General features: G+C 39.2%; 5 protein-coding genes and 1 pseudogene across 32 annotated transcripts; 4 read left to right on the top strand and 2 right to left on the bottom strand.

Annotated features, from left to right (window-relative positions):
- Window positions 1–22,322: 22,322 nt before the first annotated feature.
- PRDM13 (PR/SET domain 13) lies at window positions 22,323–31,163 on the bottom strand. Its single transcript, XM_024249131.2, has 4 exons — window positions 30,818–31,163; window positions 29,106–29,237; window positions 28,672–28,792; window positions 22,323–24,912 (listed from the first exon to the last, which is right to left on the bottom strand). The coding sequence occupies exons 1-4, from the start codon at window positions 30,959–30,961 to the stop codon at window positions 23,186–23,188; spliced, it is 2,124 nt and encodes a 707-aa protein (XP_024104899.2). The 5' UTR covers window positions 30,962–31,163; the 3' UTR covers window positions 22,323–23,185.
- Window positions 31,164–60,861: 29,698 nt separating this feature from the next.
- Window positions 60,862–106,478, bottom strand: LOC100462217 (small ribosomal subunit protein uS3-like; annotated as a pseudogene).
- CCNC (cyclin C) lies at window positions 68,906–95,596 on the top strand. 2 transcript variants are annotated; one of them, XM_009242105.3, is made up of 12 exons: window positions 68,906–69,496; window positions 75,058–75,164; window positions 76,316–76,400; window positions 76,564–76,633; window positions 79,491–79,542; window positions 86,098–86,153; window positions 86,971–87,006; window positions 87,690–87,781; window positions 88,424–88,491; window positions 91,506–91,585; window positions 92,762–92,880; window positions 93,710–95,596. In XM_009242105.3, exons 1-12 carry the CDS (start codon window positions 69,465–69,467, stop codon window positions 93,759–93,761), a joined length of 849 nt encoding a protein of 282 aa, XP_009240380.1. In that variant the 5' UTR covers window positions 68,906–69,464; the 3' UTR covers window positions 93,762–95,596. The 2 variants fall into 2 exon arrangements, with proteins under 2 accessions (XP_009240380.1, NP_001244144.1); NM_001257215.1 differs by having other exon boundaries at window positions 69,333–69,496; window positions 94,365–95,455.
- Window positions 106,479–121,927: 15,449 nt separating the features above from the next.
- USP45 (ubiquitin specific peptidase 45) lies at window positions 121,928–205,472 on the top strand. 16 transcript variants are annotated; one of them, XM_063724636.1, is made up of 18 exons: window positions 121,928–121,946; window positions 127,966–128,084; window positions 129,424–129,596; window positions 130,675–130,778; window positions 134,365–134,465; window positions 149,450–149,589; window positions 149,974–150,069; window positions 155,045–155,175; window positions 161,680–161,767; window positions 169,321–169,402; window positions 171,195–171,286; window positions 172,823–172,879; window positions 173,208–173,351; window positions 191,442–192,111; window positions 194,254–194,351; window positions 198,070–198,156; window positions 200,528–200,681; window positions 202,081–205,472. In XM_063724636.1, exons 2-18 carry the CDS (start codon window positions 127,985–127,987, stop codon window positions 202,209–202,211), a joined length of 2,448 nt encoding a protein of 815 aa, XP_063580706.1. In that variant the 5' UTR covers window positions 121,928–121,946; window positions 127,966–127,984; the 3' UTR covers window positions 202,212–205,472.
- Window positions 205,473–215,024: 9,552 nt separating this feature from the next.
- PNISR (PNN interacting serine and arginine rich protein) lies at window positions 215,025–241,704 on the top strand. Of its 12 annotated transcripts, XM_063724681.1 has the most exons (14): window positions 215,070–215,154; window positions 221,173–221,388; window positions 223,888–223,967; window positions 225,619–225,737; window positions 227,558–227,746; window positions 229,323–229,546; window positions 230,947–231,118; window positions 232,014–232,204; window positions 234,147–234,284; window positions 235,644–235,743; window positions 236,463–236,516; window positions 237,638–237,808; window positions 238,718–239,804; window positions 240,037–240,386. In XM_063724681.1, exons 4-14 carry the CDS (start codon window positions 225,650–225,652, stop codon window positions 240,065–240,067), a joined length of 2,445 nt encoding a protein of 814 aa, XP_063580751.1. In that variant the 5' UTR covers window positions 215,070–215,154; window positions 221,173–221,388; window positions 223,888–223,967; window positions 225,619–225,649; the 3' UTR covers window positions 240,068–240,386.
- A 4,148-nt stretch (window positions 241,705–245,852) lies between these two features.
- Window positions 245,853–270,132, top strand: COQ3 (coenzyme Q3, methyltransferase). The gene is made up of 7 exons (XM_002817179.5): window positions 245,853–245,992; window positions 256,236–256,362; window positions 259,705–259,857; window positions 262,169–262,268; window positions 263,451–263,693; window positions 268,022–268,181; window positions 269,778–270,132. The coding sequence occupies exons 1-7, from the start codon at window positions 245,887–245,889 to the stop codon at window positions 269,996–269,998; spliced, it is 1,110 nt and encodes a 369-aa protein (XP_002817225.3). The 5' UTR covers window positions 245,853–245,886; the 3' UTR covers window positions 269,999–270,132.
- Window positions 270,133–288,358: the final 18,226 nt, after the last annotated feature.

Raw genomic sequence — 288,358 nt, 5'->3', positions numbered from 1 at the left:
GCCTCAGGACATGGTGCCCTGTGTCCGAGATGCTTCAGCTCCAGCCATGGCTAAAAGGGGCCAATGTACAGCTTGGCCCAATGCTTTGGAGGATACAAACCATAAGTCTTGGCAGCTTACATGTGGTATTGGCCCTGCAGATGCACAGAAGTCAAGAATTGAGGTTTTTTAATCTCAGCCTAGATTTCAGACAATGTATGGAAGTGCCTGGATGTCTAGGCAAAAGTTTGCTGCAGGGGTGTGGCCCTCATGGAGAACCTCTACTATGGCAGTGTGGAAGGGAAATGTGGAGTTGGAGCCCCCCCACAGAGAGTCACCACTAGGGCACTGCCTAGTGGAGCTGTGAGAAAAGGGCCACCATCCTCCACCATCTTCCAGACCCCAGAATGGTAGATCTACTGCTTGCACCATCCACCTGGAAAAGCCACAGACACTCAACACTAGCCCATGAAAACAGCCAGGAGCAGGGCTGTACCCTGAAAAGCCACAGGGGTGGAGCTGCCCAAGGCTGTGGGAGCCCAACTCTTGCATCCTGTATGTGAGACATCTTGACAAAGGAGATCATTTTGGAGCTTTAAGATTTGACTGCCCCATGGTGGCACATGCCCGTAATCCCAGCTACTTGGGAGGCTGAGGCAGAAGAATCGCTTGAACCTGGGAGGTGGAGGTTGCAGTGAGTCGAGATCATGCCATTGCACTCCAGCCTGGGCAACAAGAGCAAAACTCCATCTCAAAAAAAAGAAAAAAAAGAAAAAAAGATTTGACTGCCCCGTTGGACTTTGGACTTGCATGTGGCCTGTAGCCCCTTCATTTTGGCCAATTTCTCCCATTTGGAAGGGGTGTATTTACCCAATGCCTGTACCCCCATTGTATCCAAGAAGTAGCTAACTTGCTTTTGATTTTACAGGCTCATAAGTGAAAGAAACTTGCCTTGTCTCAGATGAGACTTTGGGCCATGGACTTTTGAGTTAATGCTGATGAATTAAGACTTTGGAGGAAGGCATGATTGGTTTTGAAATGTGAGGACATGAGATTCGGGAGGGGCTGGGGTGGAATGATATGGTGCAGCTGTGTCCCCACCCAAATCTCACCTTGAATTGTAATAATCCCCACATGTCAAGGGCAGGGCAAGATGGAGATAATCGAATCATGGGGGTGGTTTCCCCCACCCCATACTGTTCTCACAGTAATGAATAAGTCTCATGAGATCTGATGGTTTTATAAATGGGAGTTCCCCTGCACAAGCTCTCTCATGCCTGCTGCCATGTAAGATGTGCCTTTGCTTCTCTTTTGCCTTCTGCCATAATTGTGAGGCCTCTCCAGCCATGGGAAACTGTGAGTCCATAAAACCTCTTTCTTTTATAAATTACCCAGTCTGGGGTCTCTATTAGCAGTGTGAAAACAGACTAATACATCCTAATAACATCCTTTATAGTTGGAATTGGGGGATTTTTTTATAGTTTTTTGTTTGTTTCCAATTCTGGATCCAATCAAGGATCACATATTAGATTTAATTGTTTTCTCCTTAATGTCCTTTAATCTAAAACTATTTTTCAGCTTTTTGGTCCTTTGGTAACATTAACATTTGGGAAGAATCTAGGCAAATTGTTTTTAAAGAATGCCCTTCAGTTTGAATTAGCCTGTTGCTTATGATTAGATTCAGGTTAAATATTTTTGACCAGAGTGCTCCATGGTTGCTGATGGGTCCTTACAAGTGCATCACATCAGGGAACACAACTCAGTTTGTCCCATTACTGGTAATGTTAAGTTAGATATGTTGGCTATGTTGTCTCTAATACACTGGAGAGGTACCTTAATTAGTACTCTGCAGTATGAAACTAGGATTTTAATCCTACCAAGTGGTTACAAACAATTTTAACCCAAAGTTTTCTAATTTTATGCAGAATTGTAGAGCTCTTATTACAGTCCTGATGCAGTTCTCTCTGGCAGTCCATCCTCCCCACATATTGCTCTGACCTCTCCCTGCAGTGCTCCCCCAACACCCCACCTCTCTTTCATGGCTCAGTCTTCTGCTATGCTCCTACAGCTTACCTCTTTTATTCTTCCATTTGCGTCTACATTCTTTCATCAACAAGTTTCTCTATACTCTAAATCTTCAACACAGTGTTCCCTGAACTTATAGAATTAACTGAAACCTAGACTTCCCACCCTACTAGGACCCAGCACCCTGGGGGCCCTTCCTATTGAAGAATGATCCCTTTCCTCTACCAAGGAATCTAGGAACAACATTATCCTACACCCCTCTGCATCAAAGCAACTCCACTTGGAACAAGTCTTTGAAAAGCATGCCATGCCTCTGTACCACCCTCTAAATCTTCTCATGATTGTCATCTACCAGCCTCCAAATCTTGCCTCTCACGATCTTGGCACTTGTTTACTTTCTTCCCTCTATGTTGGCTTCTTCCATTATTCTTTGGGACTTCAATCTCCATTTAAAAAATAAAAACAACTTTTTTCTACAATACCACATGTTCTTAACATTTTAAACCCTGAAGATTTTACCTCTGCTCCATTTCAGCAATCCATATCCATGATCACAGCTTGGACCTTATTAATACCCAGAAAAGTTTCACATCTGAAATCTCAAACTCCCATGTCTTAGTCCCTCGCATCTTTCAAGCTTCTTCCCACCTTACTGTAAATGCAATCTTTAAATGCGTCATGACTTTCAGCACCAGAACTCTTTCTTCTTCTCTACTACTTTGGTAAACTCTTTTCCTGTGCAACTGCGAAGTTGTCAACTCCTCAACTCCCTTTGCAAACTGAACTGCAGAATAATCCATTCACCTACATTCTTTTAATTCTGAACTGTTGCTGAGCCCTTCAGGAAAAAATCACAAGTCACACAGAGCTCCTGTTTGCCCATTTCCCCAGCTGCTCATCCCCAAGGCTTTTTCATCTTAGTAACACCACCACCAGCCACCCAGTTTGCAAGCCTAAAATCTAGAAATCAACACTGATTCATCTCTTTCCTTCTCCTTCTACATGAAATCCATCTACAAGTGCTTAAGGCTCTGTCTCCAAAACATACACCAGTATCCAACCACTGGTTACAACCTCTACTGCAACCATCATCTTTCCCTTCAAATACTGCAGCCTTTCTGATTCTACTCTTGCTTCATTCCACAACACTTTCTCCACCCAGCAGCCAACGTGATCTTCTTAAAACACCACCACCCTCCTTTAAGCCTTCTAATGGCTTCTCACCACCCTCAAAACAAAAATCATTATTCTTGCCTTGACTTATAGAGCGAGCCCTAACTTTCCTCACCTCTGCTTACCTCAGGTGCCTCAGCCCATCCTACTTTTCTCCTCATCACACTAGCCATTCTCTCTTAGGAGCACCAGACTCATTGCTGCCATAAGCATTGCTGCCATAAGCATTGCTGCATTAGCTTTGCCCTTTGCCACAGAGAACCTCCCCTTGATATCTAATGTCTGGCTCCTCTGGTCAATCAGACTTCATGTTAAGTGTCACATCCTCAGAAAGGCCCCACCTACCATCTGATTCATAGAAGTTCCCCAGTCCCTCCTGTCACATCGCTTAATTTTACCTGCATAACACTTAGTTGAAGTATTTTGCTTATATACGTATTTGTTCCTGTTTGTCTTCTGCCACTAGAATGTAAGCTCCAGGAGGGAAGGGACTTTGTTCACCTCTGCAACCACTAACACCTAAAATGGTACCTGGCACAAAGCAGACACTCAAAATTGTTGGTTGAATAAATACAATGCAGATTGGAAACAAATATAAATTTATAGCTAATTGTTCTCATCAGTAAAATTGGGAGTAATAGTATCACCTAACTCACAGGATTAATAATGAGGATCAAAATAGTTAATAATGTACAAAGGGCATAGAACAGTATCTAGCACATCAATTGCCATTATTCTTATTTGTTACAGAAATAACAAAACAAAAAGGTCACCATCCACTAGAAAAAAACTTTGTGAGAACAACCACATACTGATTCATTAATTTCACTTAACAGATACATATTAATTACTTACTATATTCCTATTGCTATAAGTGGCACTGTAGATATTAAAAACAATACATAGTTTCAGTCCTAGAAGACTTTCACATTTCAGTAAAGATGACAGTTTCATAAATGAATATTTAAGATGTGGTATAAATACTATAATATACTTATGTAGAAAATACACTGGGAATAATTACTACTGCAGGGAAAATCCAGGAAGACTTCACCAAAAATGACATTTGAGCTAGACCTTTCTTTCACACTGAGAAAATAAAAAAATTCTAAGCAGAGGTAACAGCATGGGAAATAACAGTCCATGCCTCCCTCCTGCTGCATCCTCATCAGCCCCCCTCATCTTCCCACCTATAAACCCAATCCTGCCCCCGCTCCAGGGTGACTCTGTGATATCATGACATATCCTAAGGTCACAACAGACCAAGTAGAGCTAAGATTCTCTTTCTGGGTCACCTATTCATTTCACACTGAATCAGGTAGGCATGCTCCCAAGCACTGTCTGCACAAGCATGCTGAATTTCTGGGATTCATCCGTCTTGCCATCTCACACAGAGAACAAATAAAAGCCTCTCTCATCTTACTCTGATAATAAATCAGCATCATCAAATTGAAAACTGGTTATTCACTTTTTCTTTTGCACTCCCATTGAACTTTGTATTTCTAAAATCCTTGTTTACCTGCCTGGGTCTTCTCACAAACTGTACTCCTTAACAGCCTCTCCAATAGCCTTTCTGACTCCACTCTTGTCTCACTCCACAATACCTTCTCCGCCCAGTAGCCGAAGTGATCTCTTGACCATCCATGTCTTTGTAGCTCTAATAACTGCACAGTACCTGGCATTAACTTGATAAATAAAAATAACCTGCAAATGAATAAATAAGACTTTATAATTTGTAATGATTTTTATAAGTAATTCTTATATACATCTGCAAAGATATTATAGTCTATTATCTATATATCAACATTATTTCATGTGAAATATTTTAAAATATTAGAATTTAATAAAGATGCTGTAATATATGATTTGAACATACTAAATACAAAAATAAAATGTTAGCTAATCTAACTATAGAGCTACATTTTATTTTTTTCCTTCTTTTATTTGACTTTTTTTTTTTGAGACAGGGTCTCACTCTGTAGCCCAGACTGGAGTGTATAACAAATTTATGAAAAGAGAAAAAAGGAAAATTTTTTTTAGTTAAGAGGAAAAGTATTATTCTATTTATTATTTCTCTTGCAATGTATAGACAGCAGACATACAACCACCTGATCCCATCACTAAATAGGAAAAGAAAGCTCTGGGTTTTTGGGTTGTTTTTTTTTTTCTGTCTTCAATTTTCTGCCTTGTTTTCAAAGGATATTTCATAAAGGAGGAAATAACCAATGAAGCCAAAGTTAATGGGGAAAGAAACATACATGTCTATATATTATATGTTATTATCTACCAATGGATGAGTTGCAGGTAATTAGAAATTGTTGGCTTAAAGTGATCACGTTTTTTTATCAAGAGCCACTTCTCCCTGTATTGGCGGATTTCCACTGGTTTGCCTGAATTCTGTTTGCTTGCATTGGGTCTGACAGGCGAAGAACATGGCCAGCTGGTTTCCAATGCAATACGCTTCCTGGTCTGAGGAAGGCCTGTGAGACATGTCATAAAACAGCTGCCTCTATCTCCCCAACCAGCCAGAAAAAAAGCTGAGCAGAACAAAACCTTGAATAAAAAACCTCGACTTTTCATGCAAGGACAAAAGGCGGTTATTAAGCATACCAGGAAGTTTCTTTTATACCTGGTAATTACATATAAATTGGGGACATATAATAAGAAAAAAATCATTTCCCTCTTCATTTACTTAAAAATGTGATTTCTGCAGTCATTATATAATTACTGGTATTTTTCAGTAATGTTATTAGGAATAAATGGACTACTGTTTCTGAAATTGTCATAAAGATAAAAATACTGAAACTTCCTTATTAGAACTGGTTGTTGAGTAGGTGAAAAGAGAAAATGGTTTATTTCTGTTAAACAGCAAACTGAACTTTCTTCTTTGTCAAAAGGGATCAATCTGTCATCTTTTGCCTTTAAAAAGTGATTCCTCCTATTTCTCTCATACTCATAAGCCCTCCATCTTGCTTAAATTCCTCCTTTGAACATTTTGTTCATTACGACTGCTGATCTCTAATGAAAACTCCACTAGGACTTAGAGTATAGTACTGTTTTGTGCTCCCCAACCAACACAGTAGTAAAGAAAAAATTAGGAAACTGATTCCTGTTTTTCCTATCTGTGCTACTTTGAGAGCTTAAGTAGGAGTCCTCAATGAAAGTATTAAGGAGGTAATTTGTTTTCCCACATCTTTTAATATTTTCTTTCTCTGCTTTCTACCCACTCAACAGTCCTCATTCTTGGAAATCACTACATAAAAACCTGAACCAAGCCCCAAGTATGCACATTACCTGTATCAATTGCAACCCTCTTCCCTCATTCAAGCTAATACACCCATGTTCCATTCTCAGCTACACATTTCAGTTATGTGTTCCAGACCTTACCATGTGGAGTGAACTGGTAGTAATCAGCTAACAATCACATTTTTTAAATTGCTTTTAATGTGTTCATTAATGTGCTGGTCTTTGCTCCTCCCATCCCTTCTTCCAGATAACATCATACCTTCACCTGGTTACAATTCACAAGTCAGCTGAAGGCCCTAAAGGGAGAATACCAGTACTGGGGTGTCAAACACCATTGCTGGAGAAGAGGAAAACATTTTTATAGACCAACCTTTCAGCTTTTCTCAAATCATATTACACAGATGTCAAAACTATGCCAAGGCATAAATCTGACACTGTCTAAATTGTCATTACCTCAAAAGTTTACAGCTGAAGAAGGGAAAATTACAGAAGCCAGCTTCCAACTATGCCAAGGCATAAATCTGACACTGTCTAAATTGTCATTACCTCAAAAGTTTACAGCTGAAGAAGGGAAAATTACAGAAGCCAGCTTCCAACTGTGCCAACAACTTAACCATGGCCCATTTCTAGGGGAAGTGTGAGTGAACTGGGTAATGCAACTAGCCACAGAGGCCTGAGGTTTAAAAGATGACACAAAGAAATAACAAATGCAGAGAAATATTAGAATTCGAAAACCACTATTTAGCACCACTAATGAAAGAATGGATCTAAGCAAGTTTCATCAATGGCTGCCAAAACCATTAGTTGAAACAATGATGATTACACCTGAATCCAACATCAATCTTAATCATCTCTAAAAGTGGAGCATACACACATTACATGCCTCCCAAAGTGATACTATATAAAGTATGCAGCACCACCTATGAAGTATTCTTGTCCCTCCAAAAAAAAAGGAAACTAAATCTTAATCTAATCAATCATCTAGTTGTAACCACCAGTTTACAGAAAATATGAGGGGTAGAGGAATATGATAAACAATGTGCAGAGGCAGATTCAGATTATGGAAATTCTAAAGGACAAATGACCTGGTTTCTTCAACAAATAAAAGAGAGGTGGAAGGAGGACAGCCATTATAAATGTAAAAAAAAACTTTAGAAACATGAATCAGTGCAAACGAGTGTCCCTCATTCAGACTGAAATTCAAACAAATTTGACTATAAAAGACATTTTTTAGATAACTTGAGAAATTTCAACATGGACTAGGTATTAGATGATATCAGGGAATAACTGTCAATTTTTTGTCAGGTGTAATCTATTAACAGGTGAAATGATACAATTCTAGAAATTTATACTTAAGCAAAAGTAAATGAAACAAGACTGGTAAAACATTGGGAGGCTCATCTTGCCATTTTTTCTGCTTTTGTGAGTTTTGGAAAACTTTCATATTAAAATATTTTTAGGTTAGCTTTTGTTTTGCTTTGGTTTTGCTTGTTTGTTTTTACAACACAGACTTGATAACTTTATTAGTCACATCCTGCACTGAAGATTCTTTTTAAAGTCTGATTTAATACAGAAGATCCAACTAATCAAAAGAAGAGACAGTTCTTTGTATAAACCATAAAGAAGGTAAATCGGCAAAAAAAAAAAAAAAAAAAAAAGCCAGGTGTTTAGGAGCACCAAGCAGAGTAGGGAGGGTTGTGTGAAATCTTGGGGCCTTCCACAACTGACTTGACAAAGACAACGTTCCAAAGTTACTCAGCCCAAGCACAGACCTGCTGACTGGTTTCTCACTCCTCACTGCCAGCTGGCTCCAAGGGTCTCAGCCTGTGCCCCCAGCTCCCAGGAGCAGAGGGCAGAAGAAAAGAAGCAGCTCTACTTGCAGATGGAACTGACCATCTCGGAGTCAGCTGTCCTCCTCCTCTTAGAGTTCCATGCTGAGAGGCCCAGAGGGCAGATGGCTGACCACTCCCAAGCCACCAGCCTGGGGACACTCACCACCATGGCACCGGGGGCTGGGAGCCAGTCAGCAGTACTCTACCCAGCAGTAAACAATCCCACTGGACAAGGCAGATTTATCAAATCATTCCATTTTTGGAAAGAAAATGTAAATTAGACAAATTTGATTGTGGCCTGAGTACTAGATCATATTAAAAACTATTCATTTTGTTTGCTGTGAAATTATAGTGCTATGGTCATGGAAGAAAATGTCCTTGAGGCACACTATACTATTGAAGGGTAATATATCATGATGACTAAGATGTACTTGAAAATACTTCAGCAAAGAAAAATAGAAAAATGTTAATAATTACTAAATACAGGTGACAAAACTAGACTTACTAAAGTAAAAACAAAAAGAGCAATGTAGTGCGCATGAGAATATGCATAGTCTAGCACACAACTACTTTCGTGTTTTGCATGTTATTTTCCAGTCTTAATCTATACAAATACATATGCTTAAGTAACTAGAAACATAATAGACAATCATTTTGGTCAGTTGTTCTCATTTAATATTTTCAATTTTCCGCCGTTTTGTCTTAATAATTATTTTTAACAATACTTTATAATGTGCCATAATATTGATACTCCCTAAAGAACATTACTTTAATTTTGAATACTTGAGTTGCTCCCCTGCTTTTTTGCTGTATGATTTAATGTTGCAGAGAAAAACCTTGTATATGTAGCTTTATGCTTGTGTTAAATTGTTTCACTAAAATAAATCCTCAGAACTATAAGAATGGAGCATAAAAATGTACATATTTATAGTTATATAATATAATTTTATTACATATTATAGTTATATAATAAAAGTATATAAATATATAATAAACTATAGAATACAATAAAAATGTACAAATATACAATCCATAATAAAAACATAAATATGTACATATTTGTGTTCCATTCTTATAGTTCTGAGGATTTATTTTAGTGAAACAATTTAACAAAAGCATAAAACTATATTCACACTGTTTTTCTCTGCAGCATTAAGTCATACCACAAAAAAATGGAGGAAGCAACTCAAGTATTCAAAATTAAGGTAGTGTGTTTTAGAGAGTATCAATATGGCACATTATAAAGTATTGTTAAAAATAACTTGTAGACAAAACAATGGAAAACTGAAAATATTAAATAAGAACAGCTGACTGAAAATGATTGTCTATTATGATTGCAGTTAAGAATACGTATTTGTATAGATTAAGACTGGAAAATAATATGCAAAAATGAAAGTAGTTGTACTAGACTATGCATATTCTCATGCACACTACATTGCTCTTTTTGTTTTTACTTTAGTAAGTCTAGTTTTGTCACCTGTGTTCAGTAATTATTAATTTTTTTGCTTTTTTTATTATTATACTTTAAGTTCTGAGATACATGTGCAGAACATGCAGGTTTGTTACATAGGTATACACGTGCCATGGTGGTTTGCTGCACCCATCAACCTGTCATCTACATTAGGTATTTCTCCTAATGCTATCCCTCCCCTAGCCGCCCCCCACCGACAGGCCCCAGCGTGTAATGTTCCCCTCCTTGTGTCCATGTGTTCTCATTGTTTAACTCCCACTTAGGAGTGAGAATATGCATTGTTTGGTTTTCTGTTCCTGTGTTAGTTTGCTGAGAATTATGGTTTCCAGCTTCATCCATGTCCCTGCAAAGGGCATGAACTCATCCTTTTTATGGCTGCATAGTATTCCATGGTGTCTATGTGCCACATTTTCTTTATCCAGTCTATCACTGAAGGGGATTTGGGTTGGTTTCAAATCTTTGCTATTGTGAACAGTGCTGCAATAAACATACGTGTGCATGTGTCTTTATAGTAGAATGATTTATAATCTTTTGGGTATATACCCAGTAATGGGATTGCTGGGTCAAATGGTATTTCTGGTTCTAGATCCTTGAGGAATCGCCACACTGTCTTCCACAATGGTTGAACTAATTTAGACTCCCACCAACAGTGTAAAAACATTCCTATTTCTCCACATCCTCTTCAGCATCTGTTGTTTCCTGACTTTTTAATGATTGCCATTCTACCTGGCATGAGATGGTATGTCATTGTGGTTTTGATTTGCACTTCTCTAATAATCAGTGACGATGAGCTTTTTTTCATATGTTTGTTAACCACATAAATGTCTTTTTTTGAGAAGTGTCTGTTCATATCCTTTGCCCAATTTTTGATGGGGTTGTTTCTTTTTTTTCTTGTAAATTTGTTTAAGTTCCTTGTAGATTCTGGATATTAGCCCTTTGTCAGATGGATAGCTTGAAAAAATTTTCTCCCATTCTGTAGGTTACCTGTTCACTCTGATGATAGTTTCTTTTGCTGTGCAGCTCTTTAGTTTAATTACATCCTATTTGTCAATTTTGGCTTTTCTTGCCATTGCTTTTTGTGTTTTAGTCATGAAGTCTCTGCCCATGCCTATGTCCCAAATGGTATTGCCTAGGTTTTCTTCTAGGGTTTTTATGGTTTTAGGTCTTATGTTTAAGTCTTTAATCCATTTTTAATTAATTTTTGTATAAGGTGTAAGGAAGGGATCCAGTTTCAGCCATTTATTAAATAGGAAATCCTTTCTCCATCGCTTTTTTTTGTCAGGTTTGTCAAAGATCAAATGGTTGTAGATGTGTGGCATTATTTCTGAGGGCTTTGTTCTGTTCCATTGGTCTATATATCTGTTTTGGTACCAGTACCATGTTGTTTTGGTTACTGTAGCCTTGTAGTATAGTTTGAAGTCAGGTAGCATGATGCCTCCAGCTTTGTTCTTTTTGCTTAGGATTGTCTTGGCTAAAAGGACTCTTTTTTGGTTCAATATGAAATTTAGAGTAGTTTTTTTCTAATTCTCTGCAGACAGTCAATGATAGCTTGATGGGGATAGCATTGAATCTATAAATTACTTTGGGCAGTATGGCCGTTTTCACGATATTGATTGTTCCTATCCATGAGCATGGAATGATCTTCCATTTGTTTGTGTCCTCTCTTATTTCCTTGAACAGTGTTTTTTCTTTGCTGAAATATTTTAAAGTACATCTTAGTCATTATGATATACTATCCTTTAATAGGGTAGTGTGCCTCAAGGACATTTTCTTCCATAAGCATAGTACTATAATTTCACAGCAAACAAAAAACATATGTATATATATGTCCCTGGCAAAACTTTTTACGTTGCTGGACAAATGGTTTTGATGACATCAGCAAAATGTGCTTGTATCAGTTTCAGACCATTACTAGCATTTTCTTAAATTTTTATCAAATTTTCATATATAAGGATGTTTACATCTTTGTTTACTGGCAACTTGGTTAATTTTTTTTAAGCTTATTTAGGATTTTTTTTTTTTTTTGGAGAGGTAGTCTTGCTCTGTTACCCAGGCTGGAATGCAATGGTGTGATCTCGGCTCACTGCAACTTCTGCCTCCAGGTTCAAGCGATTCTCCTGCCTCAGCCTCCTAGGTAGCTGGGACTACAGACACAAGCCACCATACCTGGCTAATTTTTGTATTTTTAGTAGAGACAGGGTTTTACCATGTTGGTCAGGCTGGTCTTGAACTCCTGACCTCAAGTGATCCACCGGCTTCGGCCTCCCAAAGTACTAGGATTACAGGCATGAGCCACCGCACCCAGCCTCAGGATTTTTTTTTTCAAACAAAATCACAGGAAGTACTTGACAATGATATTTGAACATGAAACCTAGCTAGCTGACCTTAGAGAGCCAGAATTTGAAAGTATAATTAAAATGGTTAATTCTTATCATTTGTTATTTATCTATTGGAATCATGACGCTTTCTCATAAATTTTAATGAACTATTTACATATTGCTATTATCTTCTATTCTTGACAAAGCTATTATTTTTCTTAGGCTGTGTTATCATTATTTCAGTTCAGTTTTGTTTTGTTTGTATGGAGAGATAATATAAGCTTTTGTTGTCTATACATTCCAATATATTGGTCTTTTAATTTCTTAAGGTTTTATTTCCCAACAAAACCAAACACTTCTAAGATCATCTTGACCTACAGTGCATTTGCCAGTAGTGATCAACACAGTGCAACACTACTGAGAACATTATAACTGTCTTATCATTAATATGCTAGACCCCTTACTCTTTCTCACATTCCTCCACACAGTGACAAAATCCCATCAACGTTACCTCCTAAATATTTAACTCTATCCTCTCCTCTCCATCTCTATTACCACTATCCCTCATCATCTGTCACCTGAAATGCTGAATGTAACTGCCTTCTAACTAGTCTTCCTGTCTCCAAAATAGTCCTCTTGCAATGCAAAACTGCCACTAGTGCCAGCTTAAACCTTCCAGAGTCCCTCCCTTTATGTCCCCTCAACCCCTTGCACACTCCCCCACAACTCTCCAGTCTCTCAATAACAATTGGCCAACATGCTTTTAATGTTTACCTGAGTTAAGCACTTTGCAAACATTACTTCAATTACCCCTTATAAGAATGTTTTAAATACAATGCCATTGTTGTTCCCATTTTACAGATGAGTAAACTGAAGCATATAGAGGTTAAGTAGTTTCACCAAGTTCTCACAGGTAGAAAGATGCAGAGACAGGATGCAAACTCAGCTCTACTTAACTCCAAAGCCCACATACTGTCTTAACCACTGCATCACACTTCCTCACAGGTGGATCTTCATCTCTCAGCAATACTGCCTGTTAGCCATTCTGCCCCGTAACAACACTGTAATGCCTGAAATTCCTCATGTACATTCGTGCTGCTTCCCCACTCACTATGCTCATGCTATTCTGTCTCTTGGAAATGTCCTTCCTTCTCCTTTTAACCATGACCTAGATGACTCTTACCCATCTTGTTTAAGACTCAGCTCAGGTGTTGCATCCTCCAGGAAGGCTTTTCCTATATAACTCCTTCCCTGCCCTCACCCTTCTCTCTCTAAGGAGGTACCCTTCCTCTGTGTTCATCTCCATCACTATACCCACCACATTGTGTTATCAATTTCTGTTCTTATGTTTGCCTTCTCCACTAGACCATGAGCAGCTTGAGACAATCTTTCTGTTTCCTTTTGTTTTGTTTTTTGTTTTGTTTTTAGACAAGGTCTCACTCTGCCACCCAGGCTAGAGTGCGACCTCCGCCTCCTGGGCTGAAGCAATCCTCCCACCTCAGCCTGCTGTGTAGCTGGCACCACAGGCACACACAACCATGCCCGACTAACTTTTTCTATTTTTGATAAAGATGGGGTCTTGCCATTTTGCCCAGGCTGGTCTCACACTCCTGAGCTCAATGGATCAGCCCATCTTGGCCTTCCAAAGTGCTGGGATTACAGATGTGAGCCACTGCACCTGGCCTGAGACCATCTTAATCATCCATATGTCCTCAGCCAGTGCTGTGCCTGGCATGTAGTGGGCTCTCAGTGCTTCATCAATGTTCAGAATAAGAAATAAAGGTGTTTAATCAACTAATTCTCAAATATTTGTTGACTATCTACTATGTCTAATGTATGTATTAAAGTTTTGGGCCGGGACAGTCAGGGAAGGCTATAGAGAAAAGAGAAGATTTTAAATGGGGTCGAAAGATGTACAAGGCTCAGAAAGCAAAGCCACGTATCAATAATCTAAATCTAATGTTTGAGCAAATGCTTAGGCTGGGGACCATGGTTAGCTATAAATGGCAAAGCTGAGAAGTTGATCATCTTCCTCTTGCTCTTGAATTCTATCAGATCAGCTGTTTCCTTATCCAAGAGCAAAGTGTCAGATTCAAGTTGTGTTCCAAGGCATTTAACCTTTCAATGATGAGCATCTCACCTTAACTCTAAGATCGTCTCCTAGGACAGAAAATTGTGGAAATGCTTCTAAATAAATTAAAAACCTAGAGACTGTTAGATCATGAGATACATTAATAATAATGAAATGTCAGAAACATGTGCAGCTACATGTAATGAATTCAACAACTGTCCGAAGGTCATAGAGATCTTCCTGCAAAATACATGTCATTCTGTTTACATCAAACACAGAAAACTCATTTACAAGTGAATGTCATTTTCATCTTTTTTCCATGGCCAAGTACATCTCATCTGCATTTGTTTGTTTCCCTACTGGAGTGCCTGTCACTATTCTACAGCTGGTGTGGGTTGTGCTCAGTACCTGCTACTTACCATAGGCTCAGGCTCTAGTCATCCAGTTACAAGTCTGAATCATAATCCCAAAGATGGTTTTACATAAGGTATTTTTAAATAATATGCATCATTGGGAAATCAAAATTTGGTGATAGTGTTCACAGGAAAAAACTAAAAGTTCAAATGCATGTGCATGCAAACATACGCTTTTCCCATGTGAGCCCAACATTAGGATTTCTATATTGCTAGGCCTGGAGAGGTACAGTTCTATAGCTAAGGCCTCCCAAGGATCCTTTGCCAAATTCCCAAGAGAACAAAAGAATGGGGTAGAGGCCCCATTGTTGTCTCCCTATGTACAGAGTATGACCAAGAGCTAAAGGTAACTCTGAGTTTTCCAACTATGGAGAGAAGGACCAGTTGAACAGTCAGCCAATCATCCCTCTCCCAGAGGCTGGTCTGATTCTGACACTGTCCTGGCCAGCTCAGTGTCCTCAATAGCTCTTTCCTCACTGTAATCAAAGCAGTAACACCTTCTGAAACACACCTGCACCCCACCTACAAAATCACTCAACACAAGTTATTCATTGAAGTGTCTTTAAGGTAATAAAAGATTGAAAACAACCCAAAGGTCATCAACAGGAGAATTGGTTAAATCTGTCTTTCTACATCTACACAATAGAGTACTATGTAGCAATAAAAGAACAAAAAAGTGAGGAGGCTCTCTTTGAATTATCATGGAAAATTTCTCCACAGTATATTAATTTGAATAGAAAGCAGGATACAGAAGAGTGAATATTAAATATTTAAGACAGGGAAGAAAATAAAAATACATTCATTCTTGGATATTTGTATTTACAAAAAGAAAACTAGATGTATACAAGAAACTGAAGTAAGTGATTACAAGTATAGATCGAGATTTTTAGGGTTTGAAATTCATAGAATTTGTGGGATCTACTTTAAGAAATAAAACACAGAATTAGGTACTGGTCTGTATTTGTCCATTTTCATGCTGCTGATACCTGAGACTGGGAAGAAAAAGAGGTTTAATTGGACTTACAGTTCCACATGGCTGAGGAAGCCTCAGAATCATGGTGAGAGGCAAAAGGCACTTCTTACATGGCAGCAGCAAGAGAAAAAATGAAGAAGCAAAAGCGGAAACCCCTGATAAACCATCAGCTCTCTTGAAACTTATTCAGTATCATGAGAATAGCATGGGAAAGACCGGCCCCCATGATTCAATTACCTCCCCCTGGGTCCCTCCCACAACACTTGGGAATTCTGGGAGACACAATTCAAGTTGAGATTTGGCTGGAACACAGCCAGACCATATCAAGGTCTTATATAAGGATTTCATGCCAGTGAGCTTCGTGGTACCTCTACCCGTGGTGATTACCTATGAGCTGACAGAAGGGCACAGAAATGAGATTGGATTAAGACTCCTAGATAGATACCTATTTAGACAGTTTTGATCTTTGAAAATGTGAGTATATTTCTTATTTAGAATGCAAAACCAAACTTTTTTTTTTTCTTTGGTAGATACAGGAGTCTCATTATGTTGCCAAGGTTGGTCTTGAACTCCTGGCCTCAAAGTGATCTTTCTACCTCGGCCTCCCAAAGTGCTGGAATTATGGGCATGAAGCACCTCACCTGAGCATCTCAATCATCTTATTTAAGTTTGGCTCCATTCTGCAACCTTGTGTCTACAGGGATTCTCCCTCAGCCTGACTTTTTCCTGATGACAATGTGCCTAGCATTCTGTTTTGAGTTTGCCCTTGTATTTCCCTCTTTCTGATCACCCTCAGCTCTGTCATCAATAGAGCAGCTTCAGACCACCCCAGCCCCACCTCTGCCCCCTGCCTGGCCCAGATTTCCAGGAATATAGCCTGCTACATGTGAAAAGAATTTGAAAGTTGAATAAACCACACCACAAATGATCTCCAATACCATGGGATGCTAGGAAACTGGGAACTTTTTTAGGTACCGAGTTGGGAATTCAGTGATTCTCTGGCTGTGCACCATAGTCCTGAAATTCTCAACAGAATCAAACTATTACACCTTCCTTCCTAGGGTCCTCAGGATCACAGGTGGGCCATTTTAAATCTATCCTTATACACATCTTGTTTAATAAAACCAAGTAAGCCTAGACTAGACAGGACACAGCCTTGCAGGGATTTACCAGAATTCAAATGTCTTCAAATACATAACAAGCCAAAGACGGTCTCTAACTTAACTCTGGTTCCAGCTAAAAAGCCTGGGGACCCACTTATCTTTCAGTTCACCTCATCATCACCCTGTAAAACATTCACTGGATCTTGTTACAAAGGATTCAGATCGAATTTCTGGAAACCTCTTTGATCAGGTGACACTGTTTTAAAGAGGTCATATGGCAGGGTGTGGCAGCATGTGCTTGTAATCTCAGCTACTCAGAAGGCTGAGGCCAGAGGATGGCTCAAGCCCAGGAGTTCCATACCAGCCTAGGCAACATATTGAGAACCCATCTCAAAAACAAACAACAAAAACAACAAAGCCCTAAATAAATAAATAAATGAATAGAACAAGAGGGCATACATTAATAGTATGTTGAGAATAAGGCTGTGTAGTGAAGTCAGTAGGCTTAGGAATGAATCTTAGGAATACTTCTAGCTTGGTATTGAAACAAGCCCCATTTCACTTATCTATAAAATAGATTGTTATAAAGGTTAAATGAGATAATAAATATTTAATTAAATGAGTGCTGTCAAGGAAACCTTGAGGCAAAGCTATTTTTTTTTCCACTTTATGAGAATATTGGCCCATATAAATATGATGAAGTCTCAAACTACTAATTCAATACAATAATACACAAATTGATTTAGAAACCACTGTAGGGCATAGTATATATACAAACACCTATAGATGGCAATGCCAGTACCCTGAGATCACATTTCAGCATGTTAGCTTTAAATAATTCCGAAAGCCTATCCCATAAACCCTCTGATGTATTTTCTTTTCTCTACATCCTCTTGGTTGCTAAGGCATTTCTTTCTCTTGCTTTCTGAAAAATCACAAATAAGCTTATAAAATGCGACATCCTACATTGACTTGTTTCTCATTGGATTGACTTTTAGCATACCTGAAAGCATTTTGTTGCTCACAGATGTGTGCTGCTACAGTCCAATGCCCTCAAGAGAGCTTGAATCTGACCTGGTCACGTCTCCATTTCCCTTAAGGTGACAATTCAGGAATCAACTGCTCAGTGTCAAGTATAGAATCTTATCTCTCTGCCTTTTTTTCCCAGGGATTTAAACAAGATTAAAAACAATCTTTGACCTTTGCTATGTTATGTAAAGCCATCTGCTATTGCATCTATCTCCACTATATCTCCTCTCACATAAGACATTTCCACCTAAGGCTTTCTACTCAAATCACTAGATTTAAGTGTCTCCCACTCAAATACAACTTGCCATGAAAGTCATTCTCTACTTAAAGTAACTTCCAGGAAAACTGCTGCACTACCAGCATTAAGAATAGAAAATTTGTATTTGCAGCCATTTCCTGCAATATCAAATTATGCAAAAGTATATATGGACAGAAAAAAAGTAGAGAACGCTCATGATGTTTGGATATTTATTTCATTTTTAATAGTTTCCTCACTCTACTTGAAAACATTTCTCTTAATCTGTTTAACTGAAATTACCAAAAAATCTATGACTTTTATATTCTTTAATGAACTCATGATTTCGTCTTTATTGGCCATTTACATGAAACTTTAAACTTTAAATAATTAAAATGTACTTGAAATAAAGCTAGTGTCTTCAGAGGGGTTACATGCATACGTGTAGTCCACCCACTTTCGGTCCCTTTTTGAAGGACTCTTGGAGGGTTTGCAAGCTAAAGGCATTAACAAGTTGTCTGTGGTACAAGGGCTTAATTTGAATTAAACTACAGTCGCATATGACAGAAGCCCTCCTTTCATCTTTTGTAGGGAGGTCGCCGAGCCCCGGGCGAACGCCACGCTCCTTCTGGAACTAAACACGTTGGCCCAGGCGTCTATTGAGTCCTCCTCTTCACAACTCACACCTGGGTGGCCAAGGGTCACGATTGACCTCGCGACGGCGCCGGCGCCTCTGCCCTCTTCCCGTTGGGAAGGCGGCAGATGGCGAGAGCGCACCGCGCGGGTGCCGCAGCTCCCCTCCACAGCGGCGTCGGGCGGTTTCCACAAGGAACAGTTAGGCCTGAAACTCTACCGTCCTCCTGCCGGCATCGCGGGTCTTCCCGGGTCCTCCTCTCCGGCAGGACTCCTGGACTGTCCACCTAAACGCGGCGACACTCCCGCACCTCTGCCCCAACCAGACCCCAGAAACCCCTGTTCCCAGGCAGCGCGAGGCTGTGAGCCCAGGCAGCGCGAGGCTGTGAGCCCAGGCAGCGCGAGGCTGTGAGCCCAGGCAGCGCGAGGCTGTGAGCCCAGGCAGCGCGAGGCTGTGAGCCCAGGCAGCGCGAGGCTGTGAGCCCAGGCAGCGCGAGGCTGTGAGCCCACGGAGCGCCGCGCCACAGGATGCTGCTCGCACTCTCACCTCTGGCCTCCGCCTGGCCACCGCCGCACTAGCCCAAGCGGCCGGGGTTCTTTAGCCGCGGCCAGCTCGCCACCAATAGCAACCCTGGCTCCAAGGAATGCACCAATGGGAGCGCTCGGAGTAACGAGGCTCAACCAGTCACCGCCCTCTCGGCCCTGGAACCCCACCAGCAGTGTCATCACTACTCCTGTAACTCCGCCAAACGGTAGTTCTAGCCACTCCCGTCCTTCCCTCAGAGTCTAGACATTAAATATACTTTTCCCTGAGTAGAGTCCTGCGGAATTGCAGCTTATGTTCGGCTCAGGAAGACATGCACGCGCGCTCACCTCCGCTGCGTTCTTCTGCTTAAGCTCATCCCTCGATGCCCAGCCAAGCTTTTCAAAAATTAGTGAAAACAAACGAGAATTATTTTTACCACGCAATTGACCTCTATGAACTGTTTGAACCGTTGTCTGGCCTCTATGAACTATTCGAACCTTTGTCTCAGCTTAAAATGGAAAGATGGCCTGAGAAGGAAGAGGTCTGAAGAAGTCTCTCCTTAGCAAAAGCATGGAAAGCCTTTATTTACTGAAGCTGATGCGAGTTGGGGGCTAGAAGTGAACCAAGAGGAGAGTGTTCTGCAAAAAGATGCTAGTGTTATACAAGGCTGTCAACCCTTATCTCCTTAGGTTGATATCTTCGAAATGAAAACACAAAGAGTTGCTAGAATTTAGGGTTTTTTTGAAATATATATATCGTTTGATGGCTCACTATGCGTCAGGTGTGATCTAAGCTGCTGGCCTGCGTTAACTCATTTGATGTTCACAACTATCCTATTGCTTATTTCGCCCTATTTTTACAAGTGAGGAAATTGAGGCAGTAGAGAAACTGGCCCAAGATGCAAAGCTACTAAGTCACAGAGGCAGGACTAGAACCCAGGTCTGTCTGAGGTATTTAGGTTAACAAAACAGTTTAATGCCCAAACTAACTAGGTTCAAGCAATCTAGAGTCTTTCACTTCTAAAGAAAATGAATACGCCTCCTATCTTTAAAAAAAAAATTTGGTACAAAATATTCAGTTAGAATCCCAGAAACTTCCAGTGGCGTTAGCATAACCCTCAAAGTTAGTTGTGGTCACCAAGATAAGAAGAGTTGAATGGTGGGTGGCAGGAAGAAGAGAGAAGGGGATAGGAAACAGAAAGAAATAATCTGAGAAACACTAATTCAACTGAGGCACTTAAACAATGTTATTGTTCCTGATTGTATATCACTGATATGACTTTGTCATTAAAATGAATAATGGCATTATGTATGATAGTATGCACATACATGAACAAATATATGGGTTATCTGAGGCAACCTATGGAGAATTACTCATGACTTTTGATTAAGAGACACTTTGTTCAATTTTTTTGTATTGGAATCTATTTTAACAACGTCTAGAAGATATCAATTCACAAAGGGGAAACAGAATATTGGGTCCTTTGTTTTATTAAATTCTAAATGTACATCCTTTAACCAAACTAATTTTAGATTTATTTTTTGAGATGGGGTCTCACTATGTTGCCCAGGCTGGAGTGCAGTAGTTATTCACAGGCATGATCATAGCACACCGCAGCCTTGAATTCCTGGGCTTAAGCTAGCCTTCTGCCTCAGCCTCCTGAGTTGCTGAAACTACAGACATGAGCCACTGCCACCGGCTTATTTTTAATTTATTTTTATGAGCTATTTTCAGAAGTTACAGGAGTTGGTACTGAGCCAGAAAACGGGAGAAGGGAGCAATACTGTTATAGCTGATAAAATGTTTCCCATGTTTCCAATCTGGGCAGTCTTTGTCACTTTCCTTAAGAACTCATATGCTCTGATTTCAGAAAAGCTTTTCCAATATTCTTCTATAGTGGACGATTTGGTTTGAAGCAATAATTGCTTCAAAGGGGCAGGACCACAATACTAAGCAGGCAGCAAGAAGCTCTGGGCTCTTGGAGCCGATTTAGCAGGCAGATGCTTGAATTCACTTCTAGTTCTGTGTGACGAACTGTGAACCTAGTGGGGCAAGCTGATGGTCCTCCTCCATGGAAAGGAAAGAGCTGCAAGAAGCATAAGAACCTGGCATAGTATAGGTCCTCAATCAATGGTAGTATATTTGTCACCATATTTACATGTTGATACTTTTTCTCTCTCTCTCTCTCTGTGTGTTAGCTTTCTTTTACAAAGCGAAACATTTTCTGGTCAGCTGACACTAAAAACCTATAATTCCTAGCATACATTTTCTCATAGAAGAAATCTTGCAGATCACCACCAATAGAAATCACATGCCCTCACCTATCCATGCCCCCCTGCTGTGATGTGCCAGAAAATGTTCCACCAGCCACCAGGTAACTAAAGCAGTGTTGCCAACAGGAAGACAAGGTGAAGACCTGCAAATCATTCAGGATTCAGAAAATAAAGGGCATTTTTAACTGAGTTAAATTATCAGAGTCACATCCAGACCCTTGGGTGACTGGCCAGAATCTTCAAACTGATCTCTGAAAAGTGCTGCAGACATGGGCCCTTCGGATACCTGCCCTTAGCTAAGGGGTTGACTGATCCTGCACTTTCTACAGTGAAATCCTCCCCAGAGTGTATATGGGGAGGAAGATGGGTGCTTTCCAATTTTAGTCAACAAAATTATATTATTTATCATATCTGCCCATTAGCTAGCATTTTTTTAAAACCAGTAACTATAGTCATTGCTTCTAATTTTGCTGTTCTAATTATGGGCATCCCAGTGACCTTAAAGAGTATGCTTTCTTCTCTGTAAGATAGGACCAATACTGACAGCAGAAGATCATTGGAAGAAATACATGGGAAAAAGAAACTTATGAGTAAAGCAAATAGATCAGCACTTCCAACAAAACAGACCCTCCTTTAGTATTTGTTGAATTAATAATAAAATATATGAATCATAAAAGACACTAAGTAAGTTTTCCTTTTTTGCTTCCCAAGGAAAGTTCTGTCAAAATGGAACACAACAAGAAATAGTGATTCTACAGTTCCATACTTTTTTTTTTGACAATATGTGGGGTTTTTCTTCTTGAAGGTCATGAACTTCTTTCAGTAACCATGAAAGCATTTAGCATAATTAACAATGGTTTTAGAAAACAATTGTTTTGCCTGATGTTTGGGAGCCTGTGAAATGCACATATTGAAAATGGTATATTTCCCTGTTATAATACAACATTGCTTAACATTATTTTATGAATAGTCAAAGTATTCAAGTCTCCAATGATTTATTTTATTATGCAGTCTCCTCGCAAACTGTTTTCAAATTAAACTACTTCTTTAAAATATCTGCTGAAATCACTAAGTGAACAAACTCTCATTTGTATCTTTATTTTTCTTAAAGATTGCACAATCTGGAACCAAAACCAAAATACTATATCCACTGTACAGCAGTCATTATAAAACAACACACGCCACATTTGTATTCTACCAAATAGAATATTTTCTTTAAAATTATACATTGTGTGCTCTTAGATTCATGCTTTAGATATTTTACATTTATCATTATTCTTTCATAAATAATTGCAACTTGACCAATTTGTACACCTGCTACCACTATATATTCAATGGGGCAAGGCGTAGTCTTTGACATGAGAACAGATAAAATGGAAACAAATATATGGACGTCACATCTACCCAATTGTGACTAGTGTTTTGCCTATGCAATGAAATGCTAATGTAAAATACACACACAAAACGTCGTTTCAAAAGGCACAATTTCCTCCACAGAAAAGTACAACTTAAAAATACGTGGCAGTTAAAATCTGCGCCCTCGAAGGCGCTGTGACGTTCGCACTGATGTGATTCTGAACACCAAGAGCAGACCGCCTGGGCGGTTCAGGGTGAGCTCATCCAAGAAGTCCAGAGGCCCGGGGTGCGGAGGTACTGGTCGCCCTCGAACTGTCCAGGTGGCCAGATTTACGCCACCTCTGAACTGTTGCTCTGAGTTTCAGCACCAGATGTGGGACCTCTCACTGTTTCATATCTGGCGCCCTCTCAAAAACAAAAACGGTTTTGTCCACTGGGTCCCTCTTCCCACCACCAGGAGTTCCTCTTCTGAGAGAATAAACCCTCGACTCCTCTCTGTCCTCACCCCGCCCCTTCCCGGGAAGACTCGTTACAAGTCGCGCTCCCCGCCTCCCCCAACCTCGGGGTCGCTCTGGTCGTCTGTGAAGCAGACGTCCACGTCACTGTCGTCGCTCTTGGGATCCCCAGGCTCCGGGGGATAGCCGGGCTCGGCACCCGGGCCGTCGCCCGCTTTGGCGAGCAGACTCTGGCCAGGGTGGCGGGACTTGACATGTCGCTCCAGGTCCCGGCGGCGCACAAGTACCTTGCCGCAGAACTCGCAGCGGTAGGGCGTGTTGCCCTCGGCGTGCAGCCGGATGTGCTTGTTGAGATTGCTGGGGTCGCCGAAGGGCCGCAGACAGACTTTGCACTTGAGTGGCTTGTAGCCCGTGTGCGTGCGCATGTGGATCTTGAGCCCATACTTGCGCGAGTACAGCTTGCCGCAGTAGAGGCACAGGTGGCCGGTCTTGGGCTTACCTGCGCCGCTGCCTCCGCTGCCGCCGCCCCCGGTGCCTCCCGCCGCCGCGACGGCCGGTGGCAACGTCCCCGAGTCCAGGCGTCCGCGACCCTTCCCGGCAGCCATCTCGGATAGCTGCTGATTGTGCATGGCGATCTCTCGGTCGATGCTGGCCAGCGAGCCCAGCTCGGCGGGGCTTAGGGCGGCCGCTGCGGGCCTGCTGAAGTAGGAGATGGACTCCGGATACTTCAGCAGCCCGCCGAAGTGCAATTTGAGCGGGTAATAAGCGGTGGTGGCCGGTGAGCCGTAGAACAGCTCCCCGTTGTAGACTGTAAAGGCCGGCATGACGGCGGGCAGGTGGCTGCACTCACCACCCGGATAGGCTTTGAGACCGCCAGTGTCGAGGGGCGGCAGCGCGCAGCGCTCGAGGGGCAGCCCGGGCGCAGGGGGCAGCTGCGCATAACGCGCTCCTGGCAGCGCGGCGGCTGCGGGCGGGGCGCGCTCCACGTGCTTGAAGGCTGACGCCTCTTCCGGGGGGACGGAGAGCAGAGGGAAGCCGCGCAGGGCCCCAGAGCAGGGCAGGCCAGGCGGCGGCGGCGGCGGCGGGTCCCCCGCGAGCAGGCACTTGGGATGATGGTGGTGGTGCGCATGGTGGTGATGGTGGTGACCCGCGCCGCCCGCCGCCGAGTTCTCCCCGCTCCCGGGGCGCCCGCACGCCCGGCCCCCGCCCAGCAGCCTGCCCAAAGCGAGGCCGGCCCCTTGCTTGTTGCTGCTCTCTTCCCGGTAGGGGTCGCCGTGAGCGGCCGCCGCCGCCCTCTCTAGGCCGGCGGGCTTGAAAGCTGAGCGCACGCCGGGGTAGAAAGCCAGGCTGCCGACCCCCGCCGAGGAGCCGCCCACGATGCCGAGGAAGTGCCCTTGTCCTCGGGCGGCTCCGCTCATGTCCAGGGCACGGTCCAGCTGCTCCTTGCCCTTTTTGGGCTGCCCCCACTTGCCTGGGGTCGGCGAGGTGGCCGAGGGCGCGGAAGAGGCCTCGCGCTTGATGCCCTCCCGCGCACCGCAGGCCTGAACTGGTGGCGGGCCCTGGGGGTGGGGTCGCAAAGTTCCTGCCTGGGAAGGCGCGGTGAAATCGGGCGCCGGGGGTTTTGGGGAGAGACCGAGGCCATCAGCCGCTGGGACGGCGCCTTGGCGAGCCGCGTGTTCGTGGTGCAGGAAGGCGCCGCCTCCACCGCCGCTGAACACGCAGTGGAAACGCAGGTGTGCCTTAAGGCTGTTGGGGTATCTAAACGTCCTCCAGCAGTACCAGCAGATGTAGCGCTCCTCCCCTGGGCAAGAAAGAATGGAAAAGCGACCCGGTGAGAGGCGAACAAGCGAGACAGAAAGAAAGCGCCAGTGCACCCAAGGCAAAGCCCAAGTTTCGACTAGCGGTATGGGGAGAGGGTGAAATATAAGTTCGGTAGCCCTACTGTATCAAGGACCTCGAAAAGCCCCAAATGGCCAATCCTTATCAGTGTCTCCATCCTCTGGGACTACTCAGAGGCCAAAAAAGGTGACGGGGCCTTTCCAACGAAGACTTCCTCCAGGCCATCCGAGCAAAATCTTCGTTGGAAGGGCAGCACTCAGGCAGGCTGGCCGTGTAAGAGCAAAGAGCAGCTGTTGCTTTAAATCAAGTGTTGAGGCTGTGCAGTGCCTGGGCCCATCTGTTGGCGTTTGCAGAATAGGTGGCGTATGTCAAGGAGTTTGGATAAACTGAACAAAGACCAATCTAATGGTCGTGAGCGCCTCATTACCAGGCGAGACAATATCCTGTATGTATAGGCCATATGTAATCATTCCTTTTCATAGGACAATGTCTTTTGTGTCCCCTACCCACCCATTCCACCCCCTTCCAGCCTTAAACACTTTGCCTGAGGTTTTCCTGGAGCGTGACCAAATGAAGGACCACATAGGGACTATGATTTGCCATTCTTCAAAATTATTTGTATTTTTATTTCCTCTTTAACCCCATTTAATTTGCTGGGAGAAAAGAAAAAATTCTTATGCCCTGATACTCTAAAAAGGGTGATGATAATCTAAGAAGGATGATGTTGCTTTGTCTTGTCTTGTCTGCCACTTGGTAATTAATTAACTCCTAGATAGCTGCACAAATCCAAGCTTAGTAAAGTCTTTGGAGAAAATATATTAGTTTTTTATTATATGAATATATATAAATGATATAGATCGATAAATAAATATAGATACTCAGCTTTTAATAAGTGCAGAATTCTCTACCAGGCACCATATACGTGTTTGGTGTCAAATCTTTTTTTGTGTTTAGTATTATTAGCATTAGTTTTTTCGTTTTGCCCGAGTTTGTGAACACAATCAAGAGACACATATATGAGACATTCTGATCACATACTAGAAGTTAATTTCCACTTTAAAAGGTCATATTACTGCTGTAGAGAGAAATGATCTTGCAGTTGGGTTTCTTTTAAAATGTGGTTGATTGATAATACTGAAGGAAAAGATGGCTGTGAGAAAGAAGTTAGTTGAACCACAAGGAAATATCCAAAATATACATCAGTCTCATAAAATTTAACAGGAAAGTTAAATTCTCCCTCTGCATATACAAGCAGCTCAAACTTCTGAAATATTACTACAGAAATAACAATAGGGAAGAATTCCAGATCTTTTTCCCTTTATGTATATTAACTTCTGGGCTTGCATAACACAAGTAGCTCCCACCCCCTACCCTGTAAGACCTGTGAAAACTCAAGTGATAAGCACTGCATTCCAACTGAGTCGAAGGAGAGCAGAAAGAAAAATGGGGAGAGGAGTATTTGCCGATGACACCCTATCCTAATTGTTTATAGAAGTCTTAGATAAAACCATTTCAATGTTCTGTTACCTTGTACTGAACATTCATGTAAAATGAACCTTGAAAAAAAGAGAGAATAGACCTCCTGGGTTCTCTTGGTGGGTGTGTTGTCTTAAATAACCTTCCTTCTAACTTCAGAGCCTTTCTCTCGCTCATCACCCGTTTTGAAAGAGGGAGTTTTCAGAGTCTGCCGCAGAATGACTCAGCTCAATGCAAAGCCACATAAGCTTTTTTCTTAAAATGAAGGGGCAGTATTTTCCTCCATCTTACTATGAAATTGAAACCCACTGAAATTAGCTAGTATTAGGAGAATAGCAGCTATCCCCATTTATTTCTTCCTTTTTCCAAGCTTTAAGCAGCGTACGTTTAATGTATACTTTTTTTCAGTTATCCTAACCAACTGACATGTTCTCCAGACTCTGAGATCCAAATCATGCCAAGAGTATCAAACACATTTAACAAGTGACTGCCTCCTCTTCATGTAACTCTAAGGTGGTCAAGAGTTCAAACTTCTCCAAGCTGGGGAAGTCAGGGTTCAAAATCACCCATGCCTTCTCACCTCCAGAAAAAAAAAAAATGATGTTTATTTTGACATCTGTTACCATATGATGTTTATAAGCTCAATTGGCTGAAAGGAAAACACAAGGACCGCTATTCCAGTTGCTTTTGTACTATTTGGGACTACCTAAGAAAGGGTGTTCTCTGTAGAAACGGCTGGCTACTAAAGGTTAGTGGCCCGCCAAATTCTATAGTGGCAGATTTGAGAGTTCTCCACTATGTGGCTTTTATTATACTTCTGTTTTTACTGGAAGAAGTTGACAAGAGAATGTAATATAATGTGATGCAAGGAACAAACTATCTTAGGATAATTTGAATACTATACATACAAAATAAACAGAATTAACTTACAGAGGACGATGATACTTTAAAGTAAAGTGACTCATTGTTTTGAATAAACTTCATTCTGTGTTATTCATGAAGTGTTTCCTAATTCACATACTTGTATTAATTTCTCTAAACCTATTTCTAAAGGGATGAGATTGAGCAGGCAATTCAGGAAGACAGCATGTTAGAATATTTCACAGCATTCATTATTTTGATGTCAAATAATAAATGTGTCTTTAGGAGAAATTACAGACAATTGTCAAGGAAAAAAAGCCATGGAAGCTTTGTGTGTGAAAAGGAAGTCTCCAAGACCTCAACTATTCTAGCACTTCCTAAACTTCTTTCCACAGGAAGTGTTCTTCAGTGTTCAAGGGTAGGTTTAAAAATGTTTTTCTGTTTAGTTACTGCACCTTAATTTGCATAAATCCGCTCTTGGCTTTGAAGGGATCAAATAAATCTGAGAAGAAACTGGGATACATCCCAGATTCAATTTAAGTAGGCAAGGGGAAATGAATAAATGCCACTTAAATGGAAGGGTCTCAGTACCTGCCAACTGACCAGCTGTTAAGTACCGTAATACTTCTAAAATGCTGTAGAAATGCACTGCTCTCCTGGAAAGCCAGTGGAGAAGAAATGTCCATGGACTTTGTAAAAGCATTCCAGGTTTGAGTTATACTCTGTGGAACTCATGATGTAATTACTGTAACAACAACTTAAGGCTCCTTTTTTATTTTTTATTTATTTATGTATTTATTTATTTTGAGACAGGCTCTCACTTGTCACCCAGGCTGGCATGCAGTGGTAACATTACGGCTCACTGGAGCCTTGACCTCCTGGGCTCAAGTGATCCTCTTGCCTCAGCATCCTGAGTAGCTAAGACTACAGGCATGTACCACCACACCTGGCTAATTATATTTTTGTTGTAGAGACAGAGGTCTCACTATGTTGCCCAGGCTGGTCTTGAACTCCTAGCCTCAAGTGATCCTCCTACCTCGGCCTCCCAAAGTGCTGGGATTACAGGTGTGAGCTACCGCGCCTAATTTTTTTTTGTTTTAATTGAGCAGATAATGGTTTCTTTGAATATGCAACAGAAAAAGGATGGCCCCTTTAAGTTCATAGAGCCTACTTTTTCCCCTGCCATTGTGAGCCAGATTACTACTATCACTGTTATCGTTTATGGTTGATTTTAAGGAGGTAGTGGCGACCTCTCTCCTCTTTGCCTTGAAATACAGGGAATGTGAATTCCATTTTACATAGGTTGAGCTATGTCTAGGGACTCGCTTCAAGACAGGAGGAGGAGGGCTGGACTCTTGCCCATCCACGCTTTTGGAGTGGGTACCTTTCTCGTCGTGAGTCGGAGTCGCCGTGGTGGGGATGTCGAACCACTGAGCTAAGGAGTTAGAATACCACACTGTCAGCTCCTCCCCTGGCTGGACGTCTCGCAATGCTCTGTAGAAGATCTGGGTCGCAAGGAATAGAACAGTTCAATGTCATTTCCTGGGTAATCAGTCAAAAAGCAACTGAGAAGAAAGGTTCAAATCCCGATTCTGATGCTGTGTGACCCTGGAGAAGCTACTGGAGCTCTCTGAACTTCACTTCCCTCATCCTTCAAACGGAAAAACAATAGTAGCTACCTTAAAGGGTTGTCGAGACATTTAAATGAGACGTCTAGCTAAAGCACTTTGCTCTTAATATTTTTGGCCACCGCAGGGACGGTTAGGTAGACTGAATTGGCGGTGGGGAGTGGGGGGTGTGGAGAGAAGCCCGCAGTACCTGTCCTCCGGGTAAGTCTGCAATAGCTTCCAGAGTCTGTTCCTGGGAGTTTCTGGCTGCCCGGATTAACCCTATCCACTCCAGAGGGGAGCCCCCCGACTCGTCCACCAGCTCCCCTCTCACCATGCGCACCTGCAACACAAGCAGTGGTCGTTCTCCCCCGCACCTTGGCCAGGCCCACAACCCAGACAGAAAGTTTATCCTCCACCCCCACCCAACACAGGAAAGTGGTTGTTTTTGGTTTGGCCAGACCACTATGGGCTACTGGGAGGAGGAGAATTCCTTAGGACCTTGCTTGGGGGAGGGAGAAAGAGGAAAGTCTACCTAATGCTAACAGTACTCCCACTTCCCTGCGCCCCACCTTGGCAACACGGAGAGGGGGGAGGGGTGTTGAGAGCATCCTCCCTGAGTGCTTAGGCACATCTTGTACCAAGTTGTCCCCCACACCCTACCCCAGCTCTCCCATTTGCAGTTCTGAGAGCAGCCCTAACACCACGGTAGAGACATTTCTAGATCAGTCCCAGGGCCCAGAGCGTCCCCCCGACAAACAAACAAACAAACAAACAAATTATCTCATGCCTCCTGTATTCTGTGTGCATCGCACCTAGGTGCCTGTGAGCCCTGCAGCTAAAGTCTCGGAACAAAGCCCGAGCGGGGAAAAGCTTGCCCGCAGCTGGCAGGCCATTTAAAAGCAATTAAAATGCGTTTAAAGAGGAATGCGCGGTGGGCACCAAACCCTGCTTTAGACTGTAGTGGGGGGGCGTGATTGCAGGAGGAGCGAGGTGCAAGTCCCGCTGGCTGGACACCGGAGCTTTTTACTAGAAAGCTCCAAGCAAGGCAAGCTAAAGCCAAGGAAGCCAAAGTCCTTCCTTCTACCCCAGACTTCTGCCTTTATTTCCCTGTCGCTGTTTGCCGACCTTTGGCTCCTGGGACGCCCCCAAAGCGGGCGAGTGCTTTAAGTCTCTCTGGTCAGGGGTTGCGACGGTGTGTGGAGTGTGGGAGTCAAAGCTAGCGGTTTGGCCCTGGCGCCTCCCGGTTGGGACTCTGGACTCTCAGAGCCGCGCTGCAGGCGCTCTCACCCTGAGCCCCGCGCGGATGGGCGCCCCTCGCCCTTGGAGCCCGCGTCAGAGCCAGTACCTTGCTCATCCTCTGTCCATATGCCGCAAACCCACAAGCCGACATCGGCAAGGGGAAAAAAAAAAATATCTGAGGAGGTTCTAGGAACTGAGAGCCTCCCAAAGATTTTTTTTTTCGGGAAAAAAATTATTTTAAGGCGAAATTAGGCCTCAAATTAACATATTGAAGGGCAGAAGGGAAGAAAGGGTCTCGATGCCCTGAGCCCCCAGAAAGAGGGTGCTTTTGCAGAGAGATCTGCGGACAGCGTGCGAGGGTGGGCTTCTGGCTTCTGACTGAGGAGACCCGAGAGCGCAGGGGAAAACACAAGCTGCGAATGGTCCCGGCACCTACAGCTCTCAGTGCACCCCACTCAGGGCTGTCGCCTCTCGGCCACATCCTCTCCTCTCAGCCCGACCCCGTCCAGCTCTCACAGTTAAAGAGGCTACTTGCTCAGAATAATAGGAGTCCCCTTCCACCCGGCAGAATTAGCAGGTAACGACCAATCACTCCCTTCCTCCACTTTCTCTCGTACCCCTTTCCCGGGTCAGGGCACTGAGAGGCGAACGGCAGTGGGCAGAGGTCTGAATGGTCAATACCTTTTTCTTAGGCCCGGGCTCCCTGCGGTCTGACAGGTACTTGCCCAGCTTGAAGGTACCAGGCACCGGTCCGAGGCGCAAGCCGGCCGGGATGCAGCAGTCGGCACTCACGCTGGTGGCTGGAGCTCTGGCGGCTCCGTGCATTGTTGCCGCCGCCGCCAGGCAGGCGCTCGGGTGCTCCAGGTCCTTGGAAGGGCGCGAGTGACAGAGCTGGAGCTGCGCGCTCGCCAGGGAGCCGCGCCCCGACGTGCGTCCTCCACCCGCGGAGTGACGCGGGCGAGCATGCACTGCGCCTTTTCAATCGGGGCGGGAGGCTTTTGGCACCGCTAGCGCAAGGGCGCGGAGTTTGGTGAGAGAGTTGCGCTGCGAAGCAGCTGCAGAGTCCCACCCGAGAGGGTCACATGGAGTGGTTCCCTTAGCCCCCCTGCATAATCGAGGCCTCTGAATGGCTAGCACACAATGGTCCAGGCGACCTTCCCATTCCTAAAAATCCAATTTGTCAAGGGCGAAGAAAAGGCACTGGTGAATCAAAGGTCCGGCGGGACCATTAATCCTCAGCATGGGGTATTGTCCTCCAGACAGTTACGATATTTTAAGTGACAAATCCACTGTATAATTTCTCCATAAATTTTACTTCCTTTTATTGTTTCCCGACAAACCAGTTTTGGGAAATAAGTGACTACTTTAAGTCTACTTGGCTGATTCCTTTGAGCCGTGGTCTACTTCAAAGATTTTTAATTCTCTCCCCTTGGCTTTATTGTAAAGGAGATTAAACAAAGAGATGGAGACTGTTTGGAGGACTTGTTAACTTCTATTGATTTCTGGCGTGTGCCATACAGAAATTAGGCAGGTACTTGATGGGAAAACACCAGAAAATACCTACACTTTTTAAATAACAACCATATTACCATTTCAGGGGATTGGGTTCAGGCCAGTCGTCTATTTAGAACCGCTTTAATGCTCACTTCTGTCCCATTTCGTCCCAAAATATGATGAAGCCTCCAGACCAAGTTGAGAAGGCGAGATCAACTGTTCATCACTTTTCTCGGGCACACCCCGGGGCTGCACTTTCTCTGGAGAATGGGAAACAGCCCCAGAACGAACAGTTTCGAATGGGGATCCTGCGCCCCGGTCCACAGCCCGGTCTTGTTGAAGAACAAGAAGTTCTACCAGTGGGTTATTGATCACGTCCCCTGGAAGAGGTCCTTGGACTAACTCCCCTAAAACCAACAACCTGGACTTTTCTATTAAAAAAAAAAAAAAGAATAAACAAAAACGAAAATCACCGCAATCTGTTAAAGGTTGTAGAGAAGAGGGGCGAGGTGGGCGTTTGGGACAACTATTTCTTACGCCTACTTTGTGAACTAACAAGACGTTGTACTTCGGAGTTATACCGGAGAGCTCCCCGTTTTCTTTTAGGGAAGCCTCCAATTGGCGTGAGGACATTTATTTTCATAAATAGTAGCCGAGTAATCAAGTTCATCAGATATTTGTGATTTCTGCCGGCACCTGCCGCGTGCTGCTAGTTCTGGGCACAGCTCCCCAAATCCTATGCAGCCAGCACCCGAGCCCGATGCAGTTCTTCCAAGAGAGGCCTGAGTGGTGGTGTATTTTCAAGCCTAGCGCCAGAGGCCCAACCACTGCACAAAAGGGCGGAGCGCCCTCAGCAGCGCCCACGCTAGCTTCTCCTCTAGGCTTTGTCGGCTGAAGGTGCTGGAGTGATTGTGGTTAGCAAGGGTGGCAGGACGCAAGGTGGCGACACCTGCAACTCAGCAGTTTATCTGAGGAGGGTCTTCGAAGAAGCTCCGTGTGGTGCCCCTCACTTGAAACCTATGTTCACCACACTGGGCAGGTCCAGGACACTCAGGATCATTCACCCTGTGCTCTCCCACTCAAGACTCGGGGAACCTTTAGTGGATTGCTTCGGAGGCTCAGCCTCCTAGTCTGTAAAGTGGGAATGATGGATACAAACAGACCCTTTGCTTCCTCTCCACGGTTCACTTAGGTTTGTAACAACAATCTGTAGAATGCGTGCATTCTGGAAGCTCCAAAACTGGTTGTTTGCCTAATGGGAAAATCCAGGCCAGGCCAAAGGTTTCAAGTCTAAGCATCTCAAGTCAGACCGTGAGAGGACACACGGAAGGCTGGCCTCGGGCCAACTCCAGGGCCTGTGTATACAGGGCTGCCCAGGCAGAGAAGAGCCGCTTGAAAGGTCTGGAGGGCCACACACTGTGGCCTCTGGGACCGTGCAGCCACACTATGCCCAGGTCACTTTCTGAGGGAGCTGCCACTGATTTTTCCTCGGAAGCCTCCAATTGCGCCTCTGAGGGCTGCCCTCAACGGAGAAGAGGGAGCTTTTGATCCAGCGGCCCATGAATGGCAAAAGCCGGGGGGTGGGGAGGAGGAGAGGAAGCCGCTCCGAAGAGTCAGGGCAATAAATTTAAGCCATGAACATGTCCCTCTAACCTCTGGCCTGGCGACTCTGGGATGACACCCAGTTTAAATCACCAGCACTGCAAGCGGGAAGGGGCGAGCGCTGGGCCTGGGTTCGGGGCGCCTCCCCGGCCCTCCTTAATGAGTGAAAAAGCGTGAACGACACGCGAACAATTTTATCAATAGGACCATGTAAAGGCCGACTGTGAGGAAAGTTATTTATTAATATAGCCAATTGTGGCTGGTTCCCAGCCCCTCGAGAAGAAAGAGACTGCGCCAGAGGCATTCACACCAGCTCGCCGAGTTTTATTCTGTCCTGTGGCTCAGAGTTGAAGTTCCCCAAGTGAAATAAATTGTCCACAAAGGAGAAAAGGAACACATTTTCTTTTATTTTTCCTCCCCTAAAAAGCAAGGGTGAAACCAATCTAATGTGCCCAGTGGAGCAAGATGGGCCGTGAAAGGCTGGGTGTTAAAAGTAAAAGCGGGCTGTGCAGCAAATGGGATGGAAAATTAAATGAAATTAAATAGCTTGAACGGCCGTATTGTCTCTTATTAAAAAGACACATTAATTACATGGTCTCAGCCTTATTCAAAGACAATGTTGAGACTCAATCAAAACATTCCACTCGGCTTTTTTTTTTTTTTTTTTTTTTTTTATCGACTTGAAATGGGCGTCCAGAGGCCCCGTTAAAGCGAAATCTCTCCTACACCGAGGTGCGGGGAAAGGTGGTTTAGGGGCGGTCCTGCTCCCTGCCCACAGTGGAACCGTTCCGGCAAGGCTCCCGCTCCGGTAACAGGTTGCCCTAACGAGGCTGGAATGCTCACCAGCAGCCGCCGGCCCTCCGAGGGGCAGGCTGCAGAGAGCTAAGTCCCACCCGCGCGCAGCTTTCGAACCCGGCAGCGTTCGGGGGCGGCCCCGCCTGGCACATAGTCGCGAGTGAGCGAAGAGCTGGGAATGCGGCCGGCGCCGAGCACGTGTGACCTGACTCGGCTCCGCCTAGAGGAAAGGAGCCCCTTAAGATTTTGAAGCTGAGATGAGCGGCTTCTTTCAGACCACACTTCTCCGGGGCTGCTCCTCACCGTCGCTCAAAGGCCTTGAGTTTCGGGTCCCCACGGGGACCAAGGGAGTTGTCCCGGGGGTTGAGGGGGCGGGCTCAGCCTTGGAGACCCTGGTGCTGGTGACTCACCAAACACCCCTCCCTCCTAGGTCAGCGCGGAATCCCGAAACTGGGGCCGGAGGAGTCCTGAACCCGGGGATGCAGAGAGCCGCGCGGGGTCAGAGACTGGAGGCGAAGGAGGTTAGGGAAAGCAGAGAGAGGCCTGCAAGCCCCGCTTTCAGTAGCCGAATTTTGGCCTGAGGTGGCCTGGGCTGCAACCCCCGAGGGTGTCCGCGCGGGACCGGCGGGCGGGTCAGCTCGGACCAGCTGCGCGGCCCCCGAGGCGCGGGTGGGACATTAAGGCCGGATCTGAATAGGGCGGCGGCGATGGGCTCTGGGAACGCCACCAGATGACACGCCGGCGATGAGGCCATTTTCCCCTTAATTGCATGGCCGGTGGATGCGCGGCGGCCGGGAGGCTCCAAAGTGGCAGCCAGGACACAGTCCGGACGCCGCTGGTGGGTTTTGTGGTGCCTTTTTTGTTGTTTTTTAAGTCCTCCATTGGAAACGGCTCAATAAAAGTATTCAGAATCCCTCTCAAGTTGCCTTTTAACCGGAGTTCTCCAACTTATTTCTTGGTTCTTTCGGTTGACATGGTGCAAAGAAAAGTCAGCGAGCGTGTTGCTGAATTGCAATGTCTCGGGGCACCTCCACATTCAGCGCTTCTCTGCCGGCCGCTGCCGAATGAGCCCGCACTCAATTCGATTTTCCTTGCTGTTGGGCACATTTAGGAGCGCCTCTATTTGTGAAGTTCATTTCTAGGCAAATGTATTCAAGAGCTGATGGGAATGAATAGGACCGTGTGTCAGCCGCCCCTAATTGGGATTAAAGCACTTAGGAGCATATGCAGAGAGTGACAGAAATTCTCAGGTTGCATTGTGTTCAAACTTCCACCCGCTCGGACACTCCTCCTCCAGGGGAGATTTATAAAGATTGCACGGAGAAACTGAGGAAAGAAAAGCGAAACGGGAAACAACCGGGCTAATGGCTCACGATGGAGCTGCGGTTCCGCAAGTGGTGGTGACAGCTTCTGAGAAAAGATGCTGGGGAATAATTGAACGCGGGCGGGGGAACAGGTCTGAACTCTTTAATCAGAAAGGCGGAGAGTTAAAAGGCGAAATAAAGATGTTCTTGAGATTCCCAGAGGGTATTTCCCTCTTTTCTTCTTCTTCTTTTTTTTTTTTTTTTTCTTTTCCTTGAAGAGCCTGGATACATTTCTTTTTATCTGTACCCTCCCACACCCACACTAAATAACATATCCTCTCTTGGAGCAATAATAAGAACAATTTGGTACTCGAATTAGAGAGGGGAAAAGTCACAAAAGAAACAAAAATATCTTTTTTGTGTGTGTATGTTGAAGACTTCACACCCAAATAAATCAATGAAAGTATTTTCTGACCTATGAATGTGTGTGTAAAGTATACACATGCTATGTTAAACACAATCATAATATGTATTTATATAATTAAGACTGGGTGTAGATATATAGTGTGGTAAATCTCCACCTAGAACTGGCTGCTGGGTTTCTGAGCTGAAGTGACAAAGCTTCCCCCAACCGCCTGCTCTGTCACCCAAGCTGGAGGTCAGTGGAGTAATCATGGCTCACTGGAGCCTCCATCATGGTTCACTGCAGCCTCTACCACCTGGGCTGAAGTGATCCTCCCATCTCAGCCTCCAGAGTAGCTGAGGCTACAGGTGTTAGCCACCACACTTGGCTATTTTTTAATTATTGTTTATTTTTTGGAGATTCCATCCAGGCTGGTATCGAACTTCTGGGGTCAAGTCAGCTTTCCAAAGTGCTGGGATTACAGGCATGAACCATGGTGCCCAGCCCACAAGGCCTTTTAAAACCTAAAAATCAACATGGAACTGAGGCTAGGACAGTTGTCTAAGCAGAGAGAAGTGACAGCCTCTTTTAGCCCTTGAGGAGCAGAGAAGCCAGAAAGGACAGATGAACACTGAACAAAAGAAAGAGGGGGAAAGCAGATACTTCTGAAATTATCTTGATTTTCTTTTCTGTTTCTTTCTTTTTTTTTTTAATTCATCTGCAAACATTGGTTCCCAGGAAAAGTGAGAGACTCTGGTTGTCTGAGCTCAGGATAGGAGAGAGACTTCTCACTATATTCCTTTTGGTATCATTTTGGATTTGGTACCATAAGAATATATTTCCAATTAAAAGTTATTCTTGCTGGATGTGGTGGCTCTCACCTATAATCCCAACATTTTAGGAGGCTGAGGCTGGAGGATTGCTTGAGAGTTTGAGACCAGCCTGGGTAACATAATGAGACCCTGTGTCTACAAAAATATTTAATAATAAGTTATTCTTGATATTACATTTTTTAAATCTGTATGAGGGCAAGGGAAAAAGAGGGAAGAAATAAAAGGATGGTAACATGGAAATATGAAGAAGAGATGACAACCAGCAATTTTTATAATAAATTCCTATTCAAAATTAGGCTCCCAAACTCACTCTAGAAACACCTGCTAACCACAGGCTTAGCCATGGTGGGAAGCTGTGTTCTTCAACTACAAAGGAGATTCTGGATAAAGGAGATGACCATGTGACAGAGTGACAATCTCCCCCCACCCCACAACCACGTCAAGCCATGAGTGGAATATTTTCTTTCTCCTTCAATTCCTAACATCTTCTTTCTCCCCCAGGCTAGCCCACCTCATAAAGAAAGAACATGTGAATCAGTGTTCAGGAGGCACAGGATTTTCCTTTAACCACAAATCTAGTTTTAAACTTTTTGGAAAGTAATGCATTATCAGAGGAAACTAGCCTGGCAGATACCTTGGTAGCCCCTGGGAGAACCTGTGAGCAGTTGAAGTTGATCCAGTGGTCACCATGATAGCAAAAGAAACAAAACAATACAAATTTCCTGCTTATGTCACAACTAAGAGCCAAATTTAGGTTCATAACCAGCATCTTTGAATAGCAATTAGAAAGTTCACTAGTAGGATCAGTGTGTTCTTCTACTGTCACCAATAATTATGTGTCTGATGCAATGCTATCACTCATGTTATCCACACTCATGTTATTTATATGCATGAGCAAGTGATGATACATTTCAATTTTCTGAAAGTATAGTTGAATTTTATATATCCTTCATTTTACGGTAGGATAAACATTCAAATAACCTTTCCAACACATAAATAATCACAATCTAAAATTTTGGTAAGGTTACACAAGGTACATTTTATGTACATACACACAAAGATATTTTTAAAATAGTTTTATTGAGATTCACAAGCCATAAAATTCACCCATTTAAAGTGTACAATTTTTTTAGTGTATTCACAGTTCACAGGGATGTGCAACGATTACCACAAGCTAATTTTGGAACATTTTCATCTCCCTCACTCAAAGAAACTCGTACCCAGTAGCTACCACTCCCCATTCATCCCCAGCCTCTCCAGTTCTAGGCAACCACCAGTGTTTTTCAGTCTCTAAAGATTTACTTACTCTGGACATTTTATCTAAATGGAATCATACAACATGTGGTCGTGATTTTTTACTTAGCATGTTTTCAGGGTTCATCCTGGTATCAGAGTTCATTCCTTTTTGTGGATAAATAATATTCCATTGTAGAGATATATCAAATTTTATTTTTCCATTCATTAGTTAATAGGCCTTTGCTATTATGAGTAATGCTGTTTTGAACATTGGTATACATGTTTGTGTGTGTGTGTGTGTGTCTGTGTGTGTGTGTGTATATATATACACACACATATATATGTTTTTGTTTTATTTTATTTTATTTTTTTGAGACAGAGTCTTGCTCTGTTGCTCAGGCTGGAGTGCAATGGCACGATCTCAGCTCACTGCAACCTCTACCTCCTGGGCTCAAGAGATTCTCCTGCCTCAGCCTCCCAAGTACCTGGGATTACAGGTGTGCATCGCCATGCCCAATTAATTTTTGTATTTTCAATAAAGACACGGTTTCACCATGTTGGCCAGGCTGGTCTCGAACTCCTGATCTCATGTGATCCAACCACCTCGGCCTCCCAAAGTGCTAGGATTACAGACGTGAGCCACTGCACCCAGCTGTTTTTATTTCTTTTGGATATATACCTAGGAGTAGAATTGCTTGGCCATATAATAACTATGTTTAATTTTGGGGGGATTGTCAAACTGTCTCCCAAAGCAGCTACACCATTCTACATTCCCACCAGGAGTGTATAAGGGCTTCAGCTTCTCCACATCCTTGCCAACACTTATTATCTGTCTTTTTAATTATAGCCATCCTAGTAGGGATGAAGTGGTGTCTCACTGTAGTTTTGATTTGCATTTCCCTAATGGCTAAATGAATAATGCTCAGACATACTTTCACGTGCTTTTTGCCATTCATATATCCTTTTTAGGGAAATGTCTATCTAGGTCCTTTGCCCATGTTTCAATTTGGTTGTCTTTTAATTATTGAGCACACACATTTTTTATAACTTTTTAAATGCCCAACACATAACAGGCTATTAGGTTGAATGATCATAACAACACTATGAGGTAGAATTTGTTATCTATCTTTTACCAATGAGAAAATTTCAAAGAGCTTAAGAAGCTTATTGGGGTCACACAGTAAACAATGGAGACAGAATTTCTCTCACATCATTCTGGGCTTAAAGTCCAGGCCATTTACACTTGACCTCACTGCATTAAGGGGCTTAATTGATGTCACATATCTGTTCTTCTCTATGCAAATGATTAAGTTACCACGGGACAACCTAGTAGTTGAGAGAGTGGGCTCCGCAGAGTGCCTAGATTCAAATCCTTCTTCTGACACTTAGACACGTGAACTTGAGCAAGGGTAACCTTTCTATTCTCCAGTTTCCTTATCTGTAAAATATGAGTAATAAAAAGACCTACTTCACAAGTACTCAGCAGAGCACTCAAGACATAGGATATACTTAGAAATGTTACTTATTAATATTCTTACAATGATACTATGCTCACCATTTACTGAGCACTATGATAACGTATTTGTACTGTTAGGCTAGGGATTGTATACGATAAATTAAATGGAGCAGGATTTCTGGCACCAGAGGCTACTTGGGCAGTCACATAAGATACAGTCATGCATAGCTCAGGGCAACAAATAATTGATGAAGGGAAGCCTCTCTTTATAGATGTATTCTATCTCATAAATGAATAAAGAGTTTGAGAATTCAAGCATTATTGTTTTGGAACCCTTAGTGAAATAATGAATCCAGGCAATGATCATCAGTGATGGCTAGCAGCACAAAAAGCAAGACAACTACATATTATGTGCCTCTGAATGGAAGTAGGCAACACCGCCTGTGAAATAATCTGGCCAAAACAAGCAAGCAAGCAAATAAACAAAATCAAACCTGAATCTGATTGTTCTCATAATAGAAAATAGAGAGGACAGATGAACATGATAAACAAATCGGTGGGACCCAATCAGCAAAACCAAAACAAAACAAAAACAGACTGTGGGACCCTTACTGGACAAATCATTTTTATTTTTAACAAATAAGTTGCAAGGTGAAAGGGAGGGGGAGGGGGAACCAATACATTTAAAGAGATTTAGAGTGTGATGGTTTAAAAATATGTCCACAGATTCTTTAACAATTCACACCTCAAAAAGCAGAACCTTGAGTGTGGGCAAAATTTAATCACCTGCTTGTAACAAGCAGAATATGGCAGAGGTGACGGTGTGTGATTTTTGAGACTAGGTCATTGCACATTCCTCCTTGATATCTCTACAACACTGACTAGATATTTAATGATATTAGGAATTAATGTTAATTTTAAATGAAATAATTTTAGTATGGTTATGTTTTTTTTAATCCTTATTTTTCAGATACATGCTGAAATATTCACAGAAGAAATATGATGTCTGGGATTTGCTTTACGTAATTCTAAGGTGAGAGGGCAATGAGTAGAGGTATAGGCCAGGATTTTTATAGATCAGGATTTTTCGACCTAAGCACTAATGACATTTTGGACTTTGTTGTACGGGCTGTCCTGTCATTGTATAATATTCAGCAGCATCCTTGCCTCTACCCACTAGATGCCAGTAATATCCCTCCCCCATTGTGGTGCCAGACATTGACAAATGTCCCTGACAGAGAAAATCACCCTCTGTTGAGAACCAGTGGGTATAGATGAAACAAAATTGGCCATAAGTTGATAATTATCCAATTTGAGTGAGTGATGAGTACATGGGCATTCATTACAATATTCTGTCTATTTTTGTATGTGTTGGAACTTTTCAAAATAAAATGTTATTCAAAAATAAGATTTTTTTTAAAAGTCCAGTAGGGGAGAAGAGATGCGAGACAGTCAGTGGGTATGTGTACATGCTCTCAAATCTGAGAGGGAAAAAAAAGCAAAAACAGGTTCTTTGCTTCTGTGATCTTTTAAGAAGCTAATACCAGCTATGGGCTAGAGAGAATGTGCTAAGTTGCAGGGTGTACAATCTAAATAGCTGCCTGGAATCTTCAAAGCTACAGTGGTACCTTGCTAGACCTAAGAAATCCACAGGCTTCTCAATGAAAAAAAAAGTACTTCTGTGGCATTGAATAAAACTCTTTCTACTATTCTCAGTTGGGATAGGAACCACCAAATGTGGTCTGAACTTAAGTCAATTATAATGGCCTGAATTCATTTTATTTGTACAAATACCTTCCTTGTTAAAAAAAAAAAAAATCGGCGAAGTTATTCCACATTCATCCTTGACCTTTAAGCCTCAAAGTCATGTTTGGAAGATAGCATGGAGGAGAAGAGTCTTCAGTATTATCCCTCAGTTTGAGGATACTGTGCTCCTAACAATATCCTAAGACATGTCTGGATCAGTGAGGGTTCTAAGGTAATGTGGAACTGTGTCCTCCCAAAATTAACATGTTGAAGTCCTACCCACCAGTACCTCACTCAGAATGTGACCTTATTTGGAGATAGGGTCTTAACAAGATAACCAAATTAAAATGAATTTATTAGGTTGACTCCTAATCTAATATAACTGGTGTCCTCATAAGAAGAGGCATTTGGACTCAGACATGCATGTAGGGAGAATGTCATGTGAACATGAAGACAGCCACCTATAAGCAAAGAGAGAGGCTTGGAATAGATCCTTCCTTAACAGCCCTCAGAAGAAATCAATCTTATCAAAACCTTGATTTTGAACTTCTGGCCTCCAGAACTGTCAGACAATAAATTTTTGTTATTTAAGCCACCCTGTTTTGTGGTCCTTTGTTAAGGCAACTCTAGCAAACTGATACAAGTACAAACACCAAAAACTCTCTGTGAAGGGTTGAAGCAGAAAGGGATAAGAGGTGGTTCTTATGTAAATGTAAGAAATACTGGCTTCAAGGTTACTTCCCCAAGAAAACCAAATTAAACCATAATATGGCTCGACTGGAGACAACACAGCCAAGGCACAGGACACAGACCTGACAAATTGCACCGCTGTCTCTGAGAATGGTTCTCTGCCCCTACTGCCTTAAGAAGTTTGATACTCTGCTGCTGACCTCACAAAAAGGGATTCCACACAGGTGTTTCCTTTTCACATTACTTATTTCCAAATCAAAGTCTTGGGTGGTAGTTTCTGTCTTAGAACCTCAGCCATATTGCTATGTCCTATATGCAATAAGAAAGCTGAGAAAATAAGCATCTGATTTATAAATAGGGAAAGGATGGAGCCATAAGGTAGGATATTCCCAGTCATAGTTGAAAGGTCTTCATAAGCATGATACAATTTCACTACACTGCCTTAATCGCTGTAACAAAGTCTTCTATTACCTTCCCAAGTATTCATTTTTTCCATCTTCTAATAGAATCGTGATTGTATTATATTACTGCTAGTTGCATTGCTGTCTGGAACAAAGACTATGTGTCCCAGCCTCTTTGTGGCTATGTAAGTCCTGGTCAATACGATGTAAAAAGAAGTGTCTTTTAAGACTAAGGAGACAACTCAGCCCCCTTTTGACTTTCCTCATGCTTGAAATGCAGACATGATGGCTGGGGCTAGAGAAGCCATCTTGGTCCATGATATAATCCTGTGTATAGAAGACATGTACTGAGGATGGCCAAACAGAAAGATAGAAGGAAGCAGGATCCCAGATGACTTAATGGAACAACCACACCAACCCTGGATTACCTATGGCTGGACTTCTTTTAGGTGAAAATAAACTCTGGTGTCTAAACCACTACTTGGCAGGGGGAGGGAGAAAGTTCTTTTACTCAAGGCTGATAGCAATCCCGAAGTGGCACTACTAACATATGGAAGATGTCAGTTTGTTTCCTTTTGGGCTTTGGCTTTGTGTGTGTTACCAATGAATTAACTTTTTAGATTTCCTTGTAATTTTTATTCATTTTTATATTTGAGAGGCTTATATACAAATATACCTTTTAAAATGAGATACTATTGATTTTATTTTACCAAAAATATTTGGAGAATAAAAACAAACGTTTAAGTCATTAACATAGGAACCACTCTTCTGAAAATTGCTACTTAATGTTTAAAAATAAAGACATCCTTTGAATCCAGGACATCATTGCTGTGCATTTATGAATTTGTAGTCTGTCTTGATTCATTTTGTGTTGCTATAACAGAATACCACAGACTGAGTAATTTGCAAAGAAAATAAATTTATTTCTTACAGTTCTGGAGGCTGGAAAGTCCAAGAGCACAGCACTGGCATCTGGCAAGGGCCTTCTAGTTGTTAAGAATGTGGAAGGACAATGGCCTGGCACGGTGGCTCATGCCTGTAATCCCAGCAATTTGAGAGGCCAAGGTGGGCGGATCACCTGAGGTCAGCAGTTTGAGACGAGCCTGACCAACGTGGAGAAACCCCGTCTCTACTAAAAATAAAAAAAAAGTTAGCCAGGCATGGTGGCACGTGCCTGTAATCCCAGCTACTCAGGAGGCTGAGGTGGGAGAATTGCTTGAACCTGGGAGGTGGAGGTTGCGGTGAGCCAAGATCATGCCATTGCACCCCAGCCTGGGCAACAAGAGCAAAACTGTCAAAAAAAAAAAAGAAGGTGGAAGGACAAGAAAGTGCTCTCGAGAGAGCAAGAGAGACAGAGGGGGCAGAACTCACTTTTACAACAAGCCCTTTCCCCCAGTAACTAAGCCACTCTCAGGATAATGATAACAACGTTAGTCCATGTATGAGAGCAGAGCCCTTGTGACTTAATCACCTCTTATTAGGCCCCTTCTCCCGGAACCATTGTATTGAGGATTAACTTTCCAACCCATGAGCTTTGGGGAACACAATCAAACCAATAGCGTGGTCTGTGGTCTAAATTCCGGATATTGTCAACCCCAACATTTAATTATATTTTAGTAGATGTTTAACGAAGGATATTAAACTAGCATCTATCTTCTTCATACAGCATCTGTCTTCTTCAAAATTGATCAATTTATTCATTCCTAATCTTAAACCAGCTGTGTGATATATTTTAGGCTTCTAAGGGAAAAGTAACAAATGCAAAAATATTTCAAGGAGAAGTAGGTTCACATCACTGAACATGAAAGAGATACCCATACATGCTCCCAAGGTCAAACCAAAGGCTATCATTATATGGTTCTTAATTTTATCACTGATGGTGATGCAGAGGACTTAAAAAAATTTAAGCTGCTTTATCTTGAGTCATGTGAGGGTTGAGATGATTTGATAGAAAGAAATAATAAGAAAGAATTCAGTAGAGAGAAATAGATGATAAAGGGTTGGGAGAAAAAAAGTAAAAGAAAAGAGGAAGTGAGAAGCTATTAGAAATAAGTTTCTATACTTGAGCAACAGATAAAAATGGAATGATTTGCTGATTAGTATAACTGAAAATATGGGGAGGGGTGGATTCTGCAGGACAGCATCTGGATTAAATACTTTATAAGAAAAAATATAATTCAGCAAAAGTCTTTATCTTCTGTGATAACATGACAGACATTTCAGTGCCTACTTGCCTCAGAAAGAGGAGCTTGACACAGAGTAGCAATCAGAAGCTACTTACTCTTTCATCATTAGACCAGAAAGGAAAGGACATGTTTTTTAGAATATGTTGCTGAGTAATTAATGAACTTGACAAGTTGAAGGCAATTTTCCTGTTCTTGTTTTAACAACAACTTAACTTTGTTTTTTATAACCCAATGATGCTGGATAAAATAAAACCAATTGACAGAGAAGTCAGGACAAGACTTGGTTGTTTCTGAATATGAAAAATGTCTAGAAAGATGCTTCATCTTTATCCTTTACCTTATTCTGTTGCCCTCATAGCATACATGAATTCAGTTTTTAATTACTTACTTTTAATTTTTAAAATATATAACAAATCATGCATAGCAAAAGTTTTATTCTGTAGAATTGATACTCTCATTCTCTGATTTTTACATTTCACTCAGTCACAGCTTAGAGAAGTTGTGTAATATTGCCAAAAAGAATGGCTCTTTTGATTTCCACATAATTTTTCCAGTGATTGTTTTTTCTCACTTCAGGGGTTAATTTCATAATCATCCACAGTGAATTGAACCTCCTGGTATTCATGCTCTTGTATAATCTCCTTTCATAATGATCTTAGGCTTTGCCATATGAGTTGCTCTGGTCAATGGGACATCAGTAAATGTGACGCAAGCAGAAGTTTCAGTACTTGCACATTTGTGTCATCCCCTTTTAATATGCTATTGATTGCCATATGAAGAAGCCTGATCTAGTCTTCTTAAAAGACCACATGGAGCAAGAGGTCCAGCCCTCAGCTCTCCACCAAATGAGTATAGCCACTTAGTGATCCTAGGTGAGACTAGAGAAAGATCCATCCAGGTAAGCCCAACCCAAATTGCAGAATGGTGAAAAAATAAAATGTTGTTTTATGTCACTAAGTTTTAATGACCAATTAGTTATTCAATGACAGATAATAGATAGCTATACCTCCTCTTAATGAATATAATTAAATACAACAGAGATAAATGTAGGGGGGACTGCCTTGATTCAAATGATCAGTGGTCTAGAAATGTGAGAAGGTAAACTATTTAGACAAGAGATAGCCAACAAACTGGGGATGGAGACTGATCACAGGTGTGGAAGATATTAAGATATCAACCCAAAAACCATCATCCCCATATGTTTTTTGTTAGCAGAACCCTGAGTTTGTGTAAAAGTGGTCAAGTGCTTCAGGGAATGCAAAGTCCCTCCAGACTCCAAGAGGTGAGTCTTGGTTAACTTAAGTCAGTCATGGTAGTTCATTTACCCTCATTTTTGACTGGTTTAGGAACAGGCATGTGAAACAATTCTCGCAAAAACAAAACAAAACAAAACAAAACAAAACAAAAAAAAACACGTGAGAGCAAATATTTTGGAAGTACATGGGAACCGTTTTCATTCATCTTAAAAGGGGTGTCTAAAAGAAAACAGTCTCCATTATTTCTGTCTTTGCATGTTTTGTGAGAATGAGATTCTTAGAAAAGCAGCAATCAATTGTGAGGAAACAAACCTGAGGACAGAAACCAACATCCACATCAAAGAATAAAGAAATGTTAGGTGTTTATTTGAATAATTAGGCAATAGTTTCTGTAACCTAAATGTGAGATGTAGGTATTTTGCTTTGCTTCTTTCTCTTGCACATTGGGAATTGAAATGAGAGGGTGTTTTGACTAATTTTTCTAACTAATGTTTTGCCTCCTATGCTTGCAATTATTTTACCTTTCAGTATTGTTTGGTCTTTTAAAAACTGGTTAGAAACTTGTAAGAACATTACAACTCTATCTCCTTTTCCGAAAATAAATGTGAACAATAGATTCTACATTCTTGATACAAGAAATGTTACAGTGAACGCTGGAATCTCAAAAAGACTTCTCTCTCTGGAGCAATGCAGTTAGATTTTCCAGTGATTAAATGGGTCATCGCCGATAAGAAGTTATGGCTCAGGGCATAAGATTGTACTTCATTCCATCAAAGTGATGCTCAAGTTCAGAAAGCCGCACAGAAAGCACCCTTAGACAAACACGGACGTGAGAAAGGAATAAACTTGTGAGGCTCTATCAGTTTCCCCATTTGGTTCTTCAGCCCCCTTGCGGAACTGTCTGACCTCGGGCATCTGCGGAAACGCAGACGCTGAGGAAGCACGGACGTAGGAGCGCTTGGGATCTCTGTGGGCCCAGCCCAGGCCAGTAATCTGCAGCCAGTGACTGACCTCCCAATCCCTAGTCTGGGGACGGGGCTAGGGCGGCGCCACGCTGCTTTCCCGGGAGCCAGAAGACTCTGCTGGACCACCGAGCTCAAGTGCAGAAAAGCTTGAGGCCCGGCCTCTGCCCCTGTGACAGGCGTCCAGGGAAAGAAGAGAGCCCTGGCTTCCTCAGGGGTAGGGGGATGGGGATGGTAAGGACGCCGCGCCGGGGTCCCTCTTCTGTTGGGGGTGGACGTGCCAGCAGGTCAGGCTGTTTTCCTGCGAGGACGGAAAGGGAAGGCTCGCTCCTGTCTCCTCAATCCCAGGGCCCCGCGGAGCCCCCATTCCGCGCTGGAACTTCGCCTCTTCTCTGCAGTGTCTCTCCTCACGTCTCAGGCCGAGCTTATGCCTTCTTAGAGATCTGCTTCTGTCGCTATGGCCCTTTCAAATCCTAGAAAGCAGCCTGAGGAGAGAGAAGCGCGCGCTGAAGTGCGAGTGGCCACGCGCCTCCCGGCGGGCGCCAGCAGCTGCCTCAGGACAGCCGGCAGAGCTAGGCGGCTTCATCTGCGGGCACCCCGCCCCCGCCAGGCACCACCGCCCCGCGCTCGCGCCCTGCACCCTACCTGGTGCCTCCGATCCGCCTCACACCCCTCGGGGAGCGCCGCTAACTTGCCGGAGGCAATGCGCAGTGAGCCGGCCTTAAGGTTCCGAAGCTCGCACAGTGGGAGAAAGGCGAGGAGGGGAAGGAAGGCAGATGCCCGCTGTGACTGTACCAAGCTGGTATTGGACTCTGTAGGCAAGAAGCCTTTTAAAATAATTTCATTAAATGCTTTTTTACTGATGATAATGACATCAATAATAATAAAAGAGATCCTGGCGCTCACATTCTTCTGTAAGAGTTTGGTAGCAGATCTCTTGCTGTGACCATCATTCATGCTTTCCGTGAACACGCAATGAGCACTTACTGTGCGGCGGCCCTGCTCGTGCTTGACTAGGATCATCCTAGCCCCTCCCAGGCCTCTCAAATATAAACTTCCCCCGTGTTTTCAGGAGCACTGCGAGGTAACTTACGTAGTTTTCAAAAGGTCTGGAGAGCCTGGTGACCATGACAAAGAAAGGCACAGTCATACATAGGAAAAGGATGTCTAATTTACTTGCATTGTTCCAGGCTCCATGCCAGAGTCAGGCCTACGTTTTGATCCTCTGGAGAAAATGCACCAAAGTCGATGGTTTGAGGGACGTCAGTCACTGCCTTGTGGAAGACTAGGAAGACTGAAAAGATTATTTTTCTCATGCTTAACTGTTTACCTTTTTTTTTTTTTTTTTTAAGACAGGATCTCCCTGTGTTGCCCAGGCGGGACTCAAACTCCTTGGCTCAAGCGATCCTCCTGCCTCAGCCTCCCAACAGCTGCGAGTGCCATCCTGCCCTATTACTTTTGTTTAAAAAGGTTTGAATATGTAAAATCAGTTCCATTTAGTCAAAGAGTTACAATTATAGCTCAACTAAACTTGCAGTCAATGTAAGTATTCATACCCTAAGAAAAAGCACCACAAAACGATGACTGTGATTGTAAACGGTTGATTGGTTTCCTGTATCCATAGTGGACAATACTATGAAGCACAGACAGGAAAACATGTTTATTAAGAAGGTTTTTTTTCCTTCCAGGAAATTCTGTAGGTGAAAATGTTGAAATTGTCAGTTGAAATATCTGGTGAAGTCTAACATTACCATTAAATAAAACGCAAGTGACAGGAGAGTACTGATGTATATTCCTCTTGGGAGATTAACTCTTTCTCTGCTAGTCCCCCCCTCACACCCCCACCCCTGAATTTGCCCACAGCCATGGCAGGGCCGTCCGTATTTCGGGATGCCAGGCAGACGTAATTCGGCTTCGGAGCGCCTTGCTTAAGCAAAAGGGTGTGTGTACGTTCCCCGGGGGTCCGAGGACGGGCAGGCTGGCAAAGGCTGGCCCTGGACACCGCTGGGAGAGGACACCCCCGGGCTGGCTGCTGTTGCTGCTGGGGCTACTCCTCCCCGTCCCGGACCTCCTCCAGCTTCGCCGCCGCAGCCGCGCTTCCTCCTCTGGGGCTCTCGCAGCTGCTTAGGTTTAAGATACAGGAGGAATTTCAAGCTTTTTCTGATCCCATCCCACCCGCCCCCACACTCCGTGAGACTGGCCTCTGGGCACCACGGGCTCTTCTGTCTCCATCCAGCTCAAATCGAAGCTTGGAGAGAAGCCCCACAGCTGCGGTTCGACCCTGCCCCGGCCGACCGAGATGAAAGCAGCTTGCGGAGGCTCCTCCGGCACCCTGCGCGGGCACGCGAGGGAAGAAGCCCCGCGCAGAGCAGCGCAACCTCGGCTTTTGAAGCTGCCCTCTATGCACTTCCTCCGGCTTCCAACCGGAATCTACGCCCCATCCGCAGAGCGGGCTGGGTGAGGTTGTGCGGCAGCAGCAACCCCGAGGGAAAGAATTTTGCTTCTTTTTGAGGCCCTGCTGCATTTCTGGTTCCCAGCCTGGAGCAGGGGGCGCCTCGCTCCCCGGAGTCCCACAGGCCTGGGCCGCAGCTGGGCCGACGCAGTCGACAGGTGTGTGAGGCCGAACCCCGGAGCACCGGGAGGCGGCTGGGAGCCAGGGCAGAACGCCCGGGGCGCATCCTCAGGGAGGAATCATCTGGCGTTCAAGCCACTCTCGGGTCTTTTGCTGGATCTGCAGATCGGCTTACGCAGCAGGAGCCCAAGGAGCAGAACCTGGGCGCGCCAGACTTTGCGGTCGCGTACGCCACCCAGCGCCCGCCTTGCGCTGGTCTCAGCCGGCGTTCCCTCTATTAGGCAGATCGCTTAGCGCTTGGGTCGGTTTTAGTTCTCCAGTGTCTCTCTCCAAAGGAAGCTCAGTGTAGTCGTTACCTCTCTACTCTCAGCTCCTAGAGCGATACCGGGCACACAGCAGCGCACAGTAAAGTATTGGTTCTCTCATTTAACATGTGTCTGTTGAGCGCTCACTATGTCCTAAACACCGCAGGGCCTCTGGCCTCAGGAAGCTTAATTTCCAGTAGTTTGGATGAATGGGAAAACAATAAGGTATTGTTCTTGCGTTGCTATGAAGAAATACCTGAGGCCAGGTAATTTATAAAGGAAAGAGGTATAGTTGACCCACGGTTCTTCAGTCTTTACAGGAAGCATGGTGCTGGCATCTGCTCAGCTTCTAGGGAGGCCTCAGGAATCTTACAATCATGGTGGAAGGTGAAGGGGGAGCAGGCACGTCACATGGAGAGAGCAAAGGCAAGGGAAAGAAAGAGGGAGAGAGAATCGAAGATGTGATTGAAGGGATCTTCCACAGTGATCAGCTCTGTGTCCTGTGGACAAATTAACCTGCTTTCTATGGAATTTATTTTCTCTTTACCTAGGTAGGAAGATTTAGGTATAAATGTAACCTGCAATTCCAGTCTTTTGGAAGAGGACTTAAAGAGGACAAAGACTTAATAAGTGAGAGGAAAAAAAAGTGAGAGGGGAAAAAAAGAATAAAGTGAAAGGGGCACCCAAACCGTCCAACGATTAAAAACAAGCCCATAGCCAAGCACGGTAGCATGCACCTGTAATTCCACCTACGGGGGAGGATAGTTTGAATCCAGGAGTTTGAGGCCAGCCTGGGCAACATAGTAAAATCCCCATCTCAAAAAAGATGCTGGGGCTAACAACATGTCTCATTTTCCCTTTTCACAAAGAAGCATCATGAGTTTAAATCATATGAACTTTTCTCTGTTTTTAATTTAGTTCAAGGACTGCCAATCAAAGGGACTAGAATCATAAAACAGGTACGTCCTGACAACCTCACCCTGAAGTGGGAATAACACTACCCCAATACTTCTAGCTTTCTCTTAAGCCACTTTAGCTTCTGGCTTTGAAAAAGACCTGTGAGGCCTGAGGTAAGAGAAAAAGGACAAAGTGTTTCTTCCTATGTTCTTTGAACAGAATGCCCCTGAGAGTCTAACCTCTGGGAGGCACACTTTTCTCACTTCAGCTCCTGAAAATGACTTTGTAAAGGAAACTGATTAGTTTGGGTGGAGGGGTGATGGAGTCAGAAGAAAAAGTCAGGAAAATGAGTTCAGGGAAGTAAGACCAAATGAAAGATTCCTAAGTTATTAGCCAGACTTTTACTGGGATGTGGAATTAGGTTTACAGTCTGTGATTAAGAGGTTGAGCTGTTTTTTTCAGAAGTGTGGTACCCTGTCTAGTGGGCCTCTTTGAACTTAGATTTTGGGTCTGTAAAGCTTTTCATTTGTTTTTTTTTTTTTTAATCACATTTTCTGAAGAATTCCATACATAGTCCCAATATTAGGAAGTAGGCCTAGCAGTTATTATTATTCTAATTTTTTTAATGAGCCTCAGATAAGTTACTTATCCAAAGCCACATGGTTGATGAATAGAGGAGCCCTTGTTAGCATCTGGGTCTGATACTCAGCTCAGCATTCTGCCCACCATTCTGCAACAGGAAAAAAATTTTAAAACTTCACCAATAAATATCTATTGAGGACCTATTAGTAGCTCAGCACAGTAGGAAGGCCTGTGGAAGTGTGCTATTTGCTGGTCCTTAATATGTTCAACGTTGACACATACCTGCTTTGTTCCTTCTTGGCACTATCAGTATAATATAGAAGTCATACACACTCTAGGCACACAGTCTGGAATTACTTCCTGGCTGCAGCATTCTACAGCCACACTTCATTTTATTGTGTTTCACAGATATTGTGCTGTTTACAATAGAAAGTGTGTGGCAACTCTGCATTGAGTACATCTATTGGTGCCATTTATCTGTTATGGTGATCTGCGATCAGTAATCTGTGGTGTTATTGTTGTAATTGTTTTGGGGTTCCATGAACCATATTTATATAAGTCAGCAAACATAATTGATAAATGTGTGTGTTCTGACTGCTCTACCAATTGGCAGTCCCCATCACTTCCCCTCTCCTCGGGCCTCCCTATTCCCTGAGACACAACAGTGTTGAAATTAGGTCAGCTACACCCTACAATGGCCTCTAAGTGTAGGGTGAAAAGTGAAAGTGTTCAAGTGAAAAGAAAAGTTGCAAGTCTCTCACTTTATATGAAAAGCTAGAAATGGTAAGCTTAGTGAGGAAGGCATGTGGAAAGACAAGACAGGTACAAAGCTTGGCCTCCTACACCAAACCATTAGCCAAGTTGTGAATGCAAAGGAAAAGTTCTTGAGGAAAACTAAAAGTGTTGTTCCTGTGACCATACAAATGATAGGAAAGCAGAACAGCCTTATTACTGATGCAGAGAAAGTTTGAGTGGTCTGAATAGAAAATCATACTAACCGCAATATTCCCTTAAACCAAAGCTTATTCCAGAGCAAAGCGCTAACTCTCTTTAATTCTGTGAAGGGTGAGAGAGGTTAGGAAGCTGCAGAAGAAAAGTTTGAAGCTAGTAGAGGTTGGCTTATGAGATTTAAGGAAAGATGTGGTCTCCAAAACATAAAAGTGCAATGTGAAGCAGCAAGTGCTGATGCAGAAGCTGCAGCAAGCTATCCAGAAGATCTGGCTAAGATTGCTTATGAAGGTAGCTATACTTAACAATAGATTTTCTATGTAGGTGAAACAGCCTTCTATTGGAAGAAGATGCCATCTAGGACGTTAATAGCTAGAGAGAAATCAATGCCTGGCTTCAAACTTTAAAGGAAAATCTTCTGGAAAGGATTCATCATTTGTCATAAGTATTAAGAACATTTGTGGGCTGGGTATGGTAGCTCACACCTGTAATCCCAGCACTTTGGGAGGCCAAGGTGGATGGATTGCTTGAGCACAGAATTTCGAGACCAGCCTGGGCAAAATGGTGAAATCCCATCTCTACAAAAAATACAAAAATTAGCTGGTGATGGTGGCATGCACCTGTAGTTCCAGCTACTCAGAGGCTGAGGTGGGAGGATCATTTGAGCCCAGGAGGTGGAGGTTGCAGTGAGCTGGGATTGTGCCACTGCACTCTAGCCTGAGCAATAGAGCAAGGCTCTGTCTCAAAAAAAAAAAAAAGTTAAAGTGTTAAAAAAAATTTGTAACTCATGGGAAGAGGCTAAAATATCAACATGTTATTCATAGGAGTTTGGAAAAAGTTGATTCCAACCATCATATATCACTTTGAGGGGTTCAATACTTCAGTAGAGGAAGCAAGTGCAGGTGTGGTGGAACTAGCAAGAGAACTAGAAGTACAGCTTTAAAATGTGACTGAATTGCTGCAACTCATGATGAGACTTGAACAGATAAGGCGGTACCTCTTATAAATGCTCAAAGAAAGTGGTTTCTTGAGATGGAATCTATTCCTGGTAAAGATGCTGTGAACATTGTTTAAATGACAACAAAGGAATTACAATACTACATAAACTTAGTTGAAAAAGTATTGGCAAGGCCTGAGAGGGCTGACTCCAATTTTGAAAGCAGTTCTACTGTGAGTAAAATGCTGTCAAACAGCGTAGCATGCTACAGAAAAATGTTTTGTGAAAGAAAGAGTCCACTGATGCAGCAAGCTTCATGGTTGTCTCTTTCTTTCTTTCTTTTCTTCTTTCTTTCTTTCTTCCTTTCTTTCTTTCAGAGAGAGATTTTAACACACCTCTCATAGTAACTGATAGAAAAAAGCCGACAAAAAGATCAGTAAGAATATAAAATATTTAACCACATAATTAACAAACTCGCTGTACCCACAAATGTATAATAATAAACACACACCTTTCAAATCAGAACACTTCAGTAAGTTTACCATGAATAAAGCAAATCATAAGTTGTCTTAGTTTTTAAAAATTACTGCAGCCACTCCAACCTTCAGCAACCACTACCCTGATCAGTCAGCAGCCATTAACATCGAGGCAAGACTCTCCACCAGCAAAAAGATTATGACCCACTGAAGGCTCAGGTGATCATTAGAATTTTTACCAGTAAGGTGTTTTTTGGCCGGGCATGGTGACTTACACCTGTAAGCCCAGCACTTTGGGAGGCGAAGGTGAGCGGATCACCTGAGGTCTAGAGTTCAAGACCAGACTGGCCAACATGGTGAAATCGCATTTCTACTAAAAATACAAAAATTAGCTGGTTGTGGTGACACACATCTGTAATCCTAGCTACTTGGGAGGCTGAAGCATGAGAATTGCTTGAACCTGGGAAATGGAGGTTGTAGTGAACTGAGATCATGCCACTGCATTCCAGCCTGGGTGATAGAGTGAGACTCTCTCTCAAAAATGAAGTTTTTGTTTGTTTGTTTGTTTTGTTTTTGTTTTTGGGGGTTTTTTGTTTGTTTGTTTGTTTTGAGACAGAGTCTCGCTCTGTTGCCAGGCTGGAGTGCAGTGGCGCAATCTTGGCTCACTGCAACCTCCGCCTCCCGAGTTCAAGCGATTCTCTTGCCTCAGCCTCCCAAGTAGCTGGGACTACAGGCGCCTGCCACCATGCCCAGCTAATTTTTGTATTTTTAGTAGAGATGGGGTTTCACCATGTTGGCCAGGATGGTCTCCATCTCTTGACCTCGTGATCTGCCTGCCTCAGACTCCCAAAGTGCTGGGATTACAGGCGTGAGCCACCACGCCAGGCCAAAAGTATTTTTTGTTTAAGGTACATACATTGTTTTTTAGACATAATGCTATTCATACTTAATAGACTACAATATACTGTAAGCATAACTTTTATGTGCATTGAGAAACCAAAACAAAATGTGTGGTTTGCTTTATTGCAATATTTGCTTTATTGTGGTGATGTGGGAATGAACCCACAATGTCTCCAAAGTGTACTCATGCCTATGTGGACTTGGGCATGTTATTTAACCTCTCTCAGCCTAAGTTTTCTCATCCATAAAAAGAGCATCATGATAATACCTCCTTAATAGGCTTGTTAATAGGACCAAATAAAATGTGTGCATGTAACTGTTATTAACTATGGTAACATTTCAGGTAGCTGAGTTAGATGTTTACTGCTGAGTTAGATTTTTACATAGGTAGATCAAGAATTTATTACCCGGGAGCTGAATAAGGATTTTTGTTTTTAATAATGTGCATTAAAAGACTAGTGAGATTAAATGTGTTTCTACTGGCTTTACAATTTGTGAGTAAAGGTAGCATTACATAAAATAAAATCCTAGATAAAAAGTGGTATCACTAGCTTACCAAACGCAAGTATTGTTTTTATCATAACTTGACTAAATCATGGCTTTCACATTAAGGAAAACTTTTAAATTAGCACATCCAAGGCCCTGGCCATAGGAGCCTGATCTTCTTGCCTCCAGTATTGTCACTAATTGTCTCTTCTTAAAGAAATAGTTCATGTAAGACCATTTAAACTTTTAAACTTATGCTCAATATGCCTTGATTTCCCCCTCCTATCACATTTGAAAAAGGGAGAAAAAAAAACAAGATATAACAGCTTTTTCTCCATTTTTATCTATTCCCATTTACCCACCATTTTAATAATTCACATAAAAATTATTTTCCAATTTCAATTGCGATTTTTTTTTTTTTTGAGACGGAGTCTCGCTCTGTTGCCAGGCTGGAGTGCAGTGGCGCGACCTTGGCTGACTACAACCTCCATCTCCCGGGTTCAAGCAATTCTCCTGCCTCAGTCTCCCGAGTAGCTGGGACTACAGGCACCTGCCACCATGCCTGGCTAATTTTTTGTATTTTTTTTAGTAGAGACAGGGTTTCACCGTGTTAGCCAGGATGGTCTCGATCTCCTGACCTCGTGATCCGCCCATCTCGGCCTCTCAAAGTGCTAGGATTATAGGCGTGAGCCACCACGCCCGGCCCAAAAATGTTTCTAAGTTGCAATTTTTTTTGTTTGTTTGTTTTTCTGAGACAGGGTCTCCCTCTGTCACCCAGGCTGAAGTGCAGTGGTGCAATCATAGCTCATTGCAACGTCAAACTCCTGGACTCAAGGCACCCTCCTGCCTCAGACCTGAGTAGCTAAGACTAGAGGTGTGTGCCACTGAGCCTGGCTAATTTATTTTTATTTTTATTTTATTTTATGTATTCATTCATTCATTCATTTAAGACAGGGTGTCTCTCTCTCTATTGCCCAGGCTGGAGTGCAATGGCGCAATCTTGGCTCACTACAACCTCTGCCTTCAGGGTTCAAGCTATTCTCCCACCTCTGCCTCCCCAGTAACTGGGACTGGCACACACCTCCACACCTGGCTAATTTTTGTTAGTTTTGGTAGAGATGGGGTTTCACCATGTTGCCAAGCCTTAATTTTTTTCTAGAGATGCGGTCTTGCTATGTTGCCCAGGCTAGTCTTGAACGGCTAGGCTCAAGCGATTCTCCTTCCTTGACCTCTCAAAGTGTTGGGATTACAGGCATGAGCCACTGCATCCAGTCTAAATTGCAAATTTAAAGAGATTATGTCATTTTCTCCTTTTCAGCACTTTAAATGTCTTTGAAGATCAGTGCTTCTTGGTTAGTACAAAGAACAAATGTATATTTTAAAATTTTTAATAAAAAACTAAACATCTGGCCAGGCACGGTGGCTCACACCTGCAATCCCAGCACTTTAGAACCTTGAGGCGGGCGGATCACCTGAGGTCAGGAGTTCAAGACCAGCCTGACCAACATGGAGAAACCCTGTCTCTACTAAAAATACAAAATTAGCCAGGCGTGGTGGCACATGCCTATAATCCCAGCTACTTGGGAATTGAGGCAGGAGAATCGTTTGAACCGGGGAGGCAGAGGTTGCGGTGAGCCCAGATCACGCCATTGCACTCTAGACTGGGCAATAAGAGCGAAACTCCATCTCAAAAATAATAATAATAATAATAATAATAATAATAATAAACTGAACATCTTTGAACAGAAAAGTTTGGGAGCTGTTTCTTCAAAGAATATATAAAAACTGTAACAATGTTCCCTGATTTCAAGTCACTTTCAGATAAGTTTTGTTCTAAATCCTGATAAGTGGAACAAATAAAATAAGCATAGCCTACTGTGACAGAAGTGTTCAGCTGAGCGTCTGTCTTGACAACACTGAAAGTTATTTTGGTGACTTCTCAAAGCAAGTGGGATTTCAGTTAGAATTTCTATCAGATGGACCGTTTTTCCCCTCCCCGGGACACCCTGTGCTTGTAGTCCCACAAAATTTGTTGTACTCCTTCTTCTTTTTCTATGTCAATTAGAATGCCAACATAGTTTTTAAACAATAAAGAGATTTATTTTCACCTAAAAAAAGTCTGGCAGGACAGTGACCATGGAAGTTGGAATCCACTAAGGAGTGTGTAACAACTCACCTGCCAAATCAACTAAAAAAAAAAAAATCCAGATATAGGCACTTGAGAGGTTGTTTAATTCAATGGTTCCTCAACATTGTCACCATGAACTAATTTTTTTCATGCCCTTTGGTTCTGTCATCCTCAGCCTTGTCTTCACAGTCGTAGCACATCTGCCACACAACAGTGATCACATACAGCAGTTTCTCAATTTTGGAAGTTGGTATTTGGGGCTGAATCATTCATTGTTATGGGAGGCTGTCCTGTGCATTGTGGAATGTTTAGCAGCATCCCTGTTTTCTACCCAGTAGATGCGCATAGCACTCTCCCCACAGTTACAACAAGCAAAAGTGTCTTCACTCTTCAGTCATTGCCAAAAGTCCCTTGGGGAGTGGGGGCAAAATCATCCCCAGAACTGCTCACTATAGATACAACAGTCAGTAGCAGAAAACAGATTGATTTTTTTTTTCCTCCAAATGCTTTAGTTTAAGACCTCGCTCAGAAGTTCTCAGCAGACTTCCCCTCCATGGCATTGGCTAGAATTGTCACTTGCTCATGCCTAAACCAACCACATACAAGGTAAATGGGAATCAATGCAGCCCTCAGACTCAGGTAAGTGAAATGCTGTACCAACCCGCACCTCAGCATCTTTGGAGTATATATAAACACACATACACACACACACACACACACAAAAATATATATATATATACACACACACACACATACACACAGACACACATATATATACATATATACACACATATATACATACACACACATATTATATATATAAAATTTTTTTTTGAGACAGAGTCTCACTCTGTCACCCAGGCTGGAGTACAGTGGCATGATCCCAGTTCACTGCAATCTCTGCCTCCTAGGTTCAAGCGATTCTAGTGCCTCAGCCTCCCAAAGTAGCTGGGATTACGGGCGCATGCCACCGCACCTACCTAATTTTGTATTTTTAGTGGAGAGTATTTTTAGTATTTTTAGTTTCACCATGTTGGCCAGGCTGGTCTCAAACTCCTGACCTCAAGTGATCTCCCCACCTCAGCCTCCCGAAGTGCTGAGATTACAGGCATGAGCCACCGCACCTGGCCTGGAGTATATTTTTAAAGTAAACTTTGTATTAGGCCATTCTTGTGTTGACATAAAGAAATACCTGAGACTGAGCAATTTATTTTAAAAAATGGGTTTAACTGGCTCACAGTTCCACAGGCTGTACAAAACAGGCATCTCTTGGCTTCTGGGGAGGCTTCAGGGAGATTTTACTCATGGCAGAAGGTGGAGCAGAAGCTTGCACATCACACAGCAGGAACAGGAGCAAGAGGTGGAGGCTGGAGGGCCACACTTTACAGCAAGCAGATCTCATCAGAACTCATTCACTATCATGAGGACAGCACCAAGCCAAGAGGGATCCTCCCCCTGACCCAAACACCTCCCACCGGGCCCCACCTCCAACAATGAAGATTAGATTTCAACATGAGATTTGGGCAGGGACAAATATCCAAACTATATCAAACCTTTTATTTTGGAATAATTTAACTTAAATTTACAGAAAAGTTATAAAGATAGCACAGAGAGTGCCTATATGTCTCTTACCCAGTTTCCCCTAATATTAACATCTTAACTATGGCACATTTGTTAAAATTGAGAGACTGTTATTGCTTCATGACTATTAATCAATTTTCACAGTTTATTCAAACTTCACCAATTTTTCCTACTATGTCTTTTTTCTGTTCCAGGATCCCACGCGGGATACCACATTACATTTAGCCATTAAGTCTCCTTATTCCCCTCTGGTCTCTGACAGTTTCTCAGTCTTTCTTTGTTTATGATGACCTGGATATTTTTGAATAGTGCTGGTCAGATGTTTTGTATAATGTCCCTAAATTTGGGTTCGTCTGATGATGTTTTTTTTTCTCATGACTAGTTATAGGGTTACAGACTTTTAAGAGGAAGACCACAGAGGTAAAGGTAGAGTTCTCTCCTTATCACATCATGTCAGGAATACATACTACCAACATGACTTATCACTGTTGATGTTAACCTTGATCGCTTTGTTCAGGTAGTGTGTGCCAGGTGTCTCTGCTGTAAAGTTACTATTTTTTCACTTTACATAATCTATTCTTTGGAAGCAAGACACTAAATTCAGCCCATACTCAAGGGGTGAAGCTTTAAGTTCCATCCCTGGAGGGGAAACTGTCTACATGTATTATTTGGAATTCTTTAGTAAGGAAGATTTATCTTTTACCCATTTATTTATTTACTTAATCATATACTTACATATGTATGTCAGCATAGATCCAGGTATATTTATTTTATTATTTGGGTTAAAATACTATACTGTTTGGTTGTTACGGATGGTTAATTTTAGGAGTCAACTTGATTAGGCTAAGTATGCCCAGGTAACTGGTAGAACATTATTGCTAGGTGTGGCTATGAAGTTTTTTCTCCTGGAAGAGAAAAAGGACATAGTAGGAAGAGATTTGAATCAGTTGACTGAGTAAAGAAGATAGCCCTCACCAATGTGGTGGGCATCATCCAAACTGTTGCATGATTAAACAGAACAAAAAGACAGAGGAAGGGTCAATTCACTCTCTCTTCTGGAGTCTGGACATCCATCTTATCTTCTGCCCTTGGACATCAGTGCTCCTGGTTGTTAAGCCCTCAGGCTTGGACTGGAACTACACCACTGGCTTTTCTGGATCTCCAGCTTGAAGATGGTAGGTTGTGGGATTTCTCAGCTTCTATAATCAAGTATGCCAATTATATATATAATCTCCTATTGGTTCTGCTTCTCTGGAGAACCCTGACTAATATAGTTGTTGCTCATTATCATGTGGTTGTTCCCATTATCATTTCAATGTCTTGATATATATTCTTCCACTTATTTCTTCTTGCTTAGATGTAAATAAGTACACAGGCATATAAATATGTTTGTATGTGTATTTATTCTATAGAAGAAATTTGGTCTGGAAGTCAAGTCTGAAAAGGATGATTGTTTTAGAAGCAGCCTCAAGTAAGTCTAAAGCACAGTCAAGATTAAGGACCACCAACCATCCTAAGCCAATTATGGTTGTTCTCATCAGGGCTGTCCCTAGTTGTGGGGGGCCCTAGACACTTTTTTTGTTGTTGTTGTTGTGAAACCTCTATCTATATAAACAAAGGAAATAAGGAGAGAATGAAGTAGAATGGAATTGAAGCTGAAAGTTCATGATAAAGAGAAAAACTAAGAGCATACAAACTAAAGTTACAATGCAGAGACTATGAAGCAGACAGAAAACACACAGAATGGAGAAATATTATAGGCCAGTTGGAACAGGAAAACAAGAAACACACAAAAAGAAGTATGTCTCAATTCCAGACAGTTTTCTAGTTACAATTCTAGCGCCAATCCACGTTTCTTTTTTTAATGAACTGTAAATTTATGGAAGTAACTTTGCAACCAAAAAAGTTCAATTATAGTATGTAGATGTGAAAAACAATGAATAAAAACAAGGAAGAGAATTGGCCAATGCTGCAGGGATAAATAACATAATGAAAGAAGTTAGGGGAGTATTCAGTTTATAGCCAGAAAGGGAGATCCATTCTGAGCTTTAGTTTGAAAAGTACATCAAAATCAATCATTTCAGAAGACCACTAGACAGATAGACTTCCCCAGAGTTTGCAGATCTGGTCTTTATTTTTGCAGACTCAGAAACACGAGCTGCCAGATTACTAAATCTAGTCTATCTCTTGGGTGTAAATACATTGATCAAGCTCATAGAAACTCATACATTAAAAACCCAACCAGGCGCAGTGGCTCACACCTGTAAATCCCAACACTTTTGGAGGCTGAGGCAGGAGGATCACTTGAACCCAGGAGTTTGAGACCAGCCTGGGCAACATAGTGAGACCCCATCTGTAAAAAAAAAAAAAAAAAAAAAAAAAAAAAAACCTGCAAAAAACCTAATATATAATCTGTCATGGGATTAGAGTTTAAAAAAAAAAAGAAAAAACAATACAAATTAATTGATTTATAAATATAGTTGCCAATTGACTGAATACTTTTTTTACTGCCCATAGCATTATATTTCCATAGGCAAATTAATGTGGGAAACAAAATTATTATTGAAAGACTGCTTCATAAGTACAAAATTAGATCAATAGAAGTTGGTTGAAGTTAGTGCTATCAAGTTATAACAATCTGATGCATCCACTTGTATCCTAAGAACATACTTGCTGAAGAGCCTAGATACTTAAGTCTGTGGGCCAGAGCTGACTAACAATCTGAAGACACTGTAGCAGTCAAAATAATAGTCTCCAAAGATGTCCTCATCTGAATCCCCAGAACCTGTGAATATGCTATGTTACATGGCAAGAAGGAATTAAGGTTGCAGATGGAATTTAGGTTGCTAGTGAGCTGAATTTAAAATAAGAAAATTATCCTAGATTATCCAGGTAGGCCCAGGGTAGTAATCACGAGGGTACTTTAAATGTGGAAGAAGGAGGTACAATTTAGAGTGACACAATATGAGAAAGACTCAACTGGCCATGGCTGGTTTTGAAGATGAAGGGGGCCATGAGCCAAGAAATGTGGGAACCTCTAGAAGCTGGAAAATGCAAGAATACAGATTATCCTCTAGATTGTTTAGAGAGGAATACAGCCCTGCTGACACCTTAATTTTAGCATAGTGAGAGGCATCTACGACTTTAGGACTTTTTTCTTTGTACAAGATTTTATTAAAGTTCTTTACAGAACAACATCCAGACTCCAGACACAGCTGCTACGGAGACCCTGTTATGCTGTGGGGACTGGCTGGGACATGGCAGGTGGCTCTGGCTTCCTACCCTTCTGTTCTGAGATGGGAATGGTGGAGAGTATCTCATCTTTGGGTTCCATGAACCCAAAGATGGGTCCCCTGCCCTTGGTCGGGCAGGGGCTTCCTAGGGCTAATCTTACCAGCTGGTTCCCAGGGAAGCATGATCTTCACCTTGATGCCCAACACACCCTGTTGGAGCAGCACATGGTGCACAGCGGTGTCAACATAGTATTAACAGGGTCCCAGCTGTGGATCATCAGGCCATCCTCAAACTTCATGGATTTAGCTCTCTGTCCTCAGAGTTTCCTGGACACAATGACCTTGAAGCCTTTGGCCCCATGCTCCATGATGAACCGCAGCACACCATAGCAGGACTTCTGCACAGCAAGCCCTCCTAGGGATTTGTAACACAGAGACTCTGCCTGGACAATGGCACATATCTCTTGTAGACACCTTTTCAGCATAAAGCTCTACTTTACCCTCTGAAAAGCCAAACCTCTTCTAAACTACAGCAGTCAATTCCCAAATATGCCAGCCCTTCTCACCAAGAACATTCTGTGTTCTGGTGGCTAAGGTAAAGATTTCTGTCCTAGTTGGTGTAACTCAGACCTCAACTCCAGAGTAGCTATCTTCAGCCAGCTCCTGAATGAGAACTTCATTCAGTTCAGCTTTGAAGATACCATCAATGACAAACTTCCTCTTCTTGGAAAACTGCACCACCATCTTGCTGTGGCACACCAGTGAAAGGAAAGGATGACATTTGGGACTTCTGACCTCCAGAACTGTAAAATAAGGTAATTTGTTATAGCAACAATGGGAAATGAACACAGACACCCTGCCAAAATTTGATCTTTCTGACCTCTATTTATGGATTCCATAAATTTTCCTTTCACCATCTTTTAAAGCAAACTAATATAATAACTTGGTGTAAACTTTTAGTTACATCACAATCCAGACAGGCTTCTCCAGCTGGATCACCTTAATTGGTGTTCCAATTATTTGGACACTTTTTATTCTGGCAAATCTTGTATGCGGGCCATTTCTTGATCCTGGGAATCTCCAGACAATAGGATTGAAGAGATCTGGCTCTAAGATTTCTTATTGTTACATTTTGTTCTCTCAAAGGCCATTCTAGACTAACCAAAACTGAAAGGTGAATTCTGGAATCCCTCCAAATGTCTGGGGACACCAAATCTAGGAGAGTACAGGGCAGGACAAATATCTAATGGCATGAGTAAGCTGGCATATTGTAACCGAACACAGAGATTATTGTTCCCTGAAGAATACAACTGCATTACAGTGTCAAAGGCTTGTCTTAAAAGACAGAGCATGTTCCTCCTTGTATCAAGCTAGATACAAAGAGATCTTCCTCATCTCTGAAAACAAAGTTCTTTATAGTCCATGTTATAGAGTCCAGATTTGTTCTAAATTTTAAAAAAGCTAAAAGTTATTGAGCTTTTACTATGTATCAGGCACTATTCTAATTTCATTTAAGTTCATTTAAACTTCACCACAACCCTATGACTTACCAATAATTATCCCTGTTTTACAGATGAAGAAACTGAGGCTCAGAGTGACTAAGTAGTTTGACCAGGGTTAGACAACTGGTAAGTGGCAGAGCTATTATTTGAACCTCATCAGTCTAGAGACTGAGTTCTTAACTAATACATTTTATACTACAGTTTGAATATGTCCCTCAAAGTTTACATGTTGAAAACTTGATCCCCAATGTCATGATGTTGAGAGGTGGAGCCCAATGAGAAGTGATTAGGCTATGAGGCCTCTGCCCTCATGAATGGATTAATGCTGTTATCCTGGGAATGGGTTCCTTATAAAAACGATGAGTTTGGCCTCGTCTTGCTCTCTCTCTCTCTCTTTCTCTCTCTCTCTCACCTTCTCTTTGTCCTTCTGCCATGGGATGATGTAGCAAGAAGGCCCTCACCAGATGCCAGCCCCTCAATCTTGGACTTCCCAGCCTCAAGAACCCATGAGCTAATAAATTTCTGTTCACTATGTGAAAGTTATCAAGATCAAAATGGAGTCACTTGGGTTAAAAAATAAAAATAAAAAATAGAGCCTCAAAGGGCCATGAAGGAATGGTTCTCACAAATAAATGCCTGGTAACAAAAACTATCACAAAAGATGCTGCAAAAACCGTAACATTGCACAAACACCACAGCAACCTTGCACACAAAACAGTATTTCTGTGAGGATATCTGCCTAGCAACTGCCTATCTAACCTTGGACTCGTATCACCTTTGTAATTGATCCTTGTAGCTATGGCTAAATTATCTCAAAACAATTATGTAATCCTTTTAATTTTTTCTTTAAAAACCTTTGTGTTCCTTCACCTCCCTAAATACCCATGTAGTTTACTAAGGGTGCACATGCTGCTATTGCAATGCCCTATTCCTGAATAAAGATCATTTTCTTTTAGAGAGCCTCTCTCTGTTATCTTGGTCGACAATTATAAATTACCCAGTCTGTGCTATTCTCTTATAGCACAAAACAAAGACACTTTTCCATAATTTAGAAGTGTATTCATCTTCAACAAATACAGGTATACCAGAACGAAAATAAAGGGAAGTACAGGGGATGACTACATAAAGAAGAGGATGTTTTTCACAATAAGGACTATTAATAACAAAGCAAAGTAATTATGATAATAATTTAATTAAAAATGAGAGGATTATCTCCAGTAATTGTGTTTGAGAAGAAAAACTTGTACTACAAACTTGGAATAATGTGCTTATAGCAGTTTAGTCATAGTAGTTCTGTTGAAGCTGTCTAGTTGGATAAAAAAGTTATTGCACTGTGAATCAGAAGAATCGGATTCCAGGTATTCTTGCCGCTATTTAACTAAGTGAGCTTGATAAAGCCACTAACCTTCTAGCTCCTAGTTTACCAGAAATAGTATTCATGCTGCTGGAGAAAGCACTGTAAGAAGAAAAAGGATAAATGCTTTCTTGTCACAGGAGATTGAACAATAGCATCAAGAATTTATTAACATTTTAAAATACTAAAAGAGTATAATTGGATTGTTTTTAACACAAAGGATAAATGCTTGAGATGATGGATACCCATTTACCCTGATGTGATTATTACTCATTGCATGCCTGTATCAAAATAGCTCATGTACCCCCATAAATATACACACCTACTATGTATCCACAAAAATGAAAAATAAAAATTTTTTTAAAAAGAATTTATTGAACACATCCCATTTGAAAAGCACAAGGTAAGTTGAAAATTGGAAGGGACAACATTAATTTATTTCATCAAGTTTAAATTAGTGGGTAGTGAGGCCTGAAAAACAATACTCCTAAAATTATAAAGAAAAGTTTAAAAAATCATCAGTGAAAAAAGGCAAATCTACTAGATAGCTCATGATCCTTTTGCATCCAGGTAAGCTGGGATATCTATGCATTTTAACAGCTTTTGTAAATTTCTCTATTCCACTAGAGATATTCTTAAATGAAGTTAGCTTTTGGTTCAAGTCAATTTAGTTCAACCTACATTTATAGAATGCCCTCAAAAGCAATTTACTCTGAAACTAAGGAAGCCTAAGCTCCAGGCCTGTCACTTGCACAGCCCCCATGAGCACTGGGAGCTGCTGGGCATTTGGTGGAAGCAGAAACCAGGTCACAAACAGGAAGAGGTTCTATGTAGCACTTATGGTAAATTGCCTAAAAGAGTTCACGGAAGGAAAGGACCTGAATTTCCACAGCTCTAGTAAATTGTTGTGGCTCTTTTTGCATTCTAAATGTAGTACTCACTTTTCAACATAATTTTGTATCCGTAATGTTATATCAAAGCACATCCCCCAAATTCTATAAGAGATTTATACAAAGATGAAGGATTTCACTGTTTTGTAGGAAGAAGAGTGCAGAATTAGGTATAAAACAAAATTGCAGGGCACGGTGGCTCACGCCTATAATCCCAGCACTTTGGGAGGCTGAGGTGGGTGGATTATCTGAGGTCAGGAGTTTGAGACCAGCCTGACCAACATGGTGAAACCCCATCTCTACTAAAAATACAAAAAAAAAAAAAAAAAAATTAGCTGGGCATGGTGGCAGGCACCTGTAATCCCAGCTACTTGGGAGGCTAAGGCAGGAGAATCGCCTGAAGCCATTGCACTCCAACCTGGGTGACAGAGCAAGCCTCTGCCTCAAAAAAAAAAAAAAAAAAAGCTAGTCCAGTAATAGCAACAAAGTGTAATAGGATCGCTTAGAATAAAACATTAGTAATACTAATTCGTTGCAGTATCCTTATCTTCTGGATGATGCCAGGCTCACAAAAACAAACAAACAAAACAAACCCTGAGAGAGTTGAAGAAATCCTGAATCTGTGAAATAGCCCATGGCCTGGAGTTTCTTAAGGTAGTGCCTTTTAAATATAAATATAAAGATAAATATATATATATATTTTTTTTTTTTTTTGAGATGGAGTCTCACTCTGTCGCCCAGGCTGGAGTGCAGTGGCTCGATCTCAGCTCACTACAAGCTCCGCCTCCTGGGTTCATGCCATTCTCCTGCCTCAGCCTCCCGAGTAGCTGGGACTACAGGCACTCGCCACCACGCCCGACTAATTTTTTGTATTTTCAGTGGAGACGGGGTTTCACCGTGTTAGCCAGGATGGTCTCGAGCTCTTGACCCCGTGATCCGCCCGCCTCAGCCTCCCAAAGTGCTGGGATTACAGGCCTGAGCCACCGCGCCCTGCCAATATTTTCTATTGTGATCTGTAGTGTAACAGACAGTAGTGTTCATCAAGTATACTACACACTCCTTTACATTTCTCAGCTTTCTATTTTTCTTTTTTTTTTTGAGACAGAGTCTCACTCCGACACCCAGGCTGGAGTGCAGTGGTGCGATCTTGGCTCACTGCAACCTCTGCCTCCCAGGTTCAAGCGATTCCCCTGCCTCAGCCTCCCAAGTAGCTAGGATTACAAGCATGCGCCACCACGCCCGGCTAATTTTTGTATTTTAGTGGAGACGGGGTTTCACCATGCTGGCCTTGATGGTCTGATCTCCTGACCTCGTGATCCGCCTGTCTCGGCCTCCCAAAGTGCTGGGAGTACAGGCGTGAGCCACCGTGCCTGGCCTCAGCTTTCTTCACAGTTAAAAATTGGAGGCATGTGTCTATTCTGGTCAATGGCCCATGAGAGAAAGTGATTAGGTTGTTTCTGTTTCAAGGCTCTTAACCCTGGGTAAGAGCTAGTATGAGTCCTCTGTGCTCTCTCTAGAAAGATTTTAAACCTAGAAGTAAAGACCATCAAGATGGAGTAATTGAAGGATATATAAATATTACATTCTTGAAGATCTGGAAGACAACCACCAAGGAGAGCAAGCCGACTTTATGGGACTTTATGGGAGTGACGTATGACATGTAAAATACTTTGATGTTAAGCTATGCTGATTAGGGGTGGGGGTGGGGAGGTGTTACCACAATTTCACCTAGTGTAGCTTATCCAGACTAATTCATTCTTTTTTCTTTTTTCTTTTTCGATTTGGAGTCTCACTCTGTTGTCCAGGCTGGAGTGCAGTGGCACAATCTCTGCCCACCGCAACCTCTGCCTCCTGGGTTCAAGCAATTCTTGTGCCGCAGCCTCCCAAGTAGCTGGGATTACGGGTGCACACCACCACACCCAGCTAATTTTTGTATTTTTAGTAGAGACAGGGTTTCACCATGTTGGCTAGGCTGGTCTCGAACTCCTGACCTCAAGTGATCTGCCCATTTTGGCATCCCAAAGTGCTGGGATTACAGGCGTGAGCCACCACACCTGACACAGACTAATTCTCACATACAAATAAATGCATTTCACATCTTGACTGTGTGTGTATATGTGTGTTTGTGTATGTATATACACACACATACATAACTGAACCAAATTTAAATATAATATCCTTGCTATTTCTGATTTACCTAGTATTTTCTGTTCTATTTAAGAAAATGATTATACTTAATTTTACCACACCCTAATTGGTCTCCACCCACAATGTGAAAAATACTGTCTTAAGTTGCCTCAGATGCTGACTGTCTATAAACAAGTTTCTGGCGTGTCCAATTATTTAGAAAAATAATTATAAGTTTTACAATAAATGCATTGCTACAATGAAAATGAAATGGAAAATACAAAATATTTCATCTTGTAAAATTAAATTATGGCTTTTCTTGCAGTGTTTCTATTTGGTGCATACATGTACATACATGTGCATACATATATGCATGAATGTTTTTAGATGTTCTGCAAAACTGTTGGTTCCGCTGCTCTGTAAGTTTGCACTTTATCACTCCAAAAGAACTCCATTAAGATCGCGGCCGAGATCTCGCCACTGCACTCCAGCCTGGGCGACAGAGCGAGACTCCGTCTCAAAAAAAGATCACGGCCGGGCGCGGTTGCTCACGCCTGTAATCCCAGCACTTTGGGAGGCCGAGATGAGCGGATCACGAGGTCAGGAGATCGAGACCGTCCTGGCCAACATGGTGAAACCCCGTCTCTACTAAAAATACAAAAATTAGCTGGGCGTGGTGGTGTTAGCCTGTAGTCCCGGCTTCTTGGGAGGCTGAGGCAGGAGAATCGCTTGAACCTGAGAGGCAGAGGTTGCAATGAGCCTAGATAGCGCCACTGCACTCCAGCCTGGGCGACAGAGCAAGACTCCGTCTCAAAAAAAAAAAAAAAAAAAAAATCGCCTGATCCAGGCCGGGCCTGGTAGCCCACGCCTGTTAATCCCAGCATTTTGGGAGGCTGAGGCTGATGGATCACCTGAGGTTAGGAGTTCCAGACCAGCCTGGCAAAATCCCCTCTCTACTAAAAATACAAAGATTAGACGGACGTGGTGGCACGCGCCTGTAATCCCTGTAATCCCAGCTACCTGGGAGGCTGAGGCAGCAGAATCACCTGAACTCGAAAGGCAGAGGTTGCTGTGAGCCGAGATTGTGCCACTGCATTCCATCCTGGGTGACAGATCCAGACACTGTCTCAAAAGTAAAAAACAGGCCGGGTGCGGTGGCTCACGCCTGTAATCCCAGCACTTTGGGAGGTTGAGAAGGGCGGATCACGAGGTCAGGAGTTTGAGACTATCCTGGCCAACATGGTGAAACCCTATCTCTACTAAAAATACAAAAATTAGCTGGGCGTGGTGGTGCGCGCCTGCAGTCCCAGCTACTCGGGAGGTTGAGGCAGGAGAATCGCTTGAACTCCTGGAGGCGGAGCTTGCAGTGAGCCGGGATCGTGCCACACTGCACTCCAGCCTGGAGACAGAGCAAGACTCCGTCTCAAAATAAATAAATAAATAAATAAATAAATAAAGTAAAAAAAAAAGAACACTTTATCCCTGAGAACAAAGTCATCTTCATTTATTTCTCTTTCCAATCACAGGAAAAATAAGTCACAAAATCTTTTACTTTATTACAATGCCATTGTTCTGTTTTTGAAGTCCTGGAAGAGGTAATAACAGAACCCCGTATCTGAGCCACTTCGCCTAGGTTAGACCCACTCAGCAACTCCCGTGCTGAGGACTTGAGACCGAGCGGCGTGGGCCCCCGGCCAGAATTGGCGAGACGCTCTCGCGAGAGCCTTCCAACCGCCGCGAGCTCTCGTGAGCACTAGTTCTCTTCTATCTCAGCACCTCCAAGGGTCAACACCTCCCCGCCAGCTCCCTCCGCTACCGCGGGCCGGAACTTTTGTCGATAGGAACGGGTTTGCACAGTTGAGTGTTGTCGGCCGGCGTGAAGGAGACTAGGGGGCCATCCTCTTCCTTTCGCCGTCGCCGCCGCGGAGCGGAGTCGAGCCGAGCTGATTTGATCGAGGAGCGCGGTTACCGGACGGGCTGGGTCTATGGTCGCTCCGCGGGCCGCTCCGCCGGCTGGTGCTTTTTTATCAGGGCAAGCTGTGTTCCATGGCAGGGAACTTTTGGCAGAGCTCCCACTAGTAAGCGATCTTCCGTCTTCTCACCTGGGGCCGGTTTTTGGGGGGGCTGTGAGGACGGGGCCTGTGACTCCCCTGGGCCTAGATCCCGGCTCAGTTCCGAGTGCCGGGGTCCTCACGGGAGACCGCAGCGGCCAAAATCAAGATGCGCTTTTCTGAGGCGACTCCCCTTCCCGCCCCCAGCCCCAGTTTCGGGGAGGGAAGGATCTGTGAGGGGGAGGGGTGGGAGAGAGTTTAGTCTCCCGGGAAGGAACGTTTCGGAGTTTAATTTCGGATTCTTGGTTTAGCTAGGCCGCGGGGGGTCGGATAGAGTGGGCACAGGTACGGGAAGTGTGACTCAGCTCAAGACTATGAGGCTACCTGTTCAGGACAGTTGTGGCGTGCTTTTGCCTGGGGATTCTTCGGGTGATCGGCGTCGTGGTCTTTTGTCATTCACTGTATATCTTGAGTGGATTTAATATTATGAGGGGAGGAGAGAGTCTGGCTTGTTTCTGCCTACTAACCGCTTTTTGCCCGTACTTTATGTCTAGATGGAGTTTTATATTGATAAGGTTAGGGCAGGTGCCCTCTAAATTTATCCATTTCATTAGCCTGTGCTTTATATTTTGTTTTAAAGGCCTATTTTTCCAGTGACTTTGTTTACCTATTTCTTTAACCTTTTTCATGAATAAGTTCTTGTTTCTGTCAGTGACCATGTGAGAGCTAGAATAATATTAAAAACATTTATCCCTAAATACATTTGTTTAAGCAGGCAGGAAGGTGCGTTATGGGGTTAATTGAACATTGAGTAGGCTTTCCACTGTATAGTTGAAAGATGAACAGAATTTGGCAAAGAAGGTATCTTAGTATAATTTTTTATGCTAAGAAAGCATTAGTAAGTAATTTAAATTTCGATTCTGTGAATAGGATCTGTTCCTGATGTTCATTTTTTAGCCCTTTGCAAGGAGAAAAAAAGAAACAATGAACTCGGTAACCTATTTAAGGAAAAGCAGGTTTTCCTCTTGCTATAAAGTGATTCTGTGGAGATGACATGTTAAAGAAGCTTTACCACTGATCATATATGTGTGTGTATATATATGTGTGTGTATATATATATAGAGATATGTGTATATATGTTGCATTGTTTTCACACACTGAAATATTGCTTGGGCAAAATTAAAGTATCGAAAGTCTAGGTATTGGAGTTAGAGCTCCTGAAAAAAAAGTTTAGGTAGTGGAGAAGAGATATTCTGATAAACTTTGAAAGAAGCTGAGAGAATTGACAAGTAGCTGTTGATTTTTCAGTTTTTCAACTTAAAAAAAAAAAGATCCTGCCTTATTTTCAATAGTGTTCTCATTATGCTTTCATTTATTCATAGCATTCTAAAAATATTTTTTCACTTTTCAAATATAAAATTATTATAAAGTTAAGTGTACTTCTTTGAAACTATTCTTTTCTCCCAATTCAAATAGTCCTAAAAGAAGGGACCACTTTGCCTTGCTCAAATCCCTTGAGCAGTCATGGAGTTTCTCATCTGGAAAAGGTAACGAGTGTGGAAGACAAGACAATTCTGGAAAAGCAAACGAAAAGATTAGGAAAGGCCATTGTCTTAGGTGAATTTGGTGAAAGAGGGCAATTGATATTAAATATGCTATATTTCACGCTTCTAAGATGCACGTTTTCACACTAACATCTTTGAAATCAGCATGGCAGTTTCTTTCATAGCATATGAAATAATGATGAATCCTAGATGTAATCTTAAATTTGATGAAATGCAGTATTTATAAATTTTCTTAGTTTATCCTCCATACAAAGTTCTGTGAGGAAAACTCATAAAATGTTTGTGAAATTTATCTTTTTAAAAACATAAAATGACTCTGTGGGGATGAAATTAATTAGCAAACCACAGTATAGTTGAGGTAGAACAAAACACAGCCTGTGACCAAAATGAACTAGAAGAGCACTAAGTATTTGCTGGTTAATTGAATGCATTAATGAACAAGTAACAAAAATAAAAACTACAAAACTTAACTGTGGATACTTTATTGTGTGAAAAAGGAAACTGAAAATACAGTTACTTACTATCTAGAAAATAACATCATAATAGTACCATATATGGAATGTAACCAAAGCTTGAATGTATTAGAAAATCAATATCCTGAATAATTGAGAGATAATAGAAATATTCTATTTAATAATATTAAGAAGGAAACATGAAATAACCCTAAAGAAACAGAAAGAAGGACTTAAAATAGATAACAATGATGCTAATATATTAAAAGGAAAAAAATTATAAAAGCTCATTCTTAGAGTAAACAAAAACAGTAGACCAAACTACTGCTAGTTAAGTCAGGGGAAAAAGGAATGATACAAAAATACAAAATTAGGAATGAGAAAAGTAAACCCAGGGGTACTTTTGGGTTATCTCCAGGGTTTTAAATTTGAAAGCCAAAGCAAGTTAAGAGTATTACCCAAGAGCTATGCGTTATTTCATGGGTAAATACTTTCCATCTTTCAAGAGAATCTCCTTTTGAAATTGTTCCATTTCATACAGAAAGAAGAAAAGCTTTCTAATTCTCTTTATGAAGCCATGATAACACAGAAAAATCTAGCAAAGGGAACACTAAAAACAGTCTTACTTTTGAATATTGGTGCAAACATTGTAAATGAATTATTACCAAATGCAGTCTAACATTACATTGAAAGTATAAAACGTGACATTGGATTTTATTACAGAAATATAGTCAGTATTAAGAAATCTATTAAGCAGTAAAGGTATTAAAAAACTAATACAATTCAACATTTATCCTTGACTAAAGCTCTTACTAAAACAGAAATAGGATGCTTCCTTAACATGAAAAACATAAAGCATCAGCAGTGGTGAAACACTGAGATAATTAGGGTGCCTATTTAAGATTTTACCAATATGCTAGTCAATACAATTGATACAAAGGAGATATAGAAAGAATGACAAAACAGTGACAAAATTATCAATACGTGGAAATAAAATTAATGAGAAAACTCAGTTAATTGAGAAGTTATTAGAAATAATAAAGGTTTAGGAAGGTGACCAGTTATAAAATGCAAAAATAAAAGCTTCTTAAAAATGGATAGGGAAGCATAATTTACATTAGCAACAGAAAATATACAAAGGGAAAAATATAAAGAAATATACAGAACCTGTAGGAAGAAAACTTTAAAAGTCCATAGTGGCACATACAGATTTTAATAAAGTTTGAATTCTCGGTAAGATGTCATTTCTCCCTATATTGATCTTTAAATGTAATGTAATCACAAAATTTGAATGGATATTCTTTTTTAGGACTCGACATAATGCTTCTAAAGTTTGGGTCTTAGAATAATAATTGTGATAGAATAGTCAGAAATTTGCAGAAGAATAGAAGGGAGTATTTTTCATATCACCTATTAATTACTTAATTTTCTGTGTTTTAAAGTAGCACAGCATATGAAGAAGAAAAAAACAGGAGATTATAAAGAAGATCCAAGTATAATGATAGAATTATAAATCAGGAAATGCCTTAGCGAATTTGGATAAGCATTTGACAAAATATTTAGCTGGATCCCTACTTTATACTCCGTACCAAAATAAATTCCAGATGGATCATAAATTGAAGGAAAAAAGCTCTTAAGGGTATTAGAAAATATGGGTGAATTGTTTTTTATCGTTTTGAATCAGGAAAGGCCTTGCTATGCCTGACAAACGTGAAAGTAAAAGGTAGATTTAAGTAAGTGATTCTGATTTCTGTATTACAAATAATTAAATACTGAGAGATATTTAAACTTGGGAGAAATTTTGCACTTATTTGACAAACAAATGATTTATTATTTATACTGTACAAATTTTAGATCAGAAGAATCTCTTAATCATTAAAAAAATCGGTAATCCCATTAGAAAAATGGTCATATTAGAATTAACATTGTACAAAAAAACTGTATTTGACCAATAAAGACATGGAAAGATGTTTAACCTCAAAAGTAAACTACAGGGAAAAGAAACAGTGACATACTACTTTGTCTTTAAGTTACAAAGTATTTAAAAGTGGCAGTAACCCATAGGATTTTTTTTTTTTTTTTTTTTTTTTTTTTTGGACAGAGTCTCACTCAGTACGCCAGGCTGGAGTGCAGTGGTATGATCTCAACTCACTGCAACTTCCACCTCCCGGGTTCAAGCAATTCTCCTGTCTCCACCTCCCAAGTAGCTGGGACTACAGGCGCATGCCATCACGTCCAGCTAATTTTTGTAATTTTAGTAGAGACGGAGTTTCACCATATTGGTCAGGCTGGTCTCAAACTCCTGACCTCAGGTGATCCGCCCACCTCGGCCTCCCAGAGTGCTGGAATTACAGGCATGAGCCACCGCGCCCGGCCAGGATTAAATATTATAAGATTCACTCATGAACTGTTAATACAAATGGAAATTGGTATAATGTTTTTGGAGGGTAAACTCACAATGTGTATCAATAAGTTACCAGCAACACTGACCCATTAATTCTAATTCTGGGAAGTTATTTCAAATATATTATTAATCAAATATATAAGGAGAATTACAAAGATATTCATTAAGAAGAATATCATTCAGGAAGATAGTAGCAAGAGAGTATTTTTTTATACCAGCTATTAATTACTTAATTTTCTGTGTTCTAAAATAGCACAGCATATGAACAAGAAAAAAGTAGGAAATTATAAAGAAGATCCAAGTATAATGATAGAATTATAAGTCAGGAAATACCTCCATGCATTTGGATAAGCATTTGACAAAATTTTAGCTGGATCCCTACTTTGTACCAAAATAAATTCCAGATGGATCATAAATTGAAGGAAAAAAGCCCTTAAGGGTATCAGAAAATATGGGTGAAAAATGATGACCTATATTTCCATCAGTAGCGATTGGCTAAATAATGATCCATCCATAAAGCTGTATAAAAGAATGCTGAATAACAAGTTCATTGACATAAGACTTCAAATGCATATTGAATGACAAACACAGGTTCAAGATAGTTTTTTCTTTGAGTCATGTCAATTTCATATCTGGTTAAAAATAGCACACTTGACTAGGCAAGAGGAGGAGGCTATCAGTGTAACACATTCTGAGGCAGTTTTTAATATAATTAGATTTGTGAAGTAAGGAAATTAAATGCTGCAGTTACCCATGAACAACTGGAAAACTATATACTTCCTCAAATCTAAGCCACCATCAATTGGTGCCAAATAATTCCACCATTATCTTATATCACTAAGAAAGAATAAACATGCTGCCAATTAAAACATGAAGGCAGCACAGATTGTAAGACATATCTTGATATCAGAGCCAGAATCGATGAAATACAAGCTAGTAACAGACTAAGGAGGAAGAAGGAAAAGATTAGAGCAGAATTTTTTTCAGGACATTTTACATTTATTAGTGAGATAATTCTTATTAGTCACATTTCAAGAAATGTGAGAAATAATTGTCTTTAAGGTTGCTTTTTGCACTTTGTACTTCTCAGAATATGAACAATGTGTTCAATCTTAGAGTGTTGCCTCTGACTTTGCTTGTTGATTTTCTGTAACATGTCTTTTCTAGTTTGCAATGGATTTTGGATAAACAAGATCTGTTGAAGGAGCGCCAAAAGGATTTAAAGTTTCTCTCAGAGGAAGAATATTGGAAGTTACAAATATTTTTTACAAATGGTAAACTTTTTAAAAAATTGGTTCAAATTGTATAGTTGGTTACCTCTAAATAAAAATGTTTTTGTGTGGTAATTTGTGAACTGTTATAGTGCATACCTAACATTTTTATTTATACAGGTATTCTTTTTACAACTTATTCATTTATCGTTCTTTTTAGTGATCCAAATAAAGTTTTTTTGTGTGAATTTTACATATCACCAGCACTCAAGACAATTTGAAAGTGTTACCTAATCTCCCTAAGACTTTATAATAATTATTAGACCCAGTTCAAGGTTGGCTAAAGCAAAGTACTTTGAGGACAAATCATTCTTTGGATTGACATCCTATAGTGGTCATTTCTCTTAGAACTTTGCTTTGAAGGGAAGAAGATGTAGGGATAGATCTTTACTCTGACATGTAGTAGGTTTGTCACATAATTTTTTTAACTTTCAGTTCACTATTTTGTAAACTTACCTCTTTTTTTTGAGGATTCATTATGGATTTTTATTTATTTATTTTGGTGAGCTGTATAAAGCTAAGTGTGGTGGCTCACACCTGTAATCTTAGCACTTTGGGAGGCAGAGGTGGGCAGATCACTTGAGGCCAGGAGTTTGAGACAAGCCTGGCCAGCATGGTGAAATTCCCTCTACTAAAAATACAAAAATTAGCTGGGCGTGGTGAGGCACAAGAATCACCTGAACCTGGGAGGTAGAGATTGCAGTGAGCCAAGATCGTGCTACTGCATTCCAGCCTGGGCGACAGAATGAGACTCTGTCTCAAAACAACAAAAAGTGGTAGTATTAACAAGTTTCATAGGTGTCTAATATTTTCTTTTTATATTTATTATAAAGATAATATGAAAAGCATTAAAAATATTTAGAAGATAGAGGGGAAATACTTATTCAACTTCCTTAATGGATGAATAATTTTTTGCTGTGGGGCAATTTCTGTTTTGTTGTTGTTTTATTGTTGTTTATGCATACCTATATATTTCTTAACACATTTGCAAATCCTAGTATTAGACCACTGTGACTCACATAGAGCATGTGTAGGTTTTTTCCTTTGTTAAAAATGAACATAATTATGATTTAACCACATGGAAGTTACTGTTTAATGTTAATATTATAATGATACCAGAAGATACATTTAAAATGTCATTATTTACCTTTTAGTTATCCAAGCATTAGGTGAACATCTTAAATTAAGACAACAAGTTATTGCCACTGCTACGGTATATTTCAAGAGATTCTATGCCAGGTAGGATTATTTTTATTTATTTTATTTATTTGAACTCTTGTCTAATGTTGATGAACCTTAGCACAGTGTAAATGAATCATGTGTCTACCATAGAGTTATCTTGATTTTTTCCCAGTGTGTTTTCTATATGAATGATATTTAACTTTGTTTTATCATATTTTAGGTATTCTCTGAAAAGTATAGATCCTGTATTAATGGCTCCTACATGTGTGTTTTTGGCATCCAAAGTAGAGGTATAGAACAATTTTCTGTTCTTCATCAAAGCGTAGTCAATGTATGTTGGTTAATCTGCCCCAGTTTTCACATGGCCTATGTAAAATTAATAAATGGTAATTTATGCAAAATACTAAAATTGTACAAAATCAAAGAAATATATACATATCCTTATATATTCACTTAACAGACACATACAGCACTTACTGTGTACCAACTGACTTAATCTTTGTAACAAACTGGAATACATAGTAGTAGTATTCCCATTTTATAAATGAGGAAACTGAGACAGAGATGAAGAACTTGCTTAAGATTATATAGCTAGTAAGTGTCAGAGCCCGTGTTTGAACCATGGAAGTCTCATTACCAGTCCTGTGTTCTTAACTACTTTCCTCTGCTGCCTTTGAGACATCTATTGTTTGGCACTGAGTAGTATTCAGTAAGTACCACAGCTTGCCTACCATAACCTGAGAATGTCCCTTATCCTTCTCACCCATATGCTTATCTTCTCCTGTCTTCCCTCCCATCATCCTGATGATTGGCTGCCTACCAAGCCAGAAGGAAGGCAAGGATTAGGGGAAGCTATAGCTATATAGAGTCTAACAAGTAAAAGTTGAGGTTGTGAGCGTAGAGAAATTAGGTAAGGGAGAGAAGATAGATAGGAACTTGCAGCAGAGACTGAATATCTGTTCAGTTGTTTTACCTTTGTAGTATTTTTGAAAGAGCTCAGCTAAAGTCCAGAAAATAATAGCAGATATTGGCTGTTTTTCATAAATAATTAATGTAGTCTTTGGTGGTGTGAAATCTTTGCATTATGTTTCTATTTTTGGATAATGTCTTAGAGTTGTATTCTTGAATATTGAATGTGATTTTTACCTAGTAAGTTTACATTCCTTTTGGCACCCACTTTGATTTAGTTTTGTTTTAGTCATGATTTAAGATTATCCATGACATCTTTCCCAACTATTACCTAAATAATGACAATTGACTCTGTTAGAAATAATATTAAGAAAGCTTTCTAGAAGTTTATGTTTTCTAATTGTGGGTGGTAGTTTAAGAAGGCAGAATCAGCTTTGTTTTTGTTAAGTTCTTTAATGGAAAAGTAAGTGTTTATTAAAGGTCCTTATTATGGATGAGTTTTCTAATTCTAATAATTCTATGTAATATTTGATTTTATTTAAATATTACCATGTAATAATTTAATTTTAAGTCTCTTAAGCACACGCAGTATGGAGGACCAAGACAAAAAATCTTTACAAACATTTAATCTTGTAGATTAATTTGAGGATTTTAATCTATCTATCTTGTTAAATATTGTTATTTGATTTACTGAGTAGAACTCTGTGATGTGATTTACTGAATGAAAGTTTTCCCTTTTGAGTTTTGGATGAAGAATTATTCCTAGACTGGGTGTAGTGGCTCACACCTGTAATTCCAGCACTTTGGGAGGCCGAGGCGGGTGGATCACCTGAGGTCAGGAGTTTGAGACTAGCCTAACCAACATGGCAAAACCCCGTCTCTACTAAAAATACAAAAATTAGCCGGATGTAGTGGCAGATGCCTGTTATCCTAGCTATTAGGGAGGCTGAAGCATGAGAATCGCTTGAACCCATGAGGTGGAGGCTGCAGTGAGCCAAGACTATGCCGCTGTACTCCAGCCTGGGTGACAGAGCAAGATTCCATCTCAAAAAAAAAAAAAAGAATTATTCCTGAGAAAGAGAATGTAGTCTTTCAGATTTGGTTGTAGCATTATTATTTTTTTTTATCTCTGTGACCAAATCTTTCTGTATTTTCTCTGGTTTTATGGAAATTGTATGGAAATCTCATTTAAGAACATGTCTCAGGCTTTTACTTTTTCTTTTCCATCATTATAGTTGGAGGTTTAAATGTAAAACAAATATATTAGTACACATACATTTCCCCTACACAGGATAAGGATGTAGGCTGAAGGTATTTAAATAGATTTTTAGTTTAGCTCCTTTTGTTGGATAAGAAACCAACTCTTGATTTTTTTATTTTAAAATGAAGTGAAGGCTTTAGAAATCTTATGAGACAATAAATGAAACAGTATATATAAGGTGGATCATAACAAATTTTAGTATTTTCACAATGGTGGTTGTTCAGTTGAAAGAGGAAATGGGAACTGACTTTGGAAGTCTTACATAATTCCTATCTCCCTGTTCTAAAAAGGATAGTAACTGTTTATATGGTTTTTTTTGTTTGTTTGTTTGTTTGTTTTTAGTTCTTTTGGTGATTAAGGTTTATCTTATTCACAGATTCGACTGTTTTATCAAAATGGCATGAAGTATCTGTTAGTACAGGTTGAATTGAATAGGAAACATACTTAATATTCTTGCAATTAAGTATAGAATGTAAACAATCTTCTTGGAAACTAATTTAAATGCAAAAACTGACACTGTAACCTTAAGGCTTGGTTTCTAATTTGTTACTTTTTATTGTTATTAAATTATAATATTATTTTAAAATGTGTCTTAAGTTGTAGCAATTTGGGGGAAAGGTAATACAGGCAGAATATCCCTAATCTGAAAATCCTAAATGCTCCAAAATTTGAAACTTTTTGAGGGCCGACATGACATTCAAAGGAATGCTCATTGGAACATTTTGCATTTCAGATTTTTAGATTAGGGATGCTCAACCAGTGTAATGCAAAATATTCCTAAATCAGAAAAATCTCTGATCCTAAGGATGTCAGATAAGGGGTAATCAACCTGTACATTTAGGGGTTTAAGTACTTCACGCCTCAAGTAGTTAGAAGGTGAACAGATTGTAAATGGGAGCAAGGAAATTCTGTTTTGAATAGAGTTCAGATACCCTTAGATTCATTGGGTTAACATGTACCTGCTTTTCTTTCTTTAGGAATTTGGAGTAGTTTCAAATACAAGATTGATTGCTGCTGCTACTTCTGTATGTAAGTGCAAAAAGTATATCTGCTTTAAGGATGTAATTCTAAAGAAAGCTTCAGAGTACATTTTTTTTTTTTTAGTTTATGAGACATATGAGAGATTGGTTGGCTTTATTAAATTTCCTGAGGATACCTTTATGTCTAATGTATTTGGCAAAAAATCAAGCTAAAAAAGGTTTTTTTAAAAAGATATAAAGATACTACTTTTAATGTTAAAATGGATAGTAATTATCAATCCAAAAACATCAACTCAGTAGCTTTTAATCTTGTAAGAGTAAAGAAAAAATTCTGTTTCCGAATTTTATTGTATTTTATTGTTTTCTAATGACTATTATGTCATTCTTATGGGTAGATATTAATATCTATGTGCAAACCTGTTCCTGTGTTGTTGGGTTGTTATGAGGACCAAATGAGTTAATATAAACTTTTAGAACAGTGCCTTGCTTAGTATGTTACTTTGCTGAGGCTGCCATAACAAAATGCCACAGAATGGGTGGCTTAAACAACAGAAGCATATTTTCTCACAGTTTTAGAGCATGGAAATCCAAGATCAAGGTGTCTGGCTGTTCTTACATGGACCTTTCTCTGAGCACACACACTCCTGGTTTGCCATCTTCATGTGAGGACAATAGTCTTACAGAATTAGGCCCCAATCTTATGTAATTTAATTTTTTTTTTTTTTTTTTGAGACAGAGTCTTGCTCTGTCGCCCAGGCTGGAGTGCTCATTTCAACTTCTGCCTCCTGGGTTCAAGTGATTCTCCTACCTCAGCCTCCTGAGTACCTGGGACTACAGGCATGTGCCACCATGCCCAGCTCATTTTTGTATTTTTTAGTAGAGACGGGGTTTCACCATGTTGGCCAGACTAGTCTCGAACTCCTGATCTCCTGATCCACTAGCCTCGGCCTCCCAAAGTGCTGGGATTACAGGTGTGAGCTACCACGTCCGGCCTGTCCTCATTTAATCTTATCCCTTTAAAGGCCCTCTCTCCAAATACAGTCACATTCTGAGGTACTAGGAGTTAGGGCTTCAACATACGAATTTTGGAGGGGGACATATATTGGTCCACAATACTCAATAAACTTTAGGGGCTATCATCATCATCATCATCTTCAATAACAACATCATTATCACTGGAAAACACTGTACCAATGCAGTGGCATTGGTACCAAGATAAAATACAAGGAATTTAAGGACAAAAAAAGAAGACAGACACATAAAAATATTAATACAGAAGGAAATAAATAGTATAAGAGAGTTACAGAGAATGCTGTGAATGTTTTGGGTGGGAAAAGATTGTTTCATGAATCCAGAAAGGATTAAGTAGAATTTGGTGAAGGAAGTTGAACTGGGGAAATGCAATAGATAGACAGTCTAAGAACACTGAATAGTTTAGTCAAATAGGGAAAGCTCATGAGTTAGATTAACTGAATGGTGAGTAAGGAAATAGTGGGGAAAAATCCTTACCTAATATCAGCTAATAGAGGGCCTTCGATGCCAAATGAAGGAATCTGCACTTTGTTCTATTGACAGTAATGAAAGTTAGTTAGTTATTTGAGACGGAGTCTCGCTCAGCCACCCAGGCTGGAGTGCAGTGGCACGATCTTGGCTCACTGCAACCTCTGCCTCCCAGGTTCAAGCGATTCTCCTGCCTCATTCTCCCTAGTAGCTGGGATTACAGGTGTGTGCCACCATGCCGGGCTAATTTTTGTATTTTTAGTAGAGATGGGGTTTCAACATTTTGGCCAGGCTGGTTTTAAACTCCTCACTTCAGGCCTCCCAAAGTGCTGAGATTACAGGTGTGAGCCACTGCGCCTGGCCAGTTTTATTTATTTTTACACATGAGGGTAATGCCAGCATTGTGCATTAGGAAGGTAAATCTGACCCACCTCAGCCTCCCAAAGTGCTGAGATTACAGGCGTGAGCCACTGTGCCTGGCCAGTTTTATTTATTTTTACACATGAGGGTAATGCTAGCATTGTGCATTAGGAAGGTAAATCTGACAGAATTTTGTAAGATGAATTGGAGGAGCGGGCAGGTAGAATTAGACAAATTTTGAAGTTATTTACATCCCACAACACGGATGAACCTTGAGGACATTATGGTAAGTGAAATAAGCCAGTAACAAAGACAAATATTGTGTGATTACACTTACATGGAATACTTGGTCAAATTAATAAAGATAGAAAGTAGAATGGTAGGGCTGGAGGAAGGGTGGTATAGGGAGTGATTAATGGATACAGAGTTTCAGTTTTGCAAAAATTTTGTATATCTTAACACAATTTAAAAACAAAAACCTTCTGAAATACAGTAAAACCGCAAACTCTATTGAGTGCTGTCACTTACCACAGGATGCTGTGAGAAATAAAACCTAACAAGTTTAAAGTGGAAAAAATAATTTTTAAGTTGCTGAAGTCATCCCAGTGAACACTAATGAAGGCTTAAACTAACGTTGGCAGCCAGCAAGAAGAACAAACGAGTCAGATTTGAGCGATAGAGTCAGCAGTTCTTGTAAAAAGAAGGGATTTAAGAAGAGTCAGAAATGTGTTTTGAGGTTTTTTTGCCTGGGGGTTGGGGAGTTGAAGCTGGTACTGAAAAAGAGAGTAAGTGAGTTCTGAAAAGAATTAAATTTAATCTTTGACATTCTAAGTATAAATATGTTAGTAGAACATCCTCTTAAAAATGTGAGGCCAGCAGTAGAAATTTGGAATTTGATAACATTTAAGAGTTGCACAGGGCAGGCATGGTGGTTCCTGCTTATAATCCGAACACTTTGGGAGGCTAGAGCAGGAGGATTGCTTTAGAACAGGAGTTCAAGACCAGCCTGGACAACATAGCAAGATTCCAGCTCTGCAAAAAATTAAAGAAAAACTAACTGGGCATGGTGGCACACACCTGTAGTCCTAGCTACTCACCTGTAGTCCTAGCTACTCAACTAGGCTGAAGTGGGAGGGTTGCCGGAGCCCAGGAGTTCAGGGTTGCAGTAAGCTGTGATTATGCCACTGCACTCCAGCCTGGGCAATGGAGTAAGACTGTCTCTAAAAATAAAAAAAAAGAGTTGCACAATGTCTTTATGCTGCATAGAAAAAGACGTGAACCAAAGAAAAAAACAGATCTTTGAGAGAGAACATAGTGTCATTAACAATGTGGGGGTGGAGGTAGAAGCCAGATTGAAAGGAATTAAGAAGCAAGTAGGTGCTGAGAAAGGAATAGTCTAACTATATTAAAAATATATGAAACAACTTCAGTGAAGGGAATTGGGGGAAAGGTGTTGAAATAAGTAGCTTTGGAAATGATTAGAGTGTAAGAGTAAAGGCAAAAGGAACTATACATAAACACTGTACTCTAGTTGATAACGTTATTACCCATGGGTGTACAAGTTAACAATTCTGATAATGCTATACATGTATATGGGAATTAAACAATTACGTAAATCAATAGCAAATGTTTGAGAGCTGGGTTTCTCGTTGTTGGAGTGGGAATTTACAGATAAGCAAAGGACTGGAAACAGCATGAACTCATGTACCTTAATACAATATAGATGGTTACATATAGAAATATTTATAGATATGTGTATATACATGGGTTAGTGTGTGTATTTCTTGGCTTTCTCAGCTGAAAGAGTCTATAAGCAATGACATCCCAGTAGCAATGAGCTCACCTAGTACCCATTCTCCAATAAAAGGTATCAGGGCTCCTTGGAGAAATGGCTGATTCTAGGACTGGGGCAAGAAATACACAAGATGGACCTGGACCATCTCATAATGCCAGTAATAAAGAAGTATTCAAAACAAACAAGAAAAACAAAAACCTACATTGATGAGGATATGTCAAAAGGATATAGGAGCCAACTAAGAGAGCTCCCACTGACCAAAGCTGAAAGAATTTGAGCATCAAAATTTTAAAAATAGCATTGGATAATAACTCAAAGTATAAACTAAATATCCATGAGTCCATACGGATATAAATAAATGAGGGAGAAGAGACATGTCTTCCATGCTGAAGAATTCCAAATAATATATGTAACTATTCTGCCCTCAAGTAGAGGGAGCATAACTCCCCACTCCTAAGGTGCTGGCTATACATGTTAACTTCCTGTTAGTGTGTACATATGGAAAGGGAGGAAGAAAGTAACTTTACAGTGGGGAAACCTGAGAAATACTGCCTTAGCCAGGCGATCAAGGTCAGTAGCAACAGTGATAAATCACATTAATATCATGTATCATTGATGTGATATGATGAAGATGGTACTTTATCTCGGTGGTCTTCCTGTCAAAAACCCATTTTCTCTAGTCTAATGAGAAAAACATCAGACAACTTCCAGTAGAGGGGCATTTGACAAAATACTTGACTGGTACTCCTAAAAACTGGCAAAGTCATCAAAAACAAGGAAAGGCTAGAACACTGTCACAGCCAAACAGTCTAAGGAAACATGACAAATTAATGTGGTATCCTAGATAAGACCCTAGGATAGAAAAAGGACATTGGTACAAACTAAGGAGATCTGAAAAAAGTACAGAGTTTAGTTAATAACAACATTTCAATATTGGGTCAGTAATTGTAACAAATGCTCCATACTAATGTAAGATGTTAATAGTAGGAGAAGCTGGGTGAAGGCATGTCTTAGTCCACTTGGGCTAATATAAGAAAGTACCATAGACTGGGTGGCTTTCACAACAGACATTTATTTCTCACAGTTCTGGAGGCTGGGAAGTCAATTACGGTGGGTATAAAAGAACTGTGCATGATCTCAGTGTTTGAGTCTACAAAAATAAAAGGCAGAGGAATATAATTAGGTAGTTTGTTTTGCTTTTTTCAAGGGAAATTTGAGCATATTAGTATGTGATGGAAGATTTACTGAAGGAGGAAAGGTTAAAGATGAAAAAATAGTAGGAGTTATCAATTGAATAGATGATAACAAGTGTATAAGTGGTAAGACAAACAATAGAGAGGAGGGATGTATTTTTCTCCAAGTTGGAAGAAAAGGATTAAAAGATAGAAAAAAATGCAGAGCAGTTTTAGCGTGGAGTAACAGACATGTGACAGTATCAGGTAAATATATTCTCAATAGAGGTGTTAGGTGTCAAGGTCCAGGGGATGGGGATGTAGATTTGTTTTATATACAGAGATAATTTTACTTTGTTGATTGTCTACCATTATATAAGAACCTGTTGTGCTGGTATACTTTACATCACAAGGATTTGTAAAACTCAGAAACCTTAATAGGTACGTCTTAAATTTAAATAAAGGAGAGAAGAAAGGAAAGATTATAAATTTCCTAATGTCAAGTTTAAATTGTTCTAGGTTTCCAATCCTGGCAGATATTACACATCTAAATTAGCTGTAGGGCACTTAATTTGCAAAACAAATCTTTTTGAAAATATAGTGCATAGAAGAAATGGAATTTCTTTCTTTTTTTTTTTTGAGATGGAGTCTCACTGTCACCCAGGCTGGAGTGCAGTGGTGTGTTCTCAGCTCACTGCACCCTCTGCCTCCCGGGTTCAAGGGATTCTCCTGCCTTGGCCTCCCGAGTAGCCGGGACTACAGGTGCATGCCACTACACTTGGCTAATTTTTGTATTTTTAGTAGAGATGGGGTTTCACCATGTTGTCCAGGAGGTCTCGAACTCCTGAACTCAGGTGATCCGCCCACCTTGGCCTCCCAAAGTGCTGGGATTACAGGCATGAGCCACTGTGCCTGGCCAGAAATGGAATTTCTTTTAATTTCAGTGAGATCACTTGGGCTTTGTACAAATGGAAGCTGACACCAAACATTTTTTAGGACCTGTCAGTAGTTACTTGGTTGAATTAAATGTGTCAAAATGGCTTGAATACAGTTTCTCAAATAGTACTTATATGTATATGCTCACACCATTTTAAGGAGATGGGGGATTGATGGTTAACATTGTTTTTTCATTTGTACTTTATTTAGTGACTAACCAATAAAGTAATAGATAATAGAGTACTAACTTTATGTGTTACTACTACTACTTTATGAGTAACTCTATAGACCTTTGCACATGTATTAATGCTTTTATTAAAATATATATTTTGATAAATACCTGGTCATTGTAAAAAGTTTAGAAAGTGCAGATTAGTAAAAAGTTCTTAAATCTCACAAATAACTATTGTTGACATTTTTTTGGTGTACTATCCCCCCAATATTTTATATGTATATTTTTTACCAATCGTATATATTGTAAACACATATATAACCCCTGTGTTCCTTCTAAGCTCAGTCACTGGAAAACCATTCCGTAGCTAAAAAGATTTTAGAAATGATAAAAGCCAGTGATTTTTTTTTTTCCTGATCTTTTTCTTTTTTAAACATCAGAACCCTTTCTTAAGGTAGTGAATATAAAATTGAAGCTGTGTAGAGTGTCCTGCCACCCAGTCTTTCCCCTTCCCTGAAAATAAATAAAATCTGGGTCCCTAAGTATTGCCAAGAATTCCTACTGAAAATAATTTTGCTCTACCCTCTAATATTCTGCTCTGTTAAAGGAATTTTGAGTTAATTTATTTCCGATTTTCTCAGTTTAAATTTTTTTTTTTATTTTCTGCAGTAAAAACTAGATTTTCATATGCCTTTCCAAAGGAATTTCCTTATAGGATGAATCATGTAAGTATATGGTATAAAATGGAACACTTATCAAAGCTATATATAAACTAGCTCTATTTTATATTAGACTAAATTTAATAGTTTCCTAGAAATGGCAGTTTCAAATATTACATAAATACAGACATTATTCTAAATTAAAGCTAAATAGCTTTTACCATTTAAAAAAAAATACTTCATAGTAGTGATTATCAACCCTGGCTGCTCATTAAATCACCTTGGGAACTTGTAAGTAATACTGATGTTGGGTCCTTTCCAGAACAACAAAATCAGAATTTTCAGGCTTGGGGCTCCCAACATTGGTACTGTGTAAAAGCTCCCAGGTGATAATATTATTCAGCTGGGATTAAAAGCTAATGGAACAATATGAAATATAAGGTGAATTTCTATTGACATTTTAATAGGTATGTCCTTTTTCCACCTTGCAAGGGATTTGTTTATTCTCTTTAAGTTACATTTTTTTAATTAAGTAGAAATAATTGTATTTTTGCATTTGCTGAGTAGAAAGTATACTGGAAAATCTGATGGTTTTACATGATATTTTAAATAAAAGTGAGTAATAAGAATGATTGTGAGAAGCTGGCTTTTCCTTACAAGGATTAAAATCCTTATAATCATAATTGCATTTCTAATATAATAGTAATTTTTTATTGCAGATATTTATTTTAATATAAACTATGTTTATTGTCTGGATTTTTAAAACTTTTTAGTAAAAATTTTTGATAAATTACTATAATGTCTGTAATTTATGTTAGATTAAGTGGACTTATCTAATTTGGTTTTATATTGACATTTCATTGATAATCTTTGTTTTAAACAGATATTAGAATGTGAATTCTATCTTTTAGAACTAATGGTAAGTAAATCTTCTGTGATTAATAGATTAAAACATTTTTAAATTAAATGAAGTTGGAAATTATTTAAAGAAATGATTTTAGAGAGGTACATTTTAAAACCATCCACCTGATATGTGATGGTGAAATCATGGTAGCCTATTTATATTAGCATCTAGAGTCTCTCTGAAGCCTGTAAAATAATTTGTATATCCTACTTAGGATGGGAAAATTTTTCTGTTCTATAGTAAGTAACTATAATGAAAGGATTACAAACAGACAAGTCAGGACATTAAACCACCGTAAATTATGTGCACAATTTGTGTGTGTGTGCAGTGTTATTTAAAGATAGATTATGTCTTTGGCAGAATTCTGCTCCTCCAGTTGGGAATTATGAATTTATAGGCTAATAAGAGGTTTCAGTGTGTTGCAGATGTGACACTTTGAGTCTCTAAGGGAATGAATGGATGCTGACTGACTGCCAACCGATTTATCAAGGTATATTCCAGAGAGAGCACTGCCTTCACTATTATAGTAGAGTTTAGGGCTGTCACACTGCTAGCTTAAGAGAATAAAAGGGAAGCAAGCATGAGTTAGTGAAATTCACTTTGAAATACACAATTACAAATCAGTTGGGTAATGATAACATTTTTGTGTTGTAATAAATCTGTTTTTTATACATACACATTTTTTAAACTGTTTCTAGGATTGTTGCTTGATAGTGTATCATCCTTATAGACCTTTGCTCCAGTATGTGCAGGACATGGGCCAAGAAGACATGTTGCTTCCCCTTGCATGGTAATTAGAACAGAAGTTATTAATAGTGTAACATGTTATTAGATAGGAAGGTTGACAATTAAATATGAAGTTCAGTATTTTTAAAGTCATTAAACTATTGCCCCAAGATATTTTATGTTGAGCAAAATACCACTTGTTGAATTTTAATAACTATAGTGGTATAAATGCCAAAATGAAAATCCTAAATTATTATCTGTTCCATAAATATACCTATTAAAATTTAATTTTATACAAAACACAGACTGGTAACATAAAAATTAAGACTAAAGTTATCTTTAAAGTAATCAGAATACTTTTTGGTAGTATGCAACATAGATATAAATTTACTGTCTAATTTCTGGTTTTTTAATTTGATTTTTCTGATTTTTAAAAAATTAGAAAAATGTGTTTATAATTTGTTACGAGATTTTGAAATTTAAAATATATTTAGCTGTAATTTTATTCATTGATATGTGCTTATTTGTTGTCACATTCATGTATCCATCCTTTTGCCTTGATGTTTTCACTTTTATAGCTGTGCTTCAGTAGTATAAAAGGAAATAAATGTGTGCAAAGATGGGAAATCTGGCCCTCTCTGGAGGAAATGTACAATCAGATGAGGTAGTTCTGCTTTCAGTAATAATATGATTTACATTTCTACAGGAGGATAGTGAATGATACCTACAGAACGGATCTTTGCCTACTGTATCCTCCTTTCATGATAGCTTTAGGTATGTAAGCATGGTGTGCCTTTATGAGTTAAATTGTTATAAACTTATTTAGGTCATCCTAAACTAAATTTCACCCTATTGTACTTTATGTTTTTATGTTCCATGAAGTAATAGACTAATCCTTGCATGTGAGCTTTCAATAATATGAACTGCAACTGTCACAAATCAGGATTATTATTCCCCCACCCCCTTTTTTTGGTAAGTTTTTTTTTTTTTTAAACCATTCAAAATAGTTTTAATCAGTGTCTGAATAGAACATATTTGTTTGTTTAGAGGGAAAAGTTCAGAATTAAGCCAGCTAATATTAGTTGTAGCATGTAAAATAATTGGGGCTTTCATATCTTGAGCCCAAACAAATACTCAGAGGTTGAGTAAAGGAGCATCTGTGGTCCATAATGCTTGGCTGGAGGAAGATGTTAAGTACATTCATTCTACTGTCTGTGGAAAGCAGTGCTGTAATGGGTGGAGTCAGATAGTCCTAGGCTTAAACTTTACTTCCTTTACAATTGTGGGAAAATTATCTGACCTTTCCGTGTTTGTTTCCTTAATTGTAAAATGGAGAGAACACTAATAATTCCACTGAGCCGTTTGAAGAATTAAATGAGATAGATTGTAGAGCACCAAATAATGCCTGTTATATATTGGGCACTTGTTAATTTTTGTTCCTTTTCCTTCTATTGATTTTTTTTTTTTTTTTTTTTTGAGATGGAGTCTCACTCTGTCTCCCAGGCTGGAGTGCAGTGGTGTGATCTCGGCTCACTGCAACCTCTGCCTCCTGGGTTCAAGCGATTCTCCTGCCTACAGGAGGATTATAGGTGTCCACCACCATACCTGGCTAACTTTTGTATTTTTAGTAGAGGCGGGGTTTCGTCATGTTGGCCAGGCTGGTCTTGAACTCCTGACCTCAGGTGATCCACCCTCCTTGGCCTCTCAAAGCGCTGGGATTACAGGCGTGAGCCACTGCGCCCAGCCCCTTCTATTGATTTTTATAACTCCATCCTCTTGATTTTCCCCTCTTATTTTCCATTGGTTTGTCTTTGTTCAGTTGTTCAATTATTCCTTAAATGTTGATGTTTCTTGGCCTTCTTACATCAGGGCTGACAAATAGTTATACTTACACTTCTGTATTACTGGCAGTTCCCTGAAAGGACTGGATTTGAAAGGATTTTGAAGTGGTGTCCTACCCAGTGGGTAGGAATACTGGGATCTGCATAGGTAGGAAGGAAGGGATAACAGAACATGTGTCACATCTTTGCCATCCCTGCTGTCTTCTTCTTGGGTACTTTCACTTGAGATTCATGGCTTCTACTATCACTTACGTGCTGAAACATTTAAATTTCTTTATTTAGCCAAGATCTTGCCACTTGACAGTTCTTTATATCCATCTTCCTTTTACATAGCTCCACTTGGCATCCCACTAGCACCTCAGACTCATGATAAGGATTGAGCTCATCACTTTGCCCCAAAATATGTTCCTCCTTTTAATGTCTTTGCCAGTTTGGTGAATAGCACTAGTTGTATACCTTAGTTGGAAACCCAGCAGTTAGGCCCTTTCATCTCCCTCAATACCCACATGTAGTTGTTTACCAGTACATTTTGTGCCTTCCTCTTGATTGTTCCTTCTGTAATCTCATAGTCATCTTCTCATTTCTATCCATGTTACCACAGCAGTCTCCTAACTGGCTTATTAGCCTCCAGCACTCCCATCCTCAGAGAGCCTATCTATCCTCCAAACTGTTGAGCTAGGCTAGTGGTTTCACCTGGGGATAATTTTGCCCCAAGGGGACATTTGGCAATGTTTGGTTTTAGTTGTCATAACTAGGGTAGGGTGCTACTATAGCATCTAGTGGGTAGAAGCCAGGGATGCTGCCAAGCATCTTGTAGTATTCACGACAGTGTCAAAGAATTGTTCAACCTAAGATGTCAGTAGTGCCAAGATTGAGAAACCCGGAGCTAGCCGAATTCGTCTCCCAATTGATATACATACTATTCTCTTCTCCCACTCATTTTTTTTTAAGACTTACCACCTCTTCAGTGACCCTCCCCCACCCTTTCAGCATCACCTCAGTCTGGGTTTAGGATGCTTCCTCAACCTTCAGTGTACTCTGTGCATGTCCATGTTAATAGTATTGTCCACTGTATTTTAATTTCCTGTTTTTATCATTTCAGTCCTTTGGTTTTTTAACCCCTTCTTGACCTAAGCCCTACTCATAGCTTTGCTTGACTTAGGGCAACCAGTGTGTCAGTTCACATTTGAATTGCTATTTGCCTAGAATGTCATCCTTAGCAAAGACATGGATAACCAGACCACGGAGTATAACTTAAGCTGGGGTGGGTTCAGGGTATCCAGGCTGCTCAGTAGAAATTGTTTTAAGCAAAATTATGATGTAGATTCTTCTCTTTTGTTAGTTTATATTGTATATAACATATATAACTAATATTGTATACAGTATATTACATTTATTTTCTAACCTTTATTTGATTACAACACTGAATTCTGTAAGGATGTGCCCAGCTTTCACGTAACTTGATCATGTGCTAATAATGAAAAGGAAGAAAAAAGGCCAGGCAACACTGCTTTTAACTGAAATGTGGAAACATAGTCAACATTGTTAAAACCTAGTGTATTAATTGACATTTTTGTTTGTTTTGTTTTGTCACACTGACTTCTGGGTGCAGTTTAACTGCTACTTTGTACACTACTCAGGGATAACTTCCCTTTTCTGCTCTCCTCATTGGATGTTTTTCCTCTTTAATGTGCCTGACTCTCAAGGCAACTGCACCATGACTAGCACGCAGTGAGGACCAGATGTCAAGAACTTGATGTAATTTAGTAATTTTTTCTGTCTCGGATTACATTGATGAGATGGTCAGTGGTAACTCTCATATGTAGCTGTTTAATTTTTTTTAAAGAGTGTTGGAAAATACACAGGAAATAGTGAAAAATCTTTGTTAGATCACATATTCTGTGTTGGCAGTTAAACATGGACAGTTGTCTCTCATTTTCATTTCAGCTTGCCTACATGTAGCCTGTGTTGTACAGCAGAAAGATGCCAGGCAATGGTTTGCTGAGCTTTCTGTGGATATGGAAAAGGTATTCCCTTAGTTGTATGTAAACTTGAATGTTTAAAAATTAATGTCATATTTACTTATCATGAGCCTAAAATCTTGTGATGTCCACCAGGCTAACAAGATTATTGGTTACAAAATATTAAGAAACATGGGCTGGGCGTGGTGGCTTGTGCCTGTAATCCCAGCACTTTGGGAGGCCTAGGTGGGCGGATCACCTGAGGTCAGGAGTTCAAGACCAGCCTGACCAATATGGTGAAACCCCGTCTCTACTGAAAATACAAAAATTAACCGGGTGTGGTGGCATGCACCTGTACTCCCAGCTACTCGGGAGGCTGAGACAGAATTGCTTGAACCTGGGAGGCAGAGGTTGCAGTGAGCCAAGATCGTGCCACTGCACGTGAGCCTGGGCAACAGAGCGAGACTCCGTCTAAAAAAAAAAAAAAGTTTGGTAGGAAGAGTTAATGCTGATTATTTAAGTTATGTATCTCTTTTCAGTTTAGGATTAAACAGAATGGTATAATCCTAAATTTTGGTTTAATTAGTTGCAAAGTAGCCTCTAATTCCCAGGATTATTTTAAAAGCTCCCTGGTAACCACTGAATACTACTGTGAACTTCTGTAACATAGCCTATCTCCTGGCAGAATAGCTTTTGCTGTGTTTCTAGCTTTTCTGCTCAAGTGTTAATGCATTAAAATTAATCCTAAGGTTAGGTTCTACTCAGGTGGGAAAAAAATAGCTAATTTGGAAACTAGTTGTTTCAAATTTGTAGCTGCCAGTTTTTGAGCACCTTAATGTATGTGTAGTTAACAGAGAATCAAAACATCTTTTGTGCACTACCCCCGATTAAGTTGTTTAAAATAATTTATACTAGAGGAGTGTGCTCTATAGTGGTATATTCCCTCATGATTAGAACCTTTATTCTTAGTATGTTTCAGTTTAAAAGATATCATCAGATGGAAGGAAATCAACTGCAGAGATAGATAAGAATGGACAATGCACACATGCCGAAAAATGAGAGGCTAGAAGGAAAATCCTAAACAGCACTGTGGTGAAAAATACTGCTTTCAAATTTATCAGGATTTAAGGACAGAGACTATTTACTGTTTTCTGAGGGTTGTGTAGTAAGTGATGTATGCTCTTTATATAAGAAATGTTGCTTGTTTTTGCCACTGAGAACTTTTCAAATATTTTCTTCTAGATTTTGGAAATAATCAGGGTTATTTTAAAACTATATGAGCAGTGGAAGAATTTCGATGAGAGAAAAGAGATGGCAACCATTCTTAGTAAGATGCCAAAACCAAAACCACCTCCAAACAGGTACTTTGTAGACTTTAATTATTGATGTCATTTAATTATATATCATACTTACCATATTTTTCTTAGATTATGTTTTGTAGTTTTTAAAACATTTCTTCCAAAACTTCATGATCCATGTTAATTTTATTTTTTAAATTTGTGATTTGATTGAGAATGTCTCATTTAAAAAAATCACTAATCTGATTAGTAACTTTTCCTAATGCAGTGGAGGTATATTACAGGTATCTCTCAACATATGGTCACATACCATAAATTTAAAGCTGACAGAATTAGGCAAGTTCATCTGAAATTCAGGGCAGAATTCAGAACTATAGTAGTTTCATGTCAGTTTGATTCTGTGCCATCATTTTTTTTTTTTTCACTGCTGGCTATTGTCCTGTTTTATAAATTTCAGTAGCAATTTTCAAAAATTTCAATGAATGATCTGATATTGTAAAGATAAAGAATTCTGGTTTTTAAGTGACCCTAAGATCCACAGCACATAAGAATATATTTTTGCTAAAAATGAATCACCTGTGCTAAGAGGGTTTTTTTGTTGTTATTGGGGTGTGTGTGTGTGTTTTAAGTAAGATCTGTTCATTTAGTTCAGTGGTTCTCAGCCCTCACTGTGTATCAGTTCATTTGGGGCAGGGAGAAAAAGTCAGAAGGGAAATAAAGAAATGCCATCCATCTTAATTGTTTCTTTAGAAAAATAATTGTTATATAACAAGATAGATTTATGGATTGCTTCTGATAAGTTAATGTTACAATTTGGAAAAGTTAATACTTTATTCAAGGAGCTGTTTAAGGCAGTCATTCAAACAGCTACCTTTGGATGCATTTTTTGCAGAAATTCCCTGAGTGATTCTCCACTAGTGGCAGGGCCTGAAGCTGCAAGATGATGGTGGACAAGATAAGGCAATAATCCTATTGCCAAAGTTACTGGTATTTTCAGTTTTAGTTATTTTTAAGTATTCAGCATTTTTAAGTATTCAGCATTTTCCAGGAAATTACCATATTTCTTGCTGACTTATAAAGGTTTGCTTTATTTATATATGATTTTATTATGCCTTTGGACAACAGTTTTGGTTTTTTTTTTTTTTGAAGAACACTTCTTGTTTTTCATAAATAGTAGGAATAGGATTTTATATGTAAGATTTAATTTTATAGGAAATTTGTTTAGAAGAAGCTGTAATCTCTATGTTGAGTGATACCTGTAATAACAATGAAATCCCATGCCCTAATTTAAAGTTTTTGAGTATATATGGACACTAACTTCCAGAATGCTTGTTATATGTGAGGGCACAAAGTTATATAAGAATAAAAACATAAAACCAAATGTTAGTCTTCTGGATTTTAATTTTTCATGTGTCTTATAATAAGGAATGTCTTTGTTTTGTATAGTTGTGCCACAGAATAATGAATTTAAAAGTCAGTAGGCTTATCAGGGTGTAAAAATGGATCTTTTAATTGGTATAAAATCTCTTTCTTCCCCATCTGAACAGTGAAGGAGAGCAGGGTCCAAATGGAAGTCAGAACTCTAGCTACAGCCAATCTTAAAACATTCCGAAGAATTCCATAGTGGACCACTTGGAAATAAACCATTGGACAGATTTCAGTAATGTCTTCAGTGGAACACAAATGAAAATGAATAGCTTGTTTCTGTCAAGCATATTGGAAAGTGATTTTATTTTTGCAAAATAAGTTTTTCTTTATCTAATATGATTCTAGTACATAATTGATTAAAATCTCTTGATTATAAATGTTTGGAAAGGTTCTAAGGGGACCTACAGACAGACATACATAGACATTTCAAAATTAATAGCTTTTGATTAGTATAATATTTCTTAATTTGGATAATAGAAATTGTAGCTTTTTATTAAGCCAGGAAACATGAAGCATAATTTGTTTAAAATTCTCTTTGGTCATTGAGGGACCAAAAAAGGACGTAAAATTTACAGTCAATCTATGAGGGTTTTTTTCCCTCCATAAGTTTAACTTTAAAACTGTATTTAAGGAATCAAATCTTACAAAATCCTGGAAGATTTTGGTAATGATGTTGATAATTTCAGGGAAATTAATCAAGTACCTATATTGATTTAAAAGTGTATTTTATTCAATAGTTTGAGGATCTTGCCATGGAAGATACTAGCCCAGCCTAGCAGAAAAGTGCAATATGTATAGCATACTTTGACATTTTAAACATGATAGTCCATAACCATTTTGAAATGCTGGGCAAACTACATGAAGTTATTTATAATTAATTCACAGCTAATCAGGCATTTTGAAAGCTTAATTGGATTCAAAAACCATAATGTTGGAATTTGGTAAAATTTTAATGTTGATTTTTACTGTGAAAAGTTTTTTATAAGATATACGTGCCCTAGTTTAATGTTGTGTCTTGGTGTGGATTTACAGATTTACTACAGGTATTCTGAACCAAGAACACAATCAGGTTTCAGGCCAGTTTGATACTGGCTGTCCTTAATTCTAATATGAGAGTAGGACATCATACTAAATGTTATGTCAGTGGGACTGTACTGTCTGTGGAACTTAGCAAATTAATCATTTTCTTCAGACTTGAAGGAGAGTGATAAATAAAATTTGGAGTCATAGGATATTGATGCACAATTTAAGGATTAAACATTTTTAATCAATTGTGGATGATGGCTTATTAAATTAAATGTTGACTTCCTAGTCTAAAACTGCAAGAATAAAAGTAACTTCTCCAGCTGTATCGACTAGTGTCTTGAATTTATCTTTTTGAATTTGCCTGATGTTGTTTTTTGAGAATTCTTCTTCATTTAGTTAAGTATTAAAGCCTTTTATAGGTTGTCAAGGGGGTAATTTCAAATCATTATAAACAGATTTTAAATAGAAAATTTATTTCTGATGGAGGGTATCAGTTGAGCTGGAAAGGGAGACTATGTGTAAAGTCAGACTGATGACATATATAGGTTTCCCAGGCTTAATAAGAAAAAAGCTCTCCTCAGGTCTGAAGGAATTAATGTTGGGCTTAGGTAAGACCTATAGTCTTTAAGTGTTTATTTTTAAAATTAATACCATGCCTCATAGTTCTGTTTTCAGTCTCTTATTGTGGAAGATTTAAAACAACATATACAGGAGTAAAGTAAGGAACCTCCATGTATCTATCATCTAGCTTCAGTAGTTATCAATTTATGGCCAATTTCATTTCATCTAAACTCCCACCTACTTTCTATAAGTTGCCATCCCCCATCTTATTTTGAAGCAAATCCTAGATATCATATAATTTTATCCATAAATATTTCAGCATATATTCCTAAGAAATAATAGCTCTTTAAAAAAACTAAAAGTATTATTGTGCCTCAAAAAGAATTAGTAAAAATAATATCAGATTTTCAGTTATTTCACAAGTATAAAAATTGTTAGAGTTCTAGTCAGGATCTAAATAAGGATCACACATTACAATTTATTGACAAATCTTTTGTCTTTTTATTATTTTATTTGTATTATTTTTTTTTAGATGGAGTCTTACTCTGTCGCCCAGGCAGGAGTGCAGTGGTGCAATCCTGCTCACTGCAACCTCTGCCTCCTGGGTTCAAGTGATTCTCCTGCCTCAGCCTCCAGAGTAGCTGTGTCTACGGGCGCATGCCACCACACCTGGCTAATTTTTTGTATTTTTATTAGAGACAGGGCTTTGCCATGTTAGCCAGGCTGGTCAGGAACTCCTGACCTAAGTGATCTGTCCACTTCAGCCTCCCAAAGCGCTGAGATTACGGACGTGCGCCACTGCACCCGGCCATGTCTTTTTAAATTCATGAATTCCTTCTCAGTCACATTTTTAAAATTCCTGTTTTTGGTTTGCTTGTCTACTAAGAGTCTCTCACCATCTGGATTTTGCTGATTGCATCCTTGACATGCCATTTAATATGTTATTTTCTCCTCTATATTTTCTATAAATTGGTAATTGAATCTACAGGCTTGATCAGATTCAGCCTTGCTTGTTTGCTTGCTTTCTTTTTTTCTGTCTTTTTTTTTTTTTAGTAGACCACTGTACAAATAAAGTAGTGTGTTTAATCAGGAGACATAAAGTGGCTGGGTTTCTCTATGATTTAATAGCAGCCATTGATGATATGTATTGTTTTTAAAAATCAAATATTACCATAGTTGTCCAGTATGATAGCTACTAGCCACATGTGGTTACTGAACACTTAAAACGTGACTAGTGTGAATTGAGATGTACTGTAAATGTAAAAATATATGTTGGGTTTCAAATAGTACAAAACAAAAGAATATAAAATCTCTAATTTGTTTATAATGATTACATATTTTAAATATTTTGGATACATAGGATTAAATAAAACATTGAAATTAATTTCACTTTCTTTTTAAATTTTTTAAGTGTAAGATTTAAAATCATGTAATGGTTTGCATTAAAATTACATTGGGCCAGGTGCAGTGGCTCACGCCTGCAATCCCAGCACTTTGGGAGGCCGAGGCGGGTGGATCACCTGAGGTCAGGAGTTCGAGATCAGCCTGGCCAACATGGTGAACCCCCGTCTCTACTAAAAAATAAAAAAAATTAGCCAGGCTTGGTGGCCGGTGCCTGTAATCCCAGCTACTCAGGAGGCTGAGGCAGGAGAATTGCTTGAACCTGGGAGGCAGAGGCTGTGGTGAGCTGAGATCATGCCACTGCACTCTAGCCTGGGCAGCCTGGATAACAGAATGAGACTCTGTCTCAAAAAAAAAAAAAAAAATTCTATTGGACAGTGTTGCTGTAAGACATTATAGAGAAAATGTTAGACCCGTGTCCCATTCTCCCTACCTCTCATTCCCATTCTCCAGAGGCAGCCACTTTCAACTTTTAGTCACTTCTCTGCTGTTTACTTCCACATTTCCAAGTGACAAGGTTTTAATTATAACATTTATTTGAACACTTATTAAAAATGTGCCAATTATGTTCTAAGCTGTCTGCATTTATGAAGTAAATTCTTAGAACAATCATTTTAAAGATGATGAAACTTTGGAGCAGAAATATTAAGTAATTTACCCAGTCACAGATTAAGTAAGTGACAGAGCTTGGATTAGATTCTAATTCTTACTATCTGGGCATTTGATCAGACGTGGTGGCTCACGCCTATAATCCCAGCACTTTGAGAGGCTGATGCAAGAGGATTGAGGCCAGGCATTCGAGACCAGCCTGGGCAACAAAGCCAGACTCTGTATCTGTTTATTAAACAATAAATAAAGCATTTTTTAAAACCTGGGCATCTAATCTCCAAATATATTACCATATTACCTCCTCTGCTTACACTCCCCTCATTTCTTCTTTTATTTTATTTTTTTTAATTATAAATATTATCTAACTCCCTGCTATGGAAGATGAAGATTTTGCTTTTCATTCTTCTCCCCCTATTCTCCTTCCCCAACCTGATCTTACACTGGGACTTCTACTCCCATCATTACTTAATTGTATAATTTTTGTTAAATTCATATCGAATATATAAATGTACATAGATAATATTGTCTTCTATAGCATACCATGATTACATTTTCTTTCTTTTATAATATTTTTGTATTTCTGGAAGTAGTAATTGTCTTGGTTGTAATTTGTTCAACTTCATTTGTATCTTCTATTAATTGATCATCAGAATCGTTTGTCATTTTTTATTTTCCAAATCACAGGGAGACTTCTTGGAGTTCTACAGCCTTCAGTCAGGACTGACTACTGTCCAAGTAACACAGTTGTCATAATAGAATTGATCATACTGGGACTTTCCCTTTGTTTGTTCTTGCATTTAAGAGATATGGGGAATCCAAGTCTTTTTCTTTCACCATAGATAAGGTCTTCCTCTCTCACCCAGGTTGTAGTGCAGTGGCACGATCACAGCTCACTGTAACCTTGAACTCCTGAGTTCAAGCAATCCTCCACTTCAGTGTCCTGAATAGCTAGGACTATGGGTGCACAGCTAAGTTTTAAATTTTTTGTGGAAATAGGGAGGGGCCTCACTGTGTTTTCCAGGCTGGTCTCAAACTCCTGGCCTCAAGTGATCCTCTTACCTGACCTCCCAAAGCCCTGGGATTACAGGCATGAGCCACTGCACTTAGCTGGTAATCCAAGTCTTTTAAGTAGTACCTTGTTCTGGAGAGTGCAATGGCTTCTCAAAATTCTAAGGATATTAACTTAGGTTTTTTTGGTTGTTTTAAAATTTTCTTTGTTCCCTGCATTAACACTACAGGTTGAGCATCCATAATCTGAAAATCTGAAATCCAAAATGCTCCAAAATCCAAAACTTGAGTGCCAACATGATGCCACAAGTAGAAAATTCCCTATCTGATTTTATGAGATGGGTCAAAACTTTGTTTCATGCACACAATTATTTCAAAATACTGTATAAAATTAACTCCAGGCTATTTGTATTAAGTGTACATGAAATATAAATGAATTTTGTTTAGACTTGGGTGCCATCCCCAAGCTATCTCATTATATATAGGCAGATATTCAAAATTTGAGACACTTTCTGGTTCCAGCTGTTTCAGATAAGGGCTATTAAACCTGTATTTCCTTTAAGTTCCTTTTTGCTGTTTGGTTTGGTCATAGTCTTTCAAGTTAGAAGCTTGGCGGTAATTGTTTCGGGATCCTTCATATTTGAGAGACACAGAGAAAGCTAACTGGAACATCTCTGTGTACATGGGTAGGACTTTTCAGTGGTGAGCTTCATTATAGGTAAGGGAACAGCAAAACATTTTCCTTAGCCTCACACCCCCAGCATTATTTTTTAAAGGTTTTTCTTCAGGATGGGTCAATTTTTCTGGAGAGAAATCTATCTCAGGTATAGTAGGAGCTGAGCTGTCAGTTCTCAGAGACGAAATAAGGCAAAAAGCTAGCTCATTGTTCAGTATGCAGAGTTTCACTTTATCTCCTTGTTTTCAGTAAGGAGTCCACTGCCATTTCGGCCCCCAGATGTTTAGGAGTTTTCACCTGCCGTCTTTACCCATTAATGTTAAATTAATGCAAACAGTAACACAAAATATCAGCTGCCTACAAACAGGTATCATATTGTACATATTCACACAGTAAGAATAGCAGCAAAGTATTAAATATTTGACATGTTATCTGATTTAATCTTCAAAACTTTACTGTGAAGTAGGAACTATTATTTATCCTTATTTGGATTCACTTCAACCACATTCTGCCATTATAATACCTTATTGGCCGGGCGCGATGGCTAATGCCTATAATCCCAGCACTTTGGGAGGCCGAGGCGGGCGGATTGCCTGAGCTCACGAGTTCGAGAACAGCCTGGGCAACACGGTGAAACCCTATCTCTACTAAAATACAAAAAATTAGCCAGGTGTGGCCAGGCGCGGTGGCTCACATCTGTAATCCCAGCACTTTGGGAGGCCGAGGTGGGCGGGTCACCTGAGGTCGGGAGTTCGAGACCAGCCTGGCCAACATGGAGAAACCCCGTCTCTACTAAAAATACAAAATTAGCCAGGCATGGTGGCAGGTGCCTGTAATCCCAGCTACTCGGGAGGCTGAGTCAGGAGAACTGCTTGAACCCGGGAGGTGGAGGTTGTGGTGAGCTGAGATCGCGCCATTGTACTCCAGCCTGGGCAATAAGAATGAAAATTTGCCTAAAAAAAAAAAAAAAAAAATTAACCAGGTGTGGCAGTGTGCGCCTGTATTCCTAGCTACTTGGGAGGCTGAGGCAGGAGAACTGCTTGAACCCGGGAGGCGGAGGTTGCAGTGAGCTGAGATGGACCCACTGCATTCCAGCCTGGGCAACAGAGCGAGACTGTCTCAAAAAAAAAAATAATAATACCTTATTAAAATTTCTCTCTTTTTTTCTTCTTATCCTTTGCTCCTGGAGAAACTTGTAGCATTAAAAAGTGGTAGTGATAAAATTATATTTTTCCATTAATAAATTGCTATTTTGGGGGGCACTGAAAAATATTTTTTACTGGATGGTAGGATAAGCATTCAATTTTTTGTGTCTAATCATACAAAATTTCTCATAGATTAGCTGCTGATCCTACCTCTGTCCAGTAGTTCTATGGCATACACATTCTAGATAGCAAAAGGGCACATTATCTCAGAATCCAAGAAACCCCACTGAGATCATAAGCACGGAAGAAAGATGATGTGAATGAAAGAAACTAAATTAATACTTTGATTAATTTAGAACTCTGAGGCTATCCACTGTTGCCAGTTTTTTCAGGACATCTTTCTCCTATTCCATTACGAAAGAGATGTAGAGTACATATAGCATTTAAAAATGTAATCTGGCTTTTCTCATACATATCTGAAACTTTTGATCTACCCTTGTGTTATCAAAGTAAAAGTGATATTCTCCCATTATTGAAATAAACAGACATTTATTAAGTGATGTATTAAATCATATGCTGTCTATTCACATTTTGAGGTCTCTGATACTACAGACCTTAATAATGGTTTTACTCATAAGAGTTTTGTTGGCATAAGGCCAGGTGCTGTGGCTCATGCCTGTAGTCCCCACACTTTGGGAGGCCAAGGCAGGGTGATTGCTTGAACCCAGGAGTTTGAGACCAGCCTGGAAAACATGGTGAAACCCCACTTCTACAAAAAATAGAAAAATTAGCTGGCTGTGGTGGTATGTGCCTGTTGTCCTAGCTACTCAGGACACTGAGGCAGGAGAATCACGTGAGCTGCCCAGGAAGTCAAGCTGCAGTGAGCTGTGATCATGCCACTGCACTCCAGCCAGGAGACAGAGTGAGACCTTGTCTAAAAAAAAAAAAAAAATTGTTGTATAAGTCAGTGCAGTTTAAAAAGTATAATTTGCCCAGAGGCAGAGGTTGCAGTGAGCGGAGATCGCACCACTGCACTCCACCCTGGGAGAAAGAGCGAGACGTTGTCTCAAAAAAAAAAAAGAAAAAAAAAAAAAAGCCTGGGTGTGGTGGCTCACGCCTGTGATCCCAGCACTTTGGGAGGCTGAGGTGGGCAGATCACAAGGTCAGGAGATCGTGACCATCCTGGCTAATATGGTAAAACCCCGTCTCTACTAAAAATACAAAAAAAATTATCCAGGCATGGTGGCGGGTGCCTGTAATCCCAGCTACTGGGGAGGCTGAGGCAGGAGAATGGCGTGAACCCGGGAGGTGGAGCTTGCAGTGAGCCAAGATCGTGCCACTGCACTCCAGCCTGGGCAGCAGAGCGAGACTCCGTCTCAAAAAAAAAAAAAAAAAACCCATATATATATACACACACATATATATACACACATATATATACACACATAAAATTTGTTAAATCTTTGTATCAGAATGACAACTAAAATTGTCTAAGTTTGATCTAATATAAAAGATACATTATTCTAATTTATTAACCTTTTGTTTATTTGGGTAAATAGAATACATTATCAAGTTTTTTTCTTAAAAAAAAAAAAAAAAAGGGTACCAGGAATCCAAAAGTACATAGTCTTGTTCAAGTGTAGCCTAGTGGGGACAACAGTTCCTGTCCCATGCATACAAAAGGTAAAAATAAGTGCTTATCCACCAAACATATTAAATAAAATTGTCAACAATACTGTTAAAGCCTATTGTGTTCCTCTCCCTTCCCCTATTGGAAACCATTCAGAAGTAGATATTTTTATAATTTATTTATACTTACACTATATATGTCCATATGCCTAAATAATAATATAATATTTTGTATGTTTAAAAACTATACTGGCCAGGCATGGTGTCTCATGCCTGTAATTCCAGTGCTTTGGGAGGCAGAAGCAGTAGGATCAGTTGAGGCTAGGAGTTCGAGACTAACCTGGGCAACATAGCGAGACCCTGTCTCTATAGAAAGTGAAAAAACTATCCAGGTGTGGTGGTGCGTGCCTGTAGTCCCAGCTATTCTGGAGGCTGAGGTGGGAGGACTGCTTCAGCCCAGGAGGTATAGGTTGCAATGAGCTGTGATCTTGCCACTGCATTTCAGCCTGGGTAACAGTGAAAAAGCTTGTCTTAAAAAAAAAAAAAAAAAAAAAAAAACTATACAGTATGTTTCTGTAATTTGCTTTTTTCCCTCAATATTGTAAGAGTCATCCATGTTAATACAGGTACCTCTGATTTTTCCATTTTCACTAATCCTGTCATCAGGTGTGTCTAATTGGCCATTAAACCTATCTACCTTCTATTGGGTGTTTAATTTCAATTACTGTAATTTTGTTATCTAAGTTACTGAATATATTAATCACAGTTATTTTAAAGTCTGTGTCTGAAAACTCCAATCTGTAGATCTTCTTTGGATCCGTTTCTCTTGTCTTGTTTTTCCATTATTTCTCAATCATAAGGTCCTATTGACTGCTGTGCCTAGTAATTTTTGATAGAATACCTGAAATTGTATGTGAAAATTTTAAGGTAAAATTGTATGTGAAAAATTGTAAGGAAAATTTGTGGCTCTAGCTCAGGGATCTACAAATTATGCCCCATGGACCAAATCTGACCTGCTACCTGTTTTTGCCTGGCTTTAAGAATGTTTGCTATATGTTTAAATGATAGAAAAATAATCAAATGAAGAATAATATTTGGCAACACATGAAACAAAATTCAAACCTAAGTGGCCATAAGTAGAGTTACTGGAATACTCTCATTATGTATTGTCTGTGGCTGCTTTTGTGCTGCAACAGCAGAGTTGAGCAGTTGCAACAGAAACCTAATTGGCCACAAGACTAAAAGATTGATTATTGCCAGCCTCTGCTCTAGCTAGATAATGGTATCTTTCTCCAGAGAGGATTTACTTCTGGTAGGCCCTTAAGATATTAGGAAGATCACCTTAATTCATTCAAGGATTTAGTTGATTCAAAGCTTGTTTTGAGTCCTTTGGGGGTTGTGAATTTCTGGTTCACCTCTACTTCTAGGGCATAGCCTTTTCAGGATTCCGACTAAAAGCCTGATGTATTTACCCAGAATCCTATTCCTTGATGGGCCCAGTACTTCAATGCTGGTTCATTGTCTACAACTTTCCTTCTCCCTGAGATTATGGCTCTTATATATGTGTGTGTGTGTGTGTATATATATATATATATATCTTGACCTCAGTCAAGATACAGAACATTTCCATCACCCTAGAAAGTTCTCTCCTTGCCTTTATATATATATATATATATATATATATATATATGCACACACACACATATATGTATATATACAAACATATATATGTATATATACAAACGTGTATATATATACAAACATATATATGTATATATATACACACACATACACACTGACAGAAATATATATATTTCTGACATTGTCCTTATAGTTACTGCAAGAATGACTGCATGAGTGAGTCTAAAAATACATGGGTCTAAAGAGGCACAGACAAGAGAAAACAGGTTTATTTTGCCACCAGTGCATTAGCACACTAATAAGTGTAAGACTTAACATTCCAAACGAATATACCCATGCTAGTGGGAGTCATTTACATTTAGGCATTTCTGTTTTCATTATTTTTAAACTGAGGTATAATCACTTACCAAAAATACATTTAAGTGTTCAATGTGTTTTGACAAAGGTATACACCTAAGTACCAATACCTCAGTCAAGATACAGAACATTTCCATCACCCTAGAAAGTTCTCTCCTTGCCTTTTTTGTTTGTTTTTTTGTTTTTTAATTTTGTTGTTGTTGTTCTGAGACAGGGTCTCACTCTGTCACCCAGGCTGGAGTGCAGTGGTGTGATCTTCCAGCGTTTAAGTGATCCTCCTGCTTTAGGTGGCAAGTGGCTGGGACCACAGGCACGTGCCACCATGCCTGGCTAATTTTTTGTATTTTTTTGTAGAGACTGGGTTTCACCATGTTGCCCGGGTTGGTGTTGAACTCCTGCGCTCAAGCGATCTGCCTGCCTACGCATCCCAAAGTTCTGGGATTACAGGCCTGAGCCACCCTCCTTGCCTTTTCCAGTTAATCTTCTTCCCTCTAGAACAGCAACCACTGTTCTGATTATCCCCATACTAATCATAATTTTTATTTTATTTATTTATTTTGTGTGTGCGTGTGTGAGACACAGTCTCACGCTGTCACCAGGCTGGAGTGCAGTGATGCAATCTTGGCTCACTGCAACCTCCGCCTCCTGGATTCAAGTGATTCTCCTGCTTCAGCCTCCTGAGTAGCTGGGACTACAGACGCCCGCCACCACACCTGGCTGATTTTTTATATTTTAGTAGAGACGGGGGGGTGGTTTCACCATGTTGGCCAGGATGGTCTTGATCTCCTGACCTCATGATCCACCCTCCTCGGCCTCCCAAAGTGCTGGGATTATAGGCATGAGCCACCACAACCGGCCCAATTTTAATTTTTTAAATTGCAAATTTCATCACTACCATGCTGGTCATAACACTGCTGTAAATCTTTAGAAGCTATTAACGTATTTTCATTGTTCAAATTCCACCTACTTCTCTGGATCCCAGATTAATTGATTTTTTTTTTAAGGCCACATCTGCGTGTTAATCTGCAGGTCTAGTTCATAGCCCCTTTGATGAATAGAAGGTATACTAACACAAATGTCATACATGAATAGGTAATATAAGTAACCTGGTCTTTTAGAATACTATTGAATGATACTAAGCTACTTAAAATTAATTCATAGAATCCCGACCTTTATATTTCCATGGCAAGTAACATGCATTATCTCAGGGGAGAGTGCCATTTTCAATTTACAGATGAGAAAATGATTCAACAACTAATTGACTTATACAAAAATGCCCTTACCATAACCAGTGATGCCAGGACTAGATTTTTATTATTTTGCTCATTCCACTATCCTAGGCTGCATGTACACAAGGAAAGAGCCAACTTGTATTCCAGAAATTCAATTTCCTTGTTTCTTTTCTGAAAATTCACAGGTTACCCATTCTTTCCATCCTCTGGCATAGTGTTGAGCACTGAAAACATATATCAAATAGTGCTATAAACATTTTTTTTTTGAGACAGAGTCTCGCTCTGTTGCCAGGTTGGAGTGCAGTGGTGCAATCTCGGCTCACTGCAACCTCTGCCTCCCAGGTTCAAGCGATTCTCCTGCCTCAGCCTTCCAAGTAGCTGGGACTACAGGAGTGCACCACCACGCCCAGCTAATTTTTGTATTTTTAGTAGTGACAGGGTTTCCCCATGTTGGCCAGGATGGTCTTGATCTCCTGACCTCGTGATCCACCTGCCTCGGCCTCCCAAAGTGCTGGGATTACAGGTGTGAGCCACCACGCCTGGCCGCTATAAACATTTTCTGTATTTTATAACAGAAGATTGACAGAAATTTAGAGATAAATAATTAAATGGCTATTCACCATACAATTTAGACTCTACAACTATGTAGAAGATTGTGTTGCTTTTGAGTAAGATGAAAAGAGGCTCTTAGTTTTGCTATCTGCCTTTACTGACAGTAATTACAAGAAATTCTTAAATAGACATATAAAAATGTAATATATATGAAACATTGGATTATACATTTATCAATCCATTTTTTCATTCATCTACACACCTGTGAAAGCCCAGAGATATTGCTGTGTCCAGGGCCTTCTTGCTTCTCACTCCGGCTAAATAAGAAAACACTAGCTGTCAGATTTGGATGGTTTTACTTCATTGTACTTCTCTTTGAAGTCTCTTGGGTTCATCTGTAGAGCTTCACCTACTTCATCCACTGAAAGAAAATGTTAAGAATTTCAATTAGATTTTAGATATAGTAAATTATTTATATGTTTTTTAATAAATTAAGACACATGTCACTTACATGGTACATTGATAGACCCAGGGATTTTTCGATACTCCAGAATTTCCCATATCTCTCTAACATCAATTAACATAATATTTTTAGAGTTCAGCAGGTTTTTAATTTCCTTATAAGTGACATCTTTAGAAATAGCAGTATAAAAATCGTGGCAGTTTCCCTTTATTGACGTCAAACCCGGCAAAAATAAACAATTTAGGCAACTTCAAAGTGGTATCACTATTAATAGCTGGAAAGACTAGATTAAAAGAATTTCCCCCTGGTTCCAGTCAGTTAACTATAGTTAATTTTTGCTTTAATAAACTATGTATTCTAGGTATGTATTTTGCACAGTGACATAATAAATATATATTTGGTCTCTGCTCCTGGTTCCTGATACAAGAGCTCCTAAAACCCTTATAATTTCCTGAGCAATGGGGGTGGGGGGTGGTGCTAGGAGCATCTTTTGTTTTAATGAATTTCATTTTTTACTCCACTTACTGACACAGAGCTCCCAAATCCCTTGGAATTTCCTGGGTGATAGATTCTTTTGTTCTAATTAAGTGACTCTTGGTGGGTTCATGGATAGCTTCAGGATGGGGGCTGGTCACCAGAAAGACCCAACTATGATTAGAAGCTTGGAACTCAGCCCCATTCTCATCCTCCAGGAGGTAAGAGCAGCTGGAGACTCAGTTAATAACTGATGACTACATGATGAAGTTTCCATATATATCTCTAATGGGGTTCAGAGAGCTTCTGGTTGGTGAACACATTCAAGTGCTGGGAGGATAACACACCCCAACTCCATAGGGACAGAAGCTCCTGTGCATGGGACCCTTCTAGACTTCCCACTAGGTACCTATTCATCTGGCTGTTTATCTGTATTTTTTATTATATTCTTTCAAATAAATCAATAAATTTGTTTCTCTGACTTCTTTGAGCAGTTCTAGCAAAGTAACAAACCCAAGGAAGGGGTCAAGAGAACCCCCAATTTACAGCTAGTTGGTCAGAAGAGTAGGAGGCCTGGACTTGTGACTGGCATCTGAGGTAGGGGCAGTCTTGTGGGACTGAACCCTTAGCTTGTGGGGTCTGTGCTAACTCTGAGTAGTTAGTTCAAAATAAAATTTTAGAACATCAGTTAGTGTCCACAGAGAATTGGAGAATTACTTGGTTTTGGAAAACCCACACATCTCCCACACATCTCATGTCAAAAGTGTTGTGAGAGTACAGAAAAGAATTTTTCAGCCAGGCATGGTGGCTTATGCCTGTAATCCCAGCACTTTGGGAAGCCGAGGTAGGAGGATCTCTTCAGCCCGGGAGGTGGGGTTGCAGTGAACCAAGATCACGTCACTGCACTCCAGCCTGGAGGACAGTGAGAACCTGTCTCAAAAAAAAAAAAAAGGCCAGGTGTGGTGGCTCACGCCTGTAATCCCAGCATTTTGGGAGGCCGAGGCGGGTGGATTGCCTGAGGTCAGGAGTTCAAGGCCAGCCTGACCAATGTGGTGAAACCCCGTCTCCACTAAAAATACAAAAATTAGGCGTGGTGGCAGGTGCCTGTAATCCCAGCTACTCCGGAGGCTGAGGCAGGAGAATTGCTTGAACCTGGGAGGCAGAGGTTGCAGTGAGCCGAGATCGTGCCATTGCACTCCAGCCTGGCAACAGAACAAAACTCTGCCTCAAAAAAAGAGAAAGGAGTTTTTCCATGTATGCATGTATCCTGACACTGAGCATCAGGATGCAGCCTGTGCTGCCCTGAATGTTTGATATGGGCCTTGTGTCAGTTCCATATTTTACTCTTTCCAAGCCCCTTAATTGGTGGGAGCTTGTACATACATTCAGCATCTGGTAAGTGAATTATGGAAATAATTTGTAAATCTTAATCCAAGTTACAATATTAAGAAAATTTTAATTTCATTTCCCCTTGCAAGCAAAGATATTAAGCCATAGATTAGATGTGAGGACCTTACATTTTATACTACACTTGTAAGTACTTAATGGCACTGTTTCTTTTTTTTTTTTGAGACGGAGTCTGGCTCTGTCACCAGGCTGGAGGGCACTGGTGCAATCTCGGCTCACTGCAACCTCCGCCTCTTGGGTTCAAGCAATTCTCCTGCCTCAGCCTCCTGAGTAGCTGGGACTACAGGTGCATGCCACCATGCCCAGCTAATTTTTGTATTTTTAGTAGAGACAGGGTTTCACCACGTTGGTCAGGATGGTCTCGATCTCTTGACCTCGTGATCTGCCTGCCTTAGCCTCCCAAAGTGCTGGGATTACAGGTGTGAGCCACTGCGCCCAGCCTGACACTGTTTCTATCTCTTAAATACAGTCGCCTTTTGGTATCTGAAGGGGATTGGTTCCAGTACTCCCTTGGATACCAAAGTCTGTGGATGCTCAAGTCCCTTATATAAAATGGCATAGCATTTGCATATAACTTATGCACATCTCCTGTGTACTTTAAATCATCTCGTTTACTTATAATCCTTAGTACAATGTAAATGCTATGTAAGTAGTTGTTATACTGTATTTTTGGGTTTTTGTTGTTGCTGTTGTATTGTTATTTTGAGTTTTTCCTGAATATTTTCTCTCTAGTTGACTTTAATCCTCTGGAGTTGAACCTGCAGATACAGAGTGCCAACATATTGTTACATAATATGGTATTGTAATATAATATTGTAACATAATATAACAATTGTAACATAATATGGTATTGGAACCCATAAAATAAAATAAATCCATGGGTCCATACTGGTATAAGGATATAATTGAATAAATAAATGGGGAGAAGGGATTATCTTCCTTACATGGGAACTTCCAACTAATAAATATAGAAGGAATGATGGGAACAGAAAACCATTAGGCAAACACTCCAGTAATAATTGTTGCAGATAAAAACCATTGATGGATATAGATCTAGTGAGTGAAAGTGTGATGAGAAATGAGGTAATATCTTTCCATGAGATACTTACTAATTACAAAGGGAGAAACCTGAAAGATACTACTTTAACTAGTTATTCAAAGATAACTTCACTAGTAATAAGACATGTTGATAACATATGCCTCCTGATATGAGGCCCTGAGAAGAGCGCACAATATCACTTCCTTAGTATTCTTGCAAAAAAAATTCATGTCCTGAATCTAATTAGAAGAAAACCTCAGACAAAAAATCTACAAAGTAACTAGTACCCTTTTTAAAAGTGTCAATGTCAAGAAAGATTAAAGTCTGGGGATTAGTTAATAGTATTATATCAATATTAATTTCCTGATTTCAGTAATTGCACTAAGTAAGATGTTCATACTATGTGAAGTTGGTAAGCATAAAGGAAACTTTTACTTTTGCAACTTTTCTACAGGTCTAAAATTATTTTTTTAAAAACAATATCCAAAAGATTTTTAAAATAACAAAAAAATTAATAATGTTCATATTTCACAATAAAATGACCACTATAAGAAAGGTAAATAAGGGCAGGCGCAGTGGCTCATGCCTGTAATCCCAATACTTTGGGAGGCTGAGGTGGGAGTATCACCTGAGTCCAGGAGTTGGAGACAGCCTGGGCAACACAGTGAGACTCCATCTCGACTAAAAGTTTTTTAAAAAATTAGCCAGATGTGATGGCACCTGCCTGTAGTCCCAGCTACTAGGGAAGCTGAGGCAGGATGATCGTTTGAGCCCACGAGGTGGAGGCTGCAGTAAGGCTGTGATGGCACCACTGCACTCCACCAGCCTAAGTGACAGAGTGAGACTTTGTCTCAAAAGAAAAAAAAAAAGTAAAAAAGGTAAATTATACAGGTATGCTTCAAATTTTGTTTAAAGTATTAAATATAGTAAAATTGATTTAAGTAGTATAGAGCTGGCATAAGAAAAGGTTTAAAAGTCTAAGTCCAGAAAAGAGACTTACAATATACTTTATATGAGAATTTAGTATCTGCTAATAGTGACATTGCAAATTAATAAGAAAATGACATTATATTTAATAAACAGGCCAACTAAGTAGGAGAAAACACTAAGCAGGCTATTACCTCGTTCTTTATGCTTAAATAAATTCCAAATATAAACCTAAAATCGAATTTGTTTTTTTTTTTTTGAGATGAAGTCTTGTTCTGTCACCCAGGCTGGAGCGCAGTGGCACAATCTCGGCTCACTGCAAGCTGTGCCTCCCGGGTTTACGCCATTCTCCTGCCTCAGCCTCCTGAGTAGCTGGGACTACAGGCGCCTGCCACCACACCCGGCTAATTTTATGTATTTTTAGTAGAGACGGGGTTTCATCGTGTTAGCCAGGATGGTCTTGATCTCCTGACCTCATGATCCGCCCACCCGGGCCTCCCAAAGTGCTGAGATTACAGGCATGAGCCACAGCGCTCTGCCCTAAAATCTAATATCTTAAAAGTACTCATAGAAAACATGAGTAGATAATTTAAGTCTTAGGATAGGAAGGCCATTCTAAACATGACAAAAACCAGAAATCATAAAGGTTTGATCTCATAAAAATGCTAAATTTACATATGGAAAAAGAACAATGAACACTTTGAATACAAGTAACAGGTGGGAAGAAAATTCTTGTAACATAGAAAAAAAATGAAAGATTAGTGTTAATAAAATAGAGTTCATACAAATAACTAGGAAAAAGAAAAAAATCCCCATAGAAAAATGGTCAAAATATATGAACATGGATTGACAGGAGAAACATAAATAGCCAACAAAATGTGAAAAGGTGCCCGATCTCACTACTAATTAAGGAAATACAAGATATAAACAAAATTTTGTTATTTTGTCAGGTTTGTAAAAATTAAAAGAATTTATAATATCAAATATTGGTGAGGGAAAGAGGAAATGGGTACTTTCATACATTGCTGGTAGTGTATAATGTCACAAACTTTTGAAGGGAAATTTAGCTGTAATAACATTTTAAGTATGTATATCCTTTTTACCTCACAATTTTAGTTTTAGGAATCTATCCTACAGGAATCTTAGTATGAGTTAATACAGATGTATATATATGCAATTATGTTTGTGGGTAGCATTCTTTGTAACATTAGAAAACTACAATAAGCTGGAAGTTCATCAATAAGGCAACTGTTATAAGTGGTACATTTATACAATGGGATATGCATTATTTAATGTAAGTTGTCCAAAATAGTATTGAATTTAAAAAACTGGTTGTTGAACATTATGTATAAACCTAAGGTTCCCAAACTTTCTGGGTTTACAATGCTCTTAATGCCTTGGTAATTTTTTGCAGGGCTCACAGGCCAAAAGAAATGAACAGCAGTTCCATGTATTAAGTAGTTGAGAAAAGCCAAAAGTAGGTTGCAAAAAAAGCATATCTTCTTATGAAAAACAGACACTCTTTTGTTTTATTTCTTTTTTTTTTTAAGACTAGTCAAGTGCAGTAGTGAGAAGGAGGGAAAGAGTAGAACAAGTTCAATCTGTAACTGACTGGACAATCAATTGAGGTAACTCACTACCTTCAGACCAGCCACACTTTTCTATTTTCATCTGTCATTTTCATGGCTAGGAAAGTAACATAAAAATGGACAAATAGCTATAAAGGTTTAAACGAATAGGTTTCCAGCTATTCCACTCCCATGTATATGCTCAAATGAAAACAGGGGCTCAAACAAATACTTGTACACTAATGCTTATATTTATTCACAATAACCAAAAGGTGGAAACAACCCAAGTGTTCATCAACAGATTATGCATAAATAAAATGTGATGTATACATATAATGGAATATTAGTCATAAAAATGAAGCACTGACACATGCTACAATACGGATGCACCTTGAAAACATGCTGAGTGAAATAAGCCAGACACAAAAGGACAAATATTATATGATTCCACTTATATGAAATATTTAGAACAGGCAAATTCATAGAGAGAAAGTAGGTTAGAGGTTGTCAGGAGTTGGAGGAAGGAGGAATGGGGAGTTTCTGTTTGGGGTGATGAAAATTTTTGTACTGAAATAAAAAGTGTTGATGGTTGCACAACACTGTGAATATAATTAATGCTACTGAATTGCACATTCAAAATAGTTAAAATCACATTTTATACATATTCTACCACAATAAACAAAACTTAAAAATATAGGTTTCCTCACCCCCTTCAGATTTGAAAAGTTGATTCACTGTGTCTACAAGATTAGATCTTAACCTGGAATCAAACTGTTTCTCATCCAGCTAGCTGTTTTCTGAATTCCCAGAATATAAAGAGACAGCAGTCTGAATTAATGCTCATTACTGCTTCTCATTGTTAGGAACTGGAAAACTATGGTAATTTTATAATTTATGTTAAACTCAAGATTCTGGCTCTTAGCCACTGTGAAAGACAGTGACGCAAGTAACTTCTTTAACTGGATCAAAGATAGTTATGTTTTTCTTGTAGTCATCTAACTGATATTTAACTTTCTATAATTCAATTATACTCCTATTGGGAGGTGGAGGATGGGGGAAATAACCAGTGAACACTAGATTTCTTGCCTTTCCACTCAGTGAGCAAAAGCCTGAAGTAAGCCTATTTGTTTGATGAGGCTCTCAGCTCCCCCAAGCCTCTCATGATATGAGCCTCTATTGCATACTAATTATTTAAAGCCAATAGTGTGTGTTTTTATGTACAGCATGTGCTCCACTTGCAAATCAACCAGTTCATCTTGTGCTCAAAGAAACATTAATCTGTTCCTATACTGAAGAAAAACTGGCTGTTTGGGATTTACTGAGAGATGATGTGTGGTTCTCTAGAGGGATTTTCAAGAGTAATACAGACTGCACCTGATTTTTACCTTTTCAGCCTAACCTTTGAATAACCTCCAGTTTTGTGGTTTCCACATTAGTAAACCTAACATCACCTGGATATTCACTGCAGCATTACATCACAGGATAGAATCCAAGCTCCTTAGTATGTTCCTTAATGCCTTTCAACAACCCCTTACTAGCACAGTTTACCAAACCCACTCCTCCCTTCATTTCTCCTCTTAGGCCCCAATTGCCCTATCCTCCAGCTACATCAAAAGTATATGTGTGCTCCTGGCTGGGCACAGTGGCTCACGCCTGTAATCCCAGAACTTTGGGAGGCCAAGGCGGGTGGATCACGAGGTCAGGAGTTCGAGACCAGCCTGACCAACATGGTGAAACTCCCGCCTCTACTAAAAATATAAAAATTAGCTGGGTGTGGTGGCACGTGCCTGTAATCCCAGCTACTCAGGAGGCTGAGACAGGAGAATCACTTGAACCCACAAGGCAGAGGTTGCAGTAAACGGAGATTGCACCACTGCACTCCAGCCTGGGCAACAGAGCGAGACTCCATCTCAAAAAAAAAAAAAAAAGTATATGTGTGCTCTAAATACAGTTTTATAATGAAAAGAGAAGGGATTTTAGAGTCAGATAAACCTAGATTCACATTCTGGCTTACCCACTTATCCCTGTAACCCTACAGAAATTACTTAAAATTTTTAGGACTTAGTTACTTATTTGTAAAATAGTAATATTATTATCATTTAAACCTATGAGCTTTAAGTAAGGTAATGTATATACAGTGCAATCAATCAATATCTATTTCTGCCTTTCCTTCCTGATTTATACATACTGCCCATTCTGAAAGAAATATCTTTCTCCCTCATCTCTCCATGTAACACTCCTACTCTCCTTTAAGACCCAGTTAAATGTCCCTTGCCACCTCCCCTTTAACAATTTCGCATCTAGATATCTATTTCAGTAAAATATTTGTACAAATACAAAAAGTGGTATGTACAATGATAATTACTGAACAACTTTATAATAGCAAAAAAATTGGAAATCAAAATGTTCATCAATAGGTGACTGGTGAAATGGTGGAATATATGCAGCAGTTAAGAGAGTTAATGTGCCACCATGGAAGGCTTCTGAATACCTGAGAAAAAATTGCAGAAAAGTATGCACAGATCACATTTGTATATACAGTATTTTTATGTACTTTTATTTATGTATATTCATAGACAAGTGTTTAGAAGGATGGGTATCAAGCCATATCTGGGGAGAAGGGCGGGAGGGGGAGGATATATAAAGGAGCCATATGTTGTTTTGTTTTAATATGAGGATAGAATCATTTAATACTAGCTTTTTTTTTTTTTTTTTTTTTTTTTTGAGATGGAGTCTTGTTCTGTTGCCCAGGCTGGAGTACAATAGTGCGATCTTGGCTCACTGCAACCTCCGCCTCCCAGGTTCAAGCAATTCTCCTGCCTCAGCCTCCCGAATAACTGGGATTACAGGCACATGCTACCACGCCTGGCTAATTTTTATATTTTTAGTAGAGGCAGGGTTTCACCATGTTGGCCAGGCTGGTCTTGAACTCCTGACATAAGGTGATCCACCCACCTTGGCCTCCCAAAGTGCTGGGATTACAGGCATCAGCCACTGTTCCCAACCACTAGCATAATTTTATATGTATATTTATTTGAGACAGGGTCTCGCTTTGGGCGACCAGACTGAAGTGCAGTGGCATGATCTCCCAGGATCAAGTAATCCTTCCACCTAAGCCTCCTTAGCAGCTGGGACTACAAGCACTTGGCTAATTTTTGTATTACAGCATAATTTAAATGAAAAAGATACCTTTTTCTAATATTTTCTAGAACTCAGAGTCAGTTGTTCTTTCCATTGCAGTGTCACTTGACTGGGCTGTGTGTGGTGATTACTTGTGTCTGCCTTCCCTAGAAATGGGTGAACTGAGCTGCAGAGGCCGTATCCCCAGCAGGAAGCCCGGCAGTTTAGGAGCTCAATAAATGATTGATTTTTCATGTTTGAGACAAGGTCTTGCTCTGTGGCCCAGGCTGGAGTGCAGTGGTGCAATCATGACTCACTGTATCCTAAACCTCCCAGACTTAAGCAAGTCCTCCCACCTCAGCCTCACCTGTAGCCGGGACTACATGTGTGTTCTACCATGCTGGGTTTTTTTTTTTCTTTTTTAGTAGAGATGGGGTATCACTATGTTGCCCAGGCTAGTCTCGAACCCCTGGGCTCAAGCAGTCCTCCTGCCTTGGCCTCCCAAAATGCTGAGATTATAGGCGTGAGCCACCACGCCAGTCCCAGAGCTCAATAAATGATTCTTTTTTTAAAAGACAGGGTTCTACTTTGTCACCTGGGCCGGAGTGCAGTGATGTGATCTCGGCTCACTGCAGCCTCGACCTCCTGGGCTCAAGTGATCCTCCTGTCTCAGCCCTCCAAGTAGCTGGGACTACAGGTGTGTGCCACCATGAGCAGCTAATTTTTTCTACAGACAGGGTTTTGCCATGTTGGCCAGGCTGGTCTTGAACTTCTGAGCTCAAAAAGCTCAGCCTCCCAGTGCTAGGATTACAGGCAAGAGCCACCGCACCCCACCAAATGATTCTTGAATAAAGGTGAAAGGAAACAGTCTGTGGCCAGGAGCAGTAGCTCACACCTGTAATTCCAACACTGTGGGAGGCCGAGGCAGGAGGATCATTTGAGGCCAGGAGTTCGAGACCAGTCTGAGAAACATAGCTAAAACCCCATCTCTACAAAAACAAAACAAACAAAATCAGCTGGGCCTGATGGCCTCCGCCTGTGTCCTAGCTACTTGCAGGCTGAGGGGAGGATCGCTTGAGCCAAGGAATTTCAAGCTGCAGTGAGCTGTGATTGCAGCACTGCATTCCAGCCTGGGCGACAGAGCCAGACTCTGTTTCTTAAAAAAGAAAGAAAAAAAAAGGAGAAAAGAAAAAAAAATTGCATACAAAAGCACATCTTAAACTACAGAGGACTTACCAACAGTTAAAATAGGTAGGTGGGGCTAGGGGGAAGCTGTGTTAATGCTGGGTCCCTGTAGCTGCATCCACAGATAAAAGTTGGTGCTGGAGAGGCAGCATGCAAAGCGAAAAGAAGGGACTGCTTTGAGTTCCAACCCAACGCCTCCGGTAACCATCTTCACTTCTCTGGCTTCTGCTGGCTCATCGGTAAAATGAGGGGTGGTATTTTTATAGTTCTAACACGTTATAGTTCTAGGTGGCTGTTTCATGGAGCGCGGAGCGCTGCTCTCTAGCGGGTCACAAATGTAACTCGCAAGGCTGGGCTCGGCATTACGACTATCGCGGGCAGGGAGTGGCCATCTTGCTCGCTCCTCTGAGTCGCGAAATTGGCCTTCATGTATTGCTCAGTTAAGCACCACTACCAATATAAACGCCCTCCCACACGACCTCGCTGGAGCACTGTTTACGTCTGTCCCTGCGTCCCCAGAGCGCCCACAGGTTCGGGTAGCCCGAGATCTTCCCCAGGTGGGTGTTACATCCCCAGGTGCCAAGAGTGATGGGTCCGACTTTTAACTGGAAGTCTAAAGAAGCGAGCATCCCCACCAATGTTAACTCTTGCCTGAAGTCTAAGGTTAGGCGCTCTTCTTTTCCCCGGGGCCCACCAAGCTCACCGCAGAGCGCAGCCTCCGCGGACCCGAGGACCGCTCTGCATGCAATCTCGAGCAGCAACCAGGGTAGCACCATTGCGGGCCAGCGGCCGCCGCTCTACTGACCACTTCCTGCTACTCCTTCTCCTCCTACTCCGGCCTCTTGGCGCGCTGCTCCAGGCTCTCCGGCGCCCTCCAGCCAGGCACCGGCCGAACCGAGTAGTGCCGCAAGGTGTAATTATTGCTTTAAAACTTAAAAGGCATTTGGAAAGAAACTAAGGGGTATGCTTACTTTTTTTGTTTTTGATTATTATTTTTTAGGAGACACAAAGTTTAAAAATAGAAAGCAGAAAATGTGACACATTATTTAAAGATTTAATGTAAATAAACTTTTCCAATTTACCTTATAACATGATTTTCATACATTGGATTTGTTTAAAACAGACTGACTACATGGATAACTTTTCTAAGAATTGTTCTTAACTCTCATAGCTGGTTCAACTGATTTAGGCATTAAAATAATGTCATATTATCATCTTTCCTCCACGAATTGATGATATTTGACTATAACTTTGTCAGGGTTATGTCCAACTATTGTATAATATGTGTCAGTCTCCTATTGCTACCGTAACAATTTACCCCAAATTTACTGGCTTAAAACAACACAAGTTACTATCTACAATTCTGTAGATTAGAAGTCTCACTTGGCTAAAATTAAGGTGTCAGCAAGCCTGTGTTTCTTCTGAGCTCCAGAGTAGAATTTCTTGACTTGTCTTTTCTGTCTTGTAGTGATTGCCTGTATTCCTTGGCTCTCACGGCCGCCTCCTCCATCTTCAAAGCCAACAGCTTTGAGCTTCAAATCCCTGATTCTGACTCCTGCTTCTGTTATCACATCTCCTTCTCTTCCTCTGATTCTGCTGCCTCTCTTTTATAAGGACCTTTACATTCAGACCACAGAGATAATCCATGATAATCTTCTCATCTCAAGATAATTAATTTAATCACACCTTCGAAATCCCTTTTGCCAGTTAAGGTAACACATTCACAAGTTTCGGGTTTGTAGAACATGAACATCTTTGGGGCAGGAGGTCATTATTAAACCTACCACATAAAGTTTCTCATTATCTTATATTTTATTTATTCTCAGGTTGGTTCCCAAGCATAATAAAAGCTATATTTAACTGCAAACAGATTTACAGTTAAAAATTAAAACATTTGGCCAGGTGCTGTGGTGCCAAACTGTAGTCCCAGTTACCAGCAGGCTAAGGCAGGAGAGTCACCCGAGCTCAGGAGTATGAGGCTATAGTGCACTATGATCAGCCTGGGTGACTGAGTGAGACCCCATCTCAAAAAAAAATTAAAATATTCATGTTTAAATGGCATTATTAAAGTGTATGTCCAAGGAATCATTTCATTAAGCATTTACTTTTAAATTCTTCAGTTATCAATAATTTAATAAGCTATAAACCATTTCAGATTTCTAGACCAATGACATCATTTATAATTATTTTCCAAATAATTTGGAGCTTAACCATAGTCTCCGTGTAATTTATTTTGTGGATTCACTTTTAACTAAGATATCACTACATACTGTAGATTCATGTAGTCTCTCTGGCATCCTCATTCTAAATATACATCATAAATCACAGGTAGTATGAACACAAGATAGGGAAACAATGTACTTGGCCCCAGTGAATCATATTTAATCTGATTTCTGCTTTTGCAGAAGTATTACTAAACAATTATTCTTTTAGGGCTTATGACTAATTATTGTTTTAAAAATATTTTTATGTAGGACTTTTCTTTCTGAGGAGATAAATATGTCTTTCCATATATAGCACACTGCTAAACTTAGTTTATTTAAGAGTCCTTGCAGCAAAAATATCTTGTCAAAAGAGATTCTTGATCATTGTTCCTAGTTATCTTGATCATTGTGTCCAAGTTATTCCATTATTGTTAAGGAATAATTTAAGCAAGACTTAAAATGGATAAAAGAGGGAGAAATAGTTTAACTTTTCTGAGAAAGATCTACTAGTGCTGAGTTGATATGAATCATTAATTCTCAAACAACTATTTTTTGTTGTTACTCATGTGTTAGTGAAAGGCTGTTGGAAAGAAGACTTTTTTTTCTTTTCTTTTTTTTTTCTTTTTTTCTTTTTGAGGCAGAGTCTCACTCTGTTGCCCAGGCTGGAGTGCAGTGACACGATCTCGGCTCACTGCAACCTCTGGCTCCCGGGTTCAAGCGATTCTCCTGCCTCAGCCTCCCCAGTAGCCACCACGCCTGGCTAATTTTTGTATTTTTAGTAGAGACTGGGTTTCACCATGTTGCCCAGGCTGGTCTTGAACTCCTGACCTCAAGTGATCCACCCACCTCAGCCTCCCAAAGTGCTGGGATTACAGGCGTGAGCCACCATGCCCAGCAGAAAGAAGACAATTTTTAAGAGACTTGGGATTTTTCCCATTTCTTTTTATTTTATTTTATTTTTGACCAATAAAGTCATTTCACACCCATTTCTTTTAAAATCGACTTTAAGTCCCCATATAACAGACTAATAAAATGAAAAATTAGGAAATGTATGGCCTTTCATGTGATTCTCTTTTTCTTAAAGAATTTTTATCAAAACTTTAAATGAACATCTGTTGATTCAGCATTTCCACAGTGAACAGTTTATTTAATGAGAATATTTGTGTTAGTAAGCAAAGACAAGTGTACACTAACAAGAGACTGATGAAAAAATAAAAACATTCATTCACAAGAGACTTAAGCAACTGCTCAAAAAAATGAGGCTAATATGGCCCAGCACGGTGGCTCACGCCTGTAATCCCAGCACTTTGGGAGGCCGAGGCAGGCAGATCACCTGAGGTCAGGAGTTCAAGACCAGCCTGGCAAACATGGTGAAACCCTGTCTCTACTAAAAATACAAAAATTAGCCAAGTGTGGCAGTGCATGCCCGTTGCCCCAGCTACTCGGGAGGCTGAGGCAGGAGAATTGCTTGAACCCGGGAGGCAGAGGTTGCAGTGAGCCGAGATCATGCCACCGTACTCCAGCCTGGCCACCGTACTCCAGCCTGGGTGACAGAGTGAGACTCTGTCTCAAAAAAAAAAAAAAAAAAATAGGTTAATATGAAAATATGTCTGACATATACTGTTAAGTGAAAAATTCAAGTCATAGAAGAGAAGGTAGACTGTAATCTAGGCTGTGTTATCTTTTAGCATAAAGGTAGTCATATAAAAACATGGTACAAATGCCTGGCGTATGCACAAAGACAGTGCCTAAAACTATATATCAGAAAACAGCAAGCAGAGAAGAGGAAATGGGAGTGTGGGAAGGAGGGGAAGATGAGAAACCAGCAGATATTACTTTTAAAATGAAGAGTGTATCTTAAAAATATATACTTGATATCTGGTTCAATTTGGTGTTTGAGGAGCTGGGCGCGGTGGCTCACACCTTTAATCCCAGAACTTTGGGAGGCCAAGGCAGATGGATTGCTTGAGGTCAGGAGTACAAGACCAGCCTGGCCAACATGGTGAAATCTTGTCTACTAAAATACAGAAAAAAAAAAAAAATTAGCTGTGTGTGGTGGCAGGCACCTATAATCCCAGCTACTAGGGAGGCTGAGGCAGGAGAATTGCTTGAACCCAGGAGGCGGAGGTTGCAGTGAACTGAGACCATGCCACTGCACTCCAGCCTGGACAACAGAGAGAGAATCCGTCTCAAAAAAAAGAAAAAAAGGAAAAAAATACACTTGATAGAAATGTAAGAGGAAAATATATAGCCTACAGCTTAACAAAGATTCCCCATATTTCCAAACAGAACATGATGGTAAATTTAAGATATTTAGCATTATTTGGAAAATACATGGTTAGATAATCTTAAGGTAATCTATATTTTTATTTGATGTTTTGTTATAATGTCATTGTAATAGCACTAAAACATACTTACTGGGTAATATTTAAAAATAATTTCCTTTCTTTGAATAATCCATCAAGTAGTAAATTTTACATTCAATTAAGTGAGAAGATAAATGAGGAACATCAGAAATAAAAACTTAGTGTTAGAGAATTTTCCTTAATTTATGCCAAGTTTTGAAACAAAGATTGAAATCTCTGGAGATTTTGGTTATGCTAAGGGTACATCTAGTGGAATTCAAGATAGCTTTGAAATTTGTCGTTTCCAAGAAAATTTAAGTATTGTATGGTATTTGATAATTTCTAAATTTTTTCTTATGAAGAAAAGAACCTAAATTTCCAGAATCTAATTCAATCCCTTTTAAAAAATCAATCATAAACTGGATTTTCACATATAATACATTTTTAAAAATCTCTTTTACAGTGACACAATTAAGATGCAAATTATTTAGATTTGCTCAAGTTTGCTTGTTCTTGTTCCTCCAAGTTCTAGGTCAAATCCAACGTTAAAATATATGAAAGCTTTTGATTTATGAAGTAGGCAATTTTGCCTTCAAAATTACACCACATGACCTATTCTTATTTGAGGAGTATTTTCTTTTTCCCTAGGGAAAAAAATTATCCTAACCCCAAAATGATAGTGTACCTCTATACCTATAACAGCAACTGGCATATCTGTGCTCAATTATGTTTGTTAAATGAATGGTCCTTGTAAGTACGATATAAGCAAATATCAACCTTCTTTGCCAAGTTCTCCACATGTAAATACTGTTAGAAAAGAAGAGTTTTTAAAGTAAAATTTAGTGTTTACAATTTTAACTCTCGTATCTTCTGATTTCTACGCCAATGCTCTTATCCTTAAAGCCACATCTGTCCCTTGGCTGAAGAGTTGTGAAAGATCGGGAAACTTTCAGAACCTATCCATAACCAGTGTTGGCATTTGCAATATCCATGACTCAAACAAAATATTTTCAAACCAACTACTTTTACTAAACACGCAATGTGCTGGTCACTTTAATAGATAACCGGGCTTTGAGGAAGTATAGGTGTATTTCAAGAAATGTACTATCTAGTTAGGAAGAGAGAAGGACAGGTAAGACAACAGCAATGGGGAAAAAAAACCACAATAATATATGACGAATGTTAGATGCGACTTTAAGAGTTCAGGGGACGGGGGGGCGGGGGGGGGGCGGGGGGAAGGGAGGAGGGGGGAGGAGGGGGGAGGAGGGGGGAGGGGGGGGAGGAGGGGGGAGGGGGGAGGGGGGAGGGGGGGAGGGGGGCTGGGCGGGGCGGGGCGGAGCCGGGCGCGGTGGCTCAAGTCTGTAATCCCAGCACTTTGGGAGGCCGGGGCGGGCGGATCACAAGGTCAGGAGATCGAGACCATCCTGCCTAACACGGTGAAACCCCGTCTCTACTAAACAAAATACAAAAAATTAGCCAGGCGTGGTGGCGGGCGCCTGTAGTCCCAGCTACTCGGGAGGCTGAGGCAGGAGAATGGCGTGAACCCGGGAGGCGGAGGTTGCAGTGAGCCGAGATCATGCCATCGCACTCCATCCTGGGCGACAGAGCGAGACTCCTTCTCAAAAAAAAAAAAAAAAAAGAGTTCAGAGGAGGGTAACGGAGGGAAATCGGAGGCTGTTTCAGAAGGTGGCCAGCAACAAGTGGGACTTAAGCCGGACTCCTGCAACATCCGAGGTGCGCACGCTGGCCCAGGATCCTAACAAATTGCTAGTCGGTGGCTATGAGTCTTAAATTATCAGGGACTCTCCGGGCTCTGCGGACAGGCAGAACGCAGGCGCCACGCAAGCCGGCCCCGCCCTTCCACCCCTCCCCGCGCTCCCCGGCCCGGGGCGCGCCGCCTGGAACCCTCCCGGGCCTGGCTGGGGGCGGGCAGACGAGGCCCCACCTCTGCCGGGCGCGGGACGGGCGCGCAGGCGCAGTCTCCCGAGGTTGTAGATGCGGCGGCCCGGCCCGGCAGGGTGAGTTGGGGACGCGGCGCTTTGGTCACAGCGGCGGTATGGTCGCCGCAGTTTCTCGGTCTTCGCTTCGGCGACCTTGACCCCCTTGTGGGTGGGCGAGGCTGGAAGAGAGGCTCCCCACCCCACTCGGCTTCCCGATCCCTGGGGGCGCCGGGCGGTCACCGAGGGCCGTGTGAGCGCCGCTCTGCCGGCTCCGGGTCCATGCGGCCGCGGGAGAATCCCTGGGCGTCGGGGCTGGCCGAGGGGCCGCCTGGGAGGGGCCCGAGTCCCCTGGTGACCTGGGCGCGCGGCGGCCCCACACCCTTCCGTCCGCCTCCTCGCGGCGCATTTCTCTTCACATCCTCGGGGTGTGTGTGTTGGTGACCAGAGAAAGCGTGTCTAATGACTTTCTGGAAGCGTCGTGTATTAGGAGCTCCGGAGCTGGACTGCTTGGGTCCGCATCTCCATCCACCACTTACTGGTTTTGGGACCTCTGCAAATCACTTAACCTCTCTTTCTCAGTTTCAAATGTAAAATGTGGAAAATAATGGCAACTTACCTCCTAAGGTGGTTGTGAGGGTTGAGTGGGTTAATATTTGTGAAGTGCTTAGAACTGAGCGTGATACACAGCAAAACCCTAAGTGCTGCTCATCTTTTTGAGCTTGGTATATAAAAGGAGATAGTGACCTTTTCTTCCCTTTCCAACCCCCATAAATAATTGCCCAAGAGTACGAAAAAAGGATTTTTTTTTCTTAAGGATATGGGCTTTTTGCATAGCCTGTTTAAAAACAAAAGCTTTCTAAACAACTTAGTTGCACATCCTACTTCAGAGAAAAGACAAGTGTTAAGTGATGGTGACTTGAAAACTAAAGTTTATTGTTTGGAAAACCGCATGAGAAAAATGGCCAGAACATATTTGTGCTAAAAAGAGTTAACATAGCAGGCCTTAGACTGCTATCCTTAGAAAGGACTGCTTGCAATGTTGGTGCTTGTTTGACATCTGGGAACTTAGATTTTTGGGTTTGTGCTGAACAATATGTTTTATGCCGAAATTACCAGCTTCTGTAAAAAGTCTCTAATGGGCTTCCCTGCGCGGAAACTGCTGCATTTTCATTGATGGAGGAAGGGTGTGTTTTGTTTGACCCCTCTTGGGAGGGAAACCGCATAAGGAGCCTACACGTGATTCCTCCAGACTCCACTTGTGTCTTTTTCTATTATGATGAGCCTGTATATCCATACTGCATTGTGTAATAAATGTCAGCCATGAATTCAACTATATGTTGAGTCCCGTGCATCCTATCAAAGCTCTAAATGTGGGGGAGATCACGGAGATCCTCAGCCACAGTTTTGTAAATTTGTATAAAGGTAAAGGATATAAGTGCCGGTTTTTTACAAGGATATATTTCCTAGTGGTACTGGGCTTTTAGTGTAACCATCACCTGAATAATATACATTGTGTCCATTAAGTAATTTCTCATTCCTCACCCCACTCCCATCCTTCCCAGTCTCCAGTGCCCAGACACAATTTTGATGATAAAAAGTATTGGAAGCTCTAATAATTGGACTTTTAATTTTGCCCTTTTGCCTTAAATGGAAATTGGAAAACTACAGATAAATAATTGCCGAATTGTGGGTTACTGTACCAAATTATTTTGTCTGTTTAGACATGTTACATATGGCAGAAAAATCATCAGAAATTGCCTCTACATTACCAAGTTAAGTTTGAGTCAGTGTTTTTGAGAAAAGGCACAGGTTGCTTACAGTATGTAGGTCAAATACCTGGTTTTGTTTATTATTTTGCTAGCATTATCTGTGTTAATGCTCATCTTTATCAAGAGCTTATCTGTACCACAGCGGGAAAATATAATCAGTTTCTCATAGGCCATTTTCCCTGTACTTTATTAGTTATACCTATCTCTTTTCAGGACATCAAATTTAAATTGATGGAGGTAGGTCTGTAAATTTGGGGTTAGAAAGATCAAATTTGCCATCTGCTTATGTCTCTTTTCCCTTATAAAAGACTAGATCAGTTTTTGATAAGTTAGTTGGGAGTTGGAGGGGTTAGAGGTTTAAGGAAAGTGAAGAAGATTTGAAATGGCTTTGTGGATAGTATGTAAGTTGACCAGAAGGTGAAGTGAATAATAATGGACCTAGTCTGCTTTCTTAAGAATAATAATGGACCTAGTCTGCTTTCTTAAGAGACTTTCTCCTGACATGGAGAAAATGGTTAATTAGGTTCATCTAGGATTGGGCTCTGCGAGAGAGGTGATGTAGTCCTTAAGGCTCTGCACAAGTGTTCTGGTTCACCTCTTTTTGGGTACATGTAATGTTGCACTCTTTGTACATGGGCAACCCCTCTCCATGTCTGCTTGAAGTTAAGTGTGCCATGTGACTTGCTTTAGGAAGCAGCTCTCCATTTGCCATTTCCACTTCTCCCTGCCCTGCTGTAAGGGTCATGGAAGGACTTGTTGAGATGCAGCCTCTTGTCAGCCTGGACACTATAGGAAAACATGAGTGGCTGATCAGGCAAGTTGGAAGAACTGGGAAGTTGCTATCAGAGAAGGGGATACTTAAATTAGTGATTTTATAAGGTGGAACTGTGGGGGAGAGTAGATGAGGAAGTTTGGAGGGAGAAGGTAGAGATGTAGTGCTCAAGGAACTCAGAGGCTTTTTACGTGTTCCTAACCTGGAAGCCCTTAATTTATTGCAACTTAGTTCAGTAATGATGACCGTTGGACTTAATGGTAAACTTGAAAGCTCCCTTATTGTGAATTATGGAATGAATAAATCTAGATTTGGAATTTAGTACTGAATTGAAAGATTCATTACCTTGATCATTGAAAAGTAAGTCAGCAACCATGAAAATTGTGATGTTGCTTAGCCACCAGGCAGGAGAGTAAAAGGTAGGCTAAGCTAACTCTAACAGAGAGTCCAAAATATAGTAGTTTTAAAAAATGCTTAGCTTGTATCTAAAATCTTTGATAATTAACTGAATTTTTAAGAAATATAAGGGATAGAGGTAAATAACACCATGAAGGAAGAGACAAATTCAGTGTGAGACATTATACAACTTTGCTGTCGAAAGAGTATTCTGTGGGCCCCCAGCAGTGGCTTCAGTTAGAAGCTTTTTAGATAGGTAGAATCTCAGGTCTTGTGCCAGAGTTGTTGAATCAGAACTTTCATTTTAACAAGACCCTCAAGGTGACTCATGCACTGGCCTGATTTCCTTAAAAAGCTAAAGTCTTAGGCAAGTAAAAGGTTGGAAGAACTGTTCTGTTAATAGATTAAAAGATACTAAAGAGACATAACCAATATAAAGTGCAAACCTTGATTGAATCTTTTTCAAAAAACCAGCTATAGAAGACAATTTAGGGTCAACTAAGAAAATTAGAATATGATGGAATATGAGATGATATTAGAAAATTATTAATTTTCTTAGATATGATTACATTGTTATTTAGGAGAATGTGCTTATTTTTAAGAGATACATGCTGAAGTGTTTAGGGATGAACTGTCAAGATCTCTACAACTTTCAAATAGTTCAACAAAATATATATATATACACTCACATACACATATGTGTCTCTCTATACACACATATTGATATTTAGATAAAAACAAACATAGCTAATTGTTAATAGGTGTGGAATTGGTGGGGCACCATGGCTCATACCTGTAATCCTAGCAGTATGGGAAGCCAAGGCATGTGGATTGCTAAGCCCAGGAGTTCGAGACCAGCCTGGGCAACATGGGGAAATCCCATCTCTACTAAGAAATACAAAAAAATTATCTGGGCATGGTGGTGTGCACCTGTAGTCCTAGCTACTTGGGAGGCTGAGGTGGGAGTATCACCTGAGCCTAGGGAGGTCGAGGCTGCAGTGAGCTGAAATCAGGCCACTGCACTCCAGCCTGGGCCATAGGAGTGAGACTCTGTCTCAAAAAATAATAATAGCCGGGCACGGTGGCTCACGCCTGTAATCCCAGCGCTTTGGGAGACTGAGGTGGGCGGATCACGAGGTCAGGAGATCAAGACCATTCTGACTAACACAGTGAAACCCTATCTCTACTAAAAATACAAAAAAAATTAGCCAGGCCTGGTGGCACACGCCTGTAATCCCAGCTAACTTGGGAGGCTGAGGCAGGAGAATCGCTTGAACCCAGGATGTGGAGGTTGCAGTGAGCCGAGATCCGTCTCAAAATAATAATAATAATAATAGTAATATAAATGTGGAATCTAAATAGTATATGAGTGTTCATTATACTGTTCTTTTAACTTTTGTAGATGTTTAAAATTTTTCATGATAAAAAGCTAGAGTGAAAAACCCCCAAAAATATAGTAGCTTAAAAAGATAGAAATTTAATTTTCTCTTAATATTCCAGTGCTAGTCGTACAACACAGGTATAGAGTGGCTTTACTATGCTTGGCTTACACCTTCCATTTTTGATCCAGTGTGGCTCATCCAGCTCCTACTATTTCCTTGCTAGCAGAAGGGAGGAAAGGGTAAAGAGAACTCATTATCCAGAAGCAATACTTACTCCGTTGATGAAAACTTTAGTTTTGGTCATTCACCTGGACATCATATATTTAGGGGCTGTGTCTTGGTTCAGCCTGGTATAGCAAATTATTATAGACTGGGTGGTTTAAACAACACAGACTTATTTCTCACAATACTGGGAGCTGGGAAGTCCAGGGTCAAGATGCTGGCAAATCTAGTATCTGGTGAGGGCCTTCTTCCTGGTTTATAGATGGCCATCTTCTCGTATATCCTCATGTGGATACAAAGGTAGCTTTCTAGCCTCTTATTATAAGAGGCCAGTCTCATTCATGAGGGCTCTACCTACATGACCTAATTACCTCTCAAAGGCTTCACCTCCAAGTACCATCACTTTGGGGATTAGATTTCAACATATCAGTTTGGAGTGGGGACACAAACATTTGGTCCGTAACAGTATAGTTGGCAAAAGCCAATGGAATATACCAGGTGTATACTGATTTAACAAAGATTTATTTCATTTCAAATGATGTTCCCCTCTTATTCCTCTGTTGATTTCCCAGACCAATTGAAATTAAAGTCATTTCAGTTTTAATACGCATTAAATAAAATATAAAATTTTAATTTTGAAGACTAAAATGTATGAATTTTTTTCCCTCAGTCCCTTCAGTAAATAACAGATGCGGGTGAAAGATCCAACTAAAGCTTTACCTGAGAAAGCCAAAAGAAGTAAAAGGCCTACTGTACCTCGTGATGAAGACTCTTCAGATGATATTGCTGGTAAATTGTGATATTTGGCATCCCAAATAGTGTTGAGAAGAAATAACAATGCATTTGACCCTTCAACAACATGGGTTTGAACTCTGAGGATCAACTTGTACACAAATTTTTTTCCACCAAACCTAGATGGAAAATACACTATTCTTGGGATGCGTGAAAACTGCATACTTGGCAGGCTGACTTCCTAAATGCAGATTCCACAGGGCCCACTGCGGGACTTGAGTATGCACAGATTTGGGTATATGTGGGGAGGTCCTAGAACCAACTACCCCACCCCACCTCCCTGCCTCAAGTATCTGTAGGAAGACTGTATATGTTTTTAATTAAGAAATCTGTTACTCTCTATTTTTACTGTTTTCTGCGTAAATATTAGAATCACCTTGTCTAGTTCCAAAAAATCCTGTTGGCATTTTTTTTAGGATTTTGTTTAGTTTATAACATGAAGTAACTTAGATTGGCTTTTTTTTTTTGGTCTCTTTCTCATGGCCTATTAAAACCATGTCACCAAGCCACCAGAGCTTGGCAGATGGCTTTTGGGAGCTGCTGGCCTCAGGGCTTGGTTTTCTCTTTAGCCTCATACTTTTGATTTGGGCCTCTGAGGATTTTTCTCACTTTCTTGCTAGTTCTCTCCATTTAAAGGGATATTTTTAATATATTTTTTCCATTTTAGGTATGCATAGTTGCATACAGCTATACACACACACACACTCACATATGAGTGCCTATGTCTTCTGAAATCTGAATAAGTTCTAAGGATTGTACCAACGTCAGCTTCCTGGTTTTGATATTTTACTATAGCAGTGCAAAACATTAACATCAGGGGAGGCTCAGTGAAGGATGAATGATACCTCCTTGTATATTTCTTTGTACCTTCCTGTGAATCTAAAATTAGTTCAAAAATTTAAACTGTAATAAATTAGGGACATCAGATAAGGTCCTAATGATATTTAAAGAGATAATTCAGACATCCTTCAGTGCAGCAAACTGGCTATCGAAACATCATCCAATTTTAGTACATGTATAGCTTTGTATAACCACCACCAATCAAGATACTTGACTGTGTCATCACCACCCTATGTGCTGTCCATTTATAGCAACACCCTCTGCCTTGCGTCCATTGCTCCCTACAACCATGAATCTCTTCTCTCATTCTATAATTATGTTATTTCATGAACATTATATAAATGGAATTATATAGCATATATCTTTTTAGTTATTTTGTGTGTTCAATCTCTGTGCCTTTTAGTTAACAGCATTTAATACTTTTGAGGTTTGCTCAGTAATGGTAGCACTTTGGTATAGCAAATAAAATGTTGAGATTTTGTTTTATCTTATTCAGTAGGTTTAACTTGCCAACATGTAAGTCATGCTATCAGCGTGAATCATGTAAAGAGAGCAATAGCTGAGAATCTGTGGTCAGTTTGCTCAGAATGTTTAAAAGAAAGAAGAGTCTATGATGGGCAGCTAGTACTTACTTCTGATATTTGGTTGTGCCTCAAGTGTGGCTTCCAGGTAAGAAAAGTGTTATTTATATGTGAGTTTGTCTGAAATGTTTTCCTTAAATGCTTATTGTGAGTTGGACTGTTGGTCATGCATAGGAGTTAAGATAAATTTATTCCAATTTAGATAGAAATTTTCCAGGAATGAACTTAAAAATGATTGTTAAGGTAAAGTAAAAGATATGCTATGTTCAGAAAGTAATCAGGTGTGGTTTATAAATACTTGCAGAGAGAATTCAACCTATTTGCAGTAGTTCCCATATCTGGACCAGTCTTTACCTTTTGTATTTACTTAGGAAATGGATCCACCTTTCAGATTAATTTTTTTCTCTCTCAAAACAGATTATTCTGCTGCTTTTGCAAAATAATTAAAAATCTTAAAGTTTAAAAGTTATTGATATCTGTAATAAAGGAATTTTCTAATGAAATTAAAAGTATATACTTTTTTAAAAAAATAAGAGAAATCTTCATTATCTCACACAAAATGTCCAGAAGTAAGGCCACTTCAGGATTAGTTAATTTAACGGAAAGAACATTAAGAACTGAGGTTTATTCTGTTTTCTGCTGTGCCATCCTCAACCTCATGGTTGTGTTCCTCTCAAAAAAAAAAAAAAAAAAAAAGCCTTCTGGAAAGATTCAGCAGATTTGACTTCCCCTCATGTTGCATTAACCAGAATTGCATCTCATTTCTTTACTTACCTAGTGAGGGAAATCGCTGTGATTGGTCTGTGTCTCAGTAGTTCGCAGTGGGTTGGGGTGAAGTTGTGTACAGGATTGGGAAATGTGTGTTTGCGGAAGGGCACCACTGGCCTGCCAGGATGCTGGGTGTTCCACAGTGTGCACATTTTTAAATGATAGGGAAATTAACTTTGCCCATGATTGTTTTAGGTAAATACTGTATATTGATCATGTTAGCCTGTTTGCAAGAAATTAAATTTAATGAGAATCCATATTTCTTTTTTGAAACTTTCTCCTCTGGCCTGAAATTAAAAACAAAACTTTTCAGTGTAAGTGTGAGTATAATTTAAGTTTTGATTAATTTGAAACAAACATTTGTAAGTCATACAAAATAAAATTCTGTTCATCTTCAGGGATGTGGTAAAAACTCAGAAAGCCAACATTCATTGAAGCACTTCAAGAGTTCCAGAACAGAGCCGCATTGTATTATAATCAATCTGAGCACATGGATTATATGGTAAGTTAAATTTTGTTAGTTCTTGTGTCCACTAACCACAGCCCCCCAATTTTTTTTTCTTTAAGCTTTTAAGGTAAAATATTTAAAGGTGTTCTATCAGCTTATGGTTTTTTAACCTGAACACAATCTATGGGATACTTCAAGAAAATTAATATTACCTGTGAATATAAAATTTAAATTGGAAAAATTTTAACTCTCTCTCTACTTTTTGTTGTTGTTGTTGAGACAGAGTCTCACTCTGTCGCCAAGGCTGGAGTGCAGTGGCGTGATCTTGGCTCCCTGCAATCTCCGCCTCCTGGGTTCAAGCAATTCTCCTGCCTCAGCCTCCTGAGTAGCTGGGACCACAGGCGCATGCTGCCATGCCTGCCTAATTTTATGTATTTTAGTAGAGACAGGGTTTCACCATGTTGCCCAGGCTGGTCTTTGAACTCCTGAGCTCAGGCAATATGCCCTCCTTGGCCTCCCAAAGTGCTGGGATTAGAGGTGTGAGCCACTGCGCCTGGCCTCTCTACTTTTCTCTATCATTTTCCTTGTATAATGTAAAGAAAAATTCTTTTTAGTTGATTTTTTTTGGTAGTGAACTTGCTAATACAGAACTCTAGTGTTGTAGAGAAGGAAGATACTTGAAGCAGTCAGGTCATTTTCTGAAGGGAGAGGGAAGAGCTGGGCATAAGTAGCTTGTAAAAACTTTTCAGGTCATTCTGCTGTTTAATCCTGGTTGAGAACCTAGTCCAGTTTCCTATGTTACCTGTAAGGAAACTATGTAATATTTACCTTTTTGTGGTTATGAAGTAAAAATCCAGGTACTAAAACAAGTTTTTTGTGGGGCGCAATGGCTCACACCTGTAATCCCAGCACTTAGGGAGGTTGAGGTGGGCGGATCACTTGAGGTCAGGAGTTTGAGACCAGCCTGGCCAATATGGTGAAACCCCGTCTCTACGAAAGATACAAAAATTAGCTGGGCATGGTGGCGCACGCCTGTAGTCCCAGCTGCTCAGAAGGTTGAGGCAGGAGAATCGCTTGAAGCTGGGAGGTGGAGGTTGCCACTGCACTCCAGCCTGGGTGATAGAGTGACACTCCGTTTCAAAAAAACCAAAAACAAGTTTTTTTATTTTCTAGTTTCTTATTAGCATATCACACTGTTTCGGTGGTATAAATGGACACTATGTTGAAATGCTTCCTCTGTGTTTTACAATAATTTTCCAGCTTGAATCTATGGACTCCTAAGGGTTCCTTGAATGAATTTTCAGGAGTCCTCAGATTTTCTTTAACATAAAAATATTTTGTCTAAAATTAATATAAGGGTATTTTGGCTCACAGAAGAGGTCAGAGGTCATCATCTTTAATACAGCCAGAAGGGTTGGGCACCAGCTGCATTTGTGTTTTTCTTTGTTGTGAGTCCCAAGTAGTAGTATTGGGGAGAACGAGGAAAGGACAGAGTGAACTTAATATATAAATGATGCATTGGAACCAAGGGAGACAGCAATGGTGCCATAGTGTGGCAGTTCAATAAGGATTTCACTTTAGTGTTCTCAAACTCTAGGTGCATGAGAATCTCTGGGAGATCTTGTTATGACAGATTGCAGGATCCCAGTCTTAGAAATTGTAATTTAGTAGTTCTGGGGTGGAGGGGCCAGAGAATTTGCATTTAACAAGCTCCCAAGTGTTGCCAGTGCTGCTGGTCTGGAGACCACAGTTTAAGAACTACTGAATTAGAAAAAGGTGGGTAAGAAGATTGTGAACATGTAAGGTAGCATTGGTGTAATGCACTATTTTTTTGTTGTTGTTTTTTTTGTTTTTGTTTTTTTTTGAGATGGAGTCTTACTCTGTCACCCAGGCTGGAGTACAGTGGCGTGATCTCGGCTCACTGCAACCTCTGCCTCCTGGGCTGGGAGTAGCTGGAATTAAAGGTGCCCACCACCACGCCCTGCTAATTTTTGTATTTTTAGTAGAGATGGTGTTTCACCATATTGGCCAGGCCAGTCTCGAACTCCCAACCTCAAGTGATCCTCCCACCTTGGCCTCCCAAACTGCTAGAATTACAGGTGTGAGCCACCACACCCAGCCATAATGCATTATGTTTATAAAACACTTTGAACACTTTCCAACACATGTTCTTAAATGATCACTGGATCTCATGAGGATAAAGGAAACAGGTAATTAAAATATACAGAAGAAACAAATTAATATGATATATTAATGAGTAAACTTAATTGAGGGTAGTTTTCTGAATTGGAATGTGCTTTTGAAAATGTCTTTCCTAACCCTCTACCTCCAAATAAGCGCCAAGCAAAATGGAACAGCTGTTTCTTTGAGTCTTACCCATCTCTATATGTAATCAAGCTAGAAGCCTGGCAGTTATTTCCTTTGCCTTTTTTATCTTATTTTATTTTTTAGCCTGTTAACAAAAGTAAACAGGGTGGTATAATGAATTTACCTATACCCATCAACCAGCTTCAGTTGTTGTTGTTTTTGTTTTTCCAGCTTTAAACATTATCAACTCACAGCAAGTCTTGTTTCATCTAGGCCAGGATTTCTCAATCTCAATACTATTGGCATTTGGACTGTTAATGCTCTGTGATTAATTCCTTGTTGTGCTGTTCTGTACGTTATTGGATGTTTATCAGCATCCCTGGCCTCTACCCACTTAAATACAAGTAGTGGTCCTCTCACCTCTCACCAGCTGTCAGAACCAAAACTGTCAAATGTCCCCTAGGTGGCAAAATCACTCCTCATTGAGAATATCAGTGATTCTCAACAACAACATTGAGAATCGCTGACATTGTCTCACTCACTTCTCCCTACCCATGGCAGTTATTTTGACACTTCCCTTTCCCTCCTCTTTTATATCTAATTTGTTACTCTTTCTACCTGCAAATATATATAAAGAATGCCCATTTCTCTCCAGATCCTCTGCTACTACGCTAATCTGTTTCTGTTCCTAATGCCCTCCAATCCCTCCAATCTAGTTTATTAGATTAGTGAGAGTGATGTTTTTAAAGTGTAAGTTGGGGCTGGGTGTGGTGGCTCACACCTGTAATCCCAACACTTTGGGAGGCCGAGGCGGGTGGATCACTTGAGGACAGGCATTTGAGACCAGTCTGACCAACATGGTGAAACCCCATCTCTAATAAAAATACAAAAATTAGCTGGGCGTAGTGGTGCACGCCTGTAATCCCAGCTACTGGGTGGCTGAGGCAGGAGAGTCACTTGAACCCTGGAGGCAGAGGCTGCAGTGAGCCAAGATTGCACCGCTGCACTCCAGCCTGGGAAACAGAGCGAGACTCTGTCTCAAAAATAAAAAATAAATGAAGTGTAAGTTGGATCATATCATGGCCCTGCTTAAAAACCCTCTCGTGGCATTTCATTATACCTAAGATAAATTGCCAAAACTTTCATTTCAACTGTAAGTCTCTGTATGAATTGTCCTTTGCTTATTTCTCTAGACTTACCTGGTGGCTTCCCCTTTGTATTCCCTCCCATGTAATTTAAAGACAAAAGTAACTAAATACCAACTTCGTTATCTGATGTGCAAAATTATTGAGGATATTTTCATAATATTTTCTTAAATTTTATATTTTTTCAGGTGTTATGAATGTGATGAAAAATTATCAACACATTGTAATAAGAAGGTTTTGGCTCAGATAGTTGATTTTCTCCAGAAACATGCTTCTAAAACACAAACAAGTAAGTTAAGCAATTACTAAAGGAATCTGCGTTAAAATACAGTATTTCATATAAAGAGTTCATAAATTCATAAAGAATACTTTAGATTCTACTGTGACAGCCCAGCCAATAATTTGAATAAAGATACGAGTATTGGCCAGGTGCAGTGGCTCATGCCTGTAATCCCAGCATTTTGGGAGGCTGAGGTGGGCGGATCATGAAGTCAAGAGTTTGAGACCAGCCTGGCCAACATGGTGAAACCCCATCTCTGCTAAGAATACAAAAATTAGCCAGGTACGGTAGCACATGCCTGTAATCCCAGCTACTCGGGACGCTGAGACACGAGAATGGCTTGAACCTGGGAGGGGAGGCAGAGGTTGCAGTGAGCCAAGAACATGCCACTGTACTCCAGTTTGGGCGACAGAGTAAGACTCCGTCTCAAGAAAAAAAAAAATATTATGAGTATCATGCGTTCTTAGGTGGCAACCTTGTTATATGTTTAATATAACCAATTAGAGAAACTGAAGTATGTCGTGTCTAGATCATGGGCTTTGAAGTCAGTCCTAGTAAGTTTGAATTTAGGCTTCCCCACTTACTGGCCATGGTCACTTTTATTGCTTAGTTTCCTTATTTATAAAATTAGGATGATAATTCTGTCTTATGGAGTTACTATGAGGCCTAGAGATAATATTTTCTAAAGATTTAGAAATAGTGCATGTAAAAATACTTGTATAGTACTTGTATTAGTCTTTTCTCGTATTTCTATAAAGAAATACCCGAGATTGGGTAATTTATAAAGAAAGGAGGTTTAATTGGCTCACAGTTCTGCATGTTGTGCAGGAAGCATGCTGCTGGCATCTGCTCAGCTTCTGGGGAGGCCTCAGGAAACTTTTAATCATGGTGGAAGATGAAGGGGAAGCAGGCACGTCTTACATGGTGGAACAGGAGGAAAAGATAGACGAGGAAGTAGTACACACTTTTGAACAACTAGATCTTGTGAGAACACACTGACTATCATGAGAACAGCACCAAAGTGATGGAGCTAAACCATTCGTGAGAAGCCCACTCCCATGCTCCCGTCACTTCCCATCAGGCCCCTCCTCCAACATTGGCAATCACAACTCGACATGAGATTTGGGTGTGGACACAGATCCAAATCATATCAGTACTTGACACATATGTATGAAATGGTGTCTGTTATTTGTTACATAATTGCAGTGTAGTTCTGACACTAAGTACTGGGAGTTAGGCCAGACTTCACAGGCTGAGGGCACAGTTACCCACAGGACTGCCCTCACTTCAGACACTAGCTGCAAGCTCGAGGGTTCCTAGACCACTGAATTTCTGAACAACTGTCTACAAATTTGGGGGTTCCTACCATTTCTTCAGGTTCAGTGATAATTTGCTAGAATGAGTCAGAGAACTCAGGAAAGTGCTGTACTAACAATTATAGTTTTAATATAGCAAAAAAGGATACAAAACAGCCAAAGGAAGAGATGCATAGGGCAAAGTCTGGGGAGGGTCCCAAATGTGAAGCTTCTGTGTCCACTCCAGAGGGAATGAGGACGCATTCTCCTCACCCTCCCCAGCCCATGCATTCGTGTGCACTAATATGCACAGAGTATTGGTAACTAAGGAAGCTCACTGGAGTTTTGGTGTGGAGAGTTTTATTGGGATTTCATTGTGTCGGCATGATTGATTGAACCATTGGCCATATTGATTTAACTCAGTCTCCAGGCCCCCAACATTCTAATCACATGGTTGGTCTTTCTGGCAGGGCCAGGCCCCATCCTGATTCATCTCTTCAGCATAAACTGTCTAGGGGCCCACAGTGAGTCAGTTTGTTGACGTAAACTATCAAATGTGGCCTGAGGGACCCATCATGAATAACAGACACTCTTGTCACTCTGGAAATCCCAAGGATTTAGAGGGTACTTCCCAGGAACCTGGGGAGAAAAGCCAGCCAGATCCTTTATTATGTAACAGTAATGTATTATATATTATGTATTTTGTTATTGTATACTTTGTTACCTAACAAATAAATAATACATAACGTATGTTAAGAGTGTATAGGATAATAGTTTCTTCCTCCAAAAATAGTAAGTACTTCCCACATGCCAGGTATTAAATTTTATTTGGTCTGTAGTATTAGAGTAAAGCAAAAATAGTTTTATCTTTCCCTCTAGGTGTTAGATTATAGTGGGAGCAACAAACAAAAAAGGCAAATATATAATGACTTCTGGTAAGTGCTACAAAAGAAAGGAACAGATTGCAGTGCTGGGTAATAATGTAGCAGTCACAGTGATCAAGAAAGGCTAATATTGCAGAAATGTGGTTTGTTAGGAGAGAGTGCAAAGAGATGAAGTTATGAGGTAGATGAGCTGGTCATGATGGATACTGTAATGAACTCCATGGTAAGGAATTTTTATTTTTTTGGAAGTGTAATGGAAATTACTAAAGTGTTTTAAGTAGGGGGGTATCATGGTAATTTCATATATTTTTTTTTAAGTAAAGATAAGTGATTGCTATGTGGCACACAGATTGTAGGGAGTTAAGCACGGGGGTGGGGAGATAATGAAGAGGGTTAAGGAGGTGATTGTGGCGGGGCAGGTGAGAGGCTGATAGATACTCATGGGGAGTGAGTGGATTACATGTAGTGAGGGAGGGAGAGTGGGAGGAATCAAGTATTAATACAAACCTCAGGATTTTTACTGAACAGCTAGGTGAATGGGCGTGATAATTTTGAATTGCCTTTGAAGCAGAATTGAATTGCTTAGTAGGTGGCATCAGAAACTGAAAAGCTATATAAAAATATAGTTGCCAACTGTGTTTTCTATAGCCCAGTGTACAGCTGTTTTTGTTAGCCATCGCCCTAATGAGACAGTAATGGTGAAGGAACTGGAGGAGGAACCAGAGAAGGTAAACTCAGGCTCCTGGACAGCAGTAGAAATGATTAATTTGATCACTTATCATTTACTTATTCAACAAACATTTATTGAATTCTATTCTGCACCAGGCATACTAGTTGTAGCTCCAATTCTGCTCAAATAAAGAACCAAGAAAATATGGTGGTGAAAGACATGTAACACTACTGGAACTGAAGTTGGTCATAATACTGTCTGCTGAAAAATGAGCATTAAGTTTCGTTGGCCATAATAAGAAGATAGGCAGGGATATGATGGCATGGGTGATGAAAGTACAAGTTTAGAAATTATTTTCTCTGGATTTTTTTTTTTTACCTTAGAGGTTCCCTAAGGTTAAGTACAAAGCCAATCTGATTTTCATTCAATTTTACTGATTTCTTGAATAATTATTACAAGAAAGATGCTAGGAAGGGAGCATAGAATTATGGTATGATGGAAAGTACATGGCTTTGAGGTTGGGCGTGGTGGCTCAGGCCTTAAACCCAGCACTTTGGGAGCCCAAGTTGGGCAGATCACTTGAGGCCAGGAATCGAGACCAGCCTGGCCAACATGGTGAAACCCCGACTCTACTAAAAATACAAAAATTAGCTGAGCATAGTGGCACATTCCTGTAACCTCAGCTACTCAGGAGGCTGAGGCATGAGAATTGTTTGAACCCGGGAGACGGAGGCTGCAGTAAGCCGAGATCACACCACTGCACGCCAGCCTGGGCGACAGAGTGAGACTGTCTCAAAAAAAAGAAAAAAAGACAGTAGATGGCTTTGAGTCAGGGGGTCTGGTGTTCAAATTTGACTCTGTCACTAGGTGTGTGACCCCAGGCAGTAATCTGTTTATGCAAGCCTCATTTTTCCTTAGTACTTTATATTTCCAAGGTGCTTCAGGGAATAGAGATTGATAAGACAGTCACTAAATCTTTAAGAGGCTAAAGATCTGAAAGAAGGTGTTAAGATTAAAAAGTAATGATATGCAAGTAGAGTAAGATTTCTGTTTTAGGTAACAACCAAAGTCCTTCAAATATCCAAAGAGGGATATAATATTCAGTTATAGGAACTGAAAAGGAATCATGGATGAGCTGGCTTTCAAGCTGACCCTTAAAGGATGAACTTTGGGCAGCTGAAGATGAGAGAAGAAATCATTTCAGGTGATGGGAAGCACTAATATAAGCCTTAATTGTGTTTATGGAACCGTGAATAGCACCTGGAGTGGTGGGGCATGGGCTTTTGAGGTAGTTTGAGAGCGAGTGGAGCTTTCAAAGTTTGAGAGATACGTAGTTCTTAGTTTAAGGCTCTCGGCAGTTCTAGGGCAAGATGTCATTATCCTTGTGGGTCAAGCTACAGGATCTCTCAGGCAAGTTTGATTTAAAATAATATTCCTTGGCATTCTAGAATAAGTTTTTGGATATAATAGTTTGCCATACTGTGCCTTGTATGCGGCTTCCGTATGTTTTTATAAAATGTTTGGAAAATCAAATATGAAAGTTTTTATTGAGGTTTGTAAGAATGCTGGATATGATTTTGCAATAATCTCAATGGTAATCGTGAAACATTGTGAAAATGCCTATATATGATAAAAGGAATATGAAACCGTATTATTGTGTTTGGGTGAGAGGATAAGTATGATTTTAAAAGGTTATTTTTATATTTTTGTACTAAGTAAAAATAGTTATTGAGAAGAAAGCCTGAGTCTGTATGTTAAACACATTTTGAAGTTATGCATGACCAGAAATTTTCTGTCTTTCTCTTTAAAGCATATCATTAATTCTTTTGTTTTTTTATTCCTTTACTTTTAGGCATCACTATCCTAAAATCAGATAGTATATGGCTGGCTCACTCCTGTAATCAGAGCACTTTGGGAGGCTGAGGCAGGCAGATCACTTGAGTCCAGGAGTTTGAGAGCATCCTGTGCAACATAGCGAGACTTGACTCTAAAAATAAAAATGAAATAAATACTATGCCATGTTAACACAAATAACATTTGTAGGAAAGATAACTGTTTCAAAACAAAAATTTAATGAGTGGCACTGTCTTGCATTTTTATAAGACTCTTAAGTGTCTGGCTTAGTAGAAAACAGCTGGATTCTCACATCTGCTTCTGCATTTAATCTTTTGTGATATCACATGCCATATGGCCTCTGGAGAACGGCATTGTATAACTGAGAGTAAATGAAAGTAAAAAAAGCAAATAAAATCTTAGGCTTATTATGAAAATACTTTTGACCTTAAGTACCCTTGAAAGAAGGAAGTTGCCTTCTGACCCACTTTGAGAATTGCTGAACTGTAGCACATTTGTCTTTATATTTTCTGTCTTCAGCCTTACTTATCCATTAAGGCTCAGCTCAAATCCTATTTCTAGGATGCTTTCCCAATCCTTATCTCTTTTTTGGCACTCAGTGTCTGTGCAGTACACTTTAGAATCTAATAACACACTTTTTTGATGTTTCATATTTATGTTTGTACATGTCTTATTTTCTCTCAAGACTAGTTTCCTTAAGACTGGACTCTGGATTATATTCTTTTTGATTTTTATGTGGGTAGACAGTAAATACTTGCTGAATAAACCAAATAGAATGTGACCAGTTTTTATTGAGGAAGTAGATAGATAAGCTTTGCACTTTCACCCCCCAAAATCCTAAATATTAATATCAAAATTATTTATTCAGTCTTTTAATATCTTTGAGTTTCTGCTTTGTACCAGATGCTGCATTAGGTGTTGGAGATGCAGTAGTGAATGAGACAGATCTACTTCTAGTTCCTGTCATTACTGATCTTTTGGTCTCTTGAGGGATATAGACAAATTGCACTTAGTTATACTTGCCTGTTTAAATAGTGCTGTGATGGAGCAAGTACCAGGGACCGTGAGAACAATTTGGAATAGTATCTAACATCGACTGGAGGAGCCAGGCCAATTCTATTTAGAGGAATAATCCAACTTAGCTGGAAGCAGAAGAATATCTAGAAATTATCTGGGCAAAAAGGGAACGGATTGTGTGTTCCAGGCAAAGAAATTAGCTCATTGATTAGAGCTCGAATGGTTCAGGGAAGTCTAGACAGCTGAAAAGTTGAGTTTTGTGGTGTAGAAGATGGTGAGAGGTGAGACTTGAGGTAAGTAAGAACAGATATTTAAGGGCCTTGTACAGATAGAATTTGTTCTGAGGGCAGTGAGGAACCACTGTTAAGTTTTAAGCAGAGAAGTGGCTGATCAGTGATTTTGTGTCTTAGATCTCGGTTTGACTTGTATGGAGACAGATAGGAATGCCTATATATGTATAACTGCCCATTTATTATGTTAATATCAATTTATCATATGACTAAGTAAAGATTTCTAAGGCATAATGGTTAACTGGAAGTTAGTCGATTTTGAGAATAAACTGGCAAGCTAATTATTATTTGGTTCCAAGCTAGGGGAATTGTGGGGCACCAAGTTGTGTCTTTTTACTCGCTCTTTAAATATTAAACTTCTTTTCAGCTGTAGAAATGGGCAGATTACATTAATACTACATGACTGGTTTAGGTAATTGCATTAAGCAGTTGAGATGAACCCCAGCTCAGGTTCCCAGAAGAATGCTTACAGCTGCGTAGATTTCACATCTGATGTTAGTATTTGCTTATGGAAACAAAATTCCCTCTACCTCCTGCTTCCCCATACATGGAATAAAAAGGTCATATATAATGCAAGACTGAAAATGGGCAAATAAGCATTTTTGTGAGTCCCACCCAGAAATAGGTATTATTAAAAAGTAGAACAGAAAACTTTGGAGAGAGTAAAAAAAAAAATCAGTGGTTGAAAAGGGTTGAGGAGAAGAAGGGGTGAATAGGCAAAGCACAGAGAATTTTTTAGGGCAATAAAACTACTCTGTATGATACTATAATGCTGGATCCATGTCATTCTGCATCTGTCCAAATCCACAGAATGTACACTGCCAAGAGTGAACCCTGATGTAAACTAGGAACTTTAGGTGATAATGATGTGACAGTGCAGGTTCATCAGTTACAACAAATGAACCATTCTGGTGGGGGATGTTGATAATGGAGGCTATGCATGTGTTGGGGTAGGGGGGATATGGAAAATTCCCATTAACATATGCTCAGTTTTGCTGTGAACCTAAAACCTGCTTGAAAAAAAAATTTTTTTTTTTAAAGCGGGCCAGTGTCCTCTGAAAGGCTCATGAGATTTCTCACTTTAATAGTCTTTTAAATGTCATGAAGTGTTCTACAAATATTTAGAGAATATAGGAATTCCTGGTGAAATAATGTAGTTGAATATTGGTTTATTTTTTGTGAAATAGATGACTGACAATCCCATGTTCTTTTCTAAACCAATACATTTGGCTCATAATTTTAATATTGATGGGATGCCATTTTTAACAAGGTTAAAGAGAAGACAAAATACTATATCCTGCTGAATTTATTAAGCTCGTGCTCCTGGTATACAATAGACATGAATTATGTGGGTTTTATGAAGTATGAGTTTGCTGTATCTTTTTTTTTTAAGTAAGAAAGTAAGTGGTGGTATGTTTGGGATCTGAAACTCCATCTGAGTATAATATTATGACCTGTTTCAGTAACAATTTGATTATTATTTAATACTTTAAAAAAAATGGTGATACACGCTGGGCACATGTATGGCTCATGCCTGTAATCCCAGCACTTTGGGAGGCTAAGGTGGGAAGATTGCTTGAGACCAGTTCTTCAGGACGAGCATGGACAACATAGCATGACCCTATCTCTATTTATTTTTGTTTGTTTTTTTAAGAGGTAATACAGTTCTCTAAAGTGACAGTCATGTTTCTAAGAAATTTGCATTTTCAAAAATAAGCACTAAAAATAGTTGTTTCAGTGTATACAAGGGGCTAGGTTCAAAAAGATAATGACATTTTAAAAACAACCTATTTTTACCTATAGGGTTTTTAATTTGGGGTTCCTCATCGGAACTACAAAACACAGTAAAATTATTAAAGTGACTATTTTCTCAGTTTTCCCAAAGATGTCACATAACTAGTATCCTTCCAGATACACAGGGAGAAGTTAATTGCATGCAGTCGGTACCTAGGATGTTAGGGCGTAATTTTTTAAGGAATCATTTGAGAAGGACGGCTACAAACTATGACTAAAAAAGCTATAAATCCAAACACAAAACACATGCAGCAATTGATCACATACAGCTTTTACTTAAGAGTAATGGCTTTGCTATTCATATCACCACTGGCATTTTTGTTAGTGTCTTAAACTACTATCACACTTATAAATTGCATCATCTTTATTATAACAGACAGTAGATAATGTTTTAAGTATGTGAATTCTGAAGCTAGACTGCCCGGGTTTGAATCTTCCCTCAACACTAACCAGCAGTATACCTCAGTTTCATCTTTGAAATGCTTCAGTTCTAAAATGGGGACAGTTATCAGAGGTGACAATTTAAGGGAGGTACGCTCTCAAACTCTCCAACTCTAAATGCAAAGTAAGTTCACTTCCCCCTTGCCTATGGGAAGAAAGGGAAGAACCAGTGTTCCCCACTTTTGGTTTAACCAAGGCAATTCACAAATACACCTTTGGGAAAAGAAAGACACCAATTTAATATTACTTCACAACAAACCCACTATTGGTTGTTTTCAATTTTCTCCTGTGATAAACAAAGCTGTATCTTTGTATACTTGCTCTTTTATTTTGTAGGTGAAATTTTTTTGGAATTTCTTGGCCAAAGTATAAATTTTGATTACTGTTGTAAAACTGCCCTCAAGAAAGCTTGTACAAAGGGTATAGTTGACAATAGTGCCCATAATTCCATATTTAACTTTGTTTATAGTTCAGTTTTGTTTTGCCATAATGAAGTTTTTAATGTCATTGTTGCCAGGTCATTAGTCTTTTCTGTTTTTAGCCTTTGGGGTCATGCTTTGAAAGTCTTTGCTCTCCAAGATTCTAAATATATTCACCTAAAATTTGCTGGCACTTTGAGTTTTTTTATGTTTATGATTTAATATCCATGAACTCAGTTTTTTTGTTTGTTTTTTGAAACAGTCTCACTCTGTCACCTAGTCTGGAGTGCAGTGGCATGATCTCAGCTCACTGCAACCTCCGCCTCCCGGGTTCAAACATTTCTCCTGCCTCAGCCTCCTGAGTAGCTTGGACTACAGGCAAGCGCCACCATGCCCAGCTAATTTTTGTATTTTTAGTAGAGACGAGGTTTCACCATGTTGGCCAGGCTGGTCTCGAACTCCTGACTTTAAGTGATCCTGCCGCCTCGGCTCCCAAAGTGCTGGGATTACAGGCATGAGCCATCACACCCGGCCTTGAACTCAGTTTTTAAAAAGATAGTTATAGGATCTCTAAGTGTTGAAGTCATTTTTATGCTGGAAAAATTTGAGGTAATATCTTAAGTTTTTTTTTTTTAAAGTTCTTAGACAAGTTGTTTTGTTGTTTCTGTTGTTTTTTGCTTTTGCTTTGTTGGTATTTCAGCCAGTTTTGTCTTAGAAGACCTGAGGTGCGTACAAAACCGATCAGTCCTACTCAATCAGCTACTTTTTGAGGACTCAGATTATAGGCTTAAAGGTAAACTACAGAGATGTACAAGAGCTTTAAAAACTTTAAAGTGCCGGAAGTGTGCTCTCAATGTTCTTTGCACTCTAGGTCTATATTATCTTTTTATGTAAAGGATGACAGTGTTAGTATTATAGAAGTGATAAGTAGAGTAAATTAAATTGCTTTTATTTTTTATTAGTTTTGATTTATTTCCCAAGGTGAGATAAATCCCTTTTAATAAAATAACCTAGCCTGGAAGCTCTGTGTTTACCTTTTTGACTATGCGGACCACTTTTTTGTAGGTGTGGGGAAAATTTTAGGAGAACAAAAGAAATGATAATAAAAATTTTGTATACTTTGTCTTTATTGTCGTAGCAACTTTGGTCTTACTTATACCATACTTAAAAACACCTTGAAGTTCATTCCTTATTGTATTTGGTTCTGTGTTTATAAAGGAAGAAGAGAATTTTTAATATGATCTAAAATGTTTGCACTGCCAGATTGAGAAAACCTTTGTTATCTCTGAAAACAAAATGATCAAAATAGTTCTTCAGTAGAAGCTATAAGTTGCTTTTTATTAAAACATACAGGCCAGGCGCGGTGGCTCGTGCCTGTAATCCCAGCACTTTGGGAGGTCCGGGCAGGTGGATCACCTGAAGTCAGGAGTTCGAGACCAGCCTGGCCAACATGGTGAAACCCCATCTCTACTAAAAACACCAAAAATTAGCCGGACGTAGTGGTGGACGCCTGTAATCCCAGCTCCTCAGGAGGCTGAGACAGGAGAATCATTTGAACCGGGGAGGCGGAGGTTGCAGTGAGCCGAGATTGTGCCATTGCACTCCAGCCTGGGCAACAAGAGCAAAACTCTGTCTCAAAATAAATACATACATACATACATACGTACCTGCATTAATGTCAAATAATTGAGACTGATTCAGACATTCCTGTTTTAAACTAGAATTGTAAACTCTCAGTTGACAGCTTCTTAGTAAACACATGCACAACAAGTATATTTAGTGTCTAAACGTTTTCCTGAGATATTACAGTTATCATAAATTTAAGGCTTGGCCGGGTGTGGTGGCTCATGCTTGTAATCCCAGCACTTTGGGAGGCCAAGGAGGTGGATCACCTGAGGTTAGGAGTTCAAGACCAGCCTGGCCAACATGGTGAAACCCCATCTCTACTAAAAATATAAAATTAGCCAGGCATGGTGGCATGCACCTGTAATCCCAGTTACTCAGGAGGCTGAGACAGAAGAATTGCTTGAACCCAGGAAGCGGAGGTTGCAGTGCCAAGATCGTGCCACTGCACTCCAGCCTGGGCAACAGACTGAGACTCTGTCTCAAAGAAAAAAAAAAAAATTAAGGCCTAAAGTCTCTGCTGTTTACTATGTATCAGTTCCTTATACTCCAGTCATAAATAAGAAATTAGGTGTAAACAGTTATAGTGGTTCATATAGTGCCTGATACACAAAGGGCATTGATAAATCAATTTAAATTGTTACATTTTGTAAATGTACTACTTAGTAAAATTTAAGATTTGCACTTTTATTTTAAGTAAAACACTTAAATAGCTCTTAGAAATGTTATTCTGGCTGAGTGCGGGGCCTCACTCCTGTAATCCCAGTGCTTTGGGAGGCCGAGGCAGGCAGATCACTTGAGGTCAGGAGTCCAGCCTGGCCAACGTGATGAAACCCCATCTCTACTAAAAATACAAAAAATTAGGAAAATTAGGCATGGTGGCGCATGCTTGTAATCCTAACTACTCGGGAGACTGAGGCACGAGAATCACTTGTACCTGGGAGGCGGAGGTTGCAGTGGAGCCGAGATGACACCACTGCACTCCAGCCTGGGAGACAGAGCAAGACTCCATCTCAAAAAAAAAAAAAAAAGTTATTCTGTTTTCTAGTTAAATTATCTTATCTGTTTGATAGCATAATTTTTAATATTTTCTCACAGACTTACATGTAAACGAACAGACTCTTGCCACTTGTGTGAAGTGGCTATTTAACCATGAAATAAACTCTTTTTATTGCCACTGCCCTGTGGGTATGTTCTTTCTGGCAGTGCTGTCCATATTTGGTGGCTATGCATGGAGAGCCAGGTGGTGCTGAAAAGCATCGCACAGTGAAGCGTGGATATATCTTGGTTTGACATTTGTCATCCCTTACTGCTGAAGGGAGGGGGAAAATCTGTTTTTCCATATGTTTATGCTTTATTTTGCCTGCAGTTTTGTCCAGATGGTCTTATGAACATTGTTTACTTTGGGATGCCATCCCAGATGTTTTGAAAACTGTTGGATAAATGTGGCACACAGATACATAAATCATTTGCATATTATGGTTTTTAAAATGTTATGTCTTTGCAAGATTAAATATAATTTTCTAGGAGTATTTTCCCAAGTGAATAATGTGTCTGTGTATATATGTATTTTTTAATGTGTTTTAAAACAGGCCCAGTAGGCATCATGTATATATATTTCATAAGTATATAAAACATATATAGTTATTATCTATAGGTTATTTCCTCCAGCCATTCTGTTTTCATGTTAATAAGCTAAAAAATATTGTGCCAACATTTATTAAGAATGTTAAGTCTGCTTCATGTTTTGCAAGAAGCCAAAAAAAAAAAGAAGATATTTTTGAGGAGTCACATTTGTTTAGGGTTGCATATACCCAAATCTGTAAGAATCTTGACCTACTGTCTTTTATAATTCTTCTCATTGTACATAAATCACTGAAAAGAATTTAGGTGGTAAAATGACAATGAATTTATAATCAGAAGATTATCATTGTGACCTTGGGCATATCACTTAACCTGTTGGAGACTGAGTTTTGTAAATGTAAAATCAGAGTTAACAGCCTGAAAAAATTGAGTAATGCTTGGATTTAATTTCTCTCTCATCTTAAATCTCTCAAAAATCACAATGAAACCACCTTTTGGCAACAGCAATAATGAGAGTCTGAACCCATCCTATTCTAGGTTCTATTTACAGTCTCAGATATAAACAAGAAGCAGACTGTTCTGTCTGTAAACCCAGCCAGCATCCATATCAGGGTTCCTCTTGTTTGTGTAGTGCTTCTTAAGTACTGACTGGCTTTTTTCATTTGCTTTTTATATTCATTTGAAAACTACCTGGCCTCTTTCCCCTTTTCCTTTTTTCCATGCCTGGTGTTTGTACTTCAGTAACCCACTTCATTGATTGTGCTGGCCTTTGCCCCCAAGCTCTAGTGTGGGGTTTATTATTTATTATAATATTTGGAGGACAGGAGAAGAGACCTATCTTGCTAGTTCTTTTCTGCTTTACCTCAGGATTCTGGAGTTGGGAGTTAAAAACAGCTCCTTAATATCTGAACAGATTCCAATAACCACCAATAACATTTAAAGAATAAAACAGGAATAAGGGGGGGAAACCAGTTAATAGGGTTTATAAAAACTATTGTAGCATGGATAAAAGTTGTTAGAACTTAAAGAAAACTTTTTTCCATGAAATAGGTTTGCTTAATGAAAGAAACATCTTCTGCTGGGTGTGGTGGCTCACACCTGTAATCCCAGCACTTCCTGCTCCTTAGAACAGGGCCACTCCCACTCGGGTTGATCTCCTTTAATGTTGTTTACAGAAGTGGGGCAGGTGTCATAATTTATTTCCTCTTAGGAGCTTGTCAGAGACGTAAGAAGCTAACCTACTAGTTCTGCTGTTTAATCTTGCAGATTTTTATGTGTTTTGAATTTTTATTATGAACAGTCCCCCCAGTGCTGTACCCCTTTGGCAGAAAGAGCAATAGTAAGAGATGTTCCCCTATTTCCATCAATCAGCCAAATATTTAAAAGTTAATTAGTAATGCAAGGCAGCATGTCAGTATTAGGTGAAAAAAACATGTAATTGTAAAGAACTATAAAATCTGAGGGCTGGCCAGCTACGGTGGCTCACACCTGTAATTCCAGCACTTTGGGAGCCCGAGGTGGGTGGATCACTTGAGGTCAGGAGTTTGAGACCAGCCTGGCCAACATGGTGAAACCTCTTCTCTACTAAAAGAAAAAAAAAAATACAAAAATTAGCCGGGTGTGGTAATGGGTGCCTGTAATCTCAGCTTCTTGGGAGGCTGAGACACGAGAATCACTTGAACCTGGGAGGCGGAGGTTGCAGTGAGCTGAGATTGCACCACTGCACTTCAGCCTGGGCTACAAAGTGAGACGCTGTTTTTTAAAAAGAAAAAGTCTGAGGGCTGAAAGGAATTTAAAAGAACATCTAGTTAAAACTAAAGCATTTCAGAACTTGGGAATTTCTTGTCAAACTTCAAATTATCATAATTTTGATTCAGAGAGTAATCTGCTAAATACATGTAGTTAACCATGTCAGTAAATGTTAGGAATTGTTCTTTGTTTTCATATTAGTAAACATGAACTGATAATATAATTTTCTTTTTTTCTTTTGAGACAGAGTCTCACTCTGTCACCCAGACTGGAGTGCAGTGGCATGATCTCAGCTCACTGCAACCTCTGCCTCCCAGGTTCAAGCGATTCTCATGCCTTAACCTCCTGAGTAGTTGGGACTACAGGCACGCACGCACCACCACGCCCAGCTAATTTTTGTATTTTTAGTAGAGATGGGCTTTCACCATCTTGGCCAGGCTGATCTCGAACTCCTGACCTCAAGTGATCCACCTGCCTCAGCTTCCCAAAGTGCTGGGATCACAGGCCTGAGGCACCGTGGCCAGCCTAATATAATTTTCAAATCTGCATTAATTATACAAATCTGTAAGCACAAAACATACACTTATGTGTCATACACTTGGGTATTTTACTTTTTGTATTACAATGTGGTTCTATTTATTTTTAAAAAACTTTTAATATGAACATTTTCAAATTCACAGAAATGTTGCAAGAATAATACAAAAATTGCCACTATAGGATGGTGATTTTCCTAATTCTGTCATTTCTTCTATTAGCTGGCATTCTCTTATAAGGAAGTCTCTTCCCTACTTTTTCTCATTTAAAAAACCTGTTACCAATTCAGATTCATTCTGTGAATAATAATCTATTATACTACCCTTACTTATTTTTATGGTCAAATTATCTGAATTGAACGAGCCTGGTCAAAATCTCTGTGTATTTTGACTTATTCCCAATCACACGTTTTGAGCACTTCCTTACTCTCTGGCATGGCAAAATGTTATGGGTTCATTTTGCATGTTTGCTACCCTGGGTTAAGAATCAGCCTTTTCCCCTAGAAGTCCTTATTCCTTTTCATGGGGAATGGTATTTAGAAGTTAGACCTTTTCTACTTGTTCTCGACTGTTCTTTTACATTTAGTTTTTTAATTCATCTGCAATTTATTCTGTAATACAGTGTGAGGTGCAGATCTGTATACTAAAGTTTAAATTAATTGCTCTAGCAATAAAATATAAAACCAAAGATAGTTGTGTTTATATTCTTCCCCTTCAGGAACACTGATTCAGGGAGATCATCTTATTTAAATTTAATTTTAAATAATGTATATAAATTATGTTAAGTGACATATATTTATCTTTACATCTTGTGTCAGTTATTTTTTCTCTAACTTGTAGGTGCATTTTCTAGAATCATGAAACTTCGTGAAGAAAAATGTGAAACAGATGAAATACAGAAGGGAGGAAAATGCAGACATTTATCTGTAAGAGGAATTACAAATTTAGGAAACACTTGCTTTTTTAATGCAGTCATGCAGGTAAGAGTCATCAGAAAGCTTTGTAATATGTAAAAGATTCTCTTAATTTATATAGTCATTGGCTCACCTGTAGACTGTCAGATGACTGCTAAATGTTCCTCTAGAAATTTCTCTGTTTTCCTTTTGTTTACTCTATCTTGGGCCATCACCATATGTATACATGTACCTTATTTTCACACAGGGCTTCTGACAGGTCTTCGTGTATTTTACCGTGGCTCTATCGGTAATAGTGACCTTTACTAAATGTAAAATGTACTCAACTAAATCTTAATATTTTTTGAAATAGACATTTTTGCTATGCTAGATGAAATTTGACAGTATATTCCATAAAATCAGAGGCATATTTTAACTGAATCTGAAGACTTTAATTTTGTTTTCTTTTAGAACTTGGCACAGACTTATACTCTTACTGATCTGATGAATGAGATCAAAGAAAGTAGTACAAAACTCAAGATTTTTCCTTCCTCAGACTCTCAGCTGGTGAGTAATAACTGAATAACAGCTGTTTTCAGATGAGCCACTGATGTTACCAAAATCTCTTTTCCTAATTCGCAGATCAGTCAACTAAGATAGTAGTCAGGGGGCTTTAAAATAATTTAAAAGCATTCTGTGAAAATAATCAGATTTAAAATTTCTAAAATCATAACTTTAAGGTATATTATGGTTCCAATATGCCATGGATCAAATAATAAAAAGATATCAAGGCAGCTTTAAAATAAACATACTGGAAGAAACAAAAGAGGTGTGACTTCTATTGAGCAAAATGCCTATGGACCCCTGTTTTGTAGTTTCTGTTGACATTTGTTTAAATTTAGCATTTTTGTTCTTTAAAGGAAGATGAAATTTTAATAGTGAGCATCTAAAGGTTTTTTTTTTTTTTTTTGAGACAGAGTCTCGTTCTGTCGCCCAGGCTGGAGTGCAGTGGCGCAATCTCGGCTCACTGCAAGCTCCGCCTCCCGGCTTCACACCATTCTCCCGCCTCAGCCTCCTAGTAGCTGGGACTATAGGCGCCCGCCATGGCGCCCGGCTAATTTTTTTTTTGTATTTTTAGTAGAGACGGGGTTTCACCGTGTTAGCCAGGATGGTCTTGATCTCCTGACCTCGTGATCCACCCGCCTCAGCCTCCCAAAGTGCTGGGATTACAGGCGTGAGCCACTGCACTCGGCCGCATCTAAAGGTTTTTTGAAGCCTAGCCTGATGATAGATTTTTAAGCTAGTGAGAAAGATGAAAAAAAGAGCAGCCCTTGATATTCAGAAGCTGGCCTGGCACCCACAGTTAGGCCATGTTATTCAGATAATCCCACATGATAACAATCTGATACAAGGTTTCTCTAAGACTACGGTGAAATAAGACAAAGCAAGGCACTTCATGATTTTGTCTAAAACAAGGTCACTTTGCCATTTAGAAAATCTCAAACATCCTCCTTCAGCCAAAATGAGAAATGAATGACTGCTACTTTACTAGTTAGAGATCTATCCTCATTTTAGTCTCCCCCACCAACTGCCACAATATGTAAGATTTATTGAGATGTCCCATGATAGAATTACCCTCGCTTTCTGAGGGCATTCACTCTGGAGTAAACCTCTGCTTCCTGAAACCCACCTTCAGATTATTCAACCAGAGGCTAAATCCTGGGTAGGTTCTTTACAGCTCTCTCTTACTAGGACACCCTGTGGTTCCCCATGCTGTGTGATCTCCCTCACTGCCACAAGTAATAAACCCACCTAGTTTAACAATAGGTATGTTTCTGATGGACTTTGGCTGGGGGGTATTGATACTAGTAAGGATAATTCTAGTGAGAAATTGATCAGCCTGTGTGTGTGTGTGTGTAAGTTAGAGTATATGTATAGCTCATGATCTGACTTTTGAAAACAATTTTAAAAAGTTTTAAAAATGCTTAGCCCTCTAAAAATGCTTAGTAATCTTAGATTGTTTTTCCCAGTAGGCAGTTTTGAAAGACAGTACTGTTTTTTATATATATATATAGCTTTGAAAGACAGTATTATTATATATATAACATACTGTTATATATATAATCTCCTTTTTTAAATATATAAATATTTACTATACATGTAAATGTTTACCATATATATATGTATATATAGTCAAAAGGCAGCCTGTAAACATTTCTTGTTCAGCCCCTTAAAAATTTAATGATAGATTCCAATGCCCTATTCTAAATAAAGTGTAGTGAGATCCTTAAAACTACTAAAGGGAAGTTATTGCCTAGTCATTTAAAAAGACCTGTTAAATGTGATTTCCTGTTAAATGCGATTGGATGTTGAGTTTAAATATTTGACATGCAGAGCTGTGTCTCAGGATTACTATATGGCAATTAGATACTGTAGTTAATAACTTTAGATTTGTATCATTCTAAGAGGGTAATTTTCAATCTTATGTCTTAGGTTTTTAGGGCATAAAGTTGACCTGAGCTGTGGCACTATTCTTTGAGTTGGTTACTGCCCTTTGAATTGCCAGTTTATCTTTGTCTTTTGTCTATATACCGTTTTTTTTTATTTTATTTTTTTTACCTTATTGTGCTGGCTCAGAGCTCCAGTAACGTGTTGAATAGAGATGATGGGAGCAGTCAGCCTTGCCTTAATCCCAAAATTAGGGGAACAAACATTCAGCCTTCTCCCATTATTACATATGAAGGTACAATTTTCAGAGGTGTTCTTTATAAGGTTGAGGACATTCCCTTCTATTGCTGGTTTTCTGAAAGTTTTGTCGGAATGGATGTTGAATTTTGTCAAATGCTTTTCCCACATCTGTTGAGATGATCATATGGTTTTTCTTCTTTATTCTGTTAATGTGGTGAATTACACTGATTCCTTTTTCAAATGTTAAACCTATGCTGTATTCCTGTTACAAACCCCAGTTAGTTATGATATTATATGCTGCTGGATTCAATTTAATATTTATGTGCATATCAACAATGTGTGTGGAAAACTTTTTAATGAAAATATTCTTAAAAATGTATATCATGAGTGTATAGCTTGATGAATTTTCACAGCTAACACACTTGTGTAACTAATACCTTGCTCAAGTAACATTACCAGCATCTGGAAGGCCCCTTCAACTTCCCCGCCCCCATTCACTACTTCCCTAACCCACATGAGTAACCACTAACCTGGTTTCTAACAGGATAGATTAGTTTTGCCTGTTTTAATACTGCATATAAGTGGAATCTTACTATATACATTATTTTGCATTTGGCTTCTGTCAACATTATGTGTGAAATTCATCCTTCTTGTGTTTTCAGCAAACTTTTGTTTTCAAAGTTTAAGTGTATTTTTTATTTTTATTTTATTTATTTTTTGAGATGGAGTCTTGCTCTGTCACCCAGACTGGAGTGCAGTGGCACAATCTCGGCTCACTGCAACCTCTGCCTCGTAGGTTCAAGCAGTTCTCCTGCCTCAGCTTCCTGAATAGCTGGGACCGTAGGTGCGTGCCACCACACCCAGCTAATTTTTTTTTTTTTTTTGTATTTTTAGTGGAGACAGGGTTTTGCCATGTTAGCCAGGCTGGTCTCAAACTCCTGACCTCAGGTGATCCACCTGCCTTGGCCTCCCAAAATGCTGGGATTACAGGCGTGAGCCACTGCGCCAGGTCTCAATGTACTTTTTAAAACTAAGGTTATTTCCTCATCTCATTCTGAAGGTTTTTTATTCTGTCTAAAAAATAGTTTCATTGGGAAAAGGGAAGCGCAACTTGGTACTTGAACTTTAAAATTACCTTAGATTTTACTTTTGACCCTTCAGGTAACTTTCAGTTAACATGGCAGAAAACACTTTAAAAAAAAATAGACTTTATTTGTTAGAGCAGTTTTAGGTTTACAGCAGAAGAGAAAACACTTTTTTTTTTGGAGACAGTCTCATTCTGTCACTCACACTGGGGTGCAGTAGTGCCATCATGGCTCATTGCAGCCTGGGCTTAAGGGATCCTCCCACTTCAGCCTCCTGAGTAGCTCGGACCGCAGGCACATGCCACTACACTTGGCTGATTTTTAAATTTTTTTTGCAGAGACGGGGTCTCCCTATGTTGCCCAAGCGGGCCTTCCACTCTGGGCTCAAGTGATCCTTCCACCTTGGCCTCCCAAAGTGTGGAGATGACAGATGTGAGACATGGCACCCAGCCCAGAAAAGCACTTTTGACATTCAAAACTATGGAAGGCTGAGCACCATGGCTCATTCCTATAATCCCCTAGCACTTTGGGAGGCTGGAGTGGGAGGATCACTTGAAGCCAGGAGTTTAAGGCCAGCCTGGGCAACAAAGTGAGACCCCTCTCTACCCCCGTCTCTACAAAAATTTTAAAAATCAACTGGATATGCTGGCATGCATCTGTAGTCACAGCTGCTCAGGAGGTGGAGGCAGGAGGATCACTTAGGTTCAAGAGTTTGAAGTTACAATGAGCTGACCGCACCACTGCACTCCAGCCTGGGTGACAGAGTGAGACTTCGTCTAAAAAAAAAAAAAAAAAAAAAAAACCAAAGTCTGTCTTGAGTCCTCTGTAATTTTGACTGGGTGTGGTGGCTCATGCCTGTGATCCCAGCTACTTGAGAGGCCAAGGCAGGAGGCTTGCTTGAGCCTTAGGAGTTCAAGACCAGCCTGGGCAACCCTGTCTCTTTAAAAGAAAAAAAAAAAAAAAAAAAAAACTATGGAAAATTAAAGCCTGTCCTTTCTGTGATTATAGTGGATTTTTAAAGATAGTTGTTATGAAATACATGTGTAACAGTTATTTCATGAATATAGGAATAGGAAAATATATTCAATAGTTATCTTGGAACATAACATTCTTTAATGTCCCAGGTTTATATTTGGGATCTGCTTTCTATTCCTTGTCCTTTAGAAGAAAGTGTTATTGGTGGGGATAATACTTTAGAAACCAGATTTCGAGGGGAAAAAAAATTCTAGAATTAAATGGGTTAATCCTTCACCCAATGTTAGCTGCTTTTGTCAAGCTTGATGTCTCTCCCCTTTAAAAGAGGGAGATGTTATGCTGAATTTGTTACATGATTCCACATTATTACTTTACTAGTAAAATATTTGGGGAAAAGAAAGGTGTATAATCATACATCATACACAAATAATCATACATTATTTACTAGCAAATAATGTATGATTATTTGTGGAGTGGTACAAACATTAAGTAGATTAGTGATTTTATTTATAGGAGAGTGCATTAAAGGACAGTGACAAGAAACTAAAGATTGGTGATCTCATTTGATCTAATAGTTTTATTAAGCAAAGGGTAGAGGATATGAAAATACCTGTGTTTTTCAAGGCAGGTATTCTGTTTTCCATTTTTATATATTTTATTTATGAAATAATAAAGTTTCTTAATACAATTGAGGCAATTTAGTTGGTGTTATTTAAGCAGAGTGTAACTCACAGATTTTTAATGTTATTTTTAAATTGTACATTTCTGACATAGAGTTGATCATGTTTTTAAAGGACCCATTAGTGGTGGAACTTTCAAGGCCTGGACCACTGACCTCAGCCTTGTTCCTGTTTCTTCACAGCATGAAGGAGACTGAAAAAGGACCACTTTCTCCTAAAGTTCTTTTTAATCAGCTTTGTCAGAAGTGGGTGCATCTACATTTTTAATATAAATAATTATGAGTTACAAAATACTAATGTATTCATCACTTAACATGAATAGTCATTTTTACTCTAACTTTGCTATCATTGCCCTGACTATGAAGAGAAAGAACTAAAATTTATTAGTTATCGCTCTCTGCTTTATGAAAATTATATCTCAGTCCTCAGAAGAAGCAGATTATCCTCATATATAAGGAAATGGAGACACAGAAATTAAATGGCTCACCTAGTCTGAGTGAAAAGCTGAGAATCAAATAGAGGTCTGTCCTGACTTGGATGCCTATGTTGTAATACCATAAAGTGAGAAAATCATAGAGTTATAAAATCTAGAAAGTACTGTAAGATAACATCTAATCTAGCTTTCTTATTTTAAAAGATGAGCTCTGAGGCAAATAGAGTTTAAGTGAATTTCTAAAGGTATTACAGTATGTTTAAAAACCATATCCTTATGTGCCTGGAAATAAACACATAAAGGATCTGACTTTAATGCATTCATGTATTCATTTATATAAAAAATTGAGAGCTTGCTTTTTATGAGGTGCTTGCTACAATTCAGGGGTACACAACATATATTGCGTCACAAATGCACCCTGTCCCCATGGAACTCACAAGCTAGTCCAGTCCACAATTACTGAAATATGTAGAAGGAAAATTCTTTGAATATGAGCTTGCATTTTTGTATATCTATAGACTTTAAAATCTCATTTTAATTAAAACTAGTAATGAATGCCATGATATTTTAAATATAGTCCAAAATAGAGGGCTTAGTGTATGTTTCATTTGGTTGGCAAATGGTATTTCTTCAAAGCCTGAAGACCGAAAAAACCTGCAAAAGTCTCAGAGGCATGAGTGTCTCACAGAGTTAAAAAGTTTTTAGCACAGCCATAATAAAGAATGAAATCATATTCTTTGCGACAACATGGATGCAGCTGGAGGCCATTATCCTAAGTGAATTAATGCAGGAACAGAAAACCAGATACCACATGTTCTCATAAGTGGAAGCTAAACATTGGGTACTCATGGACATAAAGATGGCAACAGTAGAGACTGGGGATTACTAGAGATGGGAGAGATTGAGGGAGGAAGGGTTGAAAAACTAACTATTGGGTACTATGCTTAGTACCTGAGTGACGGGATCATTCGTACTCCGGACCTTAGCATCACACAATATACCCAGATAACCTGCACATGTACCCCTTGAATCTAAAATAAAAGTTGAAATTAAAACAAAAAAAGTTATTAGGGCATTGTATGCTTTAGAAATTTGTTTCTGACTTTGCCAGAAATAACTTGTTTTGTATAATTTTCTTCCTGGTTATAAAGGTTTATTAACATTTTAAAAATTATTATTAAAATAATGGACACTCATAGATAAAAATTCAAACTCCTTTCTTTACTCCTCAGAAGTAACTATTAACTGATTCTTTCCAAAAGTGATCATACATATACAGACATATGCAAATCTTTTGCAACTTGCTTGATATTTTATACATCTTTCCATGTTAGCACATGTGTGTATAACTTACTCAATTTTGTATGTATACACAGTACTTGTGGAAGTACATCTGTAGGATAAATTCTTAGAATAACTAGATCAAACATTATTTGAAGAGTTTTATTTATTTTTTGTATTTTTAGGAGACAGGGTCTCGCTCTGTGCCCAGGCTCAAGTGCAGTGGCGCAATCATAGTCGAATTCCTGGGCTCAAGCATTCCTCCCTGCTCAACCTCCCAGGTAGCTGGGATTACAGGCATGAGCATCATCCATGCTTGGCTGAAAAGTTTTAAATTGCCTTTTTTTTGTTTGTTTTATGGCGTTTACTTTTAAAAGAAGTATATATTAGACAAATATATTTTTTAAAAATCAAGTAAAGATTTAAGCCACATGTGTTTGGGTTTATTTCTGAACTATATTCTGTTTCATTGATCTACATGTCTTGTCTTTACCCCAAAGCCTACACTGTCTTGATTACTGTAGCTTCATAGTAAGTCTTGCAATTGAGTAGCGTAAGTTCTCAAATTTTGGTCATCCTTTTCAAACTATTCTAGGTCCTCTTTTGTTTTTTGAGACGGAGTTTCGCTCTTGTTGCCCAGGCTGGAGTGCAATGGTATGATCTTGGCTTACCGCAGCCTCCGCCTCCTGGGTTCAAGCAATTCTCCTGCCTCAGCCTGGGATTACAGGCGCCCACTACCACACCCGGCTAATTTTGTATTTTTACTAGAGATGGGGTTTCTCCATGTTGGTCAGGCTGGTCTTGAACTCCCAGCCTCAGGTGATCTGCCCACCTTGGCCTCCCAAAGTGCCGGGGTTACAGGTGTGAGCCACTGCGCCCAGCTGGTCCTTTGCTTTTTTATGTAAATTATAGAATCAGATTGTCAGTTGGGATTGTTTTGAATGTGTAGATCAATTTGGGGAGAATCAACATCTTAACAATGTTGAATCTTTTCATGTGTGATATCTTACCAGTTTTCTAGGTCTTTGATTTTTCTCATCAAGGGTGTATAGTTTTCAGCATACAAATCCTGCACATATTTTGTTAGATTTATCTTAAGAATTTCATGTTTTTATGCTATTTATTGTAAATGGTACTCTTTTTAAAAAATTCAATTTCCAGTTGTTCATTGTTAATATACAGAAATACAGTTGATTTTTGTATGTTAACCTTGTTTCTCGCTACCCTACCCAACTTGCTTTAGTAGTTCTCTTAGCTTTATGTTGATTTGTTGGTATTTCCTATGTAGACAATGTCATTGGCAAATGAAGATTGTTTTATTTCTTTCCAATCTGTATCATTTTATATCTTTTTCTCATTTTATATCACTGTCAAGGACAACCAATACATATTGCAATAGGACTCTTCTTGGAAAAAAAATGAAAAAGGACCACCAATACAATGTTAGAATGGTGAAATAGGCATCTTGCCTTATTCCTGATATTAAAGGGAGAGCATGCAGTCTTTCACACGTAAGTGTGATAATAACTATAGATTTTTCATACATGCCTTTTATCAGGTTGAGGAAATTCCCAATTATTCTTAGTTTTTCTTTTTTCTGAGAGTTCTTATCAAGAAATGGATTTTTTTAAAATGCTTTTTCTGTATCCAAATAATCTTTTTTTTTTGGCTGTTGGAATAGTAAATTGTATTGGTGGATATTCTGACTAGCTTTAGTAAGGTATATTTGACATAAAATAAATTGTACATATTTAAAGTGTACTACTGGTGCCAGACACAGCAGCTCATGCCTATAATCCCAGCAGTTTGGGAGCCAAGGTGGGAGAACTGCCTGAGGCCAGGAGTTTGAGACTAGCCAGGACAACATAGGGAGACTCTATGAAAAAAAAAAATTAGCCAGAGGTGTGATGGTGCACACCTGTAGTCCCAGCTACTCTAGAGGCTGAGGTAGGAGGATGACTTGAGCCTAGGAGTTTTGAGTGTTCAGTGAGCTGTTAATGTCATTGCACTCCTGTCACCCCTGTCTCTCTGAAAAATGAAGTATACTATTGGATAAGTTTTGACATATCTATACACTTTGTGTATGTGTGTGTGTGTGTATATATATATGTATATATACATACATTCATTCAATATAATGAATGTATCCATCACCCCCCAAAGTTTTGTTGGGCCCCGTTATAATCCCTTTCTCTAGAACCTCTCCCCTAAACTCCATCCCTAGGTGGTATACCTGTTACCTGTTTTTTTTTTTGTTGCAATAGATTAGTTTGCATTTTGGGGAATTCTATAGAAATGGAATCATACAGGGTGTACTCTTTTTTTATCTGACTTCCTTCACTTGGCATAATTTGTGGTTTATTCATATTGTGTGTACGTGAACCAATCTCTTGAAGTTTCTGTTATAGTGGTGATTATCAGACACTTTGACCACTTGTGATGAGCCTTATTTGGGAGCAAGGTCTTCAACTTTGTGGTTTTTGTTTGTTTTATTTGGTTTTCTGCTTCTGCATTAGTTCACTTAGGGTGATAGGGTGATGGCTTTCAGCTACTTCCATGTTGCTTGCTGCAAAGGACTTGATTTTGTTCTTTTTTATGGCTGTGTAGTATTCCATGGTGTATATGGACCACATTTTCTTTATCCAATCCACCATATATGGAAACCTAGGTTGATTCCATGTCTTTGCTATTGTGAATAACACTGTGATGAACATAGAAGTGGATTAAATTTCTTTTTCTTGACAGTCTCCTAATTTATGCTTGTACATATATTTTTCTCTCATGCCTTGAGGTTTTTAAAAGTCCTCTCCTCTTTCTCATGGCAATACTTTTACTAAAGTACATTTCCTGGGAATCCTTAGGGTTCCCCTTATTTTGAATAGGCTGAATATTTTCATATGTTTGGTGATTTTTATCTTCTAATCCTTTAATAGGTTTGAAAGTCTCTCTTGGTATGGGTAGCTCAGATAGGCTCCATCATAGAGTCTAGAAATCATCCTATGATTTTTTTTGCCCATTCCTAGGTAAAAACAAAACAAAACAAAACAAAAAAAAAAACAAATCTAAGTTTATTAAATTTTCTTCAGTGGTTTAGAAGGCAGTAAATAGTTTTTGCTTGGTTGAGAAGGAGCTATAGGCAGAGACATGGTGGAGGCAGTTTCTCTTTGTTCAGGAATGATTTCCTCCTTGTGTGTCTGCTTTGAAAGCCATAAACTGCCCCCTCCTCCTACCTACACCTTGGCTAGTGAAGATCTCTGAAGGATTCTCCTGTTCCCTCCTCTAGTCATCTGCTACTTCACTGGCCTTCCTTGGAGTGTACGGCATAAGTGTAGGGTTCTGCAGTTTCTGCCTCTCCTGATGCCAGCTGTGGAGGTCCAAATAGGATTAGAATATGTGTCCATCTTGGTTTCTGTCCTCATCTCTAATCTAGGAGGTGGGTTCTGTCCACCACGTGCAAGTAGGGAAGCCCATCAAGGTAATAAAGTATTGTCAGCATGTTGCTATGTGCTGCTAGTTAGCAAGAATGTCTGGAGTGGTGTTTCCTCTTACAGGCTAGATTGATGACCGGTTAATGTTTTAGCAGTCAGGGACTCACTTTCTTTGTATTATTAGGATGAATATTTATCCTGAGATAATGAAGAATAATGCTGAAAGTACTGCACTTGGCTGGGCATGATGGCTCATGCCTGTAATTCCAGCACTTTGAGAGGCTGAGGTGGGTGGATCATTTGAGGTCAGGAGTTCCAGACCAGCCTGGCCAACATGGTGAAACCCTACCTCTACTAAAAATACAAAAATTAGCCGGGCATGATGGCAGGTGTGGCCAGCAACTGTAGTCCCAGCCACTCAGGAGGCTGAGGCAGGAGAATTGCTTGAACCTGAGAGGCGGAGGTTGCAGTGAGCTGAGATTGTGCCACTGCGCTCCAGCCTAGGTGACAGAGTGAAACTCCATCTCGCAAAAATAAAAATGAGATAATAATTAAAAATAATTAAGTACTGCACTCTGTCAAAAGACCTGTAGTTATGTTAGTGGCACTTACCTTGTTCTTCAATTTTCTCACGCATAAAGTAGAACTTATATTAATTATAAATTCCTGAACAGTGCTGTTTTGTATATCACATGAGATATGTTGTAAATATCATAAATAGTTGTAAATGTGTCTTCTACTATGATATATTCTCATTATTTTGTATTTTGACAGAATTATTTCTTCATCTTAGGTCAGAACACTTTCCAGATTTAATACTTGTCTGCACTTAAGGCAAAATGTTCATTTTAGCATTAGAGTTTACTGTAGGTTACTTTTTAAAGTTACTGAAATCAAACAAATATTTCCTATGTCAGTGTCTCCATGAATAGTACCTGATCTTTCTATTAAGTTAATACAGAGGAAATTTAATTATCAAGTCCTTAAAAAATATATTCACAGGGAGATCAACTTATAGTCCTTTATATGAAATATGAACACTCTCTTGCTTTCCTTTTGGTTAAGGTAGGAAGATAATAAATCACAGTGGCTTGGGTTTGAATACTGGTTTATTTGCTAACTGTATGACCTTGCAAATGATTTAAACAATACCGCTGAGTCCTCATGTGTAAGTTGGAGAAAACAGTACATCCCAACAAAGTTGTTGGAGGATTATGCCTGAACATGTGAAAAACTACTAGTATTGTGCTTAACATATAGTAGTTGCTTAATAAATGATAGCCATATTCTCAGTGCACACTTAAGATCACACCCTAATTGGACCAGTAATCACATTTCATCTATTTAGTTGGAAAAGTAATAAACTGCGTCTTTATGCCATTTTGTGTGTGTGGGTATGTGTTTTGGTAGAGAACGGGGTTTTGCCTTGTTGCCAAAGCTGGTCTGGAACTCCTGAGCTCAAGTGATCTCCCAAATGCTGGGATTACAGGCGTAGGCTGCCGCATCCGGCTAATAATATGCTATTTCAAGTGCATTTAGAGAAAAGTGTTGATGAACCATGGAATGAATATTCTTTTTTTCTTTCCTCTTTTGTTTTTAAATCACAGGGCACCTCGATTTAAAGATTTCCAGCAACAGGACAGTCAGGAGCTTCTTCATTATCTTCTGGATGCAGTGAGGACAGAAGAAACAAAGGTCAGGTTTCTTTATGTATATCATGTATTCTCTTCAAGAAGAGGATACAAAACTAGGGGATTATTGGGGGGCCAAGGCGGGGTGGATCATCTGAGGTCAGGAGTTTCAGAACAGCCTAGCCAACATAGCGAAACCTTGTCTCTACTAAAATATAAAAATTAGCCGGGCATGATGGTGCATGCCTGTAGTTCCAGCTACTTGGCAGGCTGAGACATGAGAATTGCTTGAACCCAGGAGGCAGAGGTTGCAGTGAGCCGAGATCACGCTACTGCACTACTCCAGCCTGGGTGACAGAGTGAGACTCTGTCTCAAAAAACAAACAAACAAAAAACAACTAAGTAAGTAATTTCTATTACAATTTAAAAGTACAGTTGAGAAATAATTTAATTTTTTAGAATAAATATTCTAGATATTTTTTCTTTCTTCTGTAAGATATTTACCTTTATCCTTTTACAGCCCTATTGTCCTTTTTAGTTAATGTCCTTTGGCTGTAAATAAAATAATTTAAACTAGCTTAAGTAAAAAGGAATTGTGGCCAGGCCTGGTGGCTCATGCCTGTAATCCCAACACTTTGGAAGGCCGAGGCAGGTGGATCACCTGAGGTCAGGAGTTCAAGATGAGCTTGGGAAACATGGTGAAACCCTGTCTCTACTAAAAATACAAAAATTAGCCAGGTGTGGTAGCATGTGCCTGTAATCCCAGCTACTTGGGAGGCTGAGGCAGGAGAATCGCTTGAACCCCGGCTGTGGAGGTTGCAGTGAGCCGAGATCCAGCTGGGTGACAGAGTGAAATGCCATTTAAAAAAAAAAAAAAAAAAGGAATCTTAAGATGCAGGGAGATATTCCTGGGGGATATAAGAACAGGAAAGCTGTCAGGAATCCAGAAAGCATTCTTCTTCTTATCCTAGTTTCTCTGGCTCTGTAGATTTTCTTCATTTTTCTCCATGCAGACCAAGCAGTATTTGCATGTCATAGTTCCATGTGTGTAAAAACTATACTGGCTATTCATGATTCTCTATTTTTAAATTCCCAGTAGAGAGAAACTTCATTATTCCATGTTGGATTAGATTCCACTCATGGATCAGTTGTTTGTGGCTAGGAGAGAGGAGTCCCAGCCTCTTGGATGAGAGAGCATTTCTCAGAAAAGGAATAGCCTGTGGACTGGATAGATTCCCCAGTGTTGATTGTAGGCGTATCCCCTAACTGATTGGCTCTTTATTGACTTTAATGTTAAATTAGTTAAATTCAACTTCTTCTGGGGAGGGGTTTCCTGTGCACATAGGATTCAGTTTATCAGAGAAAATGCAAGATATTAAGGATGTCAGATACACAGCACACATTCTCCGTTTTCCTCCCTCTTACTCATAGAAGACATTGCTGATCGTTCCTAACAGTCCAGGTGAGTTTGGGTTCAGCCTCAGAATTATTTTCTGAGCACACCATTGTGGGCAGCCGTTGTCAGTCATAATTGGAGTAATAGATGAAAACCTGTTTTCCATTCAAGGCAAATATATTTCTTAATCTATATGGTAATATGTAATAAAAGCAGCCAAGTGTTCAGTGAAGTGCATACGTGCTTGTGATAAGTAGTGCTAGGCAAGATGGACCTTCCTCTTTTAAAAAAAATTCTGCCAGGTATGGTGGCTCATGCCTGTAATCCCAGCACTCTGGGAGGCCAAGGTGGGCAGATCACTTGAGCTCAGGAATTTCAGACCAGCCTGGCCAACATAGTGAAACCATGTGTCTACTAAAAACACAAAAATTAGCCAGACGTGGTGGTGCACACCTGTAATCCCAGCTTCTTGGGTGGCTGAGGCATAAGAATCGCTTGAACCCAAGAGGCGGAGGTTGCAGTGAGCTGTGATTGCACCACTGCTCTCCAGCCTGGGCAACAGAGCAGAGCCTACCTTGAAAAACAACAAAAATCCTGTTTTAATTGTAGTGTGGCAGTGTCTCTTTACTCCTAGTGACCAGTTTCCAGTGAAGAGAAAATTAGAGTTCTAATATTTTCTTTAAAGTTTCCTTTAAAAATAAGGATTGAGTTAATTACTCTCTCCTGCTATAAAACATCATGTAGCACAATCCTATTTTTAATTGTCTGCTTATTGACTTTCTTATTAAGCTAATTGAATTCAGCTTTTAGAGGTGTCATTCCTTTTCTGCCACCTCTCTACTTTTACATATTTGATCATAAACCCTACCACTTTCTATTTAGATTTATGTCCCTATCTGTCAGCTTTCTTAGATTGTGATCTTTTTGAGGAATGGTACTATGTATTGTCTCTGTCCTGTGTGCCTTGCACATAGTAGGTGTTCTGTGAATTTGTGTGTGTGTGTGTGTGTGTGTGTGTGTGTGTGTGTGTTTTGTTTTGTTTTGTTTTTTTGAGACAGGGTCTCACTCTGTCATCCAGGCTGGAGTGCAGTGGCATGATCTCAGCTCACTGCAGCCTCTGCCTCCCAGGTTCAAGTGATTCTCCTGCCTCAGCCTCCCGAGTAGCTGGGATTACAGGGTGTGCCACCATTCCCAGCTAATTTTTGTACTTTTAGTAGAAATGGGGTTTCACTGTGTTGACTAGGCTTGCTTATTTAGACAGTGTCTTGCTCTGTTGCTTTGGCTGCAGTGCAGTGTTGTGATCTCGGCTCACTGCAACCTCCAACCTCCTGGGGTCAAGTGATTCTCCTGCCTCAGCCTCCTGAATAGCTGGGATTACAGACACACATCACAAAGCCTGGCTAATTTTTTTTTTTTTTTTTTTTTTTTTTGTATTTTTAGTAGAGACAGGGTTTTACCACTTTGGCCAGGCTTGTCTCAAACTCCTGACCTCAAGTAATCTGCCTGCCTTGGCCTCCCAAAGTGCTGGGATCACAGGCATGAGCTGCCACTCTGGGCTCCCTGTGAATGTTTTTTGAATGAGTTGTATGTGCTTAACCTTAAACGCAACTTTTTTTGAGAATCTGAATTGGGAAGAAATCAAAATAATTATTCTTATGTGTTATACTAGCTAGTTTCTTTTGATTTGCAATTATTTTGAATATGTTGTATTTGAATAAACTAATAAACCGACAGGATAATACTGTGTTGTTTTAACTACATTGTGTCTAAAAAAGAAAAAAAAAAAGAGATTTATAATTAGTTAACCATTGAGGATATTAGGATAGTCCCCTAGCTAGTATTTGATCACATTTTCTTAGAGCTAGGAACTGATACTTAGAGTTGAGCTTCAAACTCAAGTCTTTCTGACTCCCAAACTAATAATCTTTCTAATTCTATAAAATACTGCTGATTGAAGTTTAGTTTTAATGCTTGGACATCTGTAGTCAGTAGAAATAATGATTTTAAGTCTGCTATTTAAAATGTAACCACAATTATTTTACTATTTGTAAAAGTATTAAAGCGGATTCAATAATTATGGTATATTGCTGTTCTTGTTGAGGGGTAGATGCATGTTGTTGGCACTGTGGGAACAGGTTGCTCTTTATATTATGAACAATAAATGGGCCTACAGATGATATGAGTTACTTTAAGATTAATTCAGATTTATCAATTGCTAGAATTATTTTTTTCCCCATGATTTGCAGGAATACGTTTACTATGTGGTGGTCATGTATCATTAAATGGAATTAAAAATTATGTAAGTGGGCTGGGCATGGTGGCTCATTCCTGTAATCCCAGCAGTTTGGGAGGCTGAGATGGGCAGATCACCTGAAGTCAGGAGTTCGAGACCAGCTTGGCCAACATGGTGAAACCCCGTGTCTACTAAAAATACAAAAATTAGCCAAGCATGGTGGTGTGTGCCTGTAATCCTAGCTACTCAGGAGACTGAGGCAGGGGAATTGCTTGAACTCGAGGTGGAGGTTGCAGTGAGCCGTGATCGTGGCACTGCACTCTAGACTGGGTGAGGGAGTGAGACACGTTCTCAAAAAAAAAAAAAAAAAAAAAAAAAAATTATGTAAGTGAAGTTAAAAGTCATGTGAATAGGTTAAAATTATGTCTTGGGGTTTTTTTTCTGTTGATGTTATAAAAAAAAGTAAAATATATCCCTGTCACTTTTTTCTGTCTTACCTCTATAATTCGGTAGCAGTCTTTGTTATAATTAAATTATTGTTTAGTCATAATGGTGCATTGGGATGCACAGTATCTTAGGCAGCCCAGCAGGACACATTGGTTTTGAAAGCTCTTATCTTTCTTGCACTATTTGAGGGCTTTAAATGGTACAGTAAAATTAAAATGTCAAGTCTGTGGATCTATTCAATTTCATAAGCGAGGACAGTCCTGACGGTCAGCTACAGTGAGTATCAGGGCAGGAGCTGCATTGTCTGGCCTGGGAACTCCACAGCTGTTAATCGTGCTGTTGTTGTAGTGTGTCACTGCCATGTGTTTCTTGATTGAAGAAGGCTACAGTGTTATGTCTGCCACCAGAATCTTTTAGTAATGATGAAAAACTGCTGACCTCCTTTCATATGGTTTCATTGAAGTCTTTTCTGAACTACAACATTGAGGAATATACTCTTGCTGAATATAGTACTTAAGGGATCATTTGTGCAGAAATTGTAAATTTTTCATGTACAAAATCAAATTTCCTAGAAGTTCTTTTATAAGGCAGTCTTTTTAATTTATACATTTATGCTTCTTTGTTTTTTCCTTATAATTTGCACAGTAACTAAATTAATGATATTACATTTTTATTATCTTCAAGATTTATTACTGTAATATATTTTTGGTTAGAATTATTTTAAAGACAGAATATCTCAGCTAACTTAAACTGTACATTATTTTCATTCTTGTTTTTAAAGTATAAGGTGGAGATTTGAAATAGTTGAACCGTGATACTGCTAATTGATTAAGTGCTACAGTTATTAACAGCTCCCTGACCAAAGTATGTATCATTCTTTTAACCTAAATTGTTCAAAGCATAACTCCTAACAGTGTGGAATTGTATATGGACATAAACTCATTTATTTTCCTCAACTTGATGAATTACCTATTAATTGACTTTTAAACAGTTTAGAGTAGAGAATATAAATTCATGGTTAGGATCGAAATTAAAAAGCAAAAGTCTAATATTTAAAAGTTAATAATGTAAACAATTTCATTTTACTCTTTTTAGGGTGTAATCACAGCTTTTTAGCTTTTTTCCTGCTGCTTGAATTGGTAACTTCTTAGCTTCTTTTGAGTGATACGACATTTCAGGATATATAGCAAAGTTTCATTAAATCATATCAAAAATCATGTCTGAATTAGTAAAATGTTTAAATTGTAGGATAAATTTACAGACTAAGTTGAGTTAGAAGTATTCCTCTTGAGTTGTTTGAAATGTTATGATTATATGAAATATTTACGGGTGAACATTGGTATTTATTGGAATTTTTCATTTAAGTTCATTAAATATTTCTCCTGCATGGAATTTACACAATTCCAATTTGCTTACTTTAGTTCAATAAATTCTTTTTTCAAGGTGTAAAAGTCAACTTTAGCTTAGACAATGTCTGAATTATATCAACTTTCAAATTTATTGAGTCTGAATTGGAGATTATTTCACTATTTAATAGCTTCTGGGAGACATTTTATTGTTTGATTTCTTTATAGTATATAAGTGTATTTCAGGACTTGTGTCACACGGTATGAATTGCTTTATGTTTGCTTTTATCCCCTACTTTGTAAAATATTTAAGTGTTTTGAATCTTGTATTAATTTTCAAAATATGCTTGAGGACAGTAAACAGTTATAGGAAATATAATGTGTTAATCACAGGCCAGTTAGTAATAAGTGAAACTCAGCTTCACAATTATTGGAGGAGAATGTGTTAAAAAACATATATCATACACAGAAGAAACATAAATCATACACAGCAGAACAATTCTGAGGGGTCATGAGTGTCTTCTGCTTATCCAGGCAGCAGGGCATGGAGCGAGAATAAGAATGTGATCACCTCCCTCTCCATGTAATATTGGGTTCTTAGATTAAAAGCATGTTATAATGGCAGAAGGGGATCTTGGTGTTGACAGTATGTCTGATTCATAAGTCTCATTGCTCCAGTCTGGGTTCTTTACCTCTCATATCTGATGTACAGGTGTCACTCTGGAATTCCTCCTAACCATGCTCCTGAGAGTTCCCTTTGCCTCTCTTGTGTTTTGACTTTGCCATTGTTTATATCCCGTGTTCTTGTCTTTCTTCCTTTATGCTCTTTTTTTCCTTATTCAAAAGGTGGCATATACCATATATATAACTTGTTGTACTTTGTCTTTTTTCACTTAATATATCATAGTCATCTTTTCTGATTAAAAGATAGGAAGGACCAGGCACCACGTGTAATCCCAGCACTTTGGGAGTTCGAGACCAGCCTGGGCAACATAGGAAGAGCTTGTCTCTACAAAACAAACAAACAAACAAACAAACAAAAAACAGGTGTGGCAGCTCATGCCTGTAATTCCAGCACTTTAGGAGGCTGAGGCAGGTGGCTTGCTTGAGCTCAGAAGCTCAAGACCAGCCTGGGCAATATGGCAAAACTCCATCTCTACAAAAAATTTTTTAAAAATTAGCCAGGTGTCATGGTGTGTGCCTATAGTCCCAGGTACTTGGGAGGCTGAGGCAGGAGGATCACTTGAACCCAGAGAAGTCAAAGCTGCAGTGGGCAGTGATCACACCACTGCACTCCAGCCTGGGCAACAAAACAAGACACTCTCAAAAAAAAAAAAAAAAAAAAAAAGAAAATTTTTTTTTTTTTTTTTTTGAAAGATAATTAACAAACTTTTCCCTCATCCTACTATCATAATCTGAATTAGGAAGACAAAATTCATCCACCAATTAGGGGCATAGTTAATGTAAAAAGGTCACTTATTAAGTTTTATTCTTGGAGTATGTAGTTTTATTCTGAAACTTTTCTGTGAGATTGGATCTTTCCTAAAACATACATAAGAGATGTAGAAATAGTTAATATAAACCTTGTCATTTACTGAGAGCTGCTGAAGACATAATCATTATTGACAACTAAGTTCAAGTAAAACCATAATTAAAATTTGGGGGATTCTTCTTGCTATGGACATTAATTGATAAATTTGGACTTTAGTTATATGTGTATATAAATGAGGTAGTCCACATAGCATAGAGATTATAGTAACCAGCTTGATAGCTTCTTAATACAGAAAGGTCTTCACAGACAATAAATTTCATATGGTCTGTTTTCTTTTTTGGTCCTAATTAAGAAGTGTCATTTTAGAGAGAGGGAGAAGGAAGAAAGAGGGCAAATGAATTTACTCTAAGCAACAGGACTAGGCTGCTTGCTTTTTGTACACTGATAAAAATACATTAAATCCAAGAGAGAACCTAAATGTAGAAATTCTGACTCTTACTTGGGAAAATTTGACATTAGAGCAATCCATTCATGGAATTTGAGACCTGGAAGAAATGACATTTTTTAAAAATTTGGTCATTTTATTTTCAGACTAGGGAGCTGAAATCCACAGTGTACCTTGCTGTTTGAAAGTACTTTTATTAGGAGGATGAGACCTGAGTTAACTATTATTAGACCAGAATCTATTAACTTTGTTTTACAGCGAATACAAGCTAGCATTCTAAAAGCATTTAACAACCCAACTACTAAAACTGCTGATGATGAAACTAGAAAAAAAGTCAAAGGTATGTTGACTCTTTGTTAAAACTTTTTTCTGTAAGAAAATATTAAAATTTTATTTTAGTTGGAAAAAGAACTGAGCATTATGTGAACTAATCCACCAAAGTAGTGGCTTTAAAAGGAGGACATAGTTGCTGCAGTGTCTGAAAAATACTTTAGTGGAACATAGAAAATGCTAGAATGTATTCATGTGAATTTATAAGAATAAAGCTAATACCAAGTATACAAATTGACACTGATACCTTTATGTGAGGTCTTCTAAGGGAAACTTGAAAGGTTGTTGAAAGTAGCAACCACACTTGGAAGTTCATATTTATCATATTGTATCATTTGACATGTGTTTGGATCAATGGATTTATGGATATTTTTTAGATGTAACTAGACAAAATGTTTAAGTGCTCCAAAGACTCCTGCAAATAAACCGTTTATTGAAGAGAGTGCTGGTAAGTCAAGTGTAAGTGCACTTTGCCTACTCCTAGTGTTTGCTATTCATCCATAAAAATATGAGCCCCAAATGATGATTACCTAATCAAAGTTGGTTATTTGTCATTATCAATACTACAGTGTGGGTTTATATACCTTGCCCTAAGTGTATATTCTGCATTGAGATACTAACTAATGTTAGCATGAAGTGATTTTTAGAAGACATTTAAAAATATTATTTGTATTTTTTTCTAACTTTTGTTTTTGTGGTTTTATAATGTATGTACTACAGGTCTATAATTTGCAAACATACACACATTGTTACTGTGCACTTTATTGTAATTAAGGGTTCAAGATTTTTAAAAAACGTAGCTGCTCAAATATGCTTTGTTCTTTTGTGTTGAGATAGTGCCATCTCGTGGATGTTTAGAATAACAGCCCCGTTTTTCTTTCCCTTCTTTCCAGTTTTGTACTCTCTATTCCCAATCCCTTGTAGTTTTTCTAGATGAAACATCTTTATTATTATAGTATTTCTACATACAATTTTAATTAATGTTTACTGATATATTCAGATATGTTTTCTGTCATTCAGTGCTCTAATATTTTAAATGATTTTAAATATTGTTTGTATGAAACTTGAAGATAGAGGCTCAAAAAAGAAGTTTGAAAGAGGGGTGAATAGGTTTGTTAATATACTTTTTCCTCCCATGGTTTATGATGGAAAGTTTCAAATTTTTATTAAAGTAGAAAGAATAGCATAATGCAGCCCTTTATATCTGTCACCCAACTTAAACTGCATTCATGGTTTATGTTTAATCCATTTTCTCCCAACCTCAGGTTATTTTAAAGTAAGTCATTGGCATTTTTTTTAATTTATAAATATTTCCTAAGCAGAATAATTTTAACTTTTAAAAATATAACCATGTTCTTGAGTTCTTAATTACCTATGTTAATTCCTTACACTTGCCTTTTACGACTGTTATTTTCATAGCCGTGATCCTGGCATCTGTAGTCCTGATAGCATAATCTCCTTTTCCATTCTTCTGTGTACTTATTGGTTAGACATGAGGTTTTATAAGTTTTAATAGGAGTGGTTGAGGTGTGGTATGAATAGTGGTTGTTTTGTTTTACCTCTTAAGTTTAAGAATAGTTCATTATTTCTTGGAGAAGACTAAAGTAGTTGATAGTTGTAAATCTGCTACAAAATTGTAAAGGAGAAAGACTTTAGAATGTTGTATGTATAGTAAAATGTATTATTAAATGTAGTACAGAATATCTTATTCAGATTACTTTTGAATAACCAGAAGATAGCCTATTATACTGCTAGATGGATGGTTGACATGTTTTTTGCATTAAAAAGTATGATTTTTACAGCATATGGAAAAGAAGGTGTGAAAATGAACTTCATAGATCGGATCTTTATTGGTGAATTAACTAGCACGGTCATGTGTGAAGAATGTGCAAATGTAGGTACTTTAGAATTCAATTCAGCATGGAATGGATTACAATCACATCATTTTTATTATATTTTCTTTCACATATAATTGTTGGCAGTCATTTTTAAAATTTGACAGATGATTACATAATAATTCTTGAAAGTCTTTTTATACGCTACACTCCTAGAAAGTAAATGTGATAATTTATATATTTTTAAAAGTAAATGTATTTTTGTGTTATTTTTCCTCATGACACACCTATGAGGCAGTTTTAGCCTGTCTTAATACACTGAAATTCATTAGCTATCTGTTCGAAGTGAGAGAAAAACTTCTGTGAAGAGAGTAACTGTGCTACATTGCAGTGCCCTAAAATGTAATTCCAGGCTGGGTGCAGTGTCTCATGCCTATAATCCTAGTACTTTGGGAGGCCAAGGCCCGTGGATCACTTGAGGTCAGGAATTCAAGACTAGCCTGGCCAACATGGTGAGACCCTATCTCTACTAAAAAAAAATACAAAACAATTAGCCAGGCATGGTGGTGGGTGCCAATAGTCCCAACGACTTGGGAGGCTGAGGCAGGAGAATCACTTGAACCCAGGAGGCAGGGTTGCAGTGAGCCGAGATCGCGCTACTGCACTACAGCCTGGGTGACAGAGTGAGACTCAGTTTCAAAAAAAAAAAAAGTAATTCCAATAGAAATAACTTAATGTATTAGCATAATTTAGGGTGGTTATATCACATTTGATTTAAAGTTGATATGACATATTAAAGATTTTTGTGTAGACTTCACTCACTTTGAATTTAATAATTTTTATTTTGAATGCCATCTTTAACAACTTAAAGCATGTATGAATTTTTTGTAGATTTTCAATTGCTTGTTAAGGAATATTTCTGTAAGTGTATGACTTAGAGTATGATAGGTTTAAATTTCTGTTAGATTTTAGTAGTAAAAGGAGCCTTTATTCATTTTCCTGTCCCAGATTATGGAGTATTTTTCTGTGTTTTCTAGCCTTAAAGAAGCAGGATTATAAAATATATCTCATTCTAGCCTGTCACATTGAAACACAGAATGCATGACCATGATTATTTAAGTTTCTAGACTATTCAACACAGAATTTGTTTTCTCTCTCACAAGATAGAGAGTATCTTTTAAAACAGAATTATCTTAAAGAATCTATAAAACACAGCCAAGCTCTCTGCTTTTTTCATGGCTTTTTCTTAACATTTCATAGTTTACTTATGTTACAGCCCTAAGCTCACCAAAAATGTCTAGTCTCTTTAGTTAATCTGTTTAATAAAACAGTTTTTTTAAGTTATTTTAAATATTACAGGCCAGTCATATTGACAGTAATAATAAAATTCAATTGGATCACGTTCACTGATGTTTGAGAATATCTTGTTTTGATTAACAATGTGCTGCAGTACCCAATTAAATTGCTATTTTTTTAGGAACATTTTTTAACGTAAAATTTTAGGTTGCCCGGGAAGTTTGATTTCTTTGTACTTTACAAAACTATATGTTATATTAGAATTCTAACTGAAGTTTTCAATGTGTTTTCCTTTTAAGATCTCCACGGTGAAAGATCCGTTCATTGATATTTCACTTCCTATAATAGAAGAAAGGGTAAGGAGAAGAAAACTAATGATGAAGCTTTTGTGAAGAACATTTAATCATTTATTTAAACATTTGTTGAGTATATTACCAGATATCAGAGAGTCATTATTTTTTATATATAATTGAGTTTGTATTCATAATTGAGTCTGATTTGGGGATTTGTGTAACTATGCATAAAGTATGATGGTTTTTATTCTCAAGGAATTTAAACTCTTAAACACTTTTTATTTTGATAATTTGTTAATTTTTTGTATTTCAAGTCAGTTAAAAATTTTAAGATGAGGACATCCAGAATTTACTAAAGAGGTTTTGTGTTCTGTATGTGGCATTTACATAGGTTTCAAAACCTTTACTTTCGGGAAGAATGAATAAATATAGAAGTTTACGGGAGACAGATCATGATCGATATAGTGGCAATGTTACTATAGAAAATATTCATCAGCCTAGAGCTGCCAAGAAGCATTCTTCATCTAAAGATAAGGTAAGACCATAAGCATCTGTTAGATGTCTGTTTTTTAACAGTTTATTAACAAAAGTTTCAAGCACATCTAAAAGTAGAGAACATAGTGTAATAAACTCTCATGTACCCATTTTTTGGCTTCATAATTATCAACTTGGCTACTTGTATACTAACTATATATATCCCACATCCTCCCCTTCCTCCCATCCCAGACTATTTTTGGATAATCCCAGATTATTTTTGAAATAAATCCCAAATATATCATATACTTCAATGTGTATCTCTAAAAGAGAGTTTTTGTTTGTTTGTTTGTTTTTTAAGACGGAGTTTCGCTCTCGTTGCCTAGGCTGGAGTGCAATGGTGCAATCTCGGCTCACTGCAACCTCCGCCTCCGCGGTTCAAGCGATTCTCCTGCCTCAGCCTCCTGAATAGCTGGGATTGCAGGCATGCGCCACCATGCCTGGCTGATTTTGTGTTTTTAATAGAGACAGGGTTTCACCATGTTGGTCAGGCTGGTCTCGAACTCCTCACCTCAGGTGACCTGCCCACCTCGGCCTCCCAAAGCGCTGGGATTACAGGAGTGAGCTACTGCACTCAGCACTAACAGAGGGATACTCTTTTAAAAACCAAAAACCACAGTACCATTATCATATCAAAAATATTAATTCATTATAAATAAATAAAGATTCAGTCATTATTTAAATTTCTGCAGTTGTCTCATAAGTACTCAGTTTTTTATTTTGCTTTCTAAAGTTTGGATTTTAGGATTTAAAAGGTCTGTAGATTGCAGTGCCTCTTTTTTTTTTTTTTTTTTTTTTTTTTTTTTGAGATGGGAGTCTCGCTCTGTTGCCAGGTGGCATGATCTTGGCTCACTGCAACCTCCGCCTCCCAGGTTCAAGTGATTCTCCTGCCTCAGCCTCCTGAGTAGCTGGGAGTACAGGTGCATGTCACCACACCCGGCTAATTTTTGTATTTTTAGTAGAGACCAGGTTTCACCATGTTGGTCAGGCTGCTCTTGAACTCCTGACCTCGTGATCCACCTGCCTCGGCCTCCCAATGATTGCCATGTCTCTTAAATCTCTTTTCATCTACAGATTCCCTCTCCCTCTTTTTCCTCCTTTGCAGTTTATTTGCTGAAGAAATCAGGTCCTTTTTTTCAGCAGCATGGTGTTAACAGATTCCTCTGTCACCTTTATTTCTCCTCTGAGACATTTAGATCTAGAGGCCTAGTTAGGTTCAGATTTAATTACTTATTTAATTTTTAGCAAGAAAACTTTTAGGTGGTGGCATGTATACTTCCATCAGCTAGATGCACATAATGTTTTATGTCTTTCTATGATATTACCAGTCACTGATAACCATTGTCTACATCTATTATTTTACTAGAGACGTACCTGGTTGTTGAATTATCCCATGAAAATGGAAAATTATTCCATGAAATGGTGATAATTGATAACCATTGTCTAGACCTATTATTTCACTAGGGACATACCTGGCTGTTGTATTATCCCATGAAAATGGAAAGAAATCAATCTGAACTTATACTTCAGCAAAAAAAACTTTTTTATATGAAATGATTTGTATTAATTTGGCAAATTAACATTAAATTTAACTCACTCTTTTAATTAATTAATTATTGAGACAGAGTCTCACACTGTTGCCCAGTCAGGCTGGAGTGCAGTGGCACGATCTCAGCTCACTGCAGCCTCCCAGGTTCAAGTGATTCTCGTGCCTTAGCCTCCCAAGTAGCTGGGACTACATGTGCACACCACCATGCCCGGCTAATTTTTGTTATTTTTTGTAGAGACAGGGTTTTGTCATGTTGGCCGGGCTGGTCTCAAACTCCTGATGACCTCAAGCGATCTACCTGCCACGGTCTCCCAAAGTGCTGGGATTACAGGTGTGAGCCACGGCGCTGGGCCTGAATTTAACTTACTCTGTTAGAAGACTTATGTTAGAAGTCACGAGACTTCAGAAAGGACAACATGTTTTCTTTAAATAAAAGCTAATTTTGCTTCATAAGATATATAGGACAGTTAAATTCAACTTGAGCACATGCTTTATTCTAATGGTATAAAACAAAGCATCTTACGGAGTTTGAAAAGGTTAAAGCATTAATTGTGTTGCTATTCCCCTAAAAAGCACTGGTTATTAAAATATAAATGTGTAGTGATTTTTTTTTCTTTATTTTTATTTAGTTTAAAGAGTTAGGAGATTCTGTGGTACTGGCCAAAGTAGTTTTAATATATCCGCTATCCAAATGTATGAGAGAAATACTTCCCACACAATATTGGTTAGGAACTGAGAATATGCATATATGATATATAGAAACTGTCTGTACCTCAAAGATCTGGACACCACATGGATATAACTTGTGCTTGTGCTGAACAAATTGGACCTACTCTTTATTGAAAATTTTTTTCATATAATATTTTTTGTTACTTTTTTATTGGACCTATTCTTTATTGAACGTTTTTTTCATGTAATAGAGTTACCTTTTTTTTGGTTTTGATGGGGAAAAGTGCAAGTTTGCATACGGTTCTAAAATTAGAAAAGTACAGTTCTAATAACATCTTTAAGGTACTATATTCAAGAAGCGAAAATTTAAATGACATAAATGTATTTCAGTCATTAGGAAGTTTATGTTTAGAAGTTATTTCCAATAGTTCAACTATATAACCAGTTTAATCATGGAACCAGAATGATTCAGTAGTTAACTAATTTCAGTACTAGTTTTATAAAGATCAATAAAGTCTGGTTTTGCTGATTAGTAAAGCTATTAATAAGAGTATAAAGATATTTGTGACAAACTTTTCTTTATAGTATTCTTTAATCTCTTACAGTAATAGAAGCACCTTGCATCTTTTAGAATTATACTAGAGGTACAAGTACTGATGATTTGATCATAAGTTTTTGAGTTTTTCACCTTTTCTCTTTGCCAAATTATATTAGTTATCTCATTAAAACCACACAAAAACTTAATATGAAGAATGATAAAAATAATTACAGAAAAATAATAGTGAAATTAGCTGAGAAAATCTTGCCCTCAAGTTGGAAGATGTTAACTCTGAGTACCTTGAAAAAGTGCATTTTCTTTTGCTTACTGATAAGAGGCAAATAATCCAGTTAAATAAAGCACTATAAAACTAATATGTGCAATTTCTGGCCTAAATACAGAAAAAATAGTAACAGGAGGCAGATATATAAACAGAGTAAATAGCCATAGGCATATATAAACATCCTTCTTGAACCAAAAACTAAGGTAAAATGAGCTGCAACAAATGGCTACCAAAAGATATTATGTGAAGTCTATTCCATAGGCTATTTTTCTTCCCTTCTTTCCCCTCCCCCCAGCTTTTTAAAAAACCGTCATGCTGATTGAATAATTGTAGAGACTGGAAAATCTCAAATTGATATCCTTATATAAAATCCTGCCTCAGCTCATTAGTTCAGAAAGAAATCCAAAAGTTCAATTCTCTGAGCTGCTTCAACACATAAGTATATTAGTTTTATGAAAGATTTTTTATTTCATAAAACTATAATACTTCTGCCAGAATCAGAAGTGCATTGTGCTCTGGTGCAATTTACATGAACCTTGGTTCCCACCACCTGTTAGCTGCGCAGCGTTTTGCCAATTAAGCTCTTTGAGACTCAGCTCTTGCATTCAATTAGAAGACCAGAATCTTGCTGTTTTTTCTATTTATCCCATCTGTTATTTCTGTTTCTACTTTTCATGCACTTTTGGTTTTAATTGAATAATTTTTGTGTTCCATCTTATTTCCTCTGTTTTCTTTTTAGTTATTATAAAAGGTGTTATTATGGAATTGCTGAAACCTGTGTTGTGCCTCTCATCATTGGGGTTATATTCAGAAAATCATAGTCCTCTTATTTATATGGAAGAAATTAGGAAAATTTCAATCTTTCTATTATTTTACCAATCAGACCAGTCACCAAAAGAATACTGTGTAGTTGCGGTATCTACCAATATAGTTCAAAATAGATTTGAGGAAAACCCTGTATTCAAAGGAATCTTACCTGATTTTACCATTTTTCTAGGTGCTAAATTGCTCAAGGTATTATACAGAGGTATTTGAGAAAATGGCAACTTAACCTATGTAAATTTTTTTAAGGATCAAATTGAACAGATACTTAGTAGTTTTAAAGTCCAAGTAAAACAGTTGCAAGGATATTTTTGTTTATCATGTGGTGTTGGCTCAATTTACTCTTGGGAATTTTGGAAACACCCAGAGAAGGTCATGTATCTCCCCTTTGATCATTTTCATTTCTTATATTTTTAAAGTTTAAAAGTGGGCTTTTCCCCTGTACTTAGTGTCTGTAACAAAAAGAGAAGCTCCTTGCATCTTTTAATAATAGAAGTACAAGTACTGATTTGATAGTAAATTGAGTTTTTCACTTCTTCTCTTTGCTAAATTATACTACAGTTATCTCATTAAAACTGAACAAAGTTAAATATGAAGGATGATAAGCATCAGGTGAGGAAAAAAGGAGAAATAAAACCAAGATATGGTAATGTGAATACAAATGAAAGCACTGGTGGAAAGGCAAAAGATCTGGCCTGAGTATTTTAGAAAGTTTAAAAAATAGTGAAAGGAAACAGTGAATAGAAATTTTTTATTGGAAAATTATGTGAGGCAAAAAAAGCACTACCCAAAAGGTCTGAGGGAAAAGATAGGGAATTATAATGTAGCCATCTGATTAATTTTTTGTTTCCCTAGACCCCACTCCTCTCCCTATTCCCCACCACCATTTGGTGCTCCACATTGCAGACAGGGCAATATTTCTAAAATACAAAATAGGTCATCGTATTCCTTGTAGCCCTCAGAATCATGTCTGATACATGCAGCCAACAGGCATATGAAAAACTCAGCATCACTGATCAAATCAAAACCACAGTGAGATACCATGTCACACCAGTCAGAATGCTATTATTAAAAAGTCAAAAAATAACAAATGCTGGTGAGGCTGCAGAGAAAAGGAATGCTTATACACTGTTGGTAGAAGTATAAATTAGTTCAACCGTTGTGGAAAGCAGTGTGGCTATTCCTCAAAGAGCTAAAAACAGAACTACCATTTGACCCAGCATTTCCATTACTGGATATACACCTGAAGGAATATAAATCATTCTACCATAAAAACACATGTAGGTGAATGTTCATTGCAGCACTAGTCAGCAAAGACATGGAATCAACCTAAATGCTGATCAGTGACAGTTTGGATAAGAAAATGTTGTACATATACACCATGGAATACTATGCAGCCATAAAAAAAGAATAAGATCGTGCCTTTTACAGGAACGTGGATGGAGTTGGAGGCCATTGTTGTTAGCAAACTCACGCAGAACAGAAAACCAAATACCACAAGTTCTCACTTATAAGTGGGAGCTAAACATTGAGTACCCTTGGACACAAGGGAACAAAGACACTGGGGCCTCCTGGAGGGTGCAGGGTGGGAGGAGGGAGAGGATCAGAAAAAATAATATTGGATACTAGGCTTAGTACCTGGGTGAAGAAATAATCTGTATAACAAACCCCTGTGACACAAGTTTACCTTTATAACAAACCTGCACATGTACCCTGAACCTAAAATAAAAGTTGAAAAAAGAAATCTCATTGCTGTTCAAAATGAAAAACAAAAACAAGTCTGTGACTTATATGCATCTGGTTAATTTTTGTGTGTCCTTCTCACCTCCCCACACTTGTACTCTATTTTCTAGCTAGACTTCCCTAATTTCTTGTTCTTTGTCTTACCTGTGGGCCTTTGAACTTCTGCCAGGAACAGTCCCATTCTCATCCTGCAGCCTCTGCTCAATTTCTGCATATTTCTCTGATCCACTCAATTCTGGATTAGTTCTTTTCCTCTGGCTTTCTATAGCACTGTGTTTCTCCTATCATAACAAAAGTTGTACCTAACATTTGAGTTCTTAATTATGTCATGATCACTGTTTTCAGTTATTTACACCTATTATATTGAGCCAAGAGATAGATTAAATAACATGCCTAAGATCATACAAGCAGTCTGTCAGAAATGGGGATTCAGACAGGTTAAACAAGGACCATGTTCTTAACCACGTATACTGCCCCCTGCTGACTTGAACTTATGTCTTACCATACTTCTATTGGGATGGATTGCAGGATCTCCAAACAGGAACTGAGTCTGTCCTTCTTGCCACTATGTCTCAGATGCCTAGTTCAGTGCTTTGTACATGGATGGTGTTTAGGGAGACCACTGAGCTCATTCTCATGATTGATGCCAATCATAATAGCTGATACTGGCTGGGTGCGGTGGCTCACGCCTGTAATCCCAGCAATTTGGGAGGCCGAGCAGGTGGATCCCTAGGTCCGGAGATGGAGACCATCCTGGCTAACACAGTGAAACCTTATCTCTACTAAAAATGCAAAAAATTAGCCAGTCATGGTGGCACACGCCTGTAATCCAGCTACTTGGGAGGTTGAGGCAGGAGAATCTCTTGAACCCAGGAGGTGGAGGTTGCAGTGAGCCGAAATTGCGCTACTGCACTCCAGCCTGGGCGACAGAGCGAGACTCCGTCTCAAAATAATAATAATAGTAATAATAGCTGATACTTACGCTGCTTACTGTGGGCTAGTCAGTGCTCTGTGGGCTTTTCTATAGTCTCAAAAAATAAGGATGGGAATGGGTACTTTTATATTTCACTAGGAGTAGGAGGATAAAAGGGATAGATAGAATAGTCTCATTCAAAAGTTCCTAAGACCAGCTGATCATGAGAATCACCTGTTTATTAAAACGAATTCTCATACCCAACCTCAGACATCATTAATGGGAATTTCTTAGTGGTAATGTCTCGGATATGTATCTTTTAAAACAACAAGCCCTCTCAGGTGAGTCTGATAATCACCTGAGTTTGGAAACTATTCAATCAGAAATTAGATTAATTGGATTCTGGACACAGCTATTTTTATTAGTTATATGATCTTGGACAAGTTACTAAAAACCTGTATGGGGCTATATTTTCCATTGACCATTAATTTTCTGTTGGTACATAATATTTGTACATATTTATGAGGTATATGTGATATTTTGATACATGCATAGAATGTATCGTGATCAAGTCAGGTATCGCGGAACCTGCCCCGATAGTCACATAGGTTCTTTTCTATTTTCCTTAAGCGTTGACCAGCTTGAGAAATAAAGGGACAGAGTACAAAAGAGAGAAATTCTAAAGCTGGGCGTCCAGGGGAGACATCACATGTAGGTAGGTTCCGTGATGCCCCACAAGCCGCAAAAACCAGCAAGTTTTTATTAGGGATTTTCAAAAGGGGAGGGAGTGTGCGAATAGGTGTGGGTCACAGACATCAAGTACTTTACAAGGTAATAGAATATCACAAGGCAAGTGGAGGCAGGGCGAGATCACAGGACCGAGGTGAAATTAAAATTGCTAATGAAGTTTCAGGCACCATTGTCATTGATAACATCTTATCAGGAGACAGGGTTTTGAGAGCAACCGGTCTGACCAAAATTATTAGGTGGGAATTTTCTCTTCCTAATAAACCTGGGAGCGCTATGGGAGACTGGGGTCTATTTCACCCCTGCAGTCTCGACCATAAGAGACGGCTACGCCCAGGGTGGCCATTCATAGGCCTACCCCCAGGTGCGCATTCTCTTTCTCAGGGATGTTCCTTGCTGAGAAAAAGAATTCAGCGATATTTCTCCCATTTGCTTTTGAAAGAAGAGAAATATGGCTCTGTTCCGCCGGCTCACTGGAGGTCAGAGTTTAAGGTTATCTTTCTTATTCCCTGAACAATTGCTGTTCTCCTGTTCTTTTTTCAAGGTGCCCAGATTTCATATTGCTCAAACACACATGCTGTACAATTTGTGCAGTTAACGAAATTATCACATGGTCCTGAGGCGACACACATCCTTCTCAGCTGACAGGATTAAGAGATTAAAGACAGGCATAGGAAATCACAAGGGTAGTGATTGGGGAAGTGATAAGTGTCCATGAAATCTTTACAATTTATGTTTAGAGATTGCAGTAAAGACAGGCATAAGAAATTATAAAAGTATTAATTTGGGGAACTAATAAATGCCCATGAAATCTTCACAATCCATGTTCTTCTGCCATGGCTTCAGCCAGTCCCTCAGTTTGGGGTCCCTGACTTCCCGCAATAGTCAGGGTATTTGGGGTATCAGTTACCTTAAGCATTTATCATTTCTTTGCATTGAGAACATTTCGGATTTTCTCTTAGCTACCTTGAAATATATAATCTATTGTTGTTAACTGTAGTTACCATACTGTTCTATGGAACATTAGAACTATTCCTTCTATCTAACTCTGTCTTTGTACTCACTAACATACCTCTCTTTTTAGCTTCTCCACTACAGCCCCACTCGCTCTCTTCTAAGCCTCTGATATCTATCATTCTACTCTCTACTTTCATGAGATCAACTTTTTTTTTTTTGAGACAGAGTCTCTCTCTGTTGCCCAGCCTGGAGTGCAGTGGTGCGATCTTGGCTCACTGCAAGCTCTGCCTCCTGGGTTCATGTCATTCTCCTGCCTCAGCCTCCCAAGTAGCTGGGACCACAGGTACCCGCCACCAAGCCCGGTTAATTTTTGTATTTTTAGTAGAGACAGGGTTTCACCTTGTTAGCCAGGATGGTCTCGATATCCTGACCTCATGATCCGCCCGCCTCAGCCTCCCAAAGTGCTGGGATTACAGGCATGAGCCCCTGTGCCTGCCACAACTTTTTTTTTTTTTTTTTTTTTTTTTTTTTTTTTTTAAGCTCTCACGTAAGAGTGAGAACATGGGATATTTGCCTTTCTGTGCCTAGCTTGCCTTACTTAACATAATGACCTCCAGTTCAATCCATGTTGATGCAAATGACAGGATTTCATTCCTTTTAGGGCTGAAGAGTATTCCATTGTGGATATATACTACATTTTCTTTATCCATTCATCTACTGATGGACACTTAGATTGATTCCATTTCTTGGCTATTGTGAATAGCGCTGCAATAAACATGGGGGTGCAAGTATCCTTTTGATACACTGGTTTTCTTTTCTTTAGATAAATGTCTAGTAGTGGGATTGCTGGATCTTATGGTAGTTCCATTTTAGTTTATTGTTGTTCTTGTTTGAGACAGAGTCTCGCTCCATCGCCCAGGTTGAAGTGCTGTGGCACAGTCTCGGCTTACTGCAACCTCTTCCTCCTGGGTTCAAGTGATTCTCATGCCTCAGCCTCCATCTCCCAAGTAGCTGGGACTACAGGCGTGTGCCACCACACCCAGCTAATTTTTGTATTTTTATTAGAGACAGTGTTTCACCATGTTCCCCAGGCTGGGTCTCGAACTCTTGACCTCAAGTGATCCACCCACCTCAGTCTCCCAAAGTGCTGGGATTACAGGTGTGAGCCATCGCACCCAGCCCTATTTTAGTTTTTTGAGAAATCTCCATACTGTTCTGTTTTGTTTTTTGTTTTTTTTGAGATGGAGTGTTGCTCTGTCACCCGGGCTGGAGTGCAGTGGTATGATCTTGGCTCACTGCAACCTCCGCCTCCCGGGTTCAAGTGATTCTCCTGCCTCAGCCTCCCGAGTAGCTGGCATTACAGGCACCTGCCATCACACCCAGCTTATTTTTTTGTATTTTTAGTAGAGACAGGATTTTCACCATGTTGGCCAGGATGGTCTTGAACTCCTGACCTCGTGATCCACCTTCCTTGGCCTCCCAAAGTGCTGAGATTACAGGCGTGAGCCACTGCACCTGGCCATCTCCATACTGTTTTCTATGATGGCTGTACTAATTTCCATTCCCACCAACCATGTTTCAGACTCCTTTTCTCCACATTCTTGAAGGCATCTTATTATTTGTCTTTTTTGATAATAACCATTCAACCGGGGTAAAATGATATTTCATTGTGGTTTTAATCTGCATTTCCCTGATGATTAGGGATGTTGAGCATTTTTTTCATATACCTCTTGGCCATTTGGACGTCTTCTTTTGGGAAATGTCTAACATTAGTTCCTTATAGGATGAAGAGTTTGCAGATATTTTCTCCCATTCAACAGGGGTCTCTTCATTCTGTTGATTGTTTCCTTTTCTGTGCAGAAGCTTTTTACAGTGTAGTCCCATTTGTTTTTGTTACCTGTGCTTTTGAGGTCTCCATAAAATCATTACCTAGACTAATGTCCTGAGTGTTTCTCCTATGTTTTCTTCTTGTAGTTCTATAGTTTTAGATCTTACATTTAAGTCTTTAATCTATCTTGAGTTGATTTTTGTATATGGTGAGAGATAAGGTTCTAGTTGTATTCTTCTGCATATGGATAACCAGTTTTCCCAGTACCATTTGTTGAAGAGGGTGTCCTTCCCCCAGTGTTTGTTTTTGGCCCCTTTGTCAGAAATCAGTTGGCTGTAAGTATGTGGATTTATTTCTTTATTCTGTTGCATTGGTCTATGTGTCTGTTTTTATACCAGGACCATACTGTTTTGGTTACTGTAGTCTTGTATATTTTGAAGTCAGGTAGTGTGAGGCTTCCAGCTTTGTTCCTTTTGCCCAGGATTGCTTTAGTAATTCTGGCTCTTTTTTGGTTCCATACAATTTTTTTTCTTTTTTTAGATGGAGTTTCACTCTTATTGCCCAGGGCAGAGTGCAGTGGTGCAATGTCAGCTCCACTGCAGCCTCTGCCTCCCAGGTTCAAGCGATTCTTCTGCCTCAGCCTCCCAAGTAGCTGGGATTACAGGTGCCCACTACCATGCCTGGCTAATTTTTTATATTTTTAGTAGAGGTGGGGTTTCACCATGTTGGCCAGGCTGGTCTCAAATTCTTGGCCTTAGTTGATCCACCTACCTCAACCTCCCAAAATGCTGGGATTACAGGCATGAGCCACTGTACCCAGCCAGGTTCCATACACATTTTAGGATTGTTTTTTCTTTTTATGTGAAAAACGTCATTGGAATTTTGATAGGAATTTCATTGAGTCTATAGATTGCTTTGGGTAGCATAGTCATTTTAATATTTTCCTGATCCATGAGCATGGGATGCTTTTTCGTTTGTGTCTCCTTCAGTTTCTTTCATCAGTATTTTATAGTTTTCCTTGTGGAGGTCTTTCACCTCCTCAGTTAAATTATCCCTAGGTGGGATTTTTTTTTTCTTTTGTAGCCATTATAAACAGGATCGCCTTGTTGATTTTTTTTTTCCAGCTACTTTGTTGTTAGTGTATAGAAACACCACTGATTTTTGTATGTTGATTTCGCATTCAACAACCTTACTGAATTTGTTTATCAGTTCTAAGAGTTTTTTGTTGAAGTCTTTAGGTTTTCCTATATGTAAGATTATGTCATCTGTGAAGAGGAACAATTTGACTTCTTTTCCAATTTGGATGCCTTTTTTTTTTATTTTTATTTTTATTTTTTTATTATACTTTAAGTTCTAGGGTACATGTGCACAACGTGCAGGTTTGTTACATATGTATACATGTGCCATGTTGGTGTGCTGTACCCATTCACTCGCCATTTACATTAGGTATATCTCCTAATGCTTTCCCTCCCTGCTCCCCCTACCCCACAACAGGCCCCGGTGTGTGATGTTCCCCTTCTTGTGTCCAAGTGTTCTCATTGTTCAATTATCACCTATAAGTGAGAACATACGGTGTTTGGTTTTTTGTTCTTGTGATAGTTTGCTGATAATGATGGTTTCCAGCTTCATCCATGTCCCTACAAAGGACAGGAACTCATCCTTTTTTATGGTTGCATAGTATTCCATGGTGTATATGTGCCACATTTTCTTAATCCAGTCTATCGTTGATGGACATTTGGGTTGGTTCCAAGTCTTTGCTATTGTGAATACTGCCGCAATAAACATATGTGTGCATGTGCCTTTATAGCAGCATGATTTATAATCCTTTGGGTATATACCCAGTAATGGGATGGCTGGGTCGAATGGTATTTCTAGTTCTAGATCCTTGAGCAATAGCCACACTGTCTTCCACAATGGTTGAACTAGTTTACAGTCCCACCAACAGTGTAAAACTGTTCCTATTTCTCCACATCCTCTCCAGCACCTGTTGTTTCCTGACTTTTTAATGATCACCATTCTAACTGGTATGAGATGGTATCTCATTGTGGTTTTGATTTGCATTTCTCTGATGGCCAGTGATGATAAGCATTTTTTTCATGTGTCTGTTGGCTGCATAAATGTCTTCTTTTGAGAAGTGTCTGTTCATATCCTTCGCCCACTTTTTGATGGGGTTGTTTGTTTTTTTCTTGTAAATTTGTTTAAGTTCTTTGTAGATTCTGGATATTAGCCCTTTGTCAGATGAGTAGATTGCAAAATTTTCTCCCATTCTGTAGGTTGCCTGTTCACTCTGATGGTAGTTTCTTTTGATGTGCAGAAGCTCCTTAGTTTAATTAGATCCCATTTGTCAATTTTGGCTTTGGTTGCCATTGCTTTTGGTGTTTTAGACATGAAGTTCTTGCCCATGCCTATTCCTGAATGGTATTGCCTAGGTTTTCTTCTAGGGTTTTTATGGTTTTAGGTCTAACATGTAAGTCTTTGATCCATCTTGAATTAATTTTTCTATAAGGTGTAAGGAAGGGATCCAGTTTCAGCTTTCTACATATGGCACCATTTATTAAATAGGGAATCCTTTCCCCATTGCTTGTTTTTGTCAGGTTTGCCAAAGATCAGATAGTTGTAGATGTGTGGTATAATTTCTGCAGGTTCTGTTCTGTTCCATTGGTCTATATCTCTGTTTTGGTACCAGTACCATGCTGTTTTGGTTACTATAGCCTTGTAGTATAGTTTGAAGTCAGGTAGCCTGATGCCTCCAGCTTTGTTCTTTTGGCTTAGGATTCTCTTGGAAATGCAGGCTCTTTTTTGGTCCCATATGAACTTTAAAGTAGTTTTTTCCAATTCTGTGAAGAAAGTCATTGGTAGCTTGATGGGGATGGCATTGAATCTATAAATTACCTTGGGCAGTATGGCCATTTTCACAATATTGATTCTTCCTATCCATGAGCATGGAAGGTTCTTCCATTTGTTTCTATCCTCTTTTATTTGGTTGAGCAGTGGTTTGTAGTTCTCCTTGAAGAGGTCCTTCACATCCCTTTTAAGTTAGATTCCTAGGTATTTTATTCTCTTTGAAGCAGTTGTGAATGAGAGTTCACTCATGATTTGGCTCTCTGTCTGTTATTGGTGTATAAGAATGCTTGTGATTTTTGCATGTTGATTTTGTATCCTGAGACTTTTCTGAAGTTGCTTATCAGCTTAAGGAGATTTGGGGCTGAGATGATGGGGTTTTCTAAATATACAATCATGTCATCTGCAAACAGGGACAATTTGCCTTCCTCTTTTCCTAATCAAATACCCTTTATTTATTTCTTCTGCCTGATTGCCCTGGCCGGAACTTCCAACACTTGTTGAATAGGAATGGTGAGAGAGGGCATCCCTGTCTTGTGCCCGTTTTCAAAGGGAATGCTTCCAGTTTTTGCCCATTCAGTATGATATTGGCTGTGGGTTTGTCATAAATAGCTCTTATTATTTTGAGATATGTCCCATCAATACCTAATTTATTGAGAGTTTTTAGCATGAAGGGCTGTTGAATTTTGTCAAAGGCCTTTTCTGCATCTATTGAGATAATCATGTGGTTTTTGTCTTTGGTTCTGTTTATATGCTGGATTACGTTTATTGATTTGCGTATGTTGAACCAGCCTTGCATCCCAGGGATGAAGCCCACTTGATCATGGTGGATAAGGTTTTTGATGTGCTGCTGGATTCAGTTTGCCAGTATTTTATTGAGGATTTTTGCATCAATGTTCATCAAGGATATTGGTCTAAAATTCGCTTTTTTGGTTATGTCTCTGCCAGACTTTGGTATCAGGATGATGCTGGCCTCATAAAATGAGTTAGGGAGGATTCCCTCTTTTTCTATTGATTGGAATAAGTTTCAGAAGGAATGGTACCAGCTCCTCCTTGTACCTCTGGTAGAATTCGGCTGTGAATCCATCTGGTCCTGGACTCTTTTTGATTGGTAGGCTATTAATTATTGCCTCAATTTCAGAGCCTGTTACTGGTCTATTCAGGGATTCAAGTTCTTCCTGGTTTAGCCTTGGGAGGGTGTATGTGTCAAGGAATTTATCCATTTCTTCTAGGTTTTCTAGTTTATTTGCATAGAGGTGTTTATAGTATTCTCTGATGGTAGTTTGTATTTCTGTGGGATCGGTGGTGATATCCGCTTTATCATTTTTTATCGTGCCTATTTGATTCTTCTCTCTTTTCTTCTTTATTAGTCTTGCTAGTGGTCTGTCAATTTTGTTGATCTTTTCAAAAAACCAGCTCCTGGATTCATTGATTTTTTGAAGAGTTTTTTGTGTCTCTGTCTCCTTCAGTTCTGCTCTGATCTTAGTTATTTCTTGCCTTCTGCTAGCTTTTGAATGTGTTTGCTCTTGCTTCTCTAGTTCCTTTAATTGTGATGTTAGGGTGTTGATTTTAGATCTTTCCTGCTTTCTCTTGTGGGCATTTAGTGCTATAAATTTCCCCCTACACACTGCTTTAAACGTGTCCCAGAGATTCTGGTATGTTGTGTCTTTGTTCTCATTGGTTTCAAAGAACATCTTTATTTCTGCCATCATTTTGTTATGTACTCAGTAGTCATTCAGGAGCAGGTTGTTCAGTTTCCATGTAGTTGAGCGGTTTTGAGTGAGTTTCTTAATCCTGAGTTCTAGTTTGATTGCACTGTGGTCTGAGAGACAATTTGTTATAATTTCTGTTCTTTTACACTTGCTGAGGAGTGCTTTACTTCCAACTGTGTGGTCCATTTTGGAATAAGTGTGATGTGGTGCTGAGAAGAATGTATATTCTGTTGATTTGGGGTGGAGAGTTCTGTTCATGTCTATTAGGTCCGCTTGATGCAGAGCTGAGTTCAATTCCTGGCTATCCTTGTTAACTTTCTGTCTCGTTGATCTGTCTAATGTTGACAGTGGGGCGTTAAAGTCTCCCATTATTATTGTGTGGGAGTCTAAGTCTCTTTGTAGGTCTCTAGGGACTTGTTTTATGAATCTGGGTGCTCCTGTATTGGGTGCATATATATTTACAATAGTTAGCTCTTCTTGTTGAATTGAGCCCTTTACCATTATTTAATGACCTTCTTTCTCCTTTGATCTTTGTTGGTGTAAAGCCTGTTTTATCAGAGACTAGGATTGCAACCCCTGCCTTTTTTTGTTTTCCATTTGCTTGGTAGATCTTCCTCCATCCCTTTATTTTGAGTCTGTGTGTGTCTCTGCACATGAGATGAGTCTCCTGAATACAGCACACTGATGGGTCTTGATTCTATCCAGTTTGCCAGTCTGTGTCTTTTAATTGGAGCATTTAGCCCGTGTACATTTAAGGTTAATATTGTTATGTGTGAATCTGATCCTGTCATGATGTTAGCTGGTTATTTTGCTCGTTAGTTGATGCAGTTTGTTCCTAGCATCGATGGTCTTTACAATTTGGCATGTTTTTGCAGTGGCTGGTACTGGTTGTTCCTTTCCATGTTAAGTGCTTCCTTCAGGAGCTCTTGTAGGGTAGGCTTGGTGGTGACAAAATCTCTCAGCATTTGCTTGTCTGTAAAGGATTTTATTTCTCCTTCACTTATGAAGCTTAGTTTGGCTGGATATGAAATTCTGGGTTGAAAATTCTTTTCTTTAAGAATGTTGACTGTTGGCCCCCACTCTCTTCTGGCTTGTAGAGTTTCTGCCGAGAGATCCTCTGTTAGTCTGATGGGTTTCCCTTTGTGGGTAACATGACCTTTCTCTCTGGCTGCCCTTAACATTTTTTCCTTCATTTCAACTTTGGTGAATCTGACAATTACGTGTTTTGGAGTTGCTCTTCTCACGGAGTATCTTTGTGGCGTTCTCTGTATTTCCTGAATTTGAATGTTGGCCTGCCTTGCTAGGTTGGGGAAGTTCTCGTGGGTAATATGCTGCACAGTATTTTCCAACTTGGTTCCATTCTCCCCGTCACTTTCAGGTACACCAATCAGACGCAGATTTGGTCTTTTCACATATTCCCATATTTCTTGGAGGCTTTGTTCATTTCTTTTTACTCTTTTTTCTCTAAACTTCTGTTCTCGCTTCATTTCATTCATTTGATCTTCAATCACTGATATCCTTTCTTCCAGTTGATCAAATTGGCTACTGAAGCTTGTGCATTTGTCACGTAGTTCTCATGTCATGGTTTTCAGCTCAATCAGGTCATTTAAGGACTTCTCTACACTGATTATTCTGGTTAGCCCTTTGTCTAATCTTTTTTCAAGGTTTTTAACTTATTTGCATTGGGTTCGAACTTCCTCATTTAGCTAGGAGAAGTTTGATCATCTGACGCCTTCTCTCAACTCGTCAAAGTCCTTCTCCATCCAGCTTTGTTCCATTGCTGGCGAGGAGCTGTGTTCCTTCGGAGGGGGAGAGGCACTCTGATTTTTAGAATTTTCAGCTTTTCTGCTGTTTTTTCCCCATCTTTGTGGTTTTATCTACCTTTGGTCTTTGATGATGGTGACGTACAGATGGGTTTTGGTGTGGATGTCCTTTCTGTTTGTTAGTTTTCCTTCTAACAGGACCCTCAGCTGCAGGTCCGTTGGAGTTTGCTGGAGGTCCACTCCAGACCCTGTTTGCCTGGGTATCAGCAGCGGAGGCTGCAGAACAGCGAATATTGCTGAATAGCAAATGTTGCTACCTGATCGTTCCTCTGGAAGCTTCGTCTCAGAGGGGTACCCAGCCATGTGAGGTGTCAGTCTGCCCCTACTGGGGGGTGCCTCCCAGTTAGGCTACTCAGAGGTCAGGAACCCACTTCAGGAGGCAGTCTGTCCGTTCTCAGATCTCAAACTCTGTGCTGCGAGAACCACTACTCTCTTCAAAGCTGTCAGACAGGGACATTTAAGTCTGCAGGGGTTTCTGCTGCCTTTTGTTCAGCTGTGCCCTGACCCCAGAGGTGGAGTCTACAGAGGCAGGCAGGCCTCCTTGAGCTGCGGTGGGGTCCACCGAGTTCGAGCTTCCCGGCCAGCCATTTTGTTTACCAACTATTAGTATTATATATATAGTAGGACAGTTTGTTTCCAAAAAAAGTACTATATAAATTCAGCAGAGTGGAACTTGTTGGCTAATGTTATTTTTCCTGATTTTGAAGATAAAAAAAATTGAGGCAAGACACTTTGTATAACTTACTCATCTTCTTCCCCTGAATAACTAAAACTGAGTATCAGTTACTCGTGATAGTCTTTTCTTTATTTTTTGTCTTGACCCTTCAGCCAAGGTATAGGAAAAGAAAAATGTACTTCAAGCTGTCAGCTGTGTGGTAACTTTAGTGAAACATTTCAGGTAGCTTAAAATGTTTTATTAGTTGATTCCCCCCTTCCCAAACTTAGGTTATTTTATTTCCCTAATTTTCTTCCAGATCTATGGCAGCCAAGCAACACTGTGTCGTAATAGTTTATAGTTTACTTTTGTTACTTTTTAATTTGTTTAAAAAATAGATACATTTTCAGTGTTTAAAAATGAACAAGTATGGAAAGGCTTATACAGTAACTGAAAAGTCTCCTTTGGGAAGCCAAGGTGGGAGGATTGCTTGAGGTCAGGAGTTCAAGACCAGCCTAAGCAACATGGCGAGACTTTGTCTCTACAAAAAATTTAAAAATTAGCCAGGTATGGTGGTACATGCTTGTAGTAGTAACTACATGGGAGGCTGAGGTGGGAGGATCACTTGAGCCCGAGAGTTTGAGGCTGCAGTGAGCTGTGATTGTGCCACTGCACTCCAGCCTGGGCAACAGAGCAAGACTCTGTCTCTAAAAGAGATTTTTTTTTTTTTTTAAAGAAAAAAGTCTCCCTCATAGCCCTGTTCTACAAAAGTCCTATTTCCTTCCCCACAAATAGCTTCTGTTACACTGTTGTTAGTTTCTTGTGTGAAGATTTACTTTTAAAATAGAACTATTTTTTAGTATATCTTCTAGTGATCTTAGTTTCAGTAGGCTTAGGAAATGGATCTGAGAGAAATGGTATTTAATAACTATGATATGTTTAAGAATTATTGGCATTTATTTTCAATGAGGTTACAAGACTCTTTTCTTTGAAAACACTGTCAACTTACAGAGTCAACTAATTCATGACCGAAAATGTATTAGAAAATTGTCATCTGGAGAAACTGTTGTCACATACCAGAAAAATGAAAACCTTGAAATGAATGGGGATTCTTTAATGTTTGCCAGCCTCATGAATTCTGAGTCACGTCTGAATGAAAGCCCTACTGATGACAGTGAAAAAGAAGCCAGCCATTCTGAAAGCAATGTTGATGCTGACAGTGAGCCTTCAGAATCTGAAAGTGCTTCAAAGCAGACTGGGCTGTTCAGATCCAGTAGTGGATCCAGTGTGCACCCAGATGGACCCCTTTACCGTCTGTCAGCAGGTGAACTGCTGTACACCAAGGAGACTGACAGTGGTGATAAGGAAATGGCTGAAGCTATTTCTGAACTTCGTTTGAGCAGCACTGTAACTGGAGATCAAGATTTTGACAGAGAAAATCAGCCACTAAATATTTCAAATAATTTATGTTTTTTAGAGGGGAAGCATTTGAGGTCTCATAGTCCCCAAAATGCTTTTCAGACCCTTTCTCAGAGCTATATAACTACTTCTAAAGAATGTTCAATTCAGTCCTGTCTCTACCAGTTTACATCTATGGAATTACTAATGGGGAATAATAAGCTTCTATGTGAGAATTGTACTAAAAACAAACAGAAGTACCAAGAAGAAACCAGTTTTGCAGGTAACTATCTTTTTAATTAAATAATTATTGATCTCCTGATAGTGTCTAGTGAGTTACAAATTTCACTGAGAATTTTACTGAGAATCTTGTCTCTATACTTGTGTTACTTAGGCACAGAGATTGTTTCATTCATATTTGTACCTGAGCACTTACAATACTGGGCAGAACAGATTTTCAATAGTTTTTTTGTTTAAATAAATTGAAGAGCAGAAGTATACAACTCTGCCTTGAAAATGCAAACCCATATAATCTTATTTGAGGGAACTCCCTATCTGAAATCTATCCAGAAGAAATATCCCTACAACTTTTTTTTTTTTTTTTTTGGGAGATGGAGTCTCACTCTGTTGCCCAGGCTGGAGTACAGTGGCGCGATCTCGGCTCACTGCAACTTCCACCTCCTGAGTTTAAGCAATTATTCTGCCTCAGCCTCCTGAGTAGCTGAGATTACAGGTGCCTGCCACCATGCCCAGCAATTTTTGTCTTTTTAGTAGAGATGGAGTTTTACCATCTTGGCCAGGCTGGTCTTGAATGCCTGATCTCATGATCCACCCGCCTTGGCCTCCCAAAGTGCTGAGATTACAGGTGTGAGCCACCATGCCCGGCCTCCCTGAAACTTCTAATTGTATCACTGGTAAGATAAATGATGAGGCTAATGTGTTTCACAGATCCTATCAATCTGTTGTAAACTCAACGTAAGATAAATTTTGAAGATTTTAAATAGTAGCATATCATAAAGCTAGTGCTATAATTACCATGATTGTTGGTCAGAGAAAGTGGAGAAGGGGAAAATAAGAAATTTTCAGTTCATCTTTATCCTTGAATAAATGGGAAGAACACTCTGATTCTTAGTGACTACTTGTTTTAAAATGTAGGCTTTATTATTCAGGTATGGTGAGGCTAAAAGATCAGGAGATAATTGCCACTGAAGAAATAGTGTGTTATTCATAGTTCCCAAGAAGTGGGGGCCCACCATGCTGCACAGGCCCACAGGGAAGCACCAGCGTCAGTCAGGAGGTGGGGGAGTGAGGGGAAAACATGGGCAGGAGCCTTTGGTGTGATTTCTAAAGGAAGAAATGGGTAAGGCAGGCTAAGCAGGCTTAGGATTGGCTAGTTTGAATAATAGTAGTGGGCTCTGGGATATAGGAGCTGTCTCTAGTTATCAGGTGCCTGGTCCTAGAGTGATTACAGCAAGTAGATAGTGTTCCAGAGTGTAAGAGCCCAGTGAAGGAGGTTGTTGGGGTATGTGCTCTGGGCTCTGGATTGGTTTGCATATGAAAGGCATGCATACCCAAGTTGTTTACTATCTCTAGGAATTAGCCCTGGGAGGGGTTGTCCCTCCAATGTTAACCAGACCCTAGATGTCAAAACATCAGAATAAAGACATACTTAATACACTAGTAATAAAGAAATGGGAGAAGGAAGAAATACCTATATGCAATTGGCAATGTTCAAATACTAACATAAATTTTAGGAATTTAGAAATTGGGGCTGGGCGCAGTGGCTTACACCTGTAATCCCAACACTTTGGGAGGCCAAGGCATGAGGATTGCTTGTAGCCAGGAGTTCAAGACCAGTCTGAGGAACATAGTGAGATCCATGTCTACAAAAAAATGTTTAAAAAATTAGCCAGGTGGGGTGGCATGCACCTGTAGTCCCAGCTATTTGGGAGGCTGAGGTGGGAGGATTGCTTGTGCCTGGGAGGTCAAGGCTGCAGTGAGCCATGACCACCTCACTGCACTTCAGCCTGGGTAACAGCAATCTCCAAAAAAAAAAAAAATTTAGACATCTAGAAATCTTTTTAAACCCAAATTCTTCAACTACATGTGCTTCTGGTGATTTTTGGCTGGAGGGCATTGACAGAAATTAATTCTAGTCCATCTGCTTTCTACCTTCCAAAATTTTGTTTCAAGCGTTAACCTCTCCTATTCTTTGTTCTTATTAACTGCGTGCCTTAAAAAAAAAATTCCTTTACTTTCATTTTAGCAGAGTTTTAGGAAGGAGTAAAGACTGCCCTTTCATCAGAAGTCTAATTTCTTTAACATTTTTAAAAATGTGGTATGATGCCTCTGTATAAATTTTTATCATATGGTAGATAATGTATAAAATGGAATTTTATAAATAAGTTTATTGTATTTTATGTAGAAAAGAAAGTAGAAGGAGTTTATACTAATGCCAGGAAGCAATTGCTCATTTCTGCTGTTCCAGCTGTCCTAATTCTCCATCTGAAAAGATTTCATCAGGTAAGTTTCTTCAGTAGCACCATAATTTTCATCATGTGTTTTACAGAGCTTTAAGTCCTATAGAATATTGTCAAGGGTTAGACAATAACCAGTAACTTACTGCATTTTAAAATGTGTCATGTGAGATTTACTGCTCATCTAGCCATAATAGTTTATAAGACTTTCCTGATTAAAATTGTTTAATTCACAATATTTGAAAATTTAGGCAGCAGGAACCTAAATGGTATCTCTGTGTATGTTTGTGTGGTAATAGAAAATAAGTTTTGTGGCCAGGCATGGTGGCTCCCTTGGCCTTTGGGAGGCCGAGGTGGGCAGATCACCTGAGGTCAGGAGTTCGAGACCAGATGGAGATAAGAGTCTTGCTCTGTCACCCAGGCTGGAGTGCAGTGGCACAATCTCAGCTCACTGCAACCTCCACTTCCTGGGTTTAAGCAATTCTCCTGCCTCAGCCTCCCAAATAGCTGGGATTACAAGTGCCCACCACCACACTGGCTAATATTTGTATTTTTAGTAGAAACAGGATTTCACCATGTTGGCCAGGCTGGTTTCAAACTCCTGACCTCAAGTGATCCACCTGCCTGGGCCTCCCAAAGTGCTGGGATTACAGGCGTGTGCCACCGCGCCCAGCCCATACAATTTTCAAATAAAAATTTTAATTGTATAAAACAAATCATCAAGAAAACAAGGAGAAAACTTAAATGATTTTTTTGGGAGGGTAGGGGAGAGAATCTCCCTCTGTTGCCAGGCTGGAGTACAGTGGCACAATCTCGGCTCCCTGCAACCTCCAACTCCTGGGTTCAAGTGATTCTCCTGCTTCAGCCTCCCGAGTAGCTGAGATTACAGGTGTGTGCCACCACACCTAGCTAATTTTTGTATTTTTAGTAGAGATGGGGTTTCACCATGTCGGCCAGGCTGGTCTTAAACTCCTGACCTCAGGTGATCCGCCCACCTCGGCCTCCCAAAGTGCTGGGATTTTAGGCGTGAGCCACTGCACCTGGCCCTTAAATGAATATTTAACTTGACCTCTGTGTGAAAGACTTTCTAAATATAAAACCTTAAGAAGGAAATCTCAAGGAAAACTATTGATAGTTTACATATTTGCAACATTTTAGGTGGGATCCAGATGTGCAAGAAGAGATTTTTCTCCATCCTGCCATCCCTATCCACAGATTAGATTAAGTTCTGAATTCTTCCATAGCCAAGGTTATAGAAACTCAATGGAACTGAAATGACACAGAGAAGAGAAGCAGATGTATTATGCCTTGCCATATCAGAGCGCCTAATGGAAAGGGTACATCTGCAGTGATTCTGTGTGAATAAGAGAGGATAATGCCAGATTGCAGAAGCTAATTTCATGATGCACCGCAGTTATTTTATATTTGGTAGTTGCATCCCTGTTTAGAAACAACTTACAGAAATAATTCTTGCCCTTAAAGGGAAATATTTATGGACATCCATCTAGGTCCCTTTTTCTCTCAAGCTAAATGTAATGTCAGCAAAGCCACATTCTTATTCCCAGGGTTTGGGCTTTGTAGGGAGCAGAGTCCCTAAGCAATGCCTGTGTTTCTAGTTCTATAATCCCTGAACGCCTTCTCTATAGTAGCTTTAGGGCTGTATATCAGAAACATCCACAACACTTAAATGCAAATCTGAAACTGGATAGAGATCTTTGTCATAAATATGCCAAAATTTTTATATTGTAAGTATATAAACAGTCTTAAAGATCAATAAGAAAAATATCAGACCCTAATAGTAAAATGGGAAAAGAATATCAACTGACATTTCTAGAAGTACAAAGTCCAGGCAAGTATGAAAAAGGTCCATCCTTCCCAGCCAAAGAAAGGCAAAATAAAATGGCAGATTCTTTTTTCAACCTGTCCAAATTAGCAAAGATGTAGTAGTGTTGATAAGGATGAACTGAGATAGAGACATTTTCATTTACCAGCATTGGGAGTGTAAGTTGGTAACACCTGCTAGAAAGCAATTTAGTAATGAATATGAAGAACATTGAGTAATTTTTTTTTTTTTTGAGATGGAGTTTCGCTTTTGTCGCCCAGGCTGGAGTGCAATGGCGCGATCTCGGCTCACTGCAACCTCCGCCTCCTGGGTTCAAGTGATTCTCCTGCCTCAGCCTCCTGAGTAGCTGAGATTACAGGCACCCACCACCATGCCTGGCTAATTTTTGTATTTTTAGTAGAGACAGGGTTTCACCATGTCAGTCAGGCTGGTCTTGAACTCCTGACCTCAGGTGATCCACCCACCTCGGCCTCCCAAAGTGCTTGGATTACAGGCATGAGCCCCCATGCCCAGCCGAGTAATGTTTTAAACAAAACAATTTTTGAACAAAGCTAATTACTCTTGACTAAGAACCTACCACAAGGAAATAGAGATATACACAAAAATTTGTGTGTGTGCCACTCAGATCATGCCAGACGTAAGGCCTAGCTTAAATGTCCAATGTGCAGGATATCAAATTTATATTTTAATATGGAAAATGCAGTGTATCATTCCATTAAAGGGAAAAAGGGAGGAGACTGTATATGCAAATATAAGTCTAGATATTTTCCAAAAATTACCACCTAAAAAAATATTCATCTTATATTAAAGTCCTTCACACAGTCTCTCGTATGATGGGGTAATTTCTCAACAGCAAAGTACTGATTGAGGACAACACAGTAGCTGAAATGATCTCAGACAGTGCTGGTATTGGGTGCTTATAGAGGTCACCTGATGAAAAAGGCAAAGAAATTGAATGTAGATAAAATATTCCTGGGATATGACCTCATAATTTCATGTCAGCTATTTTCAAGCCTTCTAAAGAACACTTGAAAAAACAAATCAGTAAGTGGATACACTTCGGCAAAAAAATAAGGGTTTTTTGTCTTTAAAGAAAGATAAGCCATAAAAAAGCAACAGATCTACAGTAAACTTGTGATTAGTATGCAAATGAAAGATCAGTCATTGATGTCATGAAAGGTTGCCTCTTTTCGTTTTTGTCTACCCATTCATTTCAGATTTAGGTATCTTTTCATTCCAACAGAGTCCATTTCTGTTTATGGGTCTCCTCAATACCTTTGATATTTTATTAGCTAGTTTTTATTACCATTACATAATGCAAAGCATACACTTTTTAAGGTTTGCCTTTGAAAATTAGAAAAAGAGCATATTTAAGAACAGAAAAGTACAATTTTATGTATGTAATATATAGCATTTACTTTTACTGATAAAATGTTTTGAGTGTTCAGGTTGTTTGTTTGTTTTAATGAATGAATATAATTGAATTTTAGAACTGAAAAAGACCTAATAATCTCATCCTTTTGTATCTTGAATCAAGTTGACAACCAGTCACTGAGTTAGGCCTAGAACACCAATCTCTTTATTCTTTAGTTGAATATATTTAGTTGAATGATAGCATATGTGTCAGTAGCTTAGCTTTTATATTGAATTTATTTTTCCATAAGTGTTGAAAAGTCATAATGAAAGTAACTGTTCCCCCTATTGTTTGTGGTAAAAATCCCCACGTAAATGAATAATCTTTGTAGTAACAATTTATGAAACCTAATTTTTAATTTAGTCATATTAATTTTAGACTATACATTAGTCACATTTTTTATCTATGAAAAAACTAACTCCTACAATTTCTCTTTTGGTTTTAATTAACAAACACAATGTTTTATATCTAATTGTTGCATTTCAAAAATGTTTTGGTCTTTTTAAGGCTGGCTTGAGTCTTCGTAAAGTAAACAGACATGTAGATTTTCCACTTATGCTCGATTTAGCACCATTCTGTTCTGCTACTTGTAAGGTACAGTATATTAAGATATTTAATTGATTTATAAATTAATATGCTTGAAAGTATCCTATATATTACTAGACAATGCTTTTTCTAAAAAAAAAAAAACCTCTTCTGAAAGGGAATTTTAATAGCCAGTGATTAAATCAGTAATATGTGGAACACTTAATACATTGAATATGATTTTTGTCCTTTGGGAGACAAAGGAAAATTGAAAAGGTAAGGCATGAGGCATGATGGTTATGAAGGTATAAGCTGTTTGTAAGTGCTACTGGAAGCTGATGGTTGCTGAGAGAAGTGAGGTTTTGTGTCCTCGCTTGTTCCTTGTGAACTGTTTAATCAGTAGTAGTTTTACTATTTGCGGAGTTCTGTATCTTTTGCAAATCAGTGTAGAAGTGAATTGTCTTTCGTGCCACTTCATGTGTACTACTGAGAGTAGTGTACTTGTCAGCGGAGTGTGATACTTCAAAACTGCTGCTACTTTAATAATTAGGTACAGAAAGCAGACTGGCTTATCACTGCTTATTTTACATGTAAGAATTGTGTAGATGAAGTAGATGACTTGATCTTCCTTGAAGGAAGCAGTTATGGGGTAACATATTGTCCTGTTCATGATTACTGGCTAGAAGTCTAGATTTTGTGTTATGTAATAGAATGCTTATTGAACTTAATACTTTCAGCACATTGATAATCAAAACAAAATCATCTTAAATGCAATTTTTGGTTGAATTACAATGTATCAGCTGTGGAATACCAGCACTATCTGTCAATTGTTAATATTCAGTATTCCTAGAATTTGATAATGTGGTAAATAATAATGAAATTTAACAATCTTTGTGTTAAATTTATGAAAACATATTTTTAAAAAGTACCTGTTATGGAGAATTTCCAATATACACAAAAGCAAATAGAACAGTACCATGAACTTCCAGCACCCAGCCCTAAAACCCTACATCCATGGCCAGTCCTGCCCTATCCACACACTAATTCACTTTCTTCTCCTTTATTATTTTGAAGCAAACATCAGGAATCATTTCACCCATAATATTTCACCATGTATCTCTAACAGATAAGAATTGCTCCCTCTACACTTTTTAACATAACCACAATATCATTTAATAATTCTGTCATATCACCTAGTGTTCATATTTTCAATTGTCTCATAAATGTGATTTTTAAAATGAATTAGTATCCAGATAAGGACTGGATCTGTTGTTCATTTGTGCAATTTTTAATTTTCACTTTTTGGAATTTCTTTTAAAATTTAATTTTGTTTAATAATTACATAACATATTTACATAGGTCCAAAGTCAAATGTACCTAAATAAGGTAAATTAAAAGATACCTGGCTTTTCTCCATGTCATTCTACCTGTTTGCTCCTTCCCCTTATAGGTAACCATTTTAAAAATTATGGCTTATTCTTTTATAATTTTTTTTAAATATAAGCAGACAGGCATGTATATTTTCATCTCCCCTCTTAAATAATGGTAGCTGACACTGTGTATCCTTTTTTCTGCCTTATTCTTAACATTATATCCTAGAGCTTATTCCATAGCAGCATTTAGAGATAGTCTACACTCCATTTTTCAAGCAGCATAATACTCTATTGTGTGGATGCATCATAGTTTATTCAACCAGTCCCCAATTTACAGACATTTTAATTCGTGTTTTGATATTACAGATAATCCTGCAATTAATAGTATGGTACATGTCTTTTGACATTTTGCTCATGTATTTGTGGGATCAAATCCTAGAAAAAGGATTAATGAATCCAAGAGTAATACATACACAACTTAGCCTGATAACATGAAATATCCCTGCATAGGCCAGGCGCAGTGGTTTACGCCTGTAATCCCAGCGCTTTGGGAGGCCAAGGCAGGTGGATCACCTGAGGTCAAGAGTTTGAGATCAGCCTGTCCAACAAGGTAAAACCCTGTTTCTACTAAAAATACAAAAATTAGCTGGGCGTGGTGACAGACATCTGTAATCCCAGCTACTTGGGAAGGTGAGGCAGGAGAATTTCTTGAACCTGGGTGGCGGAGGTTGCAGTGAGCCGAGATCACGCCATTGAACTCCAGCCTGGGTGACAGAGCGAGACTCCATCTCAAGAAAAAGAGAGAGAGAAAAAAAGAAACATCCCTGCATAGGGATTGTACCCTTTGCATTCCCGTATGCAATATGTGTGAGTGCTCTTTTCCCCACAAATCGGCCAACAGAGAACCTTGTTAAGGTTTTTCAATTTTGCCAGCCTAGTAAGTATGGAAAGTATCTCAGTTTTACTATGCATTTTTCTTATGTTAAGCAGATATACATTTACTTACTTTTCCTTACAACAGTATTTAACAAATATTACTAATTTGGGTTTTTTTCTTTGTTTAAAAGAATGCAAGCATGGGAGACAAAGTTCTCTACGGTCTCTATGGCATAGTGGAACATAGTGGCTCGATGAGAGAAGGCCACTACACTGCTTATGTGAAAGTGAGAACACCCTCCAGGAAATTATCAGAACATAACACTAAAAAGAAAAATGTGCCTGGTATGCCATTCTAAGTTTATTTTATTCTTAAAAACAAATGAATATGTGCTTCCTTTTCTGGGAGAGCTAAGTTATTATTTCATAGATGCCTCTAGTGGATTTGCTTGCTTGATTTTAACTTAATTGATTGATTGATTGATTGAGACAGAGTCTCAGTCATCCAAGCTGGAGTGCAGTGGCACAATCTTGGCTCACTGCAACCTCTGTCTCTTGGGTTCAAGTGATTCTTATGCCTCAGCCTCCCGAATAGCTGAGATTACAGGCACGTGCTACCACACGTGACTAATTTTTTATATTTTTAGTAGAGACGGGGTTTTGCCGTGTTGGCCAGGCTGGCCTCAAACTCCTGACCTCAAGTGATTTGCCCGCCTCAGCCTCCCAAAGTGCTGGGATTACAAGTGTGAGCCACCATGCCCAGCCTCAACTGGATTCACCTTAAATGAGAATTCCCTCTAAGAGTGCCTAGAAAATCTCAAATATTATGAAGACTGTACCCTTCTAGGTCATATGAGATGACATGGTATTTTAAGGTACTGAGTCATTGTGTATTATAGTGGAGTAGCATTTTATTTAACAATACCAAAAGTTTTTGAAGCCATATCAGATTGTCAGAAGAGTTGGAGTTGAAAATTTGCTGGCTTTGTTTATGGGCCATCCAACTAACTTTGCTTTTTTTGTTTTGTTTTTGAAATGAGGTCTCACTTTGTCACCCAGGCTGGATTGCAGTGGCACGATCTTGGCTCACTGCAACCTCTGCCTTCCGGGTTCAAGCGATTCTCCTGCCTCAGCCTCCCAAGTACCTGGGACTCCAGGCGCCTGCCACCACACCTGGCTAATGTCTGTTGTTTTTTAAATTAGAGACGGGGTTTCACCATGTTGGCCGGGTTGGTCTCAAACTCCTGACCGCAAGTGATCCACCCACCTCAGCCTCCCAAAGTGCTGAGGTTACAGGCATGAGCCACTGCGCTGGGCCAGACAGCATTATTAATTATCCCTATAATATTAATGCTTTGAAAGAATTTGTTCTAATGAGAACACATGGACACAGGGAGGGGAACATCACACACTGGGCCTGTCAGGGGACGGGGGCTAGGGGAGGGATAGCATTAGGAGAAATACCTAATGTAGATGACAGGTTGATGGGTGCAGCAAACCACCATGGCACAGGTATACCTATGTAACAAACCTGCACGTTCTACACAGGTATCCCAGAACTTAAAAATATAATTTAAAAAAAAAAAAGTTCTTTTTGGAAAATGCTTAACCCAAGAAAAAACAGACTTCTCAGGTAAAATTTGGCATTAGATAGAGTTTGTAATGAATATGTTATTGTTTGTAATTTAGAGTAAGAACCTAAAGCATACTTACTTTAAAATTGTACTTCTTTTTGTTTTGCTAGGTTTGAAAGAGGCTGATAGTGAATCAGCAGGCCAGTGGGTCCATGTTAGTGACACTTACGTACAGGTGGTTCCAGAATCAAGAGCGCTTAGTGCACAAGCCTACCTTCTTTTCTATGAAAGAGTATTATAACTATTAATGGTAATGATTATTTAGGTCATTTGTTTTTGAATGCCGCAATGATAACTATAATATATAATGTGCCTTTGTAGTAGGAATAGCATGTTCCTCAAATGGTCCTGAACTTTTTCACCATTTTGGTGAACCCTTTTAAAGTAAATTTACTCAATGCTTTAAAATTCATAGTCTTAAAATAAATGTGAATTCTGTTTCCAGGTATTTATTCTGGGGTACAAAAACCTCCCAGAATTTATAGTAGGAAAGGAAACCCCTTTATGATGTGGCTTATTATTACAAGCATTCAGAAATGATGCTGGCTAAGTCAAATCATTCCTTGAGACAGTGTTTCCTAAATGTAATGCCACCTTCCTGAACTCTCACATATTCCGTATCATGGTTATTTTTAAAAATATATTTTTAGCCTTTTGTAACCTTAGTCTTGTTTTGAGCAATCATATTCCATGTTTTATATGCTTTTATATTTTTATAATAAATATTAAAGTAAAACTATTAAAAATTGTTTATCCACGTACCACTTAACTTAAAATCATCTCAGGGCCATCTAGTGGTATATATGTGTACTACTATTTAGGAAACTGCTATAACACATAATTTCATGAAGTAACACCTAATATGGTGTAGTTCCCTGGTCATATTTTATACAATTCAACCATATAAAAGGGTGTCACTGTAATTTCAGTAGTGTGGGTTTACAAATAATCTGTTGGTTAGCTTATTACTTTGAGGTTTTGAAAAACTAGAAATATATTGAGGCATTTCATAAACATATCTTTTGCACCCTCTTCATGGTGGAGTTAAGGATAACTTGCAAGTGGTTGGCCAAGGCAAAATATAGATGATTATAACATTTAGAATTGGCAATTAGAAGTTGATAATCCATATAGGACCATAGGATAGCTTTGAAATTTAAATTACCAAATTATATTTGTAAATGATAGAGAATTATATTCTTAACAGAAAAATATATACTTTTTCTACTTCTTGTAAATACTAAACACAGTTTTGGGGTTTTGAAATCACTTTGTCTTCAGCAAGCATCATTAATAAGTTCAGGTGAATTTAGCTTTTATTTTAATGGCATTAAGCTGGCATTTTTTATTTTCTTTTTAAATAATTAAATAATAGCAAAAATATCATTTTTCCCCTCTAGAATACAAATTATTGAGCTGTCAAAACTTGGCATGAAGAATATTACTATTACTTAGGCTTAAATATCAAAAAATAATGGCTACTTCAGTGTCATATTGTTGAAATAGAAACAAAACTGCATGGTTCAAGCATCCTAATCATTAGTGCCAATGAATGATAGTGCAGGCAAGTGCTGGGTAAATGCCTAGTCCCACTTCATTCTCCTCCTGGGAAGAAAGGATAAGAATAGTGGCTGCAGATAATCTATGGAAATATTTAATCAAGACTGTCTTAAACACATAAGCATATATAATGTTATCAAGGTTACCAGTGCTGCCTTTTGATATATGGATGAACATAACTGTGATTAAAGATGGTGATAGTATACAAAATGCACAGCTTAAAAATGTCATTGCATAAATTCTATTTTTAAGATGTTGAAATGTTAGTAGTGTTTTTCTTGATTTTTAACAGTGAAATAATCAAGAAATATATCTTTAAGTTAATCTGCAAAGTCAGGCTGTGTTCTGTAAAAGGTATTTTACAGCATTTTCTGTTTAACTGTAATGTGTTATCAATGGAGATCTCAGTACCAGAGCAGTGAATTTTCTGAAAAATATTGAATGTCTTTATTCAAGTCAGCCATCTTGGTAAGAGCAGTTTTCATCCCCCCACTGCCCAAATGTAAATATAGATCACCTAATTTTTCTTACAGAAAGATACTGTTAAGAGGCATGCACTTTTCATCGGATGGTTACTTGTTTCTTGTTTCAAAGACAAATATTTGGATAGATACCCATACTTGCTATGAGTCAGTCACAGTGCTGACACTATTTTAACATCATTTAAAATGGAAAGATCTACATAGATTTTTGACATTATTCCAGAAGTAACATGCCAGTAAGATATTTTTATTGTCATTTTCTTCATGTTAAATGAGCTACTTATGAAATCTATTTTTTTATGGCCTAGAGTTTGAGTGCTTTTTCCTTGTCTTCTGAAAATGGAATAAATTCAATTTTTGATACTTAAGAATTTCCTAAAGATAGCTTTTGTAACAGAGAAAGCATGTTAAATTACACATGGGTCTACATTAAAATTTTTGTTTTTATTTTGAGTATTTCCAAAGCACATTTGCAGGGATAGTAAATGTATATAGTAGCGAGTCTACCATAATAACAATAGTTTCTGGATCCCCTCAGGAAACAGTATAAATAAATAATAATGTTTACTTATCATCAACGTAACTACCATAGTGTTTGAATGAATTAAAGTTTCATTAGCTTTATTTAGAAACTGGGTTACCCCAGCTTCCCGTTTTTTTCCAAATATAAAATGATAAAATATTGATTATGTGCCAATATTGTCATTTAATGTTCTTAAAACTTGTGAAGACCACCTTTTTAGGTAGCTGAGAAGAAGAGTGATAGTTGGTATCAATTTATTAGCCAGGCATGGTGGCTCATGCTGTTGGGAGGCTGAGTGGGGAAGATGCTTGAGCCCACCATGATCACACCACTGCATTCCTGCAGAGTGACGGAGTGAGACCCTGTCTCAAAAATAAATAAAAAGAAGACAGTTGGTATCAATTCAAAGAATAGTTGATGCCTGTTCTCTTATTTTAAATGTACCAACAGAGCTATTTTACTGTATTTAATAGTTCTTAGCTTCCATGTGTGATGATTTTAATCAGTGATTTTATGCAATAGCTGAATAAAATTTTCTGAAGATTAAGCTGTGAAATGTATCAACCCTCATCTAATTTTTGTAGTACAAAATGACATCCTGATTCCTTTTAAAAATTCATGTTTGTAATTTATTTTTCTGCATGTATTGATGAAATAAGCCTAAACCAAATATGTGCAATAAAATTAAGCCTTTAGATAGTATCTAGTGCATTGTTAAAAAAGATTATTTCTAGATATTTATGTTTTTGTTACATAGAAATCATGAATTCAAATCTGTTTAAAAGATAACTATTTTCAATTTTGAGTAATAAATTTATATTATTCCTACTGTTTTTTTTCTTTTGCCATGTTTCTAGAAAATAGCTGTGTAACATATTGAGCATTATTTTGGTGTTACTGTATAAAACATGCATAATAAATATTCTTATTTATCTCATGTTGCAAGATTGGTCCTGGAATTTTCACAGTTTATGTTATTGACAGAAAGTTTTATCAACAATGCATTTGCTTATGTCTTAGTCCACTCAGGCTGCTATAATAAAATACCATAAACTAGGTGGTGTATTAACAAAAATTTATTTCTCACAGTTCTGGGGGCTGGGAAGTTCAAGATCAAGGTGCCAGTAGACTTGGGGTCTGGTGAGGGCCCACTTCTGTTCATAAAGACAGTGCTTTCTTGCTGTGTCCTCACATGGGAAAAGTACAAGGCATCTCTGTGGGTCCTTTTTCATGCAGCCCATTCATGAGGGTTCCATCCTCACGACTTAATCACTTCTCAAAGGCCCTATCTCCAAATACCATCACATTCGGGATTTGTGAATGTTGTAGGGGACGTAAACCTTCAGTTCATAGCAGCTTTTTCAGCTATATTCAAAATACCCTACATATTTTAGAAATTCTCTATTTCAAAACAGCTTATGGGTCACTTTCACTCAGATTTCAGTATCTACCAAGGATGATCATCTTCCTTTCAGGGGTTTCTTAAAAGGTGTATTACTTAGGATAATTATTAAGGCAAGGGTAAGGTCTTGCACCAGCAATTAAGAAATATTTTGCCTACCCATTTGTGTCTAAACTTCTTCCAGGTCATGAAGCTCTTTGAGATTATGATGAAAGTTAGAAACTATCTTTTATTTGTTTAGTCATTTAGTAAGTATTTGTTAGGCCAGGCACGGTGGCTCATGCCTGTAATCCCAGCACTTTGGGTGGCCAAAGTGGGCAGATCACCTGAGACCAGGAGTTCGAGACCAGCCTGGCCAATATGACAAAACCCCATCTCTACTAAAAATACAAAAATTAGCTGGGCGTGGTGGCACACACCTGTAATCCCAGCTACTTCGGAGGCTGAGGCAGGAGAATCACTTGAACCCGGGAGGCAGAGGTTGCAGTGAGCCAAGATCGTAGCACTGCACTCCAGCCTGGGTGACAGAGACTGTCTCAAAAAAAAAAAAGTATTTGTTGAATACCTGTTGTGTGGTAGGTACTAGGGATACAGCAGTCAACATAAGAGCCAGAAATCTAAGAGGTGAGGAAATACACATTCTAAGAATGTAAGGAAAATTTATGTTAATGGTAATGATATGGAGAAAAATCAAGCAATATGGACTCCCTATGAAGTCATGCAGAAATTAAGGTACAGGGGATGAATATATCCTAGAGATAAAAGGCATGGTGATATTAGTACTGATATTCCCGAGAGAGAAAGCTGAGCGTTGTAGGAAGGATGGGGTTTTAATTCTGGGGCCCTCTCTTCTGGCAATATAGAGACTGAGAAGGGAAGTCTTAACATCTGTATGTTCCCAGAAAAATGTATCTCCCTAATTCTTGTATGTAATTTTGAAGGCTCACGGACACTTCTGAAGCCATTTCATACGTATTTTAAATTGCACCCAAGAAGAAATATCTGAGATGTTTGCATTCCTATATGTATTAGGATAGGCTGAGTTGTGCTGCAGTACAACCCCAAATCCCAGTGACTTAACACAAAAGTTATTTCTGGCACATCTGAAGTTCACTGTGAGTCTGCACAGTCTGCAAAGGCAACTGATCTCCAACTGGCGATTTTGGTAATCCAAGCTGATTCAGTCTGTGGCTGTACCATTTCAATATGAGGTCTCCCCATTGTGGCAGAAGAATACAGCATTAAAAGATCTTGCACCAGCAATTAAGTTATTCATCTTGGATGTGTCTCTGACAACTCACTGGCCAGCAGTAATCACATGACCCTGCCTAAATGCAAGGAAAGATGGGTAGGAAAGAGTCTCCCATGGGCTTACAAAAAAAGGAGAATGGGATATGTGAATTTAACAGAAGTCTCTACCACAATCCACCCCTCTGGTCACCAAATAGTTTTTTTTTTTCCTTTATACACATGGAACACAGTGACTCTTAAGGGACAGGGCCCAAAAGTCCCATCAAGGTAAAGTTTTATCCTCCAAGACCAGGCTCTCTGGAAGTGCTGTATCAGATTTGGATGTTTGCTCCTACTGTTATGGAGACCCAGGAACCAAAAGGATATGTTCTGTTTTCCACATACTTAATGTACAGTGGTGGAACTGTATCTGCAATAAACATTCTGAATGGGGAAGAAGAATGGGAGATACAGTTAGGATCCCTAAGTCTGGGTATGGGATATATTCATGATTAGGGTTCTTTTCTATCTCCTAGGAAGAATTCCCTTGTTTATTGTTCTCCGAGACTGGAGTCCAACATCTGGCAAAGTTTTTTTGTTTTTGTTTTTTTTAATCTTCATGGCTACATCTGAACAGCTATTGAGGGATATATATGCCAACTTTGGGAGTTGCACAGCTTTTTTGAGACCATTTCTTAGATGACTAGGGACTGTAATTTCTCTTAATTTGGAATAGCCACAAGTTGTTGTAGCCAAGGTTTGTGTGTGTTTTTAATACAATTCTTAAAATTTTAGTAGGCTTCTCATCTGTAGATAGATTCATATGCCAGCAACCATACCAGAGTTTTTTGTCACATAGTTCTTGGGTTTGCTATATTTCTTTGTTTTCCTGCCCCCACACCTCACTTTATGGCAATTACTTACAAGATTTTATGAGAGAGACATACTATACTCTCTGTTTGTTTTGAGACAGTCTTGCTTTGTCACCCAGGCTCGAGTGCAGTGGTGTGATCTCCACTCACTGCAACCTCTGCCTCCCAGGTTCAAGCGATTTTCCTGCCTCAAGCTCCCGAGTAGCTGGGATTACAGGTGCTCGCCACCATGCCGGGCTAATTTTTGTATTTTTAGCAGAGGAGATTTCACCATGTTGGCCAGGCTGGTCTTGAACTCCTGATCTCAAGTGATCCACCTGCCTCGGCCTCCAAAGTGCTGGGATTACAGGTGCAAGCCACTACACTCGGCTGGGAAAGACATACTCTTAATTACATTTTCACCCTCAGGCTTTTTTTTTTTTTCCAAGAGGAAAAAACGAAGGTTCCACATCTTTAATCCACTGAAAATTTTTCCAAAATGGATATAAAGTTTACATCCTTAGTTATCTTTGTTGCAAGCCTGAGTTTTAATAATCCTTTGTCACTTAAAAGCTTTCTCGAGTTTATCTTCTGCTTGGAGTTGAAAAACCAACCCTGAGAGTCTTGAAATTTTGGGTTGCCTCTATTCACTCGTTTCAGCTTTCATAAGCCAACTCTTTTTTCCTGAGCCCTACTCTTTCTTACAATACCTTGTCTAGTGCATCCAAAAGCACCCACCACACACTAGTATCTGGTTTTTAAACCTCTTCCCCTAGCTTGAAATTCATTATGTACATTATCTGCCTCCCAGATTATCATCGGTAACAGTTATATCAAATGCTTTATTGCTGCATAATGTGAAGTGCCATGTTTCAAGTCTCCAATATTAGTTTTTTCTGCCAACCAATCCTAAGTTAATGCTTTTTATTTTAGGTTCTTTGTTTCAGCAGCACCCAACTCCTGTTACCAATGTCTATATTTGTCTCAAGATAGGTTAGCCTTATGCTGTCTTATCAAATGAACCCAGAATTTCAGTGGCTTATCTTGTGGTCATTACAAAGTCCTTTACAGATCTGAGGATCTTCCTGGCAACTGTTTCCCATGAAGCAACTCAGTTATCCAGGCTGACAGAGGATTTCCCAACCTGTAGCTGCATTGTCTGAAACATGGTGTATTATCTGAAACATGCAGCCTGAGGACGGTGCACCAACTCTTGTAAGTGTAGGTCGACAAATTACTTCATTACTCAACCCACAATGAATTGGCCAGAACTAACTGATAAAGTACTCCCTAACTTTAAGGGGCTTAGAAATTCAATCTTCTGTGTGTAGTAAGCCTGTGGAGAATCATACTATCGAACACTAATGATGTTTACTAATAATAATCGTCATACCAGTGAATTAAGTACAGAAACAGTAGTTTGAATCACAAAAGATTTTAGGTAAGAACAGGCAGTCATTGAACATAAGTTTACCTTACTTTCTCCAACCTGGCCTAAATGGACAATACCTGCATAAAGCCCAATGTGATCTACTGTTAAATAACTAAAGTAAGTATTATTTTATACTCTCGTATTTCATTATGCCAGATTCACTACTTTCCAGGAAATGCTTAAGTAACTATATTAAGAATCAAAGAGTAGGCCGGGTGCGGTGGCTCACGCCTGTAATCCCAGCACTTTGAGAGGCTGAAGTGGGCAGATCATGAGGTCAAGAGATCGAGACCATCCTGGCCAACATGGTGAAACTCTGTCTCTACTAAAAATACAAAAATTAGCGGGGCGTGGTGGCATGCGCCTATAGTCCCAGCTACTTGGGAGGCTGAGGCAGGAGAATCGCTTGAATCCAGGAGGCAGAGGTTGCAGTGAGCCAAGATCACGCCACTGCACTCCAGCCTGGCAATAGAGTGAGACTCCATCTCAAAAAAAAAAAAAAAAGTTGTAATTTGTAATGATGTGCCTGTAGCATACTAGCTTTAAATATTTTTCATCCACCATTGTATTATGTGGTAAAATATATACAACATAAAATTTACCACTTTAACCATTTTTAGGTGTATGATTAGTGTCATTAAGTGCATTCACATTTCCAGAATTCTTTCATCCCAAACGGGAATTCTGTACCCATTAAACAATAACTTCTCATTACCCCCTTCTCCCAACTCCTGGGAACCTCTATTCTACTCTCCATCTGTGTGAATTTGCCCATTCTAGGCGCTTCATATTAAGTGAAATCGTACAATGTATGTCCTTTTGTGTCTGGTTTATTTCATCTTGCATGTTTTCAAGGTTTATCCATATTGTAGCATGTATCAGAATTTCATTCCCTTTCAAGGCTGAATAATATTCAGTTGTATATATATGCCACAGCTTTAAATTTTTATTAGGTTTTAAGATGGATGTGATATGGCACCTAATAACACTATAAAGGTTCAAATCTCAAGAAACAGCAATAGTTCCTATTTCGATATATTTTCCACATATCATCTTACTTAGCTTATTTCCATTTTGCTTTAAGGATAATTTGTTTCTGTAATAATGGAAGGTGACATATCCTCCCCTAGAATTTTCTGCTTCACTCCATTCATTCATTCATTCATTGAGACAGAGTCTCACTGTGTAGCCCAGGCTAGAGTGCAGTGGCACGATCTCGGCTCACTACAACTTCCACCTCCCAGGTTCAAGTGATTCTCATGCCTCAGCTTCCTGAGTAGCTGGGCCACCACACCCAGCTAATTTTTGTATTTTTTTGTAGACAGTTTCCCCATGGTGGCCAGGCTAGTCTCGGACTCCTGGCCTCAGGTGATTCACCCTCCTTGGCCTCCCAAAGTGCTGGCATTACAGGCGTGAGCCACAGTGGTTGGCCAAATTTTCTACTTTAAACACTGAAAACAGAGGAAGTTAATAAAAATTTTAACCTATAAAGTCCCCTGGTTATTAGTCATTAACAGCAGATTGTCAAATAAGACTGGTAAAATGATGGCTGCTAAGCATTTGGTGATCCAGGTGCAGGATGATCAAACTGCAGCAGATCATGCACATGACAGCTGCTTACATAGAAATTTAACACAACACCTCCCTCTCCCTCTCCCTCTCCTTCTTCCTCTCCCGTCTCCCTTCTTTCTTCGGTCTCCCTCTGTTGCCGAGGTTGGACTGTACTGCCGTGATCTCAGCTTGCTGCAACCTCCCTGCCCCGGGCTCCTGTGATTCTCCTGCCTCGGCCTGCCGAGTGCCTGGGATTGCAGGGGCGCGCCGCCACGCCTGACCGGATTTTGTATTTTTGGTGGAGACGGGGTTTCGCCATGTTGACCAGGCTGGTCTCCAGCTCCTGGCCTGGAGTGATCTGCCCACCTCGGCCTCCCGAGGTGCTGGGACTGCAGACGGAGTCTCGCTTACTCAATGCCCAATGTTGCCCAGGCTGGAGTGCAATGGCGTGATCTCAGCTCGCTATAACCTCCACCTCCCAGCCGCCTGCCTTGGCCTCCCAAAGTACTAAGATTACAGCCTCTGCCCGGCCACCACCCCGTCTAGGAAGTGAGGAGCATCTCTGCCTGGCCGCCCACCATCTGGGATGTGAGGGGCACCTCTGCCCGGCCGCCCCGTCTGGGACGTGAGGAGCCCCTAGGCCCCGCCAGCCCGTCTGGGAAGTGAGGAACATCTCTGCCCCGCCGCCCCCGTCTGGGAGGTGAGGAGCGCCTCTGCCAGGCCGCCCCGTCTAGGAAGTGAGGAGTGCCTCTGCCCGGCCGCCCCGTCTGGTAGGGGTACCCAACAGCTCCGAAGAGACAGCGACCATCGAGAACGGGCTGTAATGACGATGGCAGTTTTGTTGAAAAGAAAAGGGGGAAATGTGGGGAAAAGAAAGAGAGATCAGATTGTTACTGTGTCTGTGTAGAACGAAGTAGACATAGGAGACTCCATTTTGTTCTATACTAGGAGAAATTCTTCTGCCTTGGGATGCTGTTGATCTATGGCCTTGCCCCCAGCCCCGTGCTCTCTGAAACATGTGCTGTGTCAACTCAGGGTTAAATGGATTAAGGGCGGTGCAAGATGTGCTTCGTTAAACAGATGCTTGAAGGCAGCATGCTTGCTCGTTAAGAGTCATCACCACTCCCTAATCTCAAGAACCCAGGGACACAAACACTGCAGAAGGCCACAGGGACCTCTGCCTAGGAAAACCAGAGACCTTTGTTCATGTGTTTATCTGCTGACCTTCTCTCCACTATTATCCTATGACCCTGCCACATCCCCCTCTCCGAGAAACACCCAAGAATGATCAATAAATACTTAAAAAACAAAAAAACAAAAACAAACAAAAATAAATAAATAAAAAATAAATAAAATGCATACAGTTGAGCTGATGCTGCAAAAAAAATGGTTGTGTCATATTTCTGCAAAAGATTTCAATAAAGTAGACTGATTTTTTTTTCCATCTTTCTTCCAAATTGTAATAAATGCCAAGGTACTAGTGATTATACCTCACCATATGTAGGCAAATGATGCCTCCCCCACCCCCAGCAACCCTTCTGAAAATTAGCCTGTATACCTACAAAACTCCCTGGGAGGCAGCATAAATGTCTTAAATTGCCATTCTGCATCTTAATATCATTAAATACTCTGCGCCATTAAAAAAAAAAAAAGAAATTTAACACAACACACATTCTTAGAAAATTCTGTGTTGAAATACATATACTTACCTGATGTGTCCATAAGATCATAATATTATGGGGAACTCTTAGAACAGAGTGGTTAGAGAAAGGGAACTGGAATTGGAACTGTAAAATTCATTTTTTGGTCTGGTAAACAGCAATTGCTGAGGGTGTCTCATTAAACTGGCACAAGGAACAAAATGTGAGGTATTTAATAATCCTCTCCACTTCGCAATGCATTTCCGAAATGACTGGCCTACATTAGGATCATTGTTGAACATATTAATGCAAACATATAGCAGATGTAAAAATTTCTGTGTGCAAAACAGATGCTGGGCACTTTGAGGACAGAGGTGAGGGGGAAAACCCTTACCCGAAAATTGCCTCACCTTCACTAGGGAAACAAGCAAACAATTACAATATGATTATAGGGAGTAGGAACATGACAGTTTCACTAGGCCAATCAGGTTTCTCCAAGAAGATAGAACATTCCTCTGATGAGAATGTTTCTCAGAGAATTAAACTTGAAAATCAGACCTGATGCAAAAAACTTGGAAAATGCACAAAATCACAGAGCAAAATTAGAGATTACTGATAACACGTGGTATATGTCCTTTTAGTTTTTGCTCCATACAGTGGGTTTTTATTTATTTTATTCTTTTGAGACAGAGACTCACTCTGTTGCCCAGGCTGGAGTGCAGTGGCGGGATCTCGGCTCACTGCGACCTCTGACCCTGGGTTCAAGCAATTCTCCTGCCTCAGCCTCCCTAGTAGCTAGGATTACAGGCGCCTGCCACCACGCCCAGCTAATTTTTGTATTTTTAGTAGAGACGGGGTTTCACCATGTTGGCCAGGCTGGTCTTGAACTCGACCTCAAGTGATCTGCCCGCCTCAGCCTCCCAAACTGCTGGAATTACAGGCGGGAGCCACCACGCCCGGCCCATACAGTGATTTTTTAAAATCAGATTGTCGAGTATTCTTATTTGTGCTAAGTGGAAATTAGGGAAACAGAGAAATAGGGATTTCCTTTTGCCTTCAGTAGTATCCTCATGAACCTGCGTCATGGTGTTGTCAGATGTAATTAATGAAGGTTTCTCACAAGATAAAATGTTATTTTGAGGACCACGTCCGTGGATTGGAGGAAAGGCAGATGGTTAGCTAGTGAGGACTTTATTATAATGCTAATTCAGGAGTATCTGGGTCTATAGTGCTGAGGAAAACTGAATTTTCATGCAAAGGGCATCTATATTTTCACATCTGTATCTTTATCCATCTAGCTGTGCTCTTACTATTTTGTTTCTACGGTAATTTGCTATTTCTTTTGCACGACAATTGCCCAATGAAATAATTCAGATACTTCGTGCACTTTGTCACGCAAAAGTTTTCATGTTACTCTCTGGAAAGGCACTTCCCAAGATGTAGCTAATAAACACTGTATCTTTGGAGCATTTTTGTTTTCCTTTTAACTTGTAGCTCCTAGCCTCGAAATTGATACTTTTGACACTTGAACGTTGTTCATATAAAAACACTGTGAAATCAACATACTCTCTTTGAGGAATAGCAGTGCATGCGTCCTTTTGAGAAGCCATCTTGTAGTTGAAGGAAAGCAGCAAGACGGCAACCAGACTTCCCCCCACGGTTCCCTAAAGGTCACGGATAAAGAATGAAAAACCGGGGACTAGTTAAGCCAAGGAGAGAAGAGCAAGTGTTCCCGGAAGGGGGCGCGATGTGTTGAGGTTAACAAAGAGAAAGACAGCTGCGGGGTCAGCTAAGGTCTCTGCTTTCGCTACCGACCCAGACTGCTCACCTTCACAAACTCATGTTTCCCTCAAGCGGAACCCTCAGCAGCGCTCAAGTGAGAGTATTCCATCCTTGGAATACTCTGAGAAGGTTCGAGCCAGAAGTTGGACTGCCTGAAATGCCGCTTCCAGCGCACTAAGCAACTTGAAATGCGCTAAGCAACTGGCCAGAATTGGTTTGGTTTGGTTTGACCCTGGGGTTCCTCCGTAGTCTGTAAGTGGAGTTGCGAACTCAACCCCTTCTCCAAGGCGGGAGTGTTTCTAGGAGAGAACATACTTCCCCTTAAAGGAAGATCACGTTGCTAAAGTAAAAAATTTGAAGGCGCCCTAAGTGTAGAACACTTACGTTTTTGGCTTTCTGGCCACTATAAAGATGGGTCGGGAATGGCGCCAGCTACATTAAAATGTAATGTGCAGGAATGGTTCAGTTGCCCGGTGTTGACCAGAGTAGAAATAGTTTTGCCCACAAAAAAAATGGCGCCGAAACATGTCAATCCGCACAATCACGTGTTCACAAACCTGGATGAGAGATGGTATGGCTTCAGATGACGAACGGATGTTATTATTCTTTACTTCCGGGTGAGACAAATCGGGCGCCATCTTGTCTTGTTCCCGAAGAAGTAGAAGCATCGAAAGCGTTGGAGAGGTTATTACCGGAACGGCGGCGACAAGGGTGTTCCCGAACTAGAGTGGGTAAGTGATGGAGAACAGTTACACGTGGGCACTTGCCGGACCATTACAACCCTCTTGGTTTCTGTGGCGAAGGTAGCATAACTTAAAATAGGCTGCGTACGCTGCTTGGCGCGGCCGCTGGAACCTCATTCCTTTAAAGCGGTGCGGTCCGCCAGACTTGGTAAATCAGAGCGGTGCTTTCGCTGAAAAGGAAATGTCCTTGTTAAAGAGAGTGCTCACGGCCCCATCTTCTCACAGAGTTTCCTCTCGGACGAGAAGGGACTAATTGTTGGGTTCCTGACCGGCCGTTAAAGACTGCGCGTGCGCAGTGGGAACCCCCTTGTGGGAAGGGGGTTCAGCGGGGCGGAGGAGGCGGGGGCTCCCGACCTGGAGCTTATACCCTTTGAGGCTCTGACTACGCAGGCGCAGTCGTTAGTTTGTGTTTTTCGTGTATTCTTACCCAATGATGGATATTATGTGTTAAGCTTCGCTAAAGGAACAGGTAGTATCCAATATTTCAGTTTTTTACCCTGTGGTGGATAGTATCATCTGAACAAATTGAGCACTAGACAAATTTGTTTGTGGGTTGTTAAATGAACATTTTAGATTAAGATTTTAATTCAACATTAATCTGTTACATCTTTTTACTTCCCCCTGCCCCCAAATAAAACAAAATAAACTTAGAATTCCTCATTTGAGTGCAGCAGGGCGAAAACAACAGAAACCAGACTACTAAAGATTTTACTTGTGGAATTTTTTTGTAAAGTGGCAAAGGGCTTATAGAGAAAATAAAACAGTTCTTTAAAGATGTTCTTGAGAGGTTTTTTTTTTTTTTTAACTTACTAATAGACTTTATGTTTTAGAACAGTTTTTGTTTACGTTGAGCACATACGACGTCGCCACTACACACACAGTTTCTCTTCTTATTAATAGATATTAGTATGGTACATTTGTTGCAACTAATGAACCAATAATGATAAATTATTAACTAAGGTCCATAGTTTATTCCTACCTCCTCACATTTTACCTAAAGTCCTTTTTCTGTTCCAGGATGCCAGCTAGGATATCACATTACATTTAGTTGTTGTATATTCTTAGGCTGTATATTCTTGGCTGTGACAGTTTCTCAGGCTTAACTTGTTTTTGATGACTGTTAAGGGCTGACTTGTGCCCCTCTAAAATTCGTATCTTGAAGTCCTAACCTCAGTACCCCAGAACCTGACTGTATTTGGAGAGAGGGTCTTTAAAGAAGATGAGGTCACTAGGGTGGACCTTAGCCCAATATATTAATAACTGTTGTCCTTATAAGAAGAGAGTAGAACACAGAGGGATGACCATGTGAAGACATAGGGAGAAGACAACCATCCACAAGCCAAGGAGAGAGGCCTCAATGAAATCAACCCCATAGATCTTAGACTATACGCCTCCAGAACAGTGAGGAAATAAATTTCTGTTGCTTAAGCCACCCAGTCTTTGGTACTTTGTTATGGCAAGCATACTAAACTAATACAGTGACCTTGACATTTTTCAGGAGTAAGGGTCAGGTATATTGTAGGGTGCCCTGCTATTGGAATTTGCCAGACGATTTTCTCATGATTAAAATGGCCTTACGGACTATGTCAGGGGAAGATCACAGAGGTAAGATGCCCTTTTCAACACATGCTATCGAGGATACATACTATCAAGGTGACTTATCACATTATTACTGACCTTCATCATCCTTCTGGAGTAGTGTTTGTTAGATTTCTCCACTGTAAAGTTACTTCCACCACCCCTTTTTATACTGTTTTCTTTGGAAGGAAGTCACTTTGCAGAGCCCACGCTTACTGAATGGACAGTTGTGCTCTTCCTCAGTTAGGGTGGAATATTTACATAATTTATTTGGAATTCTCTGTGGGAGATTTGTGTCTTCCCTCACATTTATTTGTTGGTTTATTTTATCATATCCTTATGGGCTTGTGGATGTTTATTACATAACTTGTATTATAATCCAGTACTTCTTTATTTTGTTGCTCAAATTGTTCCAGCTTTGGCCATTGGCAGCTCTTTGAGTTGTCTACTGTTCTCCTTTGACATGTTCCTATCAATTTTTTTTTTTAGCACTTTATTACTTCCTGGCAGTATACATGCTCCAGACTCATCTTTTATATTTCCTGTTGCAGTCCTAGAGTCAGCTATTTCTTTAAGGATCCCTGATTCCTTTTATTGAAGAATGATATTAAAACCAAGTTCTCGTGCCTAGGTGTGCTTGTTGCTACTAGGGTGTCATTTTGGGCTCTCTCTCTACATTTATTTTTAAATTATTATTGGGGGGGTATTTATAACCAACTATCCAATTCTCCAATTTTTTTTTTTTTTTTTTTTTTGAGACAGAGTGTCACTCTGTTGCCCAGGCCGGAGTGCAGTGGTGGCACAATCTTGGCTCACTGCAACCCCCGCCTCCCGGATTCAAGTGATTCTCCTGCCTAAGCCTGCTAAGTAGCTGGGACTACAGGCATGTGCCACCATGCCAGGCTAATTTTTGTATTTTCAGTAGAGTGGAGGTTTCGCCATATTGGCCAGGCTGGTCTCGAACTCCTGGCCTCAAGTGATGCACCCACCTTGGCCTGCCAAAGTGCTGGGTTTACAGGCATGAGCCACCATGCTTGTCCTCCACTTTTAAAATAGTCTTTTGAGCTACAAGCTGCAAATATTTCAGTATGTACTAAAATGCATGTCACATAAAGTAGCAAAATTTCTGTTTTCCACATTTCAAATGATTACAAGATTAATCTTTACCAGTGCCATTTCCACCTAATCTGAATTAAACAAATAAATTCTTTATTGACTTTGAGGTCAATCAACTCATATGTAAGACTGAAATGTCAGGGGTGAAGAGGATTGTTGTATTTTCTGGCTTGTCAGCTTTGTGGTTGATTTGAGAAATATTTCATCCTTATGCATCAAATGATAGATGTGTTTCTGCAGCTCTTTGATTTTGTAGCTGATGCTCAAGGACTTTAAAATATCACATTTTAATTCTCATCCATCTCTGTCACAGTCTCTGAGTGACTTTTGTAAATATTAATGATTGTCATTTTGGCCACCGAGGATGGCTCATGCCTGTAGTCCCAGCACTTTGCGAGGCTGAGGAGGATGGATCACTGAGGCCAGAAGTTCGAGGATAGCCTGGGCAACATGGTGAAACTCCATCCCTACTAAAAATACAAACATTATCCTGGCGCGGTGGCATGCACCTGTAGTCCCAGCTACTCAGGAGGCTAAGGCATGAGAATTGCTTGAACCTGGGAGGTGGAGGTTGCCGTAAGCCGAGATCACACCGCTGCATTCTAGCCTGGGCGACAGAGTGAGATTGTCTCAATAATAAATAAATGATTGTCATTTAAACAAGTTGTTTTAGGACCTCAAAGCGATGAAGTTCTAATATAGATCCATTTAAGAAAAGGATAAAATGGATGATGGCCATTTCTGGTTGTATTAGTTTTCTAGGGATACTGTAGCAAATTACCACAAACTGGCTGATTTCAAACAACAGAAATTTATTCTTCCACAGTTCTGAAGGCTAACAGTGTAAAACTGAGGTTTTGGTAGGGCCATGCTCTCTAATGGCTTTGTAGGGGATCCTTGTCTCTTCCTAGCTTTTGGTAGTTCTTGTCAATCCTTGATGTTCCTTGGCTTATAGAGCCATCTACTCCAATCTGTACCACTGTGGTCATGTTACATTCTCCTTGTAAGTGTCTATGTCTCTTTTTTAATAAGGCCCTCCCAATCAAATATGAACTCACTGTAATTTGAATACATCTGCAAAGACCCTATTTACAAATAAGGACATACTCACAAGTATCAGGAGTTAGGACTTCAGTGTATCTGTTGGATGGGGACACAATTCATTCCATAACACTGGTGATAGCTATCACTTGATGTTTTTGCAGCAGTGTGTGGTGGTTTTGATGATCTGATACAAACCTTGGTTATTCATCTTTCTGTTTTTCCCAGACCCCATTTGTTTTCCAAGGAAATAGCAGTTAACTTTACCCCATAAAGGGAAATACTCTTAGGAAAGTCTTGCAGCCTTGCCCATCATTAATCAAATTTCTCCAAACTTGAAAACTCAAGCCTAACAAGCTTTAAAATTAAGTCTAAAGGAAGAGTGAATAAATTGGAATCAATTTTTGATATTGTAAAATCACGGTAGCAATATTGGAATGTCATTTTCATGGTTGAACATTAATGTATTTACTTGCTAACATTTCAGTGAATTATAAATATTTAACCACTTAATATGGACAAAACATTATGGGGAATTTAAATTATTATAAAATGTTTTCTCTCCCCTAAAGAAGATTCTTGTTTGATCCAAGACAAAATCATGAAAATTTAATGCAGACCCTCTATAAAAAGTATTGTATGTCATCTTTAACTTATTAAATGAAAGCTTTCAAACAGTGATAAAGAAGAGGGTAGCAAATGCCCATCCTTAAATTATCAACATTTTCCAAATCATTTTTAAACCAACTTGTACATGTCATTTTTAATGGTACAAGGTTATGTTATTTCATTAAACCATAGTGAAATTTAAAATATGTATCCATTGATTACTGTGTGTTGTGCCTGTGTATTCCTTCTGTTTTCTAGGTTTTGCATTTGTTAGATTTGTTAGTAGTGAAGATACCATGGTGAAGATGAAGGAAGAAAGAGTAGTGTTCCTAAATCCTTGCCATAAAATCACTAGTAATCTTATAGTTTAATTTAAAAATAGTTAATGAAACTCCTTATCAAGCATTGTGCTATGTGCTGAAACACATATAAAAGTTTAAGTATTTCCTAGTTTTATAACAAGTCTTTACTACAATCTATCTCTTTTCTACAAAATTTTAATGTAAGTGCAAATTTTGTTTTCATGACCAGAGTTACCTGTTTTGGATAAGATTATCAAAATTTACTCTAAATCCTATAAGAAAATGAGACAGAGGACATTTGCCCAATGCATGAAAAATGATGCCACTTGAGGCCTTTTCTTTTTAAGAATGCAGTTATGGGCCGGGCGCGGTGGCTCACGCCTGTAATCCCAGCACTTTGGGAGACCGAGGCGGGAGGATCATGAGGTCAGGACATTGAGACCATCCTGGCTAACAGGGTGAAACCCCGTCTCCACTAAACATACAAAAAATTAGCCGGGCGTGGTAGCAGGTGCCTGTAGTCCCAGCTACTCGGGAGGCTGAGGCAGGAGAATGGTGTGAGCCCGGGAGGCAGAGCTTGCAGGGAGCCGAGATCGCGCCACTGCACTCCAGCCTGGGCAACAAAGCGAGACTCCATCTCAAAAAGAAAAGAATGCAGTTATGTATAGAAAATTACTAAATTACAAAATCTTTTCAAAACTGCTAAGCTCTGGGAAATGGAAATAGGAATCAGGTATTTTTAATCTTTATATCTTTCTGTATTCTTTTAATTATTTTATTCTGTCAATGTGTATTTTTAGAAAAAATACAGATTTTTAAAGATACAAAGAATCAAATGAAGCTAATGAACACAGTCCATAATGACTAGTACAGGCAGTAAACATTACACAAACTTTTTCAACTGTGAGACATTGGGCAGATGTCCTCTATCTCATTTTCTTATAGGATTTAGAGTAAATTTTGATAATCTTATCCAAAACAGGTAACTCTGGTCATGAAAATGAAATTTGGACTTATATTAAAATTTTGTAGAAAAGGAACAGATTGTAGTCCCTTTTTTTTCGCTTAATGCAGTTTGTACGGTAATACGTACCAGTATGTAGCAGTCTACCTTATTCATTTTAATGGCTGAATAGGAATCAACTGTATGGTTCACTCTAACTTATTTAACTTGCCTTTAATGTCACTGAAACCAGATGTTTACTGTTACAAAATATGTTGCCGATTTTTGAATTATGATATGAATATTCATATTCATGGTTTAGGACCCTGCGGTGGAATTGCTGGGTCAGAGGGATGTGCATGTACGTTTTGTTAAGATGCCGTAATGGTAAATTGCCTTTTTTCTTTTTTTTTTGAGACGGAGTCTTGCTCTGGCGCCCAGGCTGGAGGGCAGTGGTACGATCTCAGCTCACTGCGACTTCCACCTTCCGGGTTCAAGCAGTTCTCCTGCCTCAGCCTCCCAAGTAGCTGGGACTACAGGCCCGTGCCACCATGTCCAGCTAATTTTTTTGTATTTTTAGTAGAGACGGGTTTCGCCGTGTTAGCCAGGCTGGTCCTGAACTCTTGACCTCAGGTAATCCACCCGCCTCAGCCTCCCAAAGTGCTAGGATTACAGGCGTGAGCCACCGTGCCCAGCCGGTAAATCGTCTTTTAAAAAGACTAACCATTTGGTGTTCCACCTGTGCCCTCATCCAGTAGTCATCCTCTATAACTAAATCAAGTTTCTCAACTCCAGACTTAATTAAAGTGCTTTAATAAATAGCCCCTAACTTCTAACTTCCTTAACTTACCATCACCTTCTTTACTGTTTTTTTATTCTGCTCTGTTTTTCCCAATTTCACATCTTTTTTCTATTTTTCTCAGCCTAAGTGTCCCAAACGTTATATTACTTGAATAGTAGCTTCCATTAAAACTTTGGGGAAGAAAAGCTTCTAAAAATATAGCAAAAGTAGAAGTGGCTGTTTTAAACATACAGAAAAATGATCATAGGTGATCCAAATCAAACTCTTGAAAATATGCAAATTAAAATCTCTGTGCATAGGAAAACTTTTTTTTTTTTTTTTTTTTAATAAAAGCTTCAGCTGGGTGCGGTGGTTCACACCTATAATCCCAGCACTTTGGGAGGCCGAGGTGGGTAGATCATTTGAGGTCAGAAGTTCGAGACCAACTTGACCTGCATAGTGAAACCCCATCTCTACTGAAATACAAAAATTAGCCAGGCGTGGTGGCGGGCACCTGTAATCCCAGCTACTCGGGAAGCTGAGGCAGGAGAATCGCTTGAACCCAGGAGGCAGAGGTTGCAATGAGCCCAGATCGCGCCACTGCACTCCAGCCTGGGCGACAGAGCAAGACTGCCTCTCAAAAAAAAAAAAATAATAATGATAACAATAAAAGTTTCAACCCGTGAAACAGGAAGACAAATTTAGACTAAAGAATTCTTTCAAAGATAAAGTGAAACCTCTGTAAGTTTTAGATTGCTTCTGGAGAAGAAAATGGAGTTGAGCAGAAGTGGGTTGGCTTGATCACCTTTTTTTTTTTTTGAGATGGTGTTTCTCTCTTGTCGCCCAGGCTGGAGTGCAATGGCACAATCTCGGCTCACTGCAACCTCCACCTCCCAGATTCAAGCAATTCTCCTGTCTCAGCCTCCCAAGTAGCTGGGATTACAGGCGCCCGCCGCCATGCCCGGCTAATTTTTGTATTTTTTAGTAGAGACGGGGTTTCACCATGTTGGCCAGGCTGATCCTGAATGCCTGACCTCAGGTAATCTACCTGCCTTGGCCTCCCAAAGTGCTGGGATTACACACGTGAGCTACCATGCTCGGCCGATCACCTTTTTTTTTAAAACCCCCTAATAGTTGTTAACTTGAAGAGTGCTACCAAAAGTGATGGTGAGAAAGCTCTAGTATTGATATTAATCACCACGAATTGAAACTTCTGATGCTTAGTTTTTATGTGTTTCTTATTTAATCCTCACAATAATCCTTTGGGGTATAGACATTTAGGTCTTCTGTTTTACAGATTGGAAAACCAAGGGTTAGAGCATAACTTATGTTCACACCACTAACGAATGGATATAGGTAGGCATCCTGAACCAGAGCCTGTGCTCTGAAGTCTAGGTGACAAGTGGTGACCAGAAAACTTAAAAGGGGAACTAAAAAAGTTGTTCATGACAACCATTAAACATGAGTAAGAAAAACAACCTTTATTTAGAGTAATTTCTGGAAAAGTAAATTTATGGACTGGGAATGATGGTAGGGAGTCATTATACATCATTTTCATCATTTAAATGGTTTTAGTAAGTGCACATTTTCAGTTTCAGTAGGCACTTTATAGAGCTGTTGATAATGTCTGTATTATATGAGTTTACGACTTAAGACAGAAAAATTATGCATTGGACTCTGATAAGCTGTTAAAGCGTTGGAAAGCACAGCAGGCTTTTTGGTTCTCATAAGTAGAACTTAACAGCTTCCTCATCATTAGCCTTTAAACAGAAAGTAATAGCTAGACACTGATTATTTAGTGTCTGCTGTGTGCAAGATGCTTTCTTGTACCTTATTGAAGATAAAAAGATGAATAAATTTGTCTTTCTTTCAATTGTAAAAAGCTGTTGATTGAATAAAAAGGAAACTAAACCATTTCAGGAACAAACTGTTCTCTCCTTGCTAAAGTTAATTTCTAAACATAGAATTCTATAGGAAAATTTAAATTAGTACATTTTATTACCTTGTATCATCTAAGTTAATAACAGGTGGATGAGATCTTCATTTCAAATGTTTGTTCCTTTTTTCTCAATCTCTAAATTGTTTGACATTGTTTTTTATTATGAAGGAATTGTGCAAGTAAATAAGAGATATTTGGAAAGAAAAAAAGATGTTAAAAAGCTTTGCCTCTTCATTTCTGGTGTATCTCTTTTCCTTAATTTTATTATGATAAAATAATTCCCCATTATAAAGTTAATGCAAGGAAAAGTGACTAACTTGGAGATGATCACACTTATGTTGCATCTCTAGAATTTATTTTTATGCGAATCATGATAATCTATAAGCAGACATCTACTTTTTTTTCCCCCTAGGGCATACATAATCTTGCTGCTATGCTTCGAAGCTGTAGTCTGAATCAACCTAAGTTTTAAACAGAAGGTGAACCTCTGAGGTCAGTTTAAATAGCAGTTGGTGTGTCTTCTTGGCGTTTCCTATTTATTTGTTAACTCTTAATTAAAGTTGTAAGTGAAGTTACTTTTCAAGGGCTCCGATAACCTATTTAGCCTTAAAGGACTCTAAAGGTGTACTTGGGAAACTGGACAGGACAAAAAAGGGAGGAAGAAGGAAACACTGAAGAGAGGTTAGAAAAAAATATGTTTAACTTGGAACTGATACCCAAACCAGTTGTTGGCCTCATTTGTGCTATGTAGTGCCTATTTTGCCATATTCTAATAATGTCATTGTAATTGATTACATTAGTGTAACTTGAAGACAGGTACATTTGACTCATAAGTAAATCAAGGTAACAAAGAAATACACCTCCCATAATTCACAGTGTTCTTCATTTGAGGGATTAGTATCTGCCGCAGATAGAATTATACCTGTATGGCATTTTGGGAATGCTGCGAAGACTGGAGCTGGAAACTTTTTAAAGCCTGAATTGTAATCGCCAATTGTCCTATTAGAGTTAATATCTCTATTTTTTTGTTACCCAACTTGCCTACTTTTTGTGATCCTGCAATACAAAGGCTTGCTTTTATCTTGTTTTTAGCATACAGGAAAGGATCAATCTAGGATTCATTTAGTAAACATTTATTAAATGCCTGCTATGAGCTAAGCCTTGGGATACAAAAAATAAAGAAGAAACCATGCCCTGGTTATGTGAGTCACTGATTCTTGAACAGGGTTGTGTATCAGTGTTGGATAAACTGCAAAGATATTAGACTTGTAAGACTTTTAAACCTTTTATTAGGAATGTTTTCAGACTAGCTTACAGAAAAGCTGGGCTAGTGTGATGATTCCCCCCCATACCATCTCCTAAATTTAATAGTTATTAACATAAAGTACCTTCCCTCCCATCTTTTCCATGCTATTTATATGTTAAGAAACCAGGTCTTGGAGGCTGTCTTACTTTCTGGATTTAATACAGTTTATCTCATTTCTTTATCCTTTAAAATTGCTTTATATTGGAAGTAAAATCCAAAAGCCCAGTTGGACTCAGTTAAACATTTTTGATGAGAATTCTTAGTGATTCTGGGAGCATAGTAGACACCTAATAATCTGTAGGGGTGATATTTTGGCAACCTTTGAATTTCTGATTTCTCATCAACTTTTCTTGTAAGGTTTCCTGAATTAATATTTTATTACTTTTGGCAATATGATAGTTTTCTAATTCTGTTCTACATTCTTCATTTTTTTAGCTGTAATTATTTATAAGGAAGAATTTTTCTTCATCAGCTGAAGCTATTTGGTTACTATCTTAAAGGAATCTTGATTGGGGAGAAATGAAATCACTTTTTTCCTACAATCTTCAAAATAATTAAATATCCAGAAATTTATATTGTACAAAAAATAGAGGTTTTTTTTAAGTCTTTTTTGAGCCAAATTCATTGTGTTATGCTTGCCACCAAATTCTGAGACCAGGATTAACATAAAATTTTCTGCCTCTTGTTTGGTACCCTAAAAATTCTAATTGCCTCTGGCAAGCTGTTGAGAAGAATTTTAGACCTCTGATGAAATAAATGTATCATCATATAATAATTTCTGATGTGAGGTTTTAAGATTAACTCACTATAATTTTTAAACTGTTTAATTTATTGAAGATAGAAAATCAAGTATATTTTAAAAGAAGGGATGTGGGATCAAGGAGGACAGCCTTGGCAGCAGTGGCCCTTGAACCAGCAACAATGGATGCAGTCATTCCAGCACCAACAGGATCCAAGTAAGGAAACAAATTGAATTTGAAAGGGTGGGGTTGGATATGTGGAAATGGGTAGAAGACACATGATGGAATTAAGGGATATGGAATTGAAATTGGTGTACTGGATCATTTTATGGTCAGAATTTAATCTTCTCATAAATAGCGTTGCCATAGCATATATAGCAGGAAATGGACTTCCCTTTGGAAGACTCTCAAAATGTAGAAAGCTTTTTGAAGATTTTACATTTTTTAAACTGATTTAGTCCTTGTTTTTCTAAAGAAAGAGAAAAGCCTAAAATATGTTGCTTACGAAGAACACACTTCTGTGAATTCTGACTCTTAAAGTTGTATATCATATTGAACTGAATGGTATGCTATATCATTTTAAAATTTCTTTTTGCTATGGACTATTTCAGGCACACATACAAAGGTAGAAGAGTATAGGGAGCCCTTGTTTATTACTTAGCTTTAACAATTATTAACTAGTGGCCAATTTTGTTTCATCTGTAAGACCACTTACATTGCTCTGCCCTCACTGGGTTGATCTGATGCTATTTCTTTTTTTAATAGCCATGTATCATTCTATTGTAGGATTGTACCATAATTTAACAAAGCCACGTTTGGATGTTGTATTATTTATAGTTTTTCACTTTTTGAAACAATTAGCATAATCTTGTGTACATATTGTTATTCACTTGTCCAATTATTTTCTTATGAAAAGAGCTAGGTTTGTTAAGTCACGGTAATTTCAGGTGCACATTGCCACGTGTAACCCCATAGGGGTTATGCCAGTGTTTCAAACTGTATGAGAATACCTATTTAATCTTCATTAAAGTAAGATGCAGAAAAACATATCTTATTCTACTTTGTTTACTTTATTAATATTAGATCTTAATGCATTTTTGGGTGGACTTGCAAAATAAAAATTATTAAAAAGATCTTGAAATGTTAAATGTAGATGCTTGGAAAGAGAGGCCAGGTGCAGTGGTTCACGCCTGTAATTCTAGCACTTTGGGAAGCTGAGGTGGACAAATCGCTTGAGCTCAGGAGTTTGAGGCCAGCTGGAGCAACATGATGAAACCCCATCACTACCAAAAATACAAAAATTAGCCAGGCTCGTAACCCAGACTCTACATGGATGGATGGATGGATCATGGGTGAATAGATGGATGGATGGATGGATGGATAGATAGATAGGTAAAAATTTAGAAATTAAAAAAATGTATCTTGGGAGGAGAGTCTTCAAGATAGTGAGGAAATGAATTTTGAGTAAAGACTGGCTAAGAAGTTGTAGCCAGATTGCACTAGTCATGTTTTGGCTAGAGAAGGGAGCCTTATTTAAAGAAGGGCAACCATAAGGAAAAACAGAGTTAGGTAGCTGCTCTCATCAAAGGCCTATAGGCTCGAATGCAGGCCTGGAAAGATAAATAGGACATGTTGAAGGAAGAAATGATAGCGTTTGATTATTTTTGTGGTGATTTTTTTTGTAAAGGTGATGACATTTAAAAATTCAGTAAACTAACGTGCAGGGGATAAATTTTATATGAATTAATATTAGAAATGGGTTAAAAGTGTTTTTTGTGGAGTTCTTTTCTGAAAGTGTAAGTAGTTTATATTATTTTTTAGCCTGAATATGAGTTATTTGCTAAGCACCCTTTCAGACACAGCATGCTTTAATATTTAAGATCTCATTCAAAAAAAAATTTTCTAATATCCCTCATACCCTCTCTGTCTGAAATATTTAAGATCTAAGGAATAATTGAGATGCTTGTTTTAAATAGAGGCACTATTCTTTTAGCTCCTACATTGTGAATGCTGAATTCAGTGTTAATTTACGTTAGGCCAGATTGATTGGGCTGCATTGGCCCAAGCTTGGATTGCCCAAAGAGAAGCTTCAGGACAGCAAAGCATGGTAGAACAACCACCAGGAATGATGCCAAATGGACAAGATATGTCTACAATGGAATCTGGTCCAAACAATCATGGGAATTTCCAAGGGGATTCAAACTTCAACAGAATGTGGCAACCAGGTTTGTTGTTTATGTTTTCACAATTTTAAGACTTTTAAAAAACAGAATGAAGATTATTATTAAATTTTTAAATTTGCTTAGTTGTATGACTTCTGGAAATTAATGCTTCTTAAAGAATAGGCAGTTTTCAATTTGATTTGACTTTGACATTTTGTGGTTAAAATTATTCTGTACTCATTCTGCTAGCTTTGTGGCACTCAGTTTGATTCTTTTCTTGGTTCTTCATTCCTAGGCTGACAGGGGCTGGGAACACTCTGGAAACCTCACTTGGCATCTAGGGAAGAGAGCATTCTTTGTCTCTCTATTGCAACCTCTGGCCTTTTCAGAAGCAGCACTGGCAGAGTAAAACATGTCTAGCCTCTAATTAAAGAAAAATTGTGTCACTGTGTGACAAATTAGTCTGTCAAATATACTCTGCCCCTACCATCCGCCTACCTTTTTCTTCCCTTTTTTTTTTCAGATAGTGAAGATCTTTCATAAGTTTTTGTGTGTTTTACTTTTTTATTTCACAGTATGATGTAGATTTCTTGATGCTAATTCAGTCTTCCATGGCTTGTGTTATTCCTTTTTAATAGTCACTTGAAACTATGGAGGAATCAGCCTCACATTTGGGTATGCTGATGGTGAAGTCATAACCTCCTTTCCCTATTAATACTTTTTGTTTCTCCTTATAAGAATGGAGACCTCAGTCGAGACCACCCTGGGCAACATAGCAAGGCCCTGTCTCTACAAAAAAAAAAAAAAAAAAAAAACCTTAAAAATTAGCCAGGCATAGAGGCGCATGCCTGTAGTCCCGGCTACTTGGGAGGCTGAGGTGGGAGGATTGCTTGAGCCTAGGGGATTGAGACTGCAGTGAGCTGTGATCATGCCACTGCACTCCAGCCTGGGTGACAGAATGAGTCCCTCATTTAAAACAAACAAAAAAAAAACGAGAATTTAGATTACTTTTAAAAACATAAATATTCTAGTCTTTGATACTGAGAGGTGGTTCATTTCTAGCTTTCTTGAAAGTGAAATTTCCCCACATTTGAAAATGTTTTAGTTCCTAAGTTTAAGTTCTTAAATGACTCCCCCTGGCATCCCTACCCCTTAGTTTTACTCTACTTTGTGACCCTGGGCAAGTGATTTACCTCTGTGTGCCTCAATTTTCCCTCCCGAAATTGGCAAAAATAATACCTAATTTCTCCCTACCTCACAGGGATGTTGTGAGGATAAATGTGTTCGTGTAAGAAAGAAATTATATAAAACCTCAAGGTATTATTTTTGTGGTGTTGTTACTAAACAAATATAAAAATTCAACAAAAATAGTGCTTTGGATTTTGTTACATTTGTTAAAAATAACTTCGGGCATTTGGTTAGGATATGAATTAGAGTGGAGTTAGCTCATTTTGAATTATATATGACAGTTTAGTTCATCGCTTATTTTTAAGATAGACAAAAGGAATTTGACCAAGAAGTCATAAGTTGTTTTTTAAATCTGTATGTTTACTGAAAAATCTTTCTTGAGATCTTAAAATTCTGTGTTGATTTTGTTATAACCCCCTGTTGAATGTTTTTATGCCTAAATCTTAAATAGAATGGGGAATGCATCAGCAACCCCCACACCCCCCTCCAGATCAGCCATGGATGCCACCAACACCAGGCCCAATGGACATTGTTCCTCCTTCTGAAGACAGCAACAGTCAGGACAGTGGGGAATTTGCCCCTGACAACAGGCATATATTTAACCAGAACAATCACAACTTTGGTGGACCACCCGATAATTTTGCAGTGGGGCCAGTGAACCAGTTTGACTATCAGGTGAAAGATATTTTGTTGCTTTAATATTGTAGATGTGCACGTAATCCATTCTTTGGAAGTGTCTCATCAAGAATACCTAAGATACGTGTTTCACTTTTCAGACTTGTATAAATAAGCACATTTTGTCTCAGTTATCAATTTTTGAGTATTAAAATAATTAGAATTTGTTTTCTGATTTTTTTATTTCATTAGGAAAATGGTATAAAAGATCATTAGGGAAAATTTTTGAAAAAATTAAAAATGTGTAAGTGCAATAGCTATATGATGTTTTGTTTTCTAATTTATATTTCAAAATGGTATATTTAAATGTTAAAGACTAGAGAATGCACAGTAATTGAATATAGCTTATGGTTAAGACATGAATAAAAAACATGAACATAGATCATTTTCCTAAGTGTAATTCCTTGTGTTATGTAGAATTATGACTGTTTTTCTAGTGTCATTTTTTTTCCATTCTGACATGACATGTTAATGGAATTGTATATAATTTCCTCTGTAGCATCCAATTCATTCCTAGGGACATAGAACTCTGTGGGGAATAGTGTCATATGTTGGGCTTTATTTATTCCCTCTGCCAGGGTCTACCCTTAAATTATAGTGCTAGGTGTCATTTTGAAATAACTGATTGCAATTATTAACTTATAAACTGCTATCATAATTTAAAATTTTGAAAGAAAAATTATTTCATGAATTCTAGGGTAGATTTGATAATGGACATATAGTATTCACCTTGAGATGATAATCCTCTCATTGATAAATATTCAGATACTTGTATACTTGGTATACAGATACAACAGTTTTTATGTTGTTTGAAGAAATATAATGGCAGGAAGCATCTGCTTACCCTACTTTTGCGTGGTAGATCCCATGTAAACAAGACAAAGAGCTGTATTGGCAACTGGCCTAGAAAAGCCTCTGAAAATAGCAAAATTGCAGAAAATATTTAATGATTCATTAACTTCTATCTTTGCTGATAAATGAATATATCTGCAAGATTATAGAAACAGCTTAAGTTGTTTAGTTCACTTTTTGTTCACTGTAAGTAGGATGTTGAAATTGACAAAAATGTCTAGTTAAAGAGAAATTAGTATCTATTTGATGTCTTAGTGTTGGTAGGATTAGCTTGTAAATGGATTCAGAATGAAGAATTTCATATACTTCTTGAAAGCAGCTTATCAGCTGGCTTTTAGAAGCCTCTTTGCATTTACATAGCTGGAAAATCTTAAGAAAAGTAAGCCTAGGTTCTTGGGACTATAGAAGTATCGGTGGATATTAGAGCCATGGAATTCTTGGATGTGCTGCACACATGGATTTCTACTGTCCCAGTTCATAACACACGTGTGTCCCAGAGAGTATATTGTATTAATTTGAAGAAAAAATAAACTGCAATACTCTTTCAGCATGGGGCTGCTTTTGGTCCACCGCAAGGTGGATTTCATCCTCCTTATTGGCAACCAGGACCTCCAGGACCTCCAGCACCTCCCCAGAATCGAAGAGAAAGGCCATCATCATTCAGGGATCGTCAGCGTTCGCCTATTGCACTTCCTGTGAAGCAGGAGCCTCCACAAATTGGTAGCTATTTAACTTAGTTTAGTGGACCACAACTGGCTTGACTTTTTTATCATATAAAAAGGATGTCTTGTTTTCTTAAAATTGTTTGAGTATCTCTGATGTATTAGGAATTGACACTTTATTTTTTATGGTCATAAAGCTTAAAATTACAAAAATGATACTGGTCTAAAAAGGTTTAAATAATTTTCTTTAAACCTTTACATTAAATTCCAGATTTTGTGATGAAGTGAAAATTTATGCTAGCCATAGCATGTTGGTATTTTCTTCAGTGTAGGCATTTCAGTACATTATACAGATATATGAGCCCTTCTCCTTTTAAATCTAATTGTTCAATCTCTGTCCACTCTTAGTTCATCTGATGCACTGCTGTCAGATTAATTTTCCTCTGGTTATTTCACTTCCCCTAAGTATTTTGGCAGAAAATTTCAATTTTTTAAATAACATTGTAGAGCCAGCCTATTTCAAGTGACAAATACATATTTATGCCACTTTATATCTGGAAAGTTCTAAATTGTTCAGTATTTAATGGACAGGAGCATTTGTTAATAAATCTTTACTTTTTACATTTTAGGAAGATTCTAACTTTACTGCTTTTCTAACTTACTAGCAAATCACTTAATTTTTTTGATCTCAGTTTCCTCACCTGTGGAAAAAAGTGGAGTAATAGTAGTGAGCTCTGAGGGCTTTTGTAAGGATTAAATTAGATGATGGTTTAACATGCTTTTGTTGTGTCCTGGCGGAGTGTAAGCACTAGAGCAGTGTTCCCTGCTGTTATTAAAAGTGATGGCATTGAAGAAAAGCATGATATTTAATGGGATATTTTTAAAATTTCCTCACAAGTTTGTAGAAATATTTTACTTAACTGACTTGTGTATATTTTTCCCATGTGAAACAGATGCAGTAAAACGCAGGACTCTTCCCGCTTGGATTCGCGAAGGTCTTGAAAAAATGGAACGTGAAAAGCAGAAGAAATTGGAGAAAGAAAGAATGGAACAACAACGTTCACAATTGTCCAAAAAAGAAAAAAAGGCCACAGAAGATGCTGAAGGAGCGGATGGCCCTCGTTTACCTCAGAGAAGTAAATTTGTAAGTAGAATCCCCAACATGAAACTCCATGTGAAAATCTTGTTTGTGTGAAAACTTTACTGAAATAGATATTTTAGCCTATAGGAAAGTATTAGAGTGATGTTCCTAAGATTACGTTCACTAAGTATATTGAGGATTATGATTTTATGTATGTGTTACTGAAGATACAGTAAGGAGAAAATGGGACAACAAGTTTATAAACATTTCATTCCAGAGAGCTGGCTAGATCTTGATAAACAATCTGTATTCGTTCATTGTGGTACAGTTGACTCCCTGGTGGTAGATTATAAAACAAATCTACATTAAAATAGTAATGGAGAAATAAAATCTCCCTCTTTTGAACATTTAAACATATACCTGAAGATGTAATAATTTTGATTGTTTTTGACGTGAGCACTGGAAGTATAACAACATTTTAAGTCTTTAAATCTTCATCAGTTAGATGGCTTGAGTAGTTTAGGAACTTTTTTATTCAGCAGGTATGATAGCCACAGCACTGGCCAGTATGCAACTCAGGAAATTGGTCTGTCTTCCACGGCCATTTTCTGCTTTAGAAATAAGTCTCAAGAAGAGCAGAATAACTAGATTTTGGCAGGCATTAGTTTTGCTTAAATTCCATAAATTACTTTTATTTTTCCCAAAAGACCTATGCCAAATCTGTGTTTTTATTCTAGATGTTAATTAACAAAAATAAGAAACAACAGAAAAACACTATTAAAAGTTAGTCTTGTTTTGTTTTTTTTTTTTTTTTTTTTTTGTCTTTTTAGGCAGTTGGGGGATCAGGGTCTCACTCTGTTGCCCAGGCTGGAGTGCAGTTGCACAATCATAGCTCAGCATAGCCTTGAACTCCTGGACTCAAGCAATCCTCTCACCTCAGCCTTCCAAGTAGCTAGGGCTACAGGCGCACACCACAACTCCCACCTAATTTTTGTATTTTTTGTAGAGATGGGATTTCACCGTGTTGCCCAGGCTGGTCTTGAACTCCTGGCTTCTTGAGCTCCTGGCTTCAAATGATTCTCCCACCTTGGCCCCCCAAAGTGCTGGGATTACAGATGTTAGCCACTCTGTCCAGTCTTTTTAAAAAAAAATCTTTACATGAAATAGTGGTGTTCCAAATTTTTTTTAAGCATCAAAAATTTGTTTGGAAATTATCCTTCCTCTTTCCTTCCAAATGCGTGTGGGATTGTGTTACATATATTTTTCCCCTGGTTCAGGTAGTCTTTCCACAGTAGTATTTAGGTGGTCATCTTGTCTTTTACTTAGTGGGATTATTAGAAGTGACTAGGGGACACTTCTCTGACAAAGGAAAGGGTCACATGCTATCTGGATCCTGAAACCTAAAACCATACAAAGACAGGAGACAAATTGCTGGCATTTGTTTAATCTGAAGTAGACCTCATTTTTATCTTTTTATTATGAGCTAAAAAGAAGCAAGTTTTACTGAGTTTCAGGGCCAGCTGAGATCTTGGCCCTGAAAAATCTGATTAGAGATTTTTCATTTTAAGTCGTGCAACTTTAGGTAAATAGCTTAAATATATAGCTGTAAAAGTTATACTGAATAATATGTCTATGGTCCATTTATCCAAAGTTCTATAAGCGTCTCATTTCAGGCCCATTATATGTAATAGATAGTAATTAAATCAGTCTCTGGGCATTATGTTTTTCTGGGTATTTATAAAATAAGGTTAAAATTGACTAAGGGAAAAAGAAAATTGAAAAAACAATTTATTTTCCTAAGCCTTCTTGTAATTTTACATTTTTCCCAGGTTATACTTTTTAAATTATCAAATGAAATCTGTAGTAAATGTAATTTAGATAGCAGTTACACTCATATTTCTGTTTCATAGACTTTTTAATTTGGGGTTTAAGATTTTCTGTATGTAAGATAAGGATTTTACATTATACACATGAATTTGGACTACCATACTATTATTTTTTATAGGATAGTGATGAGGAAGAAGAAGACACTGAAAATGTTGAGGCTGCAAGTAGTGGGAAAGTCACCAGAAGTCCTTCCCCAGTTCCTCAAGAAGAGCACAGTGACCCTGAGATGACTGAAGAGGAGAAAGAGTATCAAATGGTAGAATGTTAAAGTTCTTACTATGTACACGGATTTATTTTGTTTGCAATTTTTTTTGGAGACAGAATTAGAGGAAAAAATAGAAACTAGAACTGCTGACCAGTATTATTAATTGAAGAGATACTCCTTTTAACTTAAAACAATTATAGAAACTTTTATTAATAGGGACTTTTTAAAATGTTTTGATTTCAGGCTGGGGTAATCCTAGTACTTCAGGGGGCCAAGGCAGGAGGATCGCTTGAGTCCAGGAGTTCAAGACCAACCTGGGCACTACAGTGAGACTTTGTCTCTACAAAAAATTAGCCGGGCATAGTGAGGTGCACCTGCCGTCCCAGCAACTCAGGAAGTTGTGGTGGGAGGATTGTTTGAGCCTGGGAAGCAGAGGTTGCAGTGAGCCGAGGTAGTGCCACTGTGTTCCATCCTGAGTGACAGAGTGAGACCCTGTCTCGGAAAAAAAAGAAAGAAAAAAGTGTTTTGAATTCAGTATCTCTACTATACAGATACATTTATAATATTTTTTTCTTTGATCCGTATGATTTTGGAATATTTATTTATTTATTTATTTATTTATTTATTTATTTATTTATGGAGATGGAGTCTCACTCTGTTGCCCAGGCTGGAGTGCAATGGCAGGATCTCGGCTCACTGCAGCCTCTGCCTCCTGGATTCAAGCAGTTCTCCTGCTTCTGCCTCCCGAGTAGTTGGGATTACAGGTGCCCACCACCATGCCTGGCTAATTTTTGTATTTTTTCAGTAGAGACAGGGTTTTGCCATGTTGTTTAGGCTGGTCTTGAACACCTGACCTCAGGTGATCCGCCCACCTCGGCCTTCCAAAGTGCTGGGATTACAGGTGTGAGCCACTGCACCCAGCCTGGAATTTTGTTGAAGTTTTGATGTCACAGAAAAATGTTCAAGATACTTTATTCCTTGGAGTGGCTGCTCTGATGTCTTAAAATATTTTATAAAATGGTTTTGTGGCTGGGCACGGTGGCTTACGCCTGTAATCCCAGCGCTTTGGGAGGCCAAGGCAGGCAGATCACTTGAGATCAGGAGTTTAAGACCAGCCTGGCCAACATGGTGAAACCCCATCTCTACTGAAAATACAAAAATTAGCTGGGTGTGGTGGTGCATGCCTGTAGTTCCAGCCACTTGGGAGACTGAGGCAAGAGAATCACTTGAACTCAGGAGGTAGGGGTTGCAGTGAGCCAATATCATGCCAGTATGATCCAGCCTGGGCAACAGAGTGAGACTGTCTGGAAAAAAAAGAAAAAAATGGCTTTGCATTTTAATATTTTTGAAGATGTCACACTATTAGTAGCTATAATAATTAGAAATACTGTATAAAATGCTCTTTTTTAGATGTTGCTGACAAAAATGCTTCTGACAGAAATTCTACTGGATGTCACAGATGAAGAAATTTATTACGTAGCCAAAGATGCACACCGCAAAGCAACGAAAGGTATATTTTGGTGTTTCTGGTTTTGCTTTTCCTGGGGTATTTTGGTTCTGATGACTATTTTGGCCTTTTTTGTTGTCCTTGTTGGATTTCTACCAGATATTTGAATATTCTCTTGCATGTTTTAACTCTTAAAGATTAGATTTGTAGACACCATATTAAAGCTATACAAATATTTTTGTTTTATCTGACCTACATGAGTACAAATTAGCAATCATGCTGTTGTCCTCTAAAATGTATTGTGGAAAATTCCTGATGTTCAGTTTATTTCACCTGATTTTTTCAATAGATAACATGGCATTGTTGTGTGACTTCTGATAACAGTTTATTTTGACTAATGAATTTTGAATTATCAACCTACAATTTTTAGTTTACCACTTATCTCTTACAGAAGCAAGTGATTCCCTACCCCTAGATTTTTAGTAACACCTTAAAAATGTATTGAAAACAAAAATTAAGTTACATGTCATAATCTCAGAAGTAGACATACAGATATACTTGTCAACATTTTTTCTCATTATAAACCAATTTCAGCTCACATCAGAGTTATAATTTCAAAGCCAGACATGATACTGGTTTAAAATGAATGTTATGTTTTTAATGTTTCTTCTCTCCCCAAAAAGCAGCAATAGTAGTAGATTTAACAATACCATAGACTCATGACTATGAAATCGTGGCTATTTGTGTTAACATGTTGTTCCTGTTGTTGATGTGATACAAAGCTCCTGCAAAACAGCTGGCACAGTCCAGTGCACTGGCTTCCCTCACTGGACTCGGTAAGTGTTTTCCATATTTGTGAGAGGGCCTAAAGGGAAAAATCACACATACATTGTCTCTCTACGTGTTCTGTTTTGAAACTGTATTAGTCCTACTCAGTTTATAAAAACCCAGGTCTTAGGGTTATGTCATCCTGTCTTAAAAAGGTTTGCCTATTTTTTTGACTAATGCATTCACAGTGAGAAATTTATAAATGTGATGGTTAATTCATGGTTTATTGGGGCAGGTTATATTGGAAGATTTCCTTATTGCTCCAATATATGCATTATATATATATATATAATTATATATGAACACCTATAGTTTGTACTTAATAATTCATAATTTAGCCATGATAGTATCTAAGCTCACTTTCAGAATTATTGCATACATGCCTTAGGGAAGAACCTATCCACTAATGCTTTTAATAACTTACATAGATTGTGTTGTGGCAAGTCAAGTTTTAATATAAAGGAAAGGGTTTATCTTATCATAGTAAAATAGTAGTGATGTGTTCATAATTTACTATTTGCATGGTATATTATCAAGGCTGTAAAAGCTTGAATTTGCCTTTTCCACACCTTCATTTCAAATTAATTTTTGTGAGGACCCAGAGTAGTGGGTAGAACCAAATGCCCATGTGGTTTTGTTATGGTTATTTAGATCATTTCAGGGTGGGGAGTATTTTCAGCACCATAATATTTCTGTACCAGGGAGATTATAGGATTCTAATTTTTTTAGGGAAAAATTGCTTAGCTGTAGGGATTTCTAAACTTTGAACAATAAAAGTTAATTTTAGAAATACTTTCAGGGTCATCATTAAGCTTTAGCGTGGCTTTGTTACTGCCCTGTTAAGTAGTTTTGTTGGTTAGTATGGACAGTACAGCAAACCCATTATGATTCCTTTACAGTGAGAAAAATATGAAATAGTCCAGAAAGAATAAGATATTAAGTAACCTTTGCCTGAAGGTTCTATGAACTCCTTAAGCATTTGAATGTATATTTCTCCCCACCCCGAATAAGCGTATTCTTCTGGGAAAAGGCAATGAAAAAAGAAATGAGCTTTCTTCTCAGACCTTGAAAAGTTTTTAGTGCATAGTATAATTTTTTTCATATGATAGACTGAGCTTTATGCACACAGGTGGACTGGGTGGTTATGGATCAGGAGACAGTGAAGATGAGAGGAGTGACAGAGGATCTGAGTCATCTGACACTGATGATGAAGAATTACGGCATCGAATCCGGCAAAAACAGGAAGCTTTTTGGAGAAAAGAAAAAGAACAGCAGCTATTACATGATAAACAGATGGAAGGTGTAGTATACCTTTTAGACTTAATTTTGGTTCAGTTTTGTATTTCTTTTTATTTTTTAACCAACCTAAAAATATCAAAGGATAAAATAAAGGCTATATTATAAATAATATGTGATATAACTGAAACTAAAGTCACAATTTTTGTTTGGTGGTTTTAGGAGCCATTCATTGCAGTGGCTATAAGCCAAGCTATTTAGGGTATTTTTATTTCTTGTTAAAAGTCTTGAAATGAAAAAGATGACTTTTGAAATGGAAAAAATATATTTGTAAGACTATTGAAAAGTAATTTGTAGCTAGGATATATAAGGATAATACAGAACCTAGAAGTTTTTAACTTAAGATACTTTACCTAATACTAGGAATAACAAAAGAGAAAATTTACTTAGAATTTCTTCTTTGAAAAATCTAAGAAAGGTAATTAAGAGTTAGCAGCTAAGACTTCCCTATAAACCACTTACTTGCATTTAAAATTTTGCTTTAGTTGGACAAAAGGGAAGTCTTTTCCTACTTGCCTCACACGCACCTCTACATCTTGATACTGTATTTTGCTACACTGTCCAGGAGGGGTAACGTAACTAACTACAAGCTATAGAAGACTTGAAATGTGGCTAGGCATGTGCTGTGGATATAAATTACATGCTAGATTTCAAAAACTTTACTTGAAAAAGAAAACAATTTTTTTTAATTTATTATGTGTTGAAATGATAATATTTTTGGTATATTGGGTTATTTTACCTGTTTCTTTTTACTTTTTTAATGTGGTTACTAAAAAATTTTGAATTACTTATATGGCTTGCATTGTAATTCTATTGAAAGTGGTGTTCTATTACAGTCTGGTAGCTTGACATTTGGTAGCATGAGAATTTTACATGCACATTTTCTTAGTGTTTTTGTCTTTTTCTGTTTCAGAAGAAAAGCAGCAAACAGAAAGGGTTACAAAAGAGATGAATGAATTTATCCATAAAGAGCAAAATAGTTTATCACTACTAGAAGCAAGAGAAGCAGACGGTGATGTGGTTAATGAAAAGAAGAGAACTCCAAATGAAACCACATCAGTTTTAGAACCAAAAAAAGAGCATAAAGAAAAAGAAAAACAAGGAAGGAGTAGGTCGGGAAGTTCTAGTAGTGGTAGTTCCAGTAGCAATAGCAGAACTAGTAGTACTAGTAGTACTGTCTCTAGCTCTTCATACAGTTCTAGCTCAGGTAGTAGTCGTACTTCTTCTCGGTCTTCTTCTCCTAAAAGGAAAAAGAGACACAGTAGGAGTAGATCTCCAACAATCAAAGCTAGACGTAGCAGGAGTAGAAGCTACTCTCGCAGAATTAAAATAGAGAGCAATAGGGCTAGGGTAAAGATTAGAGATAGGAGGAGATCTAATAGAAATAGCATTGAAAGAGAAAGACGACGAAATCGGAGTCCTTCCCGAGAGAGACGTAGAAGTAGAAGTCGCTCAAGGGATAGACGAACCAATCGTGCCAGTCGCAGTAGGAGTCGAGATAGGCGTAAAATTGATGATCAACGTGGAAATCTTAGTGGGAACAGTCATAAGCATAAAGGTGAGGCTAAAGAACAAGAGAGGAAAAAGGAGAGGAGTCGAAGTATAGATAAAGATAGGAAAAAGAAAGACAAAGAAAGGGAACGTGAACAGGATAAAAGAAAAGAGAAACAAAAAAGGGAAGAAAAAGATTTTAAGTTCAGTAGTCAGGATGATAGATTAAAAAGGAAACGAGAAAGTGAAAGAACATTCTCTAGGAGTGGTTCTGTATCTGTTAAAATCATAAGACATGATTCTAGACAGGATAGTAAGAAAAGTACTACCAAAGATAGTAAAAAACATTCAGGCTCTGATTCTAGTGGAAGGAGCAGTTCTGAGTCTCCAGGAAGTAGCAAAGAAAAGAAGGCTAAGAAGCCTAAACATAGTCGATCGCGATCCATGGAGAAATCTCAAAGGTCTGGTAAGAAGGCAAGCCGCAAACACAAGTCTAAGTCCCGATCAAGGTAGTATACTTTTTAAAGTATTTTGTCTGATTTTTAAAAAAATTTGACTGAATTTATTCAAAGTTGAAAGTGTCCTTTCTCTCTCTCTTTAATAAACTCAGTTTGGTACTTGATAAATAATCATAGTCTTAAATATTAGAAATCCTATATAATATTATTTATTTAAAATTGCAGATTTTTAGTTTAAAATACATTTTTATTTTTAAATTTTGTCTTTTCCCTTTTTTTTCAGATCAACAACCCCTCCCCGTCGTAAACGCTGAGGAATGATGTGGCAAGAATGCCATGATGTTGTTTAAAAAAATTCCATGAGTTTTAAGGGCTTGTCTCATTATAGAGGCACATTGTGGCTGTGTAGGTGAAACCAGAATCTTTTTTTTTTTAATCTGTAAATAGGTGTACTTTTTCCAATGCTGCTCCAAGTTACTTAATAGGATTTCTTTGTATTACGTTTTTTTTTTCAAAAAATATAGTGCATAATAAGACTATAAACATGCCATTCTCTTTCAGCTGTAATGTTCTTAAAATTATTCTTGAATGTACTGTGATGTCAATAAAGCTCTTTAGTTCATTTTTGTTAAACTCTTGCACCTTAATTTTATGGTTTTAATCTAAGGAACGTACTTTTATAAAAAGGCAGCTGGAATTTTGTATAACAGGTTTTAAAGGTACCTTCTCTCACCTCCCCCAAAGAAAATGGTTTTTACTTAATAGTTTGTCGAAGTTTGTAAATTGTACCCATGGACTTTTGCCAGATTCCAACTTTAAGGGTATGAAAGAGGGCTAGAAATAGACCTTTACTTTTCATTTGGAAGTATTTGACAACTTTCTAAACTTTTCTTCCTATTTTGGGGATTTTCAAGTAATATATTCTCTGTGTGTATAACGTGTGGTTCACTCCTGTAAAATGAAATTGCTGGAATCAATCAAGCCAGTGCACCAGTAGAGTTATTTGTAAGGAACGATTGTGTTTGACAGTAATAGTCAAGTCTGGAACTATATTCTACAGTCACCCACTTCTGTTTTAGAAGCATTTTGAAACACTTTTTGGGGTTATAGAAATAAGACTCATGATTCAATATATTTATTTATATTTTTAAAGTATAATATGACCTCAAATCAATGGAGGAATGCTGTATTATGCAGGTTTGTGTCAATTTCATGACATTAAAATTGTCTGATTTTGTCCGTTTCTTAAAATTATGATTAGTGAGTGGTCTAACAGTTTAAGGCATTGATAACTTACAAATAGAATGGGGCTCTCAAAGCATTTTAACTCAGTTGCTTTCAGGGTCCATTTTTTAATGTAATCACTTATTCAGTGATAAATGAATCTCTGAAAACAAATGCTTTTACATTTTAATTTAAAAAGAAAACAGGTGCAGGCCACAGAAAAGTTTTAAAGTATGCCTTCTTACCAGCAATAGTTCATTTTAAAAATCATGCCAGATTTTTGCCAAGATCAGTGTTTCCTCAACATGAAGATAGAAATAGATTTGTATAGTGTGCTCTTGTACCTCTACATAGGTTATTATATAATTTTGAGCAGTTACACATTTATCTAAAGGAAATAAATCAACTGTGAATAAATGCATGTTTACCAAAATGGCTGTTTACAGTGCATTTAGTTCTGATATTTATAAAGATGACATTTCACAGAATAACTTTAAAATAGTTTGAAATTCTATATAGTTTAGACAACAATCACATCTGGAGACAAAATAAAGGAAAATGTGCAATATTTTTTATGTAGGCGAGCTAACACAGTGTACCTAATTGCAGAATTATCTGATTAATTTGTAATAGATAAGTTGTATAACATTTTCATATCTTAAAATGTTTTTTAGATCAATCTTGAAGTGAAATATTATTTTCAAAATAAAATTCTACAGAAAAATTCTGTTGGCTATGATATGCACATTTTTGGGCAAGTTATGAACTAGAGCCAAAAGTAGTATTTGACAGTTTTATTTACTCTGCCGTAATTTGCAAGCTTATCAGTTAAGTCTGTAGTTTTTTTAAAAGCCGTCATGATATTTGTGATTATTAGTACATAAACTAGTGTTATAATTTGATATTTGGATTTTTCAGACTTTTAGTGGCAGATTTAGAGAATTCTTTATTTTCTTGACGTGATACAGTATTTATTTACCTTGAGTGGTAAGGTTTTATAAGGTACGGTTTCCGTGATTTAGGATATGTATGCGAAAACTTACACATAAGTTAATTAGATGTATAATTTGGTTATGAAATCTTTTCTAAAATAATACCACCAGAAAATTAACAGATTAAATTTTTGAGACAATCCTTGGTCTGGATTGATTAATGAAAACGTCTTGTTTAAGAGGTTCTATTAAAAAATATTTCTAGTGTATTAGTCATAATTGTTTTTGTGGAGTGGGGGTAAACCACACCATTAAGGGAATAAAATGTAATTTGAAAGAGGTGATTATAAGATTTGTTTCAGGCCCCAAAATATAAATAAAAATTGGTGTGGAATCTCATTAGTGTATATGTTTTCTGCCACTATAAAATTACCTTTTTAGCATCTGTTTCTAGTGGTGTAATACCAAGTAGGTAAATTTCGCAATCTATTTTTAGTGTCCTGAGTTTTTTGTTTCCTTAAACACATGAAAGGTAATAGTAAAGAATTTTTTACTGTATTTGGGAATTTTTACATAGGAGTTGTATTAGGTTTCTAGTCCCTGTAGTGTTGCCTTATGGAAATCTTTACATCTAAACTGAGTTTTTCTTCTCGTACATAAATTTAAATGTATTTTAATTTACTGAAGTTTCTAAAATGTACTGAGTACAGTCATACAGCACATAACGACGTTTCAGTAAATGATGGGCCACATATACAACAGTGGTCCCATAAGATTATAATGTGGTATTTTTACTGTACCTTTTCTGTGTTTGAATATACAAAACCATGATATTACAGTTGCCTACAGTTTTCAATATAGTATTTGTAGCCTAGGAGCAATAGGCTATACCATGTAGCCTGGGTGTGTAGTAGTCTATACCATCTAGGTTTATGTAAGTATACTTTATGATGTTCACATCACAATGAAATCACCTAATGACACATTTGTCACATGTCCCCAAGTTAAGCAACTGCATAGTTGCTGTTTTTTGTTTTTTGAGATGAAGTCTTGCTCTGCTGCCGAGCCTGGAGTGTAGTGGTGCAGTCTCAGCTCACTGCAAACTCCACCTCCTGGGTTCAAGTGATTCTCTTGCCTCAGCCTCCTGAGTAGCTGGGATTACAGCACCCACCACCACATCTAGCTAATTTTTGTGTTTTTAGTAGAAACGGTTTCGCCATGTTGGCCAGCTGGTCTCGAACTCCTGACCTCAGGCGATCCACCCGCCTTGGCCCCCCAAAGTACTGGGATTACAGGCGTGAGCCACCGCTCCCAGCCGACTGCGTAAATGGAAGTAGTATTAGTGTCATTGGATTGAGCTGGCTCTGTTTCTTGATGTGTTTTAGGCAAATCACTAAATCACCATGGGCCTTAACTTCTTCAGCTGTGTAAGGGAGGAATTAGATTTTTTTTTTTTTTTTTTTTTTTTTTTTTTTTTGAGACGGAGTCTCGCTCTGTTGCCAGGCTGGAGTGCAGTGATATGATCTTGGCTCTGCAACCTCCGCCTCCCAGGTTCAGACAACTTTCCTGCCTCAGCCACCCAAGTAGCTGGGACTACAGGCGTGCGCCAACATGCCCAGGTAATTTCTGTATTTTTAATAGAGACAGGGTTTCATGTTGGCATAGCTTGGTTAAATCTGCCACATTCTGATTTTGGTAGAAGTTCTGATAGAATTATTCTAAGTTACCAATTTATGTAAAATTTTTAAGTAAATGTGAAAACTTACCAGTTAAACTGAGTGGATGTAGTGGTATATCTCTTTTTTTTTTTTTTTTTTTTTTTTGAGACACAGTCTTGCTCTGTTGCCCAGGCTAGAGTGCAACGGCGTGATCTCAGCTTACTGCAACCTCCACCTCCCTTGTTCAAGTGATTCTCCTGCCTCAGCCTCCCAAGTAGCTGGGATTACAGGCTTCCATCACCACTCTCAGCTAGTTTTTGTACTTTTTGTAGTAGAGATGGGGTTTCACCATGTTGGCCAGGCTGGTCTTGAACTCCTGACCTCAGGTGATCCGCCCACCTCGGCCTCCCAAGGTGCTGGGATTACAGGCGTCAGCCTCCATGCCCAGCTGTATATCATTTCAAAGCTTCAAGGGAGCACTTTACCCTTGGATGGAAAAAAATGTTTATAAAGTTGAATTACAAAATAGACATTAAAAGTTTTAGAGTAATAGTATGGGGAAATATCTCCAACGATGGCCATATACTGCATTACAGCCATTACAACTTTCCAATACCACTTAGGCTTAAGGGTCATTGGGAAAGCCCTTTGTTGATGTTTGTAGCAAGAAATACTATGAGCTAGTTTTGCTTACTTGGGCCAGACTAGTTCTGGGTGTTCAAAAGACGTACTTGTCAGCATAAAGCAAATCATTGATTCCCCTTCTTGTTAAAATGTAGTGGAAAGGCTCTGAAGCCCAGTGATGTGTGGTGCCTTCAAAGAAAGTACATATAAACTCCTAGAACTTTATTTAATCGTGCTTGCACTTTGCTTTTTCCTTGGATGTGTCACTCCAATAAATACAACACGTGCTACATTTTCTTTTGTGCAGAGCTTTCTGCCTTCATGTGGAGAGAGGATCATGTATCTAAGGGTAGAGGAGCTCTGAAGAGGACATAGCAACTAAAAAGTGCGACCACCCTTAGGAGGAGGTCAATATTTTAGCTAAGAACCATGAATGAAAGACTATTCCTGTCTGGGTGAGGTGGCTCCCACCTGTAATCCCAGCCCTTTGGGAGGCTGAGGCAGGCAGATCACCTGAGGTCAGGAGTTTGAGACCAGCCTGGCCAACATGGTGAAACCCTGACTGAAAATAGAAAAATTAGCCGGGAATGGTGGCATACACCTGTAATCCCTGCTACTCAGGAGGCTGAGGCACGAGAATCCCACCCGAGCCTGGGGGGGCGGAGGTTGCAGTGAGCTGAAATCCTGCCACTGCACTCCAGCCTGAGCAACAGAGTGAGGCTGTTTCAAAAAAAAAAAAGAAAAAAGATTCCTGAGTGGTAAATTTCACTAAGTGAAAGAACCCTTTACCAATTTGACCCTACGTGTTGAAAATACAGAATAATTTTTTGTCTTCAATGTTGGAGATTTGTCATTATTCTTACCCAAAGAAAGACTGCATTTAGAGGTAAAATGTTACTGATCACTGTTCCTAGCTCTAAATGAAGTTTGCCTAGACTGAGCCACAGAAGCCTCCTACTACATGATGTATATACCCTGTACAAGATAATAGTCATTTGCAGAAAATAAGTTTTATATTTGGCCTTCTGGCCATCTGATATTTGAGTGCCTTGAAAGGGGAAACAATTCTTCCCTTGAGGAAGAAGTGCTCCCATACTCTTGCATTCTTAGCAGTAGGGTCAGTGTCTTACAGGAATATAAAAGTCCTTGAAGAGACATCTGTTAAGTGTGAAATAGAGCTACATGGCAATAAAAGAAGACACAGCACGAAGTAATGGCCTGATTGAGGTCAACTTCGAACATGAGGTTTGGGGTGGTCCTATAGAAATAAAGGATCTTCAAAGTTGTTAGATAGTAAAAACTAAGTCTTACAGTTTCATTCCATGTACAATTTGCTAGATGAACGTGAAAGTATAGCCATACATACATAACACTCAACAATACAATCATGAAAGTCGGCTGCAGGCCGGGCGCGGTGGCTCACGCCTGTAATCCCAGCACTTTGGGAGGCCAAGGCGGGCGGATAACCTGAGGTCAGGAGTTCGAGAGCAGCCAACATGGAGAATCGCTTGAACCCGGGTGGCGGAGATTGCAGTGATCCGAGATGGGGACTGTACTCCAGCCTGGGCAACAGAACAGACTCGGCAAAAGAAAAAAAAAAAAGTCGGCTGCAGATGGCGAAAGTGATCTCGGAACCTTTATGTTGGGGATCTTTTTTCGGGAGGGACCGGAAAAGAGGTGGGATCGTTTGTCGCTATGTGGGGTGGCCGTAAGCTGGGCTCCTCCGGGGGTTGGTTTTTAAGAGTGCTGGGGCCTGGAGGCCGGAATACAAAAGCTGCGCGTCCCCTAATTTCCTCGGCGGGTGAGTGTGTGCGCGGAGGTCCCTTGCATGCAGTCAATTGCGCGGGCTGGCGTCTCTGCGCATGCGCTGGGGGTGGGGCGGTGGGTTGTCTCTGGACCTCGCGAGGGGTCAGCGCGAAACCTAAGGCTTGGGCCTGGCCCCATCTCTCTCCGTTGTAAACCTCGCATAGTCCCCTTGGCGGACGCCGGGGAAAAGAGCTCAGGACCGGTGGTTTTGTTTGGAAAAGCGCAGGCCGCGGGTCTCTTGTGGCTGAGCTCCTTGCCCCAGGAGCCGGCGACCCGCTCTGCGTGTGCTGCAGTCTGAAGGTCATGCATCTTTCCTTTGCCAGGGCAGGAATAACTCACGCCTCGTAGTTATGCACAGCTTTGTATCTGTGTTTTGTGTGCACAAAGCTTGCTGTTTTTTCAGAAAGAATTTAGGGCAGCTGTACTACTTTATGATTAATAGGTTAATCCAACAGACTGCATTTGCAAATGAGATCAAGAAAATAACGGACTGCTCAGTGCTTGTAGACAGCAGTCTGATTTTCGAACTCTCAGTATTAAGTAGAAACTTAAGCTCATTTTTACATGGAACTCTTAACAAATACTGTATGCCAGACACTGTTATGAGCACTGGGAATTTAAAAACGAATGACACCACAAGGATCTCTTTAAAAATGTTAGGATAAACCTAAGATCAGGATATAATGAACAAAAAAATGGGGAATCTAACCGCCCATTAATAAAGGTTATTAGTTGGTACTATCATACAGTGAAAAATAGTACGGCCAATAAAAATGATTTAAATCTATTTGTACCCACATGGAAAAGTAGTAAGGTATAGTGTTAAGAAAGTAAAGTTTAATTGTTTCCTGGAAGGAGCCAAAAAAAAAAAAAAAAAAGTTACAAATCGGTATGTATAGTGAACTTGGACTTATAGGTGGAGATATATAGAGAAATTTTGCAGTGATTGCCTGTGGTAGAGTAGGTGATTTTCTATCATTTTATCCTTTATATACTTTTCTTTTTCTGAACTTTTTTTAGTAAACATGTGTCTTTTATAATCAAAAATTTAGAAAAGATATAATAAACCTAGTTCCAAGGTTTGAGGGGTGAACATAGAAGGAGCATTTAATCCATATTTGGGATCAAGGAAACTTCTTGAATGGGATATTTAGAGAAATCTTGAAGGAGGTGGCCAGTTTTAGAAGCCGTTGGCTGAGACAGGCAGCTCACTTGAGGTCAAGTGTTTGAGGCCAGCCTGGCCAACATGGTGAAACCCTATCTACTAAAAATACAAAATTAGCTGGGCGTGGCGGCGGGTGCCTGTAATCCCAGCTACTCGGGAGGCTGAGGCAGGAGAATCGCTTGAACCTGGGAGGCAGAGGTTGCAGTAAGCCAAGATCACGCCATTGCACTCCAGCCTGAGCAACAGAGTGAGACTGTCTCAAAAAAAAAAAAAAAAAAAAAAAAAAAATACAGTTGGAGAGGGAAAAGGACCAGCTTGAGAATCTGTGAGAAAGTTTGTGAGAAACTGCAAGGTTCCTTGAAAAGTAAAGTGTGGAGGGCAGGAGGTAAAGGCAGGGGGTGGCGAGGGATGAGGCAAGAGGCCTTTTTGGCCATGACACATTCATGAAAGGCCATTTACACCTCCTGAGGTAGACTATCCCGCGGACAGTGGAAATCACTGAAGAAGCAACATGAGCAGATTTATGTTTAAGAAATAACACTTGGCAGCAGCTGTCTACATAGAAAGTGGGATGGAGTCAGGCAAGTCTAGGCCCAGGAAGACCTTAGAGTAATCCAGACAATAAATTAGGATTGCTGGAAATAAAGTATTGGCAGGGTAAAAGTCTGTCACCTGTTTTATTCACCATCAGCATGGTGCCTGGTAGATGCTGAATAAATGACTTTTCAATAAATAAAAATGAAAAAAACCTTTTCCCATTCCTTTAAAATCTCAAATACCAGGATGATCGCAGATTCAAGGTAGAGAAGGAATTGGTAGCATTCTGTTTAAATACAAACTCAATTACTCTCTTTCAGTTGTGGTAAGGTGGTAGAGTGGTTTTTATTTTTACTTTTTAGATTAATTAATTATTTTTTTGAGAAAAGGTCTTGCTCTGTATCCCAGGTTAGAGTGCAGTGGCATGACCACAGTTCACCGCAGCCTTGGCCTCCCTGGCTCAATTGGTCCTCCCACCTCAGCCTCCCAAGTAGCTGGGACTACAGGCAGGCACCACAATGCATGGCTAATTTTTATATTTTTAGTAGAGAAGGGGTTTCACCACATTGTCCAGGCTGGTTTTGAACTCCTGGGCTCAAGTGGGCCACCCACCTTGGTCTCCCAAAGTGGTGGGATTACAGGCGTTGAGCCACTGCGTCTGGCCTAAGGTGGTTTTTAAACCTCTTGAGAATTGTAGCAATACTGATGACTTAGGGATTCATTTTCCAGAAATAGAGGAAGTAAGAGAGAGATCAAGGGTTGTCTGTCTGTAGAAGGCAGATATTGTTAAAATTTCTAAGGCTTAGTTTCATAATAGTAATACCTTATATGTCCTTATCTATGTATCACAGTTTACATAGTTAAACTTTATTCTTAAATAATATCTCATGTATCTACCTAAAGTCATGCAGGAGGTGATATTTGAACTGTGTCTTAAAAGGTAGTCCAGATAGAGTTGGTGGAAAGGGAAATAAAATGAATAAAAGCCCGGCCGAGCACCTTTAATCCCGGCACTTTGGGAGGCCGAGGCAGGTGGATCGCTTGAGCTCAGGAGTTTGAAACCAGCCTGGGCAACATAGCAAAACCCTGTCTCTACAAAAAAAAAAAATACAAAATTTAGCCAGGCATGGTGGTGTGCTTCTGTGGACCTCGCTACTGGATAGGCTGAGGTACGAGGATTACTGGAACCCAGGAGGTAGAAGCTACAGTGAGCCATGAACCCACCACTGCACTCCAGCCTGGGCAACACAGTGAGACCCTGTCTCAAAAATAAATAAATAAATAAATAAAATGAGCAAAAGCCTAGACACATGAACTTTATTAAAAAAAAACATTGTAATGGGTTTGGGATGGACTGTGAAGGGCTGATTAAAAAATAAAACCGAATAAACTTAAGCTCAGGAGAAAAGTATGCAGAGACTACAAAAAGACAAGATGTGAAATATAAATGACCATTAAATATAAGAAAGGATGCTTAACCTCACTCATGATAAATTGAAACTACATTAGCTGGGCATGGGGCCCATGTTTATAGTCCCAGCTACTCGAGAGGCTGAGGTGGGAGGATCGCTTGGGTGACCTTGGTGGAAGTTGTAGTGAGTGGAGATTGTGCCACTGCAGTCCAGCCCGGGTGACAGAGTGAGACCCTGTCTCAAAAACAAAAACAAACAAACTAATTAAAACTACACTAAGATGCCATTTTCACGTATTTGATTAGCAAACATAAAAATGTTTAACAAAGACCGGGTGTGTGGCTCACGCCTGTGGTCCCAGCACTTTGGGAGGCCGAGGCGGGTGGATCACGAGGTCAGGAGATCGAGACCATCCTGGCTAACACAGTGAAACCCGTCTCTACTAAAAATCCAAAAAATTAGCCAGGCGTGGTGGCGGGCACCTGTAGTCCCAGCTACTTGGGAGGCTGAGGCAGGATAATGGCGTGAACCCGGGAGGCGGAGCTTGTAGTGAGCTGAGATCTTGCCACTGCACTCCAGCCTGGGCAACAGAGCAAGACTCCGTCTCAAAAAAAAAAGTTTAACATTGTATGGGTGACAGTGTGGGAAAACCAACACGAGACACTCTCATAGATTACTGATAGGATTGTAAATTGGTTCAACATCTATTTAGTGGCAATTACAGATTTACAAATGCACGTACCCTTTGACATCATTCTTGAGATTTTACCTACAGGGACTCTGAAACACATATGAAATGAAATAACCTACATAATTTAATCTCTAGTTGTTGTTGTTGTTTTGCGACAGAGTCTCACTCTTTCGCCCAGGCTGGAGTGCAGTGGCGTGATCTCGCCCACTGCAATCTCCACCTCCCAGGTTCAAGTGATTCTTGTGCCCCAGCCTCCCAAGTAACTGGGATTACAGGCACACCCCACCACGCCCGACTAATTTTTGTATTTTTAGTAGAGACGGGCTAATGCCATGTTGGCCAGCCTGATCTCAAATTCCTGACCTCAAGTGATCCGCCCACCTCAGCCTCCCAAACCGCTGGGATTATAGGCATGAGCCACCACACCCAGCCCTAATCTCATAGTTTTGATAATTACCCAAATGCTCATTTTTGGGGAACTGCTTAAATAAATAATATAGCCATACAATGAATTATCACACAGCCTTTTAAAAAATATGAAATAATTTCCAAGATATGTTGGTAGGTGAAGAGAAACATTCAGAAGAATGAGTGTATTTTGCCACATTTTATATAAAATGAGAGAAACTGATACTTTAAAATGATTGCATATGTATAAAATGCCTCTGGAATCTTACATACAAATCTAGTAAGATTGGTTGTTTGTAGGGAGAGAAACTAGATAGCTACAGTCGGGTAGGAGAGATGCTTTGTACTGTACCCTTTTGTACTTTTTGATTTTTTAAATTTTTTATTTTGAAATAATTTAAGACACAAGAAGTGGCAAAAATAGCACAGAGAGGCTGGGTGTGGTGGCTCATGGCTGTAATCCCAACACTTTGGGAGGCCGAGGCGGGCGGATCACTTGAGGTCAGGAGTTTGAGATCAGGCCGGCCAACGTGGCGAAAGCCTGTCTCTACTAAAAATACAAAAAGTTAGCTGGGCATGGTGGTGTGTGCACCTGTAGTCCCAGTTACTTGGGAGGCTGAGCTGGGATAATCACTTGAAACTGGGAGGCGGAGATTGCAGTGAGCTGAGATCATGCCTCTGCAGTCCAATTTGGGCGACAGAGTGAGACCCTATTCCCCCAAAAAACAAAACAAAACAAAACAAAAACCCCAAACAAACAGAGAGAATTTCCATACACTATTCACCCAGTTCCTTGGTGATACCATCCATAGTACATTGTTGAAGCCAGGAAATCAACTTTAGAATGATAATTGACTCCACTACAGACCTTATTTGGTTTTTGCCACCTGTACATGCACTCATTGTGGGAGAGAGTGAGGATGTGTGTGTGTGTGTGTGTGTGTGCTCGTGTGTGTGTGCGTGTATACATTAGTGTTTTATTTATTTACTTATTTAGCTTTTGAGATGGAGTTTTGCTCTTGTCACCCATACTGGAGTGTAATGGTGCGATCTTGGCTCACTGCAACCTCTGCCTCCTGGGTTCAAACAATTCTCCTGCCTCAGCCTCCTGAGTGGCTCGTATTACAGGAGCCCACCACCACACCTGGCTAATTTTTTTATTTTTAGTAGAGACGGGGTTTCACCATGTTGGCCAGACTAGTCTCAACCTCCTGACTTCAAGTGATCCACCTGCCTCAACCTCCCAAAGTGCTGGGATTATAGGCATGAGCCATCGCGCCAGGCCTATTTTGCCTTTCCATATAAATTTAAAAATCAGCATGTCTGTGTCTATCAAAAAAAAAAGGCTACTGAGATTTTGATAGGAATTGTATTAAATGTATAGGTCAATTTGGGGAGAACTGATGTTTTTACTATGTTGAATTTTCCAATATGTCTCACGTTTATTCTTTGATTTCTTTCATCAGTGTTGTGTAATTTTAAGCATATAGATTCTGTACATGTTTTTGTTAGATTTATGCAACAATGAAATTTTTTTTGGAATGATTTAAAATGATAAAGCATTTTACATTTTGAATTTTGCCTTCCACTTGTTCATTGTTAATATATAGAAACAAGACTGACTTTTTTGTGTTGCCTTGTAATCTTTGACTTTCTTTTTTAATTTTATTTTATTTTATTTTTTTGGAGATGGAGTTTCGCTTTTGTTGCCCAGGCTGGAGTGCAATGGTGCGACCTCTGCTCACCACAACCTCTGCCTCCTGGGTTCAAGCAATTCTCCTGCCTCAGCCTCCCGAGTAGCTGGGATTACAGGCATGTGCCACTATGCCCGGCTAATTTTGTATTTTTAGTAGAGACAGGCTTTCTCCATGTTGGTCAGGCTGGTCTCGAACTCCCAACCTCAGGTGATCCACCCACCTTGGCCTCCCAAAGTGCTGGGATTACAGGTGTGAGCCACTGTGTGGCCTGTAATCTTTGACCTTTCTGAATTCACTTATTAGTTCCAGGAGCTTTTTAAAGATTTCTTGGTATTTTCTACATAGGCAATAGGGACAGTTTAATTTCTTTCTTAACATTCTATATACCTTTTATTTCCTTTTCTTGCCTCATTGCACTGAATAAGACTTTCAGTACTATGTTGAATAAGAGTAGTGAGAATGGATGTGTTTACCTTGTTTCTGATTTTAGGGGGAGAGGGCTTAGTCTTTCATCATTAAGTACTATGTGAGCTATAGGTTTTTATAGCTGTTTTGTAAAATAATTTCCCTTTCATTCTTAGTTTGCCAAAAGTTTTTAATCATAATGGATATGGATTTTGTTAAATGCTTTGTCTGTATCAGTCAACATGATTATGTTTGGTATTTGTTTTGTTTTGGTTTTTGGTTTTCATTTGTTTGTTTTTTGAGACAGTGTTGCTCTGTACCCTAGGCTGGAGTGCAGTGGTGCCATCATGGCTCACTGCAGCCTCTACCTCTCAGGCTCAAACAGTCCTCCCATCTCAATCCCCTCAGTAGCAAGGACCATGGGTGCACACCACTATACCTGGCTAATTTTTTAAGTTTTTCTGCAGAGATAGGGTCTCATTATGTTGCCCAGACTTGTCTCGAACTCCTGGGCTCAAACAATCTTGACTCTTCAGCCTCCCAAAGTGCTGGAACTACAGGTGTGAGCCATCCTGCCTGGTGTGTTTCTCTTTTTTATTGTTAATATGGTCGATTATATTAACTGCTTTTTAACGTTGAACTAGTGTTGCATACCTAGAATGAATCTCACTTGGTTGTGCTGTATTGTTCTATTTATATGTTGCTGAATTATATTGTCGTAATATTTGCTAAGAATTTTTGTGTCTGTTCTGAGAGGAATTGGTCTGTAGTCTTTGCTGTACTCCTTGATTTTTGTATCAGAGTAATGTTGGCTTCATAAAATGGCCTGGGAAGTATTCCTCACCCTTCTATTTTTTTAAGAGATTAAGTAGAATTGGTTGTTATCTCTTTAAGTGTTTGGTAGAATTCACCAGCGAAGCCATCCGAGACTGGAGATTTGTTTTTCAGGCTTCTAACTATGAATCCAATTTCTTTAGTAGTTATCAGTTATTCAGGCTCTCTATATGAATTTTGGTAGTTTGTGGTTTTTATGGAATTAGTCCATTTTGTCTAAATTGTAGAATTTCTGAGTGTAGAGTTATGTGTAGTATTCCCTTATCAACCTTTTAATGTCTGTCAGATCTATAGTGATATCCTTTCTTTATTTCTTGATATTGGTGATTTACATCTTTTCTTTGTCAGCCTTGCTAGAGGCTTATCAATTTTATTGATTTTTGCAGTGAATTAACTTGAGGTTTGATGTATTTTCTCCGGCTTTGTTTCGTTTACAATGTCATTGATTTTCATTTTTATTTATTTATTTATTCATTTTTTGAGACAGAGTCTCACTCTGTCACCCAGGCTGGAGTGCAGAGGCGCCATCTCGGCTCACTGCAACCTCTGCCTCCCAGGTTCAAGCGATTCTTGTGCCTCAGCCTCCAGAGTTGCTGGGATTACAGGCATGTGCCACCATGCCTGGCTAATTTTTGTATTTTTAGCAGAGATAGGCTTCTATCATGTTGACCAGCCTGGTCTCAAACTCCTGACCTCAAGTGATCCACTTGCCTTGGCCTCCCAAAGCTCTGGGTTTACAGATGTGAGCCACCTCACCCGGCTGATTTCTATTTTTTATCATTTTCTGATTTCTGCTTGCTTGCTTTGTGTTTATTTTGCTCACCTTTTTCTAGTTCTTGAGGTGGAAACTTAGATTGTTGATTCGAGGCCTTTCTTCCTTTTGTTTTTTCTTTTCTTTTCTTTCTTTCTTTTTTTTTTTTTTTTTGAGACAGAGTCTTGCTCCGTTACCCAGGTTGGAGTGCAGTGGCGCAATCTTGGCTCACTGCAACCTCCGTCTCCCAGGTTCAGGCGATTCTTCTGCCTCAGCCTCCCGGGTAGCTGGGACTACAGGTGTGTACCACCATCCCCAGCTAATTTTTGTATTTTTAGTAGAGACAGGGTTTTACCATGTTGGCCAGGCTGGTCTCGAACTCCTGATCTCATGTGATCTGCCTGCCTCGGCCTCCCAAAGTGCCCAAAGTGCTGGGATTACAGGTGTGGGCCACCATTCCTGGCCCTTTCTTCCTTTTCAATATGATTATTTCAGTGATATAAATTGCACTCTCAGTGCTCCTTTAGCTATATCTGCTGATTTTTATATGTAGTATATTTGTTTTCATTTACTTCAATTTTTAAAATATCCCTGAGACTTGTCTTTGACTTATGAATTGTTTAGAAGTGTGTTGTTTAATTTCCAAGTGTTTTGCTTTTTACCATTATTTTTCTATTATTTATTTGATCTTATTACAGTCAAAACTATAGTTTGTGTGATTTCACTTAAAGTTATGAAGATTTGTTTTGTGTCCCAGGATATGGTCTATCTTTATGAATGTTCCATGCATGCTTGAAAGAATGTATATTTTGTTGTTTGGGGGAAGTGTTTCACACATTTTAAGTAGATTTTATTGAATAATGGTCTTGTTCAGTTCTTCTTTATCCCTGCTGGTTTTCTATCCAGTGGTTCTATCAACTACTGAGAGAAGAGTGTTGAAGTCTCCAACTTACAATTGTGGATTTGTTTATTTCTCATTTCATTTCTATGAGTCTTTACTTTATGTGTTTTGAAATTCTGTTGTTTGGTACGTACACATGTTTTTTGAGACAGTCTTGCTCTGTCGCCCAGGCTGGAGTACAATGGCTCGATCTCAGCTCACTGCAGCCTCTGCCTCCCGGGTTCCAGTGATTCTCCTGCCTCAGCCTCCTGGGTAGCTGGGATTACAGGCACACGCCACCATGCCTGGCTAATTTTTGTATTTTTAGTAGAGACAGTGTTTCACCATGTTGACCAGGCCGGTCTTGAACTCATGACCTCAGGTGATCTGCTTGCCTCAGCCTCCCAAAGTGCTGGGATTACAATCGTGAGCCACTGCGCCTTGCTGGTGCATACACATTTAGTATTGCTTTTTCTTCTTGGTGGATTATCCCTTTTATTGTGATGTAATGCCCTTCTTTGTTTCTGGTACTTTCTTTGCTCTAAAGTCTACTTTGTCTGAATGTTTATTGAACAACTGAGTGTTCTGCAACACAGCTGCTGGCTCATAAAGCAGGCCCCTGTGTAAGTTGAGCATATAGACTGGGTGAATGTTTATTTTAGGTTTTATATATACACATACATTTTTTTCCTCTGTAAAGGGTATTGAGCATATGCAAAAATTCATTTCATGTAGCTAATATGGAACTGACAGAATTTGAACTAGTTTTGACAAATAATTTCAGAATTAATATTATCCTAGTTTAAAACATAACACTTTATATTTGAATATCATTCCTGTCATTTTATGTACATAATGTAGATGTAAAAACTAATGGCATGAAAAACTTTAAAAACATATGCATTACTTGTTTTGGCTAATTACAATTTTAGAAATGTCTGGGTTAGAGTTAGATACCAGAATATAAGACCTTTATTTTATTTTATTTTTTAGGTAAAATGTTAAATTAAGTAAAAAACAAACAAAAACCCTTTGTTTATCAATTGTAATGTAACATAGTATTACCATATAAAATAAAATTTTGTCCAGGCCCAGTAAATCCCAGCACTTTAGGAGGTTGAGACAGGAGTATCCCTTGAGCCCAGGAGTTTCAGACCAGCCTGAGCAACATAGGGAGACCCCATCTCAACAACAACAATAACAACAAAAATGAGCTGGGCCTGGTGGCCTGCGCCTGTAGTCCCAGCTACTTGGGAAGCTGAGGCGGGAGGATTGCTTGAGCCCAGGAGGTGGAGGCTACAGTGAGCCATGATTGTGCCATTACACTCCAACCTGGGTGGGAGAGCAAGACTCTAAAATAAAATAAATAATAAAATAAAATAGAATCTTCAATTACATGCATATCAGGGATTCTTACTGTGCAATGCTTTTCTCTAGATATTTAATTTTTTTTTTCAGTTTATGTGAAGAACCAGCTCAGTTGGACTCTACAGATTAAATCAGGGGTTTTCAATGAATACAGAACCATATGGTTCAAATCCTACAGGTCGATCTTTTCCTGTTTGAACAGAATAAAGAGTTTCAGGTGAGTTTATTATTATTGTGGCAAATATTCACGTAATTATATGTAATAGGTTTTTAGTATTATCTTTAATAAACCCAGTCAGTATGTAATAGTTCATGTGGCTTGATTAAAGTAGCTTGTGTTTATTTAAGTAGTCTCAACTAATTTATTGTCTAACAATTTTTAAATTTGGGGAGTTTCAAACCCACAGAAATGGTAATAGAATAATACAGTATATAGACAATAAATAACCTTCATTCAGATTCAGAGATAGCTTTTGTTTTCAATATAAGGCTATTACTTAGAGAAGAATTTTTATTTCCTCATAATGTCCTTATGACAAGACAGAAACAATGCAGTGCTTAAAATCATAAATATTACTTATAATACCTAATACAATATTTTAACATTTTTAGAAATCATAAGTGATTTGGGTGCTGCATAAATATGATAAGGTGGCTAAGGTAGCAAAATTGAATGAAAGTAATATCTTTCTGTATTTGTATTTTATAAGCCAACTTTTAACCTTGTGAAAATATTGCATAGCATTAATACTTGAACTCTATTTTTTGTTGTTGTTGTTGTTTTGAGGTGGAGTTTCACTTCTGTTGCCCAGGCTGGAGTACAATGGTGCAATCTTGGCTCACTGCAACCTCCTCCTCCCGGGTTCAAGCGATTCTCCTGCCTGAGCCTCCTGAGTCATTGGGATTACAGGCGCCCGCCACCACAGCCAGCTAATTTTTTTTTTTTTGGTGACAGAGTTTCGCTCTTGTTGCCCAGGCTGGAGTGCAAAGGCACGATCTCGGCTCACTGCAACTTCTGCCTTCCAGGTTCAAGCAATTCTCCTGCCTCAGCCTCCTGAGTAGCTGGGATTACAGGCATGCGCCACCACACCCGGCTAATTTTGTATTTTTAGTAGAGAAGGCGTTTCACCATGTTGGCTAGGCTGGTCTTGAACTCCTGATCTCAGGTGATCCACCCGCCTCAGCCTCCCAAAGTGCTGGGATTACAGGCATGAGCCACCACGCCCAGCCTTGAACTCTGTTTTCTAAGTGCTTGTTCCTCCTTGTAAATGAGCCCCTTTGAGTTTGGGTTTATATGAAATCATTCTTAGTCAAATGAGCAACCACCTACTGTTACCTATTGTAAATTAGTCCTTGATTACTGAGGCTTTGCATTAAGCATGGACAAGGGGGCTAATATTCCTAAGATAATATTAATATTAAAGAGGAATGACATTTGAATCTTAAAAGAATAAAAAGTAATGAATGTAGAATATGCTATCGTTATGTGGCTAAAAAAACTTAATAAAAATGTGAATGGCATTACCTTTTCTAAGTTAACATCCTTACTATGTTTTACCTGAGCAGCCCTTTGAAGGATTTTTCTATACTATATACTTCTACATGGAAGTCAGTATAGTGTCTATCTAACTCCTCTTTACTCCTGTTTTATCCCATTTAATTAAATAAAATTTTAGGCAAATTATATACTTTTCTGGGCTTTTTCCTTCAGATTATTCATTTGCCAAGTGCTTCCAGGAACTGTACTAGTCACTAAGAATAAAATGGTAAGGAAGACAGTCCATGCCTTGCCTTCATAGTGCTTGTGGTCTAGTGGAAGACAGACATGATCGATCAGATAATCACATAGCCCCATGAAGAAGTACAAAGTGGTATAGGAGTTAAAATAGGGGGTTGGGGGATGAGGGGAACAAACATGACCCAGTTTTGAGGATCAAGGAAGATTCTTTTTTTTTTTTTTTTTTTTTGAGACGGAGTCTTGCTCTTTCACCTAGGCTGGAGTGCAGTGGCATGATCTCAGCTCACTGTAGCCTCCACCTCCCTGCTTCAAGGAATTCTCGTGCCTCAGCCTCCCAAGTAGCTGAGATTATAGGCACCTGCCACCACACCTGGCTAATTTTTGTATTTTTGGTAGAGACTGGGTTTCACCATGTTGGCCAGGCTGATCTGGAACTCCTGACCTCAGGTGGTCCACCTGCCTCAGCCTCCCAAAATGCTGGGATTACAGACGTGAGCCACCGCATGCAGCAGATCAGGGAAGATTCTTAGATAACATTCCATTGAAACTAAGATCTGAAGGATGAGAAGGAATTAATTAGGTGTTTGGGAGACGAAAGGAAGCATGTGGGAAGAATGTTTCAGGCAGAGGGGACAACCTATTTGAAGTGCCTGAGGAAAGAGCATGCACGGCCAGTCCAAAGAACTGAAAAAGGACACGTGGTTGGAGTGGGAAGGATGAGAATAGAAGGAAGTGAGTTTGGAAAGGGAGAAAACTGGGCACTAAATAATTCAGAACTTTGTAAACTATGCTAAGGATTTTGGTCTTTTTTCTAATGGCACTGGGAAGATATGGAAGCATTTTATTCAGGAAAATAACAATCAAATTTGTATTTTGGAGCAATTACTCTAGATGCATCATGGAGAACAGATTGGAAAGGGATGAGGTAGGAAACAGCTACCAGTTAGAAGGCTAGGACACTAGTTCAGGCAAGAGATGATGGGTGCTTGGGTTAGAATTATGGCAGCAGAAATGGAGCAGAGAAGATGGAGCCACCTGTGTTCAAATCCCAGCTCCACCATTTACTTAATCTCTCTGAGCCTCCCTTTTCTTATCTGTAAAACAGGGATAATAATAATACCCACCTTGCAGAGTTGTGGGAAGGATTAAGTGAGGTAATATATGTGGAGCTCTTAAACAATACCTGGAATTTAATAAGTACTCAATAAATGGTAGCTATTATTATTATTTATTTATTTATTTTGAGACAGAGTCTCACTCTGTCGCCCAGGCTGGAGTGCAGTGGCTCAATCTCGGCTCACTGCAACCTCCACCTCCCGGATTCAAGCGATTCTCCTGCCTCAGCCTCCTGAGTAGCTGGGATTAGAGGTATGCACTACCATGCCTAGCTAATTTTTGTATTTTTAGTAGAGACAGGGTTTCACTAAGTTGGTCAGGCTGGTCTCAAACTCCTGACCTCTTGATCTGCCCCTTTCGGCCTCCCAAAATGCTGGGATTACAGATGTGAGCCACTGCGCCCAGCCAGCTATTAGTATTATTATTGTGATTATTATTAGATATGACCCAGAAGGCTAAGTTTTATAAAGTTCTGTTTTGAATTGAAACTTACTTGGAAAGTAATTTTGTTTCGTCTGTGAATATATGTATTTATAAGCAGTGTGATTATAAGAAAACTTGGTTTTAAAGCATCAATATTGAGCAATATACAGATTTAGAATATAATAAATTATAAATAAGACTATCTTTCTACATAATATATCCCATGTTAAACATTTCTTCAAAACAGCAGTATTTGCTTGGTTCTTTGTTTTCACCTCTTAGGTACCCTTGGGCGAGACTGTACAGTACTTCCCAAACCACTGTCGACAGCAGTGAGGTAAAAACCTTCTTGGCCCTGGCTCACAAATGGTGGGATGAGCAAGGAGTATATGCACCTCTTCATTCCATGAATGACCTGAGGGTGCCATTTATTAGGTAACATTCCAGAAACTCTAAGTCTTTTTAAATGGAACTTTTTAAGAATTCATATTTCACATTCATTTTTTTCTTAGTTTATACCTAGTTAAAAAATGCTGCACATTAAGTTTGCTTTGGAAATTAGGGAGATTCTTTTCAGTTACCACTGTTTGAAACCATTAATTTTTAATAATATCATGCAAGGTCTAGGCTGCTTTCATAGCTTAATTTGAAGCCTATTTGTACATTATCAAGTTAATTATAATTAAGTTCTTATAAAAGCAAACTAGGGTCTTATGGCATCAAGGCCATTTTATTTGATTTATTTTATTATTTATTTAATTTATTTTTTTTTTTTTGAGATGTAGTCTTGCTCTTGTCTCCCAGAGGGGAGTGCAATGTCACCATCTTGGCTCACTCCAACCTCCACCTCCTGGGTTCAAGCGATTCTCCTGTGTCAGCCTCCTGAGTAGTTGGGATTACAGGCATCTGCCACCATGCCCAGCTAATTTTTAGTAGAGACAGGGTTTCACTATGTTGGCCAGGCTGATCTCAAGCTCCTGACCTCAGGTGATCTGCCCGTCTCAGCCTCCCAAAGTGCTGGGATTACAGGCATGAGCTACCGTGCCTGGCCCAAGGCCATTTTATAACTACAGACCTACAGTGGCGTCATTGACTTAGGCAGTTCTGGTAAAGTTTGATTCAACAAATTTTTTTGAGAACTTACCTCATACAGAGCTCAGGGGCTAGACTGTAAAAGACTCTAAGATGAATGAAACATAATCTGTGTGCTTCGGGAACTTATAGGTTGCTGTGGGAGTTAAAGAAAGGCAAGAGTTCATCAGGGCTTACATTTAAGAAATTGTTCATTTGTTCCTCTGTCCATTTATGTATTCATCAAACAATTTTGGGCAAAGCACTGTAACAGACACAGAATATCTGACTCAGACTTTGCCCTCAAGGAACTTCCTGGTTGGTTTTTGCTGGTTCATCCAGAATTAGTATACCAAAAAGGGAAATACTGACATCCTTTAATACCACTGACAAAGCAAAGCAAAGAAAAACAGAAATGTCATTCTTGTAAGCTAGAACACTGGTTCTCAAAGTGTAGGCCCTGGACAGTGACATTAGTTCACCTAGGAACTCATTAGAGATGCAAATTATCCCGTCTCATCAGGGACCTACTGCTCTGGGGAGGGGTCAGCACTCCATTTTAAGCAAACTTTTTATGTGATTCTGATGTATACTAAGTTTGAGAATTACTCTATACAAACTACTGAGACACCACACATAAACCACACGTAACACATAATTACTCTATACAAACTACTGAGACACCACACATAACTAGACATCACACATAACCCAGGGCAGTGCAAGCTATGGTTAAAGTTTAGATTTTATTTTGAGCATAATTAGAACCCATCGAAGGAAAGTGATATGATCTAAATTATGATATAAAGGGGTCATTTTAGCTGCGATTTAAAGAATGGATCGACTTCATTTGAAATGGGTCTTTTCTGTATGTTATAACTTTCCAAAATGATCTACTTAACCACTATCCATGTTATTCTTAGAATTCAATTAACTTTAATGGCAATAGAAGATATCTTAAGATATCCTCATTATGAATAATATTTATTTTAATATAAGTATAATTAAAATTTATACATAGTCCTCTCTCTCTCTCTCTCTAAATATATATATATGTTTAGTTTACAATACTGTTAGGTGTATATATACTTGTGTGTATATGTCTGTATACATATGTTTGTATAGGTAAAGTAATTACCATGATTATCTTAGAAGTAAGTTTACTTGATTTAGATGCCTGTTTACATGCTCATACATGAAAACACCACTCATTTAGAAGATTAAAAGAAATTTTATTTTGAAGGGAATATAGACAAATTCTGAAAATATAGGTCTCCCATCTGCTTTTTCTAAGCTCTATAAAATAACCTATTTGCTGCTGACATGAAATGGGTCTGGCAAGTATCGACAGCAAAGCCAAAACGTGTCGTGATATCTCAAGCAATTGAAATTAGGTTAATCTAGATTATTTTGAAATTTTTTCTTTATATTATTACTAAAACAATAATTAAGTCATAATTGCTACTAGATTATTTCAGACCTTTAAGCCTCCTGCTTTTGATTATTGAAAATATTTTATAAATTAAATGTCAATGTTGAAAGACCCATTTATCAAAAAATATAAATAATTTATTTAAATGGAGGTTAATATTTCCTTGAAAACTACATATATTTGTGACTTTTCATTGATAAAATTAATTATTTGTTTTGGTATGTTTTGAATTTTTTAAAAAAGGGACAATCTTCTGAAAACAATTCCTGATCACCAGCCAGGAAAACCTTTGTTGGGGATGAAGATTCTTGACGTTGGCTGTGGTGGTGGGCTGTTAACTGAAGTAAGTGACAGCTTTGCTGCCATTTTTAACTGGGGGAAAAAAATTAAGAAGTAGACTTGTGCCTCATTTATTCTTTCAACAAATAATATTATTCATTAAAAAAAGAAATGCATGTTGGGAGGCCGGGGTGGTTGGATCACCTGAGGTCAGGAGATCGAGACCAGCCTGACCAACATGGCGAAACCCTGTCTCTACTAAAAATACAAAAATTAGCCAGGTGTGGTGGCGGGCACCTGTAATCCCAGCTACTCAGGAGGCTGAGGCAGGAGAATCGCTTGAACCCGGGAGGCAGAGGTTGCAGTGAGCTGAGATCGCACCACTGCACTCCAGCCTGGACAACAGAGAGAGACTCTGCCACAAAACAAAGTCCATAATATTGATTTTAATCTTTTTTTTTTTTTTTTTTTTGAGACAGAGTTTCACTCTTGTTGCCCAGGCTACAGTGCAATGGCACAATCTCAGCTCACTGCAACCTCCACCTCCCAGGTTCAAGCAGTTCTCCTGCCTCAGCCTCCCTACTAGCTGGGATTATGGGCTCCCGCCACCATGCCCAGCTAATTTTTAGTAGAGACAGGGTTTCACCATGTTGGCCAGGCTGGTCTTGAACTCCTGACTTCAGGTGATTCACCCGCCTCTGCCTCCCAAAGTGCTGGGGTTACAGGCAGCCACCGTGCCTGGCCAATCTGTGTTTAAAAACTTGGGCATGTCGTGGGAAATGACTAAATACAAAAGCTGAGAGAAGAATTAGCTATGAAAAATCATTTCTAGTCAGAGAAAAAAACTTTTGAGAAAAGATTGTTCTTTAGAAAATTTGAATATTTCAGAAATGATTGCTGTTTTTTCAATGTTACATTTATTGCACTTTAAATATGTTAATACTGTACTATGTGCAAGTAAGTGTATCTAGAGTACATAGACAAAATTTTTTTCATTGTCTTCAAGTAGTTTTTTATCAGTTTTTTGTTGTTTTCATTGTTCTTCTTAACTTTTAAGTGTTTGATTATGGAAAATTTCAAATGTGTAAAAACTAGAGAAAATGGTATATGAATTTCCACGTACCCATAAATGATGTCCAGTATTTATCACCTCATGGTTAATCTTGTTTCATTTTTGATAAGCTTTTTATTGCTAACATGTGTTCTATTTTCTTCCTGAGAGTAACGGTTTTTTTAATGCCATTAGCCTCTAGGGCGGCTTGGGGCTTCAGTTATTGGAATCGATCCTGTGGATGAGAACATTAAAACAGCACAATGCCATAAATCATTTGATCCCGTCCTGGATAAGAGAATAGAGTACACAGTGTGTTCCCTGGAAGAGATTGTGGAAGAGACTGCAGAAACATTTGATGCTGTTGTAGCTTCTGAAGTTGTAGAACATGTGATTGATCTAGAAACATTTTTACAGTGCTGCTGTCAAGTGTTAAAAGTAAGGCTTATGGAGTTTACGTCTTGGTTTCTTCTTCTGAGTGTGTGTATATATATCTATAGCAACAAAATGGTCCGTAATGCATTAGCAGTCCAGCAGGCAAGGTATAGTAGAGAAGAAACCAGGAAGCCTGGATAAGGGGACAGCATCTCTGCTGTAGATTTCTTCTACTCCTCAGCTTGCCCTCAATACCAAGGTCTTCCTGTGTCCTGTTAATATCTTGGATGTCCAGGGATCTTGAAAAATGTTGGTGCTGGCTGGATATGGTGGCTTATGCCTGTAATCCCAGCACTTTGGGATGCCAAGGTGGGCAGATCACTTGAGGCCAGGAGTTGGAGATTAGCCTGGGTAACATGGTGAAACCCCATCTCTACTAAAAATAGAAAAAATTAGCTGGACATGGTGGTTCGTGCCTATAATTCCAGATACTCAGGAGACTGAGGCACAAGAATTGCTTGAACCTTGGAGGTGGAGGTTGCAGTGAGGCGAGATCGTGTCACTGCACTCCAGCCTGGGCAACAGAGTGAGACCCTGTCTCAAAAAAAAAAAAAAGAAAAGAAAAGAAAAGAAAAATATTGGTGCTGAACACTGGAAAACCATACACTTATAGCAGTATTTTTCCATTGGTGCAGTTGGGATTAAATACTTAATAGATATTGAATGACAATTATAAGACATTGATTTGAGGCCAGGCACAGTGGCTCACACCTGTAATCCCAGCACTTTGGGAGGCGGAGGCGGGTGGATCACCTGAGGTTGGGAGTTTGAGACCAGCCTGACCAACATGGAGAAACCCCATCTCTACTAAAAATACAAATTAGCTGGGCGTGGTGGCGCATGCCTGTAATCCCAGCTATTCGGGAGGGTGAGGCAGGAGAATTGCTTGAACCCGGGAGGCAGAGGTTGCAGTGAGCCGAGATCGTGCCTGGGCAACAAGAGCGAAACTGTCTCAAAAAAAAAAAAAAAAAAAAAAATTGATTTGGATGAATACTTAAACATCAATAAAAATAATTATTAGCATAAGTTTAATTAAATAACAAGTAATTCTGTACATGGTAAATGCATAATAGTTTTCAGCTTATAAAAGAATATTTCATAAATATGATCTCAGTTGATCTTACCTACAACTAGGTGAGGAAGGAAAGGCAGGTATTGTTATCACATCCTTTCACCTACGAGGACTCAGGATTTATGAGATGTCAGAGGTCACTAGGCATTTAAGTGGGGCTTAAGGCCAGACCATTTGACTCCAAGTTTGGTTCTCTCCATTACTTACTATGCTTATATAGTATAATTTACAACAGACTTTGTTCTCTGAATGTGGCTGTAAATTTTCTTTTAATAAATACCCCTAAAGTATTATTATTATTACTATACTGACTCTGTCGTTCACATATTTAGGAGGTGACATCCTAAGGTCAAAAGCTAAAAGAATGAAATGCTTAGCTCTTATCGAAATTTTAAGTAATTTTAAATTTATAGCAAAATTGCAAAGATAGTACAGTGTGCCTTTCACCTGTCTTCCCCTTAGGTTAACGTCTCACATCATAAGGGTACGAACTAGGATGAGTCAAGTGAGACACCTAGGGCACAAAATTGCAGGAGACAGCCCCTCTCAGGTGCTGACCCTGCACTTGCATACCCTGAAAGGGGTTGCCTATTTCAATTCTGTGCCCTATAGTTTTAGCCCTATACATGGTACAGTTCTCAAAACTAAGAAATTAACATCAGCATTATACTTACTAACTGCACTACAGAGCTTGTTAAATTTTATTAATTTTTTTTTTGCTAATGTCAGTTTGCTGTTACAGGATCCAAACCAGACTTGTACATGTATTTAGTTGTCATTTCTCCTTAGTCTTCTTTAATCTGTGACAGTTTCTTGGTGTTTCCTCTTTTTTTCTTGACAAGGTCTTACTCTGTCACCCAGGCTAGAGTGTACTGGCAAGATCACGGCTCACTGCAGCCATTTCCTGGGCTCAAGCCGTGCTCCCATCTCAGCCTCCCAAGTAGCTGGGACCACAGGTGCATGCCACCATGTCTAGCTAATTTTAATTTTTAATTTTATATTTTACTTTTTTGTAGAGACAGGATCTCCCTTTGTTGCCCAGGCTGGTCTCAAAATCCTGGGCTCAAGGGATCCTGCCACTTTAGCCTCCCAAAGTGCTAGGATTACAGGTGTGAGCTACTGTGCCTAGCCCTTGTTTCCTCTTAAGTAGAGTTTTACTAGGCTTATCTCTTATTTTCCAAATAAAACTTCTTAATTGATTGTTAATTCTTGTTTTATATGTCAGTGTGTGTGAATGGAGGTTCTTTGACACATATGGGGGATGCTGGCATTGTAGGGTTGAAAACTAATTTTTGCTTTAATGGAAAGCCTATGTTTTAAAAATGACTATTGCTTACTACCATTTCCTTAAAGTACGAGTATGTAGAACACAGATTAGCTATTCATAAGTGACATTTTTTTTTTTTTTTTCAGAGACAGGGTCTTCCTCTGTCACCCAGGCTGGAGTGCAGTGGCACCATCATAGCTCACTAAAACCTCAAACTCTTGGGCCCAAGTGATCCTCTCACTTCAGCCTCCCAAGTAGCTATGTCTACAGGTGCTCAGCACCATGCCTGACAGTTTTTTTAAATAAATTTTTTGTAGAGATGGGGTTCTCACTATGTTGACCAGGCTTGTCTTGAACTCCTGGTCTCAAGCAATCCTCCTGCCTCAGCACTAGAATTATAGGCATGAGCCACCATGCCTGGCCTAGAAGTGATTCTTGAGATATTTTAGAGTTTGAAGTTGCAATGAGCTGTGATCATGCCATTAAAGGGAAAAAAAGATATTTTAGAATACTAGAGCTTTACAGAGGAAAGTTAAAATGTGTGATAATATAGTGTATGATATTTTTGTTTAATTTAAAGGCATACTCCAATATTTCAGGGCCCTCTCTTGTCTTTTTTATTTTTGGCATAGAGTGGTATCTAAGATACATTATCTCTTTCTCCTAACTCCCCTTTCTTTCTCGCTTTCTTTCTATATGTCTATAGTAATATGATTATTTTGGAGGGAATCTTTGGCATTTTTTCCTCATCAGGCTAATGAGAATGTATAAAAGAGAGAGGGGACATTAATATCCTTGCCATTTGTGAGACAATATAGGAAACACCATAAATATATTTACTATAAAATGACAGACCGAGGCCAGGTGCAGGGGCTCACGCCTATAATCCCAGCACTTTGGGAGGCCGAGGCAGGTGGATCACGAGGTCAGGAGTTTGAGACCAGCCTGACCAAGATGGTGAAACCCGTCTCTACTAAAAATACAAACATTAGCCGGGCGTGGTGGCAGGCACCTGTAATCCCAGCTACTTGGGAGGCTGAGGCAGGAGAATCGCTTGAACCCAGGAGGTGGAGGTTGCAGTAAGCTGAGATCGTGCCACTGCGCTCTACCCTGGGCGACAGAGCAAGACTCTGTCTCAAAGATAAAATAAACTGGCACACTGAATAGTCCTATAAATCCTTTGCATTCATCCCAGTGCTCATGTTGTTCTCTTTATATAAATATATATCACTGCAACCTCCACCTCGTGTGTTCAAGTGATTCTCCTGCCTCAGCCTCCTGAGTAGCTGGGAATACAGGCACTCACCACCATACGCAGCTAATTTTTATATTTTTAGTAGAGACGGGGGTTTCGCCATGTTGGCCAGGCTGGTCTCAAACTCCTGATCTCAAGTGATCTGCCCGCCTTAGACTCTCAAAGTGCTGGGAATACAGTTTGTAAGTCACCACGGCTGGCCACTCTTTATATTTTTTATAAAAATGAAATAAAAACAAAAAATGTTCAAACCTAATCATTAATGTTTCAGTGAGAGAACACTTATTGGTGGTACTTCCCTGCGCAAGATGTATAGCTCTGTGCTGTAACAAACGAGTTAAGACAGGCTCAGCCCTTACAATGAAAACCATTTTGACATATGTTAGAATGTGAATGTGGACATGTAACAAGGAAGAGCAGCCTGATCTCATTTTTATTGTAAAGTGTTTGATATGTACAAAAGAATATATAAATATAAATCATAATTATATATGATCTTAAGAGTTGTAAGCACTGTTGTATATACTCACTGAGTACATCTCAAATGCCTTTTATGGTGAATTTCCCAAGAGAAAAAAAAATGCTATTTTGGTGAATTATATTTTATGCATACATATATATTTTAACGGCACTCAGATTATTTGGAAGAAAGGAGGAGGGAGGGGGAACTTAGCTTTTACTTAACTGATACACTTAACCTTTTACATTTTACTTCTATATAATTTCATTTCTTTTAGCCTGGTGGTTCTTTATTCATTACTACAATCAACAAAACACAACTTTCCTATGCCTTGGGAATTGTTTTTTCAGAGCAAATTGCAGGTATTGTACCAAAAGGTACTCATACATGGGAGAAGTTTGTTTCACCTGAAACACTAGAGAGCATTCTGGAATCAAGTAAGTATTAAGAGAATTTTTTCCAATTTTCCAGGCCTAGCTGAACTTTTAATATGCCAGTAATTATTACGCACTTAGCCTAGCACTTAATAAAATAGGCCACTATGTTTTTGAATGTTGGTTTTATCTCCTCAACTAGGTCATAAACTCATTGAAGTTAGGATTAAGTAGTAGATATCACTTCTCTTTTACCTGTCGCCACCTAACCCAGGGCCAAGCAGATAACAGATGATCAATGAATACTTTTTGGCTATTTAGTCCTTACTTGTTTAAGAAAGAGATACAAGTGTCTGTTATTTACACATTCTCAGTCTGCCCTCTTGAGCCCTGCTTCTATCAGCTTATCTTACATATTATTTTTCCTGATTCTACCACAGTTACATATATTTTGAACTTCAGTATCACTTTTTATGTATTTTATATGACTTACAGCATGACTTTACAGTTATTTTGGTGTTTTTTTTCATCCTTTTATGGCCTGTAAGCTACTTGAAGGCAAGACTATGTCTCCTTTTTGTACTCTCTACAATGCCTAGCTCTGCTTTACACAGAGTGAGCTCTCGATTTATGTGATGAATTCCGGTCAAGTAATAGTGCTTGTCAGTTCATTTATTTGGCATTTGGTATTCCTGTTGAGTACTTAGACTCGTATATTTCTAATGCTTTTTTTTTTTCATATAAGTCTATCAGTAGACTTGATTTTACTTGGAATATTATCAGTACATAGCAATGTAGTAAATTCTAAAGATTTCTGTGAGTAACTTTGTTGAAAATAAAGTAAGGCCACGCAGTGGCTCATGCCTCTAATCCCAGCATTTTGGGAGGCTGAGGCAGGCAGATTATTTGAGGTCAGGAGTTTGAGACCAGCCTGGCCAATGTGGTGAAACCCCTTCTCTACTAAAAATACAAAAATTAGCCAGGTGTGGTGGCACATGCCTGTAATCCCAGCTACTTGAGAGTCTGAGGCAGGAGAATCACTTGAAATCAGGAGATGGAGGTTGCAGTGAGTCGAGATTGTGCCACTGCACTCCAGCCTGGGCAACAGAGTGAAACTCTGTCTCACACACAAAAAAAGAAAAAGTAAAGAAAAAAGAAAGAAAGAAAATAAAGTAGGAAAAAAATGTTTTAAAGATGCGTTATGGGGACGATCTCCTGTTGGCACATATTTTTTAATAACAGCTAACATTTATTGAGTACTTACCAAACTCCAAGCATTGTGCTAGTTTACACATATACCTCAACTAATTCTAACAGTTCTATGATACAAGTTCTGTACCTGTTAAGAAAACTGAGATTTATAAAGTTAAGTGGCCTGCCCATGGTCACCATATAATAGGCACCTGAGCTGGGATTTGAATCCAGGCAGACTGCTTTGGAGTATGTGTCCTAACTGCGACTTACTGAAGTTCTGCAGTAAATTGTGATTAGTGCATAGTTACGAAGTATGCTTGCCCATTAAGTTAGGAATCCTTTTTTTTTTCTTCTTTTCCTATCAATTTAGTGTGCTCTCAGCATTTTTAATACAGAGAGTTGTATGAAACTCTTGGAAATTGGAAGGAAAATATTTATTAAATCTACTCTTTCTGATTTTTTCAGATGGTCTGTCAGTTCGAACGGTGGTAGGAATGCTCTATAACCCCTTCTCAGGTTACTGGCATTGGACTGAAAATACCAGCCTTAACTATGCAGCTCATGCTGTGAAATCCAGGGTCCAGGAACACCCAACCTCTGCTGAGTTTGTTTTAAAGGGAGAAACAGAAGAGCTCCAAGCTAATGCCTGCACCAATCCAGCTGTGCATGAAGAGCTGAAGAAATGAATTGTTTCTGAGGACTGTAGTAATATGGCTTGGATATCTGATGTTTTCAAATACAAGAAATGTACAATTTATCTTTTGAGAGAGAATCATGAAGAAAAGAAGGTCAATAAAAAGGTCTAAAACCTTGGACAAAAGTTTTTGTTATTTCGTCTAATAGCTACTTTCAAGTGATTCTATGAACAAAAAGTTTTGTCAAGATATTGCGTGATCTAGGAGTTTAAGTTCCTCAACCTTTGTTGTATAACTAGGGTATGCATATTCATTTCATCATACAAAAAAATACATATATATATACATAAAAAATATATATATATATTCTGCATGTATACATATATATATATGCCGTAATTTGTTTTTGAGATAGAGTCTCACTCTATTGCCCAGGCTGGATTGTGGTGGCATGATCATGGCTTACTGCAGCCTCAACCTCCAGGGCTGAAGCAATCTTCATAACTCAGCCTTCTGAGTAGCTGGGACTACAGGCATGCACCACCATGCTTTGCTATTTTTTATTTTTATTTTTATTTCTTTTGAGATAGAGTCTTGCTCTGTCGCCCCCAAGTGGGAGCGCAGTGGCGCTATCTCATAGCTAGGCTCACTGAAACCTCCGCCTCCCAAGTTCAATCGATTCTCCTGCCTTAGCCTCACGAGTAGCTGGGATTACAGGTGCCAGCCACCACACCCAGCTAATTTTTGTATTTTTAGTACAGACAGGGTTTCGCCATGTTGGCCAGGCTGGTCTTAAACTTCTGACCTCAGGTGATCCACCCACCTCAGCCTCCCAAAGTGCTGGGATTACAGGCATGAGCCACCATGCCCGACCCATAACTCATTTTTTTTTTTATACTTTAAGTTCCGGGGTACATGTGCAGAACATGCAGTTTTGTTACCTAGGTATACACATGCCATGGTGGTTTGCTGCACCCATCAACCGGTCACCTACATTAGGTATTTCTCATAATGCTATCCCTCCCCTACCCCCAGCTCCCTGAAAGGCCCCAGTGTGTGATGTTCCCCTCCCTGTGTCCATGTGCTATAGCTAAATTTTTTAACTGAGTGTTTAAAAAATCCTTTCTACTTAAAAAAAAAGCACCATAAAACATTTAAGGAACCGTATACAAAAGTATGTCAAAATAACCTGAAATTCTTGAATTTAATATTTGAATCCAAATCCAGCACATATTTAACAACTCATTTGGTTTCCAACAAAGTAAAATTTAAAGGAAAAAAAAATGTTTTATCTTCTCAAATATAAGTGATATGCAGTTATTACTGAATCATCTTGAAGCAATTATTACTGAATCATCTTGAATTTCTAGTACTTAACAATGTATATATTTAATAACTGTGAAAGTTAGGCATCTCTTTCTACAATAAATGAGTTTTGTTTTGGGGACTGCTTTTGAAGCAATTCCATTACATATTTCTTAGATTAATCTTTAATACGAATACTTCTAATAGATAGAGTGAGGAGGCTTAATTTACTAAGAAAACCACTAGAAAACAGACTAAGAATCAAACTTTTAGATGAAGTCCGGTGGAAACTCCTAATTTTTAGTCCCCTAATTAGTCACTGGCAACTGAAGTTAAAATTTTTTTTCTAATTCTTGAAATTTCACTTTCTTCCCCTAAAATGCCACTGAAAAAAAAAAAAAGCTAAGATAGTTGGGAAGTGTTTGCCCAAGGAACCTAAACCAACAGACATTGACAAAAGAATATAGAAAACCTATGAACTGAAAAGTGGAAAAGGCAGAAAGTAAAAGCTGACCTCTACATGGGCCACACAGCATCCATCTGTGTTGTCACATTTGGCCAACACGTTCTGTGTATGTCCTTATGCAGCATCCAGATTTTCAGAAAAAGCCAGAGAGTCACGTACTTCAAGAGGCATAAAAATATATTTCAAGTTAGTCCTTTTCATCATAAAAATGTTAGCTGAAAAAGGAAATTTCCATAACTAAATTGTTGTTGTTGTTTGAGACAGAAACTCACTCTGTCGCACAGGCTGGAGTGCAATGGCACCATCTCGGCTCACTGTAACCTCTATTAATTCCTTTGGAATTAATAGATAAAAATATATCTTGCCTCTACTTATAATCTAATTTGATCTTGCAGGCCAACTTCAATCATATTCCAGAAGAAATAGACTTTTAAAAGACATTACAATTTCTTAAATGTGTATTTGTAAAGTGAGGATTACCCAGCTGAAAAGTTCTAATTTTGAGAACTACCTATTTTTGAAAACCAGGAAAGTATCAATTACAGTTATAGTAGGAACTTTAATATGCAAATCTTCCCTTAGGAACCCTGGGGGCGTAAGAGTCCCTGCAATAAATAATGGTGGAAACTTCAGGGCTGATAGTCCAGCAAAAGAGACCGTAGATCTGTCTTAGGAAGAAAAAGAACAAGGCTGGAAAGAGCAGGAAGGTGAATTTGCTTGGGATTTTGGTTTAGGGTCAGAGGAACAGCAATGGGAAGCTGAGAGATGACCTGAATGAATATGCATACCCTACTTATAAAAGTAGATGACTCACATAGTCCTCATGAAGGCAGTCAGATTGCTCAGTGGGGCTACTAATTATAAAAACTCCTAGACCATTTAAAGTTGACTCTCAGACCTATGAGCACTAGGAGAGCAAAACTTTCACCACTTGGAAGTAGTAATAAATGATGGTAGGAAGAGACACAAGAGAGAAGTCAAGTGGTGTAGCTTTTTCAAAAACATCCATAAGGAACCATAGAAGCCAGCACCCAGCACACACACAAAACACCTATAGAACCTAGAGGAGCCTTCTGGCAAGATTCCAGAAACTAGCAACGGTAATGAATAAAATCAATAAAACATCATGTGCATGTTCTACATATTTCCTCATAGTAAAACATGACAACAAAAATCTTTCTTTTATTTTACATCTTTCAGGAGGCACTAGAATTGTCAGCATCCGTTCCTCAAATTATGCCTGAGTGTTCTCAAATGAAAATGTCACTGTTACTACAACTGTAAGCTTAGAAAACTTCCTATTTTTGATGATAATGTCAGGATTTAGAAGTCAGGAGTATCATTTACATAGGAGCATAATTTACCCAATCTCTATGTAAACAAATCTTCCTCAAATTATCTATTTTGAGCATGCCATCTCTTTCTTGTTGGAAGCCTCACAGATATACTGACCCCATGCCCCGACCTCTTCTTCAGTGGTTTCTCATTGCTCCTAAGATACAAGACCTAAATCCTTTAACACGGCTACCAAGTGCCCACATGTTGCCCTACCTACTTCTCAAGCCTGTTTGTTTGCTTTTTGACAAGTTTGCTGTATTTGAATGACAGAACAGTTCATTACAAGTCTTTTGCATTATTTTATTTTATTTTTTGAGATGCAGTCTCACTCAGTTGTACAGGCTGGAGATCAGTGGAGTGATCTTGCCTAACTGCAACCTCTACCTCTCAGGTTCAAGCAATTCTCCTGCCTCAGCTTCCCAAGTAGCTGGGACTACAGGCTAAATGCATGGCTAATTTTTTTGTATTTTTAGTAGAGATGGGGTTTCACCATGTTGGCCAGGCTGGGCTCGAACTCCTGACCTCAAGAGATCCGCTTGTCTTGGCCTCCCAAAGTGCTGGGATTACAGGCGTGAGCCACCACGCCCAGACTTTTGCATTATTTTAAACTTTACATTTTAAAATAATTTAAAAATAATTTCAGACTTAGAATAAAAGATACAAAAGTAATACAAAGAGTTCCCATATATCCTTTATTCAGCTTCTCCAAATGTTCACAATTTTAACCACATTATAATTATAAAAACCAGGAAATTAAATAAATTTGATACAATACAGTTATCTAATCTAAAAACCTTATTTAAATTGTATTAATTGTGCCACTAGTTGGGTTCTTTTTTTTTTCCTTTTGAAACGAGATCCCACATTGCATTAAATTGTCATGTCTTCTTAGTTTCTTTTAATTTGGGATGGTTCCTCCATCCTTCTTTAACATTCATGACTTTGACATTTGAAGAGCACTGGAGAGTTATTTAGAATGTATCTTAACTTGAGTTTTTCTGAATTTTCTTTGTGATTAAATTCTGATAACACATTTTTGGAAAGAATACCACAGACATGATACTGTACTCTTCTCCACCTCAGTGCATCCTATCAGGAGATACATAATGTCAATTTGCCTTGTTACTGGTGATGTTAACTTTCATCACTTGACTAAGGTGGTGTCTACCAGGTTCCTTCAAGGTAAAGTTAGTATTTTTCCCTTTGAAATGGATGAATATCTTGCAGCAAGATAACCCTAGAAATATATAAATATTCTGTTTTTCATCATATTTTACCCATTAGTTGTATCATCCATTGATGCTTCTTGCTTGAAACTATTATGCCTATGATGTTTGTCTCTTTCTACACTTATTAATGGAATTCTTCTGAAAGGAAGAGCTGTCCCTTTTCCTCCATTTACTTATTTATTTATTTACATCCATATAGACTCATGGATATTTATTATCATTGATGGGTTATTATTATTCATTACCATTTCATGAAATTATTATTCATTATTATTTTGTTTTTCAACTTGTCCCAGATTTGGCCACTGGAACCACTCCTGTGTCCTTTCATGTCCCCATAATTTTTTTTTTTTTTTTTTGAGACAGAGTCCTGCTGTGTCACCCAAGCTGGAGTGCAGTGGAGTGATCTCGGCTCGCTGCAACCTCCGCCTCCCAGGTTCAAGCAAATCTCCTGCCTCAGCCTCCCGACTAGCTGGGATTACAGGCGCCTGCCACCACGCCCAGCTAATTTTCGTATTTTTTTAGTAGAGACAGGGTTTCGCCATGTTGGCCAGTCTGGTCTTGAATTCCTGACCTCAAGTGATCTGCCTGCCTTGGCCTCTCAAAGTGCTAGGATTACAGGCGTGAGCCACCATGCCCAGCCTAATTTTTTGAACACCACATTTTTTCTGGCACCATAAGATGCTCTGGGTTCAACTTGCGTTTTTCCTGAACCAGCCCTGGAAATTGAAGGACTCTAATACCTTTAATTGGAGAATGGTATTTAGAAACCAAGATCTGAGCACTAAGGACTCTTGTAACTACTGAGGTGTCATTGATTCCAGGTTCAGCAGATAGCTAGGAAATATGTGAATGCATACAAATATACATATCTCTATTTCTGTATCTGTGGTGTGTTGTTTGTGTGTATATAATAATGAATTCATACTGATACCTCTGATTCCAATCCAACATCACAGGGTTTATTCCAACGTTCCTCCTTTCTTTATTTGTAACCCTTTCTCTAACAATGAGAAACCTAGCTCTCATTAGTCACAGTATATTCAGTTATTTACTCAATTCCAGAATGCTTAGTTTCACAATTGCTAACCCATACTACTGCGAGTTGGTTCTTTTCCTTCTCATCTGTCTCAGCATGTTATTCATTTGTAACACAGTTGGGTTCTTATGGTACTCTGTGTGTGTGTGTGTGTGTGTGTGTGTGTGTGTGTGTGTGTGTGTGTGTGTATCTATATTTTTTGAGACAGGTCTCACTCCAGACCGGCATGCAGTAGCCCAAGCATAGCTCACTGCAGCCTTGAACTCCTGGGCTCAAATGATCCTTCGACCTCAGCTTCTTGAGTAGCTAGTGCTACAGGTGCATGCCACCATACCCGGCTAATTTTATTTGAGACGGAGTCTCACGTTGTAGCCCAGGCTGGAGTGCAGTGGTGCAATCTCGGCTCACTGCAACTTCCACCTCCGAGATTCAAGCGATTCTCATGCCTCAGCCTCCTGAGTAGCTGGGATTACAGGCGCACACCACCACACCCAGCTAACTTTTGTATTTTTAGTACAGACAGGGTTTCACCATGTTGGCCAGGCTGGTCTCGAACTCCTGACCTCAAGTGATCCGCCCGCCTCAGCCTCCCAAAGTGCTGGGATTACAGGCATGAGCCACTGTGCCCAGCCTACCCGGCTAATTTTTTTTTTTTTTTTTTTTTTTGAGATGGAGTCTCGCTCTGTCACCCAGTCTGGAGTGCAGTGGCATGATCTCGGCTCACTGCAAGCTCCGCTTCCCGGGTTCATGCCATTCTCCTGCCTCAGCCTCCCGAGTAGCTGGGACTACAGGTGCCCACCACCATGCCCAGCTAATTTTTTTGTATTTTTAGTAGAGACGAGGTTTCACCGTGTTAACCAGGATGGTCTCAATCTCCTGACCTCGTGATCCGCCTACCTCGGCCTTCCAAAGTGCTGGGATTACAGGCATGAGCCACTGCGCCTGGCCCTACCCAGCTAATTCTTAAAAATCATTTGCAGAGACAGGGTCTCACTATGTTGGCCAAGCTGGTCTTCTGCTCTCAAGTGATTCTTCTGCCTTTGTCTCACAAAGTGTTAATATTACAGGCGTGAGCCACTGCATCTGGCCTGATATTTAATTTTGGGTCTGTCTTTGCCCACATCTTGGCTAATTTAAATTATTTCCTTTGGAAATACATGCCACTAACATAGTACTGAAAGTCAGAACTATACAAAATTTATACTCAGAGACATGTCACTCCCCCATATCCCTTCTACTCTGTTTCCATCTGCCCCATTCTTTCCATCCATTCCTGCTTACTCATTGTAAGTGACCAATCTCATTATTCTTCTGGTTTTGTGGGTTTTGCAGAAATGAACAGAAATGTATATTATTTCCCCTCTTGCTTACATGAAAAGTGGCAAACTATTGGTAGTGTTTTGCACTTTGTCCCAGGCTTCATGTTGTTACATTGTTATGGGAACTGTTGCTCAGTTCTCCCTCCACTGTCAGGAACATTTAAACTCTCTCACCACTAGCCACCCACCCCTTCACTTAGTTCACTCTACTTCTCCGTCTGACCTCAGCCCAAGCATCACCTCTCCTGGGGACATTTCTCTGACCTCCCTGACTAGGGCAATACCCTTTTAATATTATACTTTATTTCCTTTCTTGTAGCACTTACCACAATTGCAGGCTTAGATTTATTCATGTGAATATTTGATTCGAATTTGTCTCACATAAGTACTGTGTGGGCTGGGACCACTGTTCTGCTGTGTTCACTATTGCATCCCCTGACCCAGTTTAGTGCCTGGCACATGATATGTGTTTATTGAATAAAAAAATGAATGAATGAAGTGTTGGTAATATATTCCAACAAAGTTCCAATAAAGTCAGTAATCTGGATATCTGACAGGTTACTACTGTAGGGTTTTTTTTTCTTTTTGGAGACGAAGTCTTGCTCTGTTGCCCATGCTGGAGTGCAATGGCGTGATCTCAGCTCACTGCAACCTCCACCTCCCAGGTTCAAGTGATTCTCCTGCCTCAGCCTCCCGAGTATCTTGGATTACAGGCATGTGCCACCATGCCCAGCTAATTTTTATATTTTTAGTAGAGACGGGGTTTCACCATGTTGGCCAGGCTGGTCTTGAACTCCTGAACCTCAGGCGAACCACCCGCCTCAGCCTTCCAAAGTGCTGGGATTATAGGCATGAGCTACCACGCTCAGCCAATTTTGTGAATAATAGGTTCAAAACTTATGCTTTTTTCACTTTGGGACTACCACCTTCAGAGAAGGCCAAATAAATAAAAACAATTTTCTTGAGGTTTTGAAAAGTATTTAATCTGCCTGTCTTTATTCTCAATTTCCCCTTATCTTTTCCTAAGATTATGGCCTGTCTTCATCTTTCTGAAGATTAACCCATGCCATCCCCAATGCCTGGAGAGCCTCCTTTTTGTTCCCCACTAACTGCTCCTCAGTGACCCTCTTAGCCACCTGTGAACAGACATAGCCAAGTCTGATGGATGTTCTCTAAACCTCTTCCCTTCTGTAGCAAAATAACTCTGTATTTTAGCTACATTTCTCAACCTTCTTTGCAGCTAGATGTGGCCATGCCTTTTAGTTATGGCCAATGAAATGTAAATAGAAATAATATGTGTAACTTTCAAGAAGTGTCCTTAAGAATATGCCCTTTTCTGTGCCTTTCCTTCTTCCTGCTGGCTGAAAAGAGGACATGATGGCTTAAACTGGAGCAGTCATCTCAGACTTTCAGTTGGAGAAACAAGATTGAGAAGCCTGAGATGTGAAGTACTATGTTATCCCTAGGCTGTTTACTTCCATACTTGAGAGAAGAGAGAGAGAGAAACACAGAGAGGCAGAGAGAATCAACTTGTTTGAGCTACTGATGTTTGGGTTTTCTGTCATTCACAGCCAAAATCTTAATTTATTGTAGCTTGCTTTACCATAACATCCAGACCTAGAGCCAAATTACCACTTAGAGAGCAGGGATAAATAACCCAAACAAAGCTCACATCTGTTGATTGGAGGATCCCACACAAAGGAAAGCAATGATTTAGGAATCATTATAAGAATGACCACTTCAGGTCTAGGGGACCATGATGACATAAGGATGAAGACAATTGAGAGGCAATGGCAGACGTCCATGTCTTTATTCACTCAGCACCCTTCTCTCTCTTGTCCATTGAGTGAGTAGTTAACCTGCTTCCAGACTCAGCCCAAACATCGCCTCCATGAACCCATTCCTGACCAGCTTTCTGACTCAAGTAGAACTGATTATTCACATCTTAGAGCCACCCTTTTCCATCCTCTACCTGCCCCACTCTGTTATCCTATATTTATTCTATCAAGTGTTTATAACATCTTAGTACCCTTAATTCTCTATTAGGAAGCTCTTTGTGAGTAGGAACTGCATGTCTTATCTCTATATTTCTAGTGTAATTTCTGGCACATACAGCCACTATTAAATAAGAGTTGAAATGAATAAATACTTGTCTTATGAAATCCAGCCAAGAAACATACATACTTATAAAATGAGATCATTTTTACACATGGTGGAGGAACACAATCTCCAAGCCTATGGTGATTTCTGTCGACTTTTAGATATTCTTCTTCCCTTTAAGCACTGTCTCTACTCTTTTTTAACTGACCTATTCAGGCACTCAAATGGAAAATTAAAAGCACTTGCATTGCCTACAATGTAATAATTGATTCAGGCAATGGTCATCAGTGAAAGCTGTCAATCTAAAATAAGCAACAGAGAGGCTGACTCTCCAAAACAAAGAATTTACTTGGGAATAGCAAGAAATTGCCATTCAGAATGCGATTCACCATAGGCACATACAAAGAGGCTGGGGCAAGGGAAAGTTTTTAAGTGAAAAAAAAAGGAGATATCTATGTAAGCTGCTTTGAAACAAATCCATTGGTTACAGAGGCTTGTTGCATGAGTTGGCACTGGCCTATTACTGGAGACAGCCATTGTTAGGCGAGTGTCCTTTGCCAGTGGCTTATCTGGAATAGTGAGGGTTTGAGGAATTTCTTGCAATAATTTCCATTACAGATATAGATGTGTGAGGGCTCCTTCTTCGTGGCTTCTCAGCTGCATTTTGAAAGAATATGACTTAAGTGACGCAATTTTGATACTGATAACTTCCACAAAGCTAAGACCATTCATATAAAAGTTGAGGGGAACAGGATGTTTATTGGATGTCAAAGTATCACCCAGCAGATTACTTACTAATTCCAAATGAGTAAGTGTTTTTTTTTACAATGGAAAGATTAAATTTAGCATCACTCCTAGTGGGATTGCCTTACATTATGTCCTCCTGATATGATGCAATATGAAGTACATGATATCTATGGTGTGTCCTTGCTAAAAAAAAAATTTAAATCTAATTATGCTTCTAGGCTTAAGTTTCCAGAAATATAGGACAAAGGGAAACACGTTAAAAGAAACTATAAGGGGAAAGCCAGACAAATCCAAAATGTGAGGCATTCTACAAATTAACAGGCCTAAACTGGGATGTAGGTTAAAAGTGACCAACGCAATGCAAGACCGGATTCTAGACAGAAAAAACAACAGCAACAACCAAACAACTAGAAAATATGTTTGAGACAACTGGAAAATTTTGAATATGGTTTGAATATGTACTGGACATGAGATAGCATTATGGAATTATATATTTCCTTGTGTGTGATAATATTATGTTTATGAAAGAAAATGTCCTTGTTCTAAGGAATTGCGTGCTGAAAAGTAAAATACCTGCAACTTATGTTCAAAGGGCTAAAAAAACATGGAAACAGGCCATGTTGTTAGAACCTGATAAGGGGCAAATGGGAATAGTCAGATAAAGAAAGACAGATGAGATACTTTTCAGAACTTTAAGTTTCTGAGAGTGTGTGTGTCCCTGCTTATGTAGAAACAGAGGAAGTAAATGTAGGAAAAGACTAACAGTTGATGAGTCTAGATGAGGGTACACAGGCTACTATTCCTTCAACTTTTCTATTAATTTGAAAATTTTCAAAATCAAAAGTTAGCAGAAAATGTTAGTGAAATTATGATTTTGAGTTGGCCAAGAAAAGAATTCCTACATTGATTATTGTCTCTGTGTCACATTTCATTTTAAAAAGAATTCATGATTGGCCGGGCGCGGTCACTCACGCCTATAATCCCAGCACTTTGGGAGGCTGAGGTGGGCGGATCACCTGAGGTCAGGAGTTCGAGAGCAGCCTAGCCAACATGGTGAAACCCCGTCTCTACTAAAAGTACAAAAATTAGCCGGGTGTGGTGGTGGCGTGTCTGAAGCCCAGCTACTCAGGAGGCTGAAGATAGAGAATCACTTGAACCCAGGAGGTGGAGGTTGCAGTCAATGGAGATTGTGCCATTGCACTTCAGCCTGGGCAACAAGGGCGAAACTCTGTCTGAAAAAAAAAATTATGGTTACTCTTGGCTATTTACTGTAATCCTTTGGATTTATGAAGTGCCAAATCCTGTGCTAAATGCTATGCACGTGCAATCTCACTTAATCCTCACAACAGCATGAGGTAGAAACTATTGTTAGCTTCATTTCTCAGAAATGTTGAGTGACATTGACATGTTCAGCATCACACAGCTAGGAAGACAGAGCCAGGATCTGAAGCCAGGCAGTCTGATTCCTGAGCCTGTGCATTTCACCCCTTTTATACTTGTATCTAGTGTCCATGCCATCATATAGTCATAGCAGTAGCATAGCCATGCACAGCTGGATTATTTTAATGACATATTTGAATTGTCTGTATGCAAGGCAGCATCTTCAAAAATATTGAAATCAGACAGAACATCAGCAAGCCTGAGTCTGGACTCTTGACTCAGTTCTCTTAAAGAATAATTCCCCTTCTATGATTAAAACAACTACGAGCTACTAATTGCAACTTTATAAAAATGCTTTAAATACCCTGCATAAAATTATATCCTTACTCTCTGTATTATACTTAGATGTTTTACTATTATATTAGTGTTAACTTGAAGAAAAGCATCAAGTTAAAATATAATACATTGAAAGTATCTTAGTCAAGCACAAAAGTCAAAATTTTGGACACTATTTGAAATAGCCCTTTGATGTGTCCTAGGGACACTCAAGAGGGCTTCTGTGTTACTACTGGCCTGGAATAGATATAACATTGAGAAGCATAAAGTTTTAGAGACTGTTCAGTAACCAGGCATAAGCTCAAGTCATGCTCACTGGGAATATTTTTTAAACCTGGACTGCTGAGGTCCCCACAATTCCATTTAACATATTTACATTATTATAGGCTACAGAAGGAGGTCTGAGCATCTAAGAAAATGTCAATGTAGAAATAATGATGGAAACAAGACGAGATAAAAGTGTTAGTATAGCCAACACATAATTGTTTTGGTTAACTTATGATGTTAATTAACTTACAATGTGACTCTATTAGAAGGGAGATTCTTACTTGACAATTACTGATGAGATGCAAATGACATACAAACTTTTTCTGTATCAAAAATGCTGACACTGACTGTTTGCATGAAAATTAAGTAAAAAAAATGGATTGTGAGTTCAATAAACCTCTTGTATCTGAGCAAAAAAGTGATGCGGCACATATAAAGAACCATTGTCTAGGAGATAAAAGGCACCAGTTGGACCCAAAGAAAAAAAATATGTTCTCAAGATGATGTGGTGGCAGAGCTAAGAATGGGAGTAGAGAGTTTCAAAGTAAATATGGACATGAGATGTTCCCACTTCAGCTAGATCTGAATCCTTGTTTCTCATTGAGGAACAGAACCAAATGGATATAGAACTCACTGACATCTCACAAGATCTCCATTCCTTTCTTGACTTTGAAACAGGCTTGGTGTTTGTCTCTGTGCTCCTTAGATGACACCTTTTCCTGGGAACAATCAGTTCAAGTGCAGGTCATTGGTGTTCCCGGGAGCCACTGAGTCCAGATGGTTGTGCCATTCCTATAGCCTGATAAGGATCTCTGCTATCCCTAGTCATTGCCCAACATGTAGACACCCCAGAGTGATTCTTTCTCAGAATCTCTCCTTAAGAGTGTTTCTTGAATTTTTCTTGCCTAACTCCCATTGATCTTCTATAATTTTCTGCTACAACCCCTATAAGGCCCATTTCATGATATACCAATTACCCTACCTTCTGAAGTCCTCTTTGTAGTGCCCTTTACTTCCTACCTCAACTGAAACCTGCTGTCCTATGAGGACATGATTTCACCCGGAAGAAGTCCCACATTTTCTATGAACCTCAGACTTTGGAGATGGGCTTTATGTCCTCTTCATTCCCTGCCATTACTTTTGGGTAAAAGCTCATGCTTCTCCAAATTTCAGGTCTAGCTCTCTCATCCTCTACTCCTCCTCTGTTCCAAACTCCCACTTCTGGTCACACCCCTCAATCACAGCATCTTTTTTCTTCTACTCTTCCTAAGTCTTCCCATATTCATGAATAACTCCTCTGTCCTTGTGGATGGTCTGTGTCCTATCTTGTCAGCAACAGACCCTTATCTCTAGAGGCTTCTACCTTCCTGGTCACAACTGACAAAGACCTCTCCTTAATGAAATTTTAGTCAGGCTCCACTAAGCCTTCTTCTCAACTAAGCCTCAACATTTGGACTTCTGTGTCTATGTTTGCATTGCCCAATTTTAGAGAGAATTCTGCTAAGTCAGTTTAGCCAGATTCCCCCATGCTTGATATTTGATCACCTTCAGTATCTGATCAAATATCTCATTTCCCAGGTGGCATCTGATCACCCAGGGCTGTCTTCATCAGGAATCTTGTTGGCCAGTTGAGCCTTCTAGCCTTGATGTCTTCTCGTAGTAATTCTCCATCCCCTGACATCTTCTCCCCTCTCCCTGCCACTTGGCTGTAAATCCTCACTTTTTCTTGTTGTATTTGGAGTTAAGCTCAATCTTTCTCCCCTATTGCAAAGCCCCATTGAAGTAGTCCCTTGAAAAAGGTTTTCTTTACTGCCTTTAACAAGTATCAGAATAATTTTTTCTTTAATACACCCCAGCACTTGAGATCACCCTGGAACATTGAAATAATAGATTTGAGCATCCCATTCAGAGGATAAGGCCACTCTAAAACTATAATAGAAAATCAAGAAGCCATAGAAGAAAAAATGGAAAGAGACTGGGGCAGTGACTCATGCCTGTAATACCAGCACTTTGGGAGGCTGAGGCAGATGAAACGCTTGAGCCCAGGAGTTCACCAGCCTGGGCAACATAGTGAGACCCCACCTCCACAAAAAATACACACACAAAAAAAATTAGGTGGCAGTGGTGATGCCTGCCTATAGTCCCTGCCACTTGGGGTGGTTGAGGTGGGAGGATCGCTTGATAATTCAGGGAATTATCTGAAGTTACCTAAGCCCGGGAGGTTGAGGCTGCAGTGAGCCGTAATCATGCCACTGCATTCCAGCCTGGGTGACAGAGCGGTCTTGTCTCAAAATAATAAATATGTAAAATAAAAAGAAAAATGGAAAGATAACAAGCTGGGGAAAATATTTGCATCACTTTGATTTATAGACCAAGAGTTATTTCTATTAAGAGCTCATATAAATAAATAAGTAAATAATGCCAAGTGAAAAATGAATAGTTCAGGACCAGGTATGCACATATAATTTCAGCTATTCAGGAGACTGAGATGGAGGGATCACTTGAGGAGTTCGAGTGTAGCCTGGGCAACATAGTGAGACTTGACGCTTAAGACAAAACAAATGAACAGTTCACAAAAAAATAGAAATACATCTTTCCAAAAAATGCATTCAACCTTACACATAATAAGAGAAACACAAATTTAAAACTACAAGGAGACACTGCTTTTTCAAATTAGGGAGGATCAAAACATTTAACAATATCATGTACGGTAAGGGTAGGACGAGGAAATGGACACTTTGAACACTATTCACAGTAACATTTTTTTCAAGCTAGTTTCTGCCTCCGCAACACTTGAATGCACTCACTCACCCACAAAGGTCAGTAATGTCTGCCCTACTGGCTAACTTTATTTTACTTGACTTTTTGGGAGCATGTGACACTATTGATCCTACCCCTAAATTTCTCGAAACTCCCTATTCCGTTCTGTGGCTCTGACACCCTCCCACTTGTTGCTCCTTCTCAGTTTCCCTCTTTCTTTGCCCATTCTCTAAATATGATGTTCTTAGGGTTCTGTTCTTTGCCCTAGCAAACTAATACACTGTCCAAACTCAAAATGTTCTACACTTCTCAAGATTCACCTTCTGAATTGCCTCTCACTCATCTGAGCCTGGTTATTATTTGCATATCTTTTCTCAGCATCAAGTTAATCTTACAGGACATGCTTTCTGAGAGTTGCATAATGGTTTATAAAATGCTCAAGTCCAGTGGATCAGAAATTATATAGACAAAGTACCTTATGGTGAGAGGTGAGAGACTGGCTTCCAGCTATAATGTTAGTTAGGATTCAGAATTCTCCTATGGGCTGGGTGCAGTGGCTGACGCTTGTAATCCCAGCACTTTGGGAGGTTGAGGCAGGCAGATCACGAGGTCAGGAGTTTGAGACCAGCCTGGCCAACACAGTGAAACACTGTCTGTACTAAAAATACAAAAATTAGCTGGGCATGGTGGCAGGCGTCTGTAATCCCAGTTACTTGGGAGGCTGAGGCAGGAGGATCGCTTGAACTCGGGAGACGGAGGTTGCAGTGAGCTGAGATCGCCCCACTGCACTCCAGCCTGGGCAAAAGAGCTAGACTCTGTCTCAAAAAAAAAAAAAAAAAAAAGAAAAAAGAATTCTGCTATGCCAGGTGGGTAGTTTGGTGTGAGATGTCCTCTCCACAAATCAAGCCAAGAAAGCAGAAGTTTACAACAAAATTCACAGAAATATTATCAATTAAAGTATCTACATTTGAATAACATAGAGATATTTTAATGCAACAGCATAGTAAATGTTACTATGTAAAAACCAGCAACAGTGCCACATCATATCCACTTATTACTATAGGAGCAAGGCTTTAAATCTCTTAAACTCGATTTTAAAACATCAAGTGTAATATCATTCTGATAAAAGATGATTAGGATAAATTAAATTTGTAAATTATTTTGTTCATTTGTTTATGCTCTTTGTATTGATGCCTGAAAAATGTTCCAGATATTATTAATCACCCAGGTAGTGAAACAGAGACATAATAAATTGCCTATTCTCTGTCTTCTCTCTTATCTCCTGTCCCCTTCCCTTACATCTCTCCTTCCCCATGACTTCCTCCCTCAGCTCCCAGCACTTGGGCATCAGGTCAGTCTCTCAGAAGAAATACACATTACTCTCTGTTCTAATTGTTCTTCTAGGGTCTTGATTTATTTTCTTCCTATTTCTCATTCTACTACTGCCCCAAACTTATCTGCAATGTATGATGTTCGAACTAATAAAAGGTGGTGACTTGATTGGGTTGATTAGAAACCATCTAACATGGGGTACACCTGGTGGGCAGAGTTCTTGATCTTCCTCACAAGCCAGTGGTATAAACAATTGTTACACAAACTGTGGTCTGGTATCACCTGGAAGCTTGTTAGAAATGCAGACTCTCAGGCCCCACCCCAGAACTACTGAGTCAGATTTTGCATTTTAACAATATCCTCATATACACGGTAATGTTTGAGAGGCCCACACTCAAAACATCCTAAACTTTTCTCACCACCCACCTTCTCAATTGCCTCTGATCTAATTGTCTCTTATTTGATCGTCATGACAGAGCCCCAGGTGACACATATGTACTTTAAGGTTTGGGAAACACTGATTTAGTTGTCCTTACCCAGTTGTCTTGGCGAGGCTGTAGACCCACGTGACATAGGGCACGCCGATATCCGCAAAATAAATTATCTGAAGCTACCTTTTTCAGGTGACAGTATAACCTTCAGGCATTGGACGCTTTGTAGTCATTCAGTTGAGACAGTTCAAAACTGAGCCCCAGACTAATAGTGTAAAGCAAGAATACCATGGACAGCGCTCCAGCACTCACTGTTCTTGGTGTGAGACCCTTGTAGGTCAAAACCTTGTCCAACCTGGCGGCCCAGGACGACTTTGAATGTGGCCCAACACAAATTTGCAAACTTTCTTGAAACATTATGAATTTTTTGCGATTTTTTTTAAAGCTTATCAGCTTTCCTTAGTGTATTTTAGGTGTGGCCCAAGACAGTTCTTCTAATGTGGCCCAGGAAAGCCAAAAGATTGGACACCCCTGATGGAGGTGGTGGAGCGCCCACAGGGCCGCTGGTGTGAGACATGCTTGGATCCATCATCACCTCACTCTGGGAATTGAACTTGTTAATTGTCCCCTCTGGGCCTTAGTTTCTTTCAGTTGTAAAATTGAAATGACAATACTTATCTAACATAGCTTGTTACTGGAAAAAACAAATCACTATACAACACAAGTAGGTGTTCAATCAATATTAGTTCCTTCTTTTTTCTTGTCTTATAACACCTCAATTAAAGTTAGTTAACAAAAAGTCCTTGAAAAACAAAAATAAATTGCCTCTAGTTTGGAGCTAATGTCCATGCGTACGGCACCAAAGCTGTCAAAATTAGTGGTGGTGGTAGAAGGGGTGAAGGAGAGATGCCCAGCCTAGTGCCCAGAGTCTTCAAATTTTCTCACTAACTATAGGAGCCTCAGGAGGAGAGCTGGGGTGCAGACATGCTCAGCTCCTGCACCTTCAGCCTCAGCAGGGAGGCCCTGCATAGCTACTGTGGCTTCAGCCTGTGACCTGGCTCTACACTAGGGATTCTGAGGAGCCATTCTTTGAAGAATCAGCCTCCTTAGCAACTCTTGTTAACCAAGCTGTGTTCGGTTCCTTTCTACTGAGTTTATCCCACCACCACCACTCCTCTGGGGCTGAGTCCCTTGCCCATGAGCCTGAGTCTCCCATCTTTCTACAGCTGGCTTGCACCCCTTTGTGGAGCAGCTTTTCCCTCTGGAACTCAGTCTGTCTTTGGATGAAGAGTTGGCTGAGGATTGCATCAGTCAGTGCCTTTACAGCTAGAGCTGCTTTCCTTGCTCCCCAAAGGGTTGTTCCGAGGTTATTCTTCTTTATTTGAGATGGAGTCTCACTCTGTCACCCAGGCTACAGTGCAGTGGCGCGATCTCAGCTCACTGCGACCTCTGCCTCCCAGGTTCAAGTGATTCTCCAGCCTCAGACTCCCGAGTAGCTGGGGTTACAGGTGCTCGACACCATGCCTGGCTAATTTTTGTATTTTTTTTTAGTAGAGACAGGGTTTCACCATGTTGGCCAGGCTGGTCTCAAACTCTTGACCTCAAGTGATCTGCCCACCTCCCAAAGTGCTGGGATTATAGGCATGAGCCACCCCATCATGCCCGGACTGTTCTGACATTCTGATACCAAATATTTGTCCAACTCAGATTTGTTGTCTCCTCAGTCTACTCTTCCTCTTTTCATCTTATACAGCTGTAGCAATAATCATCTTTTCTCTTCTATGGCATGGATCTAAAAGTTAAAATTTAAGATGCATCAGATTAAGATGACATTTTAGTTTCTCTTGTGGGATTTTATTTTATTTTTATTTTTATTTTTATTGAGATGGTGTCTCACTCTTGTTGCCCAGGCTGGAGTGCAATGGCACAATCTCTCCTCACTGAGACCTCCGCCTCCTGGGTTCAAGCAAATTCTCCTACCTTAGACTTCCAAGTAGCTAGAATTATAGGCGCTCGCCATCACGCCTGGCTAATTTTTTGTATTTTCAGTAGAGACGGGGTTTCGCCATGTTGGCCAGGCTGATCTCGAACTTGTGACCTTAGGTGATCCACCCACCTTGGCCTCCCAAAGTGTTGGGATTACATGCGTGAGCCACCTGTGCCCGGCCCACATCTGCTTCTTAAAGACGTTCACTGCAGTGTCTCTAAAAATGTAAACCATATTTGAACCAGAGACCAGATGATGCTCAACAGTTGTCTGACACTACCAGGAAGCAGCAGTGGGCCCCTGGCCTGCATGAGTGGGTGGGGCAGGTCACTATGAGTGAGAGTGAATTGCAGTCAGTGGCTTTCTGGGATAAAA

The sequence above is a fragment of the Pongo abelii genome, chromosome 5, assembly GCF_028885655.2.
Source record: "Pongo abelii isolate AG06213 chromosome 5, NHGRI_mPonAbe1-v2.0_pri, whole genome shotgun sequence".
Taxonomy (NCBI): domain Eukaryota; kingdom Metazoa; phylum Chordata; class Mammalia; order Primates; family Hominidae; genus Pongo; species Pongo abelii.
The sequence above is the reverse complement of the archived record's forward strand: the minus strand, read 5'-3'. Positions and strand labels throughout refer to the sequence as shown.

Bases quoted from the DNA above. Each gene is read 5' to 3' on its own strand.
- PRDM13 (XM_024249131.2), bottom strand. From the start codon at position 30,961: ATGCACGGAGCCGCCAGAGCTCCAGCCACCAGCGTGAGTGCCGACTGC. The intron at 29,238-30,817 runs GTATTGACCATT...CTTGTGTTGCAG, and splicing joins AGCCCGGGCCTAAGAAAAAG to GTGCGCATGGTGAGAGGGGA. The intron at 28,793-29,105 runs GTACTGCGGGCT...CTTGCGACCCAG, and splicing joins CAGACTTACCCGGAGGACAG to ATCTTCTACAGAGCATTGCG.
- CCNC (NM_001257215.1), top strand. From the start codon at position 69,465: ATGGCAGGGAACTTTTGGCAGAGCTCCCACTA. The intron at 69,497-75,057 runs GTAAGCGATCTT...TGTCTTTTCTAG, and splicing joins TTTTGGCAGAGCTCCCACTA to TTTGCAATGGATTTTGGATA. The intron at 76,634-79,490 runs GTATAGAACAAT...TTCTTTCTTTAG, and splicing joins TTTTGGCATCCAAAGTAGAG to GAATTTGGAGTAGTTTCAAA.
- USP45 (XM_063724636.1), top strand. From the start codon at position 127,985: ATGCGGGTGAAAGATCCAACTAAAGCTTTACCTGAGAAAGCCAAAAGA. The intron at 169,403-171,194 runs GTATGTTGACTC...TGATTTTTACAG, and splicing joins AACTAGAAAAAAAGTCAAAG to CATATGGAAAAGAAGGTGTG. The intron at 194,352-198,069 runs GTAAGTTTCTTC...GGTCTTTTTAAG, and splicing joins ATCTGAAAAGATTTCATCAG to GCTGGCTTGAGTCTTCGTAA.
- PNISR (XM_024247920.3), top strand. From the start codon at position 225,650: ATGTGGGATCAAGGAGGACAGCCTTGGCAGCAGTGGCCCTTGAACCAG. The intron at 232,205-234,146 runs GTAAGTAGAATC...TATTTTTTATAG, and splicing joins TACCTCAGAGAAGTAAATTT to GATAGTGATGAGGAAGAAGA. The intron at 239,805-240,036 runs GTAGTATACTTT...CTTTTTTTTCAG, and splicing joins AAGTCTAAGTCCCGATCAAG to ATCAACAACCCCTCCCCGTC.
- COQ3 (XM_002817179.5), top strand. From the start codon at position 245,887: ATGTGGGGTGGCCGTAAGCTGGGCTCCTCCGGGGGTTGGTTTTTAAGA. The intron at 245,993-256,235 runs GTGAGTGTGTGC...TTTTTTTTTCAG, and splicing joins TCCCCTAATTTCCTCGGCGG to TTTATGTGAAGAACCAGCTC. The intron at 268,182-269,777 runs GTAAGTATTAAG...TGATTTTTTCAG, and splicing joins AGAGAGCATTCTGGAATCAA to ATGGTCTGTCAGTTCGAACG.